The sequence below is a fragment of the Dermacentor variabilis genome, chromosome 1 (genome assembly GCF_050947875.1).
Source record: "Dermacentor variabilis isolate Ectoservices chromosome 1, ASM5094787v1, whole genome shotgun sequence".
Lineage (NCBI taxonomy): Eukaryota > Metazoa > Arthropoda > Arachnida > Ixodida > Ixodidae > Dermacentor > Dermacentor variabilis.
Window position 1 is genome coordinate 104,661,658 of NC_134568.1, and position 288,358 is coordinate 104,950,015.

The window sequence follows — 288,358 nt, forward strand, 5'->3', positions numbered from 1 at the left end:
TGCCCCACTTTGTACGCTGTATGAACAACCATACTGATGTACGAAGCGAGAAAGTTACGATTGGGGATCTACAGATAAGGGACACGTGAAAGTTTCATTTACCGAAAAGAACGAACGGTAAAAGCCAGCACCAACGTCGCGCCTCCCCTAATGCCTCATATATAAATCTCCCTTGCAAAGCTAGCCGAGAAACGAAATTATGTATGTTCTTGTTCTTCCTAACCGTGCCGTCGTGTCCGTTTTTAACTCGTTCTCTTTAACCCTAGAGCTGGCCGAGCAGTTCGAGGATGGACGCCTATACACCGCTGCGCGACTCCTCCCAGTCACGCCAGAACCCGCCGGGTGCAGATTTAATGGCCCTAATCGCGCGCGCGGGACGCTCTGTTTGCTTTTCGAGGCCTCCGTGTGCGGAACTCGTTGAAATTGATACATTGAAGGACGGCGAGCGAGATTACGCGAGAACGGTATCTTATATAGAAGAGGCGCTTCACGCGCGGCGAAGCTCGGCACAGCTCGTTGTCTCGAGGCGACACGAGATGAGGATGATATGTGGGCCGTCGATATCGGAATCGTTCGGAGAGCAGCGCGCTATAGAGCCAAGCTTTCACCAGTGCGGAGGGGACACGCTCGCGCAACCGTACGAATGTGCAAACAAACGCAGCGCCGCGTGTACATACATACGCGTGGCCGAGCCTCTACACGTATACGCGCACGCCGTCTGCGTGCGAGTCTTGAGAATGTAGAGTTCGTCTGGCTGCTGCTCCCCGTCCACGCGAGCGATTCTACGGGGTGTCTCTGAACACTCACTACTCTCGATGCGCGCGAACTGTTTGGCCATGTGAGCTCAGCGCGCGAGATGGCGAGATGTTTATCGGGGGCCTATTTATATCCCGCCAGAGGGACCGCGGAGGCATCGCTGAACACCCAAATGAAAATAACCGATACTATGCAGAGTTTGGAGCAGACAGCATCGTGACGGTGTGCTCGAGTGGTTTCCTATCTGATACTGGCTCTTTTATGCCCCGTGGACCGTGATGAAGCAACCCGACTGAGTTAATAGTCGGGCTGGCAGCGGTCCGATGATATAGGAAACCGGAAAGCGCGAGTGTGCTAACGGAGTTTATTACGAGGTTTAACCAGCTCATGATTATGAAGCGGGTTCATCACTCGAAGGTCCACGGCAGTGTACTATAAGGCGAAGCAAGATAGAGAACGTACTTAATATGCGCACTGGAGATTCAATTAGAAATGGGAGTTCTGATGGCAATGCCCAATGATGAAGCGATATCAGAGATTAAAATATATGCAGGGTCAGCTAAAATGTCAAAATCGAAAGTGCATTCATTAAACTTCTATTTGCCGAAAGAAGCCGAAGTCGATGTGGTCGGGGCCCTCAGTCCAGGGCTTCGCTGGCCTTTGCTGCCCGCCGGACCAGTTGGATGAGGGCTACTTGCTCTCCTGTGTCCGAGTTGACGAGTACTACCTCCCACTGCTCGTTATGAAGGGTGTAAATGTGTAGGTGTTTTCCTAGCTCGACGGGTTTGTTGGGACAATCCCATGAGCTATGAAACCAAGTTGGCTTTCCACCACATCAAGGGCACTTGGCCTAGCACGTTTCGAAAAACATTTTGTTCAGTAAGTTAAGATTAGGGAATACGTTCGTTTATATTTTAGAAAGATCGTTGGCTTCCGCACTGTTGAGTGCTTTGTGAGGTGGACCAAATGTCTGCCGGTCGAGTCTCTGATACGTGAGGATGTCTCTGCCATAGTGTGTGAAAGTGCGATCACCTGCCCCGCTCGGTTGGAAAGTTCTCGAGCTAGTGCGTTGGCTCTCTCGTTGCCCGGAAGGGCGACGTGGCCGGGGCACCATATGAATTTGTGGTGATGTTTCAGGTTAGTAGGGAGTTGACCAGCTGAAGAAGAGCCGGCTGAAAGATTAGAAGCTAAAGATATGTATATCACATAGGAGAGTGAAAGAGCGTAACGCGTTGGCACAGACACACAAGAATGAAAAGCATGGCTTGAGAATCTGCGTAGTATAGTGGGTCTGTCGACCTTAAACATCCGCTGTCGTGATACCTCCCTGCCATAGTCTCACTTCTAACCAGCATTAAATGAAGACGTGCAGTCACAAAGGAGACGTTTGAGTGTATCATCGCGTTTGCAGAATCTGTTGACAGAGCAGCATACTCGGGAATTAGGGACATTAGCAGGCGTTTGTCCGCTACGCCATCAACCGTTGGAGTAGGGCTTTAGCTTAGCGTTTAGGTCCGCTCTGCTCTGCTAAGACCCATATATCCTAACTTTGGCACAGCCGCTCGGCGGCAGCGCCGGTGCGAGTGTACAGCAATACCTATTGCAGCAGCCGGCAAAGCGAAATGTAGCCCTCGCTCCACTGCCGAGACAATTGAGCCGCTTGAATTATTTGTCGTTTTGCAATGAACCAACTGGACGCGAGACAATTCTTTGAGTCAAAGATACTGGGGCAATAGCCACACCCATCACTGGCCCAAAAAACGATTCGTGCACTGGTTGCAGTACTTGAACTTCACCGGCCTGAGAGGCAACTTATAGTGCCGTTTGTGCATCCTCCCACGTGCACTCAGTGCTTGCTCTCTTCCTCTTTCTATCCTCCCTTTCTCTTATCCCCAGCGCAGGGTAGCAAACCGGACGCTCGTCTGGTTGACCGCCTGGCTTTTCCTCTCCTTGCTTTCCCTACCTCTTGCAGCTAAGTTTACCGCGTCTCATTCGTGTCTCTCTAAAGAGCGCTTATCATAATAGCGAAATTAACGCAGTTCCTTACAGTGTTGAAGCTGTAGGTTTGGCAAACGTCCTGAATTTAGCGCAACAGTCCCGTATTCTCAGTAAACGTCCCGATTCCCGACTTGACGCAGTCGGGACAACCAAATGTCCGGACCTTAGTTTTTTGTTCTACTGAATAACAATCAATCAACCATATATTTTTTTCATAATGCATGAGAGGTCCGTTGCGCATCCTTCCCTTTTCTCTTACGTTACATGGTCACAGACATAAAGGAGGTTTCGTTTTTGACTTGGTTCTAGTTGTGTTGTAGGCCCTAACCGTTCACGTTACCTCTATCTGCATTGGTAGCTGTGTTAGCCATGGGCATCGACTGCACCTTTCTTGTCGTAATTCGCGACATGGTAGCACTAAAAAAAAGAAAACACACGCACACAATTGGGCTATTTTGTTGCACATGCAAATTGACGGCTCCTGACATTGACAGGGTTAAACGTCATCGCCATCTGACGGGGAAGATGCTTCATTTGGAAAACGTGTCTGTAGAAGAACGCGAAGGTCTTCGTCGTGCTTAGGCAGAGGTCAGTGCGAGACCCGGAGTTGCACAACGCTATTGACTTAAAGCTCTGCAGGCCGCGAAAACGCAGCGAAACCAAATGACAAGAAATGACCTTCCGTAGTTTGCGACTGCCTTAAATGAATTCAATAGTCGGTTCAGCTTTTCAACACTCATAAGGCTGCGCAAAGCCATATTGATGACAGAGGTAAGGCACCTATGCTGTGTAAGCAATGCTCTCTTACAGTTTTATTATTTCTTGTCTATTTATTTATTAGTCGCCTCGATTGAGAGCACAAATGAAACTTGTCACGCTTCTGTGGGCGAACCACTGTGTGCGGATAGTTTGTGTCTTGTTACCAAAGCGGTGTCTCGGAACACAAGAATGCTTACACCTTAGAAGGAGTTGCTCTTAATTACCGACGAAAGTCTACACAGGGTGTAGGGATTCGCCTGCTTCTGATCGCGATTGCATTTGTTTCTTTTTCCCGCACTCTCTCTTTTACCAGAATATATATTCATCCATATAGATTGTGATTATAGACATCCTGTTCAAGCAGCGCGCGTCGAAGAATACCAGGTCGACGGGTGCACTCCCATTTTGCGATGCCTGCCACCGCCGCAGGCAGCTTCCCGCACAGGGCCACAGCTGCACACATTTGCGCGGGGCCGCCTCAGACCGTATACTCTTCTCAAGACAACGAGTGCGCTTCGAAGTGAGTGGCGGCGAGCACCCGGCGCTTCGCCGACCAGAATTGCGACAAAGGTTGCGGAAAATTACAATGCCCGAAACTTTTCGCGCCGGGCGTGGCCTCTAATTTCCAAGGGGCTCGCATTACGTCGCCTCCCTCGATGCCTCCCTGAAACCGAGATGCCGAGACCCACTGGCCGAATTTCGGTTGGAACCGCGCACCGGCCCGTATACGCATACTGTCCCAAGGAGGAAGGGGAGGAGGGCCTCCCCGTCTCTGCAGCCATGCGAGCCGGCACACTCTGGTCGCTCCTCCAGCGTAGGTAGTGGTTTGGCTGTCAGGTGTGAGGTGATAAACCATTCCGGCAGCCGAGGGTTGCTTTACGGCTGCTTCTGTTCCTAATGCGGCGTGCGCTGCGGCTCTCGGCGCTCCCGTCTGTTCGTCCATTTCCAGACCTTGCAAGCCGCCTCGTTTTAGGGTTGTCCAAATCGAGAGAGAATAATGCAGAAGAATCCTACCTGCAGCTTGGACTGCCACTTAAGACGCCGCCGGGCACCATTCCACAAGGGTCTGCCCGAAAAAGCGTGTCCCAAGCGCGTTATGACTGCCGCGCTAATTGCTGACGTCATAGCGCTTTCTATCCATACGCGCAGTCTAATGCAGGCGCACAAATCATCTACATTCTCCGGCGGGCCTATCGGATCTTGTTAGAGGGGTAGCATTATTGCCGCATTGATGTTAACTGTTTTATGAAAAAAGAGCTGGGCCTTTCTATGAACTGGCGCGCGCAGAAAACTCAGAAATAAGGCATTGTTCTTTAAGAAGAAATACGCCCGTTTTATTTTGATGCGTCCGTGCAGTTTGGTCATTCCGTACTGCGCAGTAACTATGGAGTTATCCGCCCGGGCGTGTAAATTTACCAGAAACACAAAACTTTATGTACTAACTAGAAGAAGCGCCTCGACCACAAGGACGGAGCACTAATTTGAATTCTTTTTCTTCGAGAAAGGAAGATTCAGGATTCCTTCGTCTCGGTCAGCGTGGAACGCCTTTTATAAATTCTGAGCTAGCCCGGAGAAACCTTACGCGCTGGTGAGCCCGTTATGAAAAGAAATTTGCGAGCGCTGAGAGTTATAAGTTGTGATACGTGAAGAGTTTCTTGTGGCAAAGAGAAACGCAGCCGTGCAAGCGAGCGTGCCGCTTTAAAAAGGGTGCAGCCTGTGCGGTAGTCTCATCTGGAGAACCATATTTTCTTTCTTTTTTCTTTCGCTTCTCTTAATTTAGTTGTGTACTGCAAAAAGAACCTTATGGCTTCGCCATCAAACTTGTCTGGCTTCCAACAAACCGCGACTGTAAAGAACGCGCGTAAAAGAGTGGTGCTTCATTTTAGCTTTTCTGTTTTCTCTCTCTTACTTCGCTATATGTTGCATCATCAGGCATAGAAATTAAATACGAGTCATTCAAGAACCAAATCCTGAATCAAGTGTCGACAGCTGGCCTCTGTGGACGGAGCACGATCCGACGCTGCCATTTGTACCGTGTCGATACGAGCAGCTGAAAAAAAAGAAGAATGAAAGAAAAAAATATTAGCGCTCTTCTGTGCAGTCTAGCTGCTAAATGTTTATTGCTTTTCCGCATTTATGTGTAATAATAAATCCGACTCTCATTGATTAATGCGGAGTAATAATTCAGAATGGTAGGTCTCATAACTAGAGATCAGGGGCGGAATTCGCAAAGCTTTCCGTTCCAAGTGCTGTTTTTCATTGGCTGATCGCCTTCGCTAATAATATGTCCTACATCGCCATTGGCTGGAGCGAACGCTTTTAGCGTAAAAATGTTTTATGAATACGGGCCCTGACTTTAGGCAAAATGACTAATTCTTCAGTGCGTCCTTATCGTGCCTATTTAACATAGTATAAGCACTAACTATAGGTCTAGAAACATTTTAGTAGTACCTTTATCGCGGATATAATTGCCTATTTCGACATTGGTGACTATATGAAATTTTGAGGGCCTAGAAACGCCTTTTTCCGTGTTTTGCCCTAACCTTATCTTGTTTAAATATGTTATAACCCGCCGGAGAACTTGGATGAAGGCAGCCGAATATTACCGCAAACACTTTGCTGGTGTAAACGCTGTTATTAGCGGCCAACTGCAACAAAGCTTCAGTTTGGCTAGATTTGTCCTAAATGAGTAGTATATACCACCGAACAAATCTTGGCAACACTTCAGGGCTGGTAAGTGCAGAGTTTTCGTGTTAGCAGTCTTTCAACACCACCTAAGCAGACGATGCGTGACCTGGTGGCGTCGCTATGCCGTAAGCGCCAGCACTCCGCGTCCGAGATTTTTCAGCGCACCGCGGGCAGCCGCAGGTGCCGGGCGTTAGTCCTGGCCACGTGCCTGGAACTACGTCGCCCGCCGAGGCCAGTTGGAGCACGTGATTGACCGAGCGTCCCGACGGCCAGGCTGTGGTATCTCCGCTACGCGCGTGTGCGGGCGCAGCTGGTGGGGCTCGAGCTCGTGTGCTCCAGTCTGGCCGTGCTACGTGGCGCCTTTGTCCTGCGCCAGCTTAACCGACGGCTGGTCTCCGAATCCGGATTGCGCATTTTGAAGTGCTATCCATTGCAAGCGTACGTGTATTCTGGGCTTATCTCGCAGGTTATGCCGAGGAGTCGCGCAATCCTTGTCGTGTGTCAGTTTCGGCTAGCCGTAATGGCGGCTTCTTTTCAGTTTTGGTATTGAAGACGGCTCTTTTCTTTTTTTTTCGAGCTTTCGTGACGCTTTCTTTCGTACTTCAAACGTCGGTTATTGCATGGAGGCTCCTCTATATGTACATTATCTTAAACGAGACATTTTACGCGGACCAAGATTTCGTTGCAGTGGCCTTTAACAGCTTTGCAGCAAACTAGAGCATTGCTGTCAGAGGGACCCAAAGTGCTCTACGCGACGATACACTTGACGATGTCTTAGCGTACTTGTGCGCCCACTCAGCGTATATGGCCGTCATCATCGAGAAAAGGGGCATCATCGAGAAAAAGGGCAGTTCAATTTGCTAGAGTCGCATTGCGAACCAGTGATCCGAGTTTTCTCACAGCGTACGTTCTAGACAGACGGCGGCGTTGTGAACAAACCGAGCGGCGCCGTCAGTGAGGTCATGTTCAAACGATGCCGCAATGACCCAGCGCCCACTGAAAGCGAGATCCCCTTTCAAGAGCGCGATGCTGAGCTTTCCGGATATTGGACATCAACTGCTTGTAGGGCCCGTGACGTCAGGATCGGATGGGCTGGCTTGTAATCATGAAATATTGTCCATTTTCTTGGCGGTTCTTCAATGGCATAATTAATCGTGGCAAGGAAAGCTGAGTCGGCGTTGATGTCGCTCGTCATGTGGGACACTATATACGAACTTAATATTTAATAATTTAATTGTGAGAATAACAGCACGCCAGCAGCTCGCGGATGAAACGGATTCGTCGGTGTAAATGGGCGTGTAGTCACCATAGTCCTCTTGCAGCGAAGCTAAGCTTCAAAGCCAAGGCGTACATCTCGGCCTTGTTTGTGATGCCTGGAATGGTGAAAAGTACATCAGACTGTGTGAGGTACCATAAGGATACATTGGTCTTGCATGCTGCGGGCTAATAGCTTCTCAGATGAGAATCACGGAGATCTGCAATTAAACTGCGAAAATATTGCTCGCCGTCTCTGCCCTGGTTAGACAGCCAAATGCTGGTTTGATATCCTAATTGAATGTGTACCTCAGAGAGTCGGTGGTAATATACGAGGGCGAATCAGAAAGCCTCTATCGTTTTTTTTTTTTTTTTTTGAGCCAGATTACGGCTACAAATGCGAAGTCAACATATCCATTCCCAGCGGTAGACCTTTCTTGGACCGACCCGGCTTTATCTGCCGGTAGCTCCGCGGCACGGCGCTGCTGTCAGTTGTTGAAGATAGCGGTTGTGCTTCACACGTCCACGGCGTGCCAGCAACGAAGCGTGATTCGTTTTCTATGGAGCAAGCGACGAACGCCCATCGAAATCCTCAGGGAAATTCACCCAGCATATGGTTAAAGTTGTCTCGTTTTAAGAAGTGTGATGTTGTGGTGTTGTGAGTTCTCAAAAGGCCGTGAAGACTTGGATGACAATGAGCGTTCGGGCAGGCTGCGTGCGTCGCTGACTGACGGCAACACTTCTCAAATTTAGTGCTGTGATGTGGCAAATGCCTGAACCGGTGTGGCGATTACATGAAAAAATAGCGTGAGGTACGTAGAATAGTATACGTATATTTGTAATTACCTGCATGTACCTAATTTTGGCTAATAAAATATAGGGGCAAAGACTTTCTGATTCGTCCTGGTACATGCTGTCTGGAAATCGTAAAGCCATTGACGCGCTACGAAAGGCCTGACCCTGTTAACTGTGACTCATCTGAATAGGCGCTCTAAAAAACTACTGCACTAAAATTTTGAGCCGCTTTATCGGGCGTCAAATTAAGCGAGCCTGTGATACACGCTCGTGGCACCATCCCGAGTTTGCCGAAGCGTTCCTTTCGCAAACTCCTTCTGGGATCGTCCTTGTGTTGCTCCTTTCCTTCGTCCCTGTTTGTTTCAGCACAAAAAGTTCTTTAAAAATGAATCTGTTCCAACTAGACCAACTCGCAGTTATGCTCCTTCTGCGTGCGTTCTCATGCTGCCGCTGTCCACAAAGCAATGTCGCCTATATGGCGCTCTTCCCCCGCTTCCTGCCACCATGGACGGGGGTCGCCATTTACAAACACACACAGAAAAAAAGAAATAAACAGTAGAGAAATAAAATGAAATGGCGTACGCAAGTGCAGTAGCATGTCGTGTGCTGGAGAACGGACGTCAAAGTCACGCAGCCTGCGACGCTCGCCACAAAAGCAAGCGTTGCAATGATGGCGGCAGCCTCGCGGTGGCATTCATCGATAACGCTTTCGGGTGGGTGCGGCGCGGTCGTCCGTGGCCCTCCGTAGGCGACCGGTTTGTTGAACTGCCTTACCGCGCGCAACCATGGAGTCCTGGCAAGAAAATGGCTTCACCGTCAGGTTGTACCTGCGCCATGCCTGCAGCTTGCTTTATCTCGGGCCTCATGTCAAGCACGTTGTTCCTGTCCGTCTCTCTCGCGCGCTGCCGCTGCGTCCCTTGGCACGCTCCACTCGTGGCGGCCGCGGTCGCTGCGAACGAGCGTGGCTGCATCGCGCCTCTCTCAATTCTCATGCATTCACGCGATGCGTTCCTCGCGAGAAAGTGTTTTGCGCCGTCCCGCGTACGTGCGCGACTCGCGAGATGGCCTCCGTGCATGCAAGCGCTATGCGCAGGCATCTGAAGTTTCCAGCTGCCTCGCCGCTACTGCAACCTAAACAGCTGTGGCCCGAGCACTGATGGAACAGAAAAACAACCGCTCCGAGGCCTAAATGACCGTTAGTGCATGCAGTTTAGCCGGAACACTTGCTTTTATCAATCCCGGCTGAATTTCTGGCGTTTCCCGGACGTACAGAACGACGTTGAAGCGAACTAGCCATGCTGTCGGGGTGAGACGATATTTATCAAGGCTGTTCTGTCTTTATCGAAGCTAACGTCGTCGTTGTTGTTGTTTCAAATCTTGATTACAACAACAGCATTAACTCTTATGAAATCACGAGACAGTTCATGTTGAAACCTACTTGGAAGAACACGTCTCTTCTTCTTCTTGTCCTACAGGAAGTATAGCAAAAAGCACCAGCGTATATTCATTGGTGTCCTGTAAACAAAAAGGCAGTGGTTGACTGAAACGCCGATTTTCATTTCAGCCAATGAACTTGGTATGCTTATAAGCGTGTGTGATGGATCGTCAAAGCTTAAATTGAAGCATTAAAAAGCCCTTCTTTTTTTTCCGAATTATAGTGGCCCTTAAGTGCATTGGTGTCTCCGATTCATTTTTTTTGTCGGGTTTCAACCTTCTTTAATACATGTCTTGTGAAAAGTACAGATAAACAAGCCTTAATGAAGAAAACGTGGCTTTTCTCCAACATTCGCGACGCGATGAGATTGCAGTGTAGCAACGAGTATACGTCAAATATCTGGCATCCAGTCGACATGCGGCACTTGTGGAAAGCACTCGTCTCAGGAGTGTTCTCGAGCTGCTTTTAATTGAAGCACATTCTCGTGGCTCGAGCGTGTGTGGCAGGGAGCTCGGAGCAGTGCGTGCAGCACACAAAGAGGCCTTCTTCCCATTAGGCAGTACGTAATCAGCGCTCTATTGGACCAGCAAAGCACAGACGAGCCGCTGTGGCCAGGAGGAAGCGAGAGGTTGACAGTCGCCCTCCTGCCGCGCAATCATGCCCTATTGTTTGAATAGCCCATTGTTAACCTGTCCAAACAGTGTCGCGCAAGGATTTCTTTCATTTTCATTTAGTGTTTTCTGCAACGCCCTGAAGCCAGGCTGCGCTGTACACTAAAGTAACGCCGCGGCACAATGGAATCTGCTTTTGGTTCGCGTGTTTTTCGTAGGTCTCTCTTATTTAGCTCCTCCGGACTGGATTTGGCACGAGCGGAGCTCAGCCAACCGTGCACTGCAGCTTCCATGTATGTCTCTCATGATGGGGGCTCCGGCATATATGCCACTTCATGTTAAGCAGTTTCTGTAATTATGCGCCATCCGCGCTAAGGAGCAGACCAGCAGGCATCGTCTCATAAGAAGCACCCGAAAGGTTCCTGATCGGTGCTAATGGTCTTAGGGTCGTTATCAGCTCTCCTATGTATGTACTTTTTCTTTACTAGTCCTACTTTCTTGTGCAAAAAAAGAAAAGAAAAAGAAGAAAGGTGCCATTTGGGACCTTTGCGCCTTCTTGCGCCTTCTCTCTCTCTCCGTTTATTTCTAGAGACCTAAATCACGTAAATATTATTTTGTGAAAACGACTGGTCCACTCAGGATCATCCGTATATCCTCGTCCATTTTGCTGAGACTTTACGGAATAACCAGTCCTATGCCGCAACAAGTTCTAATCAGTCCTTCCGGAGATTGCTGCATCCATGTGTGTTCTTATAGTTTATCCTGCTTTACTAAAATGTGTCCCTTATACACACACACGCGCGCGCGCGCGCGCACGCACACACACACACACACACACACACACACACACACACACACACACACACACACACACACACACACACACACACACACACACACACACACGCACACGCACACACTCACTCACTCACTCACTCAATTAGACACACTAGAAAGCCATTTGACCGCCGAGGGAGCTCGTGATTATGGTAAGATTAACGTGGACAGGGCTTTGATAAGAAACTGAGCTCTACCTGGCTCCAAACTGGGAATTCATGGAAACGCCATTCGAGCGCTTCATCTGTCTAATGGCAACTGCTGCGGCATACATCTTGCGGCTCTTGAATTAAAGACAGAAGCACAAGTAAACACTTTTAGTCTTTTACAGTGATAATAACAGTAAGCGGGAAGAAACAGAAAAGGTAGGGTGGCTATGAAGAGTGTGCACCGAGAGTCAGCAGAGTCTCGCGAAGGCTTACGACAGCCAACATCCAATTACGTTTCGCATGCACAGGTGTTGTCTTCAAGCCCGCTTTGTGCCAGACGCAGCAGACCATAAAAGAACGCGTTGCGCGTCGAGATGCAATATTTCTTCCTGCGAGGGGAAACACCGTGCATACGTTTTAATATACCGAATCCCACTGCGAAGTCAAAACTTTAAGACTGTCATAATAATTTCATGACTGGCAGAAAAGAAGAAAAAAAGCGGAACAGAACTTAATTATGGCTGGGCGCCTCGTTGAGATGCGGAGAATCATGATGCGCTCGCCTTTACCCGCCTCCTCTTCCCTTTTAGTGCTGTGCAAATGCCGCAGCCTCGGGTGACATTTCTCGGCAGCAGAAAGCACGGAGACAATCCGAGAAGAAAGATATTTAATCAAGCCTCCTCGAAGACGGCTAGAGACGGCAAGATAGAGAAAAAAAATTTCTTCCGCTTGGCAAGAGCGAAGCGATTTGTCATTCGGGGAACGTAAACGTAGCAGCTTTTCGAGGCGTCGCGGCGAGCGCTCGAGAGAGAGAGAGAGAGAGCTCGCGCTGTTTTGCTGCCGCCTCCAGGTGAAGAATGCATGCGGGCTGAAACGTTTTACCGCGCTTTTCGCGGTTAATTACAAGCGCTCGCAAATGGAGCAATCTTGTCTTGCTTCGAGCTGCTGGCCCGTCGTTTTCGTTTCCTACTTTCTTTCTCACCCATCTTTGCTTTCCTTCGTTCCTCCCTCTGCACTCTGCATCCCACTCGCTCAGCCCCGGCTGTCGCTCGTTTTGCTTGTTTTTTCGTGCTCTCGTGCACGAACGGCAGGCGTCCTTTACAGCGTGTCACCTCTGCTCGACACGACCACCTATCTGGACCCGTGCCCCGCGCGGTCACCTATACAGGACTGGAAGGCCGGACACGCCCGCCGACACCTACACACTAGGCGCGCGCAGGCGGCTGTCTGGCGAGCTTATCGCGCCTCGGCGGAGTCACACCCGGTAGCCGGCGTCCAGAAAACAAAAGCGCGTGAGACAGTGCAACTGCATACCCTAGCCCACGCCGTCCTCGCTATGGAGCGTTTACCTTCGTCCATTTTTAGAATCTTTATTTTTCTCTCACTGCCTTTTCTCGCATTCCTCCGGAGCTGTGCACTGTGACGAATAGCGCAAATACGAGCTGGTGGGGGATAAGGGCTTCGTCGTATGCGTATCCCAGGCTCATGCTGACCAAGATTACATGAATGGCCACACTTCCTATATATAGGACCTCGAGACGTGGTGGCCGCTTGCTCCGATTCGTCACGTCGGAATTCGAATGTCTGCGTGCGTGCGTGCAGCGCAATGCTGACTGCCTTTTGTCACGCTCGGGGCCGGTTTCCCGTCCGACTCGAATGAAGCCGTCTGCCCAAGGCTTGGCACAATGAGCGCGCCCAGCTGGCCATTATTTTCGCGCTCATGATGCGTAAAACAGCACGTGTTTCCTAGAGCTAAAAAACATTTATTTATAAATGTATTCCCCGTGTGAGCAACAGTTGATAGAAATTTACGCTCAAGAGCTACGCCTGCGCTACGAGAGACGACGTTGTAGAGAGCTCTGGCGATTATCCTTGACTCTATCTGACGGTCACTGTATTCGGCGTCGGCATCCGTACGTGAGCATCTTTTTTGCTCAAGAGGAAAGGAAATTGGGGCAAACTTGGCACGGTAATGTAGCGCGGCCACGACGATGGTGAGCGACACAACAGAAATGCTCAACTATCAACTCAAGATTTATTCCGGGCAAGGATTTCATGTATGCGTACCTAGTACTGCACATGCAACTGCTAAGCAGAGGCGTGAACATACTACTGAACGCAGTTAGAACCAGCTTTCAAAAAAAAAAAAAGAAAGGAAATGACGTAGGATTTTTTTTTATGAAAGGAACAACACCTGCGAAGCACGGAACTATAATCTAATGTCGTAAGCTAAATATCTTACCTCTGTATCTTGGCGAACTGTTGATGGCTGATCGACACAACATCGGCTTGACTTTTCTAAAGTTTATCTGGGCGGTAAAACGAAATTCTTGTCCGGGAGAATTCTGCAGTGCATCCACAGTGGTCGCGATGTTCATGCCAAATTCAATGAACAGACTGAATCTTCAAATGCGGCTTTATGTTCATTAGGAGCAAGTTCAGACTGCAGCGCCCCCTTTCCCCCGCGTACACATGACTGCACGTGAGATAGGTATGCTGTAGATAACGGCAGAGGCGCCGGCTACGAACTAACTTGCTGGCGCGCTTTACAAAGCAGGTCTATTTTGCCTGAAGTGCCCTTGCCTGAAGTGCCTGAAATGCTCTTGCCCACTTCCACGTTTTGAAGAATTGCTACGCAGCTCCCGCAAGAGGGCCCTTTATAATTTAGTGAGTAGTATGACTGACTCCAGCTGTAGCTCCTCGACTTACGATTTCTTCATTTCACCCCCAGCTTCCCACTCTATAAAACCACGTCAAGCGTTCGCGTATTTTTCTTTAAATGATTTTGCAATAGAGGTGTTCAGTCATGGTGTAGCACGCAACACTTGTAATTTCCCTCAGCTTCTGTTCTTGCTGCTCATCTTTTGCGTCGAGGCCTGCATGGGACAGAAAACAAAGAAACTATTCGTTCATCTCGGTTCCGTGCCGGCATCTTTAGTGGCCAATTTTAGTCACCAGTCTATAGGCGCAGCTCTACCCTTGCCAACACGTACGGTGAGCAGAATTGATGTGGAGTGAACCTTCAGTGGAGCGTTATACAACTTGCACCTAAATTATTGGCCCTCGTCACAAGCTTCTCTTAAACATTCAAGAGAGTACATTCAAGAAACGTTCAAGTAAGTTCAAGACACACCCCGGATAGCGAACTTCGAGCTCTGCTACGTGGCCTTTACTTATGGGTGCGTTGCTTTCGCGAATTCGGTGTCGCTTACCTGACAGAAAGCGCATGCAGCGTAAGGCGAACGCAGATAGATAGGACCGAAGAAGAGCGTGCCGCTATCCACATGCGATGATGGTGCAGACATCGTGTCTCTATGCAGCAATGTTTTGCATGGTCGGAGCCTCTTGTATGCATGGCGCGAAAGGTGAGACGGATGGAAAGCTGTCGTTGTTTGTCAGCGCCTAAAGCAATTTGCTTGCTTGCGCAACGCGGCAGTAGTGTCACGAACGGTTAGACGGTAAAACGAACCGGTTAGACAGTTCGTTTTAAAGCCACGTCGTCGTTTGTTCGATCCCATGGGTCAGCATGCCGCGCCGTGCCTGACCCGAAACACGACGAACGAACGAACGAACGAACAAAGACACAAACGCATTCGGCCCATTTCTTGTGTCATAACTGCTGCTTCCAGTAAAGGCTCTTTCCTATGTTCCTCTCGAGTTATCATTGTGGGAATATCGAATATTACGGCTCACGGGGCGCCGCGTCGTTCTGGACTGGCCGAACTTCAATCCTAATGTCCCCAGCTCCATGGTTATATGGTTCACTTTTATCGCGTACATACGCCGTGTAACTTTCGGCTGCTTTGGCACGCAAAACGCCGCATTTTTTTATTTTTTGCGCACCGCATGTCGTGCGCACCGCTTGTCCATACGCGTAAAAATACGACTGGTCTTCCTTGCGCCAGCCTGCCTCTACAGGTTTCAAAGAAACATCCTCACTGAACACGATAGCCAGTTTGTTTCGATTGCGTTTTTTGTTTTCTTCCGCCAGCGGCATTTTTCTACCCGTTGCGCGTCCTTCGCTTCGGTCTCGGCGAGAGCGATCGGTCTCAACTGACCGGAAGCATGGGAACCGCGGGAGTGTTTCCAGGTGGCCTATGCATCTCCATTTCGGCCTGTTTTCGAATTGAACGAGACAGAAAGGCAGAAAGAAGATAAATAGAAAACTAAGAACGCAGACATGGTGAGACGAAGGCTGCATGCGTTTTCGCGTTAGTGGTCCCCGACAAGTGAACTGAACGCTAATATTTGCCCCCGAGATAAAACGCCTGGCGCTCGCTTTCAGGTTTCGCTGGCTTATACGTGACTGCCGTTCGGTTCACTGAATTTGCCTCCTGCGCGGCGACTTCTCTCATATATCCGCGGAGCCTCGAAGACGGTGGCGTAAAAGCCTGTATTACGTTCTTTCTTTGTTGCCTTTCTCTCGTACTAGTTATTTTCTTATCCCACTTGCACATGCATAGATACGTACACCCGCGGCGCCTTTAAGCTCGTCAAAAATGGAGCAACGCTGCGGACATCTCGTTTTAGTTCGCCGCCGGTAAAACCGAGGTTGCGCGGCGGCTAGAGAAGTGCGGTAGGAGGGAGAAGAGCCGGGCATCTTGCGGAGAAAAAGGGAGCCAAAAGAAAGAAACAGGCGAAGAGGAAAACCAGAAGAAGAAAGATAAATAGGAGGACTCAACGCCTGCGGTGCATCTTATCGGCTCAACATCAATTTGCTGCCTACGCGTCCGCACGACCGACCATATGCAGGCGCGGCGGCAGTCGGGCTGCGGCGGGCAAGGAGCGATTGCAATTTTGCCCCTCGTGCTGGGCACGATCTTGCATGGACTGCTTCGCAAAACTTTGCGGGGATCTGCGCGCGCCCGCCTCGCGCGGAGCGGAAGCTCCACCTTTTGTCTGTCGGCGGAGACGAAGCGCGCGTGGGCTTCGATTGCTCCTTGTCCGCTCTGTAAGCCTGGCGTTCAGCATTTATCCGAGGCTGGCAGAACTCCGCTGCATAAGTTGTCGTAGAGGTATCGCGTTGGCGATGTGGTCGCACATGTAGTTTGTGCAGGTACGACTTTTCTTTCTTTTTTTTTTGTACTTGAGTTCCAGGATATGCTGGGGCAAGATACGGCTACCTCACGGGTCACGGAAGGCGCGCAAAATTAGGTTGGCTTGAGCACGCCAGCTATATAGGAGTTACGCTGTGTAGGCAAGTCTGGCGGCCTGTCTTGCTTCGAGTAGCTCACCCTTATAGCATATTATTAGTGAGTTTTTCATACAAGTGCTCACACAAGCTTTCAAAGCGCGGACACGCATAGAGGGCTTAATACGAGCAGCGATCAATCAAGAGGTGCCCTCGGTTTTAGTTCGTGGAATCTGCGCAGATCGAGCAGTTATCGGCTCGACACTTAGGCGGCGGGAAAATACATAATCGCCATGCCTTGCGGAAACGTTTGCAACGAACTGCATAATCTCTTGCGTAGCATATATCATATTGACCCCTTTAACTGCGCAGTCTTGTAGTCTCACCATCTGGACTTTCCCGAATTCAGACAACTGTTTTCTGCCGACTGTGACTTGGAGTGTCTTTTACGAATAAATTTGCTTGCCAGTTCGGAATGGTGGAAAGTGCTGCCTGTGATAGTTGCGGCAGCGCGGAAACATTTGAGCATATTTGTCATTGACCTCGCTACAGCTCCCAGAGACAGTCACTTCGGACGGAGCCGGCAGGCCTCGACCACCGGCCGCTTTCTGAGCAGACGATCTTAGAGTGCCGGCTGATGCGAACTTCGCACCAGAAGGCGATGAAGGCACTACTGAAGTTCCTCCTGACCGGTTAACCTCACTGCCTTTCCTATCTCATTCCTCTCTCTCTCTCTCTCTCTCTCTCTTGTAGTCTCACAAGAACACGTCCTCTTGTTTGCGGGCTACTGCGCAGGCGTGACCTGTAGCCTGGCGAAGAGTTACTAATCTGTTGTTGGGCGCGACATCCCTGGCACTTTAGTTTTGCTAATCCTGGGGTTTTTCTTACGGCGAATTGCATGGTACATGGACGCATTAGGACTACGCATAACTGTTTGCACTACGTACTCCGCAACAGTTTCTTTATTTTTTTCGGATGTATTATTACAATGTTTCCTACAGCGACCCATATATTTATAGCGTGCGGCGACGTGATCAACGCAGCCGGGTGGTTTATCTTGGTCGTTATGTGCACGTACAGGGTGTTCCACCTATCATGCACAAAGATACAAAAATATGCAAATGCCACGTTGCTGGACAGAATCAAGATAATGTTGTTTACTACCCGCCGTGGTTGCTCAGTGGCTATGGTGTTGATCTGCTGAGCACGAGGTCCCGGGATCGAATCCCAGCCACGGCGGCCGCATTTCGATGGGGGCGAAACGCGAAAAGACCCTTGGTACTTAGATTTAGGTGCACGTTAAAGAACTCCAGGTAGTCGATATTTCCGGAGTCCTCCGTAGCTTGCCTCATAACCAGAAAGTGGTCTTGTCACGTAAAACACCATAACTTAATTTTACTAATGTTGTTTACCGTTTATTGGAGATACTTCGATTGTTTTTGTATTCTGCCTAATTACATAATCAGTCTCAATTAATTAATCACCTTCTGGAATATTATAACTGTATGAAAAGCTTCAATGTGGAAATTGTAGAGCGACATGATGAAGTCTCGATATATTTTTCTCTTGCTCGATACGTGCAACATATGAGAGTGTTTTTATGAGCGTGAAAGAAGCCCGCGAGAGCACGCAAAATGGCTGCGCGACTGGCCGCTCGAGGCGCTTTGTTATATATTATAAATTGTTTGATGCCCGAAGAAAAATTGTGCTCACTGCAATAATAGTGCCATCGGGGTGTGCTACTGAATTGACGAGACATGAAAAGTGTATACACTCGTACTATGTAGTAGCTTGGCGCTTCTAAAAATAGTTAACCATGCATTCGTGTCATATTTTTCTTGCATTTCAAGTGTCATTTTATTACAAAAATGGCGAGGATAATTTAGCCACACACACACACAAAAAAAAATGTACGAGAAATATGCGATAAATTATAGTGCACGCATAACGAACTCTACGCTGTACGTTGCACCAACATTCAAATGTACATGAGCTTTCCTAGCATGAGGAATTAATTGTCGCCAAAGTAAAAGAGGGAGTGGGTTATTGTTATAGAAATATGCAATTTTTACTTTAAGCTGTTAAACGTACTCCATTAAGCGCGCTCTTAATTGAGAAAGCTGCTTAGCTCCAATAGGCGCTAATTGCTTTGTTATTATGGTTTTTCTTAGCATAAGTAAGGTCCTCTTATGACTATGTTATTATTATTATTATTGCGATAAGAATTATGTGGACACTCTAGACACATTTTTGTGGCTGGCGTCGGTGTCGCCGTGATGTTCCGTATGAAGTACAAGGGCGATAACACAGTCGCCACGCTCCGTATGCTGAATTTGCGAGTGAAAGTTTACGAGGATCAGCCGACGATCACGGCTCAATCTCGCGCGCGAATTAGGAAAGCGGAGAGGAAGCGCGCCGCCTTCCGTCGCGCACAAAGCATCGGGGGGAGGGGAGGGACGGGGTGGGGGGGGGGCGCTCTACTCTGGCGGCTGCTGCGTACGGCGCGGCACGCGGGCGCCCATATCTTGAAAGCGATCTGCGATGTGGACAAAGTGCGCCGAGTACTGGAAGCTTCGTATGCGTAGTGCTTACGACTCTTAATTCACTCGCCGCTGCTGCCGCCGCGCTTCTTCACTTTAGCGTTTTGACAGCAAGTTTCCGCGGTCATCGAGTGAGATGTGTTCATATTTACCTGTGCGGGCGTGACACCGTGATTGTTAGTTAGTAAGCAAATATTTACAAGTTTATATCATTTTATTTCATTTTATGCCCGCCGTGGTTGCCCAGTGGCTATGGTGTTAGGCTGCTGAGCACAAGGTCGCGGGATCGAATCCCGGCCACGGCGGCCGCATTTCGATGGGGGCGAAATGCGAAAACACCCGTGTACTTAGATTTAGGTGCACGTTAAAGAACCCCAGGCGGTCAAAATTTCCGCAGTCCCCCACTATGGCGTGCCTCATAATCAGAAAGTGGTTTTGGCACGTAAAATCCCACAATTTAATTTAATTTACAAGTTTCTACAGCCGATAAATCTACTATCCTTACTTTGTATAGCCGTCTACTAATTTGTTATCGCAATGGATGCTTCTGATTTCAGGTGAAACTGCGACTTATTATTATTATCGTTGTTGTTCTTCTTGTTGTCTGTGAGACAACAACAAACGTTTGAGAAATCTGGTGCTTAAAAAATAACGAAAAAGATGCGTTTGCAACGAGTTTACCGAGTGGTAATCTGAAACAAGCCGCCTATACAATCACGACTCCACGCGCAAGGTCATTATTTATGCTTTGCTTTACAGAGCTGGTACTCTGCCTTTCTCACTAGCTTTCTGACTTTCTTCTTCCGCCATCCAACCTACCGTCTTCAAAGGCTTCTGAGAACACAGCATAGTGCACAGAACACGAGGAGGTCGCCACCACTGCTCACAGTCCTTACATATACATTCCTATTTTCTTTTTTTTTTGTCCCCAGTAGGCATTCAACAGTTTAACACATTGGGTTGACGCTTTCACTTGTGGCAGGACAGTAAAACCTTGCTTTCGATTTGCTGTCTATATCGTATAGAAGCGGAAGGTGGTCGCATGTTTGAGTATGTGGAATTGGAGCGACGTCCCCTTCAGTCTTGGGGCACGCAAAGCGCGCTCGTGCCTAGGTGGAAAATTATGTTTGTTTGCCCTACGCGGAACCCCGAGCGCTTAATTTTGAACTTGTCCACTGGCGGCGCTGTGTCGATGAGCTTGCTGTCTTGATGAGAGCGTCCCCGGAGCGAAGCGGCGGCCAGCGGGCCAACGAAAGCGTGCCTCTTCTACCGAGGCTCCCATTGAGAGAGAGGGAGAGAGAACCGAGCGCATGCGCGTAGAGCGTAACAACGTCGCGGAGATTGAACTGCCGCACTTGCGCAACCGGGTGAGCAGCGGCAGGGCGACTCCTGGGCGCCGCGTCCATCACCTCATGCGCACGCGGGAAGTCACCGTTTAGGGCTGAATTATGCTTCGCGGTTATCGCTCTTTCAGTGGACCCGCTCTATAGTCGCTGTGTTTACCATCTGGACGTTGCGGAACTTCCCCGGCGCGGAGAGCACGCCCATTGTGCTATAATGCGCGCGCGCACTTTGAGCCGAGGCTTGTAGGCGCTATGACGCTTTGAGGCTGAGCACGAGTTCGCGAGTGCGCGCAACCGCGTTTATGGGGAGGTTGTATGCCCCAAAGTGGCCCATGTAAATAATTTTGACTTCAGTAGGTCGCGCAACGCATGGAGTAGGTAACCGGGGGTCTATTAAAGTACAAGATTCAGTTTCAAGTGAAGGGAAACGCAGCCGAGCAGACGATTAGTCGGTGCGACTATAGATTAGGAGAGATAGAGAGAAAGCAAGGACAGGAAAGGCAGGGAGGTCAACCAGAAAAGCACCCGATTTGCTACCCTACACTGGGGGTGGGAGAAACGGGAATAGAAAAAGGAAAAAAAGGGAGAGAGTAAGCGTTGAGTGTGTGTGGGAGGGGCACTATACACAGGGACACTATAAACGGTCTCTAATTTACAGGCATTGAATCGGCTCGGTTCACACAAGAGAGCGACTGTCAGAAGTCGCTTGGAAAGGTGTTCGTCCTGCAGCTGACTTAAATTATCTGAAGATTGAGGTGGTGAAATGAAGCTTTCGTTTTCTCGGTAATATGCGACCGATCCCCACCTGATGTCACAAATATATTTAATATGGTGTCTTCCACTTCTACGGCATCCTTAGCCAAGGTTGAGCTCTGCGACGTTATTAAGTCAATCAATGAAACAATCGTATACGTACGTGGGCACGCGTGCGTACCGTCACCGGATAAAAAATTAACCACCAAACTGGCTGTTCCTGTGCGCCAACGCATGTCATAATGGCACACAAAGTTTCTAGGTGATTTTTCTGTTGTGGTTTTTTACCTTTGCGCCGGACGAATCCCATTACTTTAACGAAACGTCGTCATTAAAGTTTAACATCTCCAGCATCCCATAAAGGATGTCTCTCTATCACTTAAGTTTGTACGGGTTCGGGAACATGTTATCTGAACAACTCAAACGAAGTAGAACTTTGTATCGTGAGCGCGAAAAGATGCGCCGGTGCGCTCCGCACTCCACGTTGCAGGCCTCTTCGCCGCATCGACTTCAGTCGCGAACAATGAGCGCTCTATAAATCAAGCGTCGTTTTTGTTGCGCACGCAATTACGCGTCTCGTGCGGTTGACGCGCGGGCGCTTATCGCGCCCAAACAGCCGACGCACCATTATTTTGGCTCGACAATCACTGCGCGTAAAATCGGCACCGTGCCGACAGATAATCGCGCTCTGTGCCAACGTACAATTACGCCCTGAGAACCAGTGGAAACATGATCGTGCGGGACCGGCGGTATCAAGTCCAGAGAGCCGCTATGTGCTCTCATGAAAGGCAAATTACCAGTCACCGGGGTGGGTGCCGTCCCCGTGACGACGCGATTGCATCTCGCGATCAGGGCGGTAGATATCGCAAACACGCACCGCATCCGCCGCAGCGCGGACTGCCGCTATTCCCAAATGTGTACGGGTGCGTATTGGTGCGCGTGCATGCATGGCGGCCATGCTAATGCGTGCCCACGTGCGTGCCTGTGTAATGTCTGCGCGCGCGGCTTTGCGGGCGCAGAATTAAGAGAGGGAGATCTGTGACTATTACCAGACGCAACTGTACGGTTGTTGGAACTGGCACTGGGACTTGGCTATAGTGTGACAATGGCATCTCGTCGTTCTGCTAGCTACACAATCATGTAACCACACAACCAATAGTTTAGAAAAGCTGCTTTTTCACTTTTGAACCGATCGACAGAGTCATGTGGCAATGGATTTGTTTGTTTGTTTGTTTGTTTGTCCCAAGCAAATGACATGTAGGTGTCGCTGAGAAGTTTCGCAGAGACGACATACAATTGCAGTTCTTGCAAGATTCCCAGCATTGCAGCAAACATGATAAAGACCTACGTCAAAAGCTGATATGCTGTTTTGACATAATTAATTAGCGCCAAAGGAAAGAAAAGAAAAGAAAAGCAACCCATGCACAAAACATGCATGCTGTCTTCTATTCAGGCACATAGCAATGTGAGGCGACTTTTGGCCCTGTCCTCTCTTCGCAGTCCGGAAGCCAGGATCGGAAACCGAAACTATGATGACGTGATTAGGAAATATCAACGTTCTAGCCTCTGCTTTACCGCAACGTGTGTTTATCATGAAGTCATGTCGTTACCATGCAGGACCACATCACGATCTCCCTCAAAAATGTGTTCGATGGCTTCGTGAAAAAAAAAAATATGCGGATCCCACGCACTGTGAGAATGGGGGTAAGCGAAGCTTGGTATGCTGTTTGCTTTGATTGACGATAATTAGCGCAGATGTTGGCGGCGAATGTGTAATTTCTTCAGCGTTTAATCCAATACGAGAGTGGTAAGTTGATGTTAAATGTTACTTTGCGTGCACCACTGCTATTTGTTTGCGTAGTCCACAGAACACATAGGAAAACGTGTTTGCTTGAGACGTTGTTGTGCGTCATTGTTCATAATCTCTGAGAGGATTTGGCATTATCATTCTTCCTTCTGCATACGTGGTCAGCACTCTGTTGAAACGCCAGGTCCAAGCGCTCTCTAGGCTATGGGCGATTGTAATGTTTACGCTATCACAGCCCAGCACGTGACCTCCACATTCCAGCTCCTGCATTTCTGTCGCATCGTAAAATAAGTACGGCATGTGCCATGCACACAAAGTGCAAAACGCTACCGCGGTGGCGCCGGTCGCGATGCGCAGAGGCGAGCGCCATCTGGTGGTGTTTCAAGAAACCCAGCGGCGCGCGCGAGCAAGACCACAGCATCAGCAGCAGCGCCCGGAAAGTCGGGGGAAGAGGCAAAGAAAGATTCGCTTTAAAAATACAATAAAAAAACACCCTCAGCAATTCTTTTTTCTAAAGTACAGCAAAGCCTGCGTGAGTGAGGTGTTGTTCAGAGGAAGCACAAGCTACATTGGTCGTTATGCACGCACCTTCCCGCAGCTGTCGAATGGCCCCTTTCACTGATTATAATAGAGGCGCTTTCTCCTACGCTCGGTGCACTAAGCCGCATTTCTCACTGTTTGTTTAGCGCCGCTTTACAGCGCTGAGCGATATCTCTTTCGAGTGCATGTCGAGCAACGCCCAGCAGCGCACCTGTAGCGCCTCAAGAAGACGACGACGAATAAACAGCAGGGAGAGCGCGAGGGAACGATAGCGAGAGACCGGGGATGGGCGCATTCAAAACCAGACGGCGGAAAAACGCCGCACACTGCCCTCCCGGCGCGATCACGAAAGAGGTGTGTGCGCGAGCTATTTTCTCCGGCAGCGCTCGGGACTAAAGCCGGGTAGCCTGTTGACCGAAGCTCCTGGGCAATCGTTCATCGCGGCTCGATGCGCCCATTCTCTGGCGCGGAGCGGAGTGGCCCGTAACGCAGCGGCGTGATGCAAGCGCCGCTTGCGTAGAATGGGAAGGGGGGGGGGGATGCCCCCGCCGAAGTAGAGTGGCCGGGCGCTTCGCTCCCGGCGGCGCGGATGAGAGCCGCCCTGTACTAGCTGCCCCTACTGCTGATGCGACCGTAGAGCTTTGGTGGGGAGGGCAGGCGGGCGTTGTCTCCCCCACACGCGTGCCCACCACACCCCGGACCAACGGCACAGCGGGGAGCCGCTCGCACTGCTCGCGTTTGCCACGAGTGCTGCTGAAAGTACGGCTGGACTGAGCAGCCCAGCCTTGCTACGCCGCGGCGCATGCAAAACTCGCCCGAATTGCGCATCTCGAACCGTCCCACGCGCTCTGTGTCCAGCGTCGCTCACGCTGCAAGGAAACGGACGACCGTTCCGCAACCTGCGCTTCCGACCGATCGCTCCTCCTTTTGCTACATTTATAGCCCGACGTCCCCATTCACGCAGACGCAATCTGCGACTGCTGCTCCGTGCCGTGTAGGACTGCGTGGTGCAAGATGCTGGGGATGCGGCTCCCTTAGCCCGAAAACAATGAGATTGTAGTCCAGATGATCTCTCGTATATAGGAAACGAAAGCAAGAAGAATTACATCATAGTTGGGGCGAGACGGCTTTCCTCCTCTGACAGGCGGATTGGCGCAAACGCTTCAATTTTTTTGGACCCTTTGCCTTGTCGCACTGCTTAGCTTTCATCCACCCATCGGCAGCAGCGTAACTATAGGTTAGATAGTCGTAAAAGTCGTTATTGAAATTAGGCAGAATAAATTAGCGCATTATCATCATCATCAACAACCTATCTTTATGTCCACTGCAGGACGAAGGCCTCTCCCTGCGATTTCCAATTGCCCCTGTCTTGCGCTAGCTGATTCCAACTTGCGCCTACAAATTTCCCCATTTCAACCCCCCAGCTAATTTTCTGCAGTCCTCGACTGCGCTTCCCTTCCCTTGGGACCCATTCTGTAACTCTACACTCTTAAGGTATTTTACGGCCTTTGGGGCTTATCTTGTCCCACAACAATAATCGTCATCTGTCTTGCCCAGATTTCCTTTGTTTAACGCTGCGAGCCCGGTACTTCCAAGTGTTGCGTTTCGCCTGCGACACGTGGTTTTGCCGGCGCGACTGCGGCGGGGCGGCGGACATTTTGGCCCGATCGTCGTCGCCGCAACACTCATCGCCAGGTGTTTCCAGGCGCGACTGCGGCGATGCGACCGCCTAGGGATCATCCTCGTTCCAGTCATTGTGCCCGAAACAGGCGATGCCAAAGCAGGGATCTCATTCCAGTTATTGGGCCCGAAACAGGCGATGCCAAAGCAGGGATCTCGTTCCAGTCATTGTGCCCGAAACAGGCGATGCCAAAGCAGGGATCTCATTCCAGTTATTGGGCCCGAAACAGGCGATGCCAAAGCAGGGATCTCGTTCCAGTCATTATGCCCGAAACAGGCGATGCCAAAGCAGGGACCATCTTCTCGTTACAGTCATTGTGTCCGACCGGCAGCGCCACGACAGGGTGCTACGAGATCGTGCGCAGCGCCACGACAGGGTGCTACGAGATCGTGCGCAGCGCCACGACAGGGTGCTACGAGATCGTGCTCGACATGGTGCTACGGCATCGCTACGACAGTGTGCGTCACCATTAGCCCATTGTACATTCACGTGCTCGTCTTTTGAGGGGTTCCTTCTTGCCCTCAACTGCGAGAGTATAAAAACAGCTGCCCCCGGACGCCAGGAGGAGGGCTCCGATTTCTTCAGTTGAGTGAAGTGCTCTCCCGTCTCTCTACTTCGGTCAAACCTGACCGCCAACTCTTTGCGATGTTAAAATAAACGAGTTGTTTTGTTGTTACCAGTCGACTCATGCTTTGCCGGGACCTTCGGATGCTTCCAGTTGTACCCCAGGCCGCCAGGCCAACGCTACCCTTGGGGCTTGCGACCCAGGTACAACCACGGGCGTCAGCGCCGAGTTCCCAACAGATCGTACCAGCGGTCCGATCCAAACATCTGGTTGGCAGCGGTGAGATCGCCTCCGACTTCAAACAACTGTCTGCCTGCGGTGAGATCGACACAACGGAGGCCAGCAGCGAAGAGATGCAGTTGACGGTATGCTGAGCAGCTCAACGACGATCCGGGAGCAGTGCAACGAGCCCTGTGTGACGACTGGTTGCCTGCAGCGGAACGACTGCGCGGAATTCCTGCCTGCGAGGTTTGGTGAGTGCGGGACTTTCTTCTTCTGAGCTTTGCCAGGCTTTTGTTAGTGTTAGAAACAGAGCTGGTAATTGTGGTTGTCGTTGCTGCCGGGTTAGTTGCGGCAAGACAATAGTAAGCAGTAGAGAAAGCAGCATTCAGAGCAGCCATGGATTTGAAGTCGTTGCGCAAACCGAAATTGTTGGAGCTTGCAAGAGAGTTGGGTCTGGATGTCTCAGACAAACTCAGAAAACCAGAACTGCTAACGGCTATTCTTGAGTTAGAGGCTGAGGATGACGAGCTGTCGGAATGCCTTGAGACTATTGAGGAGAGGTCAAAAAGACAGGAGCGCGAACTTAAAGAGCAAAAAGAGAAATATGAGCGCGAACTTAAAGAGCAAAAAGAGAAACAGGAGCGCGAACTTAAAGAACAGAAAGAGCGAGAGCAACAAGAGCGTGACCGTCAACACGCTTTGGAAATGAAGCGTCTTGAGGTAGAAATGGAACGCGCTCGTAATGGAAGTCAGGCACACGGTGCAGGAGAACGAGTATTGTTCAAAATGACTGACCTGATGCGGCCGTTTAAGCTTGGAGAGGACATTGGTTTGTTCCTGGTTAACTTTGAGCGAACGTGCGAGAAGCAGGGGTTCTCTCGGGAAACGTGGCCACAGCGCTTGCTCACTTTGTTACCCGGCGAGGCGGCCGACGTAGTCGCTCGCTTGGATAGAGAGGAAGCAGAGGACTTCGACACAGTGAAATCGAGTCTTCTAAAAAAGTACCGGCTGTCTGCGGAGGCGTTCCGTCGGAAGTTTCGGGAAAATGAGAAAGGCAAAAGTGAGTCATATACAGAGTTTGCGTATAGGCTTATGTCGAACATGCAGGAGTGGCTCAAAGAAGAGAAAGCGTTTGGTGACCACGATAAAGTTCTGCAGTGTTTCGGGCTAGAACAGTTTTATAGTCGGTTACCGGAGAACGTGCGATACTGGGTCTTGGATAGGCCAGACGTTTGTACGGTGGCTAAAGCCGCTGAGCTAGCCGAGGAGTTTGTGACGCGTCGGGCTCGCGGAGCTAAGGATGGTCAAAAGGGTGAATTTGGCTCGAAGTTCGAGAGGCCGAAGTTCACACCCATGAGAGCAAAGGGGAACACGCGTAGTGCGGATGCGAGTGGAAGCAGTGCGACCGAACCTAAGGAGACGGCGGCAGCCGAAGCCGAACGCAGAAAGCGGTTCGAGATGAGGCGAGCGGGCGTTTGTTATACGTGCCAGAAGCCGGGTCACTTTTCGGCGCAGTGTCCGGAAACAACACCAAAAGTTGTGTTTTTTTCAATAGGCAGCACTGACGAGAACATGAAGCTTCTCGAGCCTTACATGCGAGACCTCCTCGTAAACGGGAAAGAGTGCCGAGTGCTTCGCGATTCCGCAGCTACGATGGATGTAGTTCACCCATCTTACGTAGAACCCCATATGTTCACGGGCGAGTGCGCGTGGATCAAGCAAGCCGTGGAAGCTCATAGCGTGTGTCTGCCGGTAGCAAAAGTGCTTATTGAAGGACCTTTCGGAGCGCTTGAGACAGAGGCGGCAGTGTCATCTATGCTGCCACCCCAGTACCCGTACCTATTTTCAAACAGGTCCGATCACCTCCTGCGCGAGAAGGGGCTTTTGTTTGGTGAAGCTAGTGTTCAGGCCTTAACCAGATCGAAGGTTCGGGAGCTCGCTGCAAAGGCGGTAGTTGCGGGGCCGACGTTATCGAACAATGAAAAAGGGTCAGAGGCGCAGCAAGCCGATATTCAGAGCACGCCCGAACTGAATAAACTTGAGTCTGTAACGTTAAAGGCGCCAGATACTGGAGAGGAAACGCCCGACGCGGGAAAGTTAGAAGAGCTATCTACTGATTTGCTCATCGCGCCTACGTCAGACGGACTTGATAGGTTGCTAAAAGTCAGCCGGTCGGCTTTGATAGCCGAGCAAAAAAAGGATGGCAGCCTGGAAAACGTGCGCTGCAATGTCAAAGAAGGTATCGCCAGGAAAACTGCGCGTTTTGTGGAAAGAGGTGGAGTCCTGTACCGGAAGTATCAAGACCGCAGAGGAGTGCAGTTCGATCAGCTGATCGTGCCTCAATGCTATCGTCAAGATCTGTTGCGCTTGTCACACGGGGGTTCGTGGTCCGGACACCTAGGAGTTAAGAAAACTAAGGACCGTCTCTTGCAAGAGTACTATTGGCCAGGGTGTTTTCGGGACGCAGACCATTTCGTGAGGACATGTGACACTTGTCAGCGGGTGGGCAAACCAGGGGACAAATCGAGGGCGCCGTTGAAATTGGTACCTATCATTACGGAGCCTTTTAGACGGCTCGTTATTGATACTGTGGGACCTCTGCCGGTAACAGCCACGGGGTACAGACACATTTTGACTGTGATCTGCCCAGCGACAAAGTTCCCTGAAGCAGTGCCGCTTAAAGAACTCAGCTCAGTTGAGATAGTTAATGCACTACTGTCCATATTTGCGCGAGTTGGTTTTCCTGCGGAAATCCAATCAGATCAGGGCACAGTGTTTACTAGCGCTTTGACGACAACTTTTCTCGAAAGGTGTGGGGTAAAGCTGTTACACAGCTCAGTGTACCACCCACAGTCGAATTCCGTTGAGAAGCTCCACTCCGTCATGAAGCGCGTGTTGAGAGCCTTGTGTTTTGAACATCAAACTGACTGGGAGCTGTGTCTGCCTGGGGTGATGTTTGCTTTAAGGACCGCGCCGCATGCGGCTACGGGGTTTTCGCCAGCTGAACTGGTGTACGGTCGCTCGCTTCGATCTCCGCTTCGCATGCTTCGAGAATCATGGGAAGGTAGGGGCGACGACCCAGTCGTGGTGGAGTACGTGCTTAAGCTCCTCGAACGCTTAAGAAGGGCACAGGAGTTGTCAGGTGAAGCAATGACAAAGGCCCAGCAGAGGGCCAAGGTTTATTATGATCGGACAGCCAGGGCCCGTCGTTTTGAGGTTGGCGATGAGGTCATGATATTGCGTACATCGCTAAACAACAAACTAGACGTGCAGTGGGAGGGCCCAGCACGAATTGTTCAGAAACTGTCGGACGTTAACTACGTGGTAAGTCTGCCAGGAAAGCGGAAAGCACAGCAAGTTTACCACTGTAATCTGCTCAAACCTTATAGACAAAGGGAAGCAGTGGTGTGCCTGATGGTAAACGTTCCTGAAGAGCTTCCAGTCGAGCTTCCGGGACTAGGCTCAGTGACGAACAGGGAAGACACCGGTCAAGTCATTAGTGACCTTATCAGTAAAGCACCGCTGTCGCCCGAGCAGAAAACCGAACTACACCAGCTATTACAAGAGTTTCAAGGTCTGTTCTCTGAGAGGCCTGGTAGGACTTCGGTACTTACTCATGATATAGAACTTACCTCCCCAGAGCCAGTACGATCCAAGGCGTATCGGGTGTCACCCCGCCAGAGCGATATTATGGAGGCTGAGGTAAAGAAAATGCTACAGCTCGGTGTTATTGAGGCAGGTGAGAGTGATTATACCTCCCCTTTGATTTTAGTTGAGGTACCGGGCAAGGAACCTCGTCCTTGCGTCGACTACCGCAGGCTTAATTCCATCACTAAGGATCAAATTTATCCGATCCCTAACATCGAGGAGCGCCTTGAGAAAGTTAGTAGCGCTCAGTTTATTTCCACCCTAGATCTTGTCAGGGGTTATTGGCAGGTTCCACTTACAGAAGAGGCTAGTAGGTATGCGGCGTTCATTTCACCAATGGGAACATTCCGTCCTAAAGTGTTGAGTTTTGGTTTGAAGAACGCGCCATACTGTTTTTCAAGCCTCATGGATAAAGTGTTGCGGGGACAGCAAGAATTCGCTTTACCGTATCTAGACGACGTAGCGATATTCTCCGCATCCTGGTCTGAGCATATGGCACACTTGCGGGCAGTGCTAACCCGCCTGCGCGAAGCGGGCTTGACAGTCAAGGCTCCTAAGTGCCAGATAGCACAGGCCGAGGTTGTCTACCTCGGTCACGTGATTGGTCAGGGTCGTCGCCGCCCCTCTGAAATAAAGGTGGCCGCTGTGCGAGACTTCCCGCAACCGCGCACAAAGACCGATATTCGGTCGTTCTTAGGTGTCGCCGGCTACTATCAGAGGTACATCCCTAGGTACTCTGATATCGCGGCTCCCCTAACGGATGCTCTAAGAAAGACCGAGCCTCAAACAGTCGTCTGGGACGAGACCAAGGAAAGAGCTTTTAGCGCCCTAAAGAGTGCCCTAACAAGCCAGCCTGTGCTACGATCGCCAGACTATACAAAAGGGTTCATTGTTCAGTGCGATGCTAGTGAGCGAGGCATGGGCGTTGTACTGTGCCAACGGGAAAATGGAGAAGTAGAACACCCCGTCCTGTATGCTAGTCGTAAGCTGACCAGTCGTGAGCAGGCGTATAGCGCCACCGAGAAAGAGTGTGCGTGTCTCGTGTGGGCCGTTCAGAAATTGTCATGCTATCTAGCCGGCTCGAGGTTTATCATTGAGACGGATCACTGCCCTCTCCAATGGCTGCAGACCATCTCTCCCAAAAATGGCCGCCTCCTGCGCTGGAGCCTCGCTTTACAACAATATTCCTTTGAGGTGCGTTACAAAAAGGGGAGTCTCAACGGTAACGCCGATGGCTTAAGTCGAAGCCCCTAACGTAGGAATCAGCCTCAAAATTGTTTGTTACTGATGTTTTTCTTCCTGAGGCAGGATTTTTTTTTTTAACATATTGCTTTTGTTTAGTGTTTCAAAGTGATGACATGCTTTCTAGTGCAATTTTTCAATTTGTGGACGCGTTCTGAGTGATGCTAGACTACTGTAAGGAACTAGGCAGTGGTATAAAAAGGGGAAAGAGCCTGGCAGGGCTTAGTGAGGGTTGTGCCGTGCTTGCTGACTGAGCGGTTGAGTTTCAGCGTAGTTCTAACACTTGCCGGGAACGAGAACAAAAATGTGAACTCTCCCGAAGTCACTTTGCAGTGTCCCGTGCGAACCTGAACGAGAGAACGAGGCCTTCTCTGTGCGCTGCGCTCAAGAAACGTCGAGGGACGCCCGACTTCGGTTATGAGCATCATCGAGCGACATCCCTCCGGACAGCGGATGCAGTCCCCTGTCCATCGGGATCTCCTTCCCCCGGCGGGGCGGTCTGTTGCGTTTCGCCTGCGACACGTGGTTTTGCCGGCGCGACTGCGGCGGGGCGGCGGACATTTTGGCCCGATCGTCGTCGCCGCAACACTCATCGCCAGGTGTTTCCAGGCGCGACTGCGGCGATGCGACCGCCTAGGGATCATCCTCGTTCCAGTCATTGTGCCCGAAACAGGCGATGCCAAAGCAGGGATCTCATTCCAGTTATTGGGCCCGAAACAGGCGATGCCAAAGCAGGGATCTCGTTCCAGTCATTGTGCCCGAAACAGGCGATGCCAAAGCAGGGATCTCATTCCAGTTATTGGGCCCGAAACAGGCGATGCCAAAGCAGGGATCTCGTTCCAGTCATTATGCCCGAAACAGGCGATGCCAAAGCAGGGACCATCTTCTCGTTACAGTCATTGTGTCCGACCGGCAGCGCCACGACAGGGTGCTACGAGATCGTGCGCAGCGCCACGACAGGGTGCTACGAGATCGTGCTCGACATGGTGCTACGGCATCGCTACGACAGTGTGCGTCACCATTAGCCCATTGTACATTCACGTGCTCGTCTTTTGAGGGGTTCCTTCTTGCCCTCAACTGCGAGAGTATAAAAACAGCTGCCCCCGGACGCCAGGAGGAGGGCTCCGATTTCTTCAGTTGAGTGAAGTGCTCTCCCGTCTCTCTACTTCGGTCAAACCTGACCGCCAACTCTTTGCGATGTTAAAATAAACGAGTTGTTTTGTTGTTACCAGTCGACTCATGCTTTGCCGGGACCTTCGGATGCTTCCAGTTGTACCCCAGGCCGCCAGGCCAACGCTACCCTTGGGGCTTGCGACCCAGGTACAACCACGGGCGTCAGCGCCGAGTTCCCAACAGATCGTACCAGCGGTCCGATCCAAACACAAGTCACGAACGGCTTGTGCGTTATCAGCGGGACACAGCATTCTCGACAGGAAAGTAGCGGGCGCCGAGTTTTCCATCTGTTATTCCATCTTCTCCTGACTCTTTTCCCCGGGTCATGTCTTGCAAGGTCCTTATAACTTCATCGCTAGTTATAGAAGGAGCCTTTGTATCCTGTTCTTCACTACTTCGAACGAAGGAAGCGTGGCTGCTCTGGTTACTGTACAGGCCAGTATAGAATTATTGAGCTCTTTTTACTATATCATCGAAATTGTTGATGACATCACCGCATACACCGCACTTATTTTCATTCAACACAAGCAGACGATATTCATGTCACGCATGTTATGTCTTGATGTTCTAGTTTTGTCACATCTCTGCTTCTATCGTATTTAATTAATTTACTTCCTGTCCCAGGATCCGATATCGATTCGGTCTTTAGACTAACACCCCTACCTTTCCCTACCTTTTTTCTCTCCTATTGTGCCTTGGTATAGTCAGTCCAAGGCAGTTAACGCGATAGCTACACTTGGAATTGCAATTTGCACAATGACTGTGCGATTTATGCGTGAGCATGCCTTTTGTGGCTTAAAGAGCTGCCATGAGACGAGCGCTAGATTTACGGGGCCTATTTTTGCCACGTACACACCTACACGTACGGACGGTTCCAACGCGTACACGGGAGGAGTAGTTGTTCCATCGAATGCCATCTCTCTGGTGCTTAAATTTTCTCTCATTACGACGTCGACAGCAGCAGAACTTGGAGCTCTTTAAGGTGCGATCAATTACATGCTCCAGCAGCCACCTTATTGTTGGACCGTTTTCTGAGTTTTGAAGGCGGCCCTGCACACCCTGCGGTTTACTCGGCGTCATGGATTACACGAGCAGCACTAGCGTACGAAATGAGGCACGCTCAACCCCAAGCGCTCGAGAATGGACAGTAAATACTATTTCAATGGCGGCCGAGCCATTGCGGAATTTAATGAGAGCAGCATTCCGGGCAAGTTGGTAATCCATTAATTAAATGATATTGCGCGACAAAAAAACGACACGGACGTGAGAGAAGACGACACACCTAGCGCTAGGTGTGTCGTCTTCTCTCACGTCCGTGTCGTTTTTTTGTTGCGCGATATCATTTAAGAAATTGCGGAATTGTCAGCAACGGCAATGCAGATGAAGATGTGCGTTCGACTCAACAACATCTGCGGGTGCCCATACCGCTCTCTAGAACGGATGTTGAGCGGATGCTTTATCACCTTCCCATCACATCACACTTACAGAATAAAATTCACGAAGTTTCACCAACTCCTGCTTGTATTCTCTGGACCGTTACTTCTGACTTCGTCTGCCACACGGACTCTCCAGTCGCAAAACAACTTCATTGTGTCGCATGTGGTTGAGCGTCGCATTTATGAACGCTTTTTCAATTTTAATAAGACTGGCCGACAGTGCCATGTGCAATTTTTGCGCGTGTGACGAGATAAAACAGCCCCTTCTTTGCCACTGCCCATCCTTCGATGCTCAACGATGTGCTCTTCGATGTGCTCTTTCGGAGGAAAGGATCCTGGAACCTTGACCTGGCACTCTTGCACGCACAACGCTTCTTGAAGACGAAAGGACTGCAAATACGAACGCTCGTGACTGTTAGCAAACATTCCCCTGTGGGTGCAATCACACTAACTGCGTTTTTTTTTAATTATTTTTGTAATCTTCCGCTTTTCTTATCTATATTTTCCTATTTTGCTCCCTATGTGCAGGGTAACCAACCATGCAGGCCCTTGGTTAACCTCCCTACCTTTCCCTCTTCGTTTGGCTCTCTGTTGAGATAGATTATGTACTTGAGCAGTGCTGGTAGTAGGTGTCTTTAGTGTTCAGCCGTAACACGGGGCCGTATAGACTCTGAGCAGGCACACTATAACTAGCTGTCATTGTTTTTGTTTGTCGACATATGCTGTATTAATAGGCTATTTTATGCATCCTCCTTTTCATCCGGAATAGCATGCTTCGTTGTATGGCCAAGCAGACATCTCCGGCATCCGTTAACGAATGTCCGTCTGTTTCCATTATGTATCCAACAGAAAAAAAAACGCGCTTTTTTTTTCTTTCTTACTTAGAAGAGAATGAAGAAAGAAAGAGGAGAAAAGAAAGGGACAAAGCAAAGATGTTCACCAGAAAAGCGACTGGTTGGCTACACTACGCCGGGCAAAGGGAAACAGAAAAAAAGGAAAGAAAAACGCAGGGAGGTCAAACTGAACAGAAAATCTGACTTGTTGCCCTATATGCACTATACGGTACGGAGTAGGAAAGCGTAGAAAGACAAGAACGAAATAGATTCAGAGACAGGGCACGTTCATTGCCCTTAGGAATGGCAACGCTGCCTTTGTTGATCACCCTATGCTACCACGGCTGGCGAGGTCGGCATACCAATGTGGTCAGTTCCGAAAGTGGCTTGTGATGGACGCCAGAAATGTGCAATATATACAAAACCAACTATCTTCAAGAGAATGCGCGCGCGCATCGAAATGACGGAAAATACTGGAGACTTCCGGCGTTCACCAGGTTCCACCTATAGGGCGGAGCAGCAAGTGGGTCTTCTGTGACTGGCATTCTGAATGCGTTTCATGGATCTGTAAATGTACAGTCAAGTGCAATATGAGCTGCAGCACGGCGCCCACGTTCAAAAGGACACCAAGACCGTACGGCGGCGCCGACACACGAATAACTGGAGGACTAAACACCCTTACAATTACTTGCATTTATTACACCCAGTTTTCGTATGTAGGCGCCGTCATTCAGTCTCGAGGCCCTTTTCAGCACGTGCACCGTGTTGCAGCTCATATTGCACGCGACTGTTCATTTTTGTCAACATTCTAGTGCGGCTGCAGTGAAAGCTTGGCCCACGATGAATCATAGCGGAATGCTGGTTCCTCAGTATATATCGCGCTCGGTCGGAGAGCCGTCCTGAGCTCATTCGGGCTCTTAAGAACCATAGAAGAGTACAGAATATGCGCACCTACACTTGGTGACTCCAAAATAAGCACCACGATGCACATTCGTCGTGCTCCATCAAGATGCTCCGGGCCGCACTGCTGCCTTTGCTCGCTTTGACCACGCGGAGCACATCGAGAAGCCCCATAAACAGTACCCAACGCCAGAGACAGGGGCTCAGCGGAGTTCTTGTAGGAGACGACTCTAAAATAAAGTGTTTTTGCGGCTCTCCCACAAGCGGGTATTTAATCGAACGAGAACGTTCAACGTTCAGAAGGCGCAGTATAGTCTTCCCCGCGTGAAACTTCGTGTCACAAGGTCATACTTCGAGCTCTTTACGCAGTTAAAGAAATAGAAGGAAACGAAATCGGCACGCTCGAGAATGCCAGCTCTACTGCCAAGACCCTCCTCCTTTCGCTTCCACACAGTGTATTTCCTTAATTTTTATGCAGCCGAAACGACGTATGTTCTTGAAGATACTCACTTCCAGTTTGCAGCGTTGTGACCCAGAGCGACGATCTTTTTGTCTACGCATCCTGCACGCCGAGTTCAATTTAGAGTCCCCGTTGCATGCCGAGCCAGACGTCAAGTAAACTGTGCTTTTGTTGTGTTTAGGGACCTAACGTGTTTGCGGACTGAGCAGGGAAAAATGTTGATTCGCAAGGTAAGGTAATGGTTTAAATTATCAAGTTTTTGTTTGTTTGTTTGTTTGTTTGTTTATTTTATCTCTTTCGTTTGAACACGAAAAGATGAGGTGAATTCGGTGTAGAAAAAGATGACAAAGATATTCACGGATAGCGACTGCGAGTATGTCGCGCTGCTGAATTTCGCGTGTTCTCTGTCAAGCGCCGCCGAAGCGCAGTTCAATACGGTAAGGTGGAAAATGTTTCGTGCGAAGGCTTCCCGGAAAGCTAGACTGACGTTTCGTTCGATCGCTTTCCATTTCGTGTTCCCGGCTAAGAGGCAAAAGACAGCCGGACGACTTTTGGAAGAAAACACAGGCCTAAGAAGATCCGTGACTTGCATGGGATTTGGCACCTGGTGAAATACGTCAGGTTGTATCGGGGTGCACGCTTAGAACCGTTCCTCCTTCGCTATGTCAAAGCTCGCCGAGAGCGCACGTTGCCAAATATTTAATCGCAAAAGCCTGCCGCGCCAGAGGAATAAGCTATAGCGCGCTTGACGCGCAGTTACTGTATAGTTGCTGTATATATAGTGTATATATATATATATATATATATATATATATATATATATATATATATATATATATATATATATATATATATATATATATATATATATATATATATATATATATATATAGTGTATATATAGTTGCAGTTGCTGTATAGGCATGCTCGCAGACGAAGGCGCACGTCCTCGTGAGGGTCGTACGTGTATTGCGAATGCGACATCCCGCCAGGTGATATACCGGCTCCGATTCGAGGTGTTTTTGTCAGCCCGACGTATACGATTCGTTAAAACACGAATTATTGTACAATATAAGTAACGTTCGAGGATGAAACGTATGGATTTCTTCCCTCTCGCTCACGAGTGCTTCCGATTTCGAATACCATTTCTGCGCGCACGACGCAAAATAAGAGGCAAAAAAAATGAAACAGCTGCGTTTGTGACAAGTGGCATTCCCTTGCTACGTACCGTAAAATCGTTCCGTGTAAATTTAACTCCGTCGGCGTGCGTTGGGCGCTCTGACATGCACCCACTCTCCCTTAGTATGTGTCGGCAAGCTTCACGTTGGGTGAATGCAACGGCCGTATACTTACAGGTCGTGGGACCGTTTGCGCTGCTAAATGCGCAAAACAATAGACGTGAAATAATTAAACAAAAAGGAAGAACTCTAACCGAGCGTCTGCGCGCCTGTCAAAGCGCCAAAAACGCCTGACCCACTGCTACGCCTCACGCCATCTCATCGCTGAAGAAGGAGCCGGTCGGGCTCCGAAACGTGGGCCTTCTAAAGTAAAATTTTGGTTGGGCTTTTTCCTTCTCTTTAATACAGTTTTCCCTAACCAGGCAGATATATATATATGCTGAATGCTTGTTTACCTTTGATTCTATACGTGAAGTCATATTTGCGTTGTCCTTTGCGGCGCATTTCTGAAGTTGGGAATGCTTACCAACTGCCGCACTGTCGATTTTGTAAACAATCGAAATCGCGCCAATAAGACAAGGGACAAATAAAGCATCGACAAATAATAAAGCTCGCAAATGAAATGTTTATTCGCGTTACATAGCATAAATAGAAACACACACTGTCTCGTATTACATGGCTCAAAAAAAAAAAAAAACGAGAACTATATAAAACCCAGCAAGACGCAGACAAGGAAGTGGTGAAACAAAACTTCAATAGGAGGACTTATCACAATCTGCAATAAAAGCAACGAGTCCTTCGATTGCGAACTGACCCCTTTTTCTTTCTATTTTGCCTTCTAACGGTTATTTGACAACTTGCTACTCTGAACCGTGGTAGGTTAGCCCAGATCGCTATTTTACTACAGCTCACCGTTCTATTCGCCAAGGCTTCGCGCGCCCGCGCGCAGCCCGCGCAACGGCTCGAAATGAATCGGTGAGCCCACCCACCGTCGTCGATTCGTGGGGGCCCCGAAGTTTGCCGAAGCCGCGTACAGGCGGCGTACCATCCCGCGTTCGCTTTTCTCCTCTCCCTCGAAACGTTTACGCTCTCCCCTATTCAAACAGGAAAAAGGCGAGAAGAGACACAGCGTGCGGGCCCCCTCTCCCTTCTACGTCGCCTCCTCCTCAGCGCTTATGCCCGTCCTCCTCGCAGCGGCCACGGGGAGCGCCTGGCGCGCGCGGGCGCTCGAGGTGGGCTTTCGGGCAGAACGCGCGTGGCCGAGACGGGAGTCGGGACCCCGAGCTCGCACTGTTCGCCTTGTGCCCTGCGGAGAAGGCTTCACCGCGCGACGGCTGTGTTTGGCGGCGGCGGCAGCATGTGAGCGCATCTCGGCGTTGGGACGGACGCCCGGTTTGGAGCGTCGTCGCGTGCGCTTTCCGCCGCTCGTAGGGCCGCCTGTTGTACTCACCCTCGCGTCGTGTGGATACCAGGCGGCGTGCCACTGCCTGCTTCGGCATCGCTTGTGTCCGTCCAAGTTGTGTGGTCGCGGGTGCGGCTGGCGCTTCGGCACTGGACTCGCTGCTGCTCTTGCCGGTGAGTCTTTGCGGTTGACAACGGTTTTCGTTTGTATCCGCGCGGTACAGCTGGAGAGATGAGTCGGGCTCTTCGAGTCGCTGAATGGTGACCAAAGTCCGAAAATAAAAATAAGTCTGGGAGTAGTTATGTCGGACGATTCGAAACTTTTTCTTAAAGAAAAAAAAAGATTGCACATTTAAGTGCGGTGCAGGGTGCGACGGTTTTTCTTGTCGGAAGTCCTGCTTGGAGGGGACTACAGTGAAGAGTAGTACCGCCCAGAAAAGGCTGCGAAAGTTAAGCTCCGAGTGAGATCGACCAGTATAAACAAAATAGCGAGATTGATATTTTCTGGTAACTTTTCCGGATTCTTAGTAAAACTACCAGCATACAGGAACGCACCCGACAAGCGTACTTGTCGGATGGGTTTCTTGATGCAGGCTTAGTTTACCGCGTTCTTCTTACTTGTCGCCGCCTTAACAAACTTTACTCCAAAATTAAGGAAGCTGGCGGAAAAGAAAAAAACGAAAGAAGACAAGAAAGAAAGCCTTGTGAACGCATGTCGCCCTGTCGCTGTTCTTTGTTTGCAAATTTAGACTGAAGGCGTTTCGTTGCCTTTGAAAGCAGGTTTATTTACACTGAAGAGCAGTCACTCCGGGCAGCGCGCTCTATCCTAACTTCAGCGTCAATCTTTCGTGCAGCGTTGACGGTGCGGCCGTTGTTGGTGTTGGTCTACTTCAGCAAACATAAAAAAAGATGCGCTGCCCTAGAAAGGAACCCCATCCCTGGCAACGCATTTCCGAATGACCCAAGACACAAATGGGGAGCTGGCAGTGGTGGGAAAGGGGCTGTCGGAACTCGTTTCCCTTTGATTACCGCCACCGCCTGCCAGTACTGGCAAAGGGCCACTGCCGCCGTCGGTGCAAAGAGCGGGCGTTGAATAATGGCTGCAGGAAGCAATAATAAGACCACCCCGGGCGTTCCTCACCTGATTACTAAACAAGATGCCAATCGTTACCGTTGCGCTGCCAGCTCCGCGCGCACGGCAAACGCGCGATGTCGGCGATATTTGCACTGCGCGAGGCGTTAATTGCGTCATTAGCGCAATTTTCCTGGCGGAATTCCTTTCACCTGCACTGACGGCGCTTGCGAGTTGCCCCAAGAGGGGAGAAAAAGAAAGCACTCGAGCACACACGTGTACGCACACTCTGACTTCTGACACAACGTTCCTTCGCCGGCAATTTGAGACCAAGTGGTGGACGTAGTCGGGGAACAGCCGAAGCGACCCATTACTGCGAAATAACGACAGAATCACGCACAGTGCCGCCGGACTATAGGAACAGCGATACGGTCTTCGGGGTTTCTAGCCGCATCAAAACAAGCATATAACGTAGCTTCGGGGAAAGTATAGGTCTCGGTTTTATCTTCGCTACTAAAATACATCTTGGCATGCTAATATACTATTCTCTCGAAGCTTTTTTGCTTCGGTCGTTCTGTGCCAAGCCAGATATTATGTGACGTGCACTATATATGTTTCATGCATTTATCAAAAAAAAAAAACAAAACAGAAGTCATTCCCTGGGTTCGGTTGCTCGTATTTGCTCGTTGGAAGTGCCGAGACTAGTACCACACACCGGCTTACGTGAAGCGGGCTCACGTGAATCTGCCATTTTAGTGGTTAGTCGTGCTCGCACAACTATAGACACAAGTTATTTCAGTGATTTCGACTGCGAAGCGTGAGCCATTGCGGAAGCGCGAGATTTACGCAATAAACACGGGCCTCGGCGCGTGTCGCACACTTGAACGCCGAGTGGCAGCACAGCCCGCAGAAACGTGTCGCCGGAGCTCTTGAATAGCGCTGCAGCTGCACAGCTTACACGAGCCGCGGCGCGCGATGAGAAAGTACGCTCGACTCTTTGTCTTGCCGTCCTGTCGGGCAGCAACGCCGCGGCAATCTTATCGGCAAGCGACGCGGCCCACACTCGATCGGGCCCCGCGAACAGCGCGCGGTGCCCCTTCGACGGGCGGCAATATTTCTTTCCAGCGCGGAGAATTTTGTCGTTTGTCAGCAACCAGAGATGAGAGGAACCGAGCGTGCGTGTTATGCTCTGCATGCGTCTAGAGCTCCCTTCACTCCTCAGGCCTGGCGCTGAGGTCTCGGGGGTCACGGTGGTTCGCCCCGGCTGCCTCTCTCTCGGCTTAGAGTGCGCGGCCCGTAGCAAAGAAGTCGGGTGCTCTCTGTCGCGCGACCCAGGAAGCGCCTCAGCAAACTACTCCATCGAAGCCGGCTGCCGGCTTCAAGCCACGCAAACATCGACACGCACGTGCACAGACGTGCCATACACGCATACACAACACCTCGCCCAGCCCCTATCCTTTCCATCTGACTCTCTCAACCAGGGAGGAATCGCCCTTTGCCCCGGAGAAGTGCGGCCCACACTCATCTTACATAAACGGCCCCCAGTTTGAGCGCTGCTCTTGTATACTCTGTGAGCGAGGTATGCGTCTGTTTCCTATTCCGTCATCTTCCACTCCTGTGATCCGGTTATACCGTTTACGCCACGCCAAGCGAGTGGCTAAACAAACCTCCGCGGCTTTCTTCAAGCATTCTGCTCTCATTCGTGTACCATCTGCCAAGCTTACATTTTATCTGTAGGACGTGCGGCAATTCCCGTGGTAGCCACGTCCGCCTTTTACAAAAGCTAGGCATCGACACCAACACTGGTGGTGATGCCTAGCCGTCTATATATACACTGTCTATATATAGCCACTGTCTTTTATTTACTGAATACACGGCCGACGGTCAATTATTTCTAGCCACATATATACTTAACATTGCTCGTAATCAGGACTTTAGACATTCGACTTCTGAGCAAACATCCTGAGTAAATGAGAAAGTAGAGGCCCCAAACGAATGAATCCAAGAGCAACGCTAAACCTTTTTACCCCTCTCAAGGCAATTTGACGCGGAAGTAAAGGCGTTGCTTCACAGCTTACAAAACAAAGGCCTTACAGGAGCTATGAAGATGTAGTGTTCTCTGAAGGGCCCGCAGTAATTAGGCAGAGAGTTCTACGACTGTTGATTGAGTTTCTTCGAGACACGTAGTTGGTCAACGTTTGGTGACACACCCTTGCTAAAAGCGTATGAGATGCCCGAGCGGAATAATTGCTGGGTAAGCATGCCAGGCTACCCCGCCTGCAACACCACCACCACCACCACCCGTAAGTTGTCGCAGCGATAAGCAGCTTCATCGAAAGAAGTGAAATTGGGCTAGTTGATCATGGTCTTGAAAGACGGGCATGAGTAGCACCAATGTGAACAAACTATGGGTTTAACCAGTTTTGTATGCGTTCATCTCGGTGTATTCAACCACACTTCGCATTACACGCCCGACGTTCATGCAACTGCCTGCTCATATCTAATGGAACCCGATGATTATCCGGCGCGCCTCGCCAAACGGCCCCAAACTACTTTCAATCTACACGTACCGCTGTAAGCACCCTATAATACATTGAAGAATAATAAGTTATAACAAATAAATAGTGAGTGACGCGCTTTCACGCTGTTTTTGGTCTGTCTGTCCTTTAACCAACTCGCGAGCAATTCCACAGAAAAGCCAGAACAGGCTGACCATACAAGGCGATCATAGAATGTTCCAAGGAAATGTTAAGACAAAAAAAAAAAAAGAAGAAGAAAAGTAAACTACTTCTGACATATCTATAATTTAAGTAAATTCACCTCACATCTCCCCATATAGGTCAGCTTATATGAAAACTTGAGTTACGATGAGCATCTGCCTGCTATGAAGCTAGGACAAAGTATTCAGGCAGTGACGAAACTGCGGCATCTCTCTCTTTTTTTTTAACGCGAATTCCAGCGGTAGCCACGGCTTTCATTTTCCATATAGGCATCAATGCCTACCATACGCGTTGACTAGTTGTCGTCACCACGAATAATTAAAGCATAATTGTGCGCACGCATACGCGCAGGCATACGCAGAGGGCCATAGACGAGCGAAAGGGACGCGGTCCGTAATAGGGTCGGTCCCCGATGACATCAGAGAGCAATCATTCATATATAACGATTGCGACATGCGCCTTACCTATATTGACGCTTGCGTCATGAATAATGCATGCATAAAAGCCCCTTGCTGTAAGAAAAGTAGAACTTGCCCATTCTGAAGGCTATATATAGGGCACAAGCAAAGTGATCGAATTCGCGTTGGCTGTTTCACCTTCAATGCACACAAGAAGCACAAATTCAGAGGGGGAAAAATGAAAAGGGTGGTGAATGAGGTGCATACCACACTTAGCGGGAATTTCTGTGTCTTGCAAAACACCCCTACTTCCTTTTTTTAGTGCGAACTCCAACGTCGATTAGAAGAGCGAATCATTCGGTGTGAATGAGTCAGCGTTTTAATTTCTCGGGCATATCACATGAAGTGTTGTTGATATTTTTTTTTTCCTTAGAGAGAGATATGTATGGTAACGGTTGCGTATACATTCGGTCAAAAATAAAACGCGATCAAAATTGAGGGCGGCCAGTCGCATCATGGCCACATGATGTCTCTGTAGACATAGCTCTCTATAGGAGCCGATGTATGTCCCGTTGGAGAGTTGCGTAATGACGTGGGCTCAGCGAGTTGCTTCGTGCCATTTTTGCTGACCATGCTTTGATTAATGCATGTGCCGTAAAGACCTTGCGTGCGTCTTGCTCGCATGTTAACTCGCATCGGCGCAGGCCGGTGAGCGCCGACACGAGCGCGCCCAGTTGTCCGAGCACCAGCGACGGTGACGTCGCCTTGCGCGCCTCATCGTAGAGACAGGCTGGCCCGCCCTGGCGGGGCTACCATCCCAGGGCGGTGCGAAGGGCGTCGTTTAGGGCCCGGCGCGTAGGTGCGCAAACCTGACGCTCGTGTATTTGCCGCCGACGCCGCTGCTCTAGGGTGGGGTTGCGGAGCATGGGAAACCGCATGGTGCTCGCGCCGGGTAGGAATGACATCAGGCGCACTCGCGGGCAGCCTGCCTCGGGGCCGTCACAGGCGGAGGGGAAGAGACGAGCGCGGAAGAGGAGGCCGGGCGGTGGTCCGTGGTGAAAACGCGCCCCCTCGGCAGCACACACGCAGGGGCCAGCTGAAATGAACCTGGCCGGCTTAAAGAACCGCGCGGCGCCGGGCGTGTCATCGGTGGCAGCCGCAGGGAGGAGAAGGCGGGGCGCTGCCGCTGAGATATGGAATCGGTTTCCAGGTCGTCAGCTTCTGCACCTGGGGGTCTCGCGCGCAGCGTGCGAGAGCGCCGCCGTCGCCTCTTCCCGCGCTCCCGTTGATCACGCGGGGCGCGTGGGCCGTGTTCGCCCGTCAGCGACCGTTACCCTCCTGCTGGCGAACCTCGGCCTCGAGATTTTGCTTCTCTGTTTATCTTCAACTTGCTCTCTTCGCTCTCTTTTCGCACTGGTAAACGAGGACGTTTTCGGTCGTCACAGGGCGGTGAAGATGCCCCGTTCCATATATTTTGTGTAGCCGTCACCGTTCTTGTTATTCGTTGCTTTTTTTCAAGCTGAACGTCACAGAATTCAACCCCTACTTCTCTCCCACGTTTCTTCTTTCTTTTCTTTTTCTCTCTTTTCATACAAACTATCATTCTTAGCTTTTCTATCCCAACAGTCGTTTCAACAAGCCTGCAGCGTCTAAGTGGACGTAGCCAGACCGTAATGCATCGTGGACCCTTGAGCTCATTGCTCTAGAGGATAGCTCATTGCTCTAGAGGATACAGTAGTAAGAACCCAATATAACGAGTAATTATTCCCCTCACGCAGCGCACTGCGCATGAACGTAATCAGCTCATCCGTCACGCTTTGCCGCTGCGCCAATTTTTGCATTACATCGGTCTCGAGACGGCAGCAGGTCAGGCAATGGCGCAACTTCCTTCTAGAAGGTGCGGTGCATTTAGTTCAACTGATCGCCCTCTTGTCGCGGTGCACCGTGTTCAGTGCACACGTGTCCGTTTGAATGACAAACCTGCGTTAGCAATAATCATATCACGTCTCGCCAAGTACGTGCTCCCCGTTCTGCCAACGTCAGTGAAGGAGGAGAGATATATTGTAGGGAGCAAAAAAAAAAAAAAGAAACTGCCGATAGAGCGAATAAAAACCAAGCTCCAAACGGAGCGCCGCGCGTGATGGCCGCTAACGACGGGCGATCGGCGGTAATCACCGCTCGCGCCACGACAACCGCGCCTCGTTTCCTTGTCGGCAGCCGCGGAGCTGGGATTCGCCCGACGGCAGCCGACCACAGATTGAGCGGAACCACCGACGGAGGAAGCAAAATAAAATACTCGCCGTGGCGAGCGAAATGACCTCCCAGACGCGAGCGCGCACGCAGGCAGGCGCTCCACAGACAGGACGCGTATTTCAGCAGGTCGTCGTCAGACGCGGGACCGAAGATGACGCTGGTGCGGCTGTAGCCCCATTACACGCGCGCTGCAGCGCCGAGAGAAACGTGGGGAACGCGAGTCATCGCCGCGCCTGTTTGTTTTACACGCCTCACCCGCCTGCGCATGCACTGCTCGGAAAACATCTATTTTCTCGCGTTTCAACATCGCAGTTCATCGCGCGGGACTTGCGCCCGCTCCGCGCGCCTATCGCTCTTCTATCTTTCCCCCCTCTCTCTATCTCTTTTGCGGATGAGGAGAGGAAGGCTCTTTTATTTTCTCTTTGGTTTTGGTCAACCTCCACGTCATTTCTCTCCCATTTCTCTTTCTGTCTCTCTTTCTTGGCTCATTTCTGTTATCGAATGGCTTCCTTGTCTGTCTTCTGGCTGTTTTTCAGTACCCCCGATGAGCGGCACTTGAAATTAATTCTGCTTTCGCTAACACTTTAGAAATGGAGACGTCTTGCTAACTCGCTGCAGCGATCATGTCACGCACATTTCGAGACTAACGCCGCTTGAAACGTGTTACACCCGACGACAAGTGCAGATGATAAACACATAAATACAGCGCGAGGGGAAGGAGGAGCCAGCTCCCCGGCCCGACTTCATCAGAATGACGAAAGGCAGCACGCTGTTGTCCATAATAGGTGGCATGGGAAATTCGAAATTCAGAGTCGGTTGTTTGAAACATTGAAATGAAATGCGAGGGCTGCCTTCGCTCGCCCAAACATTTGCGCAGTCCATCGTGTGTGCATGTGTGTGTGTGTGTGTGTGTGTGTGTGTGTGTGTGTGTGTGTGTGTGTGTGTGTGTGTGTGTGTGTGTGTGTGTGCGTGTGTGTGTGTGTGTGTGTGTGTGTGTGTGTGTGTGTGTCTCTGGGTGGGTGGGTGGGTGTGTGTGCGCCCACAAATTTGCTGCGCTACTGCGATCTGTGCATACTGTGGACAGATACCGTGCGCCATAGAACAATTATAACGTGCCGTACGCCTGCTGTTAATTTGAAGGTACTCGTATAAGCCATTCTCCGCAAAGTAAGCGTCAGCGCAAAACTCTATAGAGACTGGAACAGGCTCGTCTAGACGAAAATGCCCTGCGGTGATGGAGGTCGCCAATGCGCATCTCCACAACCTGCACTTACCACGCACACCACGATGAGCGCAGAAACTAAACTCTGCTCGCCCGCCCTTGGTATAAATTTGCGTTTACGTTTCCCGCTTCGCTGGGATTCGTCATGTGCGAGCTACGAGCGCCGTCGCATCCGTCGTTTGCGAAATCCAAGCCTTTTTCACGCGGACGCTGATTACCTTGGCGGAAAAAAGTAATAATGCTGCAGGAAGCGAAACCTTATTGTTTCGGAGCTTAAGCCATCGCGACGGGCGGGGATTTCGAGGGATTTGGCTCGTTGCATCTCGCAGTGATTGCCCGCTTTGCAAGTTTGTTGCCCGTGTTCTTTATTCGTCACAGCTTCCCGACGCCCCCCGCCCACTTCCCCCTTTTCCAGACGCTTTGGCGGCAGACGTTGTTTCAAGCAGCCACGCTGCAAACATTCTCCGCCTTTTGACGTTTCTTTATATATTTGGTGATTATTATCTTTTCTTTTCTTGTGTGTGTCTGCGAACTGAAGCCATGGCTGGGACCAGCAAAAGAGGGGGCTTACGTTTTATTTCTCGCAATTTAATCGTGTTGCACCTCCTGCGTTTGTTCAAAGCTGCTTCTAAACTTTTCAGACAAAGACCCTTACAAATGTGGGTGTTCATTCTGACTTGTTATATCGTCGTACGTGTTAGCTGAGCAGGCTGAGGTCATTTATTTGGCAATGTAGTAAGCGTTCTTTCATGCTTTGAAACTAAAGTGGCAGCAAAATCATCTCATTAATCTTGTAAAAACTACAATCCATGGCCGTGCAAGAAAAGTTTGCTTGACGGAGCAAAGGCTTCTTATTATGCAGCGCGACATGATTGAACCCCCCGAGTCAGGCAATGTTAAGAATGTTGCCTAACGATTGCACACGAGTGCTCATTAGCCGCTACCTTTGTTAGCTTGGCTCCTAATTCGCTTGCGTGTTGCACAGTGCACAGTCATTGCGATAGCGTGCTCTTGCCCACCACCAAGCAGGCAAATTCATTTGACCGCAGGTCTCTTATTGGCGCACCGACGAGGCTTTATATCATCATGAAAAGCATCGTCGGTGCGCCGAAAAAAGGATCCTGCAACGAACTTATGGCGGGAACTGGACTAGTCAGATTTTTGATAACATGCATTTTCAGCGCTTGGGAAGAAACAGAAAAATTCAGAGTAAAAGAGTGCATCCTAGAATAAGGTATGAAACCGGTTCAAACGCTTTTTTTTTCTGCACCGTTACTGAAGCAAAGCGCATGCTAAACAGGCGACGTATTAATTAGGAAAATCACTTAGTTTTTGGTTATACCTATAGCAGGTACATTCGCACTAGGCAGCAAGTTGGCTATAGCACTGTCTGGAACCGCACCAGAAAAGTGCTGTCGAAGACCCAGCAACACCCGACTATTTACCAACAATCATTTGGAAACATATCGCTCATGGCCTATCAGTTGGGCTACAATTAATTCGTCACAGTGAAATAAATGTCGCAAACATGGCGGGCACTTAGAGTCGAAATGAAAGCCGCTTTTTGCTTTGTTGCTTGGGTTTTGCTGTCTTCTTCAATGCCCTTTATTATCGCAAAGCATGAATATATACTCTTTCTATATATATATATATATATATATATATATATATATATATATATATATATATATATATATATATATATGTATATATATATATATATATATATATATATATATATATATATATATATATATATATATATATATATATATATATATATACTTTATACTAATAAAAATATATACCTTATACTCGCAAAGCTTCCTTTTTCTTGCATTATTGGCACCACCAATTTTGGGCGACAAAATGTACTAATAATTATGACTATGTCGGAACTTTATGCGTTCCTAAGTCTCGTTGCGCGCGCCAGTGGGACGCGTGGCTATGGATATGCGGGACATGCATAAGTGCTCTTTGCTGATGGCAGAAGAGGATAATGAGCAGGCACGGAACAACGTGGCGTGACTAAACCACGCCGAAAGCTCCCTAGTAAACCTAACTACTTCCAGGACAAAAAAAAATGTAGCGGCAATTTCGAGGCACGCACCGAGTTCGAGCATTTCGCAAGTAAACTTAACACTTAATTTAAAAAGAAAAGAAGACGGTGTTGAGATTCACAGCGCATGCTGCAGTGTGTACACGTAAAAAGAAAATCTTGGCATCAAAATGCGGCTACGTACTGTATGTGAACGCTTTGCGGTCCCGTTTCGTTCCTGAAAGCTGTCGCACTAACGCACACATTGGCCAACATCTCGACCAGCACGATAGGAAGCATGTTGATCAATTCTCCCGAGACATGTTCCCTAGTGTTAATAGGCCCTTGCAAGACACGAGACGCGACATGCGAACGCGCCCCCATCTGTCGCAAGTCTCAATTTACGATTTCCCTCTGGCGCCGTTCTTCTTAGTAATGCCAACTTTTTATAACGATGTAAGCGAGGCACGTTCCTATCTGAATTGTTCGCTCGTGTCGTTTTGATTCCTTGCCGTTGATTATCATCATCATAACTATATATGCGATTCCGTGGCCTCGACCACTGAACTCGTCCGGCAAAGCCCAGACGGCGGGGTGCGCCCGCAGTCGAGAGCCGAGGCCGCGTGGCATCGCATCCGGCACGGATGCAATGGCCGGGTTGCGCCCCGTGCCAAACAGGGCGCCGCTCAGACAGCGCCGACCGCAGCGCAGACCGGACGATTCGAGCAAACAACACGTCATGCTTGTGCGGTACACCTTATAGTATACATATATGCTATAGTCAGGCGCGCTTGCTCACCCGCGATTTTACCCGCTCGCACGGACGTCCGCCCAAACCGTTTGGGCACGAGCGCAGCGCGGCCACACACGCCCGTGCGTATACGTTGTGCCCACCGCGGAGTCATGCGCATCTCCGCTGCTCTTCGTCGCCCCTTCGGAAGCCTGCCCTCCCGCTGACAGTTGTGCATCACGCCGGTGCTCGTTTTCCATCTCGCTCTGGGGGCGTTCGCGCGGGAGAGTGGCCGCCTCGTCCATCGTCTCCCGACACGCTCGGAGCGCTACGGTCCCCGGGGGCGTGCGGCGGCCCACGCGCCGCGGGCTGGCCGCGGCGTGGTGCCATAAACGCCGCGAGCGCGGGACGACGCCAGTTTGCCCAGTCGCCATGGGTACACCAGCGCGCCCGCTTGTGTGTACGGCCCTTGACAACAGCCCTGCGCATTTTCTCTCGTGTTGTAAAAGCGGAGAAGCCTTTTAGCGCCCTGCATCATGGTGTCGTCACCCCCTGCAACACCGCCCCCACTCCTCCCCCTCTATGTTTTTGTTTTGTTATCGCTTTGTCGTTATTGCCTGGCTGGTTGGGGAATTGGGGATGCGCGCCGCTCGCTGTTTTCCTACGGCGCCTTTGACCTTGCACTCCCCCCATATACGCCTGACACATCAACACAAGTCCGCTGTGTTGCGCAGAATAAAGAAGGCAAAGAAGATAGAAGCCGGGCTATTTAAAAGGCACCGAATGGAAGAGGCACAACGTGCTCTCTGGAATGAACGCGCAGAGAGGGTGCTGGGGCCGGGCACGGTCTCAACGCGCATGCGATCTAGGGGTGATTTCTTTTTCTTTCTTTAATAGCGCTGCCAACAGCTTCCGTGCTATGTACGTGGCGCAGTGTAGAAAGCGATGATATAACTTTCGAAGGTACCTTAACATAGCATTCGGAAAAGATAGCAACTCCAGGGAAAACACGACACGCTCAAGAACCGAAAGGTTTGGCGTAGAAATCAGTAATCGGTACAATATTACAATACAATATTACGTTGCAGGGTAGCAATCGAGAAGCCAAAATTAAGTTTATGTGTCATTTCTAAGCCGGCAGATTCAAACCAATGACATGACGGGTTGCGCTGGTGCCTGCTTATGCAATGGCCCATGTGAACCATTCGTTCACCGCCAAATTAAGTAATATTTAGCATCTACAATTCAGTGACCGAATTCACAAAGCTTTTTGTTCGTATATGTTCCCTCACACAGGCCCGTCGCCTTCATTAATAATACGCCCAGCATCGGGATTGGCTGGAATTTTCCCTTACGAACAATTCTATAGCATAAGAGCGTTTTGCGAATAGGGGCCGAGAACTGTAGTCAAATATATATGCTCGACGCGGCCGCAACAAAATTCGCCTCTTTATGAAAAAACATGCTCAGTAAGCTTATCGAGATCAATTGCACTCCGCTGGGACGACAGATTGCATAGCCTTAAATGTGTGTGTTTGTATCGGCACCATGGGGCCGAGATCACAAAGCTCCTCGCTCGTATGGCTGTTTGACATTGGCCAGCCGCCTTCACTGATAAAAATGTTGAGCGTTCTGCATGGCGTAAGAGGCTTTTGTGAACAGATGCTGAGGTATCGGAACACTGCTGATACTTCGATTATGCCCAAGGTAGAGTGAAAACGAGGAACAGTTGTGCATTGATGATGATGATGATGATGATGATGATGATGATGATGATGATGTCCTTGAAGAGTTTGACGCATTGTGTGACCACGTAAAGTGCGCACGCATCACGATTTCTTCCTTGTCACCAATTTGGCCACGTTCCACTGCAGTGGCGCAGGGGCCTAATGGTGCTCTGTTGGGCACCGCGGTGCGAAGTGTGGATTCCCAGCCGCGGCGGCTTGGATCTCGATGTGACGCGGACTGCAACGAAAACGCTCGTGAATCGAAATGCGGTCCAAGCGCCCTGCGGGTGCGCGTGAAAGAACAGCCAGGCTTAGTCAAGGTTATAATGTGGGGGCGGCTTGCACGAACACGTAATAACGAGTAATAACACTTAAGAACGCGTTCTTAAATTCGTTATCATTTTCGTTATTAAATGTTCGTACAAGCCGCCCCCGGAGTTCTGCATTGCACCGTCTCTCGTAGTGTCTGTATTGCTTTGGAGCATGAAAGCTCTATCGATCCAATCAATTGATGGTCTTTCTTCTGTCGTGGGGTGTGTAAACCTGCGGCACTACATTCTCAGACTGGCAACTAAAAGCAAGGAAGCTATTTCGCCCAGGAAAAACTATTGCAGGGCCCTTTTACGGCGTATGAGTAGATATAAGTGCAGGCCCTTGCCATCTGCTTTTCACTGCGATAGATGGTGATCATTAAAGCGGATGCGCGTATACACATTTGTGGGGCCGTTAATTAAAAAGCCACCAACATCGTCTGGTGCCGTTCAAAAGCTCCAACGCGACCCTTACTGCTGTTGCTAGTAAGCTCCACCACCCTGCAGTGTGAAAACGGTAGCCATTGAGGTGAGGTATATATATACACATATAAGCCTAATTTTAGAATGTTGGAACTTAAATAGAGAACACAACTGGGCCTTTCTGTCCTCAAGTCCAGCCTTTCGCGCAGTCTTCCGAACTCTGGTTACATAAATGAGGAGAACTTTCGAAGCAGGTGCGTTCGAAAGCAAGCAAATTTACCTTCGCCACCGTTCACACAAATCTGCCAGTATACGTTAAACCACTGTTTGAACGCACGGACTATGTAATGTGTAATGTAATATGTAATGTATGTAATATGTAATGTGTAATGAAGTATAAACCACGATACGGGACCACGCGCCCTTAATTCCTCCTTAATTAAGCTGCTCTTTAGCTCGAGTGCGCTGGCTCGTTTTAATTTTATTAGCCAGCGCTATTCCTTTTCGGAACGTATAGAATCTAGACCGGCAGGCACGGGAAGGCATAGACTTAAGGTCTTACAGGCGACCAGACCGGCTCACTGACATCCAAACAAACACAGTCGCAAAATAGAAAAAGTGAAGAGCAAAATAGAAGCACTGCTGCACTCGGTGCATCATGAGCTGCAGTCTAGAACGAGGCGAGAAAACTTAGTGCGCAATTAATTATTCCTCTCCATATTCCGTTCGTAAAAACATTGGGGAAAAAAAAAAGTGGGAGTGAAAAGTTGAAGACGCCGAAAATCTACACGGAGGATTTGTTCCTTTCAGTTTGATGTTTCTCGCTTCTCTCGCTGTTTTCCGTCCTTCTTTCTTTCTTCCCTCCTTTATGCATACTTTTCTGCGGGACATGCCGCTTCATTAGTTTTTCTATCGTCTCCGGCTCGTTTATTCTGGCAGTGCGCGGCTGCACAGCGCCGGCGGCCGGCCTCCGACAGGCGCTGCTTTGTTTTGCTTTCTTTGTTTTAGAGCTTTCTACCACCTCGAGCCACGGGAAAGGTTCGCCGTTCTTATTTTCCTTTGTTTTCGTGTTACTTTTCCGCTTCATTTTTTTATATATATATTTTACTCTGTTTCTCGCGAGAAGTACGCGCACGCAGGCACTCGGAACTCTCCCACACCCACACATTCATGCACATACATGATCGAGACTCGTCCACTGGCTGCCAGCTCTCGCGACCGCGCCGCCCTTCGCCGCCGCCGTCGCAGCACCGCCATCCCGCGCGTTGGGGCTTTCTCGCAGCCCAGTGCCGTGTGCCCGGGCGGCGGAGTGTTTCGTTGCCACGGGCTATCGGCTGCGTTGTCGTCGTCGTCGGCTTGCGGCGTGTGTCGGGGACGAGAAGCCGCCATAAATCAGGCGCCGCGCTGCAGTGCGAAAACCGGGACGCGCGCCTCGGAATTTCGCCCGTTTCCTTCCTCGATAGGCGAAGCCGTAATTTGTCTCGTAAAGAAGTCAAGCCGAGGAAAAAGAGTCGCCGCCGCCAATAATTGCAGGCGCGCGCCGCACTTCGCGCCGATTCGTCCATCGACAATCTCCACGTGTTGGGAGCGCCGCTTTCGTGCCTCGTGGGAGGAGAAACGCGGAGAGAGGAATCCGAGAAGATGGGGGGGGGGGGGGGGTCGAAGGGCTAGTATTTGGAGGCTCGGAGCTTTGTACACGCTTGCACTGACAATTGGTCGCCTCTGCCCGAATGCACGAGGCGTTTCTTCATAGCCAGCATCCATCTGAAGCCGAAAACATTATCACGCGGTGCATTAAACCTAACCTCTGGGTTCCCTCTTCTTTGACCGCGAAGACGCGTTTAATCTCTCTCTCCCTCTCTCTCAAAGAGAGAGAGAGAGAGAGAAAGGAGGAAGGGAGGGAGAGTTAGAGATGCGTATAGCCAACGCCACCTACGGCTCAGCAGCATATATAGGGAAGCACTTTGTATACGCATATAAGGCTTCAGATATGCGTGCAATCAATGGTGCTTGCTTTAGTTTCTAAACGCTTTCTATTTCCGACGAGGTTGCATCGTGTCTGCCGTATTGATCTCACGGTGCGCTCGTCATCCAATTTCTACTCAACTCTCTTCTGTTTAAAAAAGGAGACGTACGCAAAACTGTATGAGTGAAATGCCGAGCTGCAATTTAAGGATAGAGCTCCCGTTGGCTGCCAGCACTGAGGAAAAGCTAATAATAGCGCAGCATAATATCAACGTTATCCAAGCCTTTAGGGGGTAATGAGAATGAATGAAACGTAATATGGAGCAACGCATGGAGCCTTCCCAGGGTGCATGCATTGCTGCCTGGTGGCTTGTTTTTGAGATCAGCGGTGATGTGTAATGTATCCTTCCCCCGTGTTTTCTGAAAACAATTCTGCGATATTAAGTACGCACGGTAGCTTTCCGGCGCCCATTTTCATAACAGCCTGCCTTATTTTGATCGCGTTTCACGTTCTCGTGCCGCAGCATGTACGTCAGCGAAAGAAGACGTTTTTTTTGTTGTTGTTGTTTAGGCGTTTCGGTCACAAGGGGGGACGTGCAAGGTGAACCGTGATCATGAATTCTTTATGAACGCATTTCTGGCAGAGAAAATGCACAGCAGCCCACGCGGAAGAAAGACTGAGACTGTACCTTTCTTAAATAATGAACCATTTCCTTGATTACAAGAAAAAATTTGCCTGTTCTTATAGGCAGTGGTATTTGGATACATTACAACCCGCTCTGCGGCTTCAGCTCCTGCTACTCACAAGAAAATGACTCTACGTGCGCTTCGCTTTTCTCAGATGCGTAGACAGTCGCCTTCTTGCGTGTCTCGCAGCTTGCCTGCTGGCACACCGCGCGCTTTTGGTGAACTCGCTGCGAGTCGTGTTCATTACACTGGAAGCCTAACGGCTATGTCGCTTTTGGTCCTTAAAAACGCATACACGCCTTAAATTGGTGTCTATACAACGGCTCTCGAGAACATCCGTTTTAGAGAGAGGCATGCGGTGTCCCTTGACATTAGCGGAGCTGCGAACAAACTTAGTTGCGCGGATGCTTAGCAACCACGGGGTGCAACGACCTGTGGAACACTGTCGACAAAAAATAACGCTTCATTTTCAAGGACAACTTTTACAAGATCTGATCCTTTGCTGTTTTGATCTGCCCATTTATTTTTAAAGTCTCGCGGAAACAGGGACATAAGTAGAAAAGAGGCACAGAGGGGGGGGGGGGGGGGGGAGACTAGTGTTCTATGTTTTGTAACACGCTGTTATCAGTAGATTCAGGGCATTCCTTTCCATAGAAAAGCTTCCACTATCATGAACGGCATGTGTACGCTCGTCATGTTTCTTATCACTGTGAAATGGGAATTGAATGAGAATGTTCTACTGTATGGAATAGCCCGTATAGATTACATGTGCGTATTCTTTTTCTTTTCTTTTTTTTCCCACGAAATTGAGGTTAGCCAAGCAGAATTCATTACGGCACAAAAGCGCGGGAACTCAAGGTCCAATGTGCCGCACACGACTGCGTCTGACGAGAAATAAGTGCCGCCAACGGCGTCGTAATGAATTACTGAAACCATTGTTCGATTCAACTGGTGAACTTGAACATCTCCAACTTGGCGCTTTCGTACATCCCCACGCGCACTTCATTCCCAGACGCTATATTTTATTGCATTCAACGCATCTACATTCGTAATTAAAATTGATCAAAAGAAAGGTAAGGAAATTAGGAATCTGATAGTAGATATGGTTATGTATTAGTTTCAGCTGAGATATATGTGTGCATTAGCTTCGCTGGGCCTCCTATACGTACTACACTGCAGGCAAATTGAACAAGTGGAACCGAGCGGCAGCCAGACTGTAGTTTTTTGTCTCACCTTCTCGAGGTGACTCTTGGACTTGCACGAGAAATACAGACATCAGGATGGCGCCCCTGGCCGGTCGCGTCACTGAACAAGTCCAGGGCTCCGGGGCGGACACGGGTGTTTCAGGAGGGGGTGATCTAGCTGCACCGCGAAGAGCAACGGAAGCGGCAGGCACCCACGTTGCAGTGACTTCTTTTTTTTCTTTCTCCGCCTGCAGCCCCTCCCTAGGAATGCAGCGTCGTCGGAACCCGCTGTCGTCGTAATGGTGGCTGTCACTCGACCCCGGTACTTCTGTGACACTACCCTCGGTCTCTCGCACGCTAGGGCACGAGGAACCGCGCCATAAGCCTCTGGCGACCGAATACGCGCCCCAGGTCTGCGCACCTCCCTGCAGCCTGTCGCCGAGTGACCGTCGCCCTGGCTTCTTTTGCCTTCTGCACCGTTTCCGAGAGCAGATGCGCGGCACCCGGCTTATAGGGCGACTGTCGGAGACGAGAAGCTGCGGGGGCGTGGATACCGATTCTCGTGGCTCGCGTTTCGGAACTGGGTGGGATGCGACCCTTGTCGCGGGCTTGACGAGCGCCGAGCGAGAACGAGGCTTCCTCGAGACGGAAGTGAAACGCAGGAAGAGAGGCCGTTGTTTCCTCCATCGGGGCGAAAGCTTTCTCACGTTCTGCTTCCTTTCTTGCCTCACGCGCATCTCGCGCGGCTCGAGCCTAATGACGAGTTCGTGTCGTGCAGCCGTCAGAGATGAAGCCGGTCACCGACTAACGTATATATATAGATACAACTAGTGATGAACGGTGCGCTTGTGACTAAATGCGCGTTCGCGCGTCACTCAGCTCACTTTGCGAAATAGTAGATACTTGGGCTTGTTGATGTGCCATAATTCACTGCACAACGCGAAAAAAAAAGAACAAAGGCCGAGAGGACGGCGCACAGGGCTGTGTGTCATCACCTCTGCCCTTGCGCTGTCTTTTCCGCGCTGTACAGGGAATTACATTGCGAGGCTCTCACAGCCATGGAAGTTCGCATAAAATATCGTAGCTAATCAGATGTTCCTTTATACTGCATTGGACTGTCCTCGTGATTTTTGCGGTGGCTGCCACAATATTTGCCGTCGCAGCCGCAGTCGCATGTCCTCTGCTTCTGCGTGTGCCTAAACAATAGTATACACATTAAGTGACAACATGCTGTTTGTATTCGCTTTATTTTTCTAATCTTTGTTGAAACTTACGGGGCACTCAGTACAAGAAGCAGCATGGATTGTCTGTTCCATCACTCACATCCTCAATAGAGAGAGAGAGAGAGAGAGAGAGAGAGAGGGAGGAAAGGGAGAAGGTGTGGACTTTAACCAAAAAAAAACATGCGGTTTGCTACCCTACGCTTGAGAGATAGGGGAGGTAAAGTTTCAGGAAAGTAGAGATAAAGAAAGAAAGCGAGCACAGATACACAATCACAGTCGGTCACTGTCGCCGCATACAATTACCGCACCACACAGTAGCATTTGTAACATTGTAAACATCAGTTAAGGTTGCAGCCGCTTGCGCAAGTCTGTTGTCTTTAAAGAACTGCAACAGAGCGGTTGTCGCCCTCCGCTGCGGTGGCTTGTGGTGTCGGCATTCTAAAAGGGTTTCCTCTGTTAAAGGTATTTAGAGCAAGGGCGCTATATATCGCGATTGCGAGCGATCGGCGCTGTAAAATCTAGCGGGCACAGTCACAGAGAAGGTGTTGAAGAATCTCCTCGCCATATTCGACAAAGCAGGGTATCTTAGCGTCGATAGAGTTCAGATGGGATGCCAAGACGGTGAGAAGAGTCTAGGTGGTGCAGCCGGTTTCTTTGAAAACTTCGTGTGTTCCACACGCAGAACGGGATATCCCGGGTGAACATTCGAAGTTTTGTAGCGGCATCTGTCCTTGATAACCGTATCGACTCCCCTTTGCCGCCTTGAAGAGCCGACCGAGCAGCGTCATCGGTGTGCTCGTTATCTATGGCGCCGCAGTGACTTGGAAGCCACTTAACTGTCACGTGGTGCCCTTTCTCAGGCTCAATAAAATGCTTTCTATGAGACCAGCGTGCTTAACGTCTATTGCCACAGAATGGCCGCAGGAAACGAAACGTAACGTGACGGCCATTCACCAGGTAGGGGTACGACAGAGACTCAACTGTGCACGATACACCCGCGCTGTCCTCACCGGCACGCTTCAGTGCATCGCGTCATGCATGGCAGAGGATATCGTAACTCGCCGTCAGCGTCGCACTTGGAGCCTCTTTTTGAGGTTCATCGATTGTAGTAGCGTCAAGCACAGTCGCCGGACTGGCAAAGATATGAGTGGCGTGACGGCAGGCAATTTATACTGTATTCCCAACACTATGCACTGACGGAGATGTAGAGCTACATACTTTATTTGCCGGAACCTCACTTTATTTTTTTTTTCCACACCGGTGGCAGCATATCTGCTATCGGCCGTAATGAGCGCAGGGCCAAAACGGGCACCGTAAACCTACTGCCGATATTACCACCACTAGCTGCCCTAATGCAGTCCTTGCGAAACGTCACGCTATACACAGCTATAGCCTGATAGACGGCTCACCTGTATCTCAGGGCGACGTCGTTTCGAAAGAAGCACAATGTATAGTATCTACGCGGCAATGTACGCCTGTGTACATTACCATAATCTCGGCATTCTGCAGCCTGTATCTCCACTCCGAGTGACAAGGGGCACCACTATGAGTGGGAGTTAATGGACGCACAACATAAAATTGATGATGTCCTACGCCATGGCGCGCATGTTTCTACCGCATGTTCTTTTCCCACATAAAGTACAGGATGAATTACATCGACGAAACTGGCTTGAGAATCAGGAGTCGCAAGACGGCGCCCCAACACGGGAAGTCACATTATAGTGATCTAGAAATCTATCGTCACATGTACGCAAAGACATCATATCATGGACGAAGTAGCCACGATAACAGTGTATAGTTAAAATACTTCAACACACTGCTGTATGAAAAAAAAAGAAAAAAAAAGAAAAAAAAAAGAAAAAAAAAGAAGGTAACGTGGTAAAATAATTCACAGACAGAATACAGGCAGCAGGCGAAATAAACGTTTCAGGAATTCGGTGAGATGAAGACGGCACACTCCCTCGGATCCCTTATTATGCCAAATGGCCACATTGCAATAGCAAATGTGGGGTTTGTGGAGGAGATGTGTACGCGACCAGCAGTGCTATACGGGACCGAAATGCATACTATGCGGAAGTCAGCCACGCATGAGTTTTGAGTAGCTGCAATTAAGTTGCTGAGATGGGTGTGTGACGGGTGTTGCGTTTCGCCTGCGACACGTGGTTTTGCCGGCGCGACTGCGGCGGGGCGGCAGACATTTTGGCCCGATCGTCGTCGCCGCAACACTCATCGCCAGGTGTTTCCAGGCGCGACTGCGGCGATGCGACCGCCTAGGGATCATCCTCGCATTCCAGTCATTGTGCCCGAAACAGGCGATGCCAAAGCAGGGATCTCATTCCAGTCATTGGGCCCGAAACAGGCGATGCCAAAGCAGGGATCTCGTTCCAGTCATTGTGCCCGAAACAGGCGATGCCAAAGCAGGGACCATCCTCTCATTACAGTCATTGTGTCCGACCGGCAGCGCCACGACAGGGTGCTACGAGATCGTGCTCGACATGGTGCTACGGCATCGCTACGACAGTGTGCGTCACCATTAGCCCATTGTACATTCACGTGCTCGTCTTTTGAGGGGTTCCTTCTTGCCCTCAACTGCGAGAGTATAAAAACAGCTGCCCCCGGACGCCAAGAGGAGGGCTCCGATTTCTTCTGTTGAGTGAAGTGCTCTCCCGTCTCTCTACTTCGGTCAAACCTGACCGCCAACTCTTTGCGATGTTAAAATAAACAAGTTGTTTCGTTGTTACCAGTCGACTCATGCTTTGCCGGGACCTTCGGATGCTTCCAGTTGTACCCCAGGCCGCCAGGCCAACGCTACCCTTGGGGCTTGCGACCCAGGTACAACCACGGGCGTCAGCGCCGAGTTCCCAACAGATCGTACCAGCAGTCCGATCAAAACATCTGGTTGGCAGCGGTGAGATCGCCTACGACTTCAAACAACTGTCTGCCAGCGGCGAGATCGCGACAACGGAGGCCAGCAGCAAAGAGATGCAGTTGACAGTATGCTGAGCAGCTCAACGACGATCCGGGAGCAGTGCAACGAGCCCTGTGTGACGACTGGTTGCCTGCAGCGGAACGACTGCGCGGAATTCCTGCCTGCGAGGTTAGGTGAGTGCGGGACTTTCTTCTTCTGAGCTTTGCCAGGCTTTTGTTAGTGTCAGAAACAGAGCTGGTAATTGTGGTTGTCGTTGCTGCCGGGTTAGTTTGCGGCAAGACAATAGTAAGCAGTGGAGAAAGCAGCATTCAGAGCAGCCATGGATTTGAAGTCGTTGCGCAAACCGAAATTGTTGGAGCTTGCAAGAGAGTTGGGTCTGGATGTCTCAGACAAACTAAGAAAACCTGAACTGCTAAAGGCTATTCTTGAGTTAGAGGCTGAGGATGACGAGCTGTCGGAATGCCTTGAGACTATTGAGGAGAGGTCAAAAAGACAGGAGCGCGAACTTAAAGAGCAAAAAGAGAAATATGAGCGCGAACTTAAAGAGCAAAAAGAGAAACAGGAGCGCGAACTTAAAGAGCAGAAAGAAAAAGAAGAGCGCGAACACGCTTTGGAAATGAAGCGTCTCGAGGTAGAGATGGAACGCGCTCGTAATGGAAGTCAGGCACACGGTGCAGGAGAACGAGTATTGTTCAAAATGACTGACCTGATGCGGCCGTTTAAGCTTGGAGAGGACATTGGTTTGTTCCTGGTTAACTTTGAGCGAACGTGCGAGAAGCAGGGGTTCTCTCGGGAAACGTGGCCACAGCGCTTGCTCACTTTGTTACCCGGCGAGGCGGCCGACGTAGTCGCTCGCTTGGATAGAGAGGAGGCAGAGGATTTCGACAAAGTAAAATCGAGTCTGCTAAAAAAGTACCGGCTGTCTGCGGAGGCGTTCCGTCGGAAGTTTCGGGAAAATGAGAAAGGCAGAAGTGAGTCATATACAGAGTTTGCGTATAGGCTTATGTCGAACATGCAGGAGTGGCTCAAAGAAGAGAAAGCGTTTGGTGACCACGATAAAGTTCTGCAGTGCTTCGGGCTAGAACAGTTTTATAGTCGGTTACCGGAGAACGTGCGATACTGGGTCTTGGATAGGCCAGACGTGAGTACGGTGGCTAGAGCCGCTGAGCTAGCCGAGGAGTTTGTGACGCGTCGAGCTCGCGGAGCTAAGGACGGTCAAAAGGGTGAATTTGGCTCCAAGTCTGAGAGGCCAAGGTTCACGCCCATGAGATTTAAGGGGGACACGCGTAGTGAGGATGCGAGTGAAAGCAATCCGACCAAACGTAAAGAGACGGCAGCCGAAGCCGAACGCAGAAAGCGGTTCGAGATGAGGCGAGCGGGCGTTTGTTATACGTGCCAGAAGCCGGGTCACTTTTCGGCGCAGTGTCCGGAAACAACACCAAAAGTTGTGTTTTTTTCAATAGGCAGCACGGACGAGAACATGAAGCTTCTCGAGCCTTACATGCGAGACCTCCTCGTGAACGGGAAAGAGTGCCGAGTGCTTCGCGATTCCGCAGCAACGATGGATGTAGTTCACCCGTCTTACGTAGAACCACATATGTTCACGGGCGAGTGCGCGTGGATCAAGCAAGCCGTGGAAGCTCATAGCGTGTGTCTGCCAGTAGCAAAGGTGCTTATTGAAGGACCTTTCGGAGCGCTTGAGACAGAGGCGGCAGTGTCATCTATGCTGCCACCCCAGTACCCGTACCTATTTTCAAACAGGTCCGATCACCTCCTGCGCGAGAAGGGGCTTTTGTTTGGTGAAGCTAGTGTTCAGGCCTTAACCAGATCGAAGGTTCGGGAGCTCGCTGCAAAGGCGGTAGTTGCGGGGCCGACGTTATCAAACAACGAAAAAGGGTCAGAGGCGCAGCAAGCTGATATTCCGAGCACGCCCGAACTGAATAAACTTGAGTCTGTAACGTTAAAGGCGCCAGATACTGGAGAGGAAACGCCCGACACGGGAAAGTTAGAAGAGCTATCTACTGATTTGCTCATCGCGCCTACGTCAGACGGACTTGATAGGTTGCTAAAAGTCAGCCGGTCGGCTTTGATAGCCGAGCAAAAAAAGGATGGCAGCCTGGAAAACGTGCGCTGCAATGTCAAAGAAGGTATCGCCAGGAAAACTGCGCGTTTTGTGGAAAGGGGTGGAGTCCTGTACCGGAAGTATCTAGACCGCAGAGGAGTGGAGTTCGATCAGCTGGTCGTGCCTCAATGCTATCGTCAGGATCTGTTGCGCTTGTCACACGGGGGTTCGTGGTCCGGACACCTAGGAGTTAAGAAAACTAAGGACCGTCTCTTGCAAGAGTACTATTGGCCAGGGTGTTTTCGGGACGCAGACCATTTCGTGAGGACATGTGACACTTGTCAGCGGGTGGGCAAACCAGGGGACAAATCAAGGGCGCCGTTGAAATTGGTACCTATCATTACGGAGCCTTTTAGACGGCTCGTTATTGATACTGTGGGACCTCTGCCGGTAACAGCCACGGGGTACAGACACATTTTGACTGTGATCTGCCCAGCGACAAAGTTCCCTGAAGCAGTGCCGCTTAAAGAACTCAGCTCAGTTGAGATAGTTAATGCACTACTGTCCATATTTGCGCGAGTTGGTTTTCCTGCGGAAATCCAATCAGATCAGGGCACAGTGTTTACTAGCGCTTTGACGACAACTTTTCTCGAAAGGTGTGGGGTAAAGCTGTTACACAGCTCAGTGTACCACCCACAGTCGAATTCCGTTGAGAAGCTCCACTCCGTCATGAAGCGCGTGTTGAGAGCGTTGTGTTTTGAACATCGAACTGACTGGGAGCTGTGTCTGCCTGGGGTGATGTTTGCTTTAAGGACCGCGCCGCATGCGGCTACGGGGTTTTCGCCAGCTGAACTGGTGTACGGTCGCTCACTTCGATCTCCGCTTCGCATGCTTCGAGAATCGTGGGAAGGTAGGGGCGACGACCCAGTCGTGGTGGAGTACGTGCTTAAGCTCCTCGAACGCTTAAGAAGGGCACAGGAGTTGTCAGGTGAAGCAATGACAAAGGCCCAGCAGAGGGCCAAGGTTTATTATGATCGGACAGCCAGGGCCCGTCGTTTTGAGGTTGGCGATGAGGTCATGATATTGCGCACATCGCTAAACAACAAACTAGACGTGCAGTGGGAGGGCCCAGCGCGAATTGTTCAGAAACTGTCGGACGTTAACTACGTGGTAAGTCTGCCAGGAAAGCGGAAAGCACAGCAAGTTTACCACTGTAATCTGCTCAAACCTTATAGACAAAGGGAAGCAGTGGTGTGCATGATGGTAAACGTTCCTGAAGAGCTTCCGGTCGAGCTTCCGGGACTAGGCTCAGTGACGAACAGGGAAGACACCGGTCAAGTCATTAGTGACCTTATCAGTAAAGCACCGCTGTCGCCTGAGCAGAAAACCGAACTACACCAGCTATTACAAGAGTTTCAAGGTCTGTTCTCTGAGAGGCCTGGTAGGACTTCGGTACTTACTCATGATATAGAACTTACCTCCCCAGAGCCAGTACGATCCAAGGCGTATCGGGTGTCACCCCGCCAGAGCGATATTATGGAGGCTGAGGTAAAGAAAATGCTACAGCTCGGTGTTATTGAGGCAGGTGAGAGTGATTATACCTCCCCTTTGATTTTAGTTGAGGTACCGGGCAAGGAACCTCGTCCTTGCGTCGACTACCGCAGGCTTAATTCCATCACTAAGGATCAAATTTATCCGATCCCTAACATCGAGGAGCGCCTTGAGAAAGTTAGTAGCGCTCAGTTTATTTCCACCCTAGATCTTGTCAGGGGTTATTGGCAGGTTCCACTTACAGAAGAGGCTAGTAGGTATGCGGCGTTCATTTCACCAATGGGAACATTCCGTCCTAAAGTGTTGAGTTTTGGTTTGAAGAACGCGCCATACTGTTTTTCAAGTCTCATGGATAAAGTGTTGCGGGGACAGCAAGAATTCGCTTTACCGTATCTAGACGACGTAGCGATATTCTCCGCATCCTGGTCTGAGCATATGACACACTTGCGGGCAGTGCTAACCCGCCTGCGCGAAGCAGGCTTGACAGTAAAGGCTCCTAAGTGCCAGTTAGCACAGGCCGAGGTTGTCTACCTCGGTCACGTGATTGGTCAGGGTCGTCGCCGCCCCTCTGAAATAAAAGTGGCCGCTGTGCGAGACTTTCCGCAACCGCGCACCAAGACCGATATTCGGTCGTTCTTGGGTGTCGCCGGCTACTATCAGAGGTACATCCCTAGGTACTCTGATATCGCGGCTCCCCTGACGGATGCTCTAAGAAAGACAGAGCCTCAAACAGTCGTCTGGGACGAGACCAAGGAAAGAGCTTTTAGCGCCCTAAAGAGTGCCCTAACAAGTCAGCCTGTGCTACGATCGCCAGACTATACAAAAGGGTTCATTGTTCAGTGCGATGCTAGTGAGCGAGGCATGGGCGTTGTACTGTGCCAACGGGAAAATGGAGAAGTAGAACACCCCGTCCTGTATGCTAGTCGTAAGCTGACCAGTCGTGAGCAGGCGTATAGCGCCACCGAGAAAGAGTGTGCGTGTCTCGTGTGGGCCGTTCAGAAATTGTCATGCTATCTAGCCGGCTCGAGGTTTATCATTGAGACGGATCACTGCCCTCTCCAATGGCTGCAGACCATCTCTCCCAAAAATGGCCGCCTCCTGCGCTGGAGCCTCGCTTTACAACAATATTCCTTTTAGGTGCGTTACAAAAAGGGGAGTCTCAACGGTAACGCCGATGGCTTAAGTCGAAGCCCCTAACGTAGGAATCAGCCTCAAAATTGTTTGTTACTGATGTTTTTCTTCCTGAGGCAGGATTTTTTTTAACATATTGCTTTTGTTTAGTGTTTCAAAGTGATGATATGCTTTCTAGTGCAATTTTTCAATTTGTGGACGCGTTCTGAGTGATGCTAGACTACTGTAAGGAACTAGGCAGTGGTATAAAAAGGGGAAAGAGCCTGGCAGGGCTTAGTGAGGGTTGTGCCGTGCTTGCTGACTGAGCGGTTGAGTTTCAGCGTAGTTCTAACGCTTGCCGGGAACGAGAACAAAAATGTGAACTCTCCCGAAGTCACTTTGCAGTGTCCCGTGCGAACCTGAACAAGAGAACGAGGCCTTCTCTGTGCGCTGCGCTCAAGAAACGTCGAGGGACGCCCGACTTCGGTTATGAGCATCATCGAGCGACATCCCTCCGGACAGCGGATGCAGTCCCCTGTCCATCGGGATCTCCTTTCCCCGGCGGGGCGGTCTGTTGCGTTTCGCCTGCGACACGTGGTTTTGCCGGCGCGACTGCGGCGGGGCGGCAGACATTTTGGCCCGATCGTCGTCGCCGCAACACTCATCGCCAGGTGTTTCCAGGCGCGACTGCGGCGATGCGACCGCCTAGGGATCATCCTCGCATTCCAGTCATTGTGCCCGAAACAGGCGATGCCAAAGCAGGGATCTCATTCCAGTCATTGGGCCCGAAACAGGCGATGCCAAAGCAGGGATCTCGTTCCAGTCATTGTGCCCGAAACAGGCGATGCCAAAGCAGGGACCATCCTCTCATTACAGTCATTGTGTCCGACCGGCAGCGCCACGACAGGGTGCTACGAGATCGTGCTCGACATGGTGCTACGGCATCGCTACGACAGTGTGCGTCACCATTAGCCCATTGTACATTCACGTGCTCGTCTTTTGAGGGGTTCCTTCTTGCCCTCAACTGCGAGAGTATAAAAACAGCTGCCCCCGGACGCCAAGAGGAGGGCTCCGATTTCTTCTGTTGAGTGAAGTGCTCTCCCGTCTCTCTACTTCGGTCAAACCTGACCGCCAACTCTTTGCGATGTTAAAATAAACAAGTTGTTTCGTTGTTACCAGTCGACTCATGCTTTGCCGGGACCTTCGGATGCTTCCAGTTGTACCCCAGGCCGCCAGGCCAACGCTACCCTTGGGGCTTGCGACCCAGGTACAACCACGGGCGTCAGCGCCGAGTTCCCAACAGATCGTACCAGCAGTCCGATCAAAACACGGGGCGATAAAGGATGCGGTATCGAATCAGCTAACGCCACCTAGAATGGGTGCACACATAGTACGGCTAATTGCAATTTCGCTATAATTGAGAACGGTTGAAGCTGGAAAAGCAATCAAAGGTGGTCAAACACAACGTGGCTGAACACAGACTAACGTTATACCTCAAAGTTATGAGTTCAACAAATTATTGTTTGCGCAAATTATTGAAAAAAAAAGAAAAAGAAAAACGCACACCCTCACGGATATGTAACCGAGATCGGCTGCCACCTTAAGCTTGAATGCATCCTTTGCAAGAAAAACAAAAGGAGAGAAAAAATACAGGGAGAGAGAAAATTAATAAAAGCGTTTTCGTATATATGCGCCCCTTAAAGATCAAATCAAATCTCGCTCTGCTGCTTCATTAGTCTCAACAGTATAATTCCTGGCCCCTTCCTCCACATTCCCAATGCGGATATTTGCCGTACGCCGCAAGGACAACAAAAAGCGGCAGCTTTATTATCACACGGCTCGGCAGTAACAAGGTTGCGAAATCTCCCGACAGGACGTCGCGAGCACACGGAGTGAGCGTTCTGACGCGAAACGTTACGGGCTGTGTATACGGCCGCGCTGCAGCGATGCTATGCGCGCGCCCGATTATTTTAATGCAACGCGCCGGGACTGCGCGCAACCCGGCGGGTTGCGCCATATCGCGTCGCTCGGGGGCGAAGCCCCCTCCAGGTGCCCCGGCGTTCGCCTCCAGAGGCGGGCCGCCCCACTGCAGCGCGACCTGCGAGCACAGGAAACGACGCGCGCGATCGCTTTCCGCGCCAGTGTTTGCACCCATTGTGTGCTGGTCCGAGCGGGGCAGCGCCCGATGCTGGGGCGCCTGCTGCAGCAGCAGCGGAACCAGGGCCAGCCCAGTCGCTTCATAAAGAAATGAGCGGGTGGTTCTCCTCGTTCTTTTCTTCTTTTTTTACCAGCCCGCTCACGCGCCGACTGTACTTGGCGGGGCCGTTACTTTTTTATGTCGCACGGACAGATAGGGCAGAAATGAATAAAATAACTCGCAACGCAGAACGGGGCGCACCTAAAATAAGCGCCGAAACACAACCGAAGGGAACAAAACGAAAACGCTAAGGGGCTGCGTCGGATATGGGGTTCACACCTGTCCTTTGTCCCGCACGTCGCCGCCCTCGGATCGCGGATAGCGCGACCCTTGCGCACACACACGCCGAAGGCGGGGGAACGGTCGACAGAAAGGCCCGCGGAACCGGCGACCGGTCGGTACACGATAAGGACGCGTTCGTTCCGCGCCGAGGCATAATGTTCTTGCGCGCGCACACTTTCTGGGTGTATGTATACGCGCGCCAGGCGCCTTCGTGGAAACGTATGGCGCCGCCTAAAGCGCTGATCGTAAAGTGCGCCGCTGCATAGCTCTCTCTCTGTTTCCGCACAATAAAAAAAAAAAAGAAGGAAAAGAACGGGCGCCCATGTCGCGTGTATCAGCGCGACGGAACCTGCAAAGACGCGTCCCAGCGGCCTGGGCGGCATCATCCAAGGAGGCCGGGATGCCATAGAATAAGGAACCAGTTTGTGATGCGTTCCCGGTTACCTCGTATGCGTGGCGAATTTACTGCCAACGCTGAACGCTACGTTAGTTGTGCGAGAAGCAACCACAACAACAACAAAAAAAGGTAAACCGCCGTATCGTTGTATATGTAACGCCCGTTTATATACGATCCCTGCTGGTGCAAAATTATGAGAATCGGGAGGGCTACGTTTCATCACACTATGGTGGGCGGCATGTCTTGTGGGCAGAGCTTGCCCAACCCGGTTATGTGCGTTTATTATTGTAGGCACTCGCCAGCTAGAGATTGCCACGAGTTCCCGCAAGTAAGCGCATACTCGTGGGAATCGCGGGACGCCAGAAATTGGTGTAAAATATGATGTAAAATGAAAGAATAACTTGAAATCGAATTGAACTCGGGAATGAGCTTTTTGTTTGTACGCGAAACGCGTCTAAGGCGTCACGTGTCACAACCTCGACACGTGTCAAGCAGCTGGGCGCATACGGCGCTCTCTATATATTTAGTCCACGAAACGGTGACACGAACGCCAATTCCTTCCCCCAATTTTGTGGACGTGGTTGTTTTGGCTGAGCGCAATATTCTGCAGGTATTTTCAAAGTTCACAGTGGCGCAAGGAGGTCGCGCCACGCCTGGTGAACTAAGCCGCTGCATGGAGCGGTCAGCATGGACCACCTACATTAACGAAAAAATAAATAAGGAGTGACAAAAAAAAAATCGGAACACCGGTGTAAGGTAACAAAATCAGTCCGTAAGAAACTGGAACTGAAAAACCTAGGGCGCCAGATTAATTACAGTTTCGTAGGCCCGTCTCGGCGTATTTGCCTTGCCGCAGACCACCGCAGACGGCTCGCGCACGTGAAGCGACCGTTATGTTAAGTGGCGTCGACTCATAGGCGCTAATGTTAGTGGCTTGGTCAACGCCGCCGCATCGTGAACGCAAAGGTAGTTCGAAGGAGGCCGGCTCGAATGCAGGCGCTCTTCAGTTGCCACAGCTGCCACTTTTGTATTTCGCGGCGGAGATTATACAGTGCTGACGCCGCTGACCGGCCCTGCGCACTGCCGAAACGTCTCTGCCTGATAAACGGGAACCACGTGCAGCCCCAAACGTCTCATCTCGAGCGCTAGTTTAGAAGTATACGGATCTGCGCGGGAATCGTTAAGTAGAAAGAAGCGTACAATTATAGGCCGTTAGCGTTTGCTCCCGTCCCTCATATATATATATATATATATATATATATATATATATATATATATATATATATATATATATATATATATACATGACGCCTCGAGTCATTTCTCTCTATGTTTTTTCTTTCCTTCCTTTTTCTTTCTGTCTTTCTTTTTCCCGATAGCAATCACACCGAAGCGGCAGCAGCGTCCAAAACGTGTGCGCCAAGTTCCAGTTAGTTTTCCGCTCGGATTCCGACACGCTGGAAAAACGGGCAGGCATGCACGCTATACAGTGTCGTTGCATGCATAATGATGTCGGGGCGCTAATACTTCTCATACGGAATACCTAACCGCCTGGCGGCGCGATTTCGGTCCGGTTTTCAAGCTGCGACTTTTGCGTGCGCGACCGGCACAGGTCGCAGAATCCCCGCGGGACATCGAACGGCCCCCGGTTCTGTCCATCTGCGTATGCGCTTGCCGAGCTTGGGGCACGTGCTTGCGCGTCCATGCAGTGTGGGACGTTGGCTTGTTTACACAGCATGCATAGGGGTAGCAGGGGAGGGGGGGGAGGGTCATGTGGTATCTCTTACAATCGATCAAGCCGTAGCGAAGGGCTTCCGCATTTAAAGATCACCCTGCCGTTGCCGCACCTTCTTTTTTTTAGTATACCGGTAAAGGAAGCAAACACCTTTACGGCGGACATCCCCACTTATCTATCTTCTCTCTCGGTGCACTTAGGTATCAAAATGTTTTTTGTATATTTATATTGAAGAGAAACACAGTAGCACACCGCAGTAATTACCGCTTTTCCAAGAACAGGTTAAAGAGCCGGCCACGAATAAGCCAGGTCGGCAGTTCGGCTGCTTCTGGCTGACTCAACGCCCTTATCTATGCCCATCACTGATATAGGGTGTTGATTCCTCCCTACGCGTTCGCGCGATTGACGGATTGCATAGCCACGTGATATGGGAAGACTGCCGCAGGCTCCTCTGCCTGCATTGGTCGCTGGTACCCTTTCCTTTTTGTGCCGCTCATTGCCGAGAGAAGTGCAACGATGAAAAACGAGATGTCGTTTCTGTCTAGCATCTTCTGGTTGTTATTAGTCTATGTCGGGTCGTAATGATCTCTACAATATTATGCCCCTATAATCATCATATTAAATGTTTGTGAATGCTGCGATGTGAACAGGAGGCTTGTCTGGTTGACCTCGCTGCCTTTCCTCCCTTTTGCTTTCTATCTCGCTGTGCTTATCGGCATCCTTGTATGCATTGAGCGTTCTCAGTGTACATCGAGTGGACAGCTGAGGAGCCTAAGACTTTGATAACCGCTGCCGTGATAGGTTGGAACAGGGTTTAGACAGAGTTTACCGATACGGAAACCACCTTTCACACTCTGTTCTTAGACTATTGAGAAAGATCGCCCAATATTTCTAGAAAAATCAAGTTCTGGAATGTAGCTATAACTCAGTCATAGGACGACGGATTCGAATATAAATGTAAGGCGAATAATTTTGGAGCGAGTGGCAGCGACCCCAGTTTATTACATGCTGATGTCACTGCAATTAATAGGACAACGTAGAAGAAGCAAAAAATACTTGAACTCCGAAGACCGTATTTGCAAAAATGTTCTTACGTGAGAACTGTTAAATAGATCAGGTGCCAGCCAATGGTGAAAAGTTCTTACGAGCGAAAAGATTTATGAATTGAGCTCAATTACTGGTTGTACATGCGAGCTAGCTTTAGTGTTCCGATACGTGCGTAGACCTCACACTGTATTAGGTATTAGCAGTAGTGGATTACGCATAACTACAAAGAAACAGCACGTTTTCTTTTCCCGCTCTTTGCCGGAAAGAAAAATGCGACAAGAAACAAAATGCCCGTTGGGCGCATGGCTTGCATCTTGCACCATAAGCTGAGAGCCTCGAGAGAAGATGTTTAATTACAGAGAATATAGCATACCATACACAGGCTTTAACATACTTCATTGATTTTTTCAACAAGATGGTTTACATTTCGTTGAGCACCCACCCTTTATGGCGAACACTGTGTGGCTGTCTTTTCATGGTGTTTATTCACATGTTCAGGATTAATATTACTGTGCATGCTCTAAAGGCGTCTCTAAAAGGGCATCTTCCATTTCCCGGCGTGCAAAGAGAAGTACGCTCCATTACGTGTGAATAGCAAAGACACTTGTACACTTTCTCCTTTTTTTTTTCAATTCACAGCACGCAGTATGCAATCATCTTGCGTGTCTTGTTGTATATTACGCAGTTTGCGCACTTTCTCTTCCAATTATTTCTAAGGTCATACTTTGAGCAACGAGCGTCTGATCTTCCCATTTTTTTAGTATACTTAAACAGATGAAAACGAAGATAAAGAAGTTATGCTTTGATAAAACTACCGCTCGTGAAGTTTTCGCCGCCAAACATAACAAAGAAAAACTTGAGAACGCAGTCAGAAGAAATGAGGAAACGTATCCCTCGTAGGCATTACCTAAGTAACAGCTGGACAGACAAGGACGTCATACTTTTTGTTCGGCGGATTGACCATGTGGTATGATTTCTACGAAACTGCACTGAACGTTGCCATAAGGCACCACTAATAAGCAACTCATTAATTACAATTGACTTGTATAGTGAAACCTCATTTCTGCGACGGGGTCCTCCATGCAAGGTCAAAGAGGTGAAAAAGCAAGCTTAAAAATAAGCTTGCAGGGAGCCAGACGCATTGATAGAAGGATCTGATACCCGCATGTCGTACGCGTCGCAGAGGCCTGGGTGGCCGATGCGCTCAAACCAGCGCACTGTGTCTTTTGCCGCCCGCAGGTATGGAGTCTTCATACCTGAGCACGCCGTTTCAGAATTCGCAGACAGCCCGCCGCTTTCACCTACGAAAAACAATTCGATAGACGTTTGGGATACGCGCCACTCGAAATCACGAGAGCCTGGACTGTGTTTCGCGTCGCAAACTCGTTTTCCGGTTGTAGCTTGTAGGCCTGGGGGCGTGCCCGGGTGCGCTGTTGTTGCTGGTGCTACTGTGTCTGGCAAGCTCGCAGCTCACGCTTATACTTGCCGCACCGGCAGCTGCATACTGTCAGGCTCGTGCTCCAGAGTTGCGCTGCGGTGCGAACGCACCTTATTTATGCGAGGAGTTGCGAAAGCTTCCCGAGGCGGGCCAGTGGCGTTGGGCGGGTGCTGCGGACGCTTCCCTAGACGACGAGTTTTCCGGGAACTCGCGTAAAAAAGAAACTGAAGCGAAAATTGCCGAACGGCTTCCAGTTGCCTCTGTTCCCATTTCACTTTCTTCTTCGTCGGCCGGTCAGCGGGCGGCCGCGTAAAATGCGTGTGGGTAGCCTTGCTCTCTCCTTTGGAGCGGCTACTGATACAGCCTGCAGTCGCTGCAGCTCGCGACGCCACCGGAGAGTGCCTTCTTCGCAGTGCGGCTACTACTTCTCGTAGCTTTTTAAATGTATTTTTCCTTTTGGGGGGGGGGGGGGGGGGCGGGGGTTCTGGCTCATCTTGTTTTCCCATGTCTGAGAACTCCGCGCCTTCTGTGTGTCCCAACGGCGAAGGGGGGGGGGGGGGGGGGGCTAGGAAGTGCGTGAAAGCAGCGGTCAACCAAGTCATTCCGTTTTCCTTCCGCGCGTCTAACGAGCAACCGAGGCTCTTCGCGCAGTTCCGCGAAGCGGGCGCACAGACAGAGCCAAAAGGACCGGTGTACGCATGTTGATTATTACTTTTTTTTATTCTTCCACGTGTACACTCTACTCGGCTACCGTTCTGTCAAAAAGAAAATCTAACTGAGGAAGTGGAAATGGAAAGAAAGCGAGTGCGTGGCGACTGGGCTGAGTAAGCTAATCCGGGAGATGCAGGACGAGCGGCGCTTCTTGGGTTCTCGGCGCTCAGTGGTCTCTGTGGTGCATTGCCAGAACGAACTCCCTCCCCCCTTCCCCCCCCCCCCTCTTCCTGCGCCCGACCGCGCCACTTGCTGCTCCGACTTAGCGCCTTCTTTTCCTTCGTGAACTCACTCCGCCTGCGGTCTTGCGTGCGACTCCTCTCGTGTATATACCGGCCCCAACTAACACCATTGCCTAGCTCCAGCCCCGCTGTTCAAACGCAGGTGATTTACTCGCGGGCTCGCCATACGTCCTTCACGAACTTCATTTTTTGAGCCAAAAAAAAAAAAAAGTTCGTCCGACGTCGCTCACGCGGGGCGGTGACTAGCAGGGCTTGGTCATGCTTGCGTCTGACCAACTTTTTCCGCTGTTTGCTTCGTCCTGCGGCCGGCCTTGCCGCCTCCTGCGCGGCGGCCCCCGCGTTTCCCGGGTCGGTCTGGGTCGAACCAGCTCGGAACATCATTCGTGCTCACGACACTCCCTCCATTCTCCGGCGGCTTATTTTCCTGCGTTTGAGGGAAAGCGGCCTTTGTCGACGTTTTCCGCGGGAGGTCGGCATGCGTGGCGGAAGCGCCTCGCGGCATACACAAGATGCGGGGAAAGAAAGCGAAACAATTTTGAGGAGGCGTGGAGGGGAAGCCACGGCAGCAAAGAATTAGTTATATATAAAAGAAAAGAAGCGGCGTACATGTGGGAAGAGGAAGAGAAAGGGGGAGGCACGCCGCTAAAGCTTATCTGGGGACCAGCGTCGTAGGCAGATCAGGGCTGTTAAACGGTTCCGCTGAACGAGAAGAGGCGAGCTCGGACTTTCCCCTCTTGACATGTCCGTGCGCATGGATGGTGTGTTTGTGTTTGTCGTTCATGCGCCTGGCTTTTGCTTTACGATCGGGTTTCTCCTTTCTTCTTTTCTGTTTTGTGCTTGTCTATATCGCTTCGCTCTGCACTTTGAATGGAGGCTATCCCTCGGGACAAGTGGGTGGGGTCGCTACCTCATTAAAGATAATAAGGGATGAGCCGGTTCTTGCGCGAACCCACGTCTCACGTTTTGTGTTTTTCGCCAGCTTCGCGCCCGTTTAGAATATCTTCATGTACTGATGCGCAAGATACCGTCGCGAGGTCGGAAAGAGAGAGAAAAAAAAATGAAATTCGAGGAAAACATGTCGGGACAGACAGCCCTCATGGCAGACGACGCCGGTTGGCGTTGCGGGTTAGCCTCTCTGTGGTGGTCCAGATGCTTCTATCTATCTATATCTCTTTCTCTCTGTATGTGTGACTGCTAGATTTTTTTTTTTCCTCGCTCGATTGCGCAACCGCTGGCATGGGAGGGCATCCAGTCCGGGGCTTTGCTCTCCTTGTGAAAGCTACACTGCTACATTCACAGTTCTGCGAATTGCGCCGACTTGCTTATGCGTCGATTATGTCTTCCACTGTGGGCGCGCTGTGCCGGCGCTTCCCATCTACCTTTCGGTTTAGTGTGTTAATGAGACCACCACTATAGATAATTTAAAACCGGAGGCGCACGTGTTCCGTATACGGAACTAGCTATAGCTAGTGCCAGTGGACAGTGCCGAATGCCTTAGGAAACGAAAATGGGCCCTAATGCGCACATGAACACTGCTAGTGACATTATAGGTGGGTCTCCTTCTCACGTGCTCTGGCAGAAAATGTCTTTGACGTAGGTCTTACGGTGCGCAAAATTTTACGTAATGAACACGGTTAGATATAGGTAACTTGCTAATTAATAATTGAACTCGCAATATCGCGCTTAGCACATTAGAGTAGCAGAATAGACTTAGTGTGTGCGTGTTGCTTCTGCTATTGTCTCGACCTAAGCGTGTTAATTAATTTAAACTGTTGCGACGAAGCAAGCTCGAGCGTCTGCAAAAAAAAAAAAAAAAAAAAGGAAATCACGCAGAAACACATCTGGGAGTGGTCTAAGCATACGTAAGCATTGTGCCGCTTGCTCATCTCCACACAGCCCGGTGTCGTTATCAATGTTATGAAACTTGATCCGACCAGTACAGATGACAGCGCTGCGGCGACGCGTACTGGTGCGGACGGCGGCGCAAGGTGAATCGCAAACGCAAGCAAACTGCTGCAGGTGGCCGTGCCAGGTGCGCTGATGACGTTCCGATCGTTATAAGCCGTTGTCGCTCTTAAGCGCCTTATCCATCCGGTCGAACCATTGTCAACTGTACTCCGGCGGCGGTTGCCTATGCGTGGCCATGCGGGCCCTATCTTGACTTGAAAGCGCTCTGCGATGGGGATAGAGTGCTCCGAGTGCTGATAACTTCGTGTGCGCCGTGTTCTCGCCACTTAACGTTGAAGCGAGAGACGGCAGAAGGTAAATTCGCTTGCTGCTGCGGGCCCTATCTTGAAAGTCACGGAGGAAGGAAACTAAGGAGAGGCCCTACCCCCTCCGCGCGCTAGGAGAAAAGTGTGGCGGAAATGACGTAGTAGGTTCTCATTTTTTTGCTGCTTTTTTATTTTTTTTTGTTGTATGGCCACGCCTTTTGGGCCACAATGGCGGCGTTGTTCTGATTTTGAGCGCTCACACGTGTTGCTCTGGTAGGTTTCGTGCCGTGGCAAAGGCGCTGTGTGGGCGGGTTTGCGTTAGTCACCGTGTCTTGTTGCGCTGTTTTACCTGCACTGTGCTCTGCCGGATGTTGCGCGAGCGTGCGCGAAACCACGCGCAGCGCGGCGTGGTTTCGCGAAAGATGTAAACAAGAGAGGAGGGTGGCACAAAAGGCGGAGCATCGCGATGAGCAACGCCAACTTCCGGCTTCACTTTTGCTTCACAAAGAGTGACGTCAGGGCCTCTCCTTAGTTTCCTTCCTCCGTGTTGAAAGTGATCGTCTTTCGTGACGGACGGACTGGTTTCCTCGTTGGGTAGGCGTAGAAATGCTTATATATATATATATATATATAAAGTAATCGTGATGCTCAGTTTATTTGCTGGTTCTGTTTTAAACTATTCGCGTATGAGTGGAATCAGTAACCACACTCATTTATTTCTCCTATGAAGGCAAGTCGTCAAGTAGACTTCTTACGTCGGTGTTTATGAAAAGATCTCCGCTTATTTGTAACAAGACGAAAGGAAAAAAAAATTGAAACAAAATCAGGTAGCTGCTAAAATTTATAATGTGTTTTAACACAGACGCCGGTAACCGGTTTAGCGTCGCATAGTCACCTACACATTCGCATAGTCACCTACACCGCGTAACTAATTGTTTATTGACTCTGGACCTTGAATATTTGCAAGAGTAAGTAATGCGCCTAATTACCTCCGCGACGAGAGTGTCACCTTTTTGCCCCATTTTTGTAGAACTCAACAGTTCCCTTTTATATATATATATTTATACAACACTTGTGTTTCTTTTCGTTGCTTACTTATAACCGATATATCTTTTTCCGGCTTCCACGGATCTAAATCGATTTCGATTTTGTTCCCGTAATAATCTTTACCTTGTAAAAGCAAATATGCAGTTAATATTGGTCTTTCTTTTTGCTTCCACGTCTTTATAGAATTCTCTGACACGTTACACCCGAACTTAAAAGGAGAGTGTTTGTTTATGCATTTCAGCAAAAACCAATTAAATTTTTATTTCTAAAATAATCATTGTGTTCCCGCAATTTCTTTAACTGTTGTGTGTTTCGTATTCTCTTTAACTCTTCTTATTGAAGCTGCCTTTTGGTACTTATGCATTTTTTATCTTTTAGAAGTCTTCATTGTTCGCTTCGTTACTCCTTTATTATACACTGCAGGAGGTCTATCTCTGAGGATTCTTACCTGATTATAAGCGCTAAATGAATATAATTTCTAAAAACACACACACACGCGCACACACACGCGCACACACACGCGCGCACACACACACACACACACACACACACACACACACACACACACACACACACACACACACACACACACACACACGCACACGCACACACACACGTATACACGCGTATACACAAAGGCACACTGGTTCATACGCATACGCGTATGTTGCGTGACATTTCAGGAAGACTTGGGCGCCAACGTATAGTGATAATCTTACACTGCAGAGGAGTTGGTTCTTGCTAAGACGGCTTTAGCGATAGAACAACTATAGACTACTGACAGCTACAAACGAAGCTCACCGCAGCTTGAGGAACGCTCGTCTTTTCGACTACTTTTGAGGCTTTTACCTATCAACTGGACACCGTCGAGACACTTTCATCCGCTTCCATGTTCTATTCGGCAATTTGTCGCGGCAACAGTTCTTTTCCTGCTCTTGGAATGATTGACTCCGCCGCCCTACCGATGGCGCCTGAGGGACGGAAGACAAAGCAAAAAGAGCGCGAGCAGCGAGCTCGAGCCGCGGGACCTAAATGAGGAGGAATTGCCCTTGCTCTCTCCTCCCTTCCTCCCCGCCTCCCGCGGCGCGCGCAGCGGTCGGCCGGGGATCGTTGTCTGAGCAACGCACCAAGGCGCGAACGGGGCAGCCGCTGAAGCGAGCCACTGGCGGGCGAAGCCTCGCACGCATCGACGCGCTTTGCTGCTGCGTAGCACGGCGCGTGTTTCGGCACCACCACTTGCCATCGCGAGCACGTGGTCAACACATGGCACCTCCGCCCACCTCGCGCAGCCTAGCGGGAGGGCGGGACGCGCACGCACGCAGTACACTCTATACACGAGGCCGTGGCCAAGCGGGGAAGCACCGGTCCCCCCGCCGGTCCTCCGGAGTCTGCACAGCGGCTCAGAGCGACGGCTCCTTCGCGGGTCCCGACGGGAAGCGCCGGCAAGTCCCCATCTCCTCGATTAGTGGTGGATGCGTGCGAGACCGCGCCGCGTGTTGCCCGTAAGATAGAGCACTCTGCGCGCGCGTCCGCGGCGCACATCGCTCAATTCCGGCTCCGTCACCCGACGCCCGCGAGACAAGGCGACCCCGCGACCGGGTCCGTCCTCCGCGCTTGGAGACGTGCGGCGATGCGGAGACGCTTTTTCATCCAGCCCAGCGCGGCGGCGCAGGAGAAAAAATAAAAGGGCGAAAAAATCCTACCGGACGGCTCAGTGGCAGCTGAGACCCGTAGCGCGTTCTCTCCCACTTCGCACTGAGCGTGTAGCATATGCTGACAGAGCGTGTGCGAGCTCGGCTTGGTGGATATATGTCCAAGGTGCCGCGCCGAAGACACCCGAGAGCGAGAAACGAACCTCGGCTCGTTGCTGCGTGCGTGCGCGGAAACCTTGCAGACCGCGAGACGGGCGAAGAGCACGAGTCCCCCCCCACCCTCCCTCCAGGCAGACGCACCAGACCAGAGTCAAATTTCGCTCCGCGTTGACTCCAGCGGCCTACTTGAACTCTAGCTCCTTCTTCTTCAACTTCTCCGCTCACAGTATATAGTCACCGCTGCGTGGCGTGTGTAGGTCAGTGATTTGAAGACGAAAGACGTACGAAGCAGCGCAAATAAATAACGCCCGCCTCGGCATTCCCTCTTTTTGTTGTGTTTCGCACTCGTTTCCTTCCACCGTGCCAGACAGCACGTTCGATGAGACCGCGGGGCAGCTCTTCGCGTGGAGCGCGGCTTCGCACAGCTCGGCAGCGCGTACAGGAAACGACGCCTCGAGCACCAGCGGCATAGAAAAGCGCGCAGTGCGAGCTGGAGTGCGCGCTCAGCTCGAGGCAGCCGCGAAAGCCGCTAATGAAAGCACTCGTTAAGCGCGCGAAACATCGCTCTCCGCGCTATTGACACGCCATCGATTCGGGCGCGGCCGAAACAACGAAGAGATCCTTGCTAAGCGAGCGCACTGCAATCGTGTGTTCCTCAAGCGCAGCTGAAACCAGCCGCGCTCGAGGGCGAAGGAGAGCATCGAAATGGAAACTGGACGGATCGATACAGAGTTTCTGCAGCTTCTTATTCTCATAGTCACACGTACTACGTGCTGCAGCGCGGGCGATAGTGTTTTCCATTTCTTCACCCGTAGCCACCTTTTGTGCGTCGCGCACTCTGCGGCGCGGCGCTTGGAAACGGCGGCGCGGTACTCCCGAAAATATGTTCGCTCGTGTTGCTTACTTTGCGCCGTTTCTTGGTTTCTTCTTTTTTTTTTCTTTTAGTTCACAGTCTTATTCCTTTACTTCACCTTTTGTGAGGACGTTCCAGTGAATGCATTCCACGGGCCTCTTGGTGAAACGAAACTGTCGACGAGGCGGTCGCGCAAGGCGCGACGAAAAAAGGCCCGGCCCTGCCCGGACGAGCGACGTCATCAGAATACTGTCTTGCGAACTCAAGGACCCAATTCTTTAAAAGGAGACGCGCCGCCGTATCGTTCCTCCGTTTAATTTTCCTTTCCATTTTCTTTCACTCTGAAGCAGGGCGCGCTCCCCTGCACTCCTTGTTTTTGGCAACGCCGAGCTTCCGAGTTTCCTTCTGCACGGAGTGTTCCACTCCCTCTCTGCGCGAGTCAGCTGTTCCTTATTTGCCGCATAATTTTAATTTTGTTCCTTTCTTTTCCTCTTTGTTTTGGGGGGAACAATGTGCCTCTTGCGGTTGCCTTAGCGTTTTTTTTTTTTTTTTCGTCAGACGTACTTCTTGCTTGCTTGGAGAGCTAATGAATCATAGCTAGAAGCCGGACGAAGACAAAAATGGTGACTCGTGTCGTGTGCACTTCGAAGCCGAATAGAATACCCGCACGTTCGGTACGTGCGGCGAACATTTTGTGTGGTTTCTATGCTATGTGGTCTTCTTTTAGAGCCGCTGCCAACATACGGAAGAAAAAGAAGCTGCTTTGAACATTTGGTTGTTGTCTGTCGATAAGCCTTGTGACGCAAACGGAGACAGGCAGAGAGAAAAAAGTGAGAAGTCGGTGAGACGGCAGTTTGTGAGAAAAAAGAAGACGAAGGGGCGAAAACTAAAAGAAAGAAAGAAAGAAATACATGTATACACGCACACCCACTCCGGGTGGCAGTTTGGTCGGTGCGCGCTCATCCCCCTCCTAATGAGTTGTCGAGAGCGCGAGAGAATGAGCTTCTATATCTTCAACACCCAGCTCTTCGCTCTGTTCCATGCTCCGGGCCGCCGAATGTGTATTCGCTTTGAGCCTTGGCATCCGAGGACGCTATGTATTCTTTTTTTATCTCCGCTTAATTTTTTTCATTTACTTTTTGCCTCTTTAAATCTGTTTTCGTGCGATGGAGTCCTTCAATAGAGGCGGGGAATCGAAAACATATTTCTGGTTCGGGGCTAGCGTGTGTCGGTGCGTCTGTGGTAGCGGTGCGTCAAGAAGAGAACCGTGATGATCGTCGTGCTTCCGAGTGTCTGCCTGAAAAATGTGAAAGTGTGAAGAAGAAATAAAATGTGCAGCGAAATTTTGTGTGCGGATGCTGGAGCTACGCGGTGCTTGCGGTTGCGAGTTGATCCAATGAAGAATCGATATGGGTTCTTTATAAGAATAGTGTTTCATGTTTGTTTGTTTGTTTAGCCGAAGCCGTACAGGACAAAAATGTAAACAAAGAGTGACGCCGGTATTTGCACCGTATCCTCATGTTGGCGGCTGTGTTGAGTTTGCTACTGCAGAGTTGTATGGGAGGCGATGAATGCTGTCCGGGAAGGGGGTTCCGCGAGACTGCAGTATGGTCCGGTGCGGTTCTGTTCGCGTCGCGCCTAACTACTCCAATAGGCGATGTTCTATGCCCGTATGTCCAGCGGAGCTGTAAGAAACGCCGCCGCGGTTAGGAAATGCGCATTGATTTAGATCACCCACGCAGGAACGGTCTTCTCTAACGTATTCCGGTCTCTTTCAAAACAACGGCCTGTACGAAACGCGTTGGCCAGGCATCATGAAACGCGTGGCGGGACTATATACACGCGATTATCATCTGCTCAATGTGTAGAACGCTCCCCCTCTGGAGCTACGGTACACGTAGAACCGCGTATCGGTCTGTAGTACTCATGTAGTCTGCGTAGTATAAAATTCTATAATACAATCACCTCCATGTGGTATACATGCACACAGTGCACGCACGCGAGTTCCAGGTTCGCGCGCTCCGTTTTGGGCCGACGCGCGCAGTGATGGAATCCGCGAAAGCGATGGCATGGCGGCAACCGAAGTGTTCATAAGGTATTCAGCGTTCGTCTGCGACGAGTGCGCAGCCCTCTTCTGCGGATGGACGGTATACGCCACTCGCGCCGCGCTCTCCCTCAAGCCGCGATGACCCGCTCTGGCGCCTGGTTCCCAGCCACCCTCCCTTCCCTCCCACCCGCGGTGCTGCGCTTTCTGTTGGCGATGTGCGTGGACCGAAGGGCTCATGTAAATGATTAGCATTTCTTCGGCCTCGCTTCGCGAAAAGCTCACCGATTGCTTTCTGTCTCTCTGCGCCTTCTTTTCTATATTTCCCAGTGTATCTACCTGCTGGAGTTCCAAATGGACCTTCTGCTCCGCTCTCTCTCTCTCTGTTTTTGTTCCTTTATAGGCCCTAGCTAACCTCTCTTCACTTTGTCGTTGTTTTTTCTCTTTCTTTTTCTGTTTCGCGACGACCCCTGCATACACACCTCCCTTGATCCCTGCCCTTCTTGTCCGTGCTACCGTACAAATGGGAAGCATCGCGCCCCCTGAATTTTAACAGTGACTCGGAGCGTGTCTCGAATGCTGTAGATGAAAAGCACGTTCGCCGGAATGGACACCCGACACGATCGTAACGGTGTAGCAGTAGCGTTCAACTTTGACCCCGCGGCGTGTAAGTTTTGATACGAGCAGCGTGTTTGGGCCAGGATGGAAGGGTTGCATGCGCCCCGCACGAGAGGGGTCCTCTCGTGCGTACTGGCAATGTTTCACGCCCCGTCGGCCTATAAGCTTGCCCCCTCTCTGGTTTCTTTATTGCCCTGTTCTGGGCAGATAACGTTCTTCGCTTATTACAAGCGTGCGTATAGAGCGCATTAGGAAAACGTGCGCAAAGCCGTGGAGTTGTATTTCGCGAAAGCGTACGGAATTGCCGAGGCACACTGTATACCTCAAAGGTCTTTATTAGACGCTACAATCAGTCACTGCATTAAGTATCATTATTTTTTGCTCTTCCCTTTTTTTTCTTGCCTATTTTTCAGCATAGCTAGGGTATGCATGACGCCGATACTATGTAGGCTTGAGTACGGTAAAGGGCGAAAGACGACACAATGTAAGGCGAGTCAGACAGGACAAGCGCTTACAAGCGCTTGTTGTCCTGTCTGTTTCGCCTCGCACTGTCCCGTCTTTCGCGCTTCACCGTACTCAAATATGCATCACCCAATCGGCCCGATTCCACTCTTCTGACGCGATATAGGGTATAGATGTCGAAAATCCTAATCCTCCAAATAGCTCGCGTGGGCTATGAAACCATATGTGCTTCTATGTAGCTGTGCTGCAAAATTAGTTTTCATTTATGACTTCAAATTTACTGGACATGCGGCAACTATCATTTCAAAGGCTTATAAACGGCCGTATCGGGAGAACTTTGGCTAGATTACGTTTATACGTAGCGTTATATGCGGCGTCAGCCTACATACTGAGTTGTGAGGTTGGACCTCGTAAACCAAATCTGCAGTGTTACTACTCCAAAGCCAGAATTCCATGGGTATTCCTGGGTAAACATGAATTTGTCGTTTGCATACACGCAGCATGAAGGCAGAACAAAAAATTACTATACTATACAGTACTATACTTAAATTACAGTACTATACTATACAGACCTTTCAGCTTCTAACACGGACCATTTAGGTTGGGAAAACACCCATTAGGACAATCCTGCCTACGTTTAAAAAAAAAATGCATTTGTGGCGATGACCCATACACTGTCTTTGTAGACCGCCTTCTCGGGTAGTGAACGCCGTCCTCACTTTGGCAGACGACCAGTAGTGTAGGAACTTAGTCCGTGACCGTGAACCCGGACATTGGCATGGCTGTGCGTCTTCGCTGTTCTCGGTTTTATTGATCTGTTTCATTTCTCCTCATCACTCGCGGCGACTGGCATCGAACGGGAAGGCGAAACAACAAAAGCACGCTTCCACCGCGATAGCCGCCCGATGGAGTCGGAAGAGAGGAGTGCGGATACATGCAGCAGCGAACAAAGCGCATCAGCGGTCGCCCCATTGCTGATGGCCGGCTCTGCGGCGCGCGGGGTTCCCGGAAAGCAGCGCACATTTCTCTTCTTCGGCCGGCGATACGGCGGCGGCTTCGTGGGCCGATTCAAACGCGGTGCCGAATTCTGAGACGCGTCCGTGTACGAGAGGAACGCTTGTCCTCTTCCCTTCTCCGCGGCTGCGGCCGTGCGTTCTCGGTATTCCGTGGGAGCCGGCGATCGCGGTCCCGGCGCGTTTACGACCTCTTCTCCTTCCCGCGATCCTTGCGCGCGTCCCCATATAGAGATGTTGGCGGCGGCAAAAGTAATGCGCTCACCCTTGACCGTGACGTTCAATGCGCGTTCCAACCGCCGGCAGTGGCGGAGGCGACCGGTACGCGAGCGGCCGCGTCATAAAATAGGAACCTCGCGGAGCAGCCACCGCAAATACGCTCTGGCTGCCCAAGCAAGGAGGGAGCCAGCCACCGCGCGCGTGAGCCGTCGATATATAGAGCTGGTGGCTGCTGCGCATCGCCTTTTTGTTTATTCTCTGATTTCTTTTCTTCTCCGCTCTAGCGCCGTTTATTTCGAACCATTTTTACTCCTCCCCCCCCCCCCCCCCCCCCGTGGTATTTTTTCGTTGCCCCTTTCATTTAGGGTCGTCTCGGGGGTTCATTCGGTCGACTCGTAATTTCTCCGCACCGTTGTCAGGACATGACGGGGACACGTGTTCGAGCCACTTGTTGTCGGGGGCCATAGTTCCAACGAAGCAACCTGCATGTAGACGATTTTTTTTTCCGAAGGAAAAAAGAAGCGGGGCGAGGAACTGAAGGAAAGAAGGCGTGTTTCTGACGTGTTTATTGACTTGCTTTGCGGGCACAGTGTGCCGCTGGCATGGCCGGCATTTGATGCTGGCCACCGGTGGTGGACGCACCGTGTTCCGCCGCCCTCTTCGTCGTTGTTGAGATTCCAGCCGTCGTCGCACGTCGTGATGGACGAGTGGCCCCGTTTCTTCTGTACGATGTGTGTAGGGGAGGAGGGGTGTGCTCGACGTGAGACCATGGCGTGGCGGTTCGCATCTCGGAGCCTGTCAGTGTGTAATAGTCCTTCGTCGATGTTACGTTACGGCGGAGAGTGGTCTCTCCGACACTGCGCTTTATGTATAAAGAAATCGTCATAAATTTCCTGCGTCTCTGTTTTCTTCATTTCGCTCCTTGGTAATAGTTCGAACGGTCGAGATTCTCGGAGATACAATTTTATCAGGTACTCGGAGAGAGTTGTCGCACGCAGCGATGTCGCGAAACACACCCGTTGGTTCTTTGTCTTCTTTCCGAACAGCAGCTTTGTGGATGTAGTGTCTACGTAGACACTAGCCGTACTGCGTTTTGATTCTCGCCCCCAGCTCCCCCGCTATCTTCTTTTTCTTTTTTTCGTTTTATTTTCTCTTCTTTTCTTTTACGCTTATGGTCCCTTTGCACTCTGTTTGCGCCTATCAGTGCACGCTGCCACTGGGCAACGCGATACATCTGTGTGCAACCTTCCCAACCTTGATTATGATCATTGCCGTTCGTCACGCTTTAGTTTATGTTTCGTGTTCTCTCTCTCTGTCGTCAAACAAGACTGGCCGTTCGTCGAGTTACGAGGGTGCAGTGCGCGCGGGCGCATGTTCGCTTACACGCACTGAGCGCGCGTCCGCGGCAGCAGACACCACTGGCGCAAGTCGTGATTTGCGCCAGGTTTGTTCTCCGCTGTAAATCGCGGAGCGGGCGAAACCAGCGTCCGTCCCCGTGCACACCCCTGCGTAAAAGGCGAGGAAAAACTAAAAGCAGAAAGGGCCCCGCGAGTGGGCCGTGCTACGACGGCTGGGCGAAGCGGAAGCGTAAACCTGGGGCGCAAAAGAAAGAAAAAGAAAGTGACAAAATTAAGCGCTGGACGGCGAATGCGGGAGGAGAACTGCTGGATGTAATGGCCAAGACATAAACAAAGAGGCATACGCACCGGCGGCGTCGCTTCCACATTTCACGTGATTTACGCGGATTTCGGCTTCGCTCGAGGTGCACGACCGCGCGCGTATGACGGCTTAATTGCAGTCACGCCCAGTCCCGTCGCGCGCACGCGGGTCCACATTTAACGTTCGAGGCCGAGGGCACAGGCGGCGGAGGACGCGTGAGCCGGCGTCTCTGCGCGGCTGCCACTGCTCGTCTCTCTCTCTCTCTCGTATACATGGCATTTCACTCGCGGTAATTATCAGCGGAAACGAAGCCATCCCACGTTTGACCGCAAGGGTATACGAGCTTTGCCGCTTTCGTTTTGTGTCGCCGCGCGCCGCACGAGCTAGCTGTGTGGAGGACGAAAAAGCGAGCAGGCGGTGACCGCAAAGAAAGGCAGACATACGTTGCCATTGCGGTGCGTCTACGCGAAGTTCTAGTAGGTGCACAGCTGGGCACCTGCTAGAACTCTCGCTTGTATTTCTCTGGTCAGAAACTTCTGAGCTAAGTGTTCGCACGCGCCTGGAGAAAACTCGATGGCAACCCTGTGCACCCACGCGTCGGGCGCAATGCGAACAGACCTCTGGCTGAGGGCGCGCCCAGCCGCGCCGCGAGATCTCTTCAATTTCTTAGGAAATGGTTTCTGAGGAAATTTCTTCGGTTTTCAGACGAAAGCTTCCTTAGTGTACGCAGAGAGACAGAAGAACGTTAGTGAACGCCTCAGTAAGAGCGTAACTATATATAGCAAGCGCCTTGGCTTCAGATGCGGGCGACGTACAACCGAGGGCGCCGTTTCTGTAGGGCTTGTTCACACATCATCGCGTAGCACCTACGCATTTACCTCGATGTTTCTTATATAGTTTACCGATGAAGCCTGAGTGCACCATTACAAAAGCTTATACTAAAGCTCCATAGTGTTCTTCTGGAGAAAGTGTATTGCAGACAAAAACAATATACTTAACAGAGCTAAAGAATATTGACAATACTTCTTGTAACGACGCAGAAGGGTAGACCTATTTCTCTTGGAAGCGTGGAGGAAGGCCCTCTGCAACCTAGTAGACAACATTAGATATCAAGAAATCACTAATTAAGCGTACAAAAACTCCCTTGATAAGACACCGCAACTGGTTGTTTCACGAAGAGACATTTACCTCGTGCACACACGTTTATTCTCCGAAGGGGTGCCGGGAAAATCTGGTCAAACTGCGTGCATATTGACCTAAGCTTACGAAACATGACGCACTCCCGCGAACTCGGGCATTAACAGCGCTACTGTTTATAATATGGCTGCAGCCCCACGCCCCTGACCACAAAAAAGAGCACACACACACACACACACACACACACACACACACACACACACACACACACACACACACACACACACACACACACACACACACACACACACACACACACACACACACACACACACACACACACACACACGCACGCACGCACGCACGCACACGTACACGCACGCACGCACACACACACACGCACACACACACACACACACACGCATGCAGATCGTGCTGGCATGGTGACCAGCCAGCATTAAAACCACACGCGGTTCTCGCGCCTCTTCGTAAAGGCTGATGACGCGACAGGTCGTGTCAAACGCGCGTCGCGCGTCGGATTCCAGCGCGGGTGGGGGAAATACGCAGTGAACTGAAAGCGACAAACGGCGTTCACACCAGTCTTCTGGTCGCCTCTACTTTTCGTCCTCTTTTTCACTAACTTTTTTCTCGCGAGTTCACGGATTCTAAAGCTGCGAAGGACAGTGAGGAGAAAGAGAGACTCTGGACTTGACCATTTCGTTTCAGCGAAAGCCCGAGTTTCTTACAATTCTTCTTTTTTTTTATGAACTGGTAGCTGTGCGCGAACCAGAAGGGATGTGCCGGCATCCTTTTTTTGAGAGATGCTGCAAGGCGATAAGCAGACGCCATTGATGGGAGGCCCCCCACTGGGGAAAGTGATCGTTAGTCGCCCGCCGAGGCGCCCTTTATCTGCCATTCGACCCGGACATCAATCTGGCGACGGGACAGTGAGCGCTTATGAAGACGCAGGCCGGACACTGCGAAAGAGCACCGACCGTCAATGGGCTGCGCATCGGACAATGAGAACCACCGCGGCTCTGCCACCGCTGGGCGACGACACGAAACTCAAAACGACCCGTGTGTGTGAGAGCGGGGGGGGGGGGGGGGGAGGCAGGACGCGTGCACGCGCGCGCACGCAAAAGTTCCAAGCCGCTGCAAGTCATTGTGCGGGCAAGAGTGAGCGGTTGTCCTGGCTGGAAAAAAAAAGTACGGCACAACGAGAGTAGCGGCAGTCTGTGTAAAGCTCACTCCCCCCAAGAGCCCACGGGGGTCCTGTTTACGAACCCTGCCTAGGGGTCTTGGAATTTTCAAAAGAGGACAAACGAGTGGAGGAAACGTTTGAAGTGATATATACGGCAAGTCGAGAAAGAAACGTAAATGTAATGAACTGGCGCCAGTCCGTGGTCTGTTGTGTATGGACAAGAACGGCACCGAGAGCGGCGCTGCTGCGCCGGCGTTGAGAGCGCCGCATGCGAAGCAAAATTCTATTAGCGGGTGGTACCCCTCTCCCATCTCTCGTTCGCACCGCCCTGATTGCCTCCTGCACCGCGCGTGTTTGGGCACGTTTCGTGCCGCGCGCGGTGTGTGCCTGCGTGTGTGCGCGTGGACATTTCATTCGAAGGGCGATGTACAGTCTGTTTCACATTTAGTGGGAAACTCGGAGCGCATTGCATCGCGATGCGGCGAGCGCTTGAGTCAGGCAGCGGCAGCAGCTCGCGCAGGTGCTCGAGGGGCGGGATCTTGAACGGCGTCGTCTGCTACGGCGGCGCGCGCTGGCTGCATTGTCGGGAAACCGTCTGCTGTCAGTTGCAGGGCGCCGATCTCATCGTTACCGCTTGAAATGAGCCGGTATTCTTTACTCAGCGTTGTGCGACGCCCACTGATACGCCTCGAAGGTAAGTTCATCGCTGCAGGGCAGTAATAGACGACGTACTCATTCCATACATTCTTGACGGCCCGTTTCTGGAATGCGACTATATATCCTAACGCGATAGGTCGCCGATCCACACTGCTCGTGTTGTGCAAGAACTGCTGGAAGAGCGCGCGGTCGCTCTCTTGGAGTGGTCGCCTCAATCCCCGGGCGCCAACATCATTTAAAATGTCTGGGGCTCATTGAAAGTATCGCTGCCGTACCATCCCCTCTATCAGTCGCCCGAGGATAGGCTTCGATCCACCATCGTCAGCGACTGAGACGTGTTGCGAAAGAACACATCCCTGATCAAGTCATTCTACACTTCACTGCTTTCCAGCATGAGCGCTGTCATCGCTGTCGCTGGGGACATGATGAGATACTAACTGAAGTTCCGAGCGTGACGTGTCCGATTCCCCGCCGGCGGGCAGGGTCTGTCTGGTGTAGTGAATGATTGTAGAGAAAAATCACTCCCAGCTCATTGTCTTAACCTAAAACATTCCTTTAATCGTATCCGATTGTTTCATCGCGTTCGACCCCCATAGTTATCATTGTTGAGTGCTTTGTTTTCCTTTCAAGTCAAACAAAGACTGAGCACATTGCGCGCACATCTTGGTGCATCTTGTCGCTGCTTATTACGGTAGCACACACAGTGAAGAAATATACGTGCATGCGCTCAGTACCCCACCCTTTCGAAAGGAAAAACGAAGCATGCTGTCAAAAGAAGTTTGTGGAACTCCATTATCGCTAATAAAGGCTCAGAGTTTGGCGCCCCACAACGTTTAGTAAAGAATATCAGCTCAGTTCCCGCAGTACCGATGAAATCGGTACACTGCCCCTCACGCTTCCCGACAATGCGGCCAGCACGCGCCGCCGTAGCAGACGACGCAGATCACGACTCCGCCCCTCGAGCGTCTGCGCCTTCTCGAACTGCTGCCGCCGGACGACTCAATTCCTTGCCGCGTCGCGATGCACTACGTTCCGAGTTTTCCCCTAAGTGTGAAACAGACTGTAGACTCTTCATTTGCCTTTAAGAAGAACGGTACGCTTGACGATTATTTTTATGGCTGCAATGCGGCGAAAGGGCAGCGTCTGCTTAACCATGTAAGTGACGCTGAGCAGGTAATTGGAAACGACATCGTATGTGCCGCCGGAAAAATCGTCAGTACATACGATGCGGCACATGCATACGGCACATACGAGCTAAAGTCATTTTTTCAGTTTCTAACAATATGTTTGCTACAAATCCGTGTTGTCTCTGATGGCGACAACGGACTTCCATCGACACTGTGCGGAAATAAACAAAATATATCGCTGCATAGCACAAGTACGACATGCGCACACAACTTGAACTAGTACGTCCCCTACAATATGGAATAGAGACAGCAATGTAGACAGCTTGGCAATTTTTTAACAGTGCTCAAGAGGCGGAAGTTGAAAGTATTAGTAATCAAAATCATTCCTGTTTCAGCAATGCCGGCGCGACCAAGACGCGGGCCTGTATCGTCCAGTAACTCGATCGACCGGTGCAGTGGTGAAGCGGGAATGAACTCCGGTCATGTTCAATGCATCGTGCACACATTCAATTCCTCGGCACGCGTGAACTTCGGCCACTGCTAGCGCATACAACAAAAGTGGTTTCCATTCTTGAGCAGCGCACACACAAACGAAACACGAGAAAGAAGACAGGGCAAGCGCTTTTCGAACAACTTAAAGTTTTTATATGAATGAAAGGATTATGTACCGAGTAATTCTTAAATTCATGTGGGTTACATATAAAAACCGTCATACACTCAGGAGTGATCAATGAAAGAGCTCGCTTCGTTTGCCAGTTGTTTACTTCGCTCGGCGCACCACAGTAATCCATGTCTGTCGTCTGCTTTTCTCGTACCATTTTCTTGTGAATCGGCAGAATTTCACTGGTGGCATCAACCCTTTCATGTTTACATTGCTGTCGCGACAGTTAACAACACAATAATAATTTCCGGTCATCCGAAGAGGCGCCGTCGAAAACAAGAGACGTTTCGCGCGCAGCGCGAACTGAACGCGGGCGCGATCGTGAAGGGAAGCGGCGGCGGAAACCTACACCCGTTGGAGGTGAAATCGTTCCGCCAGGGGAGAAACGAGCGCTGGTGTCTAGGATGAAACTTGGCGTGCGGTCGTCCATAGGGCCCTGCCGGATCTCCGGCCTTACACAGGTCTGTAAGATAGCCTCGCGCACATCGATGACCAACCACACTGCCCGAAAGTTGTCGTTTTAAAAATAAGAGTGGCCTTGGAAATCCACGGTTCTGTTGGCATACTTGGTAACATCATCCTGCCCATTAACGGCATGTGTTGCCTAAACTGGAATGTTTGGTTGAAGTTCTTCCGTGTATTTCGGCAATGGCGTACTCCTCAGCGCTATGTGGAAGCCCCGTTTCACCTACTTATCACGTGCAATATAAGTTTCCTCGCTGTGGGGGGGCATCCATTTGTTAATTGATATATTAGGCTTTCACCAAGGTCGTTTCTTTTAGAAAAGGCAGAATAACTACGATATGGTTGATTATTATTACGTTGCAGAAATTACCAGTTGCATTTAAACCAGTTGTTATAGAAATTAATACGGACATTGCACCAGCACCCATGGCAAAATTTTGGGTTCTATTTTTGATAGTGTGTGCTTTCTTTTTTCGTCTTTTTTTATGCGAAAGCATCAAATGGCTTGTTGAGCAAAAACTCTGGCTTCTGTAGCAGCGAAACGGCATCTAAATACATATCGGCTGCGACGCCAAGTCACGTGCGCGCCTCGACGGAGCAGAGAGGGCGAAAGGGAGCGCCTGCTGTTTCTCTGGCGGGCCAGGTGTTGCCTGAGGGGAAAGGGCCTCACCGCGACGCCACGTCACGTCACCCTCGCTCTCGGAGGACTGCATTATCCACGCGTTCCTTGTCTGCGCAAGCTCTGGCATGCGTTTTTACTTCGCCTCAGTAATCGCTATAAAGCAATTAACTTTAAAAATCCGAAAGAAAGAAAACGTTGGTGGTAGGGTGTTACAAACCTTCGCTCAGAAGCCGAGTGTCTTATTCACTGGGCTGAACTGGCCAAGCGCCTCAATGCGCTCCCTTGCGCGTGAGGAGTTCGATGCTTTCGCAATCACAACTCGTAAGAAGTGCTTAGGTGTTCTCGGATTTTTTTTTTTTACTACTTGATGTGGTGAGGAGCACTTGTTGGTGCGCAAAAAAAGGGGCCGGATGCTCTTTGTCATACCGATCGTAAGTGCTACGCACGCACTTATGCACATGTGCCCTTGTATACTCACAGGGGATAAGCTTATTGCACTTAATGAGCGCACAGCGATGTTACAGCGCAACAGCACAAACAATCCTTCAGCATTTCAAAATAATACAAAGACTGACAGAACGAACAAAAATGTTGGTGCAATGTGTCACAGCACTGCCACACAGCATACAAAGGAAGAGCGCAAATAAGGAACGCTGCATGTGCCCCATTTACTTGGCGTGTTGCCGGATCGGCTGTACTATTGCATAGTGTGCCGGTATCCACTGAAAAAAAGATTGCTTCTTCTGTTCTTAGTTATATTTTATGAGCTTTTGTAGTACTATTCTACCACCGTTAGTAATCTGATTGAAGCGACTGAGCGCTTTAACCATTATAAATGGGTTTGCGTATTGCGCTCACTTAGGATCTGAAGGACATTTATTACGGTCGGAGTGCAGTGCTTGAAGAATTGTGGAGAGTATTTAGCAGTAAAAAAGTTATTCGTTTTGTTTTGTTGTGTTTGGTATTGTGATCTCCTGGGCTTTGTAAGATGACTGAGACAGGTATCAAGATAGCGAACAGTATCTAAACGCCCCAAGTCATATATGTAGGCAGCTGCATTCATCGATGAAATTTGCGCGTTAAATTTGCCTACAAAGCTTCTCTGCGCTCGCCGAACTTCAATTTCTTCCGCGTGTCTGGAAGAAGGGTGTCATGGGCGGGAGGGGGGAGGGGAGAGGTCTGGACGACAGATCTCTGCTCTAGTGCACAAACAGCGCCTTGTAGCATCAGTAGTCATGGGCTAACCATTGGAAACCGCCACTTGCACGGGCCCTTGCGTGTAGACATCCCGGCTGTAGTTCCGTTACTCTAATTTTGGCGTGAGATAGGCACGAGGGGCAGTGCTAGTCGGGCATTCCTGTGACGTATTGTACATCTTTTCTCTCGCATACTTTAGTAATATGCCACCGGTATAGTATTACTGCTTTACATATTATACTAGTTTAGCTTATTTTATAGAAGTTAAATATTGCCTGGTTTGTTACCACCAACCGGGGCAGAGAAACTTCAGCCCGAGAAAGTGCAACAGCGACACAAAAAGAACGGTTTTGGTGTCACTTGACAGCACCCCGTTTCGAAGGAGATGATCCCACTAGTATCTACGCATCTGTTGTCCGATACATACTTCGGAACTGCGCTAAACATCTCGAACACCGGCGTGCGTAGTCCAACATGTCTCTTTCTCTCTCTCTCACGGCATCAGTAGAGACTACATACGTGCCGGCCTCCGTTGAACGTGAGCCACCGCGGCGCCTCCGCATGACGACGAGCGCGCGCTTAGCCCGAGGCCCGGCGCGAATAAAAAGCTCTCGGCTTTACCTGGACAGGAGCAGCGCGCTGAGAGCACAAAGTCAATCAGGCGTTCGGCCGCCAGGTTAAGCACGCGGCATGGCCGGAGCTTGTGTGATTGATTTGCAATCAGAGGAGCTCTGATGTGGGCGAAAACGGGCCCGGCATCAGCGTCACATCGAATCACGGACGCGTCAGAGCAGCAGCGCCTCTATTGGATTACCGGAGCACCGTGCAGATTAGCGCCTCGGTCCGCGGGCGCGTCCGATCCCCCGGTGAGATATCGCAGGTGCCAACCGCGCCTCCTCTCTCGCTCAGCCGCCCATCCGGACAATGAAAGGCGGCGGACAAAGGAAGCAGCGCCAGCCGCGGCGGCACGTGCATGCGCGCCGAGCTGCGTGTTTGCGCTCTCGACTGCGTTGCGCCGCCGTTGGACCCTCTCGTTCGCTTTGGTATCGACGCCGTTCAATCATTCACCGATGAACGCCGCCCGCTGTTGTTGTCCGAGAGACTAGAATCACTGACACTTCGGAGAGGAAGGCTCAAGAGAGCGTTCTTTCCGATGGGGCACGTACCCGCCTGTAGTAAAACGAGCGCTGCTTCTTAAAAGGCGTCGCCACGCTGAAGTTCTTCTCGCTTCGCGGGCGTTGGTGTAATAATATTATTATTACGGCGACAATATTATTAGGTGCTGTGAAGTTTTTGTTGTATTAGCCGGTTGGCGCAACACATGCGTCCGCGTATAGTTACCGCGCTAGTATACCACGCCTCCTTTCCAAAGATAACGTCGGGTTACCTACAGCGTGGTTGATGAAGGGGGTTTTAAGTCACGGGACTTGTGCTGTATAGACGCTGCATTTTGCCCAGGCTGCTTCCGACTGCTTTCGTTCTTACGGAACTCCTTAACGTTCACAGAAACCGGCACAGAACATCAGATCAAGATAATATCGTGTTTTTTTTTCTTTTTTTTCGTTCCGCTCATGTGCACGAACTTGCCTGCTGCGGCCTGAAGTCGTACTTTGTGCAGCACAGCAGACCACTCATATCGCTTTCTTTGGTGACAAGTTATCTAATCTTCAGTTGTCACGTGAGGTTCATCTGCTCCGCAGAGAAAAAGATTAGCTGCGTGAAAGTGTTTTGTGTCATAGTACTTCATATACGATGAAGTGAAAAGGTAAACATTATATGCCTTCTGACAGCTCAACATAAGTCCCTAAACAAATCGCGCGAGCAACTAACGACAAATATAGCTGACATTGAACAGCACTCGTGTATTAGCAGTATCGAGATAAATAGCCAGATGCGTGCCTTACAGACCTTTAATAAATTGCAAAGGGTACGTCGGACGTATTTTTGCCAACAGCCTTCTCTGAAATGCCTGATCCTTGTCGCTTAATGCTCGGCGTCAGGAGAGTGCAATACAGAAGCCCCAGTAACGGTTCAGTCCAACGGGCGGTGCTGTTTGAAACAAAAGCGCGGGGCCAGCGTCATTGCCCGCGACTTAGCCTGCCACTTTCATCGAGCCTGTCCGAATGGCAGTCACCATGGCGACCGGTGCAACTGGCAACGCGTGGTCGAGGCACCATAAGTAAGGCCGAGGGGCAGGGCCTCTCGCGCAAACGGAAATGGGCCTTCCGTGGAGCGCACCCTTCCGCCGCCACAAGCTCGACGTGGTCGTGTGCTGAGTTTTCCGAGCTACAACTGGCTCGGGCCGAGAGTGCTACGTTGATAGACGTCAGTTGCTTCCCATTCTTAAAGCGTGTGTAGCGGATGAGGAAAAGGGAAGCGTTGAATACGGTCTCAAACTTCCTATAATTTCGTAGAATCCCAAATATAAATTTTGCGTTGAGTGAAATACAATGGGAAGGAACCCATTCATTGAGGATTCTGGAGCAGGGTTAGCCTTCAAATTGCAGCAAGTGCCTTCTGTAATAAACGCAAATTTACCGAATCGATAATAATAATAATAATAATAATAATAATAATAATAATAATAATAATAATAATAATAATAATAATAAACGGCGAGATAAGTACTGTCATGGTCATGTGTCATTCCATGGAGCAGTATGGCATGTAGCAATTCTTCAACTGCTGTAGCCATAGTAATGTTTTTTAGAATTATACCACGGCTAATGTCGAACGGGTGGTTAGTCAATCAATAAATCAATCAGTCGAATGTTCTGGTGAAAATAAAAAATGCACATTCGAGGCGTTAAGTAACGATCGAGTCGCCTTATTTTATAGCTGTATATGGCGCTGAACGTCTTCGCTTTTGCCATCGTCTTGAAGAAGCGATTGAAAGTTACGGAAAGCTTTTATTAGGGAAACATGTTCATATTACGGTACCGTTCATGCATCGCGCTTCATAAGATCAGGCCCAAAACTTAAGATGACCACGAACAATCAACTCTAATCTATTATCCAAAGATATCAAGAATTTCAATGACTTCTTGACGCCAAGTCACGTATATATTTGATGTAATTGGCGTATTGCGAGCGGGGATTGTATTGATAGCCGTAATATCCATTACTTAAAGAGAAAGAGATGAAGAACGAGGAAATGGCTGGGAAGTTAACCAAGGATGTGCCCAGTTGGTTACCTTACACTTTGGGAACAGGAAAGATAGATGAAAGAAAGTAAAGATAAGAAAGATCAGAAAGACGCAGCCAGTGTTGCCACACTTGCAGAGGAACGTTAGCTGACAGTCACAAGCGTTCGTGTACAGTCCAGTCGACTTCGAGAAGGGTAGTAGGGCTTTTGTCGCCTAAAAATGAACATTGCTCTCCTGACATCATGTAATGATGTTAAACAAACTGAATTGAATAACGTTTTCGATGTTTCTTTTGTGGCAGAGCTGAACATAGGCAGGCGCTTTGTATTTCAGGAAAGCACCTGCGGGCGTTCAATATTTTCCGCTTGGTTCAGTGAGCGGCAGTCAGCGTAGACCATCAAACCACGCAGTTGGCGCACTGGTGAACCCAGTGGTGGAAGGGATTCCTGTTCAATGTCTCTGTATATATAGTGGCATTAACGTCGCGGTTTCGATTTTCCGCGTTAGCCCACTAAAGGGCGGCAAATGCGGTAAGTGCGCGTGCAGCCGCAGACGAATGAGATCACTCCTCGCTTCCCGACCCGATTTCCATAAGGTTGCCTCGGCATGCAGGAAGGCGCCGTGAAGCGGACGCGAACTGAAGGGGCCGCGCGGCGCGGCAATCCGAAACCAAACCCACTTTAGAGGAGAGAGAGACCCACGGACAAGCGACAGATGGCCGTGGCAGATTGGTCCGGCGCATGCTTCGCGCCGAACTACGGGGTCCGCGCTCTGTAGCTGATGAGGCGCGTCGTTCGGAGCGCACTGACTTAACGGAGAGAGCGGCGCGGCATCTGGTCGGCTTAGCCAAGCGCTTGGCTGCGTCTTGAAAATGAATGGGTAAACTTGGAAATAAAGAACTTGCAGGTCCATTGACTGACAGGATTAAGTTCAGAAGTAGCGTGATCTGCAGCTAAGTACCGCATCACTCGAGCTAACTATAGGACGGCCTCGTGTAAAGGCACATAGTTTAACTGCTGGTCGACAGCAGCGACATTTATGCAAACGAGTGTATGGGGAAATACAGTGGCAGAGATATCGTAAAGTTTCATCGCAGCTGTTAGCAATGCTGATACGGTAATCTGCGGGTGCAGTTTTGTTTGTCAAGCACTGAGCTTAATACATCTTGCCGGAAGTGTGTGTGACATGATATTACGCATACTGTGCAGGAAGTGCAAATGGAATGCACCAACACACTGCGCTTTGTTCAGGTGCTTTCGTTGGAGCTCTCTATTTAGCTGGTCTGACGTAGGCGTTGAATTTGTGCTCTTTTTGCAACAGCTTCACGCAGCATGCTCTTCTTTATTGCCGTGAAAAATCACTGTCATGGCGCCACCACGATTAACAGAACGCTGCACCGGCGAATTCCACTTTGCTCGCAACCACCTGCTGGCGACCGACGTCGCTACTATTTTCTGGCGTCATGGCGTGCTTCGCAAACTATATATAAGTTATCTTGAGACAGTTTGGCTTCCTCAGGCCAAAGCCAACTGCACCGAGTGCCGAAGCCTTCGACAGATTTTCTTAACGACGTTTCGAAAGTCATTCCAGACGCCACATGCACGTTCCCTGTCGCCGCAGCAGCCCTGTTTATGAGTATCCTTCAGTTTTGTGACAGCCACCTGCAGGCATTCTGAAGCCTATCGTATTCCCCCGGCAGACAGCTTATCATGAGCGTTTGTATATGGCTCTCTCTTTCGTGTCTATTCACCCTCTCGTTTCTTCCTCTCCGCTCCTTCCATTCGCTCCAGATTTTTGTAAAAATTCTTTCTGCCTCTTTTTTTTCTTCTCCCGCTGTCTCCTTCTGCCGACATGACGTCTCGAGCTTGAGCAGTAGGTATGCACCGCGCTGGAGTCGCGGGCCTCGTATCTATCCCGACGGTCGTGGCCGATTTATGTCGGCGTGTTTCATTCGCCTTTCACGTCTCCCTCGACTCGGTTCCCGACGACGACGAGCGATGCCATATTTCAGCGGGGCCGTGCTGTGCGGCGCAGCTATCAAATGTCACCGGGGCTTAAAAACTTCCCCACCATGCGCGCTGGCTAGACACGCGGGCTCGCTGGCTTCAGCTTCTAACCGTCTCTCTCTCTTTCTGCCTCACCGCTTCCCCCCCCCCCCAACCTCGTGTGCCCCCTTTCTTTTGGAGGGGCGTGGTGGGGGCGGATGGGGGTCGTCGAGGGAAGCCTGCAGAAGCTGGTAACTCAATGCCGCGCGTGCTGGAGCCGGCGGCAGCATCGCCACCCGTCCTCCCACGCGCCTCTTTGATCTTCTTCCTATATACGCCGAGCGAGCGAGTCCGAATCACGATCGAACGTGTATCGGCAGCGCCGGCGACTTTGAAAGTCCAGAGAAGCTAACTCGCGAGGCTTTCCTTGCGTCGTGGTGGTTTTGTATAGAAGCGGTGCTGCCGCTTCTTTCTGCTATACCCGCGCTCCGAGGTCGTCGTCGTCTTCTGGCTGTCGTGGTTCTGGTTGCATTCTTTTTTTATTATTATTGTCTGCAATATTGTTATTCTTATATCACGAATAACCTATAGTTTGGATTGATACCTGCTGCTCCGCGTATCATTTCTACCTAGCGGCGCTTGCTAAAACGTTCTTTTCGGTGTATGGCGGACGTTGGGGAGTGAGTTGTGATCGGGGCCGCGGTTCCTTGCGGTGCGCATTTGGCATATTCCGGGGACACGCGTTGGGTGGGCGGCACGGCACAAACGGATGTCGTTTTAAGACATGCCGAGGCTCTTCCACATCACCTCATGGTGGCGCGCATCCGCAACTGTATTCCCTCCTCCCTCGCCTTAGCCCGCTTGTGTAGCTGAGGCAGAAATAACCAAATGAAAATGAAAGAAAGAACCTGCAGCCCGCTTACAAAAAGTATATATATATATACACGTGACATCGGGTGCGAGCCAGGCGAAGCATCGTAGCGAATCGGGCACCAGGTTCTTCCCCCCGAACGTCGCCCCTCCATCGCCAATACCTCGGAAGCCATCTGCACATTGCCCGGGGCGAAGCACGACCGTGCCGTGTCCTAAACGGCCGGTGCCGGCAGCGGGGCGCGCACTGCCCCCTTCTTGACGTCGCGTACCCCAGCTTTCTCGCGCCAAAAGAAAAAATAAAAACTTGAACCAATGAGAGATAAAAGACACGAGAGGCTACCGGGACGCTGTGCTCTGGTGCGAACCTTGCGGTTGTTGCGGTCGCGTCCGGCGCTGCTCCAGCGCCGTCTAATTGTCGGCCGACCGGTCGGCTTCGGAAGCCGCTCGGGACGAATCGTTCTTCTCGACGACGCTCCTCACGTACGGACCTCCCCGGTGGCCGCCGCCGCTCGAGCCCCCGTCGTCGCCGTCAGTGATCCTGTCGGCGCGCGACATTCAGCAGGGACCTCACGTCGGTCGCTGCTGTCCGATCCAGTTAGTGGCTTCAAATTTCGACAGATGGGTCCACCCTCTGCAATTTCAGCTTGTATTTTTCTCAAGAAGCGACTAGGTTGACCTTCCTTTTTCTTTTACGTACATTTTTAACCGTCGACGACTTCTTGCCCTATAGCCTCGCTCGTCTCCCGTACGTTCATTGCTTTTCTTCTTTTTGGGCTCCGGTATGTACAGCGCTTCTACTCCACCGCGCTGCAGGGCAGTTTTCTTTAAAGCGCGTACGACGGGCAAGCGAATGAGGTGCTCATTAAGTGCGACCCGATCGTCCGAGAGCGCAGTACTGGAACGTGCTTTCGCAGGCCCCTTGAAAACACCTACATACGTGCGTACACGTCTGTGAATCTTTCTGTCGCACGACTATAGGTGAAACAACTTGACTTCAGTTACGATGTTCTGTTCTGCTCTTTTACTCCAAAGTTAGCCGGTACGCTTAACAGTGCATTCTTAATATCGGTCATATAAAGGAATCTGAAGGCAGCGAGTGAGCCAGCGCATGGTTGCTACTTAACCCATCAACGCGTATCTTCAAGTCGACACTTTAAGGATGCATATCAGGCACTTCGCCCGACTTCCATCGCATCATCTCGCCTCCCTTCCTGCCGCTCGACCTCGTTCAGCGTTTAGCAAGATTATTGCCGCCAACCATGGAACTTTACCGTCAAACTTCACTCCTGCAGCACGACCATCTCAACCGCTGTGGTGCCTCCATCCACTCCAGGCTTTTCTTGTTATTCCCGGTATCAAAAGGAAAACGGAGATGTCAACTTTCGCCCTCAAACAAACCGTGCTTTCAATGCTACATGAACAGCACAGAGGACGCATCCACGTTTACACAGACGGTTCTGTATCCTCTAATAGTTCAGCTGGAGCAGTGGTGATTCCCGCAGAGTGCGTCACCCTCAAGTTCAAGACATCTCACATTACATCATCGACGGCTGCAGAACTCGCAGCTATCCGTGCTGCTCTGGAGTTTATTGTTCACAAATCATCACATTCATGGTCCATCTTCAACCATGGACCAAATGAGCAACTAGTCGCAGACATCCGACTGCTCCACCATCACGCAATCAACAAGGGACACAACATCATCTACCAGTGGATACTGGGTCACTGTGGAATTTCGGGAAATGACAGTGCGGATGACGCTGCCCGGTCGGCTCATGATGGTGCCCAGATTATACCCATACCGCTGTCAAGAACAGATGCAGCCACAAGTCTTCGCTCCCTCGCCCGCGAGCTTACGCAGAATCTGTGGAACACCAGTGATTTCACGAACGCACGTCTCCACAAATTGGATCCACGTCTGCAACTCCGCCTACCACCAGGGTTGCCACGAGCGGAAGCAACACTTCTGTGCCGCCTGTGGATCGGCGTGGCATTCACGAACTCCTATTCATTCCGCATTGGAATGGCCGACAGCCCTACTTGTGACACCTGCGGCTGCGAGGAGACGATTCAACACCTCCTATGTGACTGTCCCCGTTACGCAGTGCGAGGAAAAGTACTCGTGACCGCTCTCGCAAAACTGGACAATCGCCCCTTTACAGAGGAAAAAGCTCTAGGACATTGGTCCAGACGGGCTTCGGCACTCAAGGCCTTAAGGGCTTTGTTGAAGTTTTTAAGGACGTGCGAATTGTGCGACCGCCTTTGAACGTTGTAGCGCGTAGTTTCGCGTTACTGTGTGAATTTTCTTATTTTTCCATTTTTTTCCCTCTTCTTCTTTCTCATTTTATTCCCTTTACCCCTTTCCCCAGCACAGGGTAGCCAGCCGGTACTTACACTGGCTAACCTCCCTGTCTTTTCTCTGCTTTTTCTCCTCCTCCTCCTTGACAACGTTTCATTCTGACATGTCTAGCTCTCCACGCCTCGCGGACCATCATCCGTGGTTACTTTGCCCCACATCCTAGAACCCTGCTGGATTTTAATAAAGAAAGCCGGATGATATGCACACTATAGTGTCGGCGCACAACCCGTTTTGTGCTGCTGGCCAAACTATCGAAATACAAAAGGATGGCATGGGCCGGGCTGAGGTGGCATGAAACGAATATCACGGTGTATATATATATGATCGCCCACCTGACCTGTTTCAGCGCAGCGTGATTTAACAGCCATTTAACGGCCTTGATAATTTCCCTTCTGTAAGGGTACACTCTTGCGTCATGCACACTTCCATAGTTGTGTTCTTGTTTTGAATTACTTGAAGTTTATAGATAGGCGCCGCGGTGATTACGTACACAGTGTGGCATTAGTGAACCGTGAGCTATGATTAGCGTCAATCAGTAGCCACGTGTTATTTGAAAGTGATACTGCTTGAAGAAGGCTTATAAATGCTTCGTAATATATTTAACAATTGGGAGTGCAGCGCCACTGAAACACCGCTGCATCAAAACTTAATAGCGGCATTAGCGATAAACTTGAATATTGTAAAATTATGATCGCTACGTCTGTGCTACACTACATGTAGTTCTCATGCACATTTGTGTTAGAATGACTTCAGTGAGCACATGTTTTCTTCTTCTTCTTTTTATCGTTTAAACTTAAAGCGGTAAATCCCTGTATGGTCTGCCTTGAACGGCGCCGATAACCTTCGACGCGAACAGTCACACCTTAATATACGAAGTCAGCTCGGCAAGGCTCTCGAGCTTATGATGCTTAGAATCAATAGATGACGATTTGTGTAACTGTTAAGCCTTGCAATTAGTGCGAATGTGGTTGTGTTCGGAAGCAGATTACTATAGCTTTGCATATGCACTGTGTTTTTGAAACTAATGTGACGCGTTTGCTCGTGGCGCTGTGAATAAATTACGTTCAACAATGTGTTACATTCATCTCCAACATTCGGATACGGAAGAGTATTATGGTACGGTGCAATTAACTTTCAGTTCAAGAATGTCATTATACTGTCCTACGTCAGGCGGGACAGGGTTTGAAGAAAGAAAAAAAAAGTGTTACACGAGAGGATTTCAGGGGATGAATTTGTGCCCAGAGCAGCTGTCATTGCTCTAATTTTGCTTCCTGCGTGTGACATATTTTCGTTACATTATGTCTGAATTTGTGTCGTACTATCCTGAGCAGCAGCAGTACTTGAGATAGCTATTCCGGCGGCTAGCTTCCCACGCTATGCGTGGCGCCCCCGCACCTGTTTAAGCTTTTTCCTAGACGCTAGAGCTACACAATATCCGCGCAACCTTGAGCGATCGGAAAGCGCGTTTTCCACCCTGGGCCGACGGAGAGGGGAGATTTCGTTCCGGCCGCGAAGCTCTCTACATCTCAGTAAGGTGCCTCGCGGTGGTCTCGTGCTGAAGATGCCATCTCGGTGAGCGCATATTTCCCCCCTCATCTTTTAAGAGATTCAATACATACAAGCATTTGTCTCGCAAACCAGATTTATTTCAAGGGAATTTCCCACGTCTCAATAATTTCGATGGGGGCGAAATGCGAAAACACCCGTGTACTTAGAATTAGGTGCACGTTAAAGAACCCCAGGTGGTCGAAATTTTCGGAGTCCTCCACTACGGCGTGCATAATCAGAAAGTGGTTTTGTCACGCAAAACACCATAATTCAATTTTTAATTTAACTCTTGCGGGGACGGTAGAGTATCCGTCTCCAGTGCAAGAGGACCGTGATTCAAATCCCGGTGCCGCGCAATTCTCCACCGGGAAATACAAAAAAAACCGTGTGTTGAGAAAATTGCACAAACAGGCCTGGAGTGCGGCCTGATCCCGGTGACCAGAACCGGTAACGCACTCTCTCACCAGAGCAGGATTGGCCACCCTGGTGCAGTACTTGGCCACAACCTCCTATATGAATACAACAATCAAACCCCGGCCCTCAGTCCCCAGCAGCCGCGAAGCAACTGACCACGGCGGCGGTCAGATCTGTAACGCTGCAGAGGGTGCTAAGAATACCTGGCTCCGGACAGGCCGCCATTGGAATCTGAACCTGGCAACGTTTAACGTTAGAACGCTATCTAGTGAGGCGAGTCTAGCAGTGTTATTGGAGGAATTAGAGGGTAGTAAATGGGATATAATAGGGCTCAGTGAGGTTAGGAGGACAAAAGAAGCATATACAGTGCTAAAAAGCGGGCATGTACTGTGTTACCGGGGCTTAGCGGAGAGACGAGAACTAGGAGTCGGATTCCTGATTAATAAGGAAATAGCTGGTAACATACAGGAATTCTATAGCATTAACGAGAGGGTGGCAGGTCTTCTTGTGAAACTTAATAAGAGGTACAAATTGAAGGTGGTACAAGTCTATGCCCCTACATGCAGTCATGATGACCAGGAAGTCGAAAGCTTTTATGAAGACGTGGAATCGGCGATGGGTAAAGTCAAAACAAAATACACTATACTGATGGGCGACTTCAATGCCAGGGTAGGCAAGAAGCAGGCTGGAGACAAGTCAGTGGGGGAATATGGCATAGGCTCTAGGAATAGCAGAGGAGAATTATTAGTAGAGTTTGCAGAACAGAATAATATGCGGATAATGAACACCTTTTTCCGCAAGCGGGTTAGTCGAAAGTGGACGTGGAGGAGCCCGAATGGTGAGACTAGAAATGAAATCGACTTCATACTCTGCGCGAACCCTGGCATCATACAAGATGTAGACGTACTAGGCAAGGTACGCTGCAGTGACCATAGGATGGTAAGAACTCGAATTAGCCTAGACTTGAGGAGGGAACGGAAGAAACTGGTACACAAGAAGCCAATCAATGAGTTAGCGGTAAGAGGGAAACTAGAGGAATTCCGGATCAAGCTACAGAACAGGTATTCGGCTTTAACTCAGGAAGAGGACCTTAGTGTTGAAGCAATGAACGACTATCTCATGGGAACCATTAAGGAGTGCGCAATAGAAGTCGGTGGTAACTCCGTTAGACAGGAAACCAGTAAGCTATCGCAGGAGACGAAAGATCTGATCAAGAAACGCCAATGTATGAAAGCCTCTAACCCTACAGCTAGAATAGAACTGGCAGAACTTTCTAAGTTAATCAACAAGCGTAAGACAGCGGACATCAGGAACTATAATATGGATAGAATTGAACAGGCTCTCAGGAACGGAGGAAGCCTAAAAACAGTGAAGAAGAAACTAGGAATAGGCAAGAATCAGATGTGTGCGTTAAGAGACAAAGCCGGCAATATCGTTACTAATATGGATGAGATAGTTCAAGTGGCTGAGGAGTTCTATAGAGATTTATATAGTACCAGTGGCACCCACGACGATAGTGGAAGAGAGAATAGCCTAGAGGAATTCGAAATCCCACAGGTGACGCCAGAAGAAGTAAAGAAAGCCTTAGGAGCTATGCAAAGGGGGAAGGCAGCTGGGGAGGATCAGGTAACAGCAGATTTGTTGAAGGATGGTGGTCAGATTGTTCTAGAGAAACTGGCCACCCTGTATACGCAATGCCTCATAACCTCGAGCGTACCGGAATCTTGGAAGAACGCTAACATAATCCTAATCCATAAGAAAGGGGACGCCAAAGACTTGAAAAATTATAGACCGATCAGCTTACTGTCCGTTGCCTACAAAGTATTTACTAAGGTAATCGCAAATAGAATCAGGAACACCTTAGACTTCTGTCAACCAAAGGACCAGGCAGGATTCCGTAAAGGCTACTCAACAATAGACCATATTCACACTATCAATCAAGTGATAGAGAAATGTGCAGAATATAACCAACCGTTATATATAGCTTTCATTGATTACGTGAAAGCGTTTGATTCAGTCGAAACCTCAGCAGTCATGGAGGCATTACGGAATCAGGGTGTAGATGAGCCATATGTAAAGATACTGGAAGATATCTATAGCGGCTCTACAGCCACCGTAGTCCTCCACAAAGAAAGCAACAAAATCCCTATAAAGAAAGGCGTCAGACAGGGAGATACGATATCTCCAATGCTATTCACAGCATGTTTACAGGAGGTATTCAGAGGCCTGGAGTGGGAAGAATTGGGGATAAAAGTTGATGGAGAATACCTTAGCAACTTGCGATTCGCTGATGATATTGCCTTGCTTAGTAACTCAGGAGACCAATTGCAATGCATGCTCACTGACCTGGAGAGGCAAAGCAGAAGGGTGGGTCTGAAAATTAATCTGCAGAAAACTAAAGTAATGTTTAACAGGCTCGGAAGAGAACAGCAGTTTACGATAGGTAGCGAAGCACTGGAAGGGGTAAGGGACTACATCTACTTAGGGCAGGTAGTGACCACGGATCCGGATCATGAGACTGAAATAACCAGAAGAATAAGAATGGGCTGGGGTGCGTTTGGCAGGCATTCTCAAATCATGAACAGCAGGATGCCACTATCCCTCAAAAGGAAAGTGTATAACAGCTGTGTGTTACCAGTACTCACATATGGGGCAGAAACCTGGAGACTTACGAAAAGGGTTCTGCTGAAATTGAGGACGACGCAACGAGCTATGGAAAGAAGAATGATGGGTGTGACATTAAGGGATAAGAAAAGAGCAGATTGGGTGAGGCAACAAACGCGGGTAAACGACATCTTAGTTGAAATCAAGAAAAAGAAATGGGCATGGGCCGGACATGTAATGAGGAGGGAAGATAACCGATGGTCACTAAGGGTTACGGACTGGATTCCAAGGGAAGGGATGCGTAGCAGGGGGCGGCAGAAAGTTAGGTGGGCGGATGACATTAAGACGTTTGCAGGGACAACATGGCCACAATTAGTACATGACCGGGGTAGTTGGAGAAGTATGGGAGAGGCCTTTGCCCTGCAGTGGGCGTAACTAGGCTGATGATGATGATGATGATGATCCTGAGACTGCATATAACGCGCCCGCTGCGTAGCTGCGCGTCAAGGTTGCCAAAGTATGAGCTTCGCTTGGACGTCTTAGCGGGCTATAGTTGGTGCATTTTCGTCAACGTGATGAAACTGCACAAATAGACACCCACTACAGAAGGAGACATTCACAAGAATATAGGGCAAATGTCCGTTCCAAATCTCCTGATTGCTGGAGCGCTTTCACGGGCTTGACGTCCACGCAGGTCATTTGAGACGCAACGAAGTCTGAGATTTTAATACCGTTGAACATTATTGAATACCGGCGCACAGTGATCTCGCATGCATCTGCAGGATCGAAAAAAATGTTTGACCAGTGTTGTTATTGCTTAAGCTCAGTAGTTTCTTTTGTTTTTCGAGATAACAGTTTTATTTATTTTATTTACAAAAATCTCACAGGCTCAATGTAGGAGTATTATGTGGGGGGGGGGGGGGGGGCTAGACAATTATTTGTAACAAGAACAAGAAAACAAACAAAAGAAATGCAAGAACCAGGTAATATGCAATGGTAAAATGTTGTCATTGATGTACATCAATAGAGTATAAATTTAGATATTGATGGAGAATAGACGCTCTTGGGCCTTCTGAAAAATGATTAAAAAAAGCTTTTCCACTATTATTATTATTTTGTTGTACTGTTAGTATCTTCGCTTACACATAATGAGTCGCCCAGACAGCAGAAAGCAAGGACCTTTTCCTCGCACTGAATGAGCGCGCGCTATAGTGAAGCGTTGCATGCAAATGTTTCGCGGAGGTGAATGGCCGTATGGGCGATTGACAACAATAAAGTGAAGGGGCAGCATGTGCGAGTTCTCATAGACGGTGCGCAGGCACAAAAGGAAAAAAAAGGAGAAGAAAAAGAAAATAAGAACGAGTAGGAAAGAAAAAACGAGCCGTCACCATACTGCCATCTTCCTCTGTTACTCTCCAGGTATATACGGCGTACCGTCAGAAAAGCACCGCACCAGACCGCGATATGGAAGGCAGTGGAGAGCGCCTGAACCCCTCGCTCCGTATTCGTCCTGCACGGTCTGCATGTCTATCACTCTGCGGCGCGGGGTGAGGAAGTCATTCACAGCAGCCCCGTCGGAGCTCGCGATCTCTGCTCAGAGACGGCTGGCGCTCGGATATTTTCATAAGCGCGCCGCCGGGTATTGACACTCGAGATATCCGTGCACGTCGCCGTGGATATATGGGTGCGCCGAAGGAGACGCCGAGGGCGAGCCAATGTTTATAGGCGAGCCACGGAAAATAAAAGAAAGAAAATGAGAAGAAGAAGGAGAAGAATTCAGGCGAAACGGCTAGAGAAAGAAGTGAAACTTCAGAGGGACTCCCGAAGGTCCGTCGCACCCACACAGCAGCAGCGGCGGTGGCGACGCTCATGGCGACAGTGCCGGGCGAATGTACAGCGCGATGCGCGAGCCCTTCTTTTCGAGTTCTATATTTAGGGGGATCGCCGGGACCACAGCGCGCAGGACGTCCCGTCGCAGTCGCCTTCGGCGGCTGTCCTGCGACGGGGCCTAAGTCGCCGCCGGCCCCGGTGGCGCGGCTCAGTTTGCCGATGTCGAAGCGCCCTCCCCTTCTCTCCCTGCGGACCCCCCCTCTATCTCTTCCACTCGCTTTCCGCTACGTCGTGGATGCAGCACCCTGCGAGTGAGCGCCTAGCCGGGACCCACACGTCGGATTCCAGTCGGGCCCGCATTTCTCAAGCCGCATAATAAACGACCGCCGGCGCCCCGCCTCGTGTTATCCGCGGATAAGACAGGGGTGCGACGAGTGAACGCTGCTTTCCCCCGGCAGAGAACGCGAAGCGTGCCACAGTGGTAAGAAAGAGATTATGAGGAGAGAGAGAAAAAGAAAGAAAACGAGCGCTGACTCGAGTTGGAAGTAAAGAAGACAAGAAGGCGCCGCATTATAACTCCACCAGCGTTCTATGAAAGTTGCTTGCCGACTGGAGAAAAAAGAAAAGGGGTACACGGAGATCACCCACGACGACCAGGTCGGATAGATGCGCGGTGATCTTGTCACGAGTGCGGGCCGCTTGCGGTTCGGTGATTAGCTCGTAAATTGTGCGAAACCCGAGCCGCCCTGCGGGAGTTATCTTAACATGCTAATCGAAAACGATAACGCTCGTTACACGCGAAAAAAAGAATGTCGACGCACAGGACGAGCGGCTCGAGCGGGACACGGTTTCTTTACTATGTATCAGCATGCGGAGCGATGATCTTCGCCTGCGTGCCGAGCCTTTCGTTGATATTCAGACTGAGAACACCACCTTCAGATCGCAGCCATCGCCTATGTGTCCTGAAACAGAGGGAAGAGTGCTCCACAACGGCCATCTTTGGCTGCTGGATAAATTTTCGCCGGAAGTTGCAATTTTTTTTTCGGCGCTGTATACTTTCACATGAAAACGTCACTTAAGAGTTGCATAATCCTGCAATTTAATCATTGTGTTTTGGTTGACCCGGGCGTGTTTTATCGCCTTCGCATATGACAGTGCCCACAGAAACAGTTTGTGTGTACGTGCGTGTGTGTGTAGTTTTTTTCTTTTTTCTTTTTTTAAATCCTTCTCTCTCTCATCTATCGCATCCCCTTGCCCCTCCCCCAGTACAGGGTAGCTAACCGGAAGTAATCTCTGGTTAACCTCCCTGTCTTTCCGTTGCCTTTCTCTCTCTCTCTCTCTCTTGTGCATGGTTTCTTTTTTCTTCTTCTTTTTGTTTTTTTACATGTCCTCATGTTTTGCGCTTTTCTTTTGCTCCTCGAGCAATAAAGGGGCGGCCTTTCATTATCGGAAAATTTTCGTCGGGAAACGGAAACGATCTGATTATGACGCACGCCGCAGTGGAGAGCTCCGGAATAATTTTGACCGCCTGGAGTGCTTTAACGCGCTACCAATGCGTGGTACACGGACGCATTTTTCTTTCATTCCACCCCCATCGGGATGCGCCCGCCGCGGCCAGGATTAAACCCGCGGCGACCTCGAGCTGAGCAGAGCAACGCTATAGCCACTGCGCTACCACGGCGGGTCAACGGAAACAAGTGGGCTCAGAAAAAAAAGTTAATAAATAAAAAAATATAAAAGAGGAAACTCTAGAGATTCGGTTTCGTTTCCCTTGTAATTGCCTCGTCGAATCATCAACAAACTGTTTTCTCGCTATCCAGGCTGCCGAGCAATAATTTATTTCTTCCTTTTTTTCTTTTTGTATTTTTGGCGGCGAAGGCAGCATATATATATATATATATATATATATATATATATATATATATATATATATATATATATATATAATTCTAACTCGCTGAAGTGAACTGGATAATTGTAACCACGGATTTCTGCTTTAAACTGTCTTTAATTTGTTGCTGCATTTACTTTCACATTCATTGCTACTGAGGTAGGAGTAGCTGCCACCATACGGTGACAAGTTGTTCTATATTTTTGTTCATTTTATAATTATCATCACTATTGACTACAACAACAACAACAGTCAGGAAACCTTTTCTGTGAGGCGTGACAAATGAACCCCTTAGCAGCATTGCGTTCACGATCGCTCGACGAGCCAAGCGACGCTGCACCTGTTCCTAATTCGCGCAGATTGAAGTGCGAATGAGCAATCACTCGTTATATCGGCTGCTCGACTATTTTTGTGTTGACAGCACAGAAAGCCTGCTTGGAAGGGGGGGGGGGGATGTTGAGAATCTGTTCAATGAGGTCGCTAGGCGAGTGGTACTTCATTTCGGAACAACGGGAGCGTGCTGACAAGAATATCAATGCAGATAACTGCAAGTTGCACAATGCCGTGAAATAGAGCCGGCTTACTTATCGTAATTTAATATCCTGGGACTCCATCGCACGACTACGCTTCTCTGCATGTAGCAACAGTTTTTCAAGATGCATCAACCTAGGAAATTTAGTATGCTTCTCGTCATTCTCCTTTGCATGTTGGATTTGTCCCCATGTGACTTTCATACATCTGGCCTTGTAATGAACGACTCGAAGTGGCAACAATTGCAATGCGATCTGGACGTCGTAGCCGCGATAGTCGAATTATTCGAGAAGAAATCAGAGTTATTTTCAAGAAGGCCGTCAATTCAAGCAGCACAACACACGTCTGAATGTCTTTGCACACTTCCTGCAAGGAACTCTTAAGTGTTATTTCTTTTTTTTTTTTAATTGTATATTATATTCACTAAAAGAACACTACCGAGGGAAACAAAGCCTGACTGGGGGACGGAAATGTTAGTTCTTTTGCAACCATCTCACCACTTGTTCCGCGTAAATACTTGGATTATTAGCGGAGAAAACGAAGAGTTAAGCTCCCTTTGTAAATTTTACGATATAACCTGCCAGTCCACAGACATGCAGGCTAACATTTCCAGTTCCTTATTAGAGTCAAGATCTCTGTCTCGCTGTCTCCACTGCGTGTAAATACCAGCAATGTGGCATTCCATTAACTTAGTTATGAGACAACCTAGCTTAAGTACATACTTTTCTTTAATGCCCCTTTAAAACTACTGCATTGCCTGATGCACCTTTTCACCCTTGTTAACGTCGACACACGAACGACGTTTAATTGATCACGTCTCGTACGTGGGGAAACCTTTCCGTTAGTGTAATTGCCATTGTCCATGAGGAGAACTCTCCTTTATGAATGTTTATTTTCCTTTCTTAATGAACTGAGCAAACTGGGTCGCACATTTCTGGGCATGGAGCAAATACTGAAACATGATGATGATGATGATTACCTCATAGATTGGCTCATACCCTCACTAGGGGATTGGCCAAGAATTGCATGCTGAAACCTGTTCTCAACCTTTCTTTTTCTTCTTTCAGGAGGCCCCACGCGATGGAGTGTCGCTGCTTGTCATGCGGCCACCGATGACGTGAGGCGACCGCGACGAGGCTGACGCGTGCGTTCGGGACAGCGATGGCGTCGTCGCCGCGGCGAGCACGGTGGCCGCTGCTGCGGCTGCTCTCCCTCTGCGTCGGCGCCCTGCTGCTACCGGCCCGGCCGAGCAGGGCCTTCGACTGGGGTAAGCCCGGACGAAGCGCCGAGGGTTTCCACGCGTGTCCATGGGAGACGCGTGGCAGAAACATGCGAGTGCGCTGGGCAGCGCAGGTTTCTCCATGCGGTTCTCCCGCGTACTTTAAACGCGCTCATTCGCGAATTTCTTCGCCATTTGCACGTGTCCGCAAACGGTTCATGCACGCAAACTTTTTTCCAGGCCACGTTATCGGAGGCACGGCCTGGCGTGGGTGTTTGCCCGCACGTGGTTATTTACTTCCCCTTATGCCAAACCCTTAATCCTCTTCCATCGGTAATGCGTGTACACATAATTACGACGTGCTCTTGCTACATTTCCCTAGAGTTACTCCATCTTTGCAATTGCGCTTCCATACTCAGGCCCTCGATAGGTCGAGGAGGATAAGACAGTTTCTTAGCTAAGTTTATCAAGAGGGCAAACTTAATTGTAAATGACCTTGGCGAACATAATGCGCAAACTATTTTCGTTACTTGAGATTACGACGTATCAGTAAGTTGTACCTAAAGGTCTGGAATCACTGCCAATGTTTTGTAAAGATAAAGCGACCAGAGCCTTTGATGTGAACGTTACGTACTGCTCATTCGCGCGCTACTTCTGGTGAAGTGAACGAGCAGGTACACTTAGATGAACCATACGCTTTGTCTCATTCTCTTCTTGCTTACAGCAAGAAAGGATAATTTCTTGCGGTACACGAGAAAATAAATTTTGCACTTATTAGAATCAAGCGCGTATTTAGCGTATACACGAGCTATTTCGGTTCCGCATGAATACAGACAGGACATATCTTCAAGCAGTCCACTGCTAAAATTCATAAATTGTTTCTATAAAGCGCTGGGAAGCTCGGTTGAGCGCAGCCAAGGTCGTTATCTACACGACCGGTATAGCGGCGAAATGTCCCCTACATCAACTGTCTCGCAGTCGTGCATGGAGGGGGTTTAAAATTTCATCCCGTGACAGCCGCCTTTTCGCGTGCGACGCCGTGCAAGAAGCCCCGCAGGCCGTGCGTCTTAGTCACAGCGGAGATTACAACAATATGCGTGCAACTCCAGCAGGCTCTGGAAACTTGATCGCAGCTAATTGTATAAGCAGCCCTCCTCCTCTTCGCCGTCTCAGCCGTCGCTCACGAGGTTGCCCGACGAGCGCCCTCCCTCTCGCTCTGTCAGTGCGTCATTTTGTTATCGTCCGTTAGCATCGAGAAGCGATCATCAGCCGCGGCTGCGGAGCGGCAGTTGGCTGATGTTTGCGCCGTTTCTGCCGTCATACAAGACGGTGCGACGCCTAGCTTCTCGGAAGGCTCGACGATAGGATCACTGCGGGCTGGGGAGATGCCACCACGACACATGGGCTGAGCCTTTTTGGACATCGGGCCCACGGCTGCGGCCCCTTCCCGTGAGAAAAGAGCACTGGTGGCCGGCTGCCCACGCTCTACCGAGAAGCAACCCGCACCAGTGGCTTGCAAAATGAAGAAAGCCGCGTCAGCGCGACAATGATGAATAGCATACGCACGATTTCGCCGCAGCCAATATAGTGGATTTAAATATAGAGCGACCTCACGCGCTGGGGGGATTCGAAATTAAACAATCCTCTGCAGGTGTATCCGTTTAAGTGCACCTGTGTGTGCGTATACGTACAGTACGTGGACGCGTTTGTTGGCACCGATCTACAACAACAGAAGTTGCTGTTCTATAAAAGCCCGCCCACACGTTGTGATTTCTGCGAAGCGAGAGGAGAACGGCATTTCAACCGGTGCTTGTGGGCCAAGGCGTACTCGAGGTGTTTTATTTTCGGCCGCAACCTAACACTGATTTATGATAGTATCGCTTCTGCTTGGCCTGCTATATATATTCTTGCTTATAGTCTCATGACCTGGGGACGTTACGACATTACGAATTTATGAGAGAGGTACGGCATATATAAGAGCTGCGTGCCAGCGCGCTTCTTTCGAAAGGACGCGTCAGCTTGTTTTTTACTGATGTTGTAGCAATAGTAAGTATAAAAAACATTTCTATTAAACATCCAAAAACTACGCAAGAGCGATTTGAGATGCCATAATGAGGGCGCTGGACTGCTTAATTATCACGTGAACTTCTTTAAGGTTCAGCTATACGCAAGTATACGGGCATTTTTGCATTCTGCCTTCCATGTGGGAGGAAGCTGCTGCGGTCAGGAATCGAGCTCTTGACACCTCGCCTTTATCATAGCAGTCGCTGAGGCACAAAAGCAGGAAACTTCAACCTCTTAATCCGAGGCATGCTTGGCTCTTAGGCCAGACCAATGTAGTGATCGTCCTGCGTTTCTATGGATCCAAATGCAAACTTATTCTAGAAATTTGAGCACCGCCAAAACAACCCGCTACGCCGATTGGCTTGTCCCAGTGGTTCCCAGGCGCGGTGTTTTTTTTTTTGAGGAATGGCAAAATGGCGAATCTGAACAGACTAGAGATAATGCAATTTACTGTGTCCGAACTAGAGCCCCTACTGACAACAATATGGTTCGTATGCGGGAGTTGTATGGATGAGTGCTGGCCCTTCGAATTGCAAATATATATATATATAGTACTGTTAGCGATGTCAGCCTGCCGAGCACCAACAGATCTTATGTAGGAATGAAATGCTCTGGGGATTCGGTGACAAGGCCCATATTCACACGAATTTACATACATTTCTTCTCTGGCCAGCGTTCGAGCACCCGGTACTCGTGATAGCAACGTGCGGGGTAACAAGGTGATGATTTACTTCGGATGATTTATTGAATTTATAGGCTACCTTCTACATATTTAAATGGTGGGTAGGCTTACAGATGTAACCGCAATGTTAGGAGGACTTTTATTTCTTTTATTTGTAATTGGAGCGAAAAACTACTCTTAACTAGCTACGCACTTATGCCTTGCATTATGGTACGGTTTCATGAGAGGAAAGCACCGTCACATTTAACATGACCAGGCCGTACAGTTCTTCTTGTTTTGTTTTTTTCTCTTCGACCGATTCCTTAGAGTCCGATGTTGGCTATCATTAAACACGGGTAATACATGTAAGCATGTCTGCACCTGCTGTCAGATATATGGTTAGCTTGTAGAAAAAAAAAAAAAAGCAATCAGTACGAAAGAAGCTCGGTCGGTGACTGACCGAGCTTCTGACATGTTGTTCGAGTATTTATGTGTTCCTTGACTTTCATCTATAATGACCATGACGGACTTGGCGTGGTTGGAAACTCCTACCACACGCTATTTATACATAGCGCTCACATGCCTCTTTGCAGAGTCCAAGCGCCCCTATGTGGCACATACCTGTTACCTCACGACTGCGTATTCGCTAGAACTCCACGTCTCACAAGGTCACCAACGGCTTCGATGTATAAGTATATATATTTCAAAAATCACGCGAGTTCTCTTTAGTATCCCATAAATGGCGCATTTGCCCTATTCCCGTACCCATCGGGGCGTCAATACTGCGAGTTTCGCCCTCGTAACGACTTGGACTTCCCCAGCTGCCAGCCACAAATCATTAGGTTCAGCGCGAAGACTCGAAGAGAAAGTTAAATAACACATGCGAGCCGCGCCTCGGACCGGAAACCGCGATTTTGATCAGCCGACTGTGCCACCAGGCTCTCTGGTGACGAGAGCGTTTTAATGACGCGGAGTGCGTGGCTGTCTGGTCCCGGCACTGGATCGGCGTCCTTTACAGGGAGGGGGCAAGGGGCGGCCTAGCTTCTTCATCTGCATAGTGTGCGGGACGTTCACCCCCCACGGCGTCTGCTTCGATCGAAAAGAACCGGCAAACATAAAGAAGGGAGTAGGTTTGGTTCGGGCAGGCCGTACTCGCCAAGCCCAGTGCGATTCTGGAGCTCAATGAGACGTCAGGATGTGAGTAAGCGTGTGCGCGTCCAAACAGACACGCGAGTGTTGCCGCACGGCGCGCCTTTTTCGGAGACGCGCGCCCCCTCTTTGACGGCCTGGGAGGAGCCGCCGGCAAGAGCTGGAGAGGCGCAGGCGGCGGAAGCGTCCCTCCGGATGTTCGTGATCAGCACGGCCCGTATCGCCCCGCGCCGCCGACTACGACGAAGAGGAGACGACGACAGGCGCCAACAAAGGAGCACCGTGCTCGAGAAAACGACGTCCGCATCGCTCGCACCGGCCTGCCGCCCGACGGGCAACGGCCGCCGGCCAGCCCCGTACGGCGCTCGCACCACTTTCGTATCGCGGCCGACCATGCCGACGGTCATGTCGCCCGTCTCATTGTAACCGAACGGCGAGGAAAGTAATCCGTCGGAACTCGCCATGCAGTGAATTATTTTATGCCTATACCTAACGTGGCAGGCGGCAAGAGGAAGCTTCCCGTGCGGATATACTGTAGCGAAATTAGGGACAACGTGCGCGCCTGAAAGGAAGCGATTGACATCTGAAGCGATGCGTTTTCTTTCGGAGAAAGCGCATGTTTTGCTTGGTGCTGGCGACGGCAGCCCTACGTCAGCGTCTGCCGCCGAAGGCAAACGGAGACGCGGTATCCCAACACCCTGTACCACCGCACACTGGCCCACCTGCTTTTCACTGTGGGCCGCCAGAGTGTTAATATATTTAAGCGGCACATGGAGGGCGGCAGTGTAGCGAGTCGTGTGTTCGGCAGCCCACTTGCCGCCGAGGTCGCTGTTGGCCGCCATACGCACATTGCTTGTCGCGATCCTCTGCGATGTTAATATTGGCTTTAACTCATTTGCGGTTGCGAATCTAAGCGCACGTACTGCCAGAACGCGGGTCGCCCGTTCAAGCTCCCGGTTTCTTTCCCACGGATTCGCGCTTCGCGGCGCCTCGCTTCCCCAAACAAACTTGCGCCAGTTTCTGCGGGTTTCCCCCAGTCTTGGTGCGAGGAAACTTTCGTGTTGCCGCTTCTGCATTGCGCGTCTCACAAAGAGGACGTTGGGAACCGCCGCGGTGGCGAGTAGCGGCGCAAGAGCGGCGGCGCACAAGAAAGGTCTCATTTTCTTTCTTCTGCAGCCCGCGCGGCCCTTTTTTCAAGGAAAGGCGGCGCTTCTCGCGCGGCAGATGTGATTCAGGAGCGCGCGCCGGCGCAAAATATCCCCTCCGAGAAAGAAGCTCAGTGTGCACGGCCACGGGGACTTTCTGTGGTTCGCGTTGGGGCGCGAAGCCGACGTCCAATTAGACACGCTCAGCGGGGGTCTATTTTGAGGAAGCCCCCGCCAGACAAATGCCGCCTCGGGGTCCGAGCCGCCCGCGTCCCGCGGTGTCTAGCCGCCTTCGAATGATGGGCACCGAGGAGAAAAGGATAGCGGCGAGCGAGACTCCGTGCTCGCGATTTTAATTGGAGCAACAGGGAAGTGGCAACATTGCGGATCCCATTTCTCGAAGGAGAAGAGCGGCTGCCTCCGCGCGGCTGTCAACTCACGAGAACTTCCTTATGAAGCCACATGCGCCCATCCCATGGTATCCGAACGAACGAACAAACAAACAAACATACAAACAAATTTCGTTTTATATCGGATAGAGGTGCCCGGCGTGGCGTTGACGCTCAACGGTGGTACACGTTGAAGTCTATAGCATCGGTATATGACAGAGTAGCACGAAGGTATTTCTGCCGCGTGGCATCTAACTTCGTCTACTATCTGCATCTATTGAATAAGTTGTAAAATAGCATCTTTACTCGAAGATGTGAGTCATGTAGAGCTGCTTGACTTATGATGTGTATGTGTACCATACATGCAGCCTTTGTATATAACTTTAGTCTTTAGTAAACTCTATAATTTTTAAGACGACCGAACGATCAAGCGTTTATGACGGCTGCACGCGGCATTAGCAGGCACAGGGTGTCACACCTGGCTGTGTACCGCCGCGTGATACGATCGTCAGGTTCTAACGTTACATTTTCGTCATTTGCGCAATAAGTCATGTACTTAGGTGTTGGGCAATTGTTTAACATCTCAATTTCGGCTAAGATACGCGAGCAGACAATTCTATCAAAGCGCAGTCGCGGTAACTGAACTAAATCAATTGTGACCCCTTCAACGTAACGAGCAACTGCCGCTGAGTATAGGTTGTTGATTGCGAGAATACGGGCTCTGTGTTGAAGCACCGCAGATGTGTGAATAATTTTCCTGCTGCATTGTCTGTTGTTGTGCTACATTGTACGGCGTTATCATTCATATGCAGTAGTGCACGTAAACGCCAATTCGTAAAACCTGATTAATTTTTCGTTGCCATGAAGTTTCATTTAGAAATTTCGCCCAGATATTAATGGGCCTCGATAATTTCGTAACTTTCTCTTCCCCGCCTTTGCACGTCACATTCACGTGCTTCAAGGCTTGCAGCGCTATAGTACCTGTGGCCTCAACTATCGACAACATCCGGGAAGAATTCGCAATGTTTCCGTTCCTCGGTGAGAAGCAATACGCGCGCACTGTGACGCGCATGGCATCTTACGTCAGATGCGCTGCCTAATACAGGTGCCAAGCCTCTAGTCGGTGGCGGGTTAGTTAAGTCTGCTATAATTGCGTAGTTCTCCTAAAATAATTAAGAGGTTTTCTCCGTGCGGCACGTCTAAAGGAAAATCACATACACACAAAAAAGCAGGGAGGGAGGGGATACGACAAGTAATGTTTCAAAGACGTGTTCCATTTAATAAAAGTACTCCCGCCGCCCTTTTTTTTATTTCCTCAAAGGTCTCTTCTTGAGACATTACTTCAGGGAGAGTGCTTCTGCTTACATTAGGCAGAAGCACCCTGTAGCACACAGAAACACTTGCATATTTGCTGAAAGAATTAAATGCACGCCAATCCTTGAGACGTTCAAAGCGACACCACCAGTGCGTCCGTTGCTTGCGTATGCCCACGTATTCCATCACGCGCTGTCGATACTCGAGGGATACGTGCTTTTGTAACCGCCTTCTCGAAGCGCGCACGTAGAAACGCCGAATATAGAGAAGGCCGTATAGGGAGTTGGAAGGCGCGCACTTCTCGTCCGAGTGTGTCTCAACTCTGTGCGCCGCCAGGTAGATGAAATGCACACGAACGAAGCTAGACTGCATTTCGAGGAGTAAATTGCGCCCGTACCTGATCACAGAGCGCTGGCGGTATACAGAAAACCCTGGTCCGTGCGCTGCACCATAACCTAACGAACCGGCGAATGCGCGAAGGTTTGCACCGCGCTGTAACGCGCGCTGCTTAGTGCGACTGAGCGTCGTATGCATAACTTGCACAGCGGAGTATGTACCACTTCCCGCCCCCTCTTGTCGTCCAGAAGCTCGGCGACCATCGGTGCTCGAGCATTACTCCATTCTGGGGCGCGCGGCGGGTGCAAAGCGTCTACGGATGCCGTCACAGCAGCGAGAGCGCCCACTCCGCGGAAGGCGCAGCCACGCCGGCGACGGCTCGATGTAATGCATTTCCGCACATCTGCCGATTCGAGCCTCCCCCTCCCCCCCGCCCTCCCCCCTTTCGACAATTAGCTCGAGCTGGTACGGGGCTCCTCGAAGCCGCCGCGTCCGCCAAAAGCGTCGCTAAGCGCCGGGCGGTCGCGATCCGTTAATTTTCAGACGCGCGAGCATGCCGACAGAGAAAGAGAGGGGCGTCGCCCAAGCGACGGCGACCCCCGGTGTTATGCCGCCTGGTGGGGAGCACAGCAGGGACAGGGAGGGGACGACGAGCCCATTCCACAACTGGGAACGCCGCGCAATATCGGGGAGTGCCGCCTTGGCGAGTCGCTGTTGACCGTGTGCACGCCGCAGCCGTCTTGCACTTTTCCCTCGGGTACATTGTCGCGCTAGCGCCGCTTAGTGCGCCGTGTCCCTACAACTGTGCTTTGGCGTACGCGTGCGCGCGCCCTTTCTTGCGGTCTATAGCGGAAGGCCCAGCATGGGTCCGCTACACAACAGGCTGTCAGGATTCACGGTCCCCTTTTTCCCTCGCGCACCGTGTTCCTTCAAAGTGTCCGTCCTTAAAGTGATTAAAACTTCACGCTTGGCGAAAGATGGCGCTATAGATTACGAGAGCTGCGGGGTCAGTGGTGGTACTTAGCGAACGACTGCGCTTCACCATCGTCGGACTCGTACAGTGGCGTGAAAAAATGGCAGCAATCACGTATAAATGGCATTGCGAAGGGCAGAAGGGACTGCGTTCTAAATGAAAGCGTTCGTCTGGTGACCAACTGCTTTGTGCATCATCACATCTCATATTAGACATTATGGGTGGGCAGTAATCGATTGTTGAATAATTCACGTTGCACCCGATCGAAGGTACATGTAAACAGCCGGTTATGGTGTCGCAAGTCTTCTGCAGCAATCTTTAACTACAAACTGCGCAAAATTGTCATGAATCTTAATCATAGTTAAGCAACTCTGGCTCAGCAGTTCGCAAACCACTTTCTGCCTCGTCTTCGAAGCCAGTGGACATTCGATCCGCGTGCGCCTTCTTTGTGATGTGTCGGAGGGATCCCTGCAATACATCACTTGTTTCCCAAATTATATTATGAAAGGTGCCGTATTTATAAGAAACCGTTAATGGCAAGATCATTTTCCTCTGCTAGATCAAAAGAAATAAAAGCTGCGTGATTCCTAGCAAGAGAAACAGCGTTTATAGAAAAGTGGGGGACATTGATTCTCAACAAAGAAATATTAATGGAGCGCACTGTAGGTGGCAAATAAACTTGGGGCGTTCTGGCATATGCTCAAAGAAATATCTTTTGTGCTTTGAGAGAAGGAGAGAGAGAGAGAAAAGGAAAGGCAACGAGGTTGTAATATTTAGAACGATAGGTGCACACGGACCATTCCTCACCGATCTTACGGCACCGTCTGAGCAACTTGCGGCGACAGTTATAAAGCACACCATTTCGTATAGGTTCTCTATTTCTAAATGACATCGTACGATTGTCTGCTGCCGAATCAGCTCATGCCATCGGTAACTGCAACTGCAATGTAACTGCAATGTAACTCAAGAGAGCTAGATGGGCTTTGCGTATGGGACCAGGTTGAGGGTGCGGATAAGCACCGTTGCTTGTCCGCCACTTCCCCGCCGTGCAGTGTGTCTATACGGTGTGCGCATTCCTGCAGGCGGTAAGGGTTAGCCATATGCCAAACACTCAAAACTTACTCCTGGTAAGCTTTAAATCAGAAATATTTTAACTGATACCGGGAGACGAAGGGCGCTTACTCCTGACCAGTTCCCTGGGCAGTAGAGCTCTGAGCTCTCAAGCGGTTCGTGCCTTGCAGCTGTAGCACTGACAGAGAAAAACACCAAAGCAGTCTTCGTGAGCATATCATGCGCCCAAACGCAGATGCGTGGTACAGATATTTTTTTTTAAAGGAAAGGGGGAACAAAGTTTATTCGTGCTCGAATGGCTAGCTGAAAACACACGCACTGTTTGGGAGGACCGTGTTAATCTGCTTTCCGCGTGTCTAAAAATTTGTGCGCCGCACACCGCAACCACCGCGGCGCCGCGCCAGCGCTGGTGTTCCGACATATCGCCGCTGCATGGCTACCACCGCAGGCTTCCATTAGGCTGGCGGTGTATACATCGGCAGCACCAGACTGAGACGCCAGTTAGCCCGGCGGGGCAATTTCTGCAAACGCTAGGTTGCGATTCGGCCGATCGATTTTATACCGCCGGTGCGCGCCTGCCCCCCCCCCCCCCCCCTCCCCTCGTATTAAACCTTTTCCTAATGGATCTTGGGCGGCGGGAACGTCGTTCTCCATAAGGGTTCTACTCTGAACGCTCTCTCATCGTGCTTTTTTTGCCTTCCCTTTTGGTTTTTCATTGTGTTTATATCTTGCTGTAACAGCCTTACTCTACTCGATTTGATGGAAGGTTGTCGGTGCGGTTGTTTAGTATCCATCTGACGTGCGTGTGAACATGTGTAGTTCTCTCTCTCTCTCTCTCTCTTTTTTTTTTTTTTTTTGTCGTTTGCTTCCTGTTGCTGGTCGTCCACATTCTTGTACTTTTCTTTCGCCTATCTTTTCCGTGGGCATCTCGTTCGCCTCTTCAATAGTCTTGTCATGCGGCGCGGTGCGTCTAACGACTGCTTTAAAAATACTTTTCTTTTATGTCAAGAAAATATTGGATAATAGGCAAGGGCTGTCGGGTTGACAGTTGATCGGTTGTGAACATCTTTTGCGTAATAGCTTGTGCAGACACACACGGTGTATATTAATTGCCTATGAAGAGCCAAACGAGTGATATATGATGTGCTTCTTTTTAAATATATGAACTAAAAAAGAGGCTTGGGGTATTGGTAGGCACCGACTATTACTCCCATTCCAGGGCAAATAAGAAATCAAGAAACTCACGAACAATGAAAAACATTGGATACTGTCTGCCTAGAAATCGCTGAATATGATCCATCTTGGTGCAGCCCTTACTGAACCTATGAAGCGCAACGCAAAGAGAATAGCGAAATTGTGGGCTGTGGTAGAATATGTAATTCAAGATAATTGAAATGATTGCTCTGCAGCTTCGAGTACAGATATGATGAATGCAGAACCTAAGGAATTATTTTATCCACCTTTATGCGCGCACCTGAATATGCTGAAGTTTCAACCGTTCAGATGACCGGGCGAGCGACAATCCTGAGCGACATCCGCAAAACTCGAGGTTGTTCGGGGCAAGCCAAGATGCACTCGAAGCTCCCTTGCCAGAAAAACAGTCGTTTGCGATGGAGCAGGCAGAACGGATAATGCGTAAGCAAATTTTGCTGTTGAGTGAATTAGGATCGTATAGTATAGTGATGCGACTGCTCGCACCAACCCAGCCCCACGTTTTTTCTGGCTAGTCGGTGAAGGTATAACAAAGTTGACTTTCAAGTTATTTGCGGCGCGAACCATTTCCGGCAACGTTGGTTTAGTGCCAGCAGCTTGCAGCACCATGAGGAAGCGGAGACATATTGAGAAGGAAGCAGCGATTGGCCGGAAGCGGAAAAATGCATACGGCTCCATGACTCAGTCATATGCAGGGCCAGAAAGGTTCTGATACTCTGTAATCTTTGCTACACTTTCTTTTTTTTCTTTTCTTATTTTTTTTCGTCGTTCAGTATAGCGGTGGAGAAAATAGCGAAGCAACGACAACGGAAAGCGAGGCAGTGCAGCGGCGCCATCGCAGACCCCCCCCCCCTTTCTTGCATTCGTCTTATGATTTCCATTCGTCCCCTTCTCGGGAACCCCTCCGACGCACGCTATAATAGTCTGCCAACAGCACACACACAAATGACGATCGGTCCCGTTCTGCCCTTTCCCGGCGAGATCGTTGAAAAAGAGACAAGCAAGCAATAAACAGCAAACGATACATCAAAGCACAATGAGAAAAGGAGAAAATAAACGACGCCGCAATAAGGGTGAACAAAAAAATAAAATAAAATAAAAATGTGCGTCACAGACATGGCCCATCCACCACGACTCCGAGATATTCCACCCTCTCTTCTTTTTCTTCCTCGCTCCGTTTTCCTCCTTCTTTTCTCTCATTGCACGACGGAGGCTTCCAGTCTTGGAACATCTCCTCGGTAATATCTCTCTGCTCGCGCGGCGGTAACCATTGTCTGCACGGGAACCCCGGGTTGTCCCCGCTGTCTGGCGCGTTGAACGCGCCGAGCGCGCGCGCGAGCTCGGTTGGTGATGGTGGAGGGTAGCAAGGGCCGGTCTGCGAGCGGGGAGGGGTAGTGATCCGAGCCAGGCGTTCCTGTGGCAGCCCGAGAGATCCTCGTCCCTGGAGCTGCGAGGCTCGGCAGCCGAATTGACCGAGAGGCTTCGCGCTTGGCTGGCGACGAGACAAGTTCCTCTGCCGATCGTCGTCGTCCGCGGAGGAGGGTCTGCCAAAGCCACGAGCAAGAAGTGATGAGCCGGCGCCATCTTCGCCCGCGCTGGCCTCAGAAGGCGAGCTATTGGAGGAAGCAGACAGCGTGAGATTTGACGCACCACCGGCAGCAGCAGGAACAGAAGTAGGAGGAGGATGAGCAGCGGCCCTTGGTGAAGAGATATGGCATCATCCCTCCTGCCGGGGAGCCGCCACCTTGGTGACGACGGCGCCGCAATGACCGCCGTGATGAATGGAGGTCCTCGAGTGCCTATGGGCGTCCGCTGATGCGTTCTTGTGCCGAGCGGTGCGGTTGGCCGCAGCGGCCGTGCCGGGTGCTGCGTAGATAACACGATTGTCTCCGGTTGTTGCAGCCAGCGTGGCCGCATCCGTCTTCAAGGGCCGCGGCGGTGACGCTTGATACATTCCGCCTAAGCCGGGAGTGATGCGCAGGCCTGCGTTATAGGTTCTGAATAAATCGCCGAGCACCCGTCCGCATGTCTGGTAACGCTGCTATGTATATACGCCGTTGGAACCCTGGAAATTGAAGCCTTGGCTCAGCGCTGGGCGAAAATCGTCTACAATGCACTTTGTATAGTCGGGTGCTCATAATTGCTGCTGGCAGTAATTGAGCTAAGTAACTTGGAGTTGTTATAGCATGAAGGTCGCACTCTCTCTCTATCTTCCGGAACGCATCGACTGTCATTACAGTTCGGATCCGAAGAAACTAATCATGTTTTTAACCTCAGGGGAACAATCGCAGCACGGCATCCGCCAGGCATCCGTATGCCATTTCTGCAAGGTGACCGTTTTTTGCAGCCGACTTGGTTCCCCTTTCAGATGGCGCGTTGACCTTCACAATACAAATTACGTCGGCAAGGCTGACGCGAAGGGCAACCCGGGGCTCGAGAATGTCGCGCCTCGCTCCTCCTTCTTTCATATCGGGCGCATTGCTCCCGAAGCGGTCTTTTCCATAAAAAGGACATTGCCAGGGGAAGAGGGGACAGTGCGGGTGATGCGTGGAGAATGGGTGTTGCAGCTTTGCGGCCTCTCCGCACTCGACGGCCGGTCGCCGCAGGCGGCGGAGGGCGAACATGCGCGTCTTGAGCCGGCCGGCCCTTGAGCAGCGCCGCGCACAACGCGGACCACATGCTGCGCAAATAGGAAACAGCGGGACCTGGGGCGACAAAGGAACTCCCGCTTTGCGCGTGGCTCGCCGACGCTCTCGCTCTCCCCAAGAGGCCCGCAAGCGGCGCAGGAATCTTAAAACGCGTGCGTCCGGTCGCTGCGCGAGATCAAACTGGCGCGGCGCTGTGCCGTGGCTATATTGGGGCCCACTTCACGCATCCCGGGAACGCTGTTTTTAGGGGCCTGGTACATGATGGATGGACGGCGCAGGCTTTCCGCTGTCGGTGGAGCGGCAGGCCTGACCGCTTCGCACCATCGTTTGAGGCACGAGGCCGCGAATTGTCGCAATTACTGCTACAAAGGAGAGCTACTGGTCTAGACGGATCGCCGCTGGCCGCCAAGGCGCAGGGGGTGAGTGTCAGTAATGTCGAGTGAGTTGAAAACGGCATATGGATGAACAGCAAGTATGGAGGGCGTCTATACTCATCTGTCATACCTGAACCGGCTCGCTGTCTTTATTTCACTTGTGCTCTTCGAGCAGCCGGGATCCCGATACTTCTCTTTCAAGGTCAGTAAACACGAACCCGATAAAACCGCTTCGTGGATACGTGGTCCCGTACGAAGACAATGCGGCAGATGCTGTGAAGGGATATTTAAGAGATAGAAAGTAACGGCAGAAATTACAACCTGTCATCGGGATTCGAACTCGTACCGCTCGCGTAAGCTATAAATATATAGTATAAACGAATATTAAGGCTACACGCTGAGTTGCTTCTCTCGCAGTATTAAGTTATAAATGAATAACTACTGAGTTGACGTTTCGATAACGGAGTAAACTATTGAGTTATATTATATGTACCTGTATGCGTGGCCACAGCTTCGACATATTCATCTGCGTTGTCGTGATATATTCAGAACTTGTAGGAAGTTTATGCCAACAAATTTTATTGCTCGCAATGTTTTCCGTGCTTGGTCCCCATTCTTTGTGATTCCCAATGCTCAAACGTACATCATCAGCTGATTTTCTGCACTAGAGACTGCCCTATTGCCCATTTCTGAGTCTCTAGAGGGTCTGTAGTTAGTTTCTTATACATTATATTCGGGTTATGCAACTCACCACATAAAACACAACACACAACTCACCACTTGTAAAACACTTGACCGGCTGCAAATTGAGACCATGCCTGTTCATGAACAGGGTGACTCCGCAATGCGCGGTGTACTTTACTGTATACATCGCCCATCCCCTTTCGAAAATACCGTCACGGCAATTTCATCGTCCACAAGAGACTCTCCCCCGCGCCATGCGAGATCGCATTGCGTTGTGTGGTTGAAACTTCCCAGGCCACTCAACCCGCCAGGAAAAGGTTCTATCGCTCAGCTTCCGTGGGAGCGAGGAAGAGAGGGCGATTTTACTCGCGCTTTCACGTACGTTACGGCATCCATTCATGAGTCATTTGGTGGAATTTGTACTGCTCGCCTGTTGCATCAATGTGCCACCACTGAAAGTCTGTAGTGGTTCTGTCCTAACCTCGGACATGTTTGGCGTTGCAAGCTGACCGGAGCTGACGTGCATGCCACAAGGCTAGCGGACTATAACGGTTAGCTTCGTGCACGGTCACCACCATCGCAATGTGTAACGCAGAAACAATTCTACTGATGTACATATATTCATTTTTAATACTGGAAAATAATGTACATAGAAACACGTTCGTTACTGTCCGACGTTTAAGCTGATGGACGCCCAGCCTTCGTCACAAGTGCCACTCGGACGATGGCTGGCCCAACTGCTGAAATGTTGGGCAGTGAAGAATGTGTTTGCAGGTCGTTTCCTCCTTTTCTAATCTCTCTCTCTCTCTCTTTCTCTCTCTCTCTCTCTCTCTCTCTCTCTCTCTCTCTCTCTCTCTCTCTCTATATATATATATATATATATATATATATATATATATATATATATATATATATATATATATATATATTCTTTTTTCTGAATTCCGTGTCGCCTTGTATTAGTTTTTTTGCGATAAGAAAAATTCTGTTCTCTTGTAATCCGAAGTGATAATGAACTGAACCCGGCACTCAGCAAGGTGTACTAACTTTGAAAGCTACCGTTGCACAACGGAAGCAGAGCGTTGGTCTCCTACTGAGGCAAAGCCCTCTTGGCAGCCTATTTTTTTTAGAGCCCACAGCGGGCCCAGTTTGGGTGGATTCGCGCACAGGGGTCGGGACCAAGAAGGCCGGTAGAGAAACGAAAGCCGGAGAAAGTGATGGGCATAGAATAAAGGAGCGCGTGCAAGATAAGGCGACGGCAGAACCGGAGAGAACGCCACGCGGATACGCGCGGCGCGTGGTGCGCGCGTAGCCGCGGCGGAAGTGCTCGGCGAGGAGCGATGGCGAGATTTGGCAGGAGCAGCGACGCGGCCGGCTGACGCGCACCACGCGTACGACGTGGGAATCTGGCCGTTCTGCGCCGCGGGGGCCAGCTGCCAGCACTCAGGTCCTGCGGCAGGGCCGCATTGAACGCGGAGCACGCCGGGGGCCCCAGGGCGCGGCGCCTAATCGGCGCACCCGTTCGGCCCGCATCGGTGCTTATGTTACCGAAGGGCGCGATGCACCAAAGCGGCCCTGGCAGCCGCAACACGCGCGGCCTTCTGTTCCATCAGCGAGATAGCACGCGCGCACGGGGGCGCGTGTCTGGAGGCGAGCAAATTTAGCGCCCCTTCGGTATTGGGCGTCCAAAGGACGATAAGGCGAAGACGTGCCTCGGAGGTGCGCCCGTGGTCCTTCTCGGGCCTCGGGAAGGAGTTTCCAGCCCCTTGCGCGCGCTCTGATGCTTGCTCTGGTGCGCGCCGCGCGCGAGAGCCTCTCCTCCGTCTTTAGTGTTCTTTCCGCGAACATTAAAGAAACAAGAAAGGGGGAGGGAGGCGCCGGGAGAGACATGCAGTACTTCCTTTGGTGGAACTACTTCCCATCGCCTTTACTACCAAAGAGCTTCGCAGTCGACCTCCCCCATCCCTCGCCGCCCCATCTTCTAACCTCTCACCATGCTTCTGGGGCCCTTTCTTTTCCGCCTGTGCGCTTTTCTCTCTCTTACTCTTCGGGAGCTATGTATCTTCGGTCGCCTCTATCTTTTCTTCTGCCTCTCCTCTGCACCGGTCTGCCATAAAGGCGCGCGCGCGCGCGATAGCGCTGCCCCGAAGCCTAGACGCGAGTGGCGCCTTCGTGAGCGACGTTATGAGCGCGGATGCCATAAAGCGGTCCCGAAATGTGCTCGTCTGTATCCGCGCGAACACCAGCCGCAGCGGCACCCTAGCTGGGCGTGCGTGTTTGCGTGCGAGCCACTGCGGCCTGCGTCGCCGCGCCCAGTCGTCGTATCGCGCGCGCGTGCGCTGGCATCGCGCGCGGGAGATGCAAGTGGTCCGGACTGGCGCGCCGAGGCAGGGGAGCGACGGTTGCGCGCCGCCGCGTGCAGCGTCGGACGGTTCTCCAAGCGACACGTCGTGCGCCCTCGATCTGTTTGCGTTGCGAATTGGCGGTAGTCGCGCTCGATTGACAGGATGTCGGCGGCCGCGGCGCGTGGCCGTGAGCGGCTGTTCTAGTGGGGCGCTCTCTAGACTCCAGGGATGCCAAGATTGGTTCCCACTGTGGCCTGAGCGGCCGCACTCTCTCTCTTTTTCTCTCGGGAGCTCTTTGTATAATTGTGCTCTGAATGGAGCAGCGCCACGGGACGCAAGGTAAACAAAGCCTCGCGTGAGCAAGCACCAAGTGGGGCTCGTCGACACGCTGGCGCTCATTGCTCTCGACAGACCGCAAGGACCGAGGAAGGAGACTGAGGACGTGCTGAAGCGGCGACGCTGGATGAGCGGGTGCGCCGTAAGGACGGCGAAAGTGCTGCGAAAGCGACGCGGGCATGCGCGCCCAAGAGTGTGCTGATGAAATTACGCGTCCTCCTCTGTTTAGGCCACGACGCGTGCCCTAGATCAGAGGTCGTAAGTCGCGTTCTTGCACCAGGCTTCGTGCGGTTCGCTCGTTGAAACCTGCCCTCCCGGAGCTCTCGATGGTGGTGGGAGTGGACTGTTAGAAGCCGAAAGAAAGAAGCACCCATTAAAAGAAAGCGCGTGCGCACACGCTCTCGGTACACGTACCGTCTATGGTCGTAGTGTGTACGCCTCTAGGATCTTATCTAACGCCTTGTCTGGCGCTCGGGGCAACAGCGCGTGAACCGCCAGGTTTTTTTATGCGCTGCTATCAAGAACGGACACACTTCGCTGGTTTTGCAGCGGCTCGTGCGCTATGCTTACGACATCCGCCCGAGTGGGGCCCACTGCGAGAGTGACGATGGCACCGGTGCCCCCGCCGTACGTGCGGACAATGCCGAAGCCTAAGAGAGTATCTCCGCCAGTAAAGGTGGAAATTGCTTTATGGGCCACTGGAGAATGGGAGCATGGCCGGACTGAACATGCTGCAGTAACTTGTGGCTCGTAGTTACGACAGTCCACTGAGCGACAACCAGGTCTTTAGCCTTATGGCCCTCGCTTAAGTTGCGAGAGTCCGGCAATAAGGGGTGGGTAAGCGATGGCGTAGGGTGATCGAAAGCTGTAGGTTCAACTTCGTCTTGTGCTGCCTATTAAAGTATACCACATGTCACTGTAAAGTTCATGAATTCACGGGTTTTTAAGAAAGAAAATTCAAAGGTATAAGGTTATAAGGTAGTATCCAACTAGGGAGGCTTTGTATACACTCATTCACTTGTGGGGTATATGGGAGTGTGCGTTAAAAAACCATGGGGAATAGAATCGTTGACATTTCTCCTGGCTGAGACTGCGCTGAGCACTTTGAGTAAACTTACAGAACTTGGTGGCATAAAGCTCGCCTCGTACATCCCCCTGGACAGTGGTTCCACTGCTGGTGTCATCTACCATGTGGACGTCTCCATCTCCATTCGCTGACTTGCTGATTCTGGTGAAGTTAGCCGTTGATGGCGTCGCCATATCTGATCTCAAGGCGCTTTGCTGTGTGCACACACAGTGTTCACTTTCTCTCGCTTTCCTCTTTCTATTCCCTCTTTCCCTTCCTTAGTGTAGGGTAGAAAACCGGGCTCTCGTCTGGTTAACCTCCCTGCTATTATTATCCTTCCTTCCTCTCTCTCTCTCTTTCTCTCTCCTGGCTATTCCAGGCTGCATCATGTCTCCGGCGTTGTAGAATTTTTGCTGCCGGCTAAGTGAGCCAGATAAGTATATTTCCATTATAGGTCGTCTCCGCTTGAAAACGTTTAGTCATCACTAGAGATCGAATGTTTTATAGAACACTGTCTTATACGCCTATAAGAGGCACTAAAGCTGCCATTTCAAACATATATAGATGTCAGATACTAGAGAGTTTTAGAATAGGGGCCCCAAACGTTTTGGGGCCCCAAAGAAATAGCGTCGAAGCCACTGCGCATGCGCAAGACGCAAACTCCGTTTGGGTTTTGCGTTGGGAACGCTATTTCACCGATTTAGCGGGAGCCCAAATAGCGGCCCCAAAAGCTTTGCGTCGGCAAACATGGCGGCACCCATCGAAGCGACGGCTCTAAGCTAGCACAAAACTGGGTTCCATTCGCGGTAAGGCGTGAAGTTCGCAAGCTAGGAGAAGTGAGTGCGGTTATCGCTTTCTCTCAACTAGCGTGTGTTATGAAGATTGACTCATTAGACGCCGCTGATTTTGAATTCGATTGTGGATTTTATGGCTCGTAGGCCTAACATGGCTAAGCTTGGCTGGTGAAGGCTAGTAAAGTTGGTTTGCTCAAAACTAAGCGCAACTAATTGTTTGCTGCTTACAGAGAATAACCTCTAAATTGTACTTAAACGCGAATACACGCAAGTAAAAATTATTATTCCTATCATAAAATGGTATATTTTATTTAATTATTTCTAATAGTTTTTCTTTGACGCCGTAGTGGCGCTGTCAGCGCAAGACGCTATCCGCCAACGTCAAACCCTATTCTAAAGCTCTTCACTCCTACGTGCCCCAACGCTAACACCCGCAAAGTTTTAGAATAGGGGCCCCAATAGTTTGGGGCCCCTATTCTAAAACTCCCTACTGTCATTTAGGCATGTATAGGCTTAATTAAGAACTGCCGCTGTGCATATGATGATAAATTATAATTTTCAAAGTAATGCAGCCCACTAAAACCCTGTCTGATAATGAAAGGGAGTGATGCAAGTTGTATAGGTTACAAAATATTTACCTGAAAGCTTGTTTTACTGGACATCATAAGAAAAGATGTGAAAACAATGACAAACAAGCGCGACCTCAAGATTACCCAGGCTCATGTTGCGCCTTTTCTCACTGAGTATTAATTTTTATGCACAAAATTAACGCTCAACATCTACCGAAGTTAGCGGCACCTACTGTAGTTCGGCACTTTCGAATATCCAATCTCTTTTCCCCATCTTTCATCCCCCCATCCCGCTCCCATGTGTAGGGTAGCAAACCGGTTAAGCTAAACTGGTTAACCTCCCTGCCTTCCCTTCTCCACTTTTTCCTTCCTTCCTTCCTTCCTTCCTTCCTTCGAATATCCAATGCCTTCTGGAATGGCCGAATGTTCGCTGGGCAGAACATTTCTCAGTCCTTTCGGGACCGGAAAACTGGGATTTTGTCCGAGATGAACTTCAGTTTCGAATTATATCCCCAAAAGGTACATTGACAACCTTCCCTGAACGTCCGAAATAAGCCCCACACTCCGGGAAAAAAGTTCCGCACGAGCATTCAAATTTATCGATGATGGCGGCTAAAAACATGACATTACATGGCACAAGCATACACTCTCACCTTCAAACGTATCCTCTCGTAGAGCAGTTCGAGCCTTTCTCACAGTGATGCTCTCGTCTGCCTGTAGATGTTCGTGGCAATAATCGGCTGCTCTCGACCAAGTTCTCCAGCGCGTTATATTCTTATAAATAAGATTCGGCTAGGACGAAACACGAAAAAAGGCATTTTTAGGTTGTCAAAATCGAATATAGACCCCAATATCAAAATAGAGGATTATAGACACTATGAAGGTGTCACTAAATGTTCCTAAACCCACAGTTCAAGCAAATGTTAAATATAGACACGATAAGGACGTAAGGGGAAAGTAGGAGGAGGAGGAAAAGGAAGGGAGGTCAACCAGACGCACTCCAGTTTGCTACCCTACACAGTAGAAGGGGTTTAAGAGAAGAAAAGAAAGGAGAGGGAGGGAAGAAGGTACTATCGGTGTGAATACGTGCGAATGTTCATAACTTCACGCCTATAATCGGTCATTGAGGTCACTGAGTTGCGGTCTCTAACAATCACCGAAGGAAAGAAAATTAAAACTTGCAAATTAGGTTGGTTCATCCGTATATTGCGCTTTTATTTAGCGATGTAAGTGCCCGGTGGCTGTAGTTTCGTCCACAATGCCTTGGTCAACTCGCGCGTTTGTGTTTGCAGCCGCGCAGCTATTATATTAGTACGCAGCACAACGTTGCTACTACGTCCGCTTTGGTCACACCGCTTTCGCTCCAACGAGGTCATTGCTTGGTCGTGATTCGCCTGCTGAGTAAAAAAATGAAAACAATTCTGATCGCCAAACTGATTACGAGCAGAAAACTCCGAGCGATACCGGTAGTCGAAAAAGCAGCGAATTTTAATTTCTCTCATACAGATTCCTATAAGGTGAGACGTAGCAAAAGTTTGCTACGATCTGTCGCATTTACAAAGCTTTCCTTTCGTAAGCACTGCCTCCCATAGGCAGGCTGCCTTTGCTAATAACATGTCCGTCATTCCGATGGCCTGGCAAGAACAGTTCTAGCGTAAGTGCTTCTTTTCTGAAGACGGGGCCCACTTACGAACCACCGCTCCTCAACCATTCTTCAAATAGGACTTGCCTAATTAATCCTGTCGCACCATGATCGCACTTTTGCGCCAAGAGGCTCGGAAGAGCTGACTGTGTTGGCGATGCATTAGGCACGGGTTGAAGACGACGGCAAAGACAACCGATGTGATTGACTATTCGATTCTTCATTAAATATATTTCTTTCTTTTAAAATTATGTGGGTTTCACGTGCCAAAACCACTTTCTGATTATGAGGCACGCCGTAGTGGAGGACTCGTACCCGCCGTGGTTGCTCAGTGGCTATGGTGTTGGGCTGCTGAGCACGAGGTCGCGGGATCGAATCCCGGCCACGGCGGCCGCATTTCGATGGGGGCGAAATGCGAAAACACCCGTGTGCTTAGATTTAGGTGCACGTTAAAGAACCCCAGGTGGTCAAAATTTCCGGAGTCCTCCACTACGGCGTGCCTCATAATCAGAAAATGGTTTTGGCACGTAAAACCCCAAATATTATTAGTAGTGGAGGACTCCGTAAATTCCGAGCACCTCGGGTTCTTTAACGCGCTCCTAAATCTAAGTACCACGGGTGTTTTCGCATTTCGCCCCCATCAAAATGCGGCCGCCGTGGCCGGGAGTAGATCCCGCGACCTCGTGCTCAGCAGCCTAACACCATAGCCACTGAGCAACCACGGCGTGTTTTTTTTTTCTTTCTTCTTGAAGCAAACGTTCGACACAGGAAATATATCTTGATTTACTGCAGAATACTAAATAAATAAAAAAAGATATACTTCGCGAAAAAGCTGCGTACGCACTTTACAGTGCGTGGCCGATACTTCGGAGACAATTGAGGCACAGGATTCTACCACAGGGTTCTACCTATGCGCTAAACTAAAGATGCATTGAGTGCGTAATTGTTGTTTGAGATAAGCATATTGCGTCCTTGAACGGCATTATAATAAATAGCACTGTTTTAATGCTTTACAGCGCGAGGCAATTATGCAGATAATACGCTTTCAAAGATAAAGAGGCGGGTTTGAAAGTGTGCGACTCGTCCAAGTACGGACGCCCCACATATGTGTTCCTCTCCCATGTTTCATTTCTCCTTACTCTATTCTATGAATTAAGGGCATGATAAGCATTAAGAAAGAAGCGTTTGTCAGAAAACGCGGAGAAGAAAACACAAAGACGGAGAAAGGGGATGGGGTACCAGAGGCGTGAACGAGGTACGTTACGACGACGATGAAGGCAAGTATATAGGGCGTGTCCTCCCTGTCACGACGCGGTGGAGACAGACACTCCTGCGTCGCACCGCGGGCGACGGTCCCGGCGGAAGAGCACCCCTGCGTGTCCGAATATGACAACGGCGACGCGTTTTCAATGAAGGAATCGCGGATTCGGAAGAGGAACCGGCAGAGGCGGCAGGAAGCGGCAGCCGACCGCGGACGCGGCGTAAACGAAAGTCGGTCCCGCGGCAGCAAGAGAGCGAGCCAGATTCCCAACTCCGTGTGGTCGAGGGCGGCGCTGACACCTTTTGAAAAGGCTAGGGCTAGCGAACAAAAGAACGGAGAATAAGGAAGAATGGCAAAAAAAAAGGAAAAAAATAACAGACAGAAACAACTACGCCCGAGGCAGCAATCTTCCGCCTTGAATCGTTTTCAAACGGAGGGAAAATGAGATAAACGCGGCCGGAAAATGGGATCTCTCTGCTCCCGCTATACCCTTCTTCCAACAGCGGCAACGGTCAAACGAAGATGTCGGCCATCGTACGCGCGAGCGCATTTTATTGGGCTGCTGCTGCACCTTTCCTCTTCCAGGTTTACCGTTCTAACCTTTTTTGTTTCATTGTTTACCTTCTTTATCTGCCGTCCTTTTCTTGCTGTGGACGAGTGATTTGGTCATCCTTCTCTTCCCCGTCCGCGTTTATTTCTGTTCGCCAAATCGGATTATTCGCGAACATTTCGCGATCAATGAACATTCCCGGGTAGATTCTGGTTCGTAACTAACGTAGTTCCTTCTTGCTTGCACTTGATCGCTCGTTGCGAAATGATGTAGTATAGGAGAGTACGGCAATGGGCAGACATGAAAACGTGCGCGTACGCGTACGACAAGCAATATAGCGCCGTGTGCGAGTGCGCGATCGTGTGTCTATGGATTGAGCGGGTGTGCGTGTTATTGTTATATGTTGATAATAACGCAAGCCTTATAAAGTCACGTGCATCAAAATGCGACAAATAAAGTATTTAAGAAATGTTCTCTCTTTCTTTTTTTTCATTCGTTCTTTCTTTATGTGAGGCTATGCTTCGCGGTCACCAAAAGAAAGAAAAAAAGTTCTGAAAATCTTCGCCCCGGAAATGCTCGGCTTTTATACTATTTTCCAAATACAAGATAAACAGTATAGCTTACACAAACAGAAACTATTTCTCGTTCTCACTTTTTTTTTTCACTCGACCTGGATTCCTATGCCCATTACTTTATGTATTCCGTCTGGGTTTTTTTCTTCTCCTTTCTTTCTTCTCCTTTCTTTCTTTTTCTTTTGCACTTAGACAACAGGCTCCTCACAGAGGAAACGATCTTGGGCCCGTGGCCTCGCGCATCTGCTATGGGCAAGGCCACAAAGGCGCTGGTGCGTTTCTTGAAGTGCGCCAGCCTGTATGACCGCCTCTGACTGACTCAGCGATGAACGCGCGTGTGTGTAACAGTGCAAACTGTGAACTTCTTTCTCAATTCTCCTCTTGCAATCCCCTTTTACCCTTCTCCGGTGCAGGGTAGCCTACCGGGCCCAGCTTCGTTAACCTCCCTGCCTTTCCCTTACGACTTCTGTCCATCTCTCTCTATGGTAGGAAATGTTCCTAATGCATTCCTGGGGGCCGCAAATAGCAGGTCTCACCGTTTCCACGAAATAATCTCCGAGGAGTTTGTATTGTGCGTTCTCCCGCAGCAAACTGTGCGTGCTCCATGCACTCATGAGGAAAACTTACTCGCATGTGAGTGTTTATGAAGTCAGAATCATTACGGAGACGAATATCAAGAGAAGCTAGACGCCCTCAGAGAAAGGATGGCGAAAAATCGGAGAAGAGGGCGAGGTGACATAGTTATGAATTGCGTGCTGAATGCAGACGTTCTACATTGAATTAAAGAGAAGAAAAAAATCCAACCAAAATTTAATTTAAAAATTGGACTTTTCGGAGCCCGACCGGCTCCTTCTTCAGGGGCGAGACTAAAGCTCTCTGCGCGCCTGTCAAAGCGCGAAAAACGCATATAAGCGCTGCTACGCCTCACGCCACCTCACCCCTGCGGAAGGAGTCGGTCAGGCTCCGAAACGTCGGGTTCTTAAAATAAATTTTGATTGGAGTTTTTTCTTCTCTTTAATTCAGTTGGCCCCAACCAGGGAGATATCTGCCAAATGTTTACCTTAGGCGTCTACATGTACTCGGCCACTTACGGAGTCGTTTAAACGTTATATAACCTGAGCGAGATAGGAGTGGGTCGCAGCCCCGAATGAACCTAATCGCACAGAGGGCCTTCTACGAACCCTTCTCGTAAAGTGCACGTGCCTGCATAGCATCGAACAAGGGGACAACGAATATATACGGCGCGGCGGCGAGGGTGTGAGGATCACAAAGGACTGTAAGGGGGAAGCGGGGGTTGAACTGTTTCGTCTTGAATGGGCCGCACATCCGCGGTTCTCCAGCCAGTGCCTCTTTTACGGTGTGGCGGTTGCGGCGGCGCATGTTTGCTTTGGCGAACCCATCGGCGCGTGCGGGGTGAGATGCTAGCGCTTGCAAATGAGCCGAGCTCGCGCGTCCGCCCGCTCCTCGCTCCTCGCTGAAAGCGGCACACGGCGGCGTAGGCGGCGCATTTGAAGGCTATCATAACGGTCTCTGTCGCTTGCCCTGGCCATTTCATCTTCCAGGAATACGCGCCGCGACGGAGCGCCATCTGTCTCTCAGGTTCTTGCGCGCCAAGACGAAAAAAGGCCGCGTGGGCTCCGGCTGCCACCGGCCGCCGGTTTCCACCGCAGAGAACGGCAGCTAGGGCACAGGCTGGCTGTGCCAGACAGCATAAAGGAGAAGGGGGCACAAAAAAGTAAGAACAACAAAAAATGGCCGAGGTTCCTATAAGATCTAGCCGCAGGCAGGGCGCAACTTATTTTATGGCACTCCTCGGGCAGCCGTCACCGAGCCGCGGCCTTTTGACAGAGGATCCCCCGGCGAAGTGACGCAGCCCGGATTCGATTCGGTTGATCCGGCGGCGCCTCTGCGTCCAGAAACCAAAACAGAGGAGCGACGGGGCGTCTTGTGGCGCCTTCGGGTGCTCACGACCCTGCGTCGAGTGACGAAATGGCGCCTGGAACTCGGCCCTGTCTTCATCGGTGCACCGACGCCGCCTGCGTTGAGCGAAATCCCGGCATTCCGTGCAAGCTCGATGCTCTTCGAAAAGTTTGCCTAGCACTGTGATGGCAATGACACACGTCTGTGTATAAAAGAAGAGGACACCCAGTTGGAATTCAGCACTAGGACACAATGTCATAAGAAAGGAGTGCCGATTATTTATGTGTTTATGAAAGGATGTTCAAGCTTCTTCGCGCTTTGTTCTGCAGACAATTAGGGTGGACCGAAGCTGGGCAGCGTGCGCCGCGGCGTCGCTCGGTTTAAGGCACGGGTTTGACAAGGCGCCGACTGTTGCGCAGTGAGAGATCGCGAGTATCATTGCCGCCGACTCCTTTTCTCTCCGGCGGGCTTCCGGCCTCGCGTTAGGAAGGAGGAGCGACGCAGTCAGGACAGCGCGTGGGGAGGCCCCGTGGACAGAAGGCGCACCCCACCGGCTGCACGCAGCGTTGCTTTTTCCGCGGTGCCACGTCGGCTCAGCTGTCGCCGTCACCCAATACCCGGTGCAGGCCGCGTCGGCGATTTCCACTTGTCCACTTCCGGAGTGCCTCGCGGCACCACTGCCGTCCTCACTCACAGCCAGCGCCTTCTGCCCCGAAGCACTGGTGCGTTGCAGGGAGCGTGCGCCTGCTGTACGAGGAACGGACAAGAGCAGCCGCTCACACTTCTTGCCGATTCCCCCCCTCTTCGGTCCGCTTGCCTGGTGGCGTAACCCGAGCCACTGCCTGCGCGCTGCGGACCAAAAGAAACGCTCGGCGAGTCGTCCTCCTTCCGGCACGCTCTCGCTTCTTTTGCTCGCATTCTGCTCTCAGCTGCCGATAGCATCATTCGCACCACGCTAGTTTCTGTTCGTCTAGCTGTCACTTTATTTGTCTTTTTGCTTTACGTGGACCTAGGGACCAGTCACTTCGAATTTTCCGTATGTGCAATATGGCAGCTGGTAGAAGTAACGTTTCTGGCCGAATGCGGTAAAAAATATTTTATCTTCGAGAGTGGCTGCTGTGATCAGCGACGAGAGGTGCCCCTTAAGTGTTGCCCTCTAAATGCTAAAGTGTTAAATTTCAAAGGTTGTATTTGTTTAGTTTGTCTGTTTGTGCGTGTCCTTTTCGTGCCGTTGTGGGCGCGCGCATGTAGTGTGCGTGTTATGGATGTGTTGCGTGTGCGCCTGCGTGTGCGTGCGTGCAAAGCTAAGTGCTTCTGAGGGAATGACGTCCGATTACGAGGGTCATAACGACGGAAACGATTAATGATGGACGATGTTCTGCACGCATATCTCGACAAGCGTAAAATTGCGCCCTTTCTGTACATGGTGCCGCCCAGTGAGGTTGGTTATTCACTTACTTGGTATCAATAGATTGCATCACACCTGCACAAGTACTCTACACATCCAGTAAAAGCCATCCAAAATGTGTCATTTTGTTAGGAATGTTTAGAGCAAACTTTTACGTAAAGAAAATACAGCCGCGGAAATTTACCGCAGACCTAATATAATAGTGCGTGTTTGACTTAAAGCACCATCAGACGTTGAGTAATATTTTGATGAGACTACTGTACATTTGAAGACAATCTTCGCATGGGACAATTTGCCGAGTTTATCTACGAAATCGTATGGCATACAGTGGGTGCGATCTTTAGTGACCTAGTGGAACTAGAAACACTGCTCCTTACATGGCACTGCACAACCTGCGTATTGCACGACGCAGTAAACAACGTGGGAAAGAGGTCGCATTGAAGCACGATACGGTTATCGTTAACATTTCCGGTTAAACTTGCGGAAAAGAGGCGAAGGGAACGTGGGAAACGGACCTATATCCGTTCTGATATGGCGGCTTCGAACTTCAGCCTGTATGGTGTAGTTGCGGATAAAACGCTACGTGTCGCATTAAAGGACATTCCAGCAACAGTGTGCCATTGTCTTCAGAAAGTTCAGAAAGGTGAAAGGGAGTTATACATGAATTGATTTTATCAACTTCCAGAGCGCTACAAAATCGGCGCAAGGAAACTTAAACTTGAACTGCAAAAAATAAAATAAAAATAAAATAAAACTGCCGTATAAAATGGCGCCTTTTTGTTTTCATTGATGCGTGATAATACCCTTAAGACATATTATTAAGCGATGATCCGCACGATGCAAAAAACTAAACAATGCATTCCTTATCAAGGAACGCTTTGTATCATCCTCATATTCAGTGAAGTGGCTTGCCCTATTAGATTCCTTTTTTCATATATACATATCGTCACTTTGAAGCACTTGAGGTCAGGCGTTTCAAGTTACAGCTAGGGGAAACCTGTATTCCCCCTAGCTATGCATAATCAAACTTCTCTGATTGAAAGCACGTAAAACATGATCTTTGGTCTCCCACGTGCCAGCGTTGTCCCATCTAGTGTTCCTCGATAAATATTCCGAATGCACAAGCGGTTTCGTTCAGAGCCTGTGTGCACCGACTCGCGTGACATTATCATGGGAGGCTGATGATCAACTGCATCACGCGGAACGGGTCCGCGAATCGTTTTTTTTTTTCTTCTCGGAATTGGAACTGATCTGTAATGAAATGGAATCTCTAAACCCGAAGCCAAGTGAAACGTAGTATATAGCATGAAGCACGTGCTTCCAATCTCTTCACGCGATCCCCACGCTAATTCTTCATCCCAGACAAGTTTTTTTTCGTATCTACAGCCTGATTCTACGGTTACGCCTTCGTTGTTTAGCATATATTATCCCCAGCCTGTTTTCAAGTATAGTCTCATGAGCTTGCCTTGGCGCTGCAGTGGTTAGGAATAACATGACGAAGCACTCAGCCCGCTGCACTCGCTGGGAACTGGATTCATCACCCGTAATGCGAGGCGTTTTGCCGTTATTTAGTATTTGGGCAATGAGATGTGGCGTCACTTCACCCCCCCCCCCCCCGACACCCCTATAAAGAAAGAATAAAAATTTTAAAAATAAAAACACTAGTCAGTTTTAACTGCATGACTTGTATATCTATAGGAGGGGCTTAAGAAGCAGTTGCCGGCTCAGAATGCGAGGTTAAACTCACCTGTAGCAATAAGGCCAGCACTCAAAACAAGAAAAAAATATTCCGCCTCTCGTATATATATATATATATATATATATATATATATATATATATATATATATATATATATATATATATATATATATATAGAGAGAGAGAGAGAGAGAGAGAGAGAGAGAGAGAGAGAGAGAGAGAGAGATTTAATTATACAAATGCAGAGAGGTCAACCTGAGGTACATTCCTCTCATAAACCACAAGGCACTCTATGCAGTGCGTGGAGTCTAGAAAATTGCGCTACATTTTCGTTATTCTCCTGAGTGTGTCTGCATCCAGCGAAGAACGTAATCGGAGCGCGCCTGAGAGGTTCTCTATCAATTAGAAGCGGCAGAAGAAGCTCTTTGGATAAATTAGCCGCGCACGAGACCATGGGCGAGCGGCCCACTTCCCGATTTCAGAGAGCACTCCGATAAGCGAAAGCGGACTGCTGAATGGAGGGAGGGGGCGGGGGGGGGGGCAGGAGAAAAAAAAGGTTTCGGGCAAGCTTGCGCATTTGCTCGTCGGTAGCCCGCAGCCCGTGACCTGAAATAGTTCGATGAGGGTAAATGATCATTCTATACATTCCGCTGGGCGCATATGTTGTATACAGACTCTTCGCTACAAGATCCTTGTACATTCTGTTTCCTTGTGACATGCGTATGCGATGGAAACTATTCGTCCACGACGTCATCAAAATGTGGGTGCACGCCACTGACTATTTTTGTTTCGATAGCACTTACATGGACGCTCGAGGCACATTCAAGCCGTCGGCGCCGCCGCCATTGTGCTGCGCCTTTGACGGCGCATGCGCGGCTCGCGCGCGGAAGCTTAGAGGGTCTGCAGAAACGTGGAGTGCGTTTGGCTGCAAAAACGACGAAGCGAAGCGGACGCACCGTAAACGCTATACGCTCAATCGGCTCGGTGGTAGTAAATCCACCAGGTTGTGCCTAATTCTGCCGCTGGCATGAGCGTTGTGCGCATGCACAATCAATATAAGCAAACTAGCGTTCCTGCTGAGCTGCTGTGAGTATGTACTCTGGTCTGAGCAGTAAACATCGAGCTAACGTTAGGTTTTAGTGAATGCTGACTAACGCCGACGGTTGGTCGTCGGTCTGATCTCGTGCACCATCGAGGTACACCGCCGCCGCCGGAGACGCTCATCACGCCAGCGTTATGAGTGGCCTGGCGACTGCGTGGTCGCTGTTCCTTCCACGTCCAGCAGGAGTTGCCTTGCGTGCGGCGTCGCGCCAACTTGTCGTACTCGCGTATATAGTTAGAAGAACGTCCGAGGAGCTTAAGCGCAACGCTAAACCTAAAACTCGGGCGAAACGGCTTCTTTATTTTCTTTATCTTCTCCGATTCGTGAAAGAAACATGCAAGGGATCCTTTCCTATTTGTAGTCGCTACTAGTAAAGCAACAACAGAGTTTGAATGAGAGATCTTTGTACAAAACGAGGGAAGTGGCGATCGAATCGATGTATTTTGTGTGACCCGTGACAGGGGAGCTGCTCTAGGCAAAGCACGGCTGCTTTAGGCCGCTATAAAAGCGCTGATTGTATGCCGATGTTGCAATGGAAGCTGTTCTTTTCCCTCATTGTCAGCCAATGGGGATTTTGTTCCTCGCAATAGAGATCCTGCCTTTGTTACACTCGCACTGCGAACTGATTAGCATGCTTCATTCTCAAGCTCTACACGCAGCAGTACAGTGCGCATGCATGGTTTCGTCTACGGCGTCGATTACTGACGGTAATAAATCTCATCGTACGTGTATATCGGCGCAAATTCTACGAAATTTGCTTCAAATCGCCCATAAACTGCTCAAGGAGCATTGAGCAAAAACCTAGAGTACGATTTATAGTCAGTCTATTAACTTTCAGTGAGCTCCTTTGAACGTTTGATTATACCGACATTTGTGCACATTTGTGCAGTGAAGCAAGGGAATTCCAGTGATATTGTTCCTGAATTGTGGTTCACGGCATGTGGGCTCTTTTCTTTTGCGCTCGCTACTATACGAAAGCACAAGTTGATAAATGTTCCCAGATCCGGGCCCTACGATCCTTCTGCAGCGTGAGAGACCACCTCGGTGTACGCATGCTCCACTCAGGACTATATAGCGCAGCCACGGCGGGAACAGCCTTCCTGGGAAAGGTAATTAGGCGATGGCGGGCACCGTTTGTCTCGGGAAGTGTAAATGGGGATGCGCTCCACACTCACTGCGTACGAAAGAAGAGACAATAGAATAAGAAACTAAAAGGCGGGGGAGGTAAAGGAAGCGACAGAAGCGTGAGGAAACCGCCCCAGTCACGGAAACGAGGCCGCAACTCAATCTCCGAGCCAGGTCCAAAGTGTGCGCGTGTAGCACAGGCGGTGTGCATGCGATGCCGCGCGAAGGAGCCGCAGGGGAACGCCTCTGCGGTCGCCTCGGCCACGCGCTTCAGTAGCGCTCCACAAGCGGGCTCCTTTCTCTGCGGAGCTCGTTACGCGGCCAAGTTATACACGGGGCCCCGAGCGATACATCACGGCGGCATTCTTTTGGGGGCGCCTCCGCGCGCGCGCTCGCTCGTGCACGTCCAGGCAGCGCGCACACGTGGACGCAGGGCGGCTGGGTCACGGAAGTTCTGACCCGTTGCCCCCTCGGCATCCGGGTGCAGCGCGAGGGGAGGAGTCCGGGAAGACACCGGCGCTGCGCCGCGAGCTTGGCGCGCCGGTTCTGCGGCGACTATGCTGCCGGCCTTATTCCTCTGCCGAGTCAAGCGTCGCCCTTGTTCCATACAGACCCTCACTGGGCATCACCGTTCATTCTTTTTCCCCTACCTCTAACTTTTTCCTTCGACAAAGATGCCACTGGCATTTCTTTCTGTCCACCTTCAAAGAAGCGTCGCTGTTGTCGCCGCTAAAATGTTAACTCCCTTTTCTTGCGGCTTGTGTCGCGCCGTTTGTGTCACAGGCGCTGTCGAGTTTCAGCCGTCGACCGCTTGCCCTCTCGCTCTCTCTCTCCTCGCCTCGCGACGTGGCAGCGGCTCTTCTAAATGTCGCGTGAAGCGAGCCTTAATGCCTTCGCACCTCAAGACGTAGCCCCGAGGTTCCCAGACGCCGTCGGCTTCTTTGTGTGACGCTTCCTTAGCGCCGCCTCCTCGTTTGCAACCGCGTGTGGGGAGGTCACGACCATGCGTGCTGCACTATATATATATATATATATATATATATATATATATATATATATATATATATATATATATATATATATATATATATTCTGGTTGCGTAGACCGCGCCTAGATCGTGATATTAATGGTTGCTTTACAGTGAGTTATGTTCGGGTAGGTAATTCATCAATTTTGTTTTCTGTCACTGATTTTGTTTCTAGCTTGGCAACGTGAGCTTTTCTACCAGGTCATCTGCACGGGGCACCAATCGTCGGAGGTCATACTCGAACTTCTGGCTGCATGCCTTGCTAACAGCGAACAGCAGAAAAGTAAAAAAAAAAAAAGAAATTGCTCACGCTTTGCCTAAGTCGTTAATAGGCCATGAGAGCTAATAAACATTTTGGTATTTCGCTACATTCGTTTTCGCTATGGACAGCGACACTGTTAGCGTTTCATGAAGGCCGATGTTCTCTGTGTAGACACACTATATCTTATATGTAAACTGATGACGTTGCCACGTCGCTCGAGGGTCATCTATTACTGCAGCATGAGATGCGAGATCCTTGCAGCATATTTCTTCCAGGCTCTGTTTTTAGAACTTTGTTGGCTGCATGATATGAACCAGTGCCCCCAGTCGTCTGTGTGGACAGTGTCATCGCAGTTACGTAATCCTTGAAAGATGCCAACTCTGAAAAGCCGTGTGAAACGACGCACTGGACGCGTGACGTTGCACTTGAGCAGCGCCTGCACTTGCGTGCGAACGAATCACCCTCTGGCAGAACCATGTGACTGCTCCTTGTCAGGACCCCCGCATATACAGGCTCTCTTTGTTTACTTCCCGCGTGACACTAATTACGTGACGATGCGTGAAAGTGTCGTTCAGACACGGGCTCAACTTATAATATGGAGGAGGCACAGAATTAGAAGAAAACCTGACTGCTTGAAAGAAGCGAGGCCATTTTTTCGGCCTCTGCAAATCTCAGTTGCCGTTGCAGTGTGTCATTTTGCAGCGTCTCAGCCTGGCAAGACGTAAGAGTCGAGCCAACTGTAAAGTCTGACGCGTGCGCCAGGCACCATCCACGTTAGACATCTACTTGATAGGGCATGCAGTATTACTAACGGCCCCATGCAAACATGAATAGCTCATGAATTTATTTTTTCTCCGGTTTCGACAGTTTCTTCTACACCAGCTATAGTTGGCCAGAAAGCGCGATATCTATCGTATTTCCTTTTTCTGTTCCGTTATACATCGGTTGCTGTGGAGAGATTGCGATAGAGAATACCTCGGCTACCCCGTTTCTGCGTGTTCCAGAACAAAGCATAAATACACAAATTAATAATGTAACACAAATAATAAATGAATAAACAAACGAAAAAAATGACAACGAAGATTATCATAATAATGAGAACGATGCCGCAATGGATAGTTCACTCGAGATGAATCACCGTCTGAAACTTCTTTCTCGCTTGACCTTTTTTTCGCCGCTGCGCAGTGTCGCTGAGCCATACGCATCTTCGTACACATATCTTTCGGCACCGTCACGTCGCTCGAGTCCGCCCGAGTCGCTCGAGTCCCGAAGCCTCGCGGATTTCGCATCAAGCTTCTCGGAGAGAGGCCTGTACGGGCAAAAAATGCGTCTGCAGCGTCAGCGGGGATTCCTCGATGGCGAAAGCCGGAAAGGTCCCGTCGCCGAGTGGGAGAGAAGAAAGAGACAGAGAGAGAGAGAGAGAGGACGGAGCCCCGCGCGGCGAGCCGGGCCGAACAAGGCAACCCGTTGTCGAGCGCGATAAATGGCCCGCTCGCGCACCTAAGGGGCTCGACCCCAGCAGCTCCTTATCGCGGACGGATTCCGTGACTGCCGTTCCGGGCGCCCGTCGCCGGCGCAAGTAGGGGTCGTCGTCGACGGCCATAGAGCGCGGGCGCCGCCCCAGCCGACTCTGTTGTTGTCGCCGTTTCCCCGCTGCTGCTGCAGGCGCGAGACTCCTTTCCAGGCTCCGCTAGATTGGGCAACTGCTGTTCGGCGCGCTCTTTTGTCTTTGCCCGAAGGAGCCCTTTTCGACGCGTTTTCGGGGCCGCGCCCCCGAAGCCGGGGAATCGGGGCAGTCGCGCCGCTCGTAGTGAGTAAAAAGCTAGCCTGAACGCCTCCTCCCTCGCGTGTGTCCCCCCGCTGTTAGGTGGAGACGGATTTCAGGAAAGGGCTCGTCAGCGATAAACCCTTCTCTTTTGCGGAGTGCAGTGAGGCGCTGCGCCCACCGATCCTCCAAGCATTTGGACCATCCGCGCGAATCACACCGATGCTTTCTTTCGCACTCTTGCTGACGAATGGAGCCAATGCACTGAATTGAACGCAGTAATCCAGACGTTGTTTAAAGACCGACAGGAATAGCGAGAACAGGCAGTGCTACGCGCTTTCAAACAGAAAGAAAAGAAAAAAAAAACGTTTCAGAAGTGGGATTTAGTAAGACAATCCCATATTCTAATGGAACGAACTGATGATGTTGTGAACTTTAAACAATTTCAATAGTGCCACAGAACCATGCGGTATACTGTTCGACTGGCCATGGTCTGTTGAGAAATACCTGAAGGGGGGATGAGGAGCATTTTTCCATAACTTTTTGCAGCATTCCACTTTATCCCGTGGGCTCGTCGTACTGGCAGTGTGCATTGCTAGCCTGGGCAAATTTTATTTTGCGGGCGGTGTTCTAAAGTTCAACTCATTCCTGGCTGTAGCTAGCTGTAGCAGTCATTTTTGCTTTCCCCGCTATGCTTGGCAACCGATGCAACGTCAAGAGAACGTCAAGGAACAAAATATTGTTTTGCCCTTCGTAAACGGCTGGCCATTTCATTCCGAGACTATAGAATTTCTCTTAAGTACAATTGCTCTTGCCGTATAGGAAACTGCCGTCTGTAGAAGATCTGCCCTGTGTAGTTATCGGGCTTTCCAACGTAGACAAAATTCCGTATCCTTATACCGTTAGTTTTATAGGGGGCACCTGATGCAAAGAGGAGGGGAATCATACTGTCAGGGCTACGCCAGAAATCCGTCGCTTTGTTTGGTTGCACGTTATCAGCGCAGAGTTAAAAAACGATTACTGCATCGTATACTACAATTTCACGTTATCGCTACAGGTTAAATCGCTATCGTGGCAGATTAAATTAAAGAGTATTAAATCCTATAAGTATGCAGAGGTACAATGCCTTATGGCCACCGTACCCGCCGTGGTTGCTCAGTGGCTATGGTGTTGGGCTGCTGAGCACGAGGTCGCGGGATCGAATCCCGGCCACGGCGGCCGCATTTCGATGGGGGCGAAATGCGAAAACACCCGTGTGCTTAGATTTAGGTGCACGTTAAAGAACCCCAGGTGGTCAAAATTTCCGGAGTCCTTCACTACGGCGTGCCTCATAATCAGAAAGTGGTTTTGGCACGTAAAACCCCAAATACTATTATTATTATTATGGCCACCGTGGACGCTGGACTGTGTATCTTGGCAGACATATGAAGCAAGTTACAGCGCAGGCTTTTCTTTTCTTTCTTTCTTTATTAACTATATGCAAGGAGATCTTGGTGCCTGTAAGACGGCGCCGGCTACTCCTCTTAATACATAGATGACCCCCCCCCCCCTCAAAAAAAAGGAAAGAAAAGAAAAGGTCAGACAAAGAGTAGAAAAAAAAATATTACTGTAGCAATAATTATAAAGTTCACATGCACGCAACAAAAACAATTATTTCTATAACACATTTTGTAGAACACCTGCTATTACACTGACAACATTATGATACTCACCGTAAGAGGCTTTTTGCGACGATACATGCTCTGTATAGGAGGCCAGTGTCACTAGATAAAATCATCGGTGCATGCCCACCAGAACGCTTGCGTGCAACAGGCGCATTAGTACAATTGCTTGCAGAATCGTGAATATTTAAAAGTTACTCAATTTTACCATTGTAACTTTGATCACGATCCTGTATTTGTCGGCTTGATTATTATTACTATCTTATTAATTTAACCCGCCGTGGTTGCTCAGTGGCTATGGTGTTAGGCTGCTGAGCACGAGGTCGCGGGATCGAATCCCGGCCATGGCGGCCGCATTTCGATGGAGGCGAAATGCCAAAACACCCGTGTACTTAGATTTAGGTGCACGTTAAAGATCCCCAGGGGGTCGAAATTTCCGGAGTCCTCCACTACGGCGTGCCTCATAATCAGAAAGTGGTTTTGGCACGTTAAACCCCATAAAAAAAAATCTTATTAATTTAATATATACGTGTTCATATTATCGTGTTCCTGTGGTTATTCTGTGTGCGCTGTGTTTTCCACCAAGGAGTAACGCCGTGCACACGTCAACATGTACACTCGAACGCTTGGTCAACTGATCAGCACAGGTCTTGCTCTCGCAAAAAAAAAAAAAAAGAAAAAAAAGCGTGTCTTTTCCTCTGCCCTATTAAAGAAGCACAAAGACGCACAGGTGTGTAACTTTAGGTGCTGCACTCACTCTCATCGTTCAAGACGCACCACACGAACTATGAAGACATCCTACGGCATCAGTCAATTTTTTTTTTAATTTTTTTTTTTAATGAGCTCAATTGAGAGAACGGCGCTGTTCTAAGCTAGCCGCTGTCTGCGTCGCCTTGCGCGGACGCCTTGTATAGAGCCATCTTTCGGAGGGTGGAAAAAAAAAAAAGAAGAACGACGCTGTGCAGGCGTAGATTTACCGCGGGCGGAGCTTGGGACCGCATGGTTCCCTTTCCTATTTTCGTTTTGTTTGTTTATTTGTGTTTTCCACCTGCGTCCCGTCGCCGATTGAGCGCCCCCCGCGTTACTTTGCCGCTGATAGGATTTCCCACTATCACGATCGATTCCTCGCGCTCAGCACCGACCTATAGAAAATTCCTTTCGGTGCTGGAAGGAAGGGGCTATTAGAGGCGGAGCTTTCTTTTGTTTTACCTCGGGCGCAGTCGGCGAGATAACTGGGGGCAAAAGTGTCGTATTCATTGCTCCGCTGCGTCATCAATTTCCCGGGCGCCGTTTCGCCGCAATCTGATCGAGTTAAATGAGTTCTTCCGGGATTTCTCGCGTCGACTTTATTTTTCACCGTCCATCTTGGCTCCATACTGCGGACAGCTCCGTTATCGGCGCTTCATTGCCATCTTCCAGCCTGGGCGAGGATGTGCACCACGCTATCTATCTTCGGCCAGGCGCACTCGCTGCGCCTTATTGCCTTCTGGATGTCACAAAACGACATCCTCGTAGGTTGGCGTGCATGCTCAAGTAATCGTGTTGTTAAAAAAAAACGGTAATCTGTGATGCAACACTTTCCACCTGGCGAGGGACGAGTACTCCGTGGAAAGGCGTTGCAAAAGGGAGAATGCTAGATAGGAAAGCAATATGGAAGAACATAGTTCGACTGCGTGACAGGGAGCTGATTACTTCTGCATATACTAGAAAGCGATTAAGGAAAGAAACGATGGAGCTGGTCGCAGCGTCTCGATCGTTGTCGACGGTTCATTAACGCAGATCAGGTGACTTATTACAAGTGGTCTAGAAATGTAAGTTCGCGACAATGATTTGCACATTTCGGTGCATCATCACCCCCACCCCCTCACGCACACACACGCACACACACCTTCTCTCCACCCACCAACCCTTCCGCTAGGTCGCGTACACAATATCCCACATTTACACACAATGATCGAACGCCTGGACTAACTGGCACTGCTGCGGAATTTGCTCCTTCCTAACCATTTCCTAACTCACGGCACCTATGGAAGCTGGGTTCACTGGCCTGTAGTTATGCTCAAGCAACAAGTGTTGTTCGCTGTACCACCATTGGTTAGCGCATGCCCATGCATTCGTAATCGAGAACGTGCGCATGTGTACGCACGCAAACTTTTCTGCTCGCGCCTTCGCTTCAAGCATCCCCGCGCCCGTGGCCGCACAAACTACGCTTCCTCCCAGCACTATGCAGTCGCTCTCTGCTGTATACTCGAGCCACAAAAGGCGGACAGCTTCGCTGCTCGCAGTGTTCCTTTTTTTTTTTCTTCTCTGCACCTCAGCGGCGCCGTAAGGATTAAAGTTTCAGCTCGCACAATCCCAGTGCCGTCTCCTTCTTGAGTAACTTAGGTGATAATGCCCATATTATATGTATCAGGCCGCTCCTCGGGCTTGGGTTAGCGTTGCAGAACGTGTTCGGAAGACATTCTGCGCCACATCTCCGGCGCGCTGCCTGCGTCTCGAACAACACTGCGAACAGGCACCGCAGCTGTGGTGGACCGCGCAGCTCTACTGCCTTGCGCGCTGAATTATAGAGAAGGAGCCCTCCACAAATTAATCTTTTAACGGTACAACGACGTTCAACCAGCGAACAAGTTCGCCTGCGAGAGCCCGCTGAAGGGCCCCCAGCGAATACTTGGAGCGGGGCGAGGAAAGGCGGCTCGTGAATGTGTGGCCCCATCGAAAGAAGGCACATAGGATGTCCCATTGTAGATTCACGTTTACGAGGCCATAGGACGGCTCACATGGGCTGGTGGAGCCTAATTGATTATTTACTCGGCCCAGAGTTGGTTGCTCATTTGATGTTATTACGTGGCGCGGAAGGCATAGCGCGCCTGCTGGCTTCTCGCTCTTCAGCGACGGGCCTTTTATTTCTGTTTCGCTGCCGTCCAGCAAAGCCGCAAACATAAACGTTCTTACGCCGTTGCCGCGAGTTTTCAAGTCGCGATGGCCTGCCGCAATGTTTCCTCGAGCTATGCAGATCAAAACGCGCAGTATCTATAGCTTGTAGAATATTTGAGCGAATCTACGATGCATGCATGGACTTCCACAAGTACGCTGGAATGGCGCTTTCTTTCCCCGCTCGTTCAATGGTCTGGTAGCATAATGCTGCCTTAATTTTCAATGTTCGGTGCGTAACCTTCAAAGTTAATGCCGTAATTTTCGAAATTGGTGTTCCTAAATGAGCGTGATCGCCTGTTGCTGATTGGATCATTCGAGTGAGTTTTTATTTATGACTCTAAACAAAGACGACGATTACAGACGCATTTCTCGACCTCCTTGGTGACTAGTAAAGATATGCTGAAAAGTACTGCTACACATGCTGATAAAGAGGCGCCCTAATTCTGAGCTGCGTACGAGTTCTTGATCGTTAGCTTTTCTTTTTCTTCCAGGGTGGGGAAAAACCGCAGCACATACACCAAGATCTACTGAATATTGGCTGCAGGCACGTACCCAAGGGGGGGCCCGGGGGGGGGGGGGACCGCCCCCCCCCCCCGAAATTAAGACGCATACCCCCCTCCCCACCCATGCCCCCACTTTTCACACACATTCCTAAAGCGCCGCGAAATCAATGTTGAAACTTGACAGCTATTCGGTGGTCAACATTTTGCTGCCTTTTTCACTCCTTTTGGATGGCGGTAGTTATCGGCATCTTTTGGGGGTGTGAAGGCCAGTTTCCTCATCGATTCGGTGCCCACACGATTAACTCGAGATGTGTTCAGTTGTCATCATCTTTTCGACGGTCACGCGCTTCGCTGTTGCTTCGTTAGTACAACCTTCTTCGTTTACACTGATCCAGGGACCAAGAATGGGATTCGGTTCGGTTCAGCTGGTCTGTATGCACGTGGGACGAGTTGCGGCCAGAGAAAACGCCAGTTGCGTTTAACTTTTCCTTTTGCTTCATTATTTACTCGAGTAACGGCTCACCGCGACGCTGACAGATTCTCAGAACCAAATACCCGCGATACGGGTTAGGTAAGGTGTAAAATAAAATAATGCGAAACAGCGTCCATCATCAAACCCTGCAATAACCGTTAAATCCATAAGCAACATGAATGTCATCCGTTACCTCGTCTGGTTTTTGTGTAATTGTAGAGCACTTTTCGTGCAAAATTGCCAACCGGAAACAAGAGCCGCAAGGCGTTGAGAAATTAAGCGATCTACTAAGGAATCCATTGTCGGCAACCGAGGCAACAGCCAAACAGGAAGAAAAAGTGAAAGTTAACAAATTTAATATTGTTTATGAAAATATTTATAGATCAACATCCTTTTACTTAAAGAGGAAGTAGAAGAAACGCCGCCGGAAGTGGAGAACAATTCCGTGTGTTTTGAATGACGCTTCTACAGTTATCAGTCGAGCCGCCTGACGTAGCCACTTCTCTGCTGTGCTTATGTAAGTCTTATGAAGTGTCTTTCTAAGCTTCCGCGGTGGTCGTGGTACGTCTAGAATCGCAGCGTCCTGCGCCCTACGAGGTTGTACTGGACTGGAAGCCGCGCATCGTTACGTAACTTCCCAAATTACAATACGAGTCGTTTGCGGCACTTGGTAAAGCATAAACGAGGGATCCAAAAGAACTGCGACGGTTCCGCAAATAAATATTTCTCTATAGTTCTTCCAGAGCTAATTCAAAAAACGCTACTATAGTCGGATACAAATTAAGTCTGCAGTGAAGCCCCGCCCACGCCCTCATAACCGCCAGCCACTGTTCCTCCGGGAGGCTGCAAATAATTCGCACTTCAAACTTTTTCTTTTACCCAAATAAGGCGGTAAGCACAAAAATAAAATTACTAGCGCGCAATTTTATACCTTTTGCCTCGCCTATTATAGTGGAACGGCCAAACCCTAATTCTTTATTGAACTGAAATAACATGCTTGCTCTGCTGCAACTATTTATTGTCAAGTTTCACTTAAGTTGGCAGTGAAGTTTCATGAGTAAAATGGGTTCAGCAGTGAAATGAACGGCACCGCAGATTTTTGAAGAGTGGAATGCTCAAGACTCCATACACTTTGTCCATGTCTGTTGCACACCTCATTGCTTCCGCCGATGAAAAATACTCTTCAAGAACAGCAGACGCTCCGGAGGTATCAAGTACGACGCCATTTTGAAAAGGCCGCATGACGACGATTTTATTTGTTCTGTGATTGGCTGGCGAAGTAAAACAACCCCGCGCAGTTTGTGTGCCTTGGTTGCCAACTGCGGTTTCTTTATAAGTTGTATTCTACTAAAGTAATCTTTATTTTACACTTTGGCTCCTTTACTTGTCCTTGGCAATGTTCTTCCTGCGCAAGTCCATTTGACGTAGTTCCTTGTTTGCCAAGTAAAGGAGAGGTGTATCGAACAGGGCGTACCTGTAAAATACACCTTATTTCATTTCTCTCTTGTGGGTTTACGCGTTTTTATGACGAATGGTGGACGTTATTCACATTTGTAGTAGTAAAGTACCCCCCCCCCCCTCCCCTAATGTGCATAGAAGTTACCTTGGGTTGCCCCGCCCCTCCCTAAAAAAAAATCCTGCGTACGTGCCTGATTGGCTGTATACCAAATGTGCTGCTGATTTATTATTTATTAATTATTAAGTGAAGAATCTGCACTAACTATATTATTGGACGTTCTACAGATGTAGGTATCGCTCTTTCTGTGACTGTAGGCATAGAGTACGAACAGGCTATATGCTTGGCTTACGTAATTCTGTATTGCTTGAATACTTTTTCTTTCTGCTTTCGAGCGTTTTTTTTTTTTTTCATGCGGCAGCAGGTAAGAGTTCGAAGCGCGGTTCGCTGGGTCCATTCGGCTTTTCGGTCATGCCGTTGGCGCCATAATACCGTAGCTGTCGTTACCGTGTCGGACGGCGTTGTCGTCAGCAGGCGACCTCCTCGTTCTCAACTTCACCCTCACCGTATGGCGAAGAAATACAAACTTTGTGTACCATAGTCACTATACAGATCGAACTAGCGCGCCCGCGGCAGTGCGCCCTTGGGAGTCAAAGTCGCTGCACTATAATCGCGCATATATATATATATATATATATCGCGCAACGTCCGCGCTTGCGAGTGTGCGCGGGCTCTCCTGCGCGCACTGAATGACTTTCCAGAATGGTGGCGTTTGTGCACGCACTTCTGAGAGGCCGCAGCGGACGACGACGGCGTTGTGCCGCATCGCAAAGAAAAAAAAAAGAAAAAGAAGGATGGCAGCGTTCGCTGTCGGGGCCAGCGGCTTCCACAGCAAACGAGTTCGGAGTCCCATGAATCTACATAGTCTCCTGATCGTCAAGCTTTCTTTTGTTTACCCGGCCTTTCGAATATCTGACTCTTGTCGTTTAACAAAATCATCGCACGCCTTTAGGATGCTGCGTGGGATCCGACGTGCGGACTGTCGTGCCTACAACCGCGCCCAATAAGCTTCCAACGGGTCCCGGCACTCGCAGCGGCCATCTTTCACACCCGTCGTATCGGACGCGGAGTCGTACAACGTGTTTTTTGCTGAACAACTTGGCGTCTCCTGCCGATGTTTCACAATCGTACGTCATATGTGTTTCAACGACGCGGTGCGAAAACGGGTAAAGAGCAAGGCTGACTGTAGGCGGCCGAGCGCGCGGTCTGTGTTTTCGAAGTCATCCGAAACATAATTTCTCCTTGTCAGTGCATCTGTTCACTATGTGCTATTGTGCGTGTCTTATCAAAAAGAATTTCGAAAAATTGGCTAATGAGGCGCAGTTGAACCGTGTGTTGTGTGCAGCGTGCAAGGAAAAGACATTTGTGCCAAATGAATTATGTATATTTTATATTACCAAAAACACCGCAAACTAGAAAGTCGGCCTACATTTGTACTTAGTTATTCATTCTTGTACACCACGTACCCCACACGTACCTTTCTCTAATGTATCCGGTTTTGTTATGTGGCGGATTCCGCTTTCTTGTGCTGTCCGCGCGATCGCGCTTTGTGCATTTCAGTTTCAGTTTATTTATTGTTTTTTTTTCAATATACAGGGGGTTAGAAATAATATACAGATGAGGGTGCCAAAATCAAAGACTGCAATGGGACCCTCGCTTAATGATAACAATGTAGAGATGTATGAAAGCCGATCGAGCTAAGTGAAAGAAACAAACGCAATCGCGCAAAATACAACAGAGAAAAATTATTCAAACGAAACACAATTGTCAGTATACAATTCTATAGTACACAAACATACTGTTAATACATACAAATGGCAAATGTCGTAAAATAAACTATGTAAACTTAGTTATACACTAAAAAAGATTAAGAGAATGTTTAAATGCACGAAAAGACGATGAAAATTTAATGGTGCTGGCTAAACCGTTCCGTTCGCTTACTTGCGCTTTCTATCGATGTATAAAATGCGCGCATGCTGCGCTCTGTACTGCCTAACTTAAAACGCATTGCTTTGAGAGCCACAGACTGAGCTCATATGCACGGCCATTGTATGGCCGCATTCGTGTCTCGGTCTCTCGGTCCTGAAAGCTATGCAGTTGCGCTATAGGTTCAGCCGCAGTGGAATCGCTCCCCTGTACTGCAGCCGAAAACGATGCCTGAGCTATACGTGTCGTAATACAAAACCATCTTTGTGCAAGCAGCTGAAACGCACGTTTCAGTGCTTCGCCGAACAATGTGAGCGCAGAATGCGGTACACGACGCGCAAGAGAGCGCTATATAGCGCGTGCGTTACTCCATAAAATGACAGCAAGGTGCGAGACGAATTCGGTTGGCCGCACTGTTTGTACAGGGCACGCATATGGACGGAGGTGCGACGATACATCAGACTTGTTTCGTTCTCGCTACTGTTTTGCGACCGAGAGATATAGTGTCATAAGAAACTTGAGAGAGTGAACCGATTTAATTGAAACTGGAGAAGGTTTGCCTGGCGGCGCTCGCTATAATCCAGATGGGAACGATGTGATGGGCACTGCACGCGTGTCACAGTGGACAATGCGCATGCCACGCCATGCGCAGCACTGGGGACATGTGGTTAAAAACAACTAGACAGTGGTGAATAAAATCGGGCCTCTCCTCCAGTCTTCAAGAAATTACGGTTTACCATTCGCAGGTGGATGCATACCCGTTCTAACTTGCCTCCCATGCCGCTTCCGTCAACGAACGAAATTTGAACACGTAGTATATGGAAAATCTGAAAAGTGATTCGATATCACTCTCCCTCGGCCGTTAGCCCTCTACATAGGAATAAAGATAAGGCTCTCGCCTTGCCGTGATGTTTCATGAGGCAGACATTTTCGCTCCGCTCTATATTAAATAATACCTCCAACACGTGTTCAGCTAAATCAACAGCAGCTGGCAGCAATTTCTTTGTAAAGTGTGTTATCCACCGCGGTGGCAAAGTATACCCCCGCGATGGCGCCCTGCTGCTTGGCCCGATCTCGCAGCGTTGCTTACAGCATGGGCCGCGATTTTGTAGCTATGCCTTTTCGCGCTTCATCAGCGGTCTTAGTGACACTCTCCCCGCGTTATCAATGGGATCAGCCGAGCGTGAACGGTACATGATAAAAGTGGCATGGAATCGAGCGGAACGCATCGCTACGAAATCGGAATGCGGCCCTGGCTACAGCGGGCAGATTCCGATGGGAGCGAAGTGGAAAAAGCGCTTGTATGCTTTGGTTTCAGCGCACGTTATAAAGAACGCCAGATGGACGAAATTATTCCAGAGCCACCCACGGCAGTGTCCTCATTGTCGACAACATACATAGCTATGGAACGTAAAGCCCCGCCAGTTCGGTAAAATATTTAGTCAGTGCACAGGCAGTAAGCAATATTTCCAGACCACTGCGGAAAGTCCGCAGGGTTTCGGTTCTCGCTAGTCATTTGCGACGAGCATCCTGATGACCGATGCGTAGTACCAGCGGTATCGCTTCGTATTTCATTTCACTTTCCGTCAGAGGCGCTCGTCGTCCTACAGCGAGAGACATTACGCTACCGCTCCGACCGTTGTCACGCACGCACACGCCGCACTCTTTATTTTCCGCTGTTTCTCGGAATCGATTACGAACGCAATAACAGATTGATCGTCCTTGCGGCTCGGCTGTTGCCATTCGGCGGGGAAAACACTCTAAGCGAAACGTCATCCACCGCCTAATGTGAGTTTCGCGGTAACTACATCAGTCCGGGAGAGCTTATGAGTGCCGCAAGGAGCGTGGCCAGCTCCGCGGAAACAGCGAGCTTTCGAGGAAAGCACAAGCTGTATGCGATTTGTACTCCTGTGTACTATGCATTAGCGTGGCAGTGATTTGCCGCTGAATTTCAGAATTTGCCGCTGAGTCTCGGAATTTGTACGAACAAAGCACTGTTTCTCGCTCTGCTTCCCGCTCTGTTTATTTCTCATCCCACCTTCCTAAGTCTTTCGTTCCTTGTAGCGCTAATATGTATTCCTTAACACAAGGAAACATCTCGAGAATGTGATGCTGTGATATCGTTTGCTATGGTGTCTTCTGTTTTGCGACAGAGTAACAGGATTGACGAAATTATATCAACTTAGACTAATTAACCCTGTTTTTTTCTTCTTTTGACTCCGCCTTTCTCCTACGGAACTGGCTGCTGCGGTTATGTAGGTATGAACCCCCAAACACTATAGCGTCGGAGGAACACTGAGGGATTCATGAGTGTGAGTTCATTTGGACGTGCAATCTGCTGAATGAGAAAAGACTGGGTATATGCCACGTAATGAAACAAAGGGCGGAAAAACAACGAACACGGGTATGCGTTGCGCTTTAAGAGTCTTTGATAAATGAGAGACCAGATTAAACGCACTGACTGCTCTCATTCTGGCTCTATTTAATCTGACCAAACACCACTGCGGTGCTTGACGCTGTGTTCACTTTTGCCCAGAAAGGCATCACATCACGGCCTGCGTGCTCATTCAAGCACCAAGCGTTGAGGCTTGGGCGATTTGGTAGCAGCGCGCAAGACGGGGACACATTGACGAGTGTTTGCCATATTTTTTTTTTTTTTGTGGCCCCGGTTTTCGGAGCTGTGCTCGTTTTTCGTTTGGGCATAAATTGCACCTAGAAAGGTGCGCACTCCATATGGTCATGCAGCGATAATAGTCTTCATTCGATAGTGCAATGCAATCCATTGCAGTTCTCTGCGTTGGTTAGGTTTTTTATAAGTTAACCTGCGCCCACGCATGGAACTATTGAAAGCATTAGCGGTGACTGAAATGCGCACTTGCGATGCATGGTCCCTTCCTTTATATATATATATATATATATACGTAGAGAGAGAGAGATAGAAAGAGAGAGAATGTTGTGAGGAGGAATGCCCGGTGCCTGCGGACACATTGTTGAGACGCTGCCAACGCTGTCTGTTGCTCTCGTGTCCTGTCCTTTGTTCGCATTACATTTTGGTGGAGGTGCAGATAAGGTAGCTCGTACGTGCTGAGCTTGCTCGTCAGCTTTCGCTGCTGTCCTCAGCCACACAACCACCCTCGCCTTTTCCTGCGAACCTTCGCCAGGTTATACAGGAGCAAGTTTGCGCAGCTCTTCCTGCTGCGCGCGAGACTCCGCCGATGCCGACTCCCGTCGTGTATACACCGAGGTTGAATCCACCTCTCAGCTATGCCGAGACTATCGCACAGCCACCACCTCAGACCGTTGCGCAATTTGCATCAGACGTGCAACTATGTCCAGCCCCTCACTTCGTTCCAGAAGTACTTGAGTTTGGCCTAGTTAGTGTTTACTGCATGTCATCCTGACCGCTTATAAAGACGAAGACAGGGGAAGAGAAAACACTTCGTTCATCCAAGGTACCCACACAGCAGCGGAAAATGTCGCACTCCGGACAACCGGACAGTATGTTTTGCGTGGGATCTACCTAGCCACGTTGCATGATTTAGCCGTCGTCGCACAACACCCTACCGCCGTAGCTTCGACTGTGATCCACATGTTGCACCGTGCCAGTCGCTCTCCGCATTTCGGAACCCTGGCCAGATGTCTTCTCTTTTTGACCGCCGTTTGCAATTGCCTCCACGCCGTTTTCGCTTCGCCGATGCAAGGTCATCCCAATACGCCGGAATATATATATATATATATATATATATATATATATATATATATATATATATATATATATATATATATATATATCGTCCAGTGTTTCGTCCCCCCCCCCCCCCCCCCCCCGAAAGAGAGCTTGTGAAGGTCCATTTCCTCTCATAATGGTCTATGACACATTATAACATTATAGAAAAGCATTTTTCGTTATTACTCCTTTGAGTCAACCAACCGTGTTGCTGCACTCTTGCTCACATATATTCACCCTCTCCTTCTATTTTTCTTCCTTTTCGCCGGTCGCGAGAATCTGACAAAAGTGTTGCGTTTCCTCCTAATTCCGTTTTAATGACGTCGTTAACAAGAAAGGCAAGAACCGCAACGAACCGACCAGCTCAGAAGTGGGACTAAATTCTATTTTGAACGGCTGCGGCTGTCACAACCAGCGTATAATGCTTTTGCAGGTGCGTCTTTAGGGAAGATTACTCGGACTGTTTATATTATTACATATTTGAGCTTTTTTATATTTGTTCTCTTCTCAGATTATTATGCTATATCTCGATATTTTATGCACTGTAAGCCTGCTTTAACTTCACATGCTTTTTTATGCTATTTTTGTCAAACCCTTGTTAAAAATATTCTTGTACTTTGTCAAGCTATTTCCAGCTTTGACAACCTGCACCGTCCCCCTCCCTCCCCATCTTTGATAGTTAAAAATGAATTTAAAGTTTGATTTGGTCTAATTTGGTTAAATACATTAACCCGCGTTACTTTAAGTGATTTAAGTTTATGCTATGACAGTTTGCATTTACCAATTATGTGCAGTTGAATTCATGCCATTTTAGCCAAACACACACACACACACACACACACACACACACACACACACACACACACACACACACACACACACACACACACACACCGCTCCATCAACTTCCTTTTCTTTCTTTCTCTTTATTTTTTCTTTTATTGGGCAACTTAACGTCTCGAGCGTCTCACAAGGGCCGCGATTGTGGGCTTGCTGAGAATCGAGCACCGACGTGTACACAACCAAATCTCTCTTACAGAATAGGCGGCAGTCGTTTTTTCGAACCTTCGCATTTATTTCTTTCCTTTTTCCTTCCTCCTTGTGGCACTATTCCATGTCGACCTCCGCGCCCTCTCGTTCGCGGTTTCCAAAAGAAAATGCATTCATCTATAAAGAAGAATGAAGATGTGCGGCCTATGGATGCCGGGGGTCAATGCCTATAACAAAGCCCCGCGTCTACATATCAATATCCCGTGCTTCTAAAGAAACTCATAAACTGTCAGCGCTAATACGGCCCATAAATAACAGCTTTAAATAAGGCGCGTTCTCCTGCGCGCCGACGCATCTATAGACGCATTTAAGCTGCGCCGTCGCTCGGAGCTCGGCATAGAACAGCAAAGCTGCGCCGTGTTTCTCTCTCTCTTTTTTTTTATTTTCCTTGCTGCTCCCGGCCCGTCTTTCTTTTCTTTACTTACATAGCGATCTATAAGCAGAAAGGTTAGGGTGGCCAAAGGAAGTAACTACGATGCAAGAGGAGGTGGGATCGTGAAGCGAGATTTGTTCCTTTATTTCTGGCGGTCAGCCCTCTTGCCGTTGATTCCCGCTCAATAAGTCTATTATGCAAACGCACGGTATGGAGGACAGATCCCTTAAGTTAAAAATGATATAAATTTGCTCCTACCAATGACGACCTTCTCCTAACGCGCATTCATTGTCAAGGCTGTTGAAATGTACTTTTTCGATTGAGTGATTGGGAAGGGGTTGGGTCTCTTGATTCACTTTGACCACCTGGGGTTCTTCAATGTGCACTCAAAGCGCGGTACACGGGCGTTTATCCGCTTCCACCGGAATGTTTCATTTCTAGGTCGAATGGCAGTGGCTTGTGCTTGACATAAATTTTCGTGGGCGTAACCACGGTAACTATCATGTTGTAGGGAAGGCTGAGTGGCATCAGCGGCAAATAATAAGCAAAATAGTCGCGTGAGGGTTCCACAAGAAGCAAACATGGGCGAATTCGCAAAGATTTCCCTTCGTAAGTACTGTTTGCTATTGGCCCGCTGTCGTCAGTGTACTGACGTCAGCCAATGGCGATGTCGGACACAGTATGATTATAATCATACTATGTCCGACATTCCCATTGGCTGACATCTGCTGTTAAAAAATTTCTAGCGTAAAAACTTGCTTATGAATGTGGGCCCAGGTGTCACAGCTTGCCTGTTGTTTATGCCCGCGTCAATCAGACAGCTTCGTTTCCGCATTTTCCAATTCTTGTTACCAGGTACACGGTGCACAGTGACCGTGCTGGCATAGCAGTAACAGCACGGTCCGTTATAGTCCGGTCTCTTACTTAAGCTCACCAAATAATTCATACGGCCGACATGCTTCAGGGAAAGTAAAATAACAGAAATGAATAAAGCGAAAGGGGTAAACAATAGCTCGGTTGCTTCCAACAAATTTTACTCCAGTTTTCGGAATTAAATGTATCTTCTCTTTCAACGTGTTTAAGCAGTTAACATTTTTCTGGCGTTGCCTGTATATTTGTCCAATCTGCCTTCAACGACACTTAGTGCCCGCCTTGTGGGCACTGCAGCGAAATGTTTGGACACTTACTGTTAGAGTGCGCTATTTTCGACAGTGGACGCTGTGTGCTGCTCAGCAAGTTCCAGCACCTTAATCTTGCTCAAGCTGCGCTTAATGATTTCTTGTTTGCGAAAGGTCGTGCTTCAACTCGATATGAGGTTCACAAAGCTGTGCTAGAATTCTTGTCAGCCACGTGATAGACTTTCGTATGTAATGCTCGCACTCTGTGCATGCCTGTGTGGTGTTGAGCCTTCCTCTTCATTTTTTTTCTTTCTTTATCTCAATCCTATTCTTTTTCTCTCTTTTTCTTTTCTCTCCTCTTCAAGCGGGTGGGCACCGTGTCCCTTTTAGGAGACAACTGCTAGCCCGCTTCTCTTTCTCTCTTCATGATGGTTATATGTGTTTACGTGATTGATAATAACAATACTGTCGTAGCAAGGAAAATATTACTGTGACAGACGACGGGGAACTTTACGAGGGTCTTTCTTTGACCGACGATGACGCAGGCCTCTCACGTCCAATATTCTATGCGCACAGCACATGAACAGAGCTGTTCCTTGGCCACGCATTGAGAAATTTGTGGCACGCCCTGATTTTGGTAGCATTGGAGGCTGAACAATGTAGTGTACCGTCCTCGGAGCACTCCGCGAGCTATATGAACATATGAACGCGCAGGAAAGCGTGAGCATATTTCGCTGCACGATCACTGCTTACGCAAGGAAAATAGGACGGCCGTCCCCAAAGTGTGATTAGAGCAAATTATCTTTCTGGCTGGATTTACGCTAACCGTCTTGAGGTAGTTTCATCGAACGATTATACTTGCGGTCTAAATACAAATGTCCTGCTTATAAACGTCGTTCAAACTAACGGATAGCGAAAAAGGAGAAAGTCACGTCTGCTCATGTTACCTACACCCATGTCATACCACAGTTATATATGCTTTTTGGAACTATGCCTCGCAGGGTTCCTCTTGAAGGAAAATATGCATCTGGTCTATGTAGTGCATTTGAGACGGAGCTGCGTCTTCGCTAATCTTTACTCTTTCGTGTTCCACTCAGGAACGAGATGTGGCCAGGGAGAGGATAATTCCTGAAAGCGCAAGGGCATTGCTGCAATTATCACTTATCAACATTTCTTTTAAAAGAAAGCTTTCAACTAACCTGTCGTGGTAGCTCTGTGACTATACCAGTCCCCAGTAGCAAATGCGAGGTCACAGTCTCTGCTCTGTGACGCGGCCGTTTAATTTTGATGCAGGCGGAGTGCGAAGACGCCCTTATACATAGATTCTGGCGCACGTTAAACGACACCGAGTCGTCAAAATTAATGAAGAGCGCTCCGCTGCAGCGTCTCCCAGCCCCTGTGTCGTTTTGGAACACCACACCAAACGAACTCAATCGTTCGATCAAGCAATCCCTTAGTCATTCAAACAGTCAATTAATCGACCAGTAAATCAATGTTTCCGTTGAGAACCCTGTTATATATCAGTTGCTGCGGAGAGGTGACGCAGAGAGTACCTCGGCTACTCCTTTTTTCTGTTCTACCGAAAAAAAAAAAATCTGTGCCCCAATAAAAAGTTTATTCCCACAGCGAACGTCCACCCGCATCGCTAACTCATTTATATATATATTTTGTGGCCTTCATCGTAGAATCTCACTGTTGTCAGAAGCATCGCCTATTGCACGGCTCTCGCAAAGTCTCGCCAATCAGTGCTCGGCACGTCACCAGGTAAAAAACTGGAGGCACTGCAAAGGGGAACGAAGATAATTCTGCAATGCACCGGATGAATTTCTGGGGTATCACGTGCCAAAACCTCGATTTGATTATTAGGCACGCCGTAGTGAGTGGGAGACTCCGGATTAATTTTGACCACCAGGTGATCTTTAACGTGCACTTCAATGCACGGGACACGGGCGTTTTTGCATTTCGCCCCCAATGAAATGCGCATGCCGCGGCAGGGATTCGGTCCCGCGGCCTCGGGCTTAGCTGCGCAACGCCACAGCCGCTAAGCCACCGCGGCGGGTGCAATGCACCTCAGCTGGCGGCTGCTTCGCTATATTCTCCAGAGAAGGTGGCCGACAACGTTGAAGAAAGTAAATGAAATAATTTTTAAAAAAGGCTATAGGCGCGAAGCGGTTAACGCCTAAACTGGAATGCGTGGGCGCGAAATGAAAACAAGGCGAGAACCGTGTCCAGCATGCGTGACGAGGTTCGCCGTTGCCGGTGTCCGTGCTCGAGACACGACACGGGACATTCAGGAGCTGGTCGCTTCCTCGCGCTTCATCGCCGTCTCTCCGGGCGAATGTCACGTTTACGGCTCCGCTCGAGGCGCGAGTTCGTTTTGTCTGAGGCACGGCCACCGTCATAAAGTGTGGACTAGGGCAGGAAGATGGGAACGATGGGGGGGGGGGGGGGGGGAAGGGTACCGTGGTGGGAAAGGGAGTTTCGGTCGCTCGGTGCGAATATTCGATTAACGAGTGTCGCATTAACGGGTGTCGACTATACCCTTCGCTCGGAAGCGTGTCCGCAAACAGCCGGCATTTTACGACCGCAGGCCGATCCCCGCCACCGCCTTATTCTAACCCCGTGGAGCGGCGCTGGATGCAAAGAAAAGAGCGCCCCGGCCCCCTAAGCCCCTGCCAGGGGCCAAGTCGACAAAAGAAGCCTATTTCACGCCACCTGGCCGAAAGAAAGCGGCTATAAGTCCCGACCAAGGTCGATGCTTGTAAAAGTGATTTGTTTCGATCCCTCTCCCCCTTGTTTGTTTGTTCTTTGTTTGGCCTCAAGCGATCCCCTTTTCTTCCCGCTCTCCTCGTGTGTGACGCGCTAACTGAAATTTTCGGCGGCCGCCTATGCGAGTCGTAAATGGACGAATTATGGCCACCGTGTTTTCATCTGGCACGGAAGCTCGCTTCAGCGCAATAATCCGTCACATTTACGACAGAGACTGTAAAAGGAACATGGTCGTTTCCCACAGCGGCACTCGGGCTTGGTGTTCTTTTTCTTTTTCTTCTTATCGAGTTCGATTAATTAATATGGCCCGAGTGCAACGGGAGAAATTGCGCGCCATCACAATATGGATTTCAGCTTACAGTTTTCACTTTCCCTTTTATGCTCTCTTTCTCTCTCTCCCAGTTTACAGTCAACTGCATAATAAAGAGCCAGACAGTATTTATTAATGCAGAACTTCATGTCACATGATACGTCTGTATAGTCACTGATACTTTCCGAAGGGAATTCAGCCTGTATAGCGAGACGCATTCCACACCCACACGAAACCTGGGCCGGTATAAATGCGAGGGCTCCTTTTGTTCGATCCTACATTATTTTTGTATCAGCCGCCGTTTACGGCCGACCAAACGTCACCTCAGCGCCTCTCGCACCAGTGACGGAAGCGGGGAAGGAATTGCCGTAGAAGAGGATCGTTACATATTGTCCTCACTCTGGTTTTGAAATACCGCGCGTTTGTCCATACTTACGTGGCTTCAATTTTCGGAGTATTTCGTGAAATACATCTCCAAGCTACCGTGAACATTGACAATTTCTTTCGTCTTGCTTCAAACACTTGACCACGAGGCTCGTTTCAGTCCTGGCTTTCTGTAGAAACAACTACAGAACTGAAGCCGAATTCACAGAACATTTATTCCGTGAGAGACGCTTGCCATTGGCCGGACGCCTCCACCGCCTCTACATGTTTTCCCGCTCAGTTTAATCCAAGCGCCAACCAATCTAATCCGAAAACCACTGTATTTAATGCAAACGCAAGCCAAAGTAATCCAAACGCCAGCGAATTTAATCCAAGCACAGCACGACGTCCTTCCAGAACATTCGAATTTCCCGGCAACCAAAATTTTCCTAACATATTATGGGTGGTTATTTTTAATCACAATAGAAGTGCAACGTGGGACACCATATATATATATATATATATATATATATATATATATATATATGATCACTAGGCACTGGTTGACCTTGGTTAGTAGTGAATACGAATCACTTTTTCTGCTGCCGCTATAGGTAGCCTTCATTCGAACACGTCTTCATTGACACCATTCAAATGCTCATGAAATTCACAGTTCACTGCACGGTACACCTAAACGACAGCTTCAAGTCACTAAGGGTCACAAATTACTTACTATACTTATTTAAGTGCTCTCGCTGTTGTAAACATCATAATGTCCTCAATATCAAATGAAATGTCACAAAACGAGTGATTCAAACATACTATTAGGAACTGGTGTGGGCTTGAATCACTAGTGATTATGAATCCCTTATTTTCTCTGAGGGTGGCAGCTTTCATTCGTGTATGTCGTCAATGGTGTCATTGGAACTGTCATAAAATGAGCATTCATTCTTGGTATCTACGCAACATTATGGCGCCGAGTCATTAGCTATCACTAGTGATGCGCTCGGTTCGGTTTTCTCCTACTTTCTTGCAGCATAGCATCATGGATATCAAATGAAAAGTTATTTAGATTCAAGTATGATGATTCAAAGACGCTGGGATTGAGTCGATAGTGATCATTAATCCCTAACTTTCAACACGACAGTGGTAGCCTTCATTCGTGCGTGTCGTCATTGGTATCAATCCAATTGTCAACAAATTAGAATTTTCGGCATCATTTTTAGTTAAATGATAACGCTGAGTCATTAGGTATCACTAGTGATGCGCTCAGCCCGGTGTTCCTGTACATTTATGCAGTATATCATCATGGCTGTCAAATAAAAACTCTTTCAATCAGCGATTCCATTATGATAACTATGATATGCTAGGGTATTGTCACTAGGGATCAAGGATCACCTTGTTCTGTATGACAGTGGTAGCCGTCATTCATGCACGTCATCACTGATATTTTTGAAAATGTGAGTGAATGAGCATTTTTTTCTGCTACCATTGCTAACTCATAATGCAGAGTGATTCATGATCACTAGTGACTCATTTCTAGCACCTCGTAACTATTAAACTTGAATCGCCGTTTGAATAACTTTTTGATTCCTAAGACTATGCTGGTATGAAAGTACAATAACACCGAACTGAGCTATTTATCACTATAGTGATAAATAATAACTGCATTGTTATTTAGTGTTAGTAGCAGAAAAAGTGCTAATTTAATGACATTTCGATATATACCAATAACGATGTGCCCGAATGATGCCTACCACTGTAATGTAAAACAATGTAATCCGTGATCACTAGTGGCTTCACCCTAACACCTCCTAGTTACCATAATTGAATTGCTCTTTAAACGAGATTTTATTTCACATCCATGATGCTATGCTGCATAAAAGTACAAGTATGTCGGACTGAGCACATATCTAGTTATCCCTAATGACTCGGTGCTAATATTCAATAATTTCTGATACCAAAAATGTTCATTTTATGACAGTTTGATTGATACCAATGACGACATCCATGAATGAAAGTTACAATGTCATTATTAAGATAGTGATTCATGATCACTAGTGACTCAATCCCAGCGTCATTGAATTACCATAATTTAATCGCCGGTTAAATGACTTTGCATTTGATATCCACCACACTATGCTGCGTTAAAGTAGGAAAGCACCAAACCGAGCGCATCACTAGTGATCACTAATGACTCGGCGGTATAATTTGGCAACAATAGCAAAGATGCTCATTCTATGCCAGTTTCATTGATACCAATGACAACATGCAGGAATGGAAGCTGTCATTTTCAGATAAAGTAGGCGATTCATAATAAATAGTTAAAGCACACCTGTTCCTAACAGGCGTGGTTGAATCTCTCATTTTATGACATTTCATTTGACATCCATGACATTATAGTATTTAAAACAGGGATAGCACTGAACTGAGCATAATAAGTGACTTGGGCTAACTAGTGACTAGGCCCTATCAGTTAAGTATACCGTGCAGTTAATTGCTAGCTTCATGAGAATTTGAATGATGTCAATGTTGAACTATTCGATTGACGGCTACCGAGAACGGCAGTAGAAAAAGCGAATCATATTCACAAGTGACCAAGGCTTAACAGTGTCACCATTGAGTCACTCACTGGTGTTTCGGTTGATACACATGATGACACGGTACCTGCGTCACTTTCTTAACCATCCAATGCTGACATTTCCTCACAGTTGTGTGTAAGAATTTCTGTATTTTGAGTTGCTCTCAAAACACAAAAGAGAAAAGTGTCCAAATGTTGTCATTAGTCACGTGGTAGGAACGCTATTGGTGCTGCACTTCGCGCTTTTATTTGGAATTAAAACATAAACCCCTCACATTTTCAGAAAACTTCAGTTGCTTTGAAATTCAAAGGTTCTTCAAGTGCGTTATGCTTGGCTTATATTCACAGGTATTTAGATTAATACGGCTGGAGTTTGTAATATATTCAATGGTGCTTGGGTTGATTTCAGTGGCGCTTGGAGTAAGTTGAACGGGAATAGATGTAATTACGTCGGACATCGTGATTGGCTGGCACTTTTTCTTACGAGCGGTTCTAGTGCAAAATATTTTTTTTTGTGAATACGGTTCCTGCAGGGCCAAATTGACAAAGCTTTTCATTCGTAAGTGGCCTTTCCAATTGGCCAGCCGTCTTGGCTAATTACTTGCCCACCATCATGATTGGTTGGAATTTGCTCTTACGAGCTACTCTAGCGTAAGAGGTTTTTTGTGAATACGGCCCTGGTGTCTTACGCACCTCTAAGGTATTCTGTACGTGAGTGGGTTCTTTCCGTACCGAAGAAATGCACCACCTGTATGCTTTCTTTGTTTGTTAAACCGCACTATCACACTAGCATTGCCACAAGTGAACAAATATTTGAATCGCGTAAGGGCAGCCGGTGAAGCAGGTTTTCGTATATCCTTCTATGTTTTTATATTTGTTTTACAAACGTCGCCATTTTTACCTAAGCAGTGCTTAACCACAGTTCGCTCTAGCCTGCATGCAGCTAAAACAGAAAAGAAAAACTGAATAGTATGCACACGCGTTTCCGCTCAATGCACGCAAGTAGCGAAAGAGCGATGCTCCAGCAGCGTACGCCAGCAGCGAGGCGCCAGCAGCGTACGACGCGCCAGCGGCATTTCATTTTTGCTTGGCGCGACATCATTAAAACGTGTTATTCGGGCTCCTGGATTCCGAGCTCCACCCCACCGCCGCACATTCTCAATGACTCAGAAAATAAGAGATCGAGACACGTTTCGGCATCGGAAATCCGGAGCAACTGCCAGGCAAAATGGCAGAGCCACCCACTTTGGTAGTAAGAAGGAGGCGGGTTGTAAAAAAAAGAGAGAAAAACAGAAAAGCAAGAAAGGGAGTGGGTGCGTTGGGCAAATATCGCTCGCGCAGTTTGCAGTCTGCTCCTAGGAGGGAACTGGGTAACAAGCGGCGCGGAAGGTGAATTGAATAAAGATACTTCCGTTCGTGACTCTGGGGCAACATGGCGCGTCGTCGTGCTCAGACAGCGACGCACGCAAGGGCACGGTCGTGCTACACAGACAGAGAGAGAGAAAAAAAAATAAAGAAAGCTGGCACGCTGACTTCGTTTCTTACAGTTTCTTATTTTTTTTGTTGTTGTTGTTGTTGTGATGTTCAGCCCCTGCTTCTTTTTCCGGCCCTCATAAATAGCAATTATGCGCGGCCTAGAAATGCTTCTATCAAGATATATGCTCGAGTTTTGGTGTTTTTCACCTCTCCCCCTCTCTCTGTTTTCGCAAATCTTCAAAAAGTTTACGGCCAGGCAATGCGCATAAGCAGAGACACATTCCTGCTCGTTGCTTGTGCCGCATGTATGCAGCGTAGATGGAAATCCTAGAAATTCCCTCTGGATATGTGCACGCTGTGTAGAAAGACGCGACGCAGAGGCAGGCAATTTCACCGTGGTGGGCCGTGAAACATCTTTTACAGGATTTCGTGTCAAACAAGTTTGGCTTAAAGGAACACTACTTTAGTCGCAGTAGTAGAACTGAGCTTTCTATTGCTTTAATAATAATAATAATAATAATAATAATAATAATAATAATAATAATAATAATAATAATAATAATAATAATAATAATATCCTGCGACCATGTGCCCTACATCTGAACACCGTAGCCATCGAGGCACAGTGGTGAGTTTCTCATATACTATGCATATTTTCCTTTTTGTCTCAGTATATGGCTGCAAAAGTATGAATGTCCATGCGAAGAACCGTGAGCAGCGAGGAACTTCCAACTTCAAGTATTTATTTATCTTTCGTTTATCGTGGTGAAAAAGGCAAAAAGGAAGAAAAAATTAGAGCAACGGAAAAATTTCGCCACGCAGAACAACAGACGCGGGCCAACCTAAGGAGCGAGCTCTCCCCTGGTGCTCGTTTTTCAATCGCAGGACTGCAATGGAGAGCGCCCCTAATAGCAACAGCAACCGGCGGCAGAAACAAGTAGAAGAGCCTCCAAAACGAGCATTCTTATATGCACATACTATCACCCATCGCGTGGCTTGGAAGACGCTTACTGCCAAAAACAGTGCCGAAGAAGAAAGAGAGCAAAAAAGAAAAAAGAAAAGGAACACCGTAAGCAACAAATGAACGAAAAGCAAATACACGAAGGCACGCACGGATCTGGCCAGTCAACACCGAGGTGAGGATAGTCGAGTGCGCCGAGAAATGGGCGGCCTCGCCCTGAGGAGGCTGCGCTAGTTTACCTCTTTTAGGGAAGCGGCGAATGCCTCCGAGCCGCTACGGCGGGCGGCTCATAAATCCCTGCGCGAGCTCGCGAGTCTCTTCCGCCATGCGCGCCTGGCCAGGGAGCCCCCTTCGTTTTATTCTTCTCTTTTCGCGAAGGCACGATGTAAAAAGAAGCCCTCTCCTTGGCGAGAGGCCGATGCGGAAGGGGCCGATTGACTTCCCAAAGTCTCTCTCACCGCTCTGTGAGCAGTGCGTATACACGACGACGAACTGACGGAGGCGGGCGCGCGCGCCTTATACGCGGCGCCGCTGTACGGTTGCGCCTCCGACGCGCCGTAAAGGAGGGGGCCAACAGCGTTTGCTCGGGGATTTATAAGGAAAAGCGGCGCCCTCGGGAGGGATTTCGGCGTTCCGAGAGGCGCCTCTCGAACGAATGCCCTATGCTCGACGCTGGCGCCGGGAGCGAGGTCTCTGCGGCCGCAGCGCTATAGCGCGGCGTTCGCGGTATCGATGTACGGACGGCGGCATCGTTCTGCATACCCCCCATCGTGAATAGACGGCTCCAGAGCTAAGAACCAAAAGCAAAGAAATCTACGTTTTGCTTTCTTCTTCCCCCCCCCCCCCCCCCCCGCTTTCTTTAAATTCTTTCTGCACTCGAACGTGCGAAGTTTGAACCCCTCCCCCTTTTTCGCCTGTATCTCCGCAGCTGCACTGCCGCCGAGTCGCTCATGCACACGCTCTCGTTCGCGAGGAAGCGCTGACCTCCGCCCCTCGGCATATACTGCCCGCCCCCTTTTCCGTGCGCCGCTCCGCTTTCTCATGTTGGCCATCATAGCCGCAGTATAACGCGATCCTTACCGGAAGAAAGCACGCGCATAAACACACGTATATACAGCAGGCGCATAGCGTACGCCAAGTGCGAAGTAAAAGAAGACACAGGGAGAAAAGGGTGGGGGGGGGGGGAGCGATGGAGGGGATTGCAGATTGGTTAAATTGGTTGTTTGTATCTGTGAGCAAGGAAACGAAGAAAGAGAGAGCTGAGCGCGAGAAAAAAAAATAAAGGAGGCGGCCCTGATTTTCTGGCGCAGTTTCGCGAGTATGTGCGCGTCGAATCCGCCAAGGAGGCGGAAGATAACGTGGTGCGTGTATACCAGAGAAGCCTCGCGGCTGGCGGCGTGTCGGGTGAATAGCGGCTCTCGCGCCAAGTCCTCGCAGCCGCCGCTCGCTTTCGCTCCCTCGGGAAGCGTCTTGGATGAGGCCGCCGACTTTGGAACTGGGCAGCAGCAGTGGTGTGCTTCTGTCTCTTGCTGCTGCTTCTGCTTCTGTTGTTGTTGTTGTTGTTGTCGTTGTCGCTGTTAGCAGCGCTTGTTGCGGCGGAGCTGTTTTGCCTCCCCAGGGACCCTGATCTCTTTGTCTAGCGCGATTTGGGCGCGTCATCGCCCCCTGCCAGCCGAGGCTTCAACCGTGTCATTTCGCAGCTTAGTCGCCTGTCTTGGTGTAAAATGGGAGGAAGTAAGGAGAGAGGAAAAAAAAAAGGAAAGGGAAAATCGGCGACTCCGTCGTAGGCGAAAAGAGGATCTATCGCTAACGGCGTAAACTTCTCGCTTGTGCGCTCAATTCGCCTTGTTAGGCTAGCGCCTCATTTCCGCCTCGGTGCGTGGATCGTGTTTGCGGGAAGTTATAGCAAACATGACGGCGAGGTTTTTTTGCCTGACGCTGAACTTTGCTGTTCGCGGCTGTCGGAAGGTTGTACTTTGACAATGTTCTTTTCCTTTTTTTGATCACTCCACGTTGCTCGAAGCTGATAAGACTACAGCGTGGAACAAATGCGCGTGAAGATTATCAATAGAATTTCGTTTCGAGTTTCTTGAGACTGCGCAAGCCGGAACTCTTGCTGCGCTTACCGTGTGTGAACTTTTCCCAAGAAATGCTCGCGCGCTTTTTATTTTCTCACGCTTCAGATCTCGCTTGTTTTTATGAACTACTTTTCTATCTTATTTGGCACCGCGTAGCATTGAGTAACGTGTGGGCAAGGGAGACTTCAAACAGTTTGCGGATAGTATAGACACTATCGACCAGCGCATTGAAATATTGTGTGTCATATTTTGTCGGTTAGGGGGCTTTTTTGGATCGCAATGTCACGTGCGGAAAAGCCAAACTGCTGAGCAGGAACTCTCTGGAGTTTATGAGCAGCCAGAAATTAAGCTGCTCTCACTGCTTCTCGCCCTTGAGCCCGACATATATGAGCTGTATTATGAGGCCACTTGAAATTCGGAGAAGCCGCCGCTCTTTAGAATGGTCTGTTTGCAAATGAAGCAAGTTATTCTGACGCCTGAATATTCAAAAACATTTCCTAGATGCTTTGAGTACATGGGCCGGCAATGCTGATTGCTTGCTTAGGTAAGGTTCAGCTCTACCTGGTGTACGCATAGCATTAACGATGTATTTTACATTCGATTCCCGAGCAAGTGCTCTTATAACTGATCAAGCAATTTCAACACTGTTCTGCAGATTATTGTGCAAGGTCGTATAAGCATACGCACAACCTTTCAAGTCGTATTCATTTTAGGTTTGTTTGCTGCAGCACCGAACAAAATCTTGACGTAACCGGTAGCTCCATAGTCATTGTATGCTTACGGGATCGACTCTCAATCGGACCATATTGCCTTCTGAAAAAAAAAAAGAAAAGAGAGAGAGAGAGAGAGAGAGAGAGAAACGAAAAAGAAGACCTTTCTCAGTACTCACTTGTTTTGGCTTGTTCCAATGTGCTCGCGCACGCTGATAGGCAAATCTTCCCGGCACTAGCTCCGGTGACTGCCTCTGAAAGCGCCGCGTTGAGGTTAGCCTCAGAAAACGAAGTAAGAAAAAGAGAGACAGACAAAGAACATGAGCATTGCGACTGAACGAGCGCTGCAGTTTACGAGTTTTGTTAGTAGCGTATACAGCGCGTCTCATAGCGTGCAGGCTCGTCATATTCGAGTCGACTTTGCTTTTGCGAGGTGGTGAAAGTTTTGCCAATTTCCTTCGTTCATGCGGTCTCCTCAGCCAACGTCGGGTGCCCCCATCAAGGTTATTTCTTTGCATACAGCACCGAGTTCCTTTCCTTTTCTCTATATTTTTTTTTATTTTTGCGCAAAGAGCTATATTACCGAGGATGAAGGAAACTTGTGGAGTAAACCAAATTGCCACTCAAGGAAGATTTCATAGATGGGCGAGTTACAAGAGGCACGTCGTGTGTATTGCTGTGACTGGCTTGCATCTTGGCATCTTTCAACAAAGCACTGCTGAGCGAGAAGTACTGTAGTGTGCCAAAAAGTGATCGTGCGCCCACCCTCATCTCTTCAGTATTTTTTTCTTTTGGACGGCGTTACGTTAAACTGTTTTTGTGCTTTTTACCCTGACTTCTCCAGAGAACTGCTTAAAGGGTTCAGTGGCCCTAGCATTTACGAAACTTTTTTGTAAGTACTTTCTGAGATTGGCCATCGCTACAATGCTTGTTTTGTCATCGCTCTAATCGCTGGCACAAGTGAGTGGGCGCAAGAATACCGGCCATTTGAAGAAACACTTAATGCATGAACGAATTCTTCTGAATGCGGATCCAGATTGTTTATTCTTTTTTTATTATTTTTAATTCTAGAAAAGTTGAAAACGGCACGGTGCGCTTCATGCAAAGGTGAGCATGCTTTCGCGCAATGGCTCGCTGTAGTGCTGCAGAGACATACAAAAACTCAGATACTACATTTAGTTCTCCCGCGTGCATAATGATTGCCTCGTGGAAAATCCGGAACAATTCTGTGAATTTTACATTCGCCTTCCTGTCTCTGTTGGCTTGTGTCCTGCGCCTTAACTAAGATTTAGAGAGGATGACTCGCTGATCTGCAGCAGTTAAACCATAGGCAAAATACTATATGACTTCACGTCACTTTCGCGAGAAATTTGATTTCTGTGCGTCGCACTTTAGCGTCTCGATTTATTATAACGTAGACGCCTGAGGTTTTCATTCTTCGACCTGACGGTCGCGTTCTGGCCTTGCGTAAATGTTGAGCTCCGTGTCCTCGAATATCTAGAGTGTTTCCAATCCTAAGAGAGAAGGAAAGGTGCACTAACTATTCGTAGCTCCGGGCCTCCTGCAACGAAATGCTCTCTATTTACCTTTCTCCTGTACGATCGTCCCGGACTCGACATTCGCCCTTCGCGCTCCAGCGTTTACGCATAAGCACTGATTTCTCGTTATCCATTCAGCACGCCGCTGTATCACTGCAGAGTATAGCTTCTTTGCATTGACATCATCGTGGCCGTCGAGATGCGATACTAGCACGGTGAGAAGATCGAGAGCACGACAGGATGCGTTCCGATCGATGTCAGGCGTCGACCTCGTGCTGGCGTCGACGTCGTGCTGGGACCTTGTGCAGGCCAGCGAGTACGGCAGGCTATCCGCAGCAGTGAACATTGTGCGCTTACTTCATCGGTGGCCGCCATGTTCGGGCACAATGACACTGACAAACTGCGTCCGTGACGTCAAGTGAAAACTATCTATGAAGACAAGAGAGAAAAAAAAATGAGAAAGGCGGGGAAGTAAACCAGAAGAGACAATTTGGTTTGCTGCCCCTCACTAGGCTAAAGGGAAGCTAAACTTGGAAGGAAAGACAGCGTGCTCCTGCAAGCAACCACGATCGTCCACAGAAGTTATCGCTAATGCCGTTTGTGCAAAGTATTTTACAAGACAGTGTTACGGTGCATGAAATCTTGTCAGCCGGGATTACAAGATGCTTCTAACAGAGGAGGCTGCTGAGCGCTATATATGTATAATTTCGCGAGTTCTTCGAGAACGTGTTATACATAAATCCTTCTTTCCATTCGTGTTTATATTTTTCTCCGCGCACTCTGAGCTTGCGGGACATAAAAATGATAGAGAAAAATAAAAAACATGTTGTAAGAGTCACGCAATATTTATCCCAGCTGCCGCAAAAGATGTGTCTCTCAGAGGTTTTCCCTTTTCAGTTCTGTTTCTCTTGTCTTCTTAGTTCTGTTGGTCACGAGCGTACCCAAGTAAAACCCATCATTTTGAGCATCGCTTCCATCAAGTAGTATTTCATTTCTTCTTCCGATAGGGCCCACATGCCTCGCGCCCAGCACCTGAAGATCTATGTTTTTTTTTCTGTCATACAAAAATTTATTTATGTCTTGGCCTGTCCTTGGTCCAAAACGGACTCGTTGCACGAGATCGTTTCAGAATAAAATTGTAAGTGCAGTTTCGCAGCTCAGAAAGAACCATAAAAAATATGACAAGTACAGAGGTGGGTCTCGAGTGAAATAAAAAAAAAAAATAAGTACAACGTAATGGAAGCTGAGAACGATGCGTGTGGGAGCTCCGGCCCCAAGACGCAACCCGCTCGCAGCGCGAAAATGCACGGGGGAAGATCAGGCGGGTGCGAAAAAGAAAACGCGTAATATCGTGTCAAGAGAAGCGGCGCGAAGCGAGGCGACGAAGAATCGGTAACAGAAAAAGCGTACGCGCTTGGATTCCGCTTCTTCTTTCCTTCATCGAAGCCCGGCCGATTCCTTCTGGCGCGCCGCCCCCGTCGGTCGCGCACGCGCTCCACAGCGGCCCGCGTGCCATTCACGCGTCGGCCACGAAAACCTTCTGTTGCGATTCTCACCGCATGATTTATGGGCATCACCCGAACCGTTCTCTTCTCCCGTGCACAAACTTTTCCGGCGGCACAAATCAGCAGAAATAGATTGATGGGCGAGGGCATGCAACTCCCCAATTACCTGGCGGTCGGTGCCGCACACTGCTCCCTTTTCCTTTGTTCTTGCGGGTGCGAGGCGGGGCGCCATTCGTTTACCCCCGCGTTATTTCCCTCGCCGCACTCTCGAGCGGCTTCCACCATTGTCTCCGAAGCTTCCCGACCGATTCTACTCCTTGGATGCGAAGGAGCCCGCTCCACCTCTGCGGTCTCGGCGTCTTTCTCTCGCTCCCCTCGCTGCTGTCCTCGGCCCATCTCGGCGGAGGAGCCGCATCAGCAGCGGCGCGGCTCTTCGCTTTTCCCGCGTATGCGCAATCCGCGCACAACGCGAGAGAGGGCGAGGAGACCCGCGGGCCCGGTCCGACTGATCTCGCTTCCAAAGCCCGCCGTGTGTACGCCAACATCTGGCGATGTCCCACAGATAAGGCGAAAACGGGAGCGCGCGCGCTAGCATGCTTGCGCACTTTGCTATCCCAGCCCGCTCCTTCACCCCTCCTGCATTTCTGCGTCGACGCTGCGCTGCCGCGTTCGTTTGCTGAGGGGTGTTCGTTGCTGAGACGCTGTTGTTCTCTGCCGCAGCGTCTTTGCGGCAATGGCGAAGGACGGGTAGAAATCGCCTATCACCGCCGCGAGGAACGACGAAATGATGAGGGGGCGAACGCTAGCGCCGAGCTGCGTGGGAGGGAAGCGATGGCTATACATATAGGAGACGAGAGACTAGCGCGAACCTTGTATCCAGCGATTCGTTAGGATTTGTTTGGTCGTGTCTGTGTGGCCAAGCAGCGCGGATCTGCGGCGAGGAAGCTCGTTAGTATCTGTCCGGGACGTTGTTTCGCTACCTCACTGAAGGCTCCAGCAGCCTGGACTGTCCAGGGCGGGTCATCGAGTTGCTCGAACCTAATCTTTCTCGGACGGCTCCTTTGTGCCCGAACTGGGAAAGTGAGCAGATTCACAACGTTGCAGACCAGGTTTAGAGTAAATGTCTGCGGTAAATAAAGGGAACAGGGTAAGTAAACAGACGGGGGTGCTATGTGAGTAAGAGTTCTTAATAGTGAGGCACGGAAATTTGCATAACAGCGAGTGGGCTCTTTGAGAAGAGGATTGAGGTGGGATCTGTAAGGTACATTATAGCGCAAAGGCGTTTCCGGACTTCAGGCAAATAGTAGTAGCCTTGCTCTTCAAGTGCATGCTCCAGCAATACCCACCACAATGCAGCCCTTATTTTCCTGATGACGTTGTCCGTTTTTAACAATAATGATGTAAAAAAAGATATCTGGAGAATGGAAAGGATCGGTTGTTCATCCAATCAACACAAATCCAAACGACACTGAAATGTCTGGTATAATTATAGAGAAGAGTTAAGTTTTGCACGATCTTGATATTCTTACAAGTTGCCACCGGTGGAAGTCGAAAGAAAAATCTCCGCATAACGCGCACACTGCTATATACCATTCCAACAACGCTGGGCCCCACAGCCTCCTTTCCTGGGTACTAAAGGGTCCATTCATGGGCAAATGAAAGGCGAACTGGAAAATAGGAGGCAGAACAGCTGCTGCGAGTGATCACCCCAGAGTACGTTTAGCCCCGCTACGTACCCACTCGCCAAAGTTAGGTTTGGCGCCAAATTAAGCGTTCATGTCGTCATAAACATATCGTGGTATGTATAGAGCGGCGGAAAACCAAGAACGCATTACATTTAAGCTTAACCTGCGTGCGTTATATTTGTACACGATATAGTGCATGTACGCTACAATTCGGATGGAAGTGAATTTTTCCCTTTCGTGCAATTTCCTCCACCTTGAGAGCTTCCGCAGAACTGATTTGCCATATTCAGTACATGTACATGTAGCCAGGGCCTCTCGCTGCTGAATCGGAGCATGTGAAACACTCATTAGACCGTATAGGCGCCAGGTAGAACACGTTCTTAGAAACCGGCAGGCAGCCTGTACACCTTCGCGTAGCGCTTACTTGAGTTAAAGGCGTCGAACAACAGTGCCGTTCTCTGTAAAGGCATCTGCCGCACCTTGACGACTTTTTGACAGAGGTGGCATGCAGCCAACGTAGCACTTCAGTAGCGCTTAGTTATCGGGATGCTCGAATAAAGAAACGCGCGTCTTCCTGCACGATGCCGGTGTACGTATCCGAGGGTCACATTCCCTATATAGTACCTATCGTGCGCACCTATAGTACCTATCGTGCGTGATAGTACCTATCATCATACCAGTACTGTGTAGATTCTTGAAAAACGTAGCTAAAGCTTGCAACCACTTATTCATTCTCTGACGCAACGCTTCTCAGTCACAGCAAAATGTATAAATATTTATTACGTGTTATTCGATATTCTACGAACATTGTAAACACGGCTTTGGAAAAGTATCGCCTTAAAACTGTTCTGTCAGCACAATTTCAAACGCGCATCGGTCTAAAATGACTCGAATGCGTTGTTACGCTCCAAACTTCCCCTGAATTTGCAACTAGTGGCTTAATTCAGATACCGAAAGGTGCACTCTGGACTTATCCATGCGTAGAAACCAGCGGCAGAGCGATTGAAAGTCGCATATCCATCTAATTACGGGGAAGTAGCGTTTCATCAGTTATTTTTTGTTCGCGTTTTGATTTATGCTGACAATACAAGTACAGTCAGCGTAAAAGGCTTTTGGAGCGCGCAGTCTGAGAAAAAAATAAATAGAACTGAATATTTTCACAGATGTGACGCAGCCCGGTAGTCGGATTTCGTGCATATCCTGTAGCATATGTCAACAACATAGCCTTGTACTGCTTTGCTTGCTGCGGTTAGTCTGCTCGGAAATTGAACATTTCCACAAGTCCTGCGTTCCATAAACTTTAGACGCAGACTGCACTTGCTAGGTGAAAGGTGCAGTGGCGCGCCAGAAAAGCGAGCCAGGGACCTTGACTACTGTCCCGAGAAGAATAATTACGATTATCCTCACTCAACATCTCGGTAGAACGCGTAGGGCATACAATACGAAAACCGACTCCCTCACCTACGGCTCTCACCGCGCTGTTTGCGTCTCCGAACGAACGCGCAAAAGAACATCTCACGTACTTCTGTGTAAGCGCTGGCGGCAAGCGGGAAGCGCGAAAGGACGCTATGAGCATCGCGGAGAGAAAGCCAGAGAGCAGCAGGAGTGCCGTCCTTCAGCCCGGGGCCGGAATCCGACTCGGGCGAACAATGCGCGCGCACGGAGATGACGCGTGTGCGACGCGCCCGGGAGTTGAACTCGCCGACAAATGATGCGCTCGCATCGCGCCGCTACTGCGGCTGCTGCTGTTCCTGCTGCAACCCCTCCCCCCCCCCCCCCCCTGCCCCGGAAGGGAAGAGTACGGGAGTGAAGAAACAAGCACGCGAAAAAGGAGCATGGCAGGCAAGAGAACTGGCGGGCGAATCGGCGAGCAGAACTCGGCGGCTGCTCAAATTCCTTGAGCGGCGGCTTCCAAAAATGTTTTGGGCACGTTTTGCAGATAGAGTCCGCTGGCATGCTGGGAATGCCCGCGTCGCCCAGCTGCGCCCCTCCGCCTATCCGTCCATCCACCGGGCAACGGTTTGCGCCTCTGTGGCAGGCGACGGCTGCCCAAAGCAGCAGAAGTCTTTTGAAGCCGCGGTGGCGGCGGCGGTGGCAGCAACTGCTGGCGCTCTTGCGCCAGCACAGACGAAACTCGGCGGCACTCCGACACTTGCTTCTCCATAAAGCGCGGAATGCGCTACATTAGTGTGCCGGCCACCGTTGCTGCTCGTGGGACAGTGCGCCACAATTCTCCCTCCGATCCTCCCCCCCCTCCCCTCTTCCCGCCTTTGAGTTTGTTCCCAGCTTTTCTTCTTAACGCCGCCTGCGAGTGTTTTTTCGGAAGTGCGATTGCGAGTGCGTTGGCTTCTCGGCAAGACGCGCGGGTGCTTGCGGGAGTATAACGTCGGACGCCTTGGTGGCGTTTTCTGCGTGTCATAGCCCGCCAGAGTGCCTCTGCGAAGGATTGTAATAAGCGTAAACAGAGACTGGCGTCGCATATTTGATTCGGAGAAGATCTGTTGATGGAGTTTCCCTTCGAAATGGGGCAGATCAACGTGTTCAGTTATTACAGATTCGTCGGTTTTGGGCTACACTGCCTGTCCTTCGTGTGAATGCTCGGAAAAGATTTCATTACGTAGCTGCTGTGCTTGCTCAAGGCGTCTGCCCATTTGTATTCATCATACAGGATTATGACGCTCGCATAGCTTGTCATCACACATTATCGTTCTATACCGTTGTGCTCTAACTCATTTTCTCTTCGGCTAAAATAAAGAAAAAGGGGGGGGGGGAATAGAACTACTGAGGGAATGACTACTGTTGTGCATGCCCTATCAATGAGGGCAACGGCACCATTATAAATTAGAGATCCTTTAAATGATTCTAAATGAACCGCTTCGTGTTTCGCATAGAAAGGTAAAAAAAAAAAAGAAGAAGCGATAGAAAAATTAAGAAAAGAAGGTAAAGAGAAAAAGTATTTGGCTTGCTACTCTTAATTTGATAAGGGCATAATGGGTATAAAAGAGCAGTAGAGGCTTGGCTACAAAAGCACCAGCGGTTGCAGAACATAGGCCAACAAATAGGAGAAAAGAGAAAGGAACTAAGCACAAGGGAAAGCTTTGTAGCTATAGTATACGCGAATGGCAGTACTAAGTGATGGTAGCGAATGCGTCAGGCTAACAGTAAAGGATACAGTAATCAAGTTACCATGCATAAGGTAAGAAAGAGAGGAATAATAAAAAAAAGATAGACATAAAGAAAGAAAAACTGCTTTCAAAAAACGAAGAAAGATAGCTTGTTAACATAGTTTTAATGCTCAGCCCTTTTAGAGCACTCTGATTTTATTAGCATGTCATTTTCGATGGAGTTTGGAAGTTGCTTCGCTGTAATTTTCACCTCAACGTTCTGCTCGAACTTCAAGCAGGTATTCCTCGTCTTTCGTCTGCGCAGGTTCATGCAACCAAACGCTGGGCATGACCAGCGGCGAAATCAAGGACGAAGACATCTCGGCCAGCTCCACTCACAATGCCGCCAGTGTTGGACCGCAGTTCGCCAGGTAAGCCACGCGTGCGGTAGTCTTCTGGTGAGCATAAATGTGTCCCGAAGGCCGCATTCCGGCAGCGAAAAAAAGCAAACAAACAATAAAAAATAGTCGAATACAGTTGTCGATGGAAGGCAAACGTCACTCCGTGCCGTTTACCATCCCTCGACTGTACAATATTCTTATTGTAAACGACACGTCTGGTAAACGGCATGGAGTGCTCCGATTTTACTGGCGACATTCAGGGACCATTTTTTTTTTAAATTTTAGTTTACTTTGACGCTGCAGTGTGCTGTGGCGTTTAATTTTTCCTAACAAAATTTATGTGATTAACGTGATTACGCTGTTAATGAACTTTCGCGTTCGCGTCCAGTGTCTCCGCAAAGCGAGAATAACGACGGACAGCGCTACTCGCATATTGGACCGCGAGCGCCTGCCAGATACGCAGTATTTCCTAATTTCCAATGTGCACTAGTCTTTTTTGAAAGTAAACATGTAAGCGCACGCACGCGCACACACGCGCAAAACGGACGGTCTGCAGCTTTCATTTTTTTTTTTGGTAGAATTCGTCTGTGGTACATTTTTTTTCTGGTATTGCGGCACGCTTCATACGATTACGTAATAAATCACCATGGTCGCCATCGTAATAGAAGTTCAATAGTAGTTAATAGAAGGTCGTGAACTACCAGCGCCCGAGTGGATGCAAACGGGAAACAGACGCGATTCCTATGCTTTTCGCGACTATTCGCAGAGGCAACTATTAAAAAAAAGGAAAAAAAGAAAAGAAACACACGGTCCCGTGGAAATAGACCTTACCCGCCCATCTTGACGTCTCACATGATTGGTATACTGTCTTTCATGGCCGCAAATCCGTTCCAAATTATTTGCGGAGTTTGAAATACAAGTTTATGAAAAGTGCCTAAATTTGGAGGCAGTGCTGCACAGACAAAAATAATTTTTGTTTTTATAACTTTACACACAGTTCAAGAGAGAGAGAAGAAACTTTAATAATGAATGGTCCGGTAGTTTCGTTGTAGTGGCCTCAGATGGCGGCTCGAAGTCCTTGGACTCGGGCGGCATCTTTGGCTTGCCGGACGGCCCAGAGCTGGCCTGCCAACTCTGAACTTTTGAGAGCCGCCTCCCAGCGACGGCGACGCCGATGCACACGAATCATTTTTTTTCAGCACGTTGTGGCAGCGCGTGTCGAAGCAGCCTAGTTGTTCCGTAAATGCTCTCTTGGTGCGACATAATGAAACTCAGTATTATAGCTAAAAAGTCTGCTCCTGAAGCGGCGTGTTCTTTGGGGCCATTGCCCAGCAGTTAGTTATACAAGGAGCGGCACTTAGACTCGTCGATAAGACGAGCGTCAGTTCGCCGATTCGATGGCCGCCGTTGGCCAATTCTCTTTTCACCGGGATTTCGACTCGGTCAGCTTATTGGCCGCTCATGCCGTCTTGCATCACCGGCTACGTGATCCTGTAAATTTCCGATCAGTCCTCTACATGATGCTAGAGCAGCCAAGCTCCACTATTATTGTCCCTAATTCCAGAGCATGCAGCCTAATCAAGTCCAGTGCTGCCCGCTTCTCAAATGAAGTCAATGCTTACTTCGTCAAGTATACTTTACGAAGAGCGGGTTTGAGAGAGCTGGCAAGTTTGCTCAGACTCGACTCCAATTATCCGCCCAGACCGACCGTATACCTCAGAATTTCATGTCTCGTGTATCGAAAGCCGGTCGTAAGTAGGTCTGTGTTTGCAGTGTGTGTTTTTTGCAAATGGCGCGCCGAGTATGCGAAATAATTATTTTCGAAGGAATGTGTCGAAGAAATCTAGTGGACCAGACATGTTGTCAAGGGAATGTACTTTTCTGCTGGCTTAAGCCGCCGTGGTTGCTCAATGGCTGTGGTGTTGGGCGGCTGAGCACGAGGTCGCGGGATCGAATCCCGGCCACGGCGGCCGCATTTCGATGGGGGCGGAAACACCCGTGAAATTAGATTTAGGTGCACGTTAAAGAACCCGAGGTGGTCGAAATTTCTGGGGTCCTCCACTTCGCTGTGCCTCATAATCAGAGAGTGGTTCTGGCACGTAAAACCCCATAATTTTTTTTTTACTGGCTTAAACCGCTTGTAAAGCGTGCGAAGGCAAACCACCGCAAGTTGCAGCAAACTTAAAATGTTCACAGCATGTACGATTCTTAAAAATTTATTGCAACATTTCGCGTACAAGTTATTAAATTTCGTCTTTTCCCTATATGATAGTGCCTTGGTGATTGAGCATCTTTTCTTTCTTTAGGAGTAAAAGCGGCTTCTCGTTCATAACGTCGGAAACTGGGTTATTTATTCTTGCAAGCGTCTGACGTGAGAGAAGGTGCATTTTCGATCTCCAGTATGAAGATTGAAAGCGCTATCAATAACACCGAATGCGTCAAGAACGCTCTCCAATCCGCGCAGGGAGAACTGCTGTAATTGCTTTCCATGTGCGTATAGATGGTACAACTTTCGGCTTCCATTCAGGGCATATAACAAAGTATACGCGTCGAACTATAGATGGGCAAAATCTGCCGAAGAATGTAGCACTTTATTTATTTTTATCCTGTCTTTTTCAAACGCTTCGAAATAACTTTGCCGACATTGCGACGCCAAGTTAGTTTAGTTCCACTAGGTCACATAAAGCTGGCCTTTTTTCGAGTCTATTTTTTCTTTTCATTTTTGTTGTGTTGTGTAGCGCTTTATATATACCGGGTGTTTGGAATTAATACTGTAAATCGCAGAGTAAGGCAGAGTTTTCGACAACTTTTTTTTTTTTTTGCAAGGCGTTTACCGCGGCGGCGAGCGTTGCGATATATGTGGCAACGAAACTTACGAACTTGTAACAACAATTATTGAAAAAAAGTTTAATTAACAAGTTTAGAGGACACGTTTATATTGCAAAATTGAAGCTAGCCAGCCATTCTCTGCCAAGTGTCTCTCAAACTGTGCTACTGGATACATGGCCGCTCCAGTTAACACTTTTCAACTCTGCGAAGTTCTAATAAGTGTTAACTAAAACAGCAATGCGCTGTGGCGCGGGTTTTTAAGACGCATTTATTTAAATTGGTGCTATAGACACAAGACGTCTAACGAATTGACTTGCTTTCTGTCTCGCTAACCCCAATTTCGCACGTACAACGTCTGCTATAGAATTGTTAATTATCTAATTAAAGAAATAATTTAGTTAATTATAATATATCTTTAACGCCCACCGCCGTAAATGCCGTGCTGCAATGTATATGTGAAGCCAGCGATAGCGCAGGATAAAATAGTTATTGTTTTAATTGGAGTGTAGAAATGATAAGGCAAAGAGAAATGAAAGTGAACGAAAAGACAACTTGCCGCCGCTGGCAGCCCCAACCCACACCCTCAATATTTTCTCTGTTGATTTCATATGATTGTGACTAAAAAAAAAAAAAAAGAAACGCCCCTTGGTTTCTTTCTTCTCGAGTAGGGACAGGTATAAGAGCTGCAATTGACTGTTATTTTTAATATCCTGAAAGAAGGGTTCTTCGCATTTTCTTTCTATCGGCATTTCCGCAAGTCCACGTTGAAAAACGCAGCAAATTTACTTGTACGTTTCGGTCAGGGAACGACATTTATCCAGAATACACGCCTTGATATAGGCTGGTCCCTGGCGTAAACGCGGAGGAAAAAAAAATGTTGTTCTTCAAAGTTAAAGTACTTGCTGCGTCTCGCGGTTCGAAGTGTTTCCGCATGCGCTGATGTCCCGCAGGAGAAGAGTAGCGCGCACGCCACCCGTGCGCTCCCCCTCCGCTCTTTGCGGCCTTTATCGCGGCACGCACACGCGCGGCCCTGGGGCAAGCCGTGTACCTTGACGACACACGTTCTCCGGTCGCCGTTCGCCGACGAGGGCGCACGTCATTAATTTCTGAAGATGCGAGCGCCAGCTCCTCTGCAATCACCGGGGAGGCAGAGTCGCGCTTCTCACGCGCGGACAACGTGTATGAGCCGCCTTCAAACTCAAATCCTCTCCTCGATGGCGCGCGAGGAGTGAGACAACATAAAAAAAAAAAAAAAAGAAAAGAGGAGGCGCGTGGAAGTGGGTTCGAGGAGAGCGTTCCACACGCGTGCACGTTGCAAGGAGCCACGGCTCTCGCTTTCTGTGCCCTATTGAGGAGAGCGGGGCAGGCGAAAGCCCTCTCGAACTTTTCAAAAAACTTTAACAGCCACCGCCCGAGGGGCGCACTTTCCGGACGATGCTGGCCTCTGGTTTATGGCCCCTGCAGCCCATTCGAGAGCGCTCGCGTTATAACGGCAGGTTTAGGGCACTCCAACTCATTAGCGCCACCCCCCTTCTACCCGAGAGGCCCCACGTGCGCACGCACGCACATACACACCGCCACCGCCAACATTGCCGCCGGACGCAAAGCTGCTGTCGTTCGCGTGCATGCGCATCGCCGTACGGACGCCTGCCGCAGCCGCTGTCGTCGGCACCGAAGCGCAGCAGCAACCCCCCCTCCCTACGGCCATTCTCTGTCTGACCCCTTTACGACCCAAATTTTCGTGTGGAATCGCGAGAATTTACGCGCGCACCCGCAGTTTCATTTCCGCGCGTTCTCCCATCCCACCGCGGACTTGCTGCGCCCTCGCGCGCTGTTCCAGTCTCTCTCTCTCTCTCTCTATTTCTCGCTCTCCTGGCTATAGCGCATCGTATACAGCTTTTTTCGAAACTTCGCCCCTTTTCCATTTTTCCTTTCTCTCTGCGATCCTGTCGCACCTTTCAGTTCGCGTTAGGATGCGTCGTTGCAAGAGAAAGCCTGTACGACGCCGTTTCGAGATCCGGGTCGTACCATGAGGTGATCCCTTACCGCTGAAACTCGTTTGCTTTAGCCAAATGTCCGCGTTTCTGCAGTTCGCGGACATACATTGGTTGGCTGCACACGCGCGCGGCAATGAACAGGGTGTTTATTTTTCAATTTTTTTTTAAAAGAAACACTCGCCTCAATGCCATTCGTTCCTCTTTAGGAAATGTTCTTTTCATTATTATTTTTATATATCTTGTGCGTTTATAGTCCGATGTGTACGATCAGAGCTTATGCGCTTGAAGGTGACAGTGCTTACAAAACTTTCGCGACCACCCTCTACTATATACAGGAGGAAATGCTCGGTCGTTTTTGCCGCCTGAACTATATAAACTTGCGTGCTTGTTCACAATCGTCCTTCGTCAAGATCGCTTCTGTCCAGATGAGTTCGTGTTGACAATCCACGTAGTTCTGGCAGGTCCAAATAACAAAAACCTCAAACTTGTACTTTTTATGAGTTTGCGACATTGTGCGCATTCTCCCGAAAGAAAGAATAAAAAAGCTCGCTCAGAGTATAAGGCCTATAGCTCTGTCAAGGCTGGGAACAGAGCAGCGCGCGCAGGCCGCAAAACGACAGTCGGTGCCTATCAAGCCAGCGGTGTCTCATTAAAGTGGCGGCGGGGTCGTTGGGACACCAATCACGGCTTCCAGGGATTAGCGAATGGACGAGATGGCGGCATTATGAAGCGGGCAGGTGCCTCGTTACTTTTGGCTCACGCGGTGAAGAAACTTTGTGCTCCCAGGTAATTCGCAGGGTCCTTTATGGCACGGAGATGATCGCGTAGGTTCTTCTAGAGCTCAGGCCAGTATCTTAAGTCTCCTCCAAGGAACACTCGGACCATTCCCGATTCGTATGCGGCACATAATCTCCATATTCCGGAAAGTAATCTTGCGTATGGTCGTTCGTAACTGCATCCAGAGGCTGTGAGCGCATCAGTATGTTGACATTTCATTTCAAATGCTAATCTCGGAAACTATATTATTCACGTTTGCACACACATAGGACAAAATATTGCATCATTACTCCGCACTAGAAGAGAAGAGAGAGGGAAGAAACTGCTGCAGATGGCGGCAGCGCTGGAGAAAGTAATCAACTGCTTCAGCTATAGCGGACCAGTCTGGTAATACACGCAGCGAGACGAGCCGCTAATATGGGCGCCTGCTCTTTCTTAAATGTTGGAGCACATTCAGAGCGTGGGAGCGGCTTGGTCGCTAAACTCCGAGTGCTGAATTACTGCACACGCTCTCTAAAGCCTATAATAACAAACGCAATATATAAGCGTCTTCCTTCGTTTCTTTCATTTCTGTTTGTTTTCCTTCTGAGAAAAGAAAGTGGATGAGCGCAGCAATGCCCCGAAAACTGAGTGGTTTCGGCCCCTATACGCGCCCGATCTATAGCTCATTAAAAAAATCCACAGCGCAAGAGGCAACGACGCCCGGCTTCATACGGTACGTGACTAAGCCTTGGTTTCAGCGCGCGTCGCAACAAGCGCCATGCCCTACACGGCGCAGCGAGCACTCCATTCCATATACGTACCGCTCTTGACTGCGAACACGGGCGAACTCTCACAATAACCCTCGTGCAATAATTGAAAAATTGAAGAGAGAGAGAAAAAAATCAGAACGAGAGAGAGAGAGAGAGAGAGAGAGAGAGAGAGAGAGAGAGAAGGCGCCAGTTGGCTCCGATGGTATAACGAACCGCCATTTTTCCCTCTTTATTTCTTCGCTCCCGGCCTTTGCTTTCTTGGCAGCCAGCTCGCACGGCGAAACATTAGCTATTTCGCAAGCAAGCGCCACTGCAGAGCTTGTTGTACCACGGCCTATCATCGCGGCGACGACGACGACACAGGACGCGGAAAAAGAACGTGCTCGGGCATTGTTCTGGCGGCAACTCCTGACACACGTCTTACTCGGTTCGTGTTCTAGTGCCTACGGCCGAGTCAGGGTCGACGTGCTCTCCGAGTCGGGGTCGCTTCGAGAGGGTGCTCGGTGCGAGACCCCTCGCGGTGGTGTTCTGGCACAGAGGGAAGCGGGCGAAACGTTAGCCCCGGATTGTCATGGGAAGCAGTTGCCTCCTTGAGGAAGCGGAGCGAACGGCTGGGCAGAGGGGCGAAGACGCGAAGGAGCGCCCAAGACCCGCTCGGTGCCCTTCTGTGAAGTGGGCTCCTCGTGTCATCAACGTCGCCACTTGGATGCGGCTGAAATGCCGCCAGCATCAATATACAGCTCCTCTATATAGGCGGGGGCGCCGTGGCTTGTTAGAGGAACTTTGCTCTAGTTCGTGCTCTCGCTTTCTTGATGCTCGAAGCAGTGGGCGCACATCTTGACACTCAGCTTTTATTTTATTTTTATTATATCGTTGTTTTGAGGTGCAGAAAAAAAAAAGAAACGACAATCTTCAAAAACTGTAAATCCGCCCGTGGAGGTCGGCTGCCAGATTTCTCATTTGCGCAGCGCTTCGCTGTGTACATAAGGATACACAACCACCCCTTATTCATTGGCCTTCGCCTCAGTGCCTCGATTACAGGGAGAGGGCAGATGTTCACTTATATTGTTGCTTAGCCATTTGGGTGTGCGCATGTGTGTGTGTGTGTGTGTGTGTGTGTGTGTGTGTGTGTGTGTGTGTGTGTGTGTGTGTGTGTGTGTGTGTGTGTGTGTGTGTGTGTGTGTGTGTGTGCGTGCGGGGGGGGGCGCTGTTTCAGGAGAGTTTAGGCGTGATAAGCTGGGCACGCAATAGTTTCACTTTAGAGTCTAACGGGAAGACAAAGGTCCGCGAACCAATTTGATGTGACGCTATGGTTTTCTCAGTAAACGACACATGATGATGATGAGCTGTGCTAAAAAAAAAAAAAACACGCGATCTTTGAACTGGTGCACCTACGTGAAGAAAGCGCCAATCAATTCCCGGCGCACGCAAGTAGTCCAGCCGATCGCAACAGCCCAGGCACCGCGCTCTCCGGCGCAGAGCAGGGAGCTCTTCTAGGAAACACCTTCTGGGTACAGCCTAATGTGAGCGCGTCGAGGCGCCGCCTCCAATGTGCCTACTATTCAGAATCATTCGTACATTTTTCAAACGGTATTTATTGGATATTATTGTATATAGTTGGCCTTCGCGCAGTAACATCCCAGGCATCATCATCATCCAATGTAATTTATTCATCCAAATTCAAGTAAGTGTCCATATGCGCATGCATCCATATGGAATCATTCATATGCAAATTAGAAACCGTTCAGCAAAGTTTTTTACGTTTAGTTGGAGTAAACACCCTCTGGCTACAAAAAGTTTGTCTGTATTGCGTACAGCGGCAAACTATGTTACTCACTTTGGCTTCTCGTCGGTGATTTACGCTGTGTTAGAGAAAGAGAAGAAGAATGGTTGTGCTGGTCAGCCGCCTTTAAGGTCATCATTATCAACAAGCCGCAGTTCACTTTATGTTTCATATCAGAACAGCAGTTTAGTTAGCAATAATACATTGATCTGTAACAGCTGAAAGTGTCTTTCTGAAAGAAAATCTAATCCCTTGGCGGAATAAGCGACTGTAGATGCAATGAAAGTTGAGCTATGTAGTCGGTATATCTTGTCTTGTCCCTTCTTCCCCGCGTGTTGGTGTTTCCTTGCGTTGTTTCAGCCACAAGCAACAGGCGACTGCTCTATTACAGATCGTAATTGCATAGTGAAATGCGATATTGCAGTTATGCATTTATGCCTCCATGACAGCGTAACAGCCTCCACGAACTGTCCTGAAAAGTCCACAGCGCAAGAATGGCTTTATGCAAGTCTCGATTCGCGCCTGGTGTTGTTTCCACGTAGAACTGGCTTTCGTTGGCCAAACAACGTTCGCCGGCGCCTTCTGATTATCATTAGGCTTTCTTACAACGTTCACGTAACGTGAAACACTTGGCAGCCTAACGCGATATACTGCGACCGCGAGAGATAGCCTGGCGCAGGACTGCTAGATCGGGCTTTCTTCAACCGTTGCGTGCGCGCGCGTGTGTTTGTGCGTGTGCGCGCGCGCGTGTGTGTGTGCGTGTGCGTGTGCGTGTGTATGCGTGTGCGTGTGCGTGTGCGTGTGCGTGTGTGTGTGTGTGTGTGTGTGTGTGTGTGTGTGTGTGTGTGTGTGTGTGTGTGTGTGTGTGTGTGTGCGCGCGTGGGTGTGTGTGTTTTAAGGTGCTTTTGCGCTTCGCTCACGCTCAGCGCCGGTCTCTGTAAGGCAGGAGAAAAAATGTACGTGAGAGTATTTTGTCTTAGGCTACAGCATGACATCCTAGCTAGTCGACGCATTATATCAAAGGAACGACGTGAGCATTCACGGTGTAAATTTTTGTGCATTTGAGAGAAATTTCCGCGATCTGCATTAAGCTGGAGGCGCTTTCTTTGGGAAGCTGGGCTGAACGCGTTCATCTCTCTCTATCTCGTTCTCTCGGTGGTCGATCTCATTGGCATGGCTATCCCTCTTCCTAGCGCTGCCAATTGACCGCGATAATTCTTCTTTCATACTAATAAGCGACGGCGACCGAGCGTCACGGGAGCTTGCGCGTGCGCGACGTATACAGAGCGCGTCGACGGCCAAGACGTGCCCGGCTTCCGCTCGTGCGAGCGAGTGAGCGGCAAAAGAGTCGCTATTCCGCCGCCGCCGCCGCGAGCTGCGCGCGCCGCACGCCTGCCCTGTCGGCGACCTCGTCCATCACCGCGCGGCGGCCGATCCGTCACGACACAATGCCCGTTCCATCCTAATGAGCCCGAACACGCCGGGCGGTGAATCGCAAATACGAGGGTCCTGTCCTCGGTGCTGACCCGCCGATAGACATCGGGGAAAACGAGGGGGGCGGGCCACCTAGCGACGCGAGACCGCGGCACGGACCGCGGGCTTACCTGCCCGCGCAACCCGTATCGTGCACTGGCACTACTCGAGCAGTCTTACGCTGGGGGCGCTCTCGATTATAGAAGAAAAAAAGTTGCACTTGCGGCAAAACAAATATTATGTGAACACTTTTCTTTTTCTTTCTTTTCTTTCTTTTTGCAAGACGCGATTTTGAGGGAGCAGTATATGCGGTATAACTTTAGCACATGTGGCGCGAGGTTAATTTAGCTGCATTCGTGGTGGTTAGTTAAATGGTCATTGCTATACATGCATTCTTTACGTGCGGTTCTTCTTTGCCTTCTTTTGAAGTATTTGCCGGTAGGCAGGGATAGTAAAAATAATAATAATAAAAAAAGGACATCAAGTAAACGCATGCAGCTCTGCAGATATACTGCCCATTCCGACGTTTGTTGGGCAATTTTTTTTTTCAGCCGCTAAGGTAACTGCGTTCTTTGGACACCTCGTGCACGCCACTCCCGTGTAGCTTTCTCGTCTCAGGAATTTCCTATTTGCGCTTGTTTATTTAAGCTAATAATAATAATAATAATAATAATAATAATAATAATAATAATAATAATAATAATAATAATAATAATAATAATAATAATAATAATAAACAGGTCTTACGATTTTCTGTTAACTATTCTCACTCGCGAGAATCAGCACATTAATCGGGGATCTAAAAATGCGCTCGACTTTTCTTCAAGTGGGATCGTCAAAAGTTTCGAGCGTAAGCTTTAGGTTCTTTTACCGGAATGAATGACAAATATCATAGTTATTTCTTAACGTGATCAAAAATGTTCTGCCACGTTAGAAAAAAAGTAACGGAGCTCGAGTTCCATTTATTTGGTTTGCGGATTTTCAGGAATGTTGGATGTCAGTCAGCTTTTCTGGCGATGTATTTCTTGCCTCTCTGTCTGTGCACGTGTCTTGTGTTACGTATCTAGTGAGACATTGATCGGCTTTACTGCTTTGTAAAGATTATCATTCCATTTCAGAAAGTTGCTCTTAGTTATATTCTTTTTTCCTATAGTCGAGTCATTCAATATGACTTTTTGCTTAAGTGATCTTTAATTTCATAGTGCTTACCCGTTGAAGCTAATAGAATGCATGGTGACGTTTCGAAGCCACACCAGGACATTGTGTTTGTGTATAAGATGGTCTTGCCGGCTGCGTATAGTAGATGTCCGTCTATTTTTGTCTATCAGGGTAGATAGTTGGGATTCGTTGGTATGGCATTCAAGGGCTGCTAGTCGTTCACCCCTGCCTCCTTGCCTTGCATCCATCTTCGTCTGTGGCGCTCTCTTGTTTGGTAATAACAGTGAACGAACCCGTTACAAAGGGACCGTTATTCAGTGGGTGCTCCTTTTACCGCGCATTCACGGTGACAAAGAAACACGCGGCAGCTCTCACCACGAGGTTGTTCTGGTTGAATCACAAATGCCGAGTACGGCTGCGGTGGCCAAGAGAGTGTAGAGGGGTAGAGTGGGCTAGTAGCTCCAAAAGAACGAAGCACAGACATCGCTACGGGACCCGCGGGGACAGGCATTCAGTATGTGGACGCTGAGTAGCGGCACTCGCTCGAATCCAAACGCTCAACAGCCAATTTTGCGTATACAGCAAAACCCATAAAGCGCCGTTTTCTGTGCACCACTACTGAGACAGCCTATTGATCTGGCCGCCTATGCACCCTCGGTGGACATGAGCACGTGAGATCGTGCGTGCGTGTGTGTGTCTGTGTGTGTGTGCGCGCGCGGGCGCGAGCGTGTGCGTGTGGATTCATTGCGGTGCCGTCGCCCCTTACTTTTTTTTTTTTGTTTCCCTCTTATTTTGCTTTTGTTCCCCGCTCTCCTACACCAGACCTCCTTTGCGTTCTCTGCCGCCGAGTTACATCTGTCGTGGTGATTCATATCTCCGCCGGGCCGCGTTATTGCCGCACTTTCCCAGCGGGCCTCCCGTGTAGACGCATGCGGCGGCGCCGGTTCGCGGGGCCTGCAGGGTTCATTTCCAGTGCGAGGAACCGTACCCGTGTGTGCGTGCGTGTACTGCGGAGGAATACTGCACGGGCCTCGGCGGCGGTCCCCGTGCCGAGTGGCTGTACTGCAGCGTAGCGCACATAAGGTCGCGCATGGCATTGGAAGCAGGGGAGGGGGAGAGGGGGGGGGGGTTAGTGGTTGCTTCGGTGTGGTCAGCTTCTGCGTGGGCGGGCTCATAAAGGCAGGAGAATAAAAAAAAAAAAGATTCGCAGTTTAGCGGAGAACCAAACAACCTTGCAATAAAAGCAGATGCGTGCAGCGTGTAAAGACCAGTCTCCCCGGGGGAGAGAGACAGAAGGATCATTGTTGAAAACTTAGACGTAGAAAACACATCGGAAAGAGGGGCGAAACGCAGATGCACAGACGAAATACAGACAAAAAAAAAAGGAGGTAATAAAGGCACGTAGTAGCGGTATGTGAGATTCTGCGAGCACTTCTGGCAAACTTTGTTTTTAGAGTAAAGCTGTATATGGCTGGCCGATTCGTCCATTCCGTCAGTCTGTCGGTCGCCTGAACGCTGCAAACTCCTCCGGCACAACCCCATGCTCATGCGCAAAAAAAAAAAGAAAAGAGAGAAAGAGAGGCGCGCGATTAGCCAACAGCACTTAGATAGCACAAAGCCTGCTTACTTCGATCCATGACGTCACGCTGCCTGGCCCGAAATTTCCGTTCACAAGGCTGGCGTGATGAAAGCGGTGAGGTCAAGATCACTGTTGCCTACTCAGGAGCATCGCCATTAGATTGTATGGCAGCCGGGCCAGGTAACATGACGTCCTCGATCGGAATGAAAAGGCCTTGTGCACGCTATCTAGGTGGTGTTGGATTAGCTGCGCCAGTAGTGACGTCGTTGCTCTCCGTCGCAGCCGAGCGCTCGCGCAGCAAGTTCTCTTCGGCTCTGGAATGCGTAGGCTACGCGCCATACGTACTCCTGAGGAGCAGGCAGCTTTCCATCAGCAACGCCGCGAGCAGAACCGGGAACGAGCTCGTCTACGCCGTCCCGGTGCTGCAGCCCCGGCGCAAGAACAGGCTCGTGCAGCCTAGCGCAAGCAGCAACTGCGTACCGAGTATCCTGCAGCCTACCATGCCATCGTTTAATGAACCGCCGGGATTAATCGAGTGATAAAACACCGGGGCCGCACGTTTCAGCTTCGCTGGTTAACCATCTGTACGGAGTGCTTGGGCGGCGATATTTTTTCTAAATGCTTTTTGTGCTTCCTATCCTTGAAATAGACGAGGCTCCGCACTGAGATTTTCAAAGGCAGTTCACGTTCCATCTCGAAAAATACCTATCGGCTACAGGCGTAGGATGGGGTTTCAATTGCTTTTTTATGACACACCAAACGTCTCATTCTTTGATGGCGAATGAAGCGAAAAGCTAGTATCAGAAGTTACACACTTTGATTTTAGCTCAAAACAACGAGAAGCGATTGTCAGAAGGTTGGAAATGGTGACCGGCCAACCAAAGAAATGACCAGGATGTAAACAATAAGCACCTAAATATCTTTGTTTTAATGCCGTATTGAACGCCTGCTGTGTAATATAAGTAGATCAATGTTCCTCAGTGTGTTCTGACATTTACTTCAAGAAGAAAGCACTGAGAAGGGAATTTTGAAGGTGCTCATCATTCTCCGGTGATTTTACTGTAAGCAACAATATTATGCTTTCAGACGAGCAATTGAGGAAAGCGGAAAGGCAAACAGTTTGTAACAGACTTTTGTTTACTTTGGGGACAAAAAAATTGCAGTTTCGCCCGAGAGGCCAAGCATCGATTGCGATAGCAAATTAGTGGATAGCTATACGAAGCGATGATAGTAGTTTCATCGGCCGCCTAACCTTGTAAAATATAGGCACACTAATTAAATCAACAAGCGTGGCGTCACGCGCGCACAAGCAAACATGAACACATCTCACTCAATGACTGCGGTAACTCCCTGTGAAAACGCTGGCGTGTGGAAACGCGGGCGCAGCAGCGAGTGAAGTGACATTCGTGCTGTCTATCGCTTCAACGAAGAGTGAGTGCCGAGAGCACACAGCAAAGCTACGAGTCGCTGAAGCACCCATAGACTAAACAAGCGCAGTCGCAGCCGGAGTAGAACGCCGCCCCCTCTCTCTCCCCTCGCGCCAGTGCCTCGCACACGAAGAAAGGCGGCACGCTTCCTCCCCGCTTTCGTCTCTTTCGCGCGGGCGAGATTGAGGGGCGATTGTCGGCTCTCCTCGCAAGGCTTCGCTCGCACACACAGCATAGGGCGCGCGGCGACGTGTTATCGTCCTTGGACGTTATACGGAACCTCACGGCGACGGCGACGCCCACGCTAACGGCGGAAAGGCACTTAGAGTGTCCACATAGTTACTATCGCAATAATAAAACCTAAAGGAAATACAAAACGAATGATATCAGAGAGGGATGCGCACTGTCATATATCACTGTACGCGCAGCTTCATCGCGCATTAAAATTTTGAAGAAAGGATATCGTGCGCACCGCAAGGTTTGCACCACCAAGCGACTCATTCGCTTGCACAGTTCTAAGTAGTTCAAGCACAGGAAAGATGAGCGTCATGCAACTGAGACTCGCAAATAGGGCACTTATACTAGAAATCACCCTGTGAGACTTGCATTGAACGGTGAATCAAAGAATGAAACTTTCCAGCCCCGTCAGGTCTCCTAGCAACAGCTGTTGCCATGCTACACGCACGCGCCCACACTAACGCACGCAATAAGGTATCGCTAGTTTGGAGCCAGCCTCCGTCTTGATTGCTTCCAGCAACGTGGAGATTGGAGCCGAATCGGGTTTCGAAATAACACGGATAGTGCGAAGCCCCCAGCGAACCCGGGGAAAGAAAACTTTACGGCCGTCGCAACAGCGCCAGGCAGCGACCGCAGCCGCGTGACTTTTATCCGCCGACGCGCAAGGCGACCCCTTCTGCTGCGACTTCGGCGTGGCGCAGTCTCTGGGAGCCGCATTTATAGCAGCTTCGCGGCGGCGCTCGGCCTAAGTCAAATAACTGGCGATCTTCGCTGGCGCACTCCTCTCGGGCCTAGAGAGGTGCGCGTGCCCGCACTTCTCCGTGGCCGTGCAGGCTGAACCTAATGAATTCCATCTTGGGTCGCGCGGCGTGGTTTAATTAAAACCCGATTGTCTGTAGCCGAGGCAAGCTCGGCGGCGCCGAACGCTGGCCGCCAGATATGGCCCAGTCGAGCGGCCGCCGCCGTTCTAATGGGGTTTCCCCGGAAACACGAAATCCGGGAACAAGGGGCCGCTTTCCCGCATCGCGCACGAGAAAGACGCGCTTAGCAAAAGGGGAGCAAGCGGGTGGCAAGGCGCGCATTCCGGTGCGCTGTGCTGTGTGCCGGAGGAAGTGAGCCAGGTGCAACGTCTGCGAAACGCCTGGACAGACGCGATAGCGTTCCCTCGCAGGCTCTGGGCGCGCACCTAATGATGGAGTGCGAAGCATACGCGCGCACGCTCTGAGCGCCGATGCCATATTCCATAGGGGCTCCCACGACTCGCAGTGGCTACTGGGGGAAACAGAAAACTTCCTTTGCACCCCTCCTCCATCGCTTTATTTTTCTTTACGCCTTTACAGGAAGCAGCGAGACGACAAGGAAAGGCTCATCCGCGGAGTAATCTAAGACACCATGCTGGAAAACTCGCCGCTGCAGCGCAGTTAATCCTCGCTCTCTTAGGAGCGTTCTCGCCCAGCGCTAAGAAAACCTAGCTGAATTTTGTGCGCGAGTAAGCAGTATCGAAAACTTTCACCACCTCGCTCTGGCGCACCTGCGGTAGCTACACCGTTTACCTCTGCGGTGAAGCACCTTATTATTTTATTTCGTTCGCCTATCCACCATGGCCACAGGCTCGCAGATGCAGGAAAACCAGCTCAGTCTCAGAGATTAAAATAAGAAAGAACTAATATTGCGGACGCAATAAAAGGAGTGGGCACGAAAAATTTAGTGTCGGCAAGTCGGTGTCAGTGCACGCCTTGCCTCCTTTCGTGAATGTGCCGTGAGTGGTGTGCATGCGTGTGTGCACTTTCGACATCATTTGTGTTGTATCTGCATCGCGTGTGTGCTTCTCCACGCAGGCTTCTTCGGGAACTGAACGGCGGCGCCTGGTGTCCGGCGCCGCAGATCTCTCCGCAGACGCACGAGTACCTGGAGGTGAACCTCCGGTCGGTGCACGTGCTCACCTCGCTGGCCACGCAGGGCCGCTTCGGCAACGGCCAGGGCCGCGAGTTCGCCGAGGAGTTCATGGTGGAGTACTGGAGGCCCGGGCTGCACAAGTGGCTGCGCTACCGAAACAGGACACACCACGAGGTGCGTTCGCATTAAGACACGCCCCCTCCCCTGTGAAAGCACTCACTCTTTTCTTTGAGGCGCCCGTTGTTTCATATATAGAGGTAATGCTTTCCCTGTACTATCGGTGGCGGCTGGTGGAGCGTTGCGTGCGCACAGTTCTCGCCAAAAGGTGTGCACGTGACTGTTGGGGCCACCACATAGCTGGGACTTCTCATACAGCTGTGACAGATCGTTATAACCGAGTTCCTGCGGCTCTCCCGTCACCGCTTCAAGGCCCTTCGGGAGGGTCAGGTCGACACCGGTGCTCGCCTTTTGAAGTGGCTTTGCTATTCTAAATGTAATAGCAGCGCTGATATGTAGGCAGCCCGAAATCAGCTCCCTGCATTCGTGAGGCGGCTGATGCGCGCTGTGTCGATCCGCTCATATCGCCGGAGAGGCAAATAAGGACATTAGCCTGTCTGCCTGTTCAATCCGCTGCTGCTAATGTGGGGGCGGGCGCCAGTCGACATTTGTTCAACCGCAATCTAAGTTTTGTCTTTGTTTTTTTTTTTGCATGAATTTACACGTGACATAATGAGGGAGCGAATTGATATAAAAAAAGTTCATGCAGAAACTCCCTAGCGGGACATCTCCGATAGTGCGTACTTATTCTTTCCAGTCGCTCACACACACACACACACACACACACACACACACACGCACGCACGCATATATATATATATATATATATATATATATATATATATATATATATATTTTACGCGCATTTTTACGCGCAAAGTACCGCGTAAAGATTAATAAACAGAGGTACACAGGGCTCTTGTTGGTGGTGGCGGCATTCCATGCCGATAAACGCGTGCTTATCTTTATCTGCACCTCTTAGCTCTCTCTTCACCGATAATAAACCTTTGATAAAAATTCATCTGCACTTACGTTCGTTCGCAGCTTGGCAATAAGAAGAAAATAAAAGCGAGATTCCGAGAGCTCACTGAAGTAGCTTCCTTCAGCTCACAAAGTTTTGCCGATGCTGCAGATTTACTTGCGCGAGTCATACCAACGGCAAAGCGCATTTCCTCCTCTTGTTGCTTCTTCTTCTTTTTCTTGTCCGTGGAAGAGGCCGCATTCTTTAGCGCCAAGGCGCGTTTCAGTCGCCCACCGGACGACTGTACAATGCGAGAGTTCCTCGCGTTCTTGTCGGAGTGACTGTGCGCGGAATGCTCAGAACGCAAGGAAAGGCCTTCGCTACGGCAACTCCATGTGGCTGCTCGAACACGCAGTCTTCGTAATTGCCGCACAAAGTGACTACCTGCGCCATGCGGGTGCTGCAACTGCTATATGCAGTGGCTGTTTTCGCGCGACTCGCTTCCTCCCTCAACTCTTGCGTCCGTCCTGCGTCCCGAAAAGCATCTTCAGCGCAGGCTCTCCGCGCGGATTCCTCCCGGGGTTAACGGCTCCCTCACACTTGCTTCTGGCTTCTTTCTCTCTTTCTTTTTTTCGACAGCACAGCTCGCAAAGCGACGCCGTTTCTGTCAGCCTTGTGTAGACTAGCGGTGTTCGAGTAGTTTGGCCCTTGGCAAACTCGTAGCGCAGTACGGCTTAGCTTGAGCTCTTATACTTGCCAGATGGCATAGCAGACACACATAAACATACATACATGTCCGTGCGCGCGCGCCAACGCCCAGCGCCTGCTCTCCCGCAAATGTCTTCTGTTTTATTGTTATTTGATGCGTGTCTGCGCTAAAAGACAACAATCATGCTTTTCGTTGATTCCGGACAAGCTTCTGGCAACTTACACAGTGTCCGGGACGTAGCACAACTGGTACAGCGCACTAATTTTCGGTTAATTCGGATACAGCTGATTTGATCTTCCGCTTGACTCGATATCAAATTAAATCTAAAGGCCGGATTGTGTTCCCTTGGACTGGTTAATACCTGACGTGAAAAACAGCGCCAAGGCGGGACACAGAGGACTAGAACCAGACGCGATTCACCACTTCGTTGTGTCCGTTTGCTGCCCTCTTTCAGCAATGGTCCTTTGTGCTGTTTTTTTTTTTTTCAAGAAGAAATCTGAAGGTGTTAGGGACATGTTTTTTTCTTCGTTGCCGTCTTTATTTTTACACTTTTGTCAGTATTGCTGTTGCAATGGTAGCCACGTTGCATGTCACGTGATAAATGGCATCACGTCATCGCAGCTGAGTGTGTGTATAGTCGCAAACTGATCGATGTCACGTGTCGTTCGCTTCTCACTGCTAGCAACGTTAACCCCGGCACAACTGAGGATTGCCGTGACGGGCAGCCTTGAAATAGTTTAGCGCACTTGGTTTCTGAACATCCGGTCAAAATCCCAAAACTCTGGCGCACGTTTCACATTATAACATTTTTCCACGTCTGGTATATCTTCATCCCATTAGGCAATAGAGCCCGTGGGCACAGCACAGGATAAGCAACGAGAGTCGAGAACCATGGTTGTGCGGTGGCAGGCATGTCACGACAGGTTAGAGTCTGGTACAACGCTCGCCACTGTTCGGCGACTGTGAAGCAGAATGTAATAATAAAAAGGAGATTGAGAGAGAGAGAGAGATAATGTAAGACTCGTACAGACACCGGCCCTGACGGCGCGCCCGTCTCGCATGATGCGACGCCCCGGAGGGCTGCAGCACAGCGGGGGACTACGACCTGAGGTCCGCAGTGAGTGAGTTCGCGCGCGGTCCCACCGTCGCCGGCTTGCCGTTTTCAGCCGCGAATGAGCTCGGCACAAGCGCTGGCTGGGCCGCGCTTTCGCCGTACACGGTGCTGCAATGTCAGGCGCTCGAAAAGAAGCGCTGCCATCACCAGGGCTATATACCGCGGGGGGTGAACAGAAAAAAGCAAACCTTCATGGGACTGGTAAGGATGATCTTTGAGGATGGGGAACGCGAGCACAAGGCGTCATCTTTGTTGGTTGGCTTGGCGTCGCCATCGCCGCCTGTAATCAGACGCCGCAGTTCAGTACTGCGCCTCTTTTCGACCCTCGGAGCGCGAAGCATGATCCTCCGCACTACGATGGTCTGGGCGGTCGCGTCGGGAACTTTTCGGGGTGAATATGCACCCACGTCGACGTCGGGCGGCGGCGGCGAACGTCCTGCGCACATTCGTCGCGCTCCAGCAGGTACCGCGCCTGCCTAAGCAGACTCCCGAGCCAAAACTGCTGCATGGGACGCCTGCCGCTACGCGTATTCGCAGAAACGTTATTTTACCACTGGGAGGGGGGATCATCGTTGCTTGGTCAAAAAGAAAAATATATATGTTAGCAGTTTCGACTTATAAGTACGAAGAGGTAACGGTGAAGCGGGCAAACTGTCGAAACAGCCGTTCGCGATTCCTCTCTTTTCTTTTGGCCCAAAGACCAAGCCAATTTACTTTTGCATGTTTTGTTTATTTTCGTTTGTTGCTTCCTTCTCAAAAAAATTGCCCGTCTTTCCGTCCTCTTGCTGTGTATACATTTTCCACCTCTGCGGTCTTGTACTTTATTGTACGTTCCTTATTGGCGCGAAATATTCGTTCCACATGGCCTGCTGAAAACGCATTTCGTGATAATAATAATAATAATAATAATAATAATAATAATAATAATAATAATAATAATAATAATAATAATAATAATAATCTTTATTGTCACCAAGAATGCAAAACAGCCCGTACAGGCCTGTCTAAGCCTCAGTTGTCTTGTAGGACCGTGCCTATGAACATGATACAGATGGAGAAAAAGATGCATAAATTGATGAGATTTGTAGAACAAAGAAAAAAAAAAATGAATGGCAGGAAATGGAAAAGAAGAACAAGATAACATTTGGTTATTCTACTTAGAACAAAGGCAATTGAAGAAGTAAATATTACGATGCCAAAATGTTCTGGAAGTTAATTTCACCATAGCCCCTTCAATAATTCTTTCAGCGTGCTTTTTGAAGTCGCGTTAAAGATCTCATCCGGTAACTTGTTAAAGATGTCCGGCACATATGCACAGCGTCTGGCCGCACCATACCTTGTGGCTGAACGAGGAACTACACAACGGACGTCTTTTCGAAGTTTTCTTGTGGCGGCATTTTTTTGTTTGAATGTGAAATTCCAATACTGTCTGACGACAACTGTTTCTATAAGCAATCGTTGAAAGTTTAATAGACCAAGTTCACGGAAGATATTTGCAGCTGTTACTATTTATGAATTGTAGGCAACATTTTAAAGAATACTTTTTATATTCCTGTCTACCCTGCACCTCCAGCGATCTGAAGAGAAGCCGAAGACTGTAATGCCGTATCTCAACACTCCGTAACCCAATGCATGTAAAACAATTTTTTTTACACACTGGGGTGCAAAACTTTTGATATTAGACAACAGCCAAGTGACTGACCTCAATTTTGGAACAAATAAGTGATAAGTGATGTTGCCAAGATAAATTACTATCAAAAGATATTCCAGAATACTTAATACAATCCGCGCGTGGAATAGGCACACATTTACAACAAACACAGTTCGACTTATGTAATTAGAGAGGCATGTTAATTAGAGTAGTTACAAAAAGTTGTGTTTCTTCGGCGTTGGCAACAATTCCGTTGTTAGTGAACCAAAGCATTAAATTGTGCACTTCGTTTTGCACTATTTCAGTGGACATTTTGTAAGAAAGATGTTATGCCAATAACACACTGTGGTCAGCATACTGGAACATCGAACATTTGGCACTTGCCAACGGAAAGTCATTAACGGAGATGTTAAACAATAATGGCGATAAAATGGACTCCTGAGGAACTCCAGCATTCCCTACCCCCCCCCCCCCCCCCCCCAGCGACAGCTTAGAACTAAAAACACCCTTATCATCGGTAGCGACCACTTGAAATCGGTTGCTCAAGTAATTTTCAAGAATGTTTTAAAAAGGCCCACGAAATCCCCCCAAAATACAGTTTAGTTAACAAGATTTGATGATTTAGGCTGTCAAACGCTTTCGCTACATCTAAGAACAGAGCGCACGAGAAAAATTCTGATCGAATGCCGAGAACAGCTCATCTGAATAATAATAATAATAATAATAATAATAATAATAATAATAATAATAATAATAATAATAATAATTGAACAGATCCGTGAGATTGCATGAGGCCCAGCAGCCAGTTTTGTTCTATTCACGTGGTTTCTGCGGTGTGAATCATCTCGGTAACCTGGGCCCGCATTCACTAAAAGCTGTTACGATACAACTGTGCGGATTAGAAACTTTCAGCCAATCCTGATGCTGGACGTATAATTAGCGAAGGAGGCTGGCCAGTGTGTGTGTGTGTGTGAGGCGACTTGCGCCAGTGTTCAAATCACATGGAGCCATCGATGTCCATCTGTGGTCTGTGTAAACGTCAGCAGCAAACCCCCGACCGCAGATAATCAGAGGGCGCCTATGTAACATCTGGTTTGGGTAACATTCAAGTGCATGTGCGTTGTACACGAGAAACGTCTTGAGTGAAGGTACATGCCAAGACCTGCTTTCAGTTCATCGAACGAGGCAAAGAAGAGCGCCGAAGCTTTTCGTAAATCAATAATGTGACACCAATTAGGAATGTTATAATCTATGCTGGAATTCAATAAATTGCGCTTCTAATGAACGGGGGCGGGGTTTTGGTAAGACAGAAAAGGGCACAAAACTGAAAGTTCCGCCCCCCGTGTCCTCGGGGCGTCACGACACGTGGACACCGTATTCTTGAGACAGTTACTAGTTTATTGACTGACAACCATTATTCAACCTAGTGATTATTGATAACCTCTTTTTCGAAACACAAACAGCCTTAATATGCGAAATTGCTTTGAGATCCGCGATGACATAGTAACGTACCGGAAATGCGGTTCAAGTTGGGATGCTTTGCTCTTAATTTTTTTTTTTAGTAATAACCAATACTCACAAGGACGCATTTATGATTCATGGTATTCACGATGTTTGTGATTAGGTGTTCCGTGTTCCAAATACGTGTATAATAATTATTTTATTGAGTCTCATTTATAGCAGGAGCATGTAGCTACCATGATCTCACACCATAATCGTAATAATCATAATAAAGTGCAAAGTAATCACAGTCAGGCACGTTCGTGCCGCAGTGCCGTCCTGAGGGCCGTTTCGCATTCGTCTACGCGTGAAGTAATGTTTCTTCAAAAGTGTCACCCTCCTCTGTTACTCGCGTGGGCAGAGTTTGAAGAAGCAGCAAAAGAAAGAAGTGGAGGAAACACACTGTCGGCAGCGTCGCACACATTCCCGAGAAATGCGCGCCTGAGTTACATCCCGGCTTCTATTTTACGCACACCTTTAAAATTAAAAAAAAAAAGAACGTACAAGAGACCGACCGCATTGAAGAAGCCGTAAACGGGGAACACTCATGCGGCGGCGCGTGAGCGTTCGTTTCGCGCGCTGATCCGCCGTCAGAGCCGGCCTGAAAGGCCCAGCGCGGATGCGAATGCTGCGCGCTCCCCGCGTCTTATCTCACCGAACGCATCTCTACACCCGAAATATTCGCGTCCCGAGAATTCGCCCGCTGCGCCGCCCGCGTGATGGCGAAGAAGGGCGACGGCTCGTGCGGAGATCGCGCGCGGCCGCACCGGCGCCGCACGGTTCGCGAGGCGCCCGCTTTAGCAACAAATTCGGCCATGCGCGCGCTATTCCGCACCGCGTAAAAATGGAGCGCGATGACAAAATGCGCTTGAGTGCGGGTCCGCGGCCAGCGTCGCCGCGCGGGCCGCCGGCGGCGAGCGCCGGAGCGCGACGGTGTTCTATCTCGCGTCGACATCGCCTGATCCGATGTTGCAACCGCGTGCGCCAGCCGCCGCTCGGGGGTGAAACCGCGCAGGTATACACAGGCGCGCGCGCTCTCTCTTCAGCTCCCGTGTGCTGACGCAATCGCGCATTATAGCTCTGTTCGAGGCGGACGAGACTTCGTGCATGTATACGGAGGTACAGTATACGCGATATGCGGGGTGCAACGTACTGTGAAACGCGGTTCGCCGACGAGAATAACTGCGACGCGGCCGCGCTAGAAACGTGTAGGAACCCGAAACTTTCACTGCGCCGAGGGGGGCCCTATTTCACTAGATGGAAGAGGCGGCCGCTTTCAATCTCGTAACACGACGCGACACGAACGCGCAGGAATGTCTCACTCCGTGAATCCGCGAGAAGGAGCGTATAGGCCGAAAGGAGGCTGGCGCGAATGTATTACTTGAGAAATTTGGACGAAAGTATACTGCCATTTTTTTTCCCGTTATTCGACATGCGGCAGGCGTTACTGGCTGCTTTCTATTTGCAGGCTAAAAATCTCCCAATATGTAATCCTTACCGTCATAGTGCTATTGGGTTTCAGAACATTCGTGTTTGCTGCTGGCAGCAGCGAACGACACTGTATGATCGCGCAATGCTGAAATCGCAAGAGTTATTGTTTACTGAGGAGGCACCCAGCTTATCGGAAAGAGATCGGCTGTCGTACACAAACCCAACCTGAACGTATTCAGGTCCCCACCTTTCTCTTACACTTGTATTCTTACAGGCAAACGGGCTTTAGTTTGACTCTGGGAGCTTGACCTGACAACAGCCAGTTTCGCAGTGCTATTACCAACATTAAAGCATTCCGTTTTTTTTTTTTTTTTTTTTTTACAAATGGAAAGCGTTTTTGAAAGCTGCGGCGTGTAACGGGAACTATCAGTACCCTTCATTTAACGACGGTATCCGCTACCACTCGCGTTACTGGCTCATACGGTATGGACGAGATCTGGCTTCGTATAGCCGCTTGTAAAATCGCTTACGCCACACTCGCGACGGGCGGGAGTTGCGAGACCACGTGCGGCCATTTGCTTGCGCATTTCGCCCGCTGGCTCAGCACGAAGTCCACGTGCTGGCAACGTGCGACTCCGCAGTGCGAGACAAAGCGTTCGCGAATCGGCGCCAAAGTCTGGGCGGCGTCGAATGCTGCCTCTGCGGGGAGCGCCCGCGCTCGCGGTTTCGTGCCAGCGCGAACGCACAGTCACGACAGAACCACTCCTGCCGTGCGCTCCACCCCCCACCCCCCCACCCTCCCCTCCTCCGCTGCCTGTCCGTCCCCGCCAGGTGGCCCCAGGGTGCGAATCCGACCGGCGGGAAAATAAACACCGGCCCGTGGACCCCGTCCGAAATCGTAAAGCGGCCGCGCTTAGGAACATAAACGCTCACGCGCCGCCTTGGTCGGGCCCATAGCCTCACCCAATTGTTTTACTGCTGGCTCGCATCGCTTTCTTAGCTGCAGAGCTAATTACATGCAGCATCACCGAAAGTGAGCTTCGCGTTAGGGAAGAAGACAGCGAGGACGCGACGATAATATATAATGCTTTAGCCATTCCATGTTTCTCGTATCAGCGCTGCCTTGAATCTGTTCCCTTTTGCCAAACTGAAAGATTTACCGTATATACTCTAACACGGCAACATCTGTAGAGCGGTGCGTGTTTTCGCATCTCTGTAGGCAATCGGCAGTCTTTGCTGTAGACGTACCAAATAAATAACAATATTCTCTATTTGACAGAAATTCGCCAGAAACAAGGATAATATGTGGCCTAAACTAACCTGCAGCCTCAAGTTTACAGAGAACGGAGTAAAATATCCAGCAACCATCAGTTTGCATGCAACTGTGGCGCCTGTTCTCGTATTACAGCATGTATATAATATGACGCGTGGCGCTGAAGTTAAGCGCATATTTCCTCTGCAATAATCCCCAACAACAAAAAAAATAAAAAAAGAATAACCAAGTTGACCAAACCGCGTGGCTCTTGGCATTGTATACGGCAAATAGAGCCTCTTATCTATCAGAACGTGAAAATGTGGACCTGAATGAAACTTACCATCATCATCTTACCGCGGTTGTCTGTGTGTTGATGCGGCATGGCCAAAACCATTTAATTGACGCGAATGGCTGGTTCGATAACGATTTACTTGCTCAATATTTCCTTCTTGGACGTCGAGGCTAGTACCGATGCACAATAACTTCGCCATGGAAAAAAACAAAATTACTGTTCTGCTCTAGGAAGAACTTGAACAACGCCACCAAGAAAGCGAACTATGTTTCAAATTTGTCGTTTTTCCACGGAGGCGAATTCGCGAGCCTTGACAAATGGACAAGCATTCGAGATCACCGAGTACTCTCCGACAGCCTTCTTTGTAAGCGGGCGCTGCGCTGCACGCAACTGCTCTCAGGATGCGTATAATTTAGCTTGGCACGCTGGGGCAACGCTGGCTTACTGCTGGAGCGACCCGTCACTGTTTCGCCGGCACGATTTGTGGCGCGCGAAGTTTTTCGTTTCGAGACGAACGCCTCTGTTTATTCTTGGCCGCGCCGGGTTCGAGATGAATGCCGCCCGGCCGTCGCTGGATGTGGCCTCGCGGAAAGGCGGGGATAAACGGCAGCGAGTGGAGGAGATTAGGAGAGGGCGATGGTGTACGGGAAGCCAGTGGTCGTAAAACGTTCTGTGCGGTGCCGACGATGAGTTGACGGATGCCAAAAATCTGGTGTTTCGATGGTCCGCTTGCCAGTTCTTCTCCGCCTTGCTTCCAAAGGAGAAAGAGGCAGACTCAAAAACAAGGAGAAAGGCAGTGCGCTCGTTGATAGGCGGAGAAGGTGAGGCTCTACCACGCGAAAAGTCGATAAAAGTCTTCGGAGACCACAGCGGCTCGTAAATAACAGATAATTGCCTTCTGCGTTCCGACGAAGTTGACCTCAGGCGCCACCGGGTTAATATTATTTGCAGCCGCTATAGTGGTCGCTACACTACCGCGCCGTTCGCGTAAAACGGAGAACAGAAGAGTGACGAAAGAAGAAAGTAAAGGAAGCTGCTATACAGGCAACGCTTTTCAACTGTGAACTATGACTCGCGAACTCACACTGCATTCGCGCTGATCGTGTTCGCGCCACCGTTTGCCCGCATGAGTAGAACAACGCGTTCTTTGCACTCGGTACGCTGACTCAGTTAAATACGAGCTGGTCGTTGGCGGCTACGAAACGAGAACTTGGCGTTAAGCGTATGCGCAACTCGCCTGTTTCTGAACCATATGATTCAGCCGCTGTGCACGTTCATCTAAAGACAGTGCCTACAGCAACGCAGCGACCGAAAAAAACCAGCGCTAAGCATCTCGCTTGCGCCTGCTAGCAGGACCCCGATACATTAGCGTCCCCCGACGCACCTAAGTTTGTCCACGGCGCTTGCCACATAGAACGCGTATATACCCGCGCGTGTAGAGCAAGGCACGCGCGCACGCACTGACACCATAGACAGACACGGCATGCACTGACAAGCGCCGCAGGGAAGTGGTTCGCAGTGGCTGTTTATGGCGGGCAGGCGCCGGAGCATCTGTATAATGACCCCGGCGGATAGCTCCATCTGCGGCCCCTCCAGTCCCCGCGTTCGATTAATCCTAAATCCAGGGCTATCCCCGCGGCTCTCACTCCCATGCCGCGGCGGCCTCTCGGTTCTTCTTTTTCTCTCGTACCACCTCCTCCCGACTCTCGCCCCGTTTTCTTTTTCTTTCCTGGCAAACGCTGACGTAAAACGAGACTGGTTTCACCTCTTCGCCTCTTCGGGATCAAAGTAGCCTCGTAGTTCCCACCGAGTGCCGCATTTTACGTGCCATACTTCCGTCGCTTGTCCTTACTTTTCTGGCGTCTCGTCACTTTAGTGAGCGAGCGTTGTCAGGGGTCTTAGATGGGTTGTAACAAAATTTTTGCAGGCGAGAACTGTGTGCTTCAAAACTTCAAAAGCGTAGATGCATCAGGGGTACAACGAGAGAAAGAAAGAGAGGGTGAGAGTTCTTGGTGGAAATGTGGCGTCACTTGCGTCGTGCAATGAGGTATGGTGCAAAAAAATTGGAAAGAGGCCAGAATATTGTTCATCCGATGTCCTCGCTTACCGTGTCTGGCACAAAAGGTGATCAAAAAGACGCTAACTGTTGTTACACATGCGATACCTATAAAGAAGCAACTAACGGAGTTAGCGTGGCACTTGTGACTTCCTTACTATGCTGTATACTTAGTTTTAATAGCTGAAGGGCCGCGTGAGGGACATGATGGTTAAAATGCCACTGAGTAAGAAGTGGAAGATAGAGAAGAATCGAATGCTGCACTTAAAGAAAGGTGCCAGCAGGAGAGAGGGGGTGATTCTCCACCGAGTTTACATTACAATATGTGCTACCATTTGTCCCAGAGAAATGCTTTCAGGATGCGTAAGTATTTCATAAATATAAGCCGACGTAGCCTGCTATCATGGCTGTTTTCGAACCATCTTGTAGTTCCGTCGTATTGGTACTGCTTCCGGAGACTGAGCATGACGACTGCAAACGCCTTCAGAGCGTTGAAATGTAGCAGGAGCAATAGGGCCAATCACAAATACGGCGCGTACACTTTCGCTGAAGGCAGGGCAAGTATATGCCGGCTGACTTACTGCTAGGTTCTCTATAGCCCGGTTTCGGAGTGCGCGAGCGAGCCGCATCTTCTACGCCGGTAAACGTGGCACCTCGGACTGAGGCGGTGACGAAGAGCCCAAGTGCGCTGGGGAGCGACCTAATTGGGACCTCGGGAGTTGGGGAGAACCGGACCAGTGCCGCACAGCTGAACCCCACCCGGAGATTCAAGCTCTCGCCGTGTGCCGCCTCGTTCGCAGCGGCCTCATTTCTCTGGCCGAACGGAATGCCAGCATGATCGGAAAGGACGAACTGCCTTGCACGACGGGCGCAGGCGCGAGGCACCGTGTCTGCAGTGAAGACGGGCGATATAGAACGCATCAGTTGTTCAGGTGCGCCGACCAGCTGGGCCTTTCAGTCTGAGGACACACACACACACACACACACACACACACACACACACACACACACACACACACACACACACACACACACATATATATATATATATATATATATATATATATATATATATATATATATATATATATATATATATATATATAGAGAGAGAGAGAGAGAGAGAGAGAGAGAGAGAGAGAGAGACTTGCGTTTCAATCTCGCTTCCGATGAGATTGGTCTGTCCAGAAAGAACGACATGGTTGTCTGCCGCGGTTCGTATGACCAAGTTCTGCCGTAGGTCCGTTCGGCACTCAAGTGTTGACGCGAAGCTTCGAGCGCAGCACCGCCGAGAAGAGACGCAACTTCGCTCCAAATCGATCAAGAAGCCGCATTCTCTGCGGACCACTTTCGTTGATATCGCTTTCTGTTCGCTTCAAATTGCGGAACCAGCGGAGGCGGCTACGACAAAAGTGACTTGCCCGCGGGCACACTTCACGTCAGCGCTATACATGTATACCTTCGCAGCGCAAATTCCCAGTATAGGGACACGGTGGGGAGCGTCGGGAAATGGACGACTTGCTTTCAGTGTGCTAGTAACGCTTCGGCCTGGACATTGTGTCATGCATGGCTGAATATATCACATAGAGTATCTGTCTGATATTACGTATGGTTCGTTCTCAACTTCTCGCTTTACATTCACGTGTTCAGGTTTCTGGCATATAATCGTCGTACATTCGTCTGCGCAGTGTCACAAACATAAAAACAAGTGGGAAGAAAGCATATGAAATTTTCACTTCCACGCATCGATTACGTGAAACTATATTGGCGAGAGTAAAGGAGACTTTAGAATTGCCGATTTACGAAAAGGGCTGCAATAAAGCTACCACCTTAATTGCCGACCACGGTACCTACGTCTCAGATTGTGCGACTCCTTAGCCACCACTCCTCTCCGTCACGGGTAACGTGAAAGCCGTGAAGAACAAAGAGCTCCTAAAATAACTAAAATAACTAGTTTATGCACACTACCTGCCCGAACTATGGCGGATGAAATAAAGGACTGCAACTGTTGCTTTGTCGGTATCAATAAAGTCGGCTGGTGCAATGGCAGTTGTAAGTCCTTTTGTTTATTCACTCGCTATAGAAACGCATACATGCATGGCTTTTTTGCCCTCTTTTCCTGCCATAAGTTGTATTGAAAAAGCACATTAAAACAGCAAGAGAAACTTATACCTTTGTCGCGGAGCAGTAACTTATGCCCCCTTGTTTAAAAGCAGGGTTGCGCGTAAGAGGACGGCGGGAAACAAAAGAACAGTGCTCCCGCGGTGTCGTCCGACATTTTGCTGACGAGGAAGCACACAATAAAAAAAAAGTTACAGGGTGTATAAAGTTGTACAGCGTTGTCAAGCAACGCCGAACAAGGAGAAGGCGCAGGGGATGTCGTGCTGCGCCAAGGCAAGATTCCTAGTGACAGTTTTCCATTATTTATATCCCCCAGCAGGTTCAAATCAATGCCGAAAGAAGCAAGAACTAAAAAGAAGACAGACTGGAATCGAGAGATTCGCGCTTCGCTATGAGTGGGGGAGCATTGATCACTCGCCAAAAGCGAAGCAAACAAGGAACAGGAGGAAAATACATCCGAGACCGTCAAAACATTCTCGCTTTGGCTCTGCGAATTCTCTTCCATGGGCAAAGGACGCCCTCCAACCACGGTGTTGTACCCTATGTGAACTGAGCAAAATTCAAAGTAGTTGAAACAATTCACTTTATTTATTCTGACACATTGTAGTCCATACATAGATGGCATCTCGGGAGCGTGTCGTTTAATGCACATTGGCAGAAGTAGAGCAGCGTGCCATAAAGAACATATTCGTCAGCCCTAACAGGATTTTTTTCCTCTACGTTTTAGCTGTATGTGACAAGGCCCAACTAATTGATGAAACCGAATGAGAAAGAATATTATGTACCTATATACGGGGCGATCGTTTTTAAGATTTACAGAGTTTATAAAAATCACCTGTCGCAGATAGCATAATTCTAGTCCTTTATCTGTATCATTCAATGAGGCTGACATTACTTGCGAGGGAAATGGAAATGTATAATCTACTAATAAAGAAAAATTCGTGAATTAACGTTTTAATTAGTCACCTTACGGCAGATATTGCAATTTACGAATTCTCGCCAATGATATTGCAAGGCATATTCACTTGGAACGAATTTCGAGGATGGCACGGGCTCCTACATGTGCGCCATCAAACTGGTGGTAAACATGCACTGTTGTTTATTTATTTATTTATTTATTTACAATACCCCTAAAGGCCCTCGAAAGAGGGTATTACATAAGGGGGGGGGGGGGGGCTACAACGAAAAACACAAGTGTACATTCAGCTACAGCATACATAAAAAGAAAAACATTTACAATATATTTTTTTTCCGCTCAACAAGGCAGTGTAGTTGTCATATTGAATCAAGAAACCAAAAAAAAGAAACAAAAGAAACGTACATAAAAACATCAGGAGCAGGCAACAACTCACAAAGCATCAAAATATCAGGGAAACACAATTAATAAGAAAACACAACATTTTTAGCAGCACATCACAGTAGTGCAAATTGTTTCCTTAAATTTGGCTATGTCCGTTTCCATGGCTATGTATGTGGGTAAATCGTTCCAATCGATGATAGTGCGTGGTACGAAGGATTAAGCAAAAGTTGATGACCGACACAAAATGCGTTTCACCTTGTTAGGGTGATCGCGGCGAGGAAAGATAATCGGCGGTGACTGAAAAAAATCATCACGAAGTGAGGAGTGGTGGAAAATTTTATGAAATAGTGATAAGCGAGAATGTTTTCGACGAAGGCTCGAGGATTGCAAACCGGCACGTTTCTTTAAAGATTTAACGCTGGTGAATGTTGAATAATCTGAAAAAATAAATCGAACAGCACGGTTCTGCAGGGCTTCAAGGTTAGAGGCTAGATATACCTGATGGGGATCCCAAATTGCCGCAGCATATTCAATTTTCGGGCGAATGATTGTGATATATGCCTGTTTTCGTACGAGTGGTGGCGCTTGCTTGAGGGTTCGTTTAAGTATTCCAAGAGTACGGTTAGCAGCTGCCAGGGTTAAATTTATATGGTATGCCACGTTAGGTCAGACTGGAAATGAAGGCCATGATATTTGTAGGAAGTGGAAGACTCAATCACTCAATCGTGCTGTTAGTAATGAAGTAAGTGTTTTCAATTCGAGACTTTCGGCCGTTAAATGTCATTAACTTGGTTTTAGAGATATTAAGCGACATTAGCCATTTGGAGCACCATAAGGTAATTGCATCAAGGTCAGATTGCAAGCATTGGCGATCGATATCAGAGGAAATTGTGCGGTAAATTACGACATCATCGGCAAAGAGACGAAGCCGGGACGTTACGCAAGAAGAAAGATCGTTAATATATATTAAGAAAAGTAAAGGACCTAGCACATTGCCCTGGGGGACACCGGAAGTAACGTGGGCAAAAGAAGAATTGTAGTTGTTAGCGGAAGTAAACTGGAGCCTGGAGGAAAGAGAAGCTTTAACCCATGCGAGGACATCAGGGTGAATGTTTAGGCATGCAAGTTTGAGAAGTAATCTGCGGGGCGGAACGCGATCAAAAGCTTTGGAGAAATCAAGGAAAACTGCATCTACTTGTAAACCAGGGTCAGCGGATGAGTGTAAGTCATGAACAAACCCTGCAAGTTGTGTTTCACAAAAGTAGCCCTTGCGGAAACCGTGCTGATATTGGTATATTATGTTGTGGCTTTCTAAGCATTTGGCAATTTGGGAGTGAATGACGTATTCCATTACCTTGCATATGGTACTTGTTAGCGAAATAGGTCTGTAGTTATCAGTTGTTCCACTTACTTTTTAACAAAACGCTACTTTATGCATTAAAGCACAAAAGTAACTGGAACGCTCATCTATTTCTTCGCAGACTTTGGCAATGAATATCTCGAAAGTGGTGTGATCCTGTAAATTCATCCTAATTGGATACGCCTTGGAAAGTCACCAGCTATAATTTGTAAATTTGAATGCATGCCGCAAAGTAACTAATTAAATGTTAATTAGTGTTTTAATTAGTTGGATATGTGGTTCGGTCTCTCGTGCGAGTAATGGCCGCGTCTTTGAATATTCCACCTCAAGGACTAGAATTCTTCTATCGGCCGCAGGTGATTTTTAAAAATTCCGTGAAACTTAAAAAGTACCACCTAGTATAGCGTTTACTTGACAGCAAACGTTTTGAGACGGGGAGACGCGTGAAATAAAAAATTCCGCGCGGCTATACGCTTGGTCATCAATAAATATGAGGAATGGGCTTGCAGAGATTGACTGAACTTTTAAGTTATCTGGTGGAATCGCTGTCTCGTCCTCCGCACTTCGAAAACTCTCGCGGATGCACGTACATTAGGGAGGACTACTCTCTATGATTTTTTTCTAACAACGACACACGCCTAACGATACTCTGTTCGCCCCTTTTTCAAAAAAAAAAAATTGCCTCTTGCGGAAGCCCCGAGCAGTTCTCGAGGATGCGCGAGCGTAACGCAGCTGCACGGGGACGACGGATTTGACCGGCGATTCAAAGCGCTCGCAGTTTGTGCCTTCCTAGCTGAAGGATTAGCCTCGTAAAGGAAGCTAAGTTCGTTCACTCGACGTTGCGTAGTGTCTCGTCGCGCGTGGCCCACGCATTCACGGCCGCTTCTCGCGCCCCACGTCCGCAAACTCCGCGCCTGCATCGGCGGCGCATGGGCGCCGGCGCGCTCCCTCAGTGACACGGGCGAGTGTAAGTGGCGGAGAGGGGAGGTTCGCATTGAACTTGCAAAAGCTGGCGGCGCATAATGAGCCCCACGAGTGGCCATAAACGTCACGCGCTACGAGCCACCCGCCGCTGTCAGTGTGACTAAGTGTTTCCTGGCCTCGCCGCGCCGCCTCTCTCGCAGATCTTCGAGGGCAACACCAACACGTACACGGAGGTGCGGCGCACCCTGGATCCGCCCGTGATCGCCTCCAAGGTGCGCGTGGTGCCCTACAGCAGCATCCTGCGCACGGTCTGCATGCGCATCGAGCTCTACGGCTGTCCCTGGACGCGTGAGTACACAGCCGCCACTTCGCTTCACTGCGTCCAGACCTCGCGCTGGCCGAGAGAGCAAGACTCGAGGAACGCCTTTCGAGGAAAATTTAATCCTATATTATTGGACGATGTGTCACCGAAAGGGCGGGAAACAAAACAGAAACTATTTGATTTTGAAAAGTCCTTAAACACAAAAAATATGGAGAAAAAAACAAAGCTCTCGGCATTATTCGCCGTTGTTCCCGTTATTAAGAAATTGATGTGTGTAGCTTGCTTTGTAATCGTCACGAACACAAACCTGACGCCCTGAGCTATTAACAATTCAATAATCAATTTGAGGCAACTGAGCCGTCAGGTCGTCGTTTGAAGCTGCCCCGTGTGTCTGGAAAGTCGGACACAAATGTTCACGCAGTTTTTATGCCAGTACCTGTTTTGCGGCAACGAGAGCTATGAAAGTGAGCCGCCTGTGTCGTCAAGCCAAGGCGGCACCCTAGCAATCTCGTTTGGCACTCGTCTCTTTCTTCAATCACGCCAACCACCGTTACGAAGACCTTCAAGGTGTCACTGCAATTGTAATGAGGGCGGCAGTCTCGCTCGGCAGGAAGGAAAACGTCTTGGGCAGCAAACACCGCGCCGCTTAGATATCTACTTCATCTTTCTGTTCCCGGCCGCACAATATTCTACGAAGGGCAAATATATACACCTCCTATGCCGCTCTTGTTAGGGTGCCTAGCTCCGATCTCCAGCGCAGGATTAGCGCACAGCGAGCACCGCCCCCGTAGCAGTCCCCCCGCCTTTTTTTTTTCCGACCCTCCCCGTCGTCGTTGGTAATCCGGGGGATTGTTCAAATTAAATTCCCCACGCATTCGGCACCCGGTCTCGCTTTCTTCTGGGCTTCCATGTCTCCTCCAGAGAGAGAACAAAATTAATTTGGAATCGTATCGCGGGAATGCGAGTACGTCGTGTAGCGGTATGGTACCGCTCACTGGCTTCTTTCTTCATGGGCGCCTTATAAGTGCGCAGGCACGCCCGATTTCGTTCCTCTTCATTGGCTCGCTTTGGCTATGGTTCGCAGTAACGTTTATATAGTGTATCTTCCCATTAAATATGTTAACTCGCGGTGTGTGTACTTGTCTTGTTTATTCCTTATCGCTCATGAGTTAGCAATGACTAAAATGTTTTTTTTTAAATTCTATTGGGCTTTCTCAACTCTCTGATTTGCAGCAATGGTGTTCTGTTACGTGCGATAGATATTTCGCAACCGAACCACGTGGCCGCTTTCCTTTAGTTCTTGTTCCTTGTTCTGCTAGCGACTGTGCAAAATAAATAAGAACGCGCTCATCTATTTTATTTAGAGAAACGAAAGTTGTCGACCATTTCAGGACATTGCGCTCATTTGCACAAATTCTTCCTGCGTTTGATGTGTTTATAGCTATTTCAATCAGGTAGGTGTCTTCAGTAAAAAAGGGAAAAGGGAGAAAAGAAAATAGAAATTATGTATATCCTACGCATAGGGTCAGTCGGTGTACGCGACGCTTTCGCGAGCCAACGAGGCAAAATGCTGCATTATACGGCAAGAGACGCCCCGCAGATTTCAGTGACGAACGCATCCTTCAGCCAGCATGGTGGACCTTGCAGAGAAAGCGCAACATTTATTCAGCATTAAAACGGTGTTCAATTACGAGATCCGACGTGCTTGACCTTGTAAAAGCGTACCACAGCGCCACCGTACAATGAGGCACGCGGCGAATTTTCGCCACGAATGCGCCCCTTGACTTTGGTCTTCATCGTCAGCTAGGAGATAAGTAAGCGGTTGCTACGGGGGCCGACGCGCCTAACGCGCAATGCGTCTCCAAGCTCTGGCTTGCACGAGGGAAATTCGCTAACGTGTTTTATTCCGCTTTTTTGAGGCATGCGTCCATGGCGTAATGGTTAGAGCATCGCGCTTTTAACGCGATAGCGCTAAGGGCCCCGTCTCGCAGAAAGTGCGGCGTTCCGTGCCAGGCGCCTGCAGCGTCAGACATCGATACGGCAAAAAGAATTTCGAACCGAACCACGTATACCAAATTACTCTTCTACCACCAAAGTTGCTCATACCTTGTCTTTCATTCTTTACAAAGTTATTCCTGGGAATATTGGGAACGGCAGCCCACAAACAAATGTAATGAAAAAAAAAAAGAACACCTACAGTGCTTATCTTTCATGTTAGTTCTTCTCGGACTGAAATATTAAAAGTGCGGAAGAGCAACAGGGGATCGATCCACGCAAGAGGCCGCGTTTCTACCAGAAAGCTTGCCTTTGCGCATAGCGTTCGCCGCCAGCGTTTCCCGGTAAACGTTACGGTTACATAAGCTCCAGTTGCCGGGAAGCATGAAAAGCAATCAGGGGTCTGCGCCTATGATTTTTTTTTGTGTGTGCTGGGGGGAACCAGCTTCGGAATCAGCCATCCGAAACGTAATTTCTTTATATATAGGTCACCCTCGAGGTCATATAAACGGTCGGACAGAAACATACTTAAAAACCGCGAAGTGAGGGAAAGAGCCAACGAAAGCTATCGCTCTGAAAAGGGCGAGTGATACATGACCGGCAGCTGAACATATTGAAAGTGGTAATGTAAGCACGGCGATCAACGGGCCTGCGTTAATACGCATAACCGTCTCGGGTTGCAACCACCCAGAAAAAAAAATGAACAGTAGAGCAATACAAACAGCGAAGCATAGATCATAATTTCGCAAGCAACACGACGAAGTTTCTCGTCTAGCAAGAGCTAGGCAAGTCTGTTGCTGCGTGATTGACCACAGCTCCGCATGAACTGGGAGCTCGTATAATTTGCTCCGCTCTGGCCCAAGTAAGGTGTTCATTAATGCAACCCACCGCGGGAAAGAATTAAGCAAAAGAAATAGCGGTACATGCACGCTGCCACGAATATGCACCTATGCAGGATGCGTGTACGGCAAAAGTCATCGATTCGTGAAAGCCTTGACGAGGGACCTTCCACACGCGCGCGCGCCACACACGGCGGTGTTTTTGCCTGCGTGCGCCGGGTATACACCGCACCGTGGTGCGCTCTCGCCCTGTACGCTTGCCCGCCACCGTGGGACGGCGCGAAGCGTAATAAATCTGCAAGCTGAGGCGCGCGAGGTGAAAAAAAAAAAAAAAGAGAAGAGGAAGAGTAAAAGCCGCGCTTGCGTAGAGCTGCGTGCTCATTTTGGCGACGACGTTAGGCCTATATGAGCGCGCGATAGAGATGCATGGCGTAATGACTCGATAAGAATGTTACGGCGTCCGGCAATTAAGTCGACGGAGCGGGGAACGCCCCAAAAAAGGCGCCTCGATTAGCGGCGACCTCCGGGTGGCACAGCGAAGGAAAAGGTCGTTTCTGTTCGTGAATCTTTGCCCCCCTTTTACGGAACGAGCCCCCTGCTCACTTGCGCTCGCGCAGCGTGTTCAAGCGCGAAAGGCGCCGCGCTTCGCGGCTGCGACGGCGCTCACCGTGAACCCCCTGTAGAATGAAGCGCCTTGCAGAATGCGCGGGCCAATGCGTACAAACCGGACTATGTTTCTCGCTAACCTATCTGCCTTTCTTCTGGCATGCTAAACTAGTGACCGAGGTCGGTATTCTCGGAGTGTTTTTCACATGGCTTCAGTGGCACGCGCAAGAGAAAGGCAAATTACGCTTCGGTATATTTTGCGCGCAGGAACTGCTGCTGTCTGGTACTTTTTTTTTGTTATCAGATATATCAGATACATGCTTATAATTTATTATATTTTACATCGGCTGTCTCATGCGCTCCTTATTAAAATGCGTTTTGGGTTCTTGACATCCTCAACGCGTGGTGTCTTGGCCGAAAACGTTTGTCTGTGTTACTCCCTTGTGAATGCACAAAAGCGCTGCTGCGATATTTGGAAGTTACAGGATTGAGTCAGCGTCTGTGATCCGGACTGAGTGACTGAACGATACCCCCAGTAGACTTTCTCTTTTTCTTTTATTCTTTCCATCCCCTTTTCCCTTTCCCCAGTGTAGGGTTGCCTACCGGGCTCAGTCCTGGTTAACCTCCCTACCATTCATTTATTATTTGCTCTCTCTCTCTCTCACAGTGCAAAACCGTAGGGCATTTGGTCCAAAGCAAGTTGCACGCGGCTGTGTTTACAATGATCTTCAGGCCGCGGTGGAGTTTGTTCGCTGTTTAGCGATTAAATTAAAGCCCGAGAAGCTCGCGGATTGTTGTGGCTGTATGAAAACTGAGGCGATAGCGCTATAGCATGGTCTCTCAAATTTTAAGTTTCGGCTCATGAAGGTACAAATAATGTAGCGTTTGAAGCTTGGCATGGTAATGGCCTTAGCTGAACGGTAATGGTTTTAGGGAAATTAAAACAAGTCATGATATTATTCAACTTCCGAATACCGAGAGTTCTTGTATTTGTTGCGTTAATATTTTTAGTGCATGTGTTGTTGTGACCAAATCAGACATGATCACATAGCACGTTTATACGTAACCTTAATTACGAGGGGTGCACTAACTCCATAAAGCAGCTGTTTCTGTTTGAAAATAAATAAATAAATAAATAAATAAATAAATAAATAAATAAATAAATAAAAGTAAGCAGGGCTGCGTTGTTTGCTTCTCGACAGGTGTCACACGGCTGTCACGACGGCCAATTCCGCCAGGTGACGCTTTGCGGCCGCCACTGCGCTCGCTTTCCAATTCTCGACGATCCTGCGCGCTTGGCCACTGCTAACGGTTCACGCGGCTTCTCGCCGCTTGCAGCCGGGCGCGTATCGTTCCAACCTCCTCTCGTCATCTCGGCGACCACGACGGAGAAATTGGGGGCTGTCGCCGCGAGCGCTGTCTCGAATCAACAAAAGCTCGCGCGACGCCGGCGCTCTCACGGCGGCCGGCCTGGTCCAGGAAAGCGCGCGCGCGAGCGTCGCCAAGATCTGTCGCGCCGTGGCCCCGACGCAGTCACCGCCACTGCTCGCTGCCGCCGACTGCTTCCGGGGTTTGTGTTTGCTCACGTGAGGCTCGCCATAGGTCCCCGCACTTCGTGAGAATCTCGGCTGCCGTGGGCTTTCATCCCAGCCTTGATGAACCGCGGCGCGCACGCTTGAAATAGTTGGCGCCCGCTCGCTCGCGCTGGTGGGGGGGGGGGGGGACCCTGTGACAGCGTAAACAAGAAAGCTCTCAACCCCTTGGGCAACGGTTGGCTGCTGCTGCTGCTGCTGCCGCCAGGAGCCACTTCCGCCGCTCAGCGACGTCTGCGACCGCTTTGCGCCAAGCCCTTGTTGCTGCGAGCGCGGTGGTTCACTGTATATAGTGTGGGGTGACAGACAGCCCAGAGAAGTGGCGGCATTTACGTCGATCGGCAATAAAACGCCTTTTCCGCAGGGGTTCGACGACCGATGCGAGATAAGCTCGCATGGCGCGCATCTATCCGACCAACTGATATGGTGACCCACCACCCCGGCACCGACAAGTATATCACGCGGACTAGCCTGGCGTGAAGAGGGTGGAGCGCGGTGCAAGAATAACACGACGCGTCATATATCGGCCTCCGGGCACGTGGAACGTGCTCTCTCGCTCCATTGTACCTTGAGTCGCAGCGCAGAACAGAACCCAATGCCAGCGGCTCCTGCTCAAGCTTCCCGATGCGATCAGCTTCATAACACACCGTGCCTTCCATTTCCATGCCCCTGCTTCCCATTTTACATGAAATCACGCGCGGCCTTTGTCCGAAAAAAAAAGAAGAAATGAAGCCGATAGGAGAATCAGTGCCGCTGTGTTATGGTTTAGTACTTTAGCCCTATTAGAAGTCATGGTGCTATGGAAAGCTATGGAGGTGTGGACGAGAATTTGCCTTACTGTATACTGACTTCAAAGATAACTGCGGATGCAACAGTAGATTAAGAAGGCGTCCCGGAGTCATATTCGGTCATGCGCGCAGTGGTTACGTTTCTTTTCATAATCACTGAACCTTTGCGAGCAAGGGCGCAAAGCATGCCTCTCAGCAGATTCCTATCTCAAGTCATTGCGCTGGCATGCGAGCCTTTCATGGTTAAAAAATAAAGTGAAGCCATCGGCACTTCTGTATTTTCCCCCCGCTCTAGTTACGTTGCAGAGGTGCGCTGTCCCTTAAGCTACTAAGAATACAGCCCTGTAATGAAGTCTTGCTAACTAACCTTTCATTTAATTAACAGGTACCTGCTACCGCTGTTGTATCACCGGAAAAAAATGAAGGAATTTCCGAATTATCTTGATCGATTGGTGAGCCTGGAAAAGTTGTCGCGTGTCTCATGGAGAAGTAATGCTCATGGGATGAAATAAGCATGCTCATTGAACTTCCTCAGACATTTCTCGAGGGGCCAGGTGTCTTAGAAGGACATATGTATTGGTGGAACTGCGGCAATCTTTGGTGGTTACTTCGCTGGCGCTAAAGTGAAGCCGATCACGCATGCTTTTGCCGGGGAACGGAGTTCAAAAGCCATACTTATTATAGTTTATTGGGTCTTGGTTTTACGTTTGCAGAGGGAATCCTGTCCTACTCAATACCGCAAGGTGAGCGCCGTGGCACGGACGTCGACCTGTCCGACGCAACTTACGACGGCATCAAGGACGACAGCTACTTGCACGGCGGCCTCGGACAGCTCACCGACGGCGTCGCGGGCAGCGAAAACTTCAAGCTCGATGTTTCGGGATACGGCAAAGGTACATAGAATTAGTCCTTTAATGAGTGAACGGGAACTTCCCATATTTGTAATCAGTACAGAGACAGGCTATGTGTCCGGCGTTTAGCCAATGAATGTGAGCACAATTAATCGAGTAGTGACTGTGTAGCCCCCTTTGTCCCGAAAACATTTATTTGCGGAAGTTTATAATATTGTGGCGCTTCCTATCGCGCGCGCAAAAATAAAAAGGAAAGAAAGGAAAGAAAGAAAACAAGAAGAAATGACCACTGTCATGATGCCGTGGAGGCTTCAGCAACTGCATAGTTTGGGGAAAAAACCTGTTCACCATAATTAAAGTCTGCGTAGCTTTGCCGTTTTCAGTAAAGTCTGACATAAGCAGGGGGAAACCGGTCCTGATATTCAAAACGAAGGGTGCGGTAGCTATTTAGACGACGATGTGCTGAAGACATTACTTTACCAGATGTTACGAGCTGTGACAAGTGTAATTCGTTATTTATTTAAATAAATAAAGTAAGGACAGTAAAAGAAAGAAAAGTAACTTGCTGTTGACAGCATCGCAGTTGTCTAGCCCACTCGGCTGGTGGTCAGCAGTGGGGCGTAGGCAAGTAAAATGACATGAAGAGAGGATAGAAAAAAGGATAGAATAGAGAAGGTAACTATTTACATATATACGACAAAGAGACTACAAGTAAGGGATATCCATAGATCGCTTGTGGAGTCACTTCATCGAAAGAGTTTGTCCCCCCGCTCCGCACACCGCGACTGCTTGGTCACGTAGAGCAGCAGAGTGTCTAGACGCACACTGTTTATTGAGCTGCCCTACGCGCGTGATCAGTACCGCATAGCTATAACTCCGCCTCGGCTCTGTTGACCGGCATCCCGTGCGAGCAGTAGCACCAGTCCCCCCCACGGTACCACGAAGCAGACTAAACTAAAATAGCAGAGGTGGTTTCAAACGCAATCTCCTCGCCGCAGCATTTAGAAGGAAACGGTCCGGACAGGAGCGGAGTGGACTATTCTGATCCTTGCACGGTCTATTGCGCTTTGCAGATTTCCGAAGAATAGCTTTGGTCATTAAATATTGCTTTAGAGCAGTCGGAAAGGCACTGGTGCCGGGTATGATCCCGGGCTCAGGACGTATTTTTTTTTCAGCTGTGAAACTGTGAGTCGGGGGAAGGCGTGGGGGGGGGGGGGGGGGCTTATGGGTTTCTAAAGTAACTTGTACCTTTTTGCTACTTTATCAATGCTCACTCTCTCCCTCTTTTCCTTTTTCTCTTCCCCTTTCCCTTACCCCAGTGTAGGGTAGCAAACTGGACGCTCGTCTTGTTGAACTCCCTGCCTTTCCTGTCATTGCTTTCTCTCTCTCTTTGTGCTGCTTTCTGCTGAATTAATTACTTCCCACTTTCATGCACTTTCTTTTCCTGCCTTACCGCCTCGCGCAGGGTACGAGTGGGTCGGCTGGCGCAACGACTCGCTGCACTCTCAGCCACTCGAGCTGGTCTTCGAGTTCGACACGGTGCGAAACTTCTCGGCCGTGTTCCTGCACTGTAACAACATGCACACCCGCGACGTTCAGCCGTTTCGCGCGGCGCGACTCTCGTTCAGCGTGGGTGGAAAGCACTACCTGGGTGAACCGCAGCACTTCAACCTGATGCCGGGTCTGTTCAACGAGAAGACACGCAACGTCACCATCCGGCTGCACAACCACGTGGGTCGCTTCGTCAAGCTACAGCTTGAGTTCGCCGCCAAGTGGCTGCTCCTAAGCGAGGTCTCCTTTACCTCCGGTAAGAAATCCTTTCTCCCGCCCTTAATGCCGAAGCTGCCTGACCACACTCATTTGTCGATATTGCCGGCTAGCTTCAGAAGCAGGCTGCACACCGCATAGACACCTTGAAAGGCACGGCTTTTGAACCGGCGAAGGTCGCAGGCTCTCGAGCAGACAAACTGTGAGCCGCGAAGATTCGCAGCGCGCGAATGGGCACGTGATGGGGAAGGATGCTGAAATAGAAAAGCGAGCAAAATAGACAGACCTAGAAGCATCCGGTAGAAGTTGCCAATGCACGCAGAACCACGCTGCTTCCACGCTTCAGATATCTGTGGCGGGCTCTGTGTGCTGGGCTCAAATTGTGTCAGTGCTCACGCTGCGGTAGTTTTTGGTGCATACTACAGCGCCTCAGCAACCAATCTGGTTGAATAATGGAAAGAGCCGTACTCTGGTGCGTGCCATAACATCTCAGCTCTGTCTACCGCCGTACAATTGGATGAGTATTAACGTTTGGTGACTAGCGATGCACGTGTTCGTTAGGTACCTCTGCAATGACTCTTGCTGACGAAGAGTTGGCACGACCGTTTCTTTCGCTTAACTCTTGACTCTCCAAGTGTGTGAAATTGGTCAGGTTCGGTGCAGCATAACTTGGCCATTCATGTGCAGTCATCGGGTGCCTACTTTTTTTCGTCCGAGCACGCACGAATGGGTTCTCGTCTTTAACCGAAGAAGGTCCCTCCCTTAGTAGCCTTTTAAAGGCCAATTTGCCGTTCCATGTATCCTTTTAAAAAAGGAAACTCATCACACGTCATAAAGGTGGATATGCACATTGACTAAATACATTCTTTTTGCAATGTCATAATATGCAGATACTTACGTGAAAGAGCATTCGCGTTTGAAACGCACTTAATTGCGCACGGGGCGTATAAGTGCCTCCTCTGTCGTTCTGTAGTCTTCCCACGAGCACGTTCCGGCTATGCGATGTACAGCATTATGTTTAATGCTGAAGAAGAAGAAAAGCCTTAATTTTTATTTGCGAATGTCCTCACGCGAGTTTGAAATATTTTATCGCCAAAATAAACATTTGCGCCATACGAAGAAGCTGTAATATTTCAGTGGCCTTTCATTATAGTGTTCCCCCAGATCGGCCTAATTGAAGGTGAAAAGTGCAAGCGACACACAGGAAGAAACGGAAGGGCTTGCACGTGATTGTGCTATTTCTTACCGAGACGCGTCTTTATTATACAAATAAATGCTTAATTCATGGCAAAGGCAGTTGTGGTGTCACACGACTTTCTTGTGATTTACGTGATGACTACCATCCAGGCTTCCCTTTCTCATTTGCGAATAGATAGTTCACAAGATACACTCGCATATTCGCATCGTTTTTACTACCCCTGAAAATAGCTCAAATTGTAACTGAAGAACCAGGTTCTGTTCATTTTGTTATATTTTGTGCGAACCGCTGATGGCTTTGTCGATCGCCATTTTGTGAAATTTCAAGTAAGATCGATCAAAATAAAACTTGCTGAAAAAGCTGTCTTCGACCTAGAATGCAGACACTAGTCATTCGAAGTATTTAGAAAAAAAAAATAAACACCAAGGAGTGAACATAACACTGGCGGTGGGAAAGAGACGCAAATAAACGATATTATGTATTTGCGGTCTATATCTACATGCTGAGTTTTTCACTGTTACCTTGCTTAACATCCTTAAAAAAAAAACCTTACCAGATTGTTTGTTTTCTCCCGTAACCACGTTTTCCATTGTTTAAACTCTTTTTACACGTTGCACATTGCGATGCTAAAAACTTTCCGTTAGCAGACGTAAAGCTTGCACAAGAAAACGAGCTTCAGTGTGGGGAGCATGCATGTTGTTCGAACGGGTACGCTGGAAAGCCAAGCTCTTCTCTATCGATTCGAAAAAAAAAAAAAAAACACTTTTACCCCGGAACGCCAGATGGATGCTTTTGTAACTTTTCGCCTCGCAAGCCGATCGGTGCAAGCGGAAGAGTTTAATCGAAGTTTTCCTCCGCGATTCCTCTGAGCGCGCAGTGCCATCAACCCTAGCTCAGGCTTCGGCTCAGCGATTTGCGAAAAGCTGCTGTCGATCTGCAAGGAACCGAGAGGGCGCCATGAGTAATCGAGCGTTGCGACGGCATCTCTGGCGCCTCGGCGTAAACTTTGGGCAAAAATTTCGACGCATCCGCATGTCGCGTCACGACGTTATTTCTTTTCCTTTAATTTTTAGTTCGTCACTTCACTTTCTCTCCCCATCGGTTTCTAGTTGCGCGCGAAACTCCACACAGAAACAGAGTATGCAAGAAAAAGACAGCTAGGATACACAGACGTTTTTTTGTCTTTTTTACGTCAATGACTTTCTAGCCATGTCGCCAAATTTTTTTTCTTCGATGGTGATTTTTTTTTATAATTAAAGTTCAAGTACTGCGTTCGCAACTACAGAGCGCCTGAAGATGAAGTTAAATGGTGCGAGTAATAATAATAGTATTTGGGGTTTTACGTGCCAAAACCACTTTCTGATTATGAGGCACGCCGTAGTGGAGGACTCCGGAAATTTTTGACCACCTGGGGTTCTTTAACGTGCACCTAAATCTAAGCACACGGGTGTTTTCGCATTTCGCCCCCATCGAAATGCGGCCGCCGTGGCCGGGATTCGATCCCGCGACCTCGTGCTCAGCAGCCCAACACCATAGCCACTGAGCAACCACGGCGGGTTGGTGCGAGTCGGGCGGGTATTCTATTCGCTATTCCCTAATTGAAGCTATTGATGTGTTTCTGCGGCGTTACGAAGATATGCCATAGGACGAGAAAAAGCGCATAATGTATTCTCGCGTGAAAGTGACTCGCAATTCTAAGCAGTACCAGAGTCCTTCCATGTTTTTTCTGGTCACGAAACTGCCGCCTCAGTTTCATATAGCGCCAGCGCCCGCCGCTAGAGGCGCAACCGTGCATGAGAGGGCATGCGAACGCCGCTACCGCTGTGGTTGTGTGTGGGGCAGCCTCGGTATTCTAGCTTTCTCAACTTCCTCAACGATCGCTTTAGTTTCACGTAACTATTTTTAACATTGAATATAATTAAATTACTGCCTCAGCGTGTCTTCTGCGATGATATGAGCGCACGGGACGAAAAAAAAAAGCCGCTCATAACATGGAGCTTGCGGCGGTCTCAGACCAAAAAGAAGAAAGATCTGGAATTTTAAGAGCCAGAACCGCGATACGATTATGAGGCACGCCGTAGTGGGGGACTCGGGATTAGTTTTGACCCCCTGGGATCCTTTAAAATGCACCTAAATTTAAATAAACGGGTGTTTTGCATTTCGCCCCCGTCGAAGTGCGTCCGCTGTACACGGCCGGGCGGTCCCGGTCCGGATTTCTTCGTCATCGCCGTTCGCCTCAACGCTTCGGTGGGCTCCGCTTTTTAATATTTGCCTTAAATTAAACACCGCGCATTCGCAACAAAACGCCAGTGGTCCCACTTATCACCAGAGGAGTAAGCGCCAATTCTCCGTTGCGCATAGCGCCAGATTGTTCGCCGAGCACAGCTGTTCAGTTTCTGTTAAACTGTGGCATAGAAGGACTCTGTGGGCAGTATCTTATAACGAGATCAAAAGAATGAAATTGCTATTGCAAAGGGCTGCTACCGTAGAATACTTAATGACAAAGAAAAGGGAACTGAGCTGCTCCATGCGCTTAAGATTTCTTGCAAAGCGATGTCATTTCTGAATAAGATTTAGGTAGAATTAATGCAAGACGAACTTCGCTACTAAATGTCTTCCTAGAAAATCACATGTAAGAAGACAGGACAGACAGACAGACCTGTCCTGTCTTCTTACATGTGATTGTCTAGAAAGCGCAACCAATGTTTCCTATTACAATAGAAGCGTCAGTAAGCCCAGCACTTCACTGCTCGTGGTTTCGACGCAGAAACGACGAGACTAGGTATTTTGGTTCTTAATTCGCAACTATTTACAATATGTTAAAATGTTGCAATCACCGGTCCTGATATTCTTATCATGGTCGAAAAATGAAAAAAAAAAACTTTATAATTCGATTAAGAAAATAAATAAAACGTGTTGGTGCAAAAACAAAATACAAGCACGATCATTTATTTATCATGTAAAATAAGCGGAGCGAAATACAGATAGCACGGAGGCGTCCAGTCACAAATGGTCCACCATTCACAATGCAAGAAGTTTGTTAAAAGCATGACACTGATATAATACGCATAAAGAAATAAGATCAAACGTGAGAGGTATGCATTGGGAGGCAGAAAACAAACACCAGCAAACGAATGGCAATAAGTACAGAATGCATAGTCGATTGTTTCTATAAAGAAGAAAGTGTAAAGCATAAGCATTTCATAACACACGGCTAAAGAACTCTCAAACGAACACAAGTAGCCACATCACAAATACAGCAATTTTTTTTAAATGGCTTGTTCGAGATACCACCTTTCTACTTCTTCAGCTGTTACTTAAACATGCAGACAAAACTTGCTCAGCAAATCACAATACAAATGTAGCTAACAGTGTGCTAATAACCTTCTTACTCATAGCAGCTTATAGACTTAAAAGTACGTGCAATTGAGGAATTGTAGCCCATCATTAGCCAAGACTAAAGGACAATGGAAAATAAAACACTGCATATTATTCTGTTTTAACACTTGCATTTAAAGGAATTCTAATGCTATACCTTTCATAGATGGTCGGGGTAAGGGCGCTATTGCTGTGAACTACTCTATCCTGGTATAACACAAATTGACGTTGCAACAAAGCATAAAGCAAATGTGTTCAGCGTCGGCTTCTCACGCTCCAGGGACACGTCGTCGCCGTTGATGTTGAAATTGTACGCAGTGACGATGTCCGAGGCGTCAAAGTGTTTCGCGCACACACGTGTATACTTCGATTCGAAATTAAAACCGCCACTTTCCTGCCGCGGTATGGCCCGCTTCCATTTCTCGCGCTGCTCCTTGTTATTAGGTAAACAAGACAACGACACCTTTTCGGTCGTGCCCTTGTAGCCGGAACGGCACCCAGGCACGCAACACGTGTTCGGCATCGTTGTCCCACCCCACCACTTCAACCAAACAGCCCAACACTCGAAAAATAGCACAGCACATGCACAGAACGTACCCGAAAAGTCAGCTCGCCTCGCACTGCGCACGCATTTCGGTACGCGAACGATGCCCTCTGTGGCACAGTGGCGCCGCGTCGCGGCACCTTTGGGCAGCATATGAACCTCTCCCATAGCGTGACGGCGGAGTTTCGTGACCAGAAAAACATGGAAGGACTCTGGCAGTACTAAGTACTCTTCCAAAGCAGCTTGCATTGGTTCAGCATATCTATATTAACAGTAGCTATGTAAAAAAAAAAAAAACACCACAAGCCCGCTTTCGTTACCACAATGATTCGCAGCCCGCGCGGTACCACACACCTGTGCCGTTAACACGTCTTCACAATCTGCATGACTCCTTATTTCCTGTTATAGCTTTTTACCCTTGGTTCTTTACACATATTCTGAGTTCACTGCCATGTATCGTATCATATCTGACGTCAAAAATTTTTTCTCCGTGAATGACACGGCAGTAGTTTGCTTTATTTTAAGCTATATATGGTGCTGTGAGCCTTAGCCAACCGGACGCTTTTCTGGTTAACACCCCTGCTCTCTTCCTTTCTTTCCTCTCCTTGTCAGAGAAGAACGAGAGCTCCCCCTTCTTCGACCGTCTCCCCCTTCCCTCATTCCAGGGTAGCCAGCAGGACCTGGTTAACTTCCTCCCTTTCTCTTTCTCGTCAATGAAAATCGTTGCCGAGAAAGACCAAGGCTGTGCACTTGCTCCGCGGGTCCAAAAAGTATCCGCAGACCTGACGCACGCAGCGTCGTCTCCAAGAATATCGATTCCTATAAGAGAATCTTGGGCTCCTAGTCCACTCGATGTACCTACGCGTTGACTTTTCTTTAGGAACGACGTCTGTGGCTACAGGAATGAAAATTAATCCGAGCGCGCGCTGTGCAGTGACAAAAATTGGGTCGCTTTCTAACCCGATTCAGTCATGGCGTGTGAGGCGGAGAAACGGGCTTGAGCAACCGAAGCCAGCAAGGAGCAAACATACAATACGCGCGCGTTCTCCGTACGCCCACGATGCAGGATTTAAGCTCTTCAGGTACTTATAAAAGCGCGTTCATCACCCGGCTATCAACATGCTTTGATCGAGCCGAGCGAAGCCTGGTGGTTAGGCCACGTGACCGTTAAAGCTGCACCACTTTTGAAGCGTGCCCTTTGCTTGTCACGATAGAAAACCGTTGCCTTTCGCATAATGAAAAAAAATATCATAGGGAAAGTTCCAGCATGGTTTTGAGCCAGCTATGATTAACAGTTAGTGTGAACCAACGATTAACATTTAGCGCCTGTCAGACGCATTCGCGCGACCTGCCTTGCGGCAAAACTAACCTTGTAAATGTTTGCTAACGACGAGCACGAGCTTTCTCGTAGGTCGGGTGGGTGGGTTGATCATGGAAGCAGAGGACTTGCGAAATCTCATCATGCCTCGTCGCTCTCGCAGTACCCGCCGTGGGCAACTTCAGCGAGGAGGAGGCCCCCGCGGCGCCCCCAATCGTGAGCACAGCCATGAGCGAGGACCCCATGTCCAAGCAGTACGTGGGACTGGTCATCGGTGTGCTGGCCGCCGTCATCCTGCTCCTCGTGCTGGTCATATTCGTCATCGTTGCGCGCAACAGGCGCCGGAAGCACAGCACTCCACACGCCATCCTCAAGCCACTCGACAGCCGCGTCACCATCAACATGAAGGTCAGCAATGCGAACAAACCCGATAGCATCGCGCTAAGCGCCAGATCCCGCTGTAGTCTGCTTCGAATGCGTTGGCAAGATAAAGTATAATACAGAAGTACGGCATGGGGTGAGGGAGGGGGTCGTTGGACTAGTCGGCGCATAGATACAGCAACATTTTTAACCTGTGCCAGGAAGGCAGGACGTAAACAGAAACTATAGGCGCACACACGAAGCGCAGATGCACACATTCTTTGTGCGTGCGTCTATGTTTCTTTTCTCGCCCTGTCTTCCTCGCGCAGTTTAAAAATGTTACTGAAAGTATAATACATTACTTAAGCGCAGCGTTCGGGGTTTGAGCAAAACATGACGATTTCAGCTGCTGCTGTTTCGGTCCGCGCGACATGCTACGCCACCATCACGCGCCACGACAACGCCAGCGCCAGTGTTTTTCACCGGTCTTTGCATTGCCAGCGCTATGGGGGGCGGAAAGGTCGTGAAAAAAAAGGAACTAGCGATTCAACTCACCACAGCGCAATATGAGAAACGCTACTTCACTGCAGCGCAATAGGACAGAAAGCAATGTGGCACAATCGGCAACGTCAGAGTTCACCGCGCTGTCGAAATTTCCCACAATGAGCCATCCCTCAACCAACCTGATCTTGATATCGCATTCGCAAAGTGACGTAGTGGCGCTTGTGGCGGCTGTTAAGCGGCGCTCGCAGTGAAGCCCATAGTGTGAAGCGGATCGGCAATACTGGTTCATAAATGTTTTGATCCCCAATGTTACTTCCACACGTCAGGTGATTTCTGGAGGCGTGAATTTGGTATGTAACATGAATCTTTACTGCTGGGCTTGTAGCCATTTATTGACACTGCCTTAGACATCTGCCTTGTAGCTGTATGCTTCATTCTTCATTATACACATGCTTCATAAAAGCCTCCAACGTAAACCCTTTGAAATGGCCTTTAGGGCAGTTAGAGTCTGTGGCCTAGTGCAGGTTTAGGAATTCAGCAAAAAAAAAAAAAAAAAAAAAAACGTACAAGGATGCTCAATTCATGACCTTAATAACGCATTTATTAGTTTCCTTGTCACATACTCTCGGTGAGTTTTTGTCTATCGAATGCTTATAAGTGACGAGAAAATACTGTCAGTAAATCTTCGATTTCCCTCCAGTGGTCTACCTGACGTGAGTGCTTGGTCCGGCTGTCTTTTGCAGGATCTTGCGTTAGCCTATTCCCCCCAGTACGTGGCACGGGAAGCTAATGGGAATCTTTATGGCCAGGTCGCCCTTGAGGACCCAGATCCTGACAAGCTGCTGTACCACGAACCCCAAGATTTTAAGCCCATCTACCCAGGAACCTACAGTAACGGTGAGAACTTCACTATCACCGTGTCTTCTGCACCGTTATGTTTAGACAGTTAAAGAAGACAGAAAAATATGAAGTGTATGCAACTATCTTTCCTCGGTACATTTTCTTCCGCCTGGTGCTGCATTCACACTGTATTTCAGTACAGTCTTTTTTCTTTGACGTAACAACCAAGACGGAAAATAAAAAAATAATGCCTATGAAACACTTATATCTAATGTTAGAAGTTAGACGTTCTAAGAGCCACTTGACCATCATGACAAAAAGCTGTCATGAGCTGGCAAGGGACTGTGGTGATAGATGGTTTTTTTAGCTCGAATACTTGTCCTTCAATCTTCAGTGAATTTCTTGTCACTTGAAATTTTTATGATATTTCCGTTTCACCTGACTCTACATACATCGCGCACCTAATAGCCAAACGTCTGCCTGCTGGAAATGAGCGCTAGTCTACGTCTTGTCTATGTCTTTGTCCAACATCTGTGCTGGTCCCTCTCGTGACATGCAGTTATTGCCGTCGGAAGAATGGGAAAGCCAGATCACAACTTAGTTTGCGCCCGCTATGGCTTAACTTGAAACTCGCCTAGTATGTTAGAAATCTCTGCTTTTTGGGCAACTTGGTCTTCTGATAAAGATACAGCTAAACACAGTAGCTCTAGAACGAACTCGTCTTTTGTCTTGCTACTGGTGCCTTGCCCAAAACTGGTCGAATTGTGCAAGCCTACTCTGTCATCCCTACACGGGTGGCGCTGGCTCTTGATTAACAAAGATGGGTTTGCGGCTGCACTCGTTTAACATTCTCTGCGCGTTCCTTCTCTCCAGAATCGACAACGTCCCGCGAGTACGCGGTGCCTGACATGAACAAGAGCCCCGTGCTGGGATCGCACAAGTCGTCACCGTTTCCGCAGACGAAGCCGCCGCCCCCGCCGGCCGCTGAACAGTATTACGCTGCCACCGATGTCGTCGTAAGCCTGCCCAACATACAGGTAACTGGAATTTCCCGCCAGAATTTCTTAGGTCTGCTTTTAAGTACAATGCAAACCTTTCTGCCTTCACGTAATTTGAAGTAAGCTTTATGCACATCATTGCCCCCCTTTTTCTTTTGTTGTGCTTTTAACTGGCCTTCCGCTTTCTCAGGAGGTTCGCGTTTTCCCGTAAAATTCGTAACCTTTATGTGCACACACACAGTCACGATTTATAGATTGCCAGCCTCACCTCCACTAGAAAAGTGTTGTGCGCTGCCCTTGCCCGCACGCTTGTAGCTTCGCCACATTATGATCGTTTATGTAAGCAAGCACGCTTTACAGGGTGACAAAAATAATTTGCGAGGGAAGAGGAATATAAATTCATTCACAGGACGACATTTATAGAACTCTAAGATAATACAAGCTATTGGGACAAATCTCTATGGGTTTAAGAATAAAAAATAAACAAGCAAAATCTAAACAAAAGAGTATAAGTATCAATCTTGTCCGTGCCTAGCACTGGAAGACAACATGTAAACGGAAACGGTAGAACCTGTCAGATCATGTCATCTTGGCGCCTGGCATGTGATCAAAAATGGCAAAGCTTGTATTCTCAGCAGTGAACTCAAAAAGAGGGGAAAATTAGCCATGCGTAAGAGTGGTAGATATTTGCGGTACATACCAAACGAATCTGCAAAAAGAAAAAGAAAAAGCTTTGCGAGCTACGCTTGAACAACGGGGGAATGAGAGGCTCGGAATTGAACTATTGGTTAAGAAACAAATAACGGTGCCAAAAAAAAAGAAGGAAAGAAAATGTTGCCGGCTGTGTCGCTACCTATGTAGAGCAACCGTAGTAATGCACATCGCTTCATTAAATTCCACTGTTGCAAGCTTTATATCAGTTGTGATTTTCTCCTAAATATATATGTAACAATCTTTCACAAGCTACATTTATGGGTATATGTAGGCCACCAACAAGTGAGCTCTCTGTACTAATGTTGACATTGTTATGTTATCTATGGGGTAGCCAGAAGAAAGCTTTGCGTTAACCATTATGCGTGCAGATTCTGCGTCGCAGATGCTTGAGAAGGCTGAAAACTTCACGTTGTCACTTTCAGGGTGTGAGCGGCAACACCGTTTACTCTGTGCCGACGCTGGACCTGTCATCGGCCGAGGAGAATTCGGGAGGCGCCACACTGCCGCCCGTGCGGGAAGTGCCCCGGCACAGAATCCGCTTCATTGAGAAACTCGGCGAGGGGCAGTTCGGAGAGGTGCGTTGCGGCATGGTCTTCAGACGCGCTAATTATCAACTCACATCAATGCCTTGCGAAGAAAGGCTTCAATTTTTTAAACCGTCCAAGTCTTTATTGCATGTTTGATTAAAGAATAATAATGTGGTCGGGGTCAATTGTGCACGGGATCATGCAACCATTAAAATCTGCAGCATGCCACGTTTTATCTTCGTGCTGCAGCGTTGCGTGCAGGACTTTGCGTTTGGCCGTGTACGCAAAATGTAAGGTCCAGCTATTCGACCTTTTACAATAAGCAAAGCTATCGAACAAGAGTAGAGGCGCATTCTACCGGCAGTTACTGTGGACTGAAATCGTGGACATTGCTTTCTGCGCGTGCGCCGAGATGCGCGTGCTGCTCTTGACGCTATTAACTAAACACTAGCATGAACCAAATGTAAGGACATTACTTGATTCGGGGTGCCTCATAACGTGAACGTGACGATATGCGACGTGCAAGAGGGCTAAAGAAATTATTGAATTTTTATGCTGTCTTTTATACCTGCTCTCACCAAAGTGGCGCAAAGGTAGCTTCTGAACGTTGACGTGTCTACAGATGGGACTGTCTTACTCAGGGCAACAGCAGTTATTTTTGGGAGGACTTATACGGGGGCTGCTTTCCGGCGGAAAGGGTGCCCGATGTGCGCTCTGATTCACTTCAGGAAGCGCAACTGTTTTACCAAAAGGACAATTACTGGGAAATCATCGTTCAAGAGCGATCTTTCAAGTTGTATGACTTCTTAAAGTAAAGTTGGTGCATGATATAAGGAAGCAATGAGCTCATACTGTAGTATATCGCAATCACCGGCGTAGTGCTTGCGACTGTCAGTAGCAAGCATGAGTCTTTCAGTTGACTGAGGGAAAGGCTGGTCGTCAGTGACGATAGGTTGAGTTTTCATTTCAAAATTACGGTGCTCGTTCCGCGCAACCTTTTCTAAGCTTATAGCTCGTTAATAATTTTTCAGAACACTGGCGCCAGCGTGAAGCCGAAGCCTCGGATCCTTTAGAACATATTGTGGGCGCCCGGAGTGATTGGCTCTAGTGCGACATTCAGTGCTAACTTGCTGCGCACTCAAATAAATACGCACGACGCTCCCGTTTAATCGAGGCGAGAACCAGTAGGCGAAATGTGAAGGGACGGCTCCTTGCACGCAGGTGCACCTGTGCGAGGCCGAGGGCATTCCCGAGCTCGTGGACGTGCCGGTCAGTTTTGGCACCAAGACACTGGTCGCGGTGAAGACGCTACGCAAGAACGCCACCGAGCACGCGCGCGCCGATTTCCTGAAGGAGGTGAAGATATTGTCTCGGCTTCGTGACCCCAACATCGTGCACGTATTGGGTGTGTGCACAAGGGACGAGCCGCTCACCATGGTGGTCGAGTACATGGAAAACGGAGACCTGCACCAGTTCCTGCAACACCACCTGCCCGACACGTTTGCACCACCTATCGCCAACAACGTGCTCAGGTGCGACGGCGCTCTTGATTCGTTGATAGCGTCGCCTCACCTATTCTAGATGGGCTCAATAGAAACAGCACTTTCATGCTGCGAATAGTGACGTTGATTTGATTCCAAGTCAATTTGCAGTGTGCACGACTGCTCTGCGATTGCAATCGAATGAAATGCAGGTGTGCGGGAATTTCGGTGCGAGCAAAAGAACCGCAGATGGTGACCCTCTTTACGGCTTAGCGATTGTCAAGAGTGTCGGGAGGAGGGCGTCTTCTGCCGCGCACAGTGGAACGTTTTCGCACGAGGCGCATGTCCCAGCTATTTCGCAGCAGTGTTGAAGCCATCATTATTTGGCCTTCTAAGGTAGTCTGCTTCCCAAGTACTGAGTGCTGCTTATCTTCGGTGATCTGACGAGAACAGATGCGTTTAACATCGCATAGCCAATAATCCTACGGCGTCCGTCATAGCCTAGGTGTAGCTATGGGATATTTCACTCAATCATTGTCAATCAATTCGTGTGCAGGTCCCTTTACTCTCTAGTTCTCAATACTGCAGGATAACGTGGAGATAAATATACGTCTAAGGTGCGAATCTTCATCTAAGAAACCGGTTAACAGCATGGTAAAACATTTAAGTGTAAAGAAAAAAGAATACAGATGGAACGCACGTCTTGTAATCTATGTGAAGCGGTTAATCAAACGCTATAAATGTGCTCGTTTCATCTCTGTATCTTCGCAAAGAGGAAAGTGGCACGCGAGCATGTGCCCCCGCGCACCTCTGCTACATAATCGTTGTGACACACGCGGCGATCATCTCGAAGAGCTAGTTGGCATCGGCACGATGGAAGTATACAGACTGCGGTCTAATCGTTACAGCATCGAGTTACTCTGCTGGTGGACCGAAGTTCGACCCTACCATCGGGCACGTAATTCAATTTTTTTTTATTGGGAGCTATACGGTAGGACAGCAGCAGCAGACATGGGTTAGGACAGTCCGGGAGGATTCGAAAAGAAAGCTTCGCTTGAAAAAATAGATCAGCAGTTCAAACAAAAGCGATGTTTTATTTGTTCGCCTTGTCTCCTGTGCCTTCCTCGGGCAATTAATTGGTATTGACACAAGCGGTATTGGTCGCATAGCCGGACACATCGAAGCAATGCGGCATAAAATTTCGTCCGGTATGATGGTTTCACCGGAAACGGCTGGTATCGTTCGCCTCTCTTCTTGTCCGTATATCTGACAGGGTAATACGTTCTGCTTGCTGCATGTGCCCACAAATAATTTTAAAATTTCCTTAGATGGGGGGGACTTGCTGCTCCTAACACGCTTATGAGGTCTTTAAAATTTTCTTTCTTACAGCTACGGAAGCCTCATCTACATGGCAACACAGATAGCATCAGGAATGAAGTACTTGGAGTCACTCAACTTCGTACATCGGGACCTGGCGACGCGCAACTGTCTGGTCGGCAACGCGTTCACCATAAAGATAGCCGATTTCGGCATGAGTCGGCAGCTGTACGCCTGTGACTACTATCGTATCGAAGGCCGTGCCATGCTGCCGATCCGATGGATGGCCTGGGAAAGCGTACTCATGGTGCGTACTGATGTTTTAGTTTTCTTAAATGCTATGATTATGGCAGCGGAACGACTTCTGTTGAAGCTTTCTTTTCACACTCTAAATGCGGCGCTGAATATCAGTGATCCCTACTTTTCTGCTTTGATTTCGCTTGCCTATAACACATAAGATTTCTCAGTTACGCTGCTTTAATTCCCTGGCAGTCTATTATTTTTCATCCCGCTCTCAACCCCTCGCAAAAATAGCATGCCGAGTACCATTCCAATGCATAATGCCTATATAGGGCCCAACGTCTCCACTTTCTTCTGCATAAACTCTCTCTCTCTCTCGCTATCTGTATTACTTCCAGAAGCTGAATGTACTATGCTGTAAAAGATTCTTGTTATGGTCGCTTATGCGAAACATTCTTATTTAAGAGTGTTATATTCCGATATTTATGAGACCCCCATGATTACAGAGGTTTTGGTTTGGCAGTTATTAACGTTTGAGTTGGTCACTCGGATTATTATCATTTTATCTGTTAGGGGAGTCTCAGTTGATGCATGCTTTCTGACCAGTTGTGTCCAATGCGCGTGCATTTCAGTCGATTCCGCACCGTGCTCTTTATGCGCAGGGCACCTTCACGACCAAGAGCGACGTTTGGGCATTCGCCGTCACCCTGTGGGAGATTCTGACATTTGCACGCCAGCAGCCGTTCGCCTCCCTGAGTGATGAGCAGGTTATCGAGAACGTGAGCCATTTCTACCACAACGACGGCCTGCAGACGCACTTGCCACAGCCGCCAAATTGCCCCCGTGAGATCTACGACCTGATGCGCGAGTGCTGGCAGCGCAACGACTCGGAGAGGCCAAACTTTAGGGAAATCCACCTCTTCCTCCAGAGGAAGAACCTCGGATACACCCCAGAGTCGTGAACGGTCGCCCGCTTACCTGGCCTCGCCCCGTCGCGCGCCGCAGGCACCGTCATCGCGTGACGACGCAAGCAGGCCCTTCGTACCCCAAGAAACCCATCCTTCGTAGACCGTTTGTCTCCGACTCCCTGCAGACATCGCGTTTCTCGCGAGCAAGCGCCATCTTTACCGTGATTGTGGGACGTCGCAAATGTGTACTTTCTCACGAGACGCCGTGCGCAAATCACGCTGGCACGAATCCGAGAACGGAAAAGCACGAAGATTCGGCGCCAGAAACATTGTCGCTAAGCAAGCTTTTGTGTCGCCAGATCTTTGCGGATATTCATCACTCGCGGTCGGAAGGGGTTACCATGCCCGTGGACTCCATCAATTGAGGTGGCTAATGCAGGCAAGATCGAGTGCCCGCGGAGGCTGATGAGCTTATATTTAGGCTTAGCAGCATGCACGTGCTCGATAACTTGCCTACTGCACGGATTTGTAAAATGCCCGAATACCCTGATTCCCTGAAGGCAAGTGTGCTCTGCTGAACTTTACGATGTGGATTCTCGAGGAAGAAGAAGCAAGAAGGCACCGCTTCGCCAGCTTGGAATTGAGCTCCGTGCCTGCACTGAGCCACAGGCGCCTTGGTGGCAGTCTGTTGACGCGAAGTCCCTTGCCGCTTCCCCATTTGTGCCATGAGACTTTTCCCCTCCCTCCTCCCCTTGTGACTCTACTGGGCACGTGGACTGCTTACCTTCCTTTGTACATACGACCAACCAAAGTATAGTAATGCCTACGTGAAGCACTCCAGAAGAGGACGCATTGCGTCGTATAAATACACTCTGCCCAGGCTGTAATATTTGAGTGGATTTTTGATGTGCACGTACTTATAGATACACTATGCTTTTGTGTTTTTGGTAAACACTTTGTCAAGTGCAACTAGTGTCACTAAAAACTAGTTCCTTTATTCTGCAATGGAATTGTTGTGTGAGTTGCCATACACATCTAGCTTTGGAATGCATCTTGATGAAATGCTTTGTATATGTTTGATCAAGGCACGATGCATGTTAAAAATGAAACTGTCTTTATCCAGTAATCTGCTTGTCTTGTTATTCTCTTGTACCTATGTCTGTGAAAAACATGGTAAAGGTTGAGCAACTCATTGTCATGCCATTTGTTGGCCTGCTTCGGACAACAACTGAGGTCACACTTACTTTCCTTTTTGCCCATCTTCCATGTGATAACGTGCTCAACCCCTGTACAGATTTTTCCTTGAGACCATGGCAATATTTCAGACTTGACTAATCTGCCCTTATTTATATACATGATTGTGAAAGTCTGACGATATATCTAGCGAGGACAAATGGCCTCATGTTTGAAAAACCAAGCGATGCAGAACTGATGAGACCATGTTGTATGAAATAAAGTGTTGTAGGTTCACCTGTAGACAATACAATTTCTGATGAAGCTGTGTGCGAGAAAGCAATACGAGTTTTAATTATTATTTGCAGTATTGCTTCAACTTTCAATATCGATGGATCTACGATAAATGTGGCCCCCTAAGGAGTCATTCTCCTTAACAAAAACAAATGTAGATTTAAAGCTAGCCAGTCCCTCTTGTTTACTGTTATTTTTATGTTTGCCCTTCCACATCAAAATTTACTATTACTGTTTCAGATGTTTTAATGATTATGACTCGAGCCAGAAAAGTTAGTTTTTGCTTCCGTGTTTTCCTGCCTCCAATACCATTCTGCACAAGCGCAGTTGTCAGTTGTTTAAATTATGTAACAAGACCAGAAGAGAAAAAAATTCTGCCTCCATGAGATCTGTGTGCAATGAGTCAGTAGTGATCTTATTAAACGCAATATTGCAGGACTCTAATTTTCCTGCTGCACTACTCCGAATCATGCAAATGTCATCATAGTGTTCCAAGCAGTGCTGTCATGCTCCCTTCTATAATTTGATGGTTGTTTTTTCATAACATCTTGATAATATGTCTGCAGAGCTTGAAAATATGGCAGGGACCACGTCACCTCCGACACTAGTACCCAGTCAGCTGCCCGATGTTCCTACGGACACAGTGCGCGAAATGCATCTACAGATTGTTTTTCTTTTTGTGTGTGTGCCTGTTTTATATTCATGCTGGTGCCCTCTACTGTTAGAAACAGTAAACAGTGGCGTGAGAGAAAGAAGCATCCCGTGATAAGCTATTGCTTTCCTTTAAATTCCCACATAAACCAGAAAAGCCTGACTGAACGAGGCTAGCCGAAGTGTAGTTACTTTAGTCAAACGTAAGTTGTAAAAACGTAATCACCACAAAGTTAATAAGGATATAGCTTTCTGTTGCAATTACTGATGTAGAGATGTTGCGTCTGATAACCATGCGCTTTTTGACTGGTTGGCTTAATTGCGAAATGTTATATCGTATTTGCAATCTTTGAGATAAATGAGAATCAAGGAATTGTAGGACTTTAGGCGAATATCAAGAACAAACTTAGACGATTAAAATACCCAATTTTGTCACTGTGCTTATAACTGAAGCTTTAGCATTGTCTATGACATGTGTGTGTCTTATTTTATTTTTTTTGACAAGCAATGAGTACATAGTTACAATCAATATGAAACGCATAGTGCGCATCATTCCTGTGCTGTCATCGCCTTAAATCCATAATTCTAGAGAATGTGTTTAGAGAAAGGTGTAGCTATTTCTTCGGATACTTTCCTTAATAGATATCTAATGACAGCATAGTGTATTGTATGAGGCCAGTGCAACACGAAACAAGCGTTACGCTCGTGGAAAGGGAAGTATTGGCTATTTGTGGTGATAGAAGTCTAACAATCTATGCTTTATTTCGTGCGAGACATTGTGATGCATTGTCGTGCCAGAATATGGAGTCAGAGCGATGGAATAGTCATGACCGCATGGAGACAATATTGTCACTCAATTCAGTGGTATTCAGCCACGGGATTTTCGTCAATGACAGAAAACAGAATGACCGGATTGTGATGTCTCTAACAGTCAGGTGGTGAGTGCAGACCAGGCGGAGTTCATGTTCTGGTACAGCAACTTCCGCCGGCCTACAGTTACAAATTTTCTCGCGGTGACTTTTTACGTCCCTGGAAAGGTGCGCCTGAAGTTCAAATTCTCCTCAATGCTTACTTTGCACTCATACGCCACAGTATTTTATCTCAAGTTTGAAGGAAAGAACGATCAGCGAACATTTATGGTTACTGTATGCCCTCTTCTTATGTTTACTACTATATATCGTGTAAAGCAACACCTTTTATGTCTAATGAACTATCAAATACTCAGAAAACAGCAGCACTGTTTTTTCGCAAGCCATCTGCCCGTTTCGCTTGTTAAATGTGTAATCGTTGTCCAGTAGCCATCCCGAGTTGTTTCATCATTTAAAGAAACCGTTTTTAAAAAACCAGCACCGGATACAAGTCCTGCAAACGCCAGGACGTCAATAAAACAATCGCTAATCTTTCTCTCTTTCTCTCTTTAACTGAGCAGTCACTATTTTGCACGCCTCACGTAGGCGATCATGCCGTGTCAGTCTACAGGGAGTAAGGCAGCCACTGTCTTGTCACTAGCACCTTTATCTGTGTCTTCGTACCCGCGGTTCATTATTTTTTCTTTCTGTCGCCGCACAGAGCAAGAGGCGACGCGTGTTTCCAAAAGCGCGCCCGCGAAATGTGGTACCCATGTGTGTGTGTGTGCATATGTGCGTGCGCGTGTGATGTGTACGTGAGTGCGAAGACGATGGCGCGGGACTGCCGACGCCCAGCTGTACTGCACCTTGGTTCCCCTGGTCACCGTTTGTGCACACTTCTCGTCGCAAGCTCTTAGGAAAATAACGGACAATCTACTGCCAATAAAGCACACGGATGAAATAAAAAAGAAGCCCTACAGCACAAAGCCTTGCACCTCCTCCTGATTTGATTTTCTTTTCTTTTTTTTTGCGTTCAATACTTGCATTGCTTTAATTGCTACGTACGTGGTGCGGTGCTTCTGAAAGAGGCATGACGTCGGCCTCGAAGAAAGCAAAGACTCAAAGGATGGCTACTTGGCCTGCTGTCTCCAAAGTGGGTGGGATACATTTCGTCCACAAGGGGAAAATATAGTCCACTGGTCAACGGATCGTGCATTTCGCCGATGCAACTTTGAGAGGTTGATGTCACTATCACTATCACACTATCACGCTCACTATCACATTTGTGAGCCTCATGTAGTTCGAGCTCCATGCTCGCGGTGTCGAATGTCAGTAACGAAAGTGTCGGCGTGACGTTTGATTGGGGGACAGGCTGCCGCTGCCGCTGCCGGTAGCGCTATAGCCCCTTCGTTATCGGTTGTTTAGATGGCATGAAGCCAAGTCCATATAAACTTTGTAATGTGTGAACCTAAGTCCATATAGACTTTGCAATGTAGAAAGGTAAGTTGCGTCTAGCCCGCGCCACTGTTTGATCGGGCTGATGTCGCACACACAGAGTAATGGTTTCGGGCCTTGCGTATCTGCAATCCTGGGAGAACATTTTTTGGAGTTATTTGTGCAACGAATCATGTGAATTCTAGAGCGAATCCTAATACGAGTCAATGGTTCGTGTTAGGATCCGGCCTATAAATATTTATGGTGATGAAGTTAAGACAAATGTGGCCTAGTGTTCCTCTAAATAGTGCACCGTGGAATCACGCCAGAATGGCCCCTGTATCGTTTCTGCTCTTGCGTGTTCTTTGTTGCATTACCAAAAAGACCCGGTAAATCCACTTGCTTGTCTGTACTTTGCGCACATTTCAGCCGCAGAGAACTCAAATGCAGGGAAGGTCACAGAACAGAAAGCAATAGAAGCAACTGTGCTGTAACTCTCCTTGTGTGAGTTCAATCTGCACCTTAATATAATATAGTATGTGGACCCACCGCCTCGTGTTAAGTTTCGCCGGATGTGATCACAACCTATTTTCTCTGAATAGAAGTTGTTAGATTGTGCAAAAGACTGAAGTGTTGTGTTTCGTTCAAATACTGTGCGGATAATGAATGCACAGCGCTACATCACCGCGTTAGCTCAGTACCTGTGACGTTCTGCAGCTAAGCACGAGGATGCGCATTCGATTCCCTGTCACGGCAGCTGCTTCTAAATTCTGTCAGATGACAACATGCCCTCGTGCTTCTATGTTTAACATACCCAAATGGCCACAAGTCATCTGGAACTTTCCACTACACCGTACCTCATTAGCCTATATGCAGCTTCAAGACGCGAAGCCTCATAAATTATTATTAGTCAATAGCAAAAACACTTATTAACTTATTGAAAACAAAGCGCTTATTAGGTCAGAGGCGCACTTTTTCTGCCTTGTCTCTGGACACGAATGTTTTATTTCATCCCGAAGAGATTTCATTTCTGCAATTGAGCCTGTTTTGTGTTTGGCTAAATTTTATTATGATATGGTAATATGAATACGTAGGCTATTTTATAGCCATCTAGCCAAAAGTTTTCCAAGTCAATAAGGAAGATCGCGTACAAAAGAAACGAATGCGTAAGAAAAAGAAGCTCAAAAGAAAAAAGAAAACACGAAGTGAACACACTCGGAGAGACTTGAACAAGCAAAGCAGACAAACAGTCAGGCGAAGGGGGAAGGGGTGTGTGTTCAGTAGCACAAAAAAAAAAAGATTAACACACAACGCGATCATCACAAAGATGCGAAACGGTTTCAAATGAAGGCTATATGGACAAAAGTACTTAAACAATGAATTTTTTAGGAGACAGTAAAATGACTGATGGATGGGCTTTAACCATGAAAGAAGGAAAGAGACTAGAAGGAAGCGTCACGTGACAATCTTGAAGTTTTGTCATAACAAATATTAAGGGTCATGTAAATAGGCACTTAACATAGGATGCGCAAGCGGTAATTCCTAGCCGCCCAGTGCGCGGAAACTATAGTATACCGTTACGGTATAGAGAGTAGAACGGAGAGCGGGTGGCGAGGACCGATCGCGATGAGGGCGTCACTGAAAGCTACAACGAACCAAACAACGTCTTAATACGTTCGGCAACCATGGAGGACCTAATTCGAAATATTCATCAGGCACATTTGGCACCAGTGGGAAGGAATAGCGGCGTCAGAGAAGGTTGCCTGCCTGCCATAATGCTCCCTCCCAGTCTCAATTCTTTTTTTTTTTCTTCTAGCATGGGCTTCACGTACCAACGCAACAGACGGCTCGTAGAAACGCCGAAATGAAGGGGGTGTGGATTAATTTCCACCATCTGTGGTTCTTTAATGGGCATTAATGAGCATTTATGCATTTCGCCATCATTCAAATGCGGGAGCCGGACTCGCGACCTTCTTCTCAGCAGCGACACGCTACAGTCACCGAGTCACCACGGCGTGTGGTGCGCAACAGCGACATATGATAGCATGTAGAAACAGAGGAGCCACACTATCAGGACATGAAGACACTAGAATGGACTTTAATATGTATTCCAAAATTTTATCGAAAACGACCATGTGTTGTCGTCGCCCTTCACAATTTTCTTTCAGGTATTTGTTTATTACTGCGCTCGAATACTGCATCTTTTTCATTTTGTAAACTACTATAAGCAATATTAGATGGCGGGAATAACTGCTAAAGCTGGGATAACCTCGTCTGCTTTCCCATGAAATATTCGTCTCGGAAATGGTCAAGCTGAGGACGACTACACATATTGCGTGGTACCACCCATTCGACAGGGAAACAGATGGAGCGATGATTCACACTCGGCAACAATTATTTACCGAGCTACCCAGGCATATCCAACGCACCGAGTTGGTCAGGGAGAGGTGGGGGAGTTAGCGGTATTGGGGTGCAGTTCACCGACCGCTTTCAGAATGAGTGCCGATGCAAACACTCTAGCCGGAGAGTGCAGTGGCGAACAAGTAACACCAGCAGCACATTTCCTCCCCTCCACCCCTCCGACTCTCCTGCACCAAGCCGTGTCCCTGCTTTCTCCTCTCCTAGAGTACGCATGCCTCGGAGCCCAGTTTAAGCGCGATCAGGACACAAAATAGGCGTTGTAAAACTGACTGAAGCGATTCGGCGACGCTCGAGACCTGCCAGCATCACGCGCACAGCGTTATACTTGCGCTGTGGTCTGAACGAAGCGTAAATAGCTAATACAGATAGTACAATTCTAGTGGCACTCTGAGGCTGTGGTGCATCTGACAGTTTGGGAAATTTCCTTTCGGGCCGGATGAGCGACTACCGAGACGCAGCTTGCAGCTCTAGTTCACGGCTGGTCAGTTTGTGTTTACCATTTTTTTGGACGTGTCATGACTCCCAAACTTTCATACTTGACAAACGCGCAGAACGATTTACACGGTAGTTTGTTGACTTCACCGCTTTATTTATACTGGGACCGTAGGCTCGGCCGTCATCCGCGCTGTGGCCCAGTAGAGCACTGCGACATTTTTTTTTTCTAAGACTTGTGAGTTCTGCAACCGCCTTTGATTGCGCAGTCAACGCTGTTGTGTGTGCGCGCACATGTCTTGTTGCTGCTAGTTGTTGCTGACTGTTGTTTTCCTCCTCCCCTTCCTTCATTCTTTCCCGCCCACTTCCGGCTCCCCAGTGCAGGGTTGGCAGGGTTAGCCTCACCGCCTGGTTACCTTCACTGCCTTTCCTTTTTTTTTTCCTTCGCCGTCTTTGAATGTTTCATGGTAAACTACACTCTCAAGAATGCTCCAGGATTTGTAGTTTCGTCTCGCAAGTATGATCATAATTCTTGGAACTTTCTTTTTTTTTCCACTCTAACGTTGTGCACCCGATACGATCCAGCACAATTGATATTGACGCTATGCAGCCTTCCCGACAGAATAATGTCCGGAACGTAGTGTTCAGCGACATGGTTATAGAGTAATAATAGGTCGTACAGTGTAACACAGGGTTAAGTAAGTATAAGCACGCAAATGAAAATGACACCCCCGTTGTAGAACACAATTTCACTCCAACATGCGTTACATTTCTAATATCGCTATCTGCTGGGTTGTTTCCCGCCGCGTTTATAGCACGAGCGATTAACACATTTACCTAACCATAATACCTTTGAGCCAAAAGTGATCGAAAGTGTCTCTTTACAGTATTCGACAATTCCCGCAAGAATCGTTTTATCGAAAGCGCCACCCGGTAGGGAAACTAGCGCCATCTAGTGGAATGTCCGTTAGGCTGTCTTATTTGGCCAGCTGCAGCGTTGCTTTTTCGTGCGGGAGAACGGCCAGGTGAAATGGTTTTTACTGGTATCTTTTCGCCGGCTAGAGAACGCACCTTGCGCTACAGCTTGCCTGTCAACTTACATGCCTTTCAGGCATGTAAGTTGACATGTAGTGACATGTAGTGACATGTAAGTTGACATGTAGTGTGCCTTTCAGGCAGAACACCGAGGCTTCCAGCTCTACTTATTTTGTGGATTTTTTAGACTTTGACAGTGAACTGCTATCTCCTCCTTAACTGCGATGGAGATGGAGTCTCACGCGCGTCCGTCGGAGTCGGCAGTGCCCGCGGCGGCTGCCTCCAGGAAGCGCAACGGCACCGAGAGCGACACTGACAGCGACGACACCATGCAGTACTATGTCAGCGGTGAAGATTCTTGTGACGAAGCGTTCGAGCTGGTGCGGAGTCGTAAAGCCAAACGAAGGTTTCTCAGCGCATCCTCGAATTCGAGTGAGTCCACCGTGAGATCTTCGCGGAATACCGAGGAGCTCACCATCCTGTTCGCGCCAGTTCTCGCTACTGACAACCTGAGACGCCTCAACAGGCAAGCCGTGTCTTCATATCTAGAGGCACTGGTTCCGAATGAAATCAAAGACATCAGAGTGAATACCCGTAAGAACGTCCTAGCGATCGACGTAGAACACGCAGCCGCGTTGGATTCTTTGCGCAATGTCACGGAACTTGACGGGATGAAAGTGCGCCCTCATAGTCCGCTGGGCAAACAAACCAGTAGTGGCGTAATGAACGATGTTGATGAGACCATTGTCGACTCCGATCTGTCGATCTTAATCAAGCCAGCTACAGAAAGCACCATCATCACAAACGCGTTTCGTCTCGTCACGTCACGGTGTGTCAAAATCATATTTAAAGGCGAATCGCTACCATCGCATGTAAAAGTGGGCCACATCCGACACGCAGTTCGCCCCTTCATACCAAAACCGCTGCAGTGTTGGAAGTGCATGAAGTTTGGGCATGTGAGTAGTGTGTGCAAGAACACTACCGTCTGTTCTCGCTGCACTGGGCCCCACACCACTAACAAGTGCGAAGCCAGTGTGCTGAAGTGCACAAACTGCAGCGGCCCTCACGATGCCTCCTCGAAGGAATGCCCTTTAATTCGCAAGGAAATGGCAATATTGAGGAAAATGGTTAGAGACCACTCGTCTCACCGAGAAGCAGCAATATCTATTAGGCGGCGACGATCGCGTCGCCGACGGCGATCACGAACCTCAAAAGCCTCTGCAGAGCGCCAGCCACGTACACTGCCGCCCACTCTTCCGCCCAGGCCAAACGCAGTCAGATCAAAGGAAGAAGATGCAACAAACAGCCCTGCTACTGACGCGTGGCCTGCACTCCCGAGGCTACACGCTCCTACTGAGCGAAATCAGACTTCTACAGCAAGGGGCACTTCGACTGTTTCTGATAAACTGACGGACCAAGATCAACGAATTGTTGTCATGATCAGCTCTCTGGTGAGTGCTATTCGTGTTCTTCTGGACAAGATACAGACACCAACAGCTCGAAGTGCGTTGCAAGTGCTGGATGCCATCAATCCGGTTCTAGCGAGCCTTCAGAAGTCCAGTGCTTGAGAACTTCTACAGCAGAACCATGGCTCATCGACAGCAACAGCGATCGTTCCGGGATGATGTCAGAAGTGCCTCCATATTCCAATGGAATGCGAGAGGCCTAAGGTCATGTATTTCGGACTTTCGACAGTTCGTGTTTGACTACCACTTTCCTATACTTGTGATCTGTGAACCGAACTTATCAGCCTCCATAAGACTATCAGGATATGAACCTTTTGTTTCAACAACGTGTGTCCGTAGTAGTAAGGTTCTGGTTTACATTCGCAAGGACCTAACGTATTTTTCGCAACCCGTAGCGCCACACGACGGTAACCAATACGTCTGTGTTAGTGTGAAAAAGAAGAGGCTGTCTTTTACTATTATTGGAGTCTACCTATCTCCAACAAGTCAGTTTGACAGCAAAAGACTAGAAGATATTATGGCTACTACTCCCGGTCCTTGGATAATAACTGGGGACTTCAACGCTCACCACCATATATGGGGAAGCTCCATCATAAATTCGAGGGGCAGGTCACTCGTATCCTTTGCATCAGGCCACAACCTGTGTCTTCTAAATGACGGAAGTCCGACATTTCTGCGAGGAACGACGTACAGTAGCTGCCTTGACTTGACTTTGGTGTCACGTTGCCTGACTTCGAGCGTGCAGTGGTTCACTGATATTGAAACCCATGGAAGTGATCATATTCCGACCTATGTGAGAATCAATGGTCTAGACGCCGCATTACCGGATGTATCTCGCCAAATTGATTGGTCAGTCTTTCGAGATCGAGTAGAAGACACCTGCAAGAAACATACCGCACGCAGATTAGAAGACATCATTGCAGACGCAATGCAAGATTGCACGCGTTGCTTCACACATTCGAAAAAGCGTACAGAGAATGGCATTGAATTGGAAAGGCTTCGTACAATACGTCGCCGTGCTGAAAGGAGGTACAGCGCACAAAGTCAATTCTTGACCTCAGAGAAGCTCGGCGCATGCAAAAGAAGATAAGACGCCGAATGGATAAGCTAGCGGTCCAAAGATGGAAATGCTTTTGCGAGTCACTGGACCCCCGCAAGCCATTGTCCTGTGTGTGGCGTACCCTAAGGGGTCTTTGCTCAAGACCCCAACAACGACACCCTTTTAACGCCCTTGCTCTCTATCAAACCCGCCGTGAGATAGACGTTGCAGAGGAATTTTGCGCGCTAATCGCCGGCGGCACAGTTTTAGTCCCTGACATGGCTTTAAGCGACGTCCCCGGTCCACGAGATACCAGTATGGAGGCTCCATTCTCCATGGAAGAGTTAGAAGCCGCTATGGCGCTCTGTAGGTGTTCGTCTTCACCAGGGCCCGATGGCATAACATATACTGCTTTGCGCCACCTAGGCCGAGAAGCACGAAGAGAGCTCCTCAGTCTTTTTAACAGTTCATGGCAAGATGGTGTCGTCCCACAGGAGTGGAAACGCAGCCGCCTGGTACCGCTACTAAAAGCAGGAAAGTCGCCGCTCGAACTGGCATCGTATCGGCCTATAGCACTTGCCAGCTGCGTCGGGAAACTCATGGAACGCATGATCCTCGTGCGTCTCGAATGGTACCTAGAACACCACAAGATTTACCCTGATTCTATGGCGGGATTTCGACGAGGCCGTTCATCGATTGACAGTGTCATCGACTTAGTGTCATCTGTAGAACAGCAAAAATCTTGGAAACGATTATCAGTAGCGCTCTTTCTGGACGTGAAAGGCGCTTACGACAACGTTTCCCATCAACCCATTCTAGACGCACTTTTGACACTTGAACTAGGAGGGCGAGTATATCGATGGATCAGAAACTACTTGACACAAAGGTGCTTGTTCGTACGTACGGAAGATGGTCCGACTACCGACCACTACATATGCCGAGGAGTTCCCCAAGGTGGGGTTCTAAGCCCTATTCTTTTCAACCTCGCGCTTCTTGGGCTGGCCGAATCCCTACCGGAAACAGTGAGTGTCTCAATCTACGCCGACGATATCTGCATCTGGTCGTCAGCGGTCACTCGTCTGCAGGTTCGCGCAAGGCTGCAGAAAGCAGCAACACAGGCATCTCACTATCTTCACACACAAGGCCTTACCATCTCAACAGAAAAATGTGCGTTAGTCGCTTTTACACGAAAACCAATGTCTCGTTATCCAGTATGCATTAATGGCCAGCCTATCTCCTACAAGAGAAATCATCGGTTTTTGGGTGTCATTGTGGACCGGGACCTCTCTTGGAGCCCTCATGTTGCCCACTTGAAGAAGAAGCTCACATCTCTTGTTCATGTCTTCAGGTTTATCGCCGGGAAAACATGGGGATCGTCAGTGGGCTCCATGCTGCAGTTATATCGAGCACTTTTTATCGGATTGCTACGTTATAGTTCTCCCGTGCTTGCTAAAACATGCAAGTCAAATCTTGGAGAACTACAGAGCGTGCAAGCACAGGCACTACGTGTTTGCCTAGGACTTCCGCGGAGCGCCTCAACAGCAGGAACGTTTATAATGGCTCGAGACCATCCGATCACGACTTACATTAGCATCGACACGCTTAGGGCCCATGTTCGTCATGTTTCACGCATGCAGTCAAGCTCTCTTGCCTGCCTGCCAGAACGACGACCACAGGCGTCCTTCTCCAACGAGGTCAGCATCCATCGTGCCTGTCTACCATCGGGCTTCACACCCTCAGCACGTTCAACCTCAACTTTGTGGTGTTTAGAACAACCTCGAGTGCGTCTCACGGTTCCAGGTATAAGAAAGAAGACCGACCTGCCTACATGTCGAGTGCATTCCAAGGTAAAAAAAGAAATCCTTCTATTCTTGAGGCACTTCATGTTTTCATAATTTGGAAACATGAACCCCGTTCTCAGCATCGTGACGCCATTGCGATTGAGCCACAGCGGCGTATGCCCGAAACGTAGTTGAGCGACAAAGAAGCGATATAGCCTGCAGAATGACACGCTCACCTTGTTGAACTTACATTACCTTCAGTCGTGCTTAAGCAAGGTGTGCCGACTAACTTCAGCCTAGATTTAATAAAAAAATAGAACGCGCCAGTGCACTGTAGGAGGACGCGACTAGAAGCCCATTGCTGGACACTTTATTGAGAAAATCACACTCCATTTTTTATTCTGTATAATTGCATAATTATTGAGAGTGTTATAATAGGGAGATTTACGGATCGAATCGATTCGAATCGAATGCGAATATTCGAGAAAAACGACCTTAGGTTATCAAATCGAATACTGAATATTTTCTCATTTCTGAGCAAAGTGACGTATAAGGTTTGCGTGGAATCCGCTTGGTGTGAGAGAGTGAGAGAGAGAGAGAGAGAGAGAAAAAAGAAAGGACCTATTTACATTATTTGGTACACATGTATATGTAATGCCTTTTGCAACGGAACGTTCTGTCAACAGAGGAGCTTGTCAATGAGAAACTACTTTCAGTTATTCGGTACACCAGTGCAATGAGAGTAATGACGCAAGGGAACTGCGTGTCGCGAGATTCACTTACGGTGTTGTGTTTGTCGAACGAGAGAGATGGGGTATCACAGCAACGCACATTGTTTTAAAGCGATGCAAACAAGGTACGAATGGCCAAATCGTAAATTACTTTGTTAGTATCTCCACAGATGGTGCGCAGGGTTTTCTATTAGGGTGGCCGAACTAACATGTAGCGACCGAAGTCTGCATGGTTTTTAGCGTGCTACCAATCCTGGGGCATTTGGAGGACATTCAACGAGAAATTGAAAGCCGCCATAGAATATAATATTTATTATTTATTCGATGTTAGCTTATCCCACTTCTACATTATTATGCGGTAGGTTTTTGGGCAACGTGTACGTCTTCTGTCCACAGGTCATTTTAAATGACCTGCAACCATGTGCCAGGCACTAGGATACAAACTGGTGCATAGAAACGCGACATTAACGGCTTCCTCTCTTTAATAAAAGGAAAATAAGACGTCCCCCCATATGAAGCAAATTGCTTCAAAGGAAACCCATACGGGTTCTTTGAAAGAAAAGGCTCGCAATTGAAGAAATATTTTTGTTAGAGCGCCTGCCTCAGAAAGGTGGTGTCCCCGGGTTTCGAGTCCCTGACCAGAACCAATTTTTCTTCATCTTCGAGGCTTTTCTTTCCAGGAACCCGTATGGGTTTCCTCTATAGCAAGTGCTACGATTATTAGTTTATAAGTGTTACAATAACTGTTACAATAAGTGTTACAATAGCAATCCTTTTCTCTTCTTGCTTTTTTATGCGTGATATATTAGTTTCGCCTGCTGTCCTCACTTAACTAAAGGAGGCAGCTTCATTATGTTTGGTCACTGAAAAGGCAATTTAATGGGTTGTTTGTTTTATGGGGTTTTACGTGCCAAAACCACTTTCTGATTATGAGGCACGCCGTGGGGGACTCCAGAAATTTCGACCACCTGGGATTCTTTAACGTGCACCTAAATCTAAGTTCACGGGTGTTTTCGCATTTCGCCCCCATCGAAATGCGGCCGCCGCGGCCGGGATTCGATCCCGTGACCTCGTGCCCAGCAGTCCAACACCATAGCCACTGAGCAAAAACGGCGGGTAATTTATTGGGTGATGTGTAGGTGAAGTACAAAATAAATTGGTAACTGGGGATTTCGCAATAAATTACGTATGCAAGAACTCTAGAGTGTTATGAGCGTATCTAGCGAGCGGAGAATTGATCTCGCTGCCATGGCAGAACTGTAAAAGCCACCAAGACTAAATTTAGCGAAAGTGGCTGGTACGCAATGGAAACTGCTTGTGCAAAGTTAAATGGGGTTGTTAAAACACAGCATTTGTACAAACAATTCTTGTAAACGTTTATTGCAAATGTTCGAAAGACACAACTTCGCCGGAAATTGGATTGTAATCGTAAGGTCGCAAACATATGCTGTCTCTTTTCCTTGTGAATAAGGCAAGTAATTTATGTTGATTGTACTTCGTTGCGTATAACCTCAACAATAATATTACCTAAACTAGGGATACATTTATGCTGTGGACTTGAACACAAAGTGCACTTCTTTGCTAAATTAATTGTCGCAAAGGTGCACTTTTCATGTAGGCTGTACTGCTGCTACTGGGCGAGATCCTGGACCTCTGTGAGGCACTCATTGCCTATTTTGTCCCTGCGTCACCTTGAGACTTTATATACTTGCAAGAAATAAATGCAAATTCAAATAATTTTTCGGGCCCCCACGGTATACCATGTGCGATTAATAAATAGGTCTATGTCGGTTAAATATAAATTTTACTGACAGAACCACTTCTAGGCTCTTACACTTATTATGGACACTCCAGGTGCATTTTTGCCGTCGCTGTCGCCGTGATGTTCAGTATGAAGTCAAAGGGCGTTAACACCGTCGCCGTACGTGCGAGTGAAAACGTGCGAGAGTGAGCCGACGATCACGGCTCAATCTTGCGTGCACAAGGGAGGAAAGCGGGGAGGAAGCGCGCCGTCTCCCGTCATGCGCAAGGAACCGGCGGGTGGGGAGGTAGGGGGGGGGGCGTTGTACTTCGGCAGCCGCGTGCTGTCGCATATGGGCTTTATCTAGAAAGCTATCTGCTATGGGGGGGGGCATAATCTAGGCGGGCTAATGGTTCGTAGCTGTGCGTGTGCTGTGTTCTCGCCGCTCAGTTTGCGTTGAAGCGATAGAGAGCACGGTCACTTCGCTCGCTGCTGCTGACGCGCTTCCTCACGCCAGCGTTCTGGCAGCGAGTGTCCGCGCTCATTGAGTGTTGTGTGTGCATGTTTGCCTGTGCGCGCTGACACCATGCTTGTTAATTTAGCTAGTAAGCGTGTGTTTACAAGTTTGCACGGCTGATAAAACTGCTATCCTTACTTAATACGGCTGTCTGCGAATTTACTTTCGCAATCGATTGTTCGCCTTTCGGGCGAACTGCGACTTTTTGTAAACTTTTTGTAACATAGCAATCTGCTTTATATATATATATATATATATATATATATATATATATATATATATATATATATATATATTGTTTGAATCCCACCGATGGCTACGGTTGTTGTGGTCGCACCGATGGTACGACCTGTTGGGAACTCGGCGCTGACGCCCGTTGTTGCACCTGGGTCGCAAGCCCCAAGGGTAGCGTTGGCCTGGCGGCCTGGGGTACAACTGGAAGCATCCGAAGGTCCCGGCAAAGCATGAGTCGACTGGTAACAACAAAACAACTTGTTTATTTTAACATCGCAAAGAGTTGGCGGTCAGGTTGACCGAAGTAGAGAGACGGGAGAGCACTTTACTCAACAGAAGAAATCGGAGCCCTTTTTGGCGTCCGGGGCCAGCTGCTTTTATACTCTCGCAGTTGAGGGCAAGAAGGAACCCCTCAATAGACGAGCACGTGATTGTACAATGAGATAAGGTGACGCATACTGTCGTAGCGCCGCCGGTCGGGCACAAAGACTGGGAGGAGAAGGTAACTCCTACTCTCGTAGCGCCTTCGGTCGGGCACAATGGCTGGGAGGAGAAGGAGACTTCTACTCTCGTAGCGCCTTCGGTCGGGCACAATGGCTGGGAGGAGAAGGAGACTTCTACTCTCGTAGCGCCTTCGGTCGGGCACAATGGCTGGGAGGAGAAGGAGACTTCTACTCTCGTAGCGCCTCCGGTCTGGCACAATGGCACATACACTCACACACGCACATGAAGACACGTGGCATCGCAACATGCCTGGACGCGCTTGGCGGGGAGCGTAGCGGCGACGCCGAACGGGCCAAAATGTCTGCCGCTTTGTTGCAGTCGCGCCGGCTAAACCGCGCGTCGTAGGCGAAACGTAACAGACCGCCCCGCCGGGGGAAGGAGATCCCGATGGACAGGGGACTGCATCCGCTGTCCGGAGGGATGTCGCTCGATGATGCTCATAACCGAAGTCGGGCGTCCCTCGACGTTTCTTGAGCGCAGCGCACAGAGAAGGCCTCGTTCTCTCGTTCAGGTTCGCACAGGACACTGCAAAGTGACTTCGGGAGAGTTCACATTCTTGTTCGCGTTCCCGGCAAGCGTTAGAACTATGCTGAAACTCAACCGCTCAGTCAGCAAGCACGGCACAACCCTCACTAAGCCCTGCCAGGCTCTTTCCCCTTTTATACCACTGCCTAGTTCCTTACAGTAGTCTAGCATCACTCAGAACGCGTCCACAAATTGGAAAATTGCACTAGAAAGCATATCATCACTTTGAAACACTAAACAAAAGCAATATGTTAAAAAATCCTGCCTCAGGAAAAAAAAAATCAGTAACAAACAATTTTGAGGCTGATTCCTACGTTAGGGGCTTCGACTTAAGCCATCGGCGTTACCGTTGAGACTCCCCTCTTTGTAACGCACCTCAAAGGAATATTGTTGCAAAGCGAGGCTCCAGCGCAGGAGGCGGCCATTTTTGGGAGAGATGGTCTGCAGCCATTGGAGAGGGCAGTGATCCGTCTCAATGATAAACCTCGAGCCGGCTAGATAGCATGACAATTTCTGAACGGCCCACACGAGACATGCACACTCTTTCTCGGTGGCGCTATACGCCTGCTCACGACTGGTCAGCTTACGACTAGCATACAGGACGGGGTGTTCTACTTCTCCATTTTCCCGTTGGCACAGTACAACGCCCATGCCTCGCTCACTAGCATCGCACTGAACAACGAACCCTTTTGTATAGTCTGGCGATCGTAGCACAGGCTGGCTTGTTAGGGCACTCTTTAGGGCGCTAAAAGCTCTTTCCTTTGTCTCGTCCCAGACGACTGTTTGAGGCTCTGTCTTTCTTAGAGCATCCGTCAGGGGAGCCGCGATATCAGAGTACCTGGGGATGTACCTCTGATAGTAGCCGGCGACACCTAAGAACGACCGAATATCGGTCTTCGTGCGCGGTTGCGGGAAGTCTCGCACAGCGGCCACCTTTATTTCAGAGGGGCGGCGACGACCCTGACCAATCACGTGACCGAGGTAGACAACCTCGGCCTGTGCTAACTGGCACTTAGGAGCCTTGACTGTCAAGCCCGCTTCGCGCAGGCGGGTTAGCACTGCCCGCAAGTGTGCCATATGCTCAGACCAGGATGCGGAGAATATCGCTACGTCGTCTAGATACGGTAAAGCGAATTCTTGCTGTCCCCGCAACACTTTATCCATGAGGCTTGAAAAACAGTATGGCGCGTTCTTCAAACCAAAACTCAACACTTTAGGACGGAATGTTCCCATTGGTGAAATGAACGCCGCATACCTACTAGCCTCTTCTGTAAGTGGAACCTGCCAATAACCCCTGACAAGATCTAGGGTGGAAATAAACTGAGCGCTACTAACTTTCTCAAGGCGCTCCTCGATGTTAGGGATCGGATGAATTTGATCCTTAGTGATGGAATTAAGCCTGCGGTAGTCGACGCAAGGACGAGGTTCCTTGCCTGGTACCTCAACTAAAATCAAAGGGGAGGTATAATCACTCTCACCTGCCTCAATAACACCGAGCTGTAGCATTTTCTTTACCTCAGCCTCCATAATATCGCTCTGGCGGGGTGACACCCGATACGCCTTAGATCGTACTGGCTCTGGGGAGGTAAGTTCTATATCATGAGTAAGGACAGAAGTCCTACCAGGCCTCTCAGAGAACAGACCTTGAAACTCTTGTAAGAGCTGGTGTAGTTCGGTTTTCTGCTCAGGCGACAGCGGTGCTTTACTGATAAGGTCACTAATGACTTGACCGGTGTCTTCCCTGTTCGTCACTGAGCCTAGTCCCGGAAGCTCGACCGGAAGCTCTTCAGGAACGTTTACCATCATGCACACCACTGCTTCCCGTTGTTTATAGGGTTTGAGCAGATTACAGTGGTAAACTTGCTGTGCTTTCCGCTTTCCTGGCAGACTTACCACGTAGTTAACGTCCGACAGTTTCTGAACAATTCGTGCTGGGCCCTCCCACTGCACGTCTAGTTTGTTGTTTAGCGATGTGCGCAATATCATGACCTCATCACCCACCTCAAAACGACGGGCCCTGGCTGTCCGATCATAATAAACCTTGGCCCTCTGCTGGGCCTTTGCCATTGCTTCACCTGACAACTCCTGTGCCCTTCTTAAGCGTTCGAGGAGCTTAAGCACGTACTCCACCACGACTGGGTCGTCGCCCCTGCCTTCCCACGATTCTCGAAGCATGCGAAGCGGAGACCGAAGCGAGCGACCGTACACCAGCTCAGCTGGCGAAAACCCCGTAGCTGCATGCGGCGCGGTCCTTAATGCAAACATCACCCCAGGCAGACACAGCTCCCAGTCAGTTCGATGTTCAAAACACAATGCTCTCAACACGCGCTTCATGACGGAGTGGAGCTTCTCAACGGAATTCGACTGTGGGTGGTACACTGAGCTGTGTAGCAGCTTTACCCCACACCTTTCGAGAAAAGTTGTCGTCAAAGCGCTAGTAAACACTGTGCCCTGATCTGATTGGATTTCCGCAGGAAAACCAACTCGCGCAAATATGGACAGTAGTGCATTGACTATCTCAACTGAGCTGAGTTCTTTAAGCGGCACTGCTTCAGGGAACTTTGTCGCTGGGCAGATCACAGTCAAAATGTGTCTGTACCCCGTGGCTGTTACCGGCAGAGGTCCCACTGTATCAATAACGAGCCGTCTAAAAGGCTCCGTAATGATAGGTACCAATTTCAACGGCGCCCTCGATTTGTCCCCTGGTTTGCCTACCCGCTGACAGGTGTCACATGTCCTCACGAAATGGTCTGCGTCCCGAAAACACCCTGGCCAATAGTACTCTTGCAAGAGACGGTCCTTAGTTTTCTTAACTCCTAGGTGTCCGGACCACGAACCCCCGTGTGACAAGCGCAACAGATCCTGACGATAGCATTGAGGAACGATCAGCTGATCGAACTCCACTCCTCGGCGGTCTAGATACTTCCGGTACAGGACTCCACCTCTTTCCACAAAACGCGCATTTTTCCGGGCGATACCTTCCTTGACATTGCAGCGCACGTTTTCTAGGCTGCCATCCTTCTTTTGCTCGGCTATCAAAGCCGACCGGCTGACTTTTAGCAACCTATCAAGTCCATCTGACGTAGGCGCGATGAGCAAATCTGCAGATAGCTCTTCTAACTTTCCCGCATCGGGATTTTCCTCTCCAGTATCTGGTGCCTTTAACGTTACATACTCAATTTTATTCAGTTCAGGCGTGCTCTGAATATCGGCTTGCTGCGCCTCTGACCCTTTTTCATTGTTTGATAACGTCGGCCCCGCAAGTACCGCCTTTGCAGCGAGCTCCCGAACCTTCGATCTGGTTAATGCCTGAACGCTAGCCTCACCAAACAAAAGCCCCTTCTCGCGCAGGAGGAGATCGGACCTGTTCGAAAATAGGTACGGGTACTGGGGGGGCAGCATAGATGACACTGCCGCCTCCGTTTCAAGTGCTCCGAAAGGTCCTTCAATAAGCACTTTTGCTACCGGCAGACACACGCTATGAGCTTCCACGGCTTGCTTGATCCATGCGCACTCGCCCGTGAACATATGGGGTTCTACGTAAGACGGGTTAACTGCATCCATCGTAGCTGCGGAATCGCGAAGCACTCGGCACTCTTTCCCGTTCACGAGGAGGTCTCGCATGTAAGGCTCGAGAAGCTTCATGTTCTCGTCAGTGCTGCATAATGAAAAAAACACAACTTTTGGTGTTGTTTCCGGACACTGCGCCGAAAAGTGACCCGGCTTCTGGCACGTATAACACACGCGCGCTTGCCTCATCTCGAACCGCTTTCTGCGTTCGGCTTCGGCTGCCGCCGTCTCTTTACGTTTGGTCGGACTGCTTTCACTCGCATCCTCACTACGCGTGTTCCCCTTTGCTCTCATGGGTGTGAACTTCGGCCTCTCAAACTTCGAGCCAAATTCACCCTTTTGACCGTCCTTAGCTCCGCGAGCCCGACGCGTCACAAACTCCTCGGCTAGCTGAGCGGCTTTAGCCACCGTACAAACGTCTGGCCTATCCAAGACCCAGTACCGCACGTTCTCAGGTAACCGACTATAAAACTGTTCTAGCCCAAAACACTGCAGAACTTTATCGTGGTCACCGAACGCTTTCTCTTCTTTGAGCCACTCCTGCATGTTTGACATAAGCCTGTACGCAAACTCTGTATATGACTCACTTCTGCTTTTCTCATTTTCCCGAAACTTCCGACGGAACGCCTCCGCTGACAGCCGGTACTTTTTTAGAAGACTCGATTTCACTGTGTCGAAATCCTCTGCCTCCTCTCTATCCAAGCGAGCGACTACGTCGGCCGCCTCGCCGGGTAACAAAGTGAGCAAGCGCTGTGGCCACGTTTCCCGAGAGAACCCCTGCTTCTCGCACGTTCGCTCAAAGTTAACCAGGAACAAACCAATGTCCTCTCCAAGCTTAAACGGCCGCATCAGGTCAGTCATTTTGAACAATACGCGTTCTCCTGCACCGTGTGCCTGACTTCCATTACGAGCGCGTTCCATCTCTACCTCGAGACGCTTCATTTCCAAAGCGTGTTCGCGCTCTTCTTTTTCTTTCTGCTCTTTAAGTTCGCGCTCCTGTTTCTCTTTTTGCTCTTTAAGTTCGCGCTCATGTTTCTCTTTTTGCTCTTTAAGTTCGCGCTCCTGTCTTTTTGACCTCTCCTCAATAGTCTCAAGGCATTCCGACAGCTCGTCATCCTCAGCCTCTAACTCAAGAATAGCCTTTAGCAGTTCTGGTTTTCTGAGTGTATCCGAGACATCCAGACCCAACTCTCTTGCAAGCTCCAGCAATTTCGGTTTGCGCAACGACTTCAAATCCATGGCTGCTCTGAATGCTGCTTTCTCTACTGCCTATTATTGTCTTGCCGCAATCTAACCCGGCAGCAACGACAACCACAATTACCAGCTCTGTTTCTGACACTAACAAAAGCCTGGCAAAGCTCAGAAGAAGAAAGTCCCGCACTCACCAAACCTCGCAGCCAAGAGTCCAGCGCAGTCGTTCCGCTGCAGGCAACCAGTCATCACACAGGGCTCGTTGCACTGCTCCCGGATCGTTGTTGAGCTGCTCAGCATACAGTCAACTGCATCTCTTCGCTGCTGGCCTCCGTTGTCGCGATCTCACCGCTGGCAGACAGTTGTTTGAATCCCACCGATGGCTACGGTTGTTGTGGTCGCACCGATGGTACGACCTGTTGGGAACTCGGCGCTGACGCCCGTTGTTGCACCTGGGTCGCAAGCCCCAAGGGTAGCGTTGGCCTGGCGGCCTGGGGTACAACTGGAAGCATCCGAAGGTCCCGGCAAAGCATGAGTCGACTGGTAACAACAAAACAACTTGTTTATTTTAACATCGCAAAGAGTTGGCGGTCAGGTTGACCGAAGTAGAGAGACGGGAGAGCACTTTACTCAACAGAAGAAATCGGAGCCCTTTTTGGCGTCCGGGGGCAGCTGCTTTTATACTCTCGCAGTTGAGGGCAAGAAGGAACCCCTCAATAGACGAGCACGTGATTGTACAATGAGATAAGGTGACGCATACTGTCGTAGCGCCGCCGGTCGGGCACAAAGACTGGGAGGAGAAGGTAACTCCTACTCTCGTAGCGCCTTCGGTCGGGCACAATGGCTGGGAGGAGAAGGAGACTTCTACTCTCGTAGCGCCTTCGGTCGGGCACAATGGCTGGGAGGAGAAGGAGACTTCTACTCTCGTAGCGCCTTCGGTCGGGCACAATGGCTGGGAGGAGAAGGAGACTTCTACTCTCGTAGCGCCTCCGGTCGGGCACAATGGCACATACACTCACACACGCACATGAAGACACGTGGCATCGGAACATGCCTGGACGCGCTTGGCGGGGAGCGTAGCGGCGACGCCGAACGGGCCAAAATGTCTGCCGCTTTGTTGCAGTCGCGCCGGCTAAACCGCGCGTCGTAGGCGAAACGTAACAATATATATATATATATATAGAGAGAGAGAGAGAGAGAGAGAGAGCAGGTCGTTGGCGGTTTGCCGCCACCCCTCCCCGCGACTTGAGGAATAGTTGGTACGCCACAGTCACAGTGCTCTCAATCGTGCCGCATAGTAACAAACACATCTTCCTACATAGCACGCGACTGCTGATAAAGTGACAGCGCAGCGAAGATTTCCGCTTCATCAGGCGGCGCCACTAGCGCCACAGGCGTAATCGAGGGCTATGGGTTCATTTACCAGCCAACGCCTTCCTACTCCCACTCTCCTGGGGGCTGCGTAAGGTTAAAGGTAGTATTCGTTAAAGGGCCCCTGAAACGGTTCAGACAAATTTTGTAGACGCGTAGAGTACAGCTTAAGTAGAACATTCGCACCACAATTTAAGTGAAGCGTTACGTATTAATGGAGCTACAAGCGATTAGAAGTTACCCTCCTCCCCATCCACGCTTTTCCTCCTCAACTCGTTCGCCGAGCGAGCGGGGCTACGCTCTGCCTTCACTGGTCCTGCGTCACGATGCGACTTCACATCGTCCACTTCCGGTTGTTTTGGAGCGCGCCCCCGCCCGCGCGAGACCTCTCCGCTAGCCGCTTGGCTGTCGACGCCAAGAGAGAGCTATCGAAGCAGCGTGCGTTGCGAGCATTCTGTCGTAGCGCCGAACGTGTCTGGTATTCAGTTAACCACAGGCAAGCTGGTCATTTCGGCAAATCAATGGAGGCATAAACTCAAGCTGATGAAGGAACTTTGACGTAGACGTACGTGAGCGGCCTGATCGGTCTACACGGTACAGACACTTGTTGGCGCAGCGCTTCACCAGCCAAAGAAAGCGCTAATATTGCTCTAACCAAGTGCAAAACATTTTAAACATTTATAAAAACAACGTGTCGATGATTACACTCCTGCGAAAAATACGCACCAGCAGCAAAGAAGAATACGCTTCGTTGCTGCTACTGTGTATGGTTGCGCTCTATGCCACCAGGTGGCTGCACCGTGCAGACCATTCACATTTGCCCTTCTGCTCATCTCGGCTCATCCCGTTACGGCACAGTCAAGCGGCCAGACCCTGTCCTCTTACGCTTACGTTTGCCCTAATACGGGACTCGCGAAACGCTGTTGCGTTAGTAATCTTCCGGTATAAAGTGACGGCCACAAACGCGCAAATCCTGGCGCCGATCGGATAGCGGTAGTCCGATGCGCAGCAGCCAGTTCGCTCGTACGCTGCCTTGCAGAGGGACACGATGTCGCAGCTTGACATATTGCCAGTCGCTACGTTTGCAGTCCACAAGGCAACAAAGTCGAATCATAGTGCTCGCGAAAAGACTGAGACCAACTCTGACCGCGGAGCTCTCGTCAAAATGGAGTACGTTGTAACACAAGCAGACGACACTTGCTGTGTGCCGGAAGTGCTTAAGTGTACTGAAAAATTGTTCTTGTGCATTCTCTTTATGCTACTTTCTTTTCATAAAAACAAATTAACTAACATTCCAACTATTACGAAGATCATTTGTTTACCATAAAGTTGGAAAAATTATCGATCACGCGCCCTGGTCAGCCAATCGGATAGCTCGCCCCACTGACGTCATATGGGTGATTTCGGTCATATGGGTAGGGGCGGCTTAAAATTCCGCCGAGCAGTGCGCTGCGATCGGCAGCGATGTGCATTTTTAAAACCTTATAATAAATTACACGCTTTACGCAGAGCACTTAGATGTGTCAATTAATGTTCAAAAGGACCTACTCTAACGACTCAGTACGTTTGTAGAAAATCGTCAAAAGCGTTTCAGGGTCCCTTTAATGGGTGGCACGTTTGAAGCACTGCGACAGCTGCGCGCAAGTGGGCAGGCGCATGCATTTTTTTTCATATTTCATTGGCTTTCTTTATGACGCGGAACAAATTATAGCACAATAAGAAAAATGTTAAGTTCTAGTGAATTGGATATTTCCCGCAGAATAATTTGCAACATTATCATTGCAGACTTGGGAAGTTGATTAATTAGTCCTGACTTGTTCTGAAATTAAATAAAGACAATAACACGGTGCGACTTGCTTCTTGCAGTGACAAAGAACTTGCTTTTAGTCGCGTGCCCCTTATGTGGACCGCCATATTTATTAACTTTGGCTGATGTTAGCTGGCCCTGCCTGCATAATTGCTAAAACAAATTTTGACGAAGCGCTGGAGAATAATGGTTTCTTAGTCAAAGGTTCATCAATCACTTTGAGGCTGCCAATGCTGTTAGAGTTAGTACGATGGACAAGGCACGCCAACAAAATACTGCTGATTAACTACCGGAATATTTTTATCGGCAAGGCTTTTCTATTTCATCAGGCCTGTGCTATGCCCAACGAGTCTCTTCTACTTAGAAGTCTCATTTACTGATTCCTTCAGACTTCCTTTCGGTCTTAGAATTCCCTCAATATTATATCGCCACCTTTCCTCTCACATTAACCTCGGTTGCTCTTTCCACTTCATTACCTTTTTCGCAATTAATGTACTCGATCCTCGTCTCATTACGTCTCCGAATCTTCACAAGGGCATAATGAAGAAAACAAACCGTAGAAGCCGCGGGAAAAATATGTACATAGTAGTTTTCCTGAAGCAGTCTTGAACATTGTAGAAATGTTTTATTGTGTTTTCTCTATCTTTGTTTCTTTCCTTCCGTGATTATTTCCTTCTTTCTCTTTCTTCGTTTTCGTTTCTTTTTCTTTTTGAATAGACGTAACTATGGAGATGCTACTTGTGACGGCTATTGGTAGTCTTGTCTTGATTGTGCTAATTAATACTTTAGGTCCTTTACGATGCGCACAGCGAAGTATTAGTCCGCTACAGTATTGCCTGTGGTGGCCCCGAAATACATGCAGAGAGACCGCCTAGCTCACAGTCTGTACGGTGCCCCGAAACCTTGCACATTTTGCCAAGCAGGAGCCTTCCGTTGTAGCCCAATGCATGGTCAGCGCGTCCGTCTCCGTAGTGCACATTGCAGCAGGAGAGACTTGAGTTCCAATTGTTGCGCCGCACTTTTCCTTTAAGCGTTTATATGGCTGGCCCCTGTGCGTTTTCCGCGACCCATTTTTGGCGGCAACCGCAAAACGAACACCAAATGAAAAACAGGTCTAGCCGGTGGGCTAGACCTGCCGGTCCCGACGTGGGACTAGCCGGGTGCTCGACGAGTTCGCGTCCTCGCCGGACCTACAATAAAGTTTATTCACTCACTCACTAGCCACGTGACCCTAGACATGGCAGTTTTTATTTAGTGCTGTAGAGAGACTGAGAGAGAGAGAGAGAGAGAGAGAGAGAAGTGAAAGGCGCGACTGCTGTCGAGACGCCTAAGTGGATAAAAGCGTGCGCTTTCACGAGAAGTCTTGGACGAAGCGAGGAATCTCGGTAAGTCAGGTGGCGTTACGCACAGAGTTTCATACAATCACCAGAGGAAGCTGTGGCGCTAGTGTCTACGGGAGCCTAAAGTCCCTCGATAATTTGAAAGTACTGCCACTCTTTGAACTCTGCCGCCACCGCGCGACCTCCTCGCCTCCTCCTCGCCCAGGCTTGATCGCGCACGCTTACTGATCGCGCACGCTTAACTGATCGCGCACGCTTACTGTTGATATCGACATCTAGGCGGAGGCCGGGAATCTTCGCTTTAGTAGCGAATGTTTTAAAACCACCTTTCTGCAGTGTTGTTCTGTGCGGACACTTTCTCCATTGATTTAACACGAGCCGAAATCATTGCATCAATGCGCTTTGATTACGAAGATTGAGCAATCACTCATGATTGTGGTCGTGATGCAGTAATGCAAGAAATATTCTGCATCCAATAATGCATAGCACTGCAAAGTATTTCGTCGTAATAGACCTTCACCCTCCTTCATCGATCTTAATTCACCTTAATTTTCCTTAACACACGTTATTCCTCCTTAATACACCTTAGTACATCCTAATACAATCAGCAATCAGTAATTAACTCTTTTAATCAGTAATCATCTCTTACACACGGCTGGACATGCTTTGGTTCGCTTCCGGCTTTCCTTGGATGACGGATATTTTCTATACCTTACAACGCGACCTTCAAAGAGAGATCTAAGGCTTTCGCTTATAAGCCACACGCAGAGGGATGTGCTACAAGCAATACTAGTTCAGACGCAAAAAGTAAAGCATCTCCTCATGTAGAAGAAAAATTGTCTGCAGTATCGAACTCGCCTCAAAGCTCCTTTTACATCAGTATACCCCGTTTATACGATTACAACGAAGGCGACAAATAAAACAACGGATGAAGGAAGGAGACACGAGGAAACAACACTTAGGCGCACTGACAACTGAGCGTTTTATTTCTTGACACAGGAATAAATACCTGCTGTCAAGGATCAAACCAACAAGAACAAACAGGGCCGTCATCTGCATCGCACAAGGAAACCACAGTACAGAACATTCTCTATTGTTCTGTTCTGTATTGATCCTTGACAGCAGGTATTTATTCCTGTGTCAAGAAATAAAACGCTCAGTTGTTAGTGCGCCTACGTGTTGTTGTCTCGTGTCTCCTTCCTTCGTCCGTTGTTTTATTTGGCGCCTTCGTTTTAATCATGCATAACCAACTCGCCCACCAGCACGTGCTCCGTTTATACGGCTTTAGGAAAAAACCAACCTCCTCATCAACGCTTCCTTCGGCATGTCCGATGCGGTTATCAGCATTTCTCATATTCAACACCACTGGGCGGTGCAACTGGCCCAAAATAACGCGCCTCCATAGAATTCTGCGGCCCATCCGCGGAAGCCGAGGAGAAAAGGCGAGGAGAATCGAGGAGGAAAGCGCCGCGGGGAGGAGAATGTCGCTACTTACAAATTGTCAAGGGGTTTTACGGGAGCTGCAAGCAGGCCAGGTCAGCCAGCATGGCAATGATAGGTAGTACATGGATTTCCCTAAACTTTGTCCTTCTGGCTTTTAATGGCGTCGTGACTTTGCAAAGTGATCATTTTAAAGATATTACTGCGTTATAAACGGTTAAACAAACTATATTAAAATTGTCCCATGGCAGGATGCAAACACAGGAGCTCTAGCACAGAAGTCCGATATTGAAACCATTACGCCACAGACGCACGGACAAACGAAACCACTGCATTTAGCAGATATTTTGCGGGCTTGTAGAGTCTTATTACCTTCTTCATTAAAAAGTGTGAATTGTTTTGAAATTTGGCGAAATTTATGCCTAGATAAAGCGTAGAAACGTACGTCTGGAGCCCCAAGCACGAGAATAGGACAAATCCAAGTACTACCCATCATTCCCCTGGTGGCTAAACGGTCGCAGCACCAGAGTTCCCTGTAGTAATTGTAGAAAACTGTATGTTGTTAGGCGACTGGCGCGGTCGCTGAGACTTTCGCCGCTGCAATCTCCCATGCGTGCGCTTCCCTAGCGCGGCATGCCGTCGCTCTTTTCCCGCTATTGTGGACGTACTTTAACAACTACTGCGTTGCAACATCTTATGCGTTACACATGTATGATTTATATGAAAACACACACAGAAAGACAGAGAAATAGTGAACAAGCAGGCTGGCAACTGCCACCGAGAGGGGCACAAAGCCTGCCTACTCTTTAGCAAAAAGGGGATAGAAAAGGGAAGTTGAGCGAAAGGAGGAAAAGAAGTAAACAAGAGAGAAAGAGCAAGACGACAGGCAACAAAGACGAAAGTAAGGCAAGGCATACAGTGAGCAAGCAAGTAGGAAATACACATACACACAGGAACAGAAAAAGAAACACGCGTGTCGCATTAATTACGGACGGACATAAACATACGAAAACAATGTTGGCAAAAAATATTTCATCCCTTGCAAAGTCTCTCACAAACAGAAAATTAAGCAGGGTGCGATGAGCCTGCTAAGAGGCTCATACTTTAGTAACACGCTGGTCTAGGTGCTGCTTGAGTCAACATCTTCGAATCAACAGACGATCATTGTCAAGCGTACACAAAATTTCCGGACAGTCACATACGTTGCGAACAGAAGAGGAAGCAAGTTGATCGGCCTCTTCGTTTCTGGCCATACCTACGTGCGAAGGCGTCACTGGCCAACGAGGGATACTCCATGAGATGTAATTCTGCTGGCAGACTCAATGATGCTACGCACAACTGGGAGATCAGCGTCACTTTTCTGTAGTCTGCTGAGGGCAACGCGAGAGTCCGTAAGGATGACAACCTTCAATGTCCTTAACTCATCTTGCTCGTGCTTCAGAGCAGCATAAATCACTGCCAGCTCCGCAGTTGTTGGTGAGACCGGATGTGTTATGCGAAACACCGATCGGATGTCAGTTAAAAGGCAGAGCTACAGAGGCGCATTGGCCATCCCTGTGTACTGATGCGTCAGTAAATACTTTAACATAATCTCCAAATCTTCCGAATAATTATGACTGTGCCAATTGGACTAGCGCCGGTACAGGCAGGGCGCACTTCTTGTGCATTTCTGGAATTACAAGATGAACGGGGAATAGACATTTGCTGAAGCATTCCAGAGGCATAAATAAAGTAGCACTTTCAGAACTTCCAGCAATGGGTTTAAACAATGCCACCATTTTCGTCATGCGACAAAACGGGCGCTGAATCAGCTAATTAAGAGGTGCTTAGTCAACCAACGCACGGTGCAGACACTCGAAGTGACGTAGAGTTCTGTGGTCTGCTTGCATACTCAGCGGCAAATGATATGGTCCAATAAGTGTTGGAACTAACTGTGCCTCGCGAGGTAAGCCAAGCATGACTCGGAGGGTAAGCCTTTGGTCGCTGGGCCATCAAACTAGGCGGCACATTCAGGTCTGGCAACGCATATATCATGCCAGAGAGTACAGATTATTGATACACCTGCAGTGCTGTCATTTGGTCGTAGCCGGCACCCCTAGCAGTCAAGGCGGCCACATGTTTGAGGAGGGACTGTGATTTCCGTCGTGCGGATTTAACTGCAGTGCGCCACGCAAGGCAATCATCAATAATAGCACCGAGGTAATGGTGTTGTACCCACCGTATTGCTGTCTCGCCAAGGTACAGTCGTCTCCTGGTTCGACGAGCATGTTGTCTGTCATGGTATGCAATTCCAGCCAATTTGGCAGGTGTAATCTGTAACCCAACTTCATCCAAGTACTCCACAGTCGTATTCAGAGGTCTCGCAGTCTTGCTCAAAGGCGCGGGCCAAGGTGTGAAGAGCCACTCATCTACAGAGCGATGTCATCAGCATAGACAGCTATTCCTATTGGGAAGTCATATTCCTGAGGCAAACGGCTTGGAATCACAGTAAGCACGCAGTTAAATAGAAACGGCGGCAAAAAGCTGCCTTGAGGAACACCACGCATCATATTGGGAGATTCACTTATTGTTTCTCTGAAGCGCATTTCCTTCGGCGTTCTCATAGAAAATTGCAAACAAAGAGAAGCAGACGACTCGACATTCCAGCGGTCACAAGTGCAAAAATAATCTCCTTATGTGGAACCTAGTCGAAAGCTTGCTGTATGTCCAAAAACTGCATATGTGCGGAATGCTTGCTCTCTCGAGCAAACTCAAGCGATGAAACAAGGTCTATGTGCAGTCCAGGGCTGAGCGGTGGCTACGGAAGCCGCTCATGACATTAAGAAAGAACTTCAGCTCCGGCAACCTGACATCTAGACGAAACAGTACCATTCGTTCCATCAGCTTGATAAGATTTGATGTTAGGGATATGGGCCGGTAGGACTTGAAGTGTTTTGCAAAGTGCCCAGGCTTTGAAATCGGTATCACCACAGGCAATTTCCAACGATCGGGGATCACACAAGTTCGCCACGCGTCGTTATAATCATCTAGTATACGTTCATGAAAAGCCTTATCAATGTTTCGTAAGGCTTGGTAGGTGATACCGTCTTCGCCTGGGGCAGTGCGGCGCTTGGAGAGACTGAGCGCGTGTCGCAGATCCTCAATACTGAAGTCTGCCTCGTCCATATGGTAGGCAGGACCACAGCAAGAGGTTATGGTATTCTGACTTGTCAGAGATAAAACGTTGACGTTTGTGATGCCAATTGACTTGGAAGAGGCGAAAAAGTCTACAAGTCGGTCTGCAAGAATTTTCGGTGACTGGCCGGTCGCTATGCGCAATGCTGCGGTTGGAGTCTTGCAGACCTTCACCTCCACAACCACCACCACCACCACCACCACCACCACCACCACCACCACCACCACCACCACCACCACCACCACCACCATCATCATCATCATCATCATCATCATCATCATCATCATCATCATCATCAGCAGCAGCAGCAGCAGCAGCAGCAGCAGCAGCCTATTTTATGTCCACCGCAAGACGAAGGCCTCCCTGCGATCTTCAATTACCCCTGTCCTGCGTCAACCGATTCCAACTAGCACCCGCAAGTTTCCTAATTCCGTCGCACCACCTTGTCTTCTGCCGTCCTCTACTGCGCTTCCCTTCTCTTAGTGCCCATCCTGTCACTCTAATAGTCTAGCGGCCATCTTATCTGCGCATTACATTACCTGCCCAGCGCCATTTCTTTCTCTTAATGTCAATTAGAATATCGTCTATACCCGTTTGTTCTCTGATCCAAACCGCTCTCTTTCTGTCTCTTTAAGTTATACCTAGCATTCTTCGTTCCATCGCTCTTTGCGCAGTCCTTAACTTGTTCTCAAGCTTCTTTTTCAGTCTCCAAGCATATGCCCCCTATGTCAGCACTTGTAAAATGCACTGATTGTACACCTTCATTTTCATTGATAATGGTATGCTTCCAATCAGGAGCTGACAATGTCTGCCGAATGCGATCCAAGCCATTTTTATTCTTCTATGAATTTCCGTCTCATGATTATGGTTCCCTGTGATTATTAGGAGCGCGTAAATCCTTTAGTATGCGCTATACATTTCCAAAGCCACTTGCAGAATTCTACGAACTACATGGGGCTGCCCAGCTCTTGCGATGAAGTCGCTTAGTGTGCTGGCGTATGTCTGCATCAAGGCGGTTATACAGGGCCCCGTCCGGGCTACTTTTATAGCTCTGCGTTCTCCTGTAAGTGCGGCGTCTGCAGGTGCGGAGCCTCAAAATCTTAAGATCATGGTTTGGTTTATCTGTGCTCCGCCGTCGTCATACCGTAGCTTGTTGTAAAGAATCACTGACAAGCTTGAACTGGCTGTTATGTGGTGGCACTTCTGAAATCAGCTCACGAAACTTGCGCCAGTTTGTCACTGAGTTTGTCACTGAGCAGTGTCTGGGGTCTCGAAGTATCTTGTGGCATCAACCAAATGGGCAGGTGATCTGAGCTTCATAGGTCTGCTTCGCATTACCAGGCCAGGCCGTTGATATCGCAAGGTCTATGATGGAATGCTCTTTTCCTCTGCCCACAAATTTAGGTGATCCGTCACTGGGTGTTTGAAGATTAAGTTTGACATTAAACTTCTTAATCTCTATTATTAAAGCTTTTAATCTCTCCTTGAGGGCTATTTATTTAGAATGTGGAAGAGCAGAGAGAAGGCCTGGTCTGTCCTGAACTGCAAGACCAGTGACAGACTTGAAGGTGCGGCATGAGACTGTGCCGAGTTTCATTCGCTTCACCTGCTCAAGGAGTCTCCATGTTCATGACCATTCGTCATACACGCCTTTCCACAAAGCATGCACAACAAACTCAACCACCAGCGACGGATAGCCACTTGCCAGCAATGACCGCCAGGCTAACACCGCCTGCAGCAACGAAGCGTTACCGCGTTACCGCCACCGCTGGCACAAAATATCACGGAATGTCGAACTTCGATAGGCATGCAAGTCTGCGCTACGTCCTCCCCACGCAAGTGCGGCTAACATATCCGAGGAACTTCACTTTCCACAGCAGCGAAGTCAAACGCGGAATAATAGGCGGCCGCCGTAACGAGAGTGAAGCGATAATAACCAATAGTTGGTTTCACTATATGACGCTATGTGTTAGCTTGACTTGGTTGCTAAATACAATGTAAGGCTTACAATGGAGGGCGTTGCCCAGGAACTCCTTTTGCATGTGATTTTCAAAGCGCGATAAAATGTGAAAGTTCTGGACAAATTGTTACCTCCACAAAGCTCTATAATTGTTTCCAAGCACCGCGGAAAGTACGCTAATAGATGTATTATTCCCTCATGATGTTTCAAATAATCTTATTATTATTACCATTTGTGCAGGTTATATACATGAATTATGCCTTGGCACACCTGAACTTTCGATTGTAAATGTAGAATTTTGAGAAGCCGGCCGCAAAAGATTCACATAAAAGAGGGGTTTGGAGCTTGTTTCGTTGATTATCTGAAATAGAAGGTAGTGAAGTGATTGATACAGCAGATAATTGCTTGGTATTAAAACTAAATTAAACATGGTGGCCGACTGGCGTCAGCCAAAAATTGCTTCACCGAAAACGCGAGAAAACAAAGTCATTGCTGTTCAAAGAACTTGAAAGCATGGCTGAAAAAAAATCCAAAAGAAATACTTAGAAGGATCGCGTGAAATTTTACGGCAAATCTGTCCTGCGGAAGCCCACAAGCTGCAGGAAAGTTCATGAAATAGAAATTTACATCCACCCATTTTGTAGCATGGCACTACTAAGGGAACCCATGCAGGTTTCTCACAATGAAAGCTTTGCAGTTGCAGAGAAATTCGTCCTGGTAGGGGATAAATATTTACCTTAACCTCTCCTTGTTGAGGCCGTGCAATGAGTCTTCTGAGGAATGCATGCATATCGGTGCTTGTTGTTTCTCGCTGTGTCGTTTCATCATTTTCAAAACTTCTCGTAATAGAGGGTGAGCGTAAGCAATGTTAGGGCGCAGGGTGTTGCAGATTGCCTGAAAGTTTTATTCGAACATGTCTTCTTGCTCGGTATATTACGGCAGTCATAGCTACAACATTATGTCTTTCACAACAGTCTGTTGCACTTTGAGAAATATCTGTAGTTCAGAATACACTTTATTTCCCTGTTCCCTATGTTGAAGGCTCCGAATAGCCGCGCAAAGTTACATAACCTATGCATGCTATATCAATATCTGACGCAATGAATCATGACTCCTAGGCCCTTCACTTTTAAACGTTTCGTAAGTAGAATTAGATGACATCCAGGGGGAGCCCGTATTTTATTTGTCATCTTTTTCTTCCGACACTAATTAGATGAAACAACTATGTGCCTCTTTCACACAAAAAATGAGCATCAAATCGCGAACGATTTACTTGTAAAATCACCTCGTATGCTACTTTTTCCGGTTTCATGTTGGTGGTGTAGGGATGACTTGAGTATTTGCACCATCCGTTAATATGACGCTGTAACAACGAGCTCTTGGTTCGTCGGCCCACCAGTCTTTGAAGGCTAAACATGTTAAGGTTGACGGGCCTTTTTGTGAGCGCCTTTGACGACGTAGCATTGTCCTTGCATAGTTGTTTGTTTACCAAACTTTCCATTACTTTTATTGAAAGCTAAAGCAACTGATATTTTATGAAGACCGAATTTCACTTAGCTGTTCACAAGTGACCATCTACCATGAGTGGCTTAACAAAACATCTTGCAAAAGGGACGCGAACACGGACAGGCGCTATTCTGTAGTTGTCGCGCTTTCGGTACGTTTTATTAGGCTATGCAAGAACTATTCATGCAGCGTGTTTGACCTAGTGACTCACTGATACCGTTGTCCTGGCCATTGATGATTGCCAGCTATACGTAGATGTGCCAGCCAACATGTATGTATGTATGTATGTATGTATGTATGTATGTATGTATGTATGTATGTATGTATGTATGTATGTATGTATGTATGTATGTATGTATGTATCTATGTATGTATGTATGCATGTATGTATGTATGTATGTATGTATGTATGTATGTATGTATGTATGTATGTATGTATGTATGTATGTATGTATGTATGTATGTATGTATGTATGTATGTATGTATGTATGTATGTATGTATGTATGTATGTATGTATGTATGTATGTATTCGTTGTCGAAAGCTTCGTAAATCCAGGCGCAGCCGACTAGCAGGTAGCGGCAGCGTGAATTGGAATCATTAACGACGTTTACATTCCCAAAGGGCAAATAAAGAATAGTGAGGAACAGTATGTTTCAGACAAACATTTATTTACAGAATGTTTCCAGAACTATGAAGACATAAGCTCCATAAAAAGCTATGTACACTATCATACAACTTCGATGCAAAAAACATATTTGTGGTTTAGCTATGGTTGGCTCTGATTAGGCTCCAAAAAAAAGTGAAGAGCTTAGTTCAACTGAAAGAAAAAGCGAAAGATGACACAAAATGAATCGGCTAAATAAAGCGTTCCCAGGTCACACGCGTATCATGAAGTCGACAACTTGTAACGAAATAAGTCCACCTAAACAGCGTCACTGTATGGATGGCATTAAGGTTTACTACACCATGACACCCTGATGAGGAGCGGCAAAAGTTGAGATACTAAGCTATGCCGCACAAAAAACAAAAAAAGAGATAAAGGATGAGGGAAAGAAAGATGGCTTTTCAGATAGATAAAAGCAAAATTCCTAAGTAACAACAAGTTTTATTCTCTATTTATTTATTGCAAATAATTTTTGAATAGCTCTTTAGTTTGTAGGGAGCAGTAACAATATTTAGTCTTCGAGGAAATGATGTCCAGGAGAATGGTTTCAAAAATCACTGACTTTTTTTAAAATTTGAGAACCAAAATAACATGACATTGATATACCAATTCAGTTCCACCCCTGTTTTTTCGGATTTCATGAATTGGCGCCTGGCGCGGGGTGGGGGGGGGGGCGGGGGTCGAGGTCGTTATCAGGATAGAACAGTCGGCGCTGCAGATAACGAGTGGAATATAGTCGACAAAAATGGAATCTCTGCGTTACGCCGGCCTATGTTTGTATCGCTTTTACCCAATGCTGAAAACCGCCGAATTCAGTGTGCTGCTAAGTTAAGGATAGCCGCATTTCAGCAGTCGTTGTATTTCACAAAACTGTTGCTCTAAGGACTCTTGATGAGTATTTGTCTAGAAAAAACCGGCTTGGCCTTCTTAAATGTCGCCCAGCTTTTCTGAACAGTGCTTCTTCAGCCAAAAGGCTAGAAAACCGCTAAGGCACCACTAAGGCACTAAGGTGCTTGTGTGATCTTGCATACAACAACTTCCTCAATATTGATTAGACGACAGATCATTAGTATGGGCACTACTTCCCTTCGACAATGACGCTCACAGAGCAAATCAAGAGCGCGATGTCCGGCCGTCGCCTTCAGCGCACAGCATACTTGTAAAGGTAGTGGTGAAAGAAATATTTAGTAAGTTTAGGCTTCGAGTTAGGCATGTGCTAATGATCAGCATGATGACGGGATCATCACCAATTGGCTACGCTGCTACATGAAGCAAGTGTAGAACTTAGCAAATGCGATGCCCTTATTTCGCACTAAATAAAGTTACGGCAGCATTGATGTTACCAGGTATTGATAAAAAAAGTTGAGTTACAAAAAAAAATGTGAGTAGGCTACATTTTCTGAAGTATGTTCGGAAAGTGTTTTAGTTGTAAAAACGTGAACATGATAGTGTAACAAAGAAAAGTAAATACGCTCTTAAACTCACATGTATCACAAGTTTCTTTTGTTGCTTACGCGCATCGCATACATCGCACTTAAAGCCCTAAGAAGTGCTGAAACATCATCAGCCAACGCCATCAGCCAACAGGCATCAAACCGAAGCAAGTCTGATGCCTGTGCAACTACGGGTGTATGTACCCTTGCGCTTTCGAGTAGCCATCTTAATTAGATTTGCTGCTATCCAAGAGCTGTAATTGATAGCACCAAGGTTTAGGTGGAGTTAACACTGAAACCATGAGAAGACATTTCAATGGGGAATAGATGCAACGTGACCACTCGCATGCCACAACTTCCACATTCACATGTCATTATTCCAGTGTGCCCTTCCCTAAATACGACTGCTGTAAGAAAATGAAAGTAAAAACAGAAAGAAAACACTTGTAAGGGCACAAAGTACAAAATGAATATTCCCTGCTTGCTTCATAACTCCACGTTCATTCCCTTGTTTTGAAGTAGTAAACAAGAATGCGGGCAACATAAGTGGTACTTTGACAGACAGTCAAGTTAAGGATGACCGTATCCTGTCGAGCTGCGGGTAATTACGCTGATCAAAGAACAGAGACTAAAGAAATTAACACTCTTAAAACATCCAAGTGTCTCAACTGATTTTTTCAATTGGTCATGGCATTTTGAAGTCTGATGAGGCAGAACACGTGAACCCCTCGCCTTATTCATGACGAAGAACATGAAAGGCCTGACACCACGCGCACGTGAATTGAAGCATTGTGGGAATTTTATTTAGTTGGAAACAGAGTAAGCGTATCGCAAACCTTCTAGGATCATGCCAGAAAACTGCTGGAGGCTATCTATATTGCTTGGAATCCGCGCACCCTTCAAGGGGGACCACAGAATTCTGGAATTGAATTGTGGGAAATTTCATCTACCTGAAGGACTGTTCACCTTCGTTCTTCTAGCTTCACGCAGCTCAGAGTGCATTACTCGGGCTGCTGTATTTGGTAAACATCGTGCGCCATCAGATCCATCTGGAACTCGGAATTCCTTGCCCGTTGCGCAGCGCACAGCAACACGCGACATGAAACACTCAGAATAAAGAATGACACAGAGACCCTTCTCCGAGTACCGAGTCTGATAAAGATGCCCAGTTCCGCCAAATCATCGCCCGTGCAAAACGTGTGCCATGTCACTGACAGTAGCACAAGTCACCCCTTCGAGCACCGTTCAAGCGTGTTCACTGTCCATAAGAAAGACAGCCACCTCCTACAGCCAACGTGAGTGCACCGTCTGTCTCACACGGCGGCTTCCGGGCTGCCAACGGAATCCCTGTGGGCGTCCCTCGCGACGTGGGACGTGTCCTTGCCATTCTCCTTGATTACGGCCACTTCGGTACCGTTCTCTAGCTGGCGGCCGACGTCCACGTCGATGGCGACATCAGTGTGGTGATTGTCCAGCTGCTGCTGCTGCTGCTGTTGCGACGGCTGCTGGGCCTTCTTACCGCCCTCAGGTGCCTCTTTCCTGCCTGATGCAGCCTGCCGCTGCTGCCTCTCCCGGCGATGCAGCTGAGTGGCCATGCCGGCGTAAAGGTTCTGCGTAAGCTGCTTGAGCCTGGGTGGGCACGTGATTTCGCACGAGCCGAGAAGCTCGCCTAACTGAGCGAACGGCTCCTCCACGCCCAGGTGCACGAAGAATGACAGCACTAAGGTGACGGCGTAGTGGCCAAAGAAGAGGTGCATCTGCGAATAAAATAAAAGCTCTAGTTGGCCTAGACACCCCTAAATTGTAGGCTGAAGCGCCTCTTGAATTTTCTGCCAACTCTAGTGCTGGAGCTTGTGAGTAGAAACGGAGGCACATGCAAAACTAATTATGTGAAGCCAGTCATCCCACTACGCACCATGTCGAAGTGCGAGAAGAAAGTGATGTGCCGGTTCTGCGACTTTTGTGACACGATGACCAGCGGGTGGACCAAGAGCATGCAGTAGCTCAACCGGCCGACCACCTTCAGGGGCCCCCACGAGAGCCACTCGTTCAACAAGCCTGTAAACATTCGAACTGTTATATAAGTGCCTATGTATCTGCGAACGGTTGAAGGTTACACTGATATCGATGCTTGTAACATCACAAAAATGTCGACAAATAATTTCACTGCAACACTTCAACGGTGGGCAATCTGTTGAATTAAAACGTATATTGTACTTCGATTGTCATCAAAAACGGCCAGATGACTGCATAAGCAAATAACGTTCCTAAGTCATGTAATGTCGAAACATGAACGTTTTAAGTCGTATTCCTTATTCAAAAAGTGCAAACATATCGCCTGCATTAGGTATGCAATAGAATCTGCTCACCCAGACATTTTGGCATCGGTGGTTTAATGAACATATAAAGGTGATGTAGAAATAAACACTGGATGCAAGGTAACAATGAGTCACAACGTTTTTAGACCTTGGTCAAGCCATGGTAATGGCTCATTATAGCCTAACTTGCTTTTGCGCAAATAAGCCCGATTTAACTTACTAACGTGGTCATGCCTCAACAAACAGATATTGTGTCTCAATGCTCTATGGCAGTTTCTCGAGGACCATGACTTGACCGATCCTCTGTGGGCAGTAGTATAGTATGTGCGTCTTAATGCGAAACTTTCTTGACCGCCATGATCTTTGGACTAGTTTCTATATGATATGTTTCATTATTTCAACATAGACATGCATTGACCGCGTTATGTAACGCTGATGACCTTTCTTTCTTTTTGTTGCTTTTCACAGCTAAGATTTCAGGGTAGCCAGCCTTTCAGTGGACAAGCTCCCAATATCCCACAGTTAATAAAGATGAAGAAGAATAACGTGTCAGTCAGCTCTCACCAATATACAAAGCGTCCTAATGTCTTTGTAAGCTGGTGGATTTAAAGACACATAATTTGAGCTGGTGTTTCAGATATCTTTGTTGCGTTAATATCCCGTGTTTTGCTGCTGTATAGCCATATGGTCTATAACAAATAAAAACAATTGATTTTATAGCCAGAATAGCTTAATATCTATGAACTCTTCTAGCGCGCCAAGCACATAAGACGTACCACTTGACACGTTACCTGGTGCTCACCAAATGTAAAATAGACTGGAATGTGCTGGATACCACAGATGAGAAGGGGAACGCTCCGAGAAAAGCCAATAAAGACGCTCTCGCTGTTTACTAGAGACCATATTTGAAAGCAATATTGAATTACAGTTAGACACCGTGTTACAAGTAAGCTCTTACGTAAAATCTGCAAGAAGTGTTGCATGCATGTGATCGATAAATGAGGTGTATTTTTTTTCTTATCTGTGAGCACGTAGAAAAAAGGCCTATATCCCCATGTGAACAAAAACTTCAATTTGTCCAGCAGCTTTGATACAGGACGGCAAACTTACCTGTGGTCACAGGGACAACTTTGTTATCGGGCTGAGGAACGTGTCTATAAGCTTGCGCCAAAGACAACCAACAAAGCTAACCGGAGTTAGTTCAGTTCTCTGTTTCTTGCACTAAAAGAAAGAAGCTAAAGTGTAAAAATGACGAGGAATAATAGAAACAGGCTACACGTGTGATGTTCAGTCCTATGCGAGCACAGATGCTTTGCTTTTGAGCCGACCGCAAAGGGCTGCCGACCGCGGGATGCTGATCAACTCAATTGATAAATGCAAGTTGGTTAAACTTATTTAAAAATAAGTAGGCCGGGGCTTAGCACTATAGGTATGCGATAGCAAACTTCGACTGTGCTGTCCCTACAGTTGCGCGCGCGTGCTTATTGGGCAAGCTTGCCCACTCTCAGTTACCAAAGTGACATTTTTATGCCGCGTACCTCTTACAAACTTGCGATTTCGTGCACACTGTGACAGGCTCACGTACGCTCACCTGGAGTTTTCTGCTAGATACCTCTAATGTGGGGGACGTCTACCTATTAAGCTGCAAAGGACTGCGTGATCGATGGTGGGATCGAACCGCTGTCTTCCAGCAGAGCAGCCCAATGCTTTAACCATCAGGCCACGATCGCCCATATGCTTCTCTCACGCGACTCTTTGAAACTTCTGGCGCGTGCTTCACGTGCCAGTTTCTCGCATTCTTCCCACGTGACAGCTGGCACTGTGAGGCGCTGTATTAGACTGTAATGGGTTAGGGATCGGCCCATATTTCCCGTTAGATACCTCCAAACTGGTTAAAGTTGACCCATGATGCTATCGCATTAAAATATTACAGTTTGTTTTAGAATGGGGTGCAACTGTGGACGCGATAGTCAGGCTTTTTGTTGATGAACAAAGCCTCAGTTTTACCATTGCCCTTGGTTATGGATTCATACTGGCACATACCCTTACGGACTGCTCAGTCTTACGTCTTAAAATAAGCTGCCAATTAAGCATTAACTAAGCAAAAGCGTTAGCGTGGATCTTCTTTTCTTTCCTTTATAAGAAATCGGTTCAAATTACATTTTAATATATAGGCTGAAATTGTAAGTATGGTTAAAGTGAAGCTCGTGAAATTTTTTTTTTATTTTGGCGAGTTCCTATGACAGAGAAAGCACCCACGACTGGTTGGAGTTCAACTGCCTATTACACACACGAGGAGGGGACACCAATCTTACGAACTCAATGAATCAGGAGGCATGTCGAGCAATGTCGACGTAAAGAAAAACAATATTCCACAATGCACGGTATCAACTGCACTGACGGGCGTGTAAGGTGCAACAGGCGTAGAGGACCCAGGCGACGGCCAGTGCCCATAGGGTCCGGTGCAACGCCGCGTACAACGAGGCTCCCGCTGGACTGGCTGGCTCCACGCTCCAGCCGAAGCCGCAGTGGAAGAGCACGCTGGTCGTCGTCAAGCTTGCCACCCAACCCATGGCGTAGGCCAACTGCAACGACAGCAGCAGGGTTGTTTTATTTCCTGCTTACTTCGTGTTTCACTTTTTTTTCGCTTCTCAAGGCGCAACGTTTCCACGCATTAGAGCTGAAGTAAAGCAGCGCGTGGTGCGTGGCTCCTCAAACCATTGCTTCCCACCCGTCAAGGAACTCTATTAACTGAGTCGCGCTTTATCTGACGTTGACCGCGACTGAGGCAGCTCCGGACGCCTCCGAGCGCCAAAGTTTGCAACTTCTGCTAGTCGCTTATCTCATGCAACGGCGCTTGAGTTCGGCGCCCGTTCGCCGAATACGCGCAACGGTGAAAAAAATGCGGCGAAGCGCATTCTCCTATGGCACTGTCTGCGCTGAGCAGCGCGGCTCCGGAGAAACGAAGGCCGGGCTCGGACGGGGACGTTGCACTCTTTATCCGATTAAGGGCTGCGGCATGAGCAGCACCCCGAAGGGCTTCCTGCTGATGACACAGCATTATCGCGAGTCCTTATAAGAGCGTGTAACAAGACGAGCGCTAGTGAGGCTTCTCTTTCCACTTGCTTGTTTCTTGTTTTTAAAGATAAATGTTCAATTTGGCACGCTGCACACTCTGTCACGAAGTCGGTACAGCACTTCGAACGCTGTCAGATAAAAGAGAGCCGGAGGTTCAACTTGGAAAGCTTTTCATTTTGAAAAAAAAAGTAATTTGCCATTGGCCAAGGGCCTTCGTTAATTATATGCTCGCTATCACAAGTGACCGTCGCCTCTTCTTACTAACTCCTCTGGCATATGAACTGCTTTGTTAAAACGACCCAGGATACGTGTTGACAGATCAGGTATGCCTTGTTATTCATTCATGAGATTTGGCATCCCAGAGACGCAAATGGGAAATGGGGAGAACTCCGAAATAATTTAGACCACTTGAGGTTCTTTAACGCGGGCCGAATGTCGGCACATGAGTGGTTGCGCATTACTTGCGCATCGCGAATGCGGTTGCCGCAGATGGAAATTTGTCCCGCTAGAGTGGGTCACACCGGGATTGGACTACTCTATAAGTGTCAATGGCGCCCAAGCTTTACCCAGGAAAAGCAGATAATTTTCTAATGTGTTGCGTGCGACATTTCACTAATGTGCTACTAGTTAAGAAAAAGCTGTAGCTAAATTATAAATTAAATTCGGGGGTTTTACGGGTCAAAACTACGACATTATTATGGGGGCTTGTTGTAGTATTGGGCTCCGGATAAATTTTGACCACCTGGTGTTCTTTAGCGTGCACTCAGTGCATGGTACTAGCGAGCTTTTGAATTTCGCCTCCATCGGAATGCGGTCGCTGCAGCCTGGATGTGATCTCCTGGTTTAATCACGGAACGTTTGCGCACAAAATGACTCCGTCAAATGCGCTCGCATCCCTTTCCTTATTTATGCACGCAAACTTAACTGAAACTATTAGTGAGCATGTGTTCCCTGAATAATCTCATTTGCGTGGACTCCCTTGTATTGTCGTATTTATTTTTTTTTCAGTTGGTTTGCCACGTGGCATAGCTTCATAATGGATTCAACTATAAGCATGCAGGCCCGTTTCTTACAGATGCTGCAACAGTGATTAACAAAATTTGTTGTCCATAATCCATTTTTCATAGCCTTCGACTTGATCATTGTTCACTTTCACACCTTTAATACGACAATTCGCGAAAGTGTCGTATTTATTGTGCAGTCCTTTTTGGTTGCATGCTATTTTTGGACTACCATGAGACAACTAGTCGAGCACGAATGACAATGACATCCTAGGGATCCACTGCATGACGCAGTGGATCCCTAGGAAAACAATTTCTCTTCTCTCGTTTATTTTGATAGCAACTCAGGAGGTAGACCTTTCTCTTAATACTCATGGCCCGTATACATACAGTTTTTCGTTCGTACGTGCTCTTTACCACTGGCCGGTAGCAACACGATCAGCTGGCAGCTGCACTTAGGAACCGTTCTAGTGTAAGGTATTTTATGTGAATGCGGACCCATACTTCTAGCTAATGCTGTCTGGTCAGCTGCTACAACAGTGGAGTATGTTAGCATTGCAATTGAACGGGACACGAGTTACACAGACACCGCGAGTGCTGGCTGCGCTCAGGGTATTTGAAACATACAACTGTGACGCGGAACAAACTAACAGGTAAGAAGTGGTTGTTGCGTACCTTGGAAAGTCGGTTTTTGTCGAAGTGACTAAGGAGACAGCCCAGGCCAAGACCAACGCAAAACGAGCCCAGGTGCGTGTACGGTTTGTGGTATATCCACGTAGACAGGCGCTCGACTTCCCTGAAAGTGGACGAACATTGACATATTGAAGGCACTTCGTTGCACGCGCAGTGCGAAGTGATGCTACCAGCTGCGTATTACCTTCATAGCAAGAGTGCATGCAAAGCGTGAAGAGACAGAGAGAGAGAGAAGTTGTAAGCGACAGGCAGGGAGGGTGACCTGGTTGAGCCCGGTAGGAGCTATACTGCACTGGGGAAAGGGGATTGAAAGATGACAAGGAAGAGAGAAGTTCACGCTTTGCACAGATGCACATACAATCAAGTGTTCATCGCTGAGTCAATCACATGCGTTCAGAAAGGGTGGTGCATTTCAAGAAACGCAGCAGTGCTTTTGTGGCATTGTATAATAGCAGACGCACGAGGCGACGGCGCCAAGATCTTCTGTGAAAGGCCTGTCATCTAAGTTCCCCAAAGCTGTCCGAAGGGCAATACTCTCATCTTCGTATGCTGGGCAGTCACAAAGGAGATGTTTGATAGTTCCTCCAACACCCCATGAGCTGCAGTTGGCACTGTCCACCACTTCAATTAGGATTGAGTAGGCGTTTGTGAAGGAAACTCCTAGTCGCTCTTATATGAAGAAGCTCGTGCGCACGTAGACATGCAACAAAGATGCAGACATGCGCGTACATTATAGAAACAGCTGTGATCCCACTCGTGTGTTAATGATACCCCTCAAAATGACATAACGAGTGTAGTTACATCAGATAAGCAAAATAGCGGAATTCACTAACGGAAGTACGGTGTGAGGGTTTTGTACTACGTCGGGTGTCAGTTTCAAGCAGGTTGTGTACGCTCGTAAATTACCGACGGCTTGTATCTAAGAGCACATATAGTGCCCCAAGAAAGTAATTTAAGATAGCGAATCGCCTCACGCAATTAACACCAATGACAAAAATGTAAGTAAATAATCCCCGCACCCCAAACAACTCTATGTCAGACAAGTAATCGGCCGCTGCGCAAACAATATGCAACATTTTTTTTTGACGAAGGGCTAGATAAAACTTCTCAAGTCAGCATAAAATACTGTGTGTGCGTTGAAACCCGAGGACCGTGCGTACCGCTGTTTCATCCGTTTCTTACCCGGTAGCCTGTGAAAATGCCGGTTGGAGCAGTGAACTGTGTAGCACAACACGCTTGTCGCGTACAGGCGCCGCCGGATTTTTGTTATTATTTTTCTTTTAGTCAGCGTCTAACCGTAACGCACAATATAACGGTTTGCCATTAAGTGCTACGCCTGATCTGCATGTACCTTTCATCAAAACGAAGGGGGAAATATGCTGGCTGGATTTATTGAAGATTTTATCCTGCATATAACGAAAAACAGGACAGAGCCGCACGCACAATCATGTTTTACTCGCCGTGGTTGCTCAGTGGCTATGGTGTTGGGCTGCTGAGCACGAGGTCGCGGGATCGAATCCCGGCCATGGCGGCCGCTTTTCGATGGGGGCGAGATGCGAAAACACTCGTGTGCTTAGATATAGGTGCACGTTAAAGAACCTCAGGTAGTCGAAATTTCCGGAGTCCTCCGCTACGGCGTGCCTCATAATCAGGAAGTGGTTTTGGCACGTAAAACCCATAATTTATTTTTTAACGATCATGTTTTCTGAAGATTAGAGAACGAATAAAAGAACAATCTTTCTCCACGGAAAGCTTCGTGATAACCGTGCAAGAAAAAGGAAGCCCTTGAATCAGCGTTTCTAATGCAAATAATTTCACCGCAAGACCTCACCCATGACCACCGTTTTGCTTCCCAAAGGTATATGCTTTCCTGCTACATGCAACACAGGTTTTCCGGGAACTTGGCAATGTGTTGTGACCAAATGAGTAAATGGGGCTTGGGGAAACGTACTTGGGATAGTGTATACAGCAGTTTGTGCCGCAAAATTATAGACACTAACTCAGATACCTGTGGCGATAATGTGTAAATTTAGTCAATATACATGTCTTCAAATTTTACATCTTAAATAATTATCTGCCTCCTGCATGCCTTCTAACTCTGTCATACTTGAACAAAAACAGTCCACATCAGTCAATAAGTGCAATATTGCTAATAAAAATGCACTTTTAACCGTACAATAACGGAATGGCTTCTGTTACAAGGCATCAATGGTGTACTGCAAGCGAAGACACTTGGGTCATGCAGCATCAGGCTGTGTACCTGTAATTCGGCTCGAAGATGCTTCCTGGAGGCAAATCCTTGGCAAATGTGATGGCCCCAGTCACCACGCACCCAGCGAGGGCAAAGCCGAGAACGCTCGAATAGCCAACCTTTGCGTTTCTGCGAGGTTTTGTGGGGTTGAAAAAACATTTTTTTTCACGCATACATGACCGAATTGAAGTTATAACTTGTTAATATCAATTAAAACGTTAACGAGCGCATTAACAATGACGAAGGACTCTTTTTCCTCCCCCTCCTCTGCCCCTATGCATTTCTGTTAGGTGACAACGTTGTTCCTTGTTCATGGTTCATGCTTCAGACCAAATTTATGTAAATCCTGCGCAGACACACGCAAGCATCCAAGCGTGCACGGCCACCCATGCAAGCCTGCACAACGATGGAAACGGCAGCAGGTAAATTACCAAAGCAAACTTGCTTTCATATCTTAGATATGAAACTAACACGCCGATGTCGGCCTTCAAATCATTATCAACTTGCTATTTTTCTGCAAACTCATGCCTGGCGCTGGGAACTCTGTCCCCTTTATAAATTTCCTTGCTTTATTTTTTTCTATGATTGGCTTTAGAGAATAAAATAACATATAATAAATACTGTACACGAACTCGGAAGCCCTAAGTCCATCTAAGGCCATCAATATACGCTCATAATTTATTCAAAGCTTCACGCCAAGGATCACGAAATGAAAGAACTACGCACAACGCACCTATATTATTAAAAATATGGTTCGCGCGTTCTTAACATGGGATCAATAATTGGTCGACAAGAAAACAAAGACCAACGCTATGGCCCAAACTATGTGGCATGCAAATTCGAGCACATTATAATTCGAGACTTCATTATGCAGTCATGCAAATAATGGTGTACAGAAAGGATTGCAGAATATCAGAGCCGGTCGATAAATCTGAACAAAACTGACGTTACCTTTTTATGACAATAAGAAAGATGAGCCCTATGATGGTAAATTGAATAACCGTAGCTGGGTACCAAGTCACGAACAGGCACTGAAATAGAAAATATGTTTTAGAAGAAACAAAGATAAGTAAAGGGCATAAGTCATGAAAGACATTGTTCTTTTTTTAATTTTGCAAGCACACATAGATCACTAAACTTTTAATGTTCTCGAATACTTTCGACGCGCCACACTCTACAGTCGAAACCGAAGTCACGGTTCGAACCAACCCACTAAAATCAGGGTATGCTTTTCTCAGCGCACTTGATCGGCTTCAGGTGGGCATTGCATTGTTCATTCTTGATGCGTTTCTTGAGCTTCTGATATTGATGGAAAGATGGCTAAAACAGGAAACAATTTTCAGCGTAAGTCCTACATAGCGTGCTAATCTTTAGTATGAACGCAACATCCAATATTGTTTGTGGAAGCACTACAAATGGGGCAAAAGGTGGCTCTCACACAAAGCACTATTTGAAGTTGAACAAAACGCAAACAAACAATTGAAAATCTGCTAAACAAACCTTTATGTTACTGCGTGGCGGTCACAATGAATTGTTAAACAGGCTTCTTTAGCAGTCGTAGCCGTGAATCAAACTTAATGAAGCTTCTGAGTTCCATCTGCCACTCGGGTCAAATTTTCGACAATAGCAGCCTCTTTTCAAGAACTCCCATCCCTCTTTCAACTTCATCGCAACCACGTATATCGATGTAACCGCTCAAGGTATCAAATGCCACGACATCGTCCGTGAACGTGCATTGGTGTAGATAGACTGCTTGTGCCTTCGTTCACCCTAACTACTCTTTTCTTTTTCGATGTCGTGAACCGTTTAGAGATCGGTGACAATGTCCGACACGATCAGTGTTCCGATGTCTCAATACCATCTTTTAAAAACACATGTTCACGATCAGTGACATTGCATTCTGTTCATGCCAGAGCATTCGCAAGATTCCTGCACCACATCGGCAGATTCATCAACTTTGACGGTGCTTTGCACATCCTCGGAATTTCCGTCAGCGTTGCACTTGCAACGAGTTTCTGTTAGAATTGCGAAACTGATGTCAACGTTTGGAGGGCCAATTCGCTTTTGCAAGAGCCAAAAAGCCTCCAAGCATTGAAACCCCTACTTTAAGAAGCACTGCTGAATAGTCACACTAGAAGCAGTGTTACACTATGTAGGGAGTGAATTTATCGCATCATTGGGGGTGCACTTTCCCAGCCTTTGGAGAAAACATTTGGGAAGGGAAGAGTAACAATCGGGAAGCTAAAACGCATGAAGTGTAAGTGAACTAATTAAGACCAGCATTTCAGAACGTAAGATGTCGAGAAAACGCAGCAAACAGAAACGTGTTAACGAGGTTTTACGGAATATCGAATTAGAAACAGACGTCTTGCATTTATTTTAAGTATTGTGGACTAATAACATACCTAATACATGTTGCATGCAATAAAGATTAAAAAAATTAAGTACACCGCATAAATCAGACCCTATGCAGTGTTAAAATGGCAGCATCGTGTTTTATGTTGTCATGCGTAAAATGGTTGTTGCTGTAATTAAGCCGGCATTTTAATTGCAAATGATAAGAGAGCTCATCGTAGCGCATCAAACAAAACTTGTATTAGGCCCGTTATCATTAACAAATTCATAGATATCATGAAGGTTTACATCCCAAGGGAACGCATTGGCTACGAGAGACTCCGCAATAGGGTGGCCGTATTCATTTCGACCGTATGTGGTTCTTTAGTTATATACACAAGTGTTTGTATACATTCCCCTTCTAGCGTAATGTGGCCGCTGCTTGGAATCCAACCTACGACTTTGTGCAGAATAGCGCGGCGCCATAGCCGCTGAGCCACCACGCCGGGTTCAAACTAAACGCGCTCTTTGGAACGTTTCGTAGGTTTATAGCCGCTGCATACGAGTCCCGACACGATTTCAAATGTTTGCACCTATCAAGACCGCATCGGTAAAGCTGGCTTCTCCACGTGAAGATATTACGTGAGGAGAAAGTAGCTTCTGTAATTCCTCTCACTATAGAGGCGACAGCCTTCCTACATACGTATACGGGATGTATTTCTCTGTATGTGTAATGCAGAAGGTTATGATAGAAATGGCAAGAGTTGTTATAAAGAAAATGAATAATAAAACCATATTGACACGTGTACTTCTATGTCTTTATCGGGCGACCACTTCTCACCACCTAACAAATGTTATCGCACAGCGCAGGACACGCCTGCATGTAAAAGTTTCTGGGATGTTATCGATGGTTCCGTCCGCTGTCTTTCCCCGCAACTTATGTAATCTGATTACACAAGTTGCACATTTGTTAGGTGGTGAGAAGTGGTCGCCCGACAACGATAAAGAAGTACACATGTCAATATCAGTCGGGACCGAACTTGGGCCCTTTTGGTTCTTAGCCTGGCGTCAGCCATTAACTTCACCAACAAGACACTGCTTGCGTATTACGCGCACCATGGTAGAAACCACGCGCCGTAAGCAGAATACTGACAGTGATCGCACTGTGCTGTAGGAGCAAAATGGGGCGACAAATATCAGCGCATTGAAGAGATGGCAAATGAAGCAAAGAGACATGTGTGACGCAATGTTCGGCGAGCCTAACGATTGTCTGAAGTATCTCAGGAGTATCGAATACAATCACGTAATCGTGAGAGATGACCCGAATGCTTTTGAAGGGTAGTGGAAGGTAACCGAATGGGAGCATCGGAAAGGTGCGTCGTGGCGGAGCGCGAGAACTTCAGAAACGGCCCCGGCCATCGCCTGTCCTTTCTGTGACATCGAACTGCCAAGGAGCCGAAAATGTTCTTTCTCAATGTTGGATCATTAACATAGGAATCATTTTGGAATTTGAGTTCCTCTATTGCGAATGAGAAGTCAACTGACATTTCTATTACGGCACTCCTGACTCTGAGCACCTACGGTCACGCAGAGTGCATGCGGTCATCCACGCTATGTTATTCCTCTTTATACGTCTGCTTTATACGAGTGTGGAGGAATGTTTAAAATCGAACTATTGCTTCAGGCGTTTTGAATGTCAGTCGTTCAACTTGATGTCTGACAGCTTCCGGCTTGACAAGTTTCGCGCAACTTGGGTGAAACGTTCATCCCTGATAGTTTTCACAACTTAATTCATTACAAATACAATTAGCTTTACATACAGTAAATGGCTTTGCCAACAGGCTCATCTTCTCTGCTATGAAAAAGCCTCTAGAAATACGACATTAGAATGGTGCTCAAGTCAGTATGCAGTCATTGAAACATAGTAAAGCCAATATAACCATGCGAATGGAAGGTGCATGCGAACCAGGCCGTCCAGCATTGTAGAGGCTAGGGCTATTGCGGGAAAGCTAACACTTGAAATTGAAAAAAAAGAGAGAGAAAAAAAACACTTTACACGCTATTTGTTAACGTAATGTATGCACTTTATAAGACCTCTACAGACATCTTAGGCACTATTTCGGCTCGTCATAGATCTTTCCTATAGCCTAACACAAGGCACTTCAGCGAAAACTTCCACGTTAATAAAATCAAAGCAGTAGAGCGAAAGAGTTTATTTGTTTGGAATGGCGTATTATTCGGGCCTATGGTTATCACAAACAGTTACTGATTATCCATTCAACTCAACTAATACTGAATACATAGTTTTTAATCACTTACTCAGAGAACATGCTGCAATTACGATATTCAAGCTTGTTCCTGCTCAGTGCATCACCACTTGGGATGCATCAACAGACTAGCACCAGTTTCGAGATATTCCCTAGAAAATTTGGTGCGAAATGGAGTGGCGTTCCGCGCTTCCTTCCTTTTTCACTGCGGGACAAAACTACATGGAACACAAAAGCCTATTTTCGGAGATCTTTAGGACAAGTATGCTGAAAGCGGTGCGACTTTTAGGATTCCTAATAAGTGCACATAGTGTATACATTAATCATGAGTAATCTACGATTTATTGATAGCGTAGAAGAATTTTTAATGAAAACTCTGCAGACTGTTGGTAAATGTCCCCAGAGTTTTAATAACTTAGGGACACAGTGTTTCAGGGATTATGAACGGTTCATGACTGGTCAGCGCTTACGCTATAGCAGTGTTGATTAATGTGATAATTCAGAACTTGGGGGCCAGCAAGTCACAAACCGTTCATGAGTGCAAGAAACAGAGCTTGCGGATTCAGGAGGCGATGCCACTTCCACTTTACATAACGCACCACGGTATTTATTGAAATTGTAGATATGTGGCGTTGTCTCCACGTCGTTTATGTTAGCGGACATGACAACTAGTGTTGTTTAGTCGGAGGCAGGCCTCCGGCTACTCAACTTTGACATACGCTTGGGTAGTGTGGGTTGGTTTTTCGGCTGCTTTTTTGTTGTCATCGGTCTGAAAAGGTCATGTCGGATTCCAAAGCACACGGTCAGACGCCAGGCATCACGAACCACGCTTACCTTTTCATCAATTTAGTAGTTCGGTCTGGTAATGCTGTGTTAACTGTGACGCGATCGAGAAAAGGCACAATCCTCCTGTATTCAGTAACATGAACCGGAAAATCTTGGCGTTATAGAAATAGGATTACTCTACCCTCTATTCAGGCCATCCCGTCCACAAGGACGTTTTTGATGCTACTGCTACTGCTACAGATGCATCAGCGTAGTTTTCGGGCAAAGTCTTGACGCATGTCCCGGAATGCCTACTCACCCCTACTTCCACAATAATTGCGTTCACATCAAAGTGAGCTTCGACTTAGCCTATATTGCAAGTCGATAATAAGCTAAAATCAATTAAGACTAGTCCCCAGTCATGTGCCGGACACTTTCGAAAAAGACAAACAAACAAACTAAGGCCTTATGTCGAAACGCTCATGTCACAGTTCATCTTTACATCCTGGGAAAGCCATATTTCCAGTGATAAACCAGTAACAAATGAACTCGCAAAAGGCGATATTGCATTGGCAATGCTGTGTAAAAGATGCGTAAGAGAAACAGGGTTGGGTAGCAACGCCGGCGAAGGGTGACTAACCGAGATCCCAATCGTGGCATTTCATTCACTCATCTTTCGTTAAGTGGCCCTTCGCCGATGTTAATTGCCCAGGGGCATTTAAGAACCTCTAGAAGGGCTCATTCAACATTGCAAATGGTGCCCGGCATCTTTCGCTTCCCTGGCTTATAAGAAGTTGTCACTCACCATGCTTTCTGCGTTCCAGAAGTTGCTAATATAGAAGAGGTTGGTCCACCACACCGCCGAGCAACGTTCGATCTCAGTACCAGCATAGTCCTGCCAGAAGGGCCCGTCGTTGGTCAGCGGCAGCAGCAGGAGGACGCTCAGCACGGCCAGGAACGGCGGCGTCATGCTGTGACCCGACACGCCCCCACAAGCCATTAGCAAACACTATTTTATAATTAAATCGCTTGATACCCTTTCTTTTTTCACAATGGCAAAATTTCGCTACGGTGCCTCCAGCCATTTTAACGAAACTTTGCTTACATACGAAAACTTTGACGTTGGCTTGTTACCAGGTGCAAGTCGACATAATAGCGACTGAGTGCAAATGGCCGGGCACGGAAAGTAGGAAGACATTTTACGCGGAAAAAAAAAATCCTGATCTTTTCGTATTTGCATTTCGTCGATAAAAAAAAATGGAAAGAGGAAGAAACAGTGTCACAATACCAGTGAAATGAAGCACGTAAATTGTGTAAAACATTAGTTATCATTTTTTCAGTATGCACACTCGTGCCAGTCATTATTTTGTGTAACATTTCTGTGAATCGGTGTGCAATAACTCCAAAGTTCGCTACTTTCTTATTAAATAACTTACCATGAAACGTAAAATGGGTGGTGCATCTTTCAAATACACATATACCTTATTCTGTTCGATAATGCCCAACAGGGTCTGCAGCGTTTGCCATAAATCTATAATGTTCGTCCAGTGGGCAACCTCTGAGCCGCAAGCCCAACATCCATTGTCGCTGTATATGCGATCCGGCCGTTACGGATGAAAAACAGCGTCAAGGACAGTTGCAGACATTCTATGAGATTCAGCAAAAACTGGCTTGGAATCTTTAGCTAGAGTGCTCCTATCTAAATGCATGTAAAAGGAGAATTAGTTTTTCTCGGCAACCACTGCACCAAATGTGACGAGGTTTGTTGCATTTAAAAACAAAACTTAAAATCTAGTGACTGTTGGTTCCGAATTTTTGAGTTATCTCGTCAATTTTTTATTAAAAAATGGCAAAAATCGGAAATTTTCAAAAAACGAAACTATCAAGTTTACAACTCTGTAACTCAACAAGTAAAAATGATAATACATTTCTGTGAATTGCATCTAATAGTACATCTAAAGTGGACAAAATTGATATGTTACACATGAATATAAAAAAATATAGTAATAGGAAAATACAACTTTTGCAAAACCCTTTGTAACCAACGTAACCAATTCACGTAAGATGTAACATGACGTATTGAATTTGTCCGCTTTGAATGATCTAATGGATGCCGTTTAGAGAACCGCGATATCAGTTTTTGATGCAGAGCTATGAAATTGTAAACTCCGTGCTTCTATTTTCTTCAAACGGTCAAATTTTTGAAAATCGTTTTAATAAAATTCAAGCCTTAAATCGAAATTCCGCTTCCAACAGTCACTAGAATTTAACTTTCTTTTTCAAATGCAACACATTCCATTAAAATCGGTCCAGGGGTTATCTCATAAAAACGTTTTTGCGTTTTACATGTATTTGAATAGGCCCCGTCGGAGTTGGGCCCGACCTAAAGCATCCTCTTAAGAACGAAATTATCACTTGATCTCATGAAGTTCCGAGGTGCATGTGAGGAGAAAGATTGGCATATCAGTGCAGCGTTACTTAATAAGTGCACCGTAAGTCTGACACTCGTCGTCAAAACAAACGTGCTATCATATAGCTTTAATTTCGCTGTCATCGGCGGTGGCACAAAAGCGTAGCTGAGTAACTATAATAAACACCTACAGTGGCTATTCTCTGTTACTGACAAAGGTGTGCCGCTAATATACCGGGTGTTTAAAATTAAGTTTCATGATTTTCATAAAATTAAGCACTGGGAGGCACGAGGAGACCACCTGTACAAATAGGTTATGTGGCCAGGGGGACAAAGTGAGGTGATAATTATCGCTGTCAGCAGCCCAATCACCTAAAATTGAAGAAGAGATAACATGGAGGCATCTCCAAGCGGGGGTGATCTGCAACCCCTACATTCTGAAGAGATGGCACGATAGCATTGAGAACATGAATTGCAAACACTGCGGGGCAAAAGCGGACATGATACACATAATATGGACATGTCCTAGGTACAATAAACCAGATAGGGATAGACAATCCTGGGATACTTTAATGACCAGCTCGAAGGAAGATGATCAAAGAGAAGTCATCCGCATGGCCCTGGACACCGCTGAGCTCCAAGGAGCATCAGCCAGCTGAAAAGGGAGGAGCAAGCCGAAGAGACAGGAAGACTCTTGACTCCTCGGCGCTCTTTTTTGCGGGTGCAAATAAACGTTATTTCTCTCTCTCTCTCTCTCTAGCGTGTCTGTGATATCCAACTCCAATTTTTAATTGCCGTTCGCATGATTACGCATGCAAGGTAGTGAGGATCGGCGCTAAGCTCCTCCCTAACGTGACGCCCTCGTTGCAGGCTGCGTGGTTGCGTGTTACGACAGCGGTTCGGGGGTCTCCTATTTTTTATTTTGTCAGCCGAGAGGGGAAGGGAGACTGTTATCATCTTTGCCTATGCCTCCGCCCTGTTGTCAGACTAAACGTCGCACGCAATAGCCGCGTCACATCAGGGAGGAGCTTTGCGCCGATCCTAACTCTCTTGCATGCGTAATCATGCGAACGACGATTAAAATTTGGAGTCGGATACCTCGGAGCACAGACACGCTAGAAGAGTTCTTCCGGCTGATACTGAAACACGACTGCCTGTAACTTTTCAATACAAACATACCCACTTACTGCAGTCAACAAAAAGTTAATTATTCAACTTTAGTTAATTGGGCTGCTGACAGCGATAACTATAATCTCACTTGGTGTCCCCCTGGCCACATAACTTATTTGCACAGGTGGTCTTCGCTTGCCTCCCAGTGCCTAACTTTAAGAAAACCATAAAGCTTAATTCTGAACACCCTGTAGATAGTTTTGTGAAGACCTCATCGAGTGTCGACTGGCTTTTGGTTTTGTTCTGTCAAGGAAAGGCTCCATGAGATATCGCTGTCATTTGCTTTAAATTTGTACAGAAGTGTTCGTGCTGTCGTTTTCCGACACTGCGCTTTCTGGTAGCATGACCTGATTAACTCCCAGAGCAAAATTTTCAAGAGTATGACTTCAGACAAAACCTTTTATTTACAATGCTTGGTGTCCAGTAAATCGGACACTTTGGACATCTCACAAAGGTTAGCCGTAATGGAGTCGTTGGTTGAAATATTCATATGACTAGACCTATGCGCCCACTTGACAAGCCTAAAACCGACCAGATGCTTCCCGTCTGTCTCACTAAGGCAGGCACTCCTTTATGAAAACAAGAAGTTTTCACGGTCGACCAGGTGGGTATCCTAATAACCACCAAACATTTCTG

The 288,358-nt window shown here is 48.8% G+C and overlaps 2 protein-coding genes across 3 annotated transcripts in view; one reads left to right on the plus strand and one right to left on the minus strand.

Moving 5' to 3' along the window:
- The first annotated feature begins 37,974 nt into the window (after positions 1 to 37,974).
- Ddr (discoidin domain-containing receptor 2) lies at positions 37,975 to 237,122 on the plus strand. 2 transcript variants are annotated; one of them, XM_075692122.1, is made up of 14 exons: positions 37,975 to 38,309; positions 109,044 to 109,243; positions 177,348 to 177,453; positions 193,274 to 193,505; positions 210,263 to 210,410; positions 216,918 to 217,097; positions 218,521 to 218,862; positions 225,424 to 225,668; positions 226,868 to 227,021; positions 227,838 to 228,001; positions 229,099 to 229,251; positions 230,425 to 230,735; positions 232,074 to 232,308; positions 232,904 to 237,122. In XM_075692122.1, exons 2-14 carry the CDS (start codon positions 109,138 to 109,140, stop codon positions 233,201 to 233,203), a joined length of 2,676 nt encoding a protein of 891 aa, XP_075548237.1. In that variant the 5' UTR covers positions 37,975 to 38,309; positions 109,044 to 109,137; the 3' UTR covers positions 233,204 to 237,122. The 2 variants fall into 2 exon arrangements, with proteins under 2 accessions (XP_075548237.1, XP_075548246.1); XM_075692131.1 differs by having other exon boundaries at positions 226,934 to 227,021.
- Positions 237,123 to 270,748: 33,626 nt separating this feature from the next.
- The window catches only part of LOC142579715 (O-acyltransferase like protein-like), a 60,673-nt gene continuing 43,063 nt past the window's right edge, over positions 270,749 to 288,358 (minus strand). The window contains exons 9-15 of the mRNA XM_075690245.1: positions 284,948 to 285,113; positions 279,728 to 279,807; positions 278,786 to 278,905; positions 276,508 to 276,628; positions 274,155 to 274,338; positions 271,351 to 271,493; positions 270,749 to 271,192 (exon numbers count right to left, since the gene is read on the minus strand). Of these exons, the coding sequence (XP_075546360.1) occupies positions 270,749 to 271,192; positions 271,351 to 271,493; positions 274,155 to 274,338; positions 276,508 to 276,628; positions 278,786 to 278,905; positions 279,728 to 279,807; positions 284,948 to 285,113 (1,258 nt within the window). The remainder of the gene's footprint in view (positions 271,193 to 271,350; positions 271,494 to 274,154; positions 274,339 to 276,507; positions 276,629 to 278,785; positions 278,906 to 279,727; positions 279,808 to 284,947; positions 285,114 to 288,358) is intronic.

Excerpts from the sequence above, each read along its gene's own strand:
- Ddr (XM_075692122.1), top strand. The coding sequence starts at position 109,138 with ATGGCGTCGTCGCCGCGGCGAGCACGGTGGCCGCTGCTGCGGCTGCTC. Across the intron at positions 193,506-210,262 it reads GAAACAGGACACACCACGAG|ATCTTCGAGGGCAACACCAA; the intron begins GTGCGTTCGCAT and ends CCTCTCTCGCAG. Across the intron at positions 230,736-232,073 it reads ATCGCCAACAACGTGCTCAG|CTACGGAAGCCTCATCTACA; the intron begins GTGCGACGGCGC and ends TCTTTCTTACAG.